This window comes from Cryptomeria japonica, chromosome 6 (assembly GCF_030272615.1).
Source record: "Cryptomeria japonica chromosome 6, Sugi_1.0, whole genome shotgun sequence".
NCBI classification, from domain to species: Eukaryota; Viridiplantae; Streptophyta; class Pinopsida; order Cupressales; family Cupressaceae; genus Cryptomeria; species Cryptomeria japonica.
Window position 1 is genome coordinate 668,843,081 of NC_081410.1, and position 288,358 is coordinate 669,131,438.

General features: G+C 37.7%; 1 protein-coding gene across 1 annotated transcript; it reads left to right on the plus strand.

The window, feature by feature from the left end:
• The first annotated feature begins 29,997 nt into the window (after positions 1–29,997).
• Positions 29,998–148,141, plus strand: LOC131039065 (peroxisomal 2,4-dienoyl-CoA reductase [(3E)-enoyl-CoA-producing]). The gene is made up of 5 exons (XM_057971709.2): positions 29,998–30,478; positions 98,135–98,294; positions 145,579–145,748; positions 145,897–146,119; positions 147,784–148,141. Exons 1-5 carry the CDS (start codon positions 30,293–30,295, stop codon positions 147,933–147,935), a joined length of 891 nt encoding a protein of 296 aa, XP_057827692.2. The 5' UTR covers positions 29,998–30,292; the 3' UTR covers positions 147,936–148,141.
• The last annotated feature ends 140,217 nt before the right edge of the window (positions 148,142–288,358 follow it).

Below are 288,358 nucleotides of genomic sequence, written 5' to 3' on the forward strand. Positions count from 1 at the left end.
GTGCCTGAATCACCATCATCTTTGTTTCAAAAACCAGAGGTCCCATACACACATGGTCAAGCATATGATACTCACCTTCGCAAACCAATATGGAAGTCTTATGTAGAAAAATATGCTCAATCACATACCAATGCTAAGGATCAACCACCAAAGCAATTGGATATTCAAAGGCATGCTCAAAATTTGGACACAAGGAAACCCCGCATCAAATTTGGGGGCAACACACTAGAACAAACTCATGACATGCCTATAGAGTATGGTATACATGAACAAAGCAGATATTCCGGTCCTCAACGTGACTCTGTACCAAGTGGTCCATATACGCAGCATCATTATAGACCTCCTCCATATGAACATGTATACGATCAATATCATCCATATATGCAACATGCTCCTCCTCCAATTGGTGCCTCAAGCATGGGGTATGGTCCAAGAAGTCGATCTCCACCTAAGAGAAATTTGGAATAGCAAATCAAGGATTTACAAAAGAAAATGGAGGACATAAATACACCAAAGCCAACTTACACAATGAGACACATATGTCCCTATCCATTTGACAAGAGCATTCCAATGCCTCCTTTTCCTACACACTTTGTAACACCTAAGTTTGATGAGTTTAGAGGAAAAGGGGATCCTAACGCACATATAAGATAGTTTTTCATAGCTTGCATTGAGGTAGCAGCAGAAGAGACATATTTGATGAGATTATTCCCACAGAGCTTAGGTGATCAAGTTGTGGAATGGTTCTCCCAACTTCCACCTGGTATTAAGTCATGGGGTGACTTAGCAGAGGCATTTATCCAACATTTCTCATACAACATAGAGATAGACATATCAGTCACTACTTTGTGCAACACCAAACAAAAGGATGGAGAATCTTTTTCATCATTTTTACAAAGATGGAGGAATCTAGCCAGCAGATGCTCTTGTGAATTTCCACAAAAACAAATGGTAGAAATATTCACCCAGAATGTTAACAAAGACATTGGTTATGACTTAAGAAAAGCTTGTTTGTCCACCTTCAAGGACGTCATTGAAAAAGGCTTAGCAACAGAGAAGGTCCTAATTGAACAAGGAGTCATTAAGATATTCAAGGAAAACAAAGATGACTTTAAAGAAAAAGATAAGCCAAGATTTTCGAACAAAAACAAGAACGCAGTCAATGATGGTGTTGTTGATGCAAATACAATACAACCAAAAATCATTTTTTCTAGATCAAGCTCTACAAACAATCAATTGAATACTCAAACAACTTCCAAATCACGAAGGAAGTACACCCCATTGGGAGAACCACTTGAGTCAGTTTTCAAGAAGCTAGTGGCAAACAAAGTAATCACAATTCCAGATTTTCCTCCATATGAACCAAAGGTCAAACCAAATTGGTGGAATGATGATGAATATTGTGAATTTCATAAGAGAAAAGGACATAAAATAGGAAATTGCCATCGACTGAAGAACATCATACAAGATCTCATTGATAGAGGTGACATTGAGATTGAAGGACACTCATCCAATCAAGAACATGAGATGTTTAAGGAACCATTCCCAAAACATGACAAGGGAAAAGCTAAAGCCATAGATGACCAAACCAGCTATACCAGAGCATCCTAAAACTATGATTCAACTATCAATCACATTTCGATGGACAATTATGTCTCTACCATCATCATCAAGGACAAAATGCCTGAAAATTCTACCCAAAGACCCAAGATTGTCCTAAAAGGCATTGGATCTTCTTCTGAACCAACCTCTGAATGTAATGTTACAACTCATCGAGGTAAATTCACTTTGCAAGGTGCTCCAGCTAAAAACACCGCTTCCTCATCAACCAAGCCTGAGTATGATCTTGTAGAACAATTAGGGAAGACACCCGCACTCATCTCCATCCTTGAGCTCTTACGCATATCCCCCGCACATAAAGCCATTCTTGACAAAATCTTAAGAGACACTTCTATCCCTATTGATCTGAATGTGGACCAGTTTCAAGCCATGGTGGGATACCTTTCCATTCCACACTCCCTTACATTCACAGAAGCTGATGAGGCCTCCTTAAGTCAACCACATAATGCACCTTTACACATTGAAGCCTTCATACACAAACATCGAATAAAATGAGTCCTGATAGATGGAGGAGCGAGTCTAAACATTCGTACATTGAGCACTATTAAACAATTGGGATATTCTGATAAAGCTGTGAATTCTACACATGCAATTACCATTAAGGCATATGATGATGAAGAGCACTCATCCAAGGGCACAGTCACCTTGCCTCTCAGACTTGGGCTAGTTACAAAAGATGTGGTTTGTCAAGTCCTTGACCTCGATCTCACATACAACATACTCTTGGGACACCCATGGATTCATAAAATGAGCGCAGTCCCATCTACATATCATCAGTGCATTAAGTTTCCGCACAATGGAGTTGAAGTGACCATCAAAGTTGATCCAAATCCATTCTTATATTGCAACAATCTACGATCTAGATCAGAAATAACAATACCAGTCAATCGAGAAGCTATTCCTTCATCAGCATATGTGGGTCCAGAATCATTTAAAGCTTCTACATCAAAACAAGTAGAGCTCAAAGAAAAATTCAAGTTTAAAGACATGGGATGTGGTGAGTATATCTTTCATGTTGATCAACTCCCATTGTTTGCTAAGACATTCAGTCGACAAGAACAAACTACAAACAATTTGCAATGCCAAGGAATTGGGTGTGAACCACCTAGTGTTGTGGCTACTAAGTCTGAATGCAAATCTCCTCTAGTGGTGCAAGCAACTCTTGATATCAATAGTCCTAAGAGTGGTTCCAACAAAGAATCTATTGAGCATATCAGCAGCCCTCTTGAAAACTCACATAGCTTTACCATATCATCCACTCATTCCATTTTCACTCCACTTCCAGACTTGGATCAACAAGAATCACACAAGCCCTTAGTCATTCGGGATCAAGAATCAAGTTTTGAAAAGAACCACTTGTTTCACACATCCTTTCCCTTTTGGTGATACATCATGGACCTTTAATGGAGCTTCCTCAAGGGACTTTGTTATCAGGGATGCCCAAACTTCTTTAGGTGACACGCATATGGGCCTACGTAGTCCACACACTAGTAATTCTATCTCAGTTTCTTTATCAAGGAAGACAGTCACTCAAGCTACACATCATTCAGTCAAGGAACAATGCAGTTACAATCATAAAGTCAAGCCTCACACATTTGAGGTAGGTGACTTAGTTCTCATAAAAAATCCTAAAAATCAACAAGACAGAGAGAAAAAGGGCAAGTTTGAACCAAACTGGCTTGGTCCCTACATCATCACAGTAGCATATGGATCTGGTGCGTATTAGCTCTCAACCACAGAGGGTGAACCTTTGGAGGATCCTATCAACAGCATGCACCTTCGTAGGTTTTACACATAGCTCTTCAGAGTATCCTAATTTAAAAATACAAAAAAAAATCAAAAATTTCAAAATACAAAAAAATCATAAAATAAAAAAATCGTTACTCGGTGAAAACCTGGCAAACAGGTGCCTTGTGACACAAAAAATAAAAAAAATAAAAAAAGTAAACAAAAACATTTCGTCCAATGATGAAAACCACTTTGGTGGTGCCCTGGGCAAGTACCATGGTGAAAATTGGATCACCGGCGCCATGTGTAGAGACATTGCTCCTCCCTCCTTCAGGATTCCATTTCATCCTTTCACTTTGCACACACTCACAACCTATTCATTCATAATAAACTTACCCATTCCCATCATGGCTTGTTATTGATCTACCTAAGATTGGTAAGCCATTCATAATAAACCTCCCTTTTCATCCTTTTCCATCCATAATAAATCAGCTCCTATTTGTGGCTAAGGCAAATTGTATGTCTAGTGATGGGTGTGCAACCGAGATCATCACACGTTCTGAGGAGTACAATTTCTTCCAGTTTCCTTGAGTCTATCCGCACACAATCCGCAATAAAGCAATATTTGCATCGCTAATCCACAATAAAGTTCCGTCTTCTCCGCAATAAAGTATCAGTTGCATGGATTCAGTCAGTTTCAGATGAGACACAACAACAACAATGGCCTTCAACAAATCAAATCTTTCAATAGACTCAGACAACATTATGGTTCAGTGTTATCTGTCTTTTTTGTGAAAGTAAACATTGTGACCACAATCAAATAAGATTTATATAAGTGACAAGAGACACTAAACTTGAGGACTACAATGAATGTTGGTGTCGAGTCTTGGTTTTCTTTTGATTTTATCTATGTGGTGACATGTCTTTTAGCTTTTCCAGGATGTCTCTCACTCAAGATTCTATCTCCAGGATGTCTTTGACTAGAAGGGCGAGGATGGGGTATCGTCACCTATTTTTCTTTGCTGTCTATGGATTGTCTCTTAGTAATGCTATTACTTGTCCCAAGGATATGAGGACACTGTGAGTCTAGTGTGAACTGGGGCATTCCTTGTTTGTGACTGTCTTATCTCCATGCAAATAGGTACAATGACTTTCTGGGTCGAACATATGCCTCAATTGTCATAACCCGCTTGCCATAATAAAGCTCAATAATGATAACGCACAAGAAGCTCTTTCACTTTCATATCTTCTATCTTCCATCCCCCTTTCTTGATTGACTTCCATCGTCCTTCTTGAGTCCATGTAGCCTACTATCACATGACTGAGTATAATGACATGCCAAAAATATTAGAATCTCATGTAGTTGCACCTGTTGTAGACATATAAAAATGACCATATTCCTAAATGAATATTTTATGTTTATTTCTCTATTTAATTAAATCTAATTTAATTGAATCACCCACATTCTTCTATTTAAATTAAGTAAATTACTCAATTTATTTAAATTAAATTCACTAGACTTCTTTTTACCATTTAATGAATAAATCATTTTATTCAATTAAATCCCTTCTATCCACTTTTAATTAAATTCAAATTTAATTAAATAGTTATCCTAAATTGAATAAATCTAATTTATTTAATTTCCCCAAATTGCAACCAAATTGAAGTAAAATCATTTTATTTTAATTAAATCCTATTATCCCTCCATCCACTTGCAAAATCCTACATCTCCCACTTGCCTCCTAAACCCTATTCCTAACCCCCTTCTAGACTCTTCTAAACACTTCTAATTAGCCTAACCCATCTACTAAACTTTGTCACATCCCTAAGCAAGGGGAGGTCACTTCTCAAATCCTCAAAGTCTTTGAAAACCTTTAAAGGCTTCAACCACTTAATTTTCCAAGTCTCCCAAACCATTAATGGTTAAATCAACCCTCTAGCATGATTAGAGACTTTCTCTAAACTTAACCTCCATGTAACCCAAGGGTCTCATCAAGCCTTCAATGCTTTGACCATGGTTATCCCTTAATCTTTTGCACAAAATTTTATCCTTAGGGTTAAAGCCTGATCCAATGGGTAATCCTAACTTAAACTTTAACCCTTACCCCTAGGATAACCATGAGGTCTTCTCAGGAATTTAATGCCTCCAACCCCTTTCCTCAACCCAACCCTATGTTGACATTTGTCACCATTTCATTGGTGCCAATTACAAACATGGATCCCCAACTTTCAAACTTGGCCCTTGATTATATCTTTCAATCCTGACCATCCATTACCCTATTTTTGCTATAAATAGAGCTCTCATTACTCCATTTTAAGATCCAAGTCTTTAGTATCATACTTATGCTCAAATACATTCAAGCTTTCATACCATTTTATGCTCATCATTTTAGCCTCTCTTTTAGATAGAAATTAATCTAAATATGCATGTTTAGAGTACTTTCTTTATCATTTAGCTTAAATCAAGGACTAATATAGTATGCTAGGATAGTCTACATTTATAGGATCATGCATAGCTTAGGATGCATCTCATTTTAAAATCAACAAAAGCATCCCTCGTTCTTGCATTTGTCATCCCTAAACCATTTTGCTCAGTGATCTGAGAGCAAAAAAACATTGGTTTGAGGGACCTTGTGAGATAGAGAACCATGAAACCAATCTTGGGAAGCTGAGCCATACTTCATGACTCCATAGCTTGCACCAAGAAATTTTGTGGGTGTGTGTACAAGTCTCCCTAGAACTCCATTTTTCATATTTTTAGTTCTATACACCCGATTTTCCCGCATGCATTTATGGCGCCCACTGTGGGGCTCTACCCCATATATCTAATCAGTTTTGAAATATAACCAGTTTTGTAGGTCCATGAAAAACGAGAATCAACGCGTGGGAATCCTTTCCTAGCGCATATGGTCAACAGCCTAGCGCATCCAGTTCACTGTTCAACACATTGGGTCCATCATCTAGCGCTTCATGTCTATTTATTAGTGCATAATAATATTAAAATTTTCCTGTAGGTCTCGGCATGGGAGAAAAACAGAGTAGTGCTTCCGGAATACAGAGTAGTGCATCCCGAAAATAGTTTAGCGCATCACCAATTTCTTTTAGCGCATCACGGATATTTTGTAGCGCATACAGTTTGTTCTGCAGCACATCGAAAACAGACAGAAATCACAATTTTAAAATCTGTAACCGGGAATTAAAAAAATAGACTTGTTGAAGTCCACCAACCATCTAACATTTTCAACTTGTTTTCTTGCAGGATTTTAACAAATTTGTTGCAGATGAGAGCTTAAAATTTTAAAAATATTAAGATAGTTAGGATTTTCACTAACTTAGTTAAGTTAGTTTAAATTTTTAAACTTCTTCTATTCTTAAAAATTGAACTCAATTATTTCCTTTGGGCTATAAAAAGAACCACAAAATCAATCTTTCTTGCTTTTTTAGAATAAATTTTTTTCAAATTTGGGCTCTAAAAAGAACAAGTCAAATTTTCAAGTTTTGAAATCAAAAGAGCTAAAAAGAACTTCACCATCCTTTGGTATAGAAAAGGATTCACTTCATTTTTTTTTTAAGTTAAAGAATCACACTTGTCCTATTTTGTTCACAACAAAAGAAGGAAGTCATTCCCTTTTACTGATTTTCTTTTGTTGACCACATCGAAATTTTGCTTTGTTGACCAGGTTCCTTTACTAGATTAGATAATCATTGCTTTGAGGAAATAAAAGGAACACCATGCTTGTTGGAGCAACATCTCCAAGTAGAGGTTAGCAAATCACTGAATTGAAGGCTTAAAAAGAACCTTGTTTGCCTTGTCTCGAAAGTGGAAGGTATATGCTCTCCCCTTAACTGGGTGATCAAAAAGCCAAACCACTCTTAAGCTTTTTGTACTCCAAGCATTTACATCCTTTAGCAGGTCTGCCTTCCCAAGGAGTTGGAATCAACTCTTAAAGCCATTTATGGTCGGTGTGAAGGGAACAACCTAAGTGGGAAACGACTTTGACGCCAAGTGTTCCAACCCACTATAATCAAAAGTGGAAAGTGACAAAAGTCCTTTTCAACGGTTGCGTGCAGCGATTAGCCTTCCCCCAGTATCCTCAAGATACGTAAAGCCTTTGTTCTATAGGTTGGGAAGCCTCCTGGGGGAGTTTATCACTGATGACCGAATAGGAAGCCTGATTAAGAGCCATAGAAATAGAAACTTTGAACCAAGTCAGTAACCAGACATTTATAACATCATAGTGCAAGGGTGGGGAAGAATCCGCCCCCAAGATTACTCACCATATATCTCCCAAGACAACTACTCAATTGTGAAGCAATTCACTTTGAGTTAATTTCTAGCAAAAGGCAAAAAAACGGGCGCCCTCTAGGGGGTGACACGGTTGTTTGAGCTGACGAAGTATCGAGACTAGTGGGCTATGATGTTATTTATGACCTTTGAATAAAGAGTCTTTCTGAAGTGTATTTTTTGTATCCAAACCTGTTAAAACGTTGAGGATTTGAACACATCCTCACATAACATACACTTTTTGTTAGATTAAGCAAAAATGGTTGTCTTCTTTGTGTTGTGCTTGCATTTACTACTTCAGAAAATCATCCATCAAGGCTGAAAAAACTCACAATCAAATCCGAAAATTGCAGAAAAACCAACCAAAGGAAAAATCAGGGCAGATTAGCATGTGGGAACAACTCCTTGGCGCATAGGGTCTTTTTGTTAGCGCATCCAAGCATCAAGTTAGTGTGTCTGTTCAAAACAGTAGCGTTTTATCCAAATTCCAAAACAATGTTAAACAATTGGCGCATCGGGAAAACAGTCTAGCGCATTGAAGCATCAACTTAGTGCGTGAAAACCAAACTTTAGCACATAGGGTTGAACAATTAGCGCATCACAGACCCATACTAGCACATAGCCTTTCAAAACAGACAGAAAACAAAATTTTAAACAGTCAAAACTTTAGCGCGTGTGGTCATTCTTTTAGCGCGTAAAGTAAATTTGGTAGCGCATCTTGTCTCTGTTTTAGCGCATGACCAAAACCAAAAAGACAGGGGGCAAAACAGTGAGGAATTTTAAAAATTTTGAAAACATCTTCAGAAGCCTTTTTCCATCAACATCATTTTTCATCAAAGCAGAGTAGCAAAAACAAAACTTTAAAAGCTATTTCTTGAGCAAAGTTTGTGTTAAAACAAACGTTGTAAAAATCCAAAACTGATCGCACGGTAAAACATATCTATCCTATCATAATCTGGAAACCTCATCCCAAGTATCAAAATAATCCTTTACCATCTCACGGATTTCATCTCAAAAACACTTGTTCAAAAATTTCAGGTTGTCAAATCAAGTTTCCATATCGGGAGACTTTTATCCATATCATTTGACATGCTTTGTCATGAAGGGGCATCTAAACCTTCACTTTGATAGAGTAAGACTTGAATTTTTAAAACAAGATCAACTAAATTCAAACAAATCGAAGGAAACCATTGAATCACTTATGCATGACTAATCCCCATATTCTGAGAAGAAAGAATCTTTATCGTAACATCACATTGAAGAAACAACAACCTAGTTTTTCCAAATTCCTCAAAATAAATAAGTTTTTATACATCAATCGTCAACTTTTCAAGTTTCATTGAACATTTCTTCATCACGTTCAACGCTATATCGAGAACAAATCCACTGAATTTGACAGGGAGCCTTTGAAAACTAGAGCATATTGCCAAAAATCCGCATTCAATCAACGAATTAATCGTGGAGGAAAGATCAATCCGGCATTCTTACCCGATGAGTGCATCACTTACAACACACCCTGATTTGAACCACCAACCCCAGAACAACATATTGAAGAGGATTTTGTCCCCTTTGTCACAAAAAGCTTCTACTAAGATGCTTGTAACTCGCTCTCAACTAAACAAACAAAGCGAAGCAACACCAGAATCAAGCATGACTCGAAGGTTATCTAATCCATTTGAAGGACCACATCTAAAATAACCTAAGATCACGGAAGAACTCCTTCGAGAATGTCAAGAAAGCACTTCCTTTCAAAAACTTGTAGAAAGACTCATGGAAAATGACAAAGAGAAGTATCTACTTATGCTCACAAGTAAAGGCGTTAAACTTCCCTGAAGATTTAGACGCAAACATCTTTAGAACTGGATCTCGATAATATGCATATCAAGAACAACAAAGAGAAGAGGAAACTCATAACCTTGAACAACACATACCTGAGCAACACATTCCAGAACAATGTATACCAAAAATGTGTATACCCGAGCTAAAAACTCCAGAGCAAAATATACCATTTAACACACCTTTTCAACTGAGAACTAATACAAGGGAAGAGTTTCTTCCTTGGCAAAATAATGCGCCTTTGGTTGCTCTTACTCAACAAATGCAAATGTTACAAAGACAAATGCAAGACATGCAACAAGGGACAACAGTGTGGTACTCATTAAATGAAATATGTCCTTATCCATTTGACAGAAGATTGAACATGGTGCCTTTTCCTCCAAACTCAGATGTTCCCAAATTTGATAAATACGATGGGAAAAGTGATCCCCGAGATCATGTTCAAGAATTTTGCACAATGAGTCTTGAATTCGCTCATGACGACACCTATCTAATGAGGTTATTCCCAAGAAGCTTGGGGGGACAAACAATGGAGTGGTTATCTAAGATCACACCTCCTGTCAGATCATTTGATGAAATAGTCAACAAATTTATAACACAGTATTCCTATAACATTCAACATGCTATCACCATGCTAGACGTCTATAATACCAAATAGAAAAACAATGAAACATTCATGGCATTCCTTCAACATTGGTGTCGCATGGTTTCAAGATATCCTCGCAATATTCCTGAAAAGGAGAAAATGGAAATTTTCATCGACAACTTGAATAGTGAGATGAGTTACAGGCTCAAGCTCCAATGCATACCGTCTTTCGCTAAACTAATTGAAAACGACATTCAAGTGGAAGAAGCATGTGTCAAGAAAGGAACACTAAAATTCTTCAAAGAAGGAATATGTTCATCAAACTACAACAATCAAAACAACAACAACTTAGACAAATCTAGGTTTTGGACCAGAAATAAAAACAATGGAAATGAAGGCGGAAATGAATCAAATGACCCAAAATCCAAGCAGCCCATGCTCACATTATCAGGAAATCCTCAAGCTACAAAAAATCCCAAAGGTGCTAACCCTGACACTAACGCTTGCGCACCTAATATCAATCAACTGAATACCAATAATGCAAACAATACCAACAATAACACAAATCGAGGACCTAACAATAATTCACGAGCTACTACCAACACTTATCAAAAACACATCTACACACCACTGGGTCAATCATTGGAGTCAGCATCCAGAGAACTCCTAGCAAACAAGATTATCTCTTTGCCCGCAATCAGCAACTACGAACCACAAATCAAACCACCTTGGTGGAATGACTCACACTTTTGTGATTTTCATCGCAACAAAGGTCATCAAACAAATGATTGCATGAGATTGAAAAACATTGTTCATGACATGATTGATAGAGGTGATTTAATAGTAGATGGTCTCAAGACAAACGGTGACCATGGAGCTTTCAAGAATCCTCTTCCAAACTATAACAAAGATGGAGCTTCCACTTCAAATGATACCCGTGGGGCAAGTATCAATCACATTTACAATAACACCATTAATCATATATCAGCTGTCGACAATCATGTAAACGTCATCACAATCCGAGACCAGCATAATCATGAATCAGTCAACGTAACCACCAGAGCTCAAAAATATGTCTTGAAAGGACATATGTCAACAATAAACACTGTACCCAAACTTCAATATGATCTAGTTAGCCAACTGCGCAAAACTCCTGCTCAAATATCCATACTAGAGTTGCTAAAACTTTCGCCAAAACACAAAGACATATTGGAACAAGCATTATTGGAAACAAATGTACCTCAACATCTGGATACTGACAAATTCCAAGCCATGGTCGCTCATATGACAGGGCCTCGTAATCTCACTTTTTCTGAGCACGACAATATCTCATTAAGCCATCCACATAATACTCCTCTCCATATTGAAGTCATTGTCTATAAACATAGAATCAAGAGAGTATTAATAGATGGAGGAGCTGGACTCAATATTTGTACCTTAAAACTTGTTCGTGCACTGGGCTTCTCTGAAGAGTCTATTGATCCTCATAAAAAGATTACCATAAAGGCATATGATGATGAGGAAAGGTCATCTAAAGGAACTGTGATGTTGCTCATTCAAGTTGGACTAGTGCAAAAAGATACTATGTGTCAGGTCTTAGATATAGATCTCACCTACAATATTTTGTTAGGTCGACCCTGGATACATGAAATGCAAGCAATGCCTTCTACGTATCACCAGTGTGTTAAATTTCCTTATAACGGACAAGAGATCTCCATATCTACTGATCACAATCCATTTCAACATTGTAATGCAATGGGGGCAGCACAGGACAGTTTGGTTCCCCATAATAGGGAAAAGCAGAGATCCTCAACATCAGATCTACAGACAGCAAAACCCAAATCATTATCTGGAAATTTGAAGCAGCAAATGCAAATCAAAGACCAAGGTATGGGAGAATACTTTTTGGAACCCCTGTGTTTGGCCAAATTACTGACATCACCCAGATCTCATGGATTGCCTACTACATCAACCCATCTGGTAACTCAACCCATCACCAAATTTGATGGTACCTTCATCCAACTGGGCACTCTAGCACATGAATCAGAAGATAAGGACATTCTTAGCTGGTTATACAAAGATGAGGAAGAAAATAATAGAGTAGCTACTCTAGACATAGTTCTACCGACACACCTATATGGAAAGGGATACTTAATCATGCGGGAAATGGGATATGACGGTAAAGGACCTATTGGAAAATGCAAAGAAGGAGTCACATAACCCATAGATCTTCCTTCACAGCCCAGTAGAGACAAAACCGGATTAGGTTGTAAATTCACTTTCCTATTAAGAAAGATGCCACACATAATTGCAAAACCTCAATGGAAAACAAAGAAGAAGTACAAAGAAGAATCTTGGCAGGAAGCACTATTTGAGTCAGCAAAAACAATTTGCAAGGCACATGAACGTCAAGAACAGAAGTTACATCAGGAAAAGCTTCTAAGCCACAAGAAGGCCATATCTATAGCAGTAGCTCATCTTCAAACACCAATCTCTCAAGAACCGATAATATCATCTCCTAATACCACTGTTCCTCCCCGAGGAGGCATAGTTTATGAACAAATACAGAAAGTAGAAGCAGGATCTGACACCGAATCAACAAAAACTATCAAAATGGTATCCATCATCAAAAATCTATTTTCACCATACAACATACCTGTTCACAGCACTGATAGAATCTGGGATGATGCCTCAGAGACTGATTCCAATGAATATGAATGGGGTACCTGCTCAAATGCTACTATAGATATCCCTATTAATACTGGCACCATACCCCTTTCTCAGGAAGAGCATAACACAAAAGATAGACCTCTTGAATTTGGACCACAACATATCTATGACGCCAAGGAAAGCGAACAGAAGCATTATGAACAAGTCTATACAGAAGATAATACCATTGAAGACCTCAATGAAATCCTTGACTTCTTTAAAACCAAGACCAATCACGTTGAAACCTCTGTCTTGACACTTACAGTAGCAGAACTTGATCCACCAAATGATTCCTTACCACTTGTCTTTCCTGACCTCATTGACTGGGACAAACCTGAAATACATGATATACCAATTTTCCCAGATGATAAATCTATTATCCATTACCTATGTACCGTTAAACCGGAAACAGGCTCTACCAGCGAACAAAGTAATGATGTCTGCAAACCAGAGAGTGCCAAGTCTCTCAGTCACAAAAATGAACCAAGTAAAAGATCTGATGTTGAAAACCAATCAATGGCAGCTCTAGATCATAAAAAAATAAAAATAAAAGATGCATCTGAGGGTGAAAACCTTTTCAAGGCACCTAAAGATGGGAGACTTGACACTCTTCCAGAGCACTTTCATGAGCGATCACCCATATTGATTGAGCCCACTCAATCAATCAACATTGGTACCACAAAAGCAGTCAAAAACCTACACCTGGCAGAATCCCTGACAGAAGAGGAAAGATAGACATTTATCCTTTTTTTTTTAATGAAAAGAAAATTAATTTTGCTTGGTCATATGTCAATATGCCCGGAGTTGATCCACACTTAATCATGCATCACTTGTCCATCTCTCCAGGAGTTAAGCCAGTCAAACAAAAGCTATGAAAGATGAATCCATAGGTAGCACTCATGGTCAAAGCTGAACTCAAAAAGTTATTAGATGTCAGATTCATCCGACCCATTGACTATGCAAAATGGATTTCCAATATAGTACCAGTATCAAAACCAGACTGCAGTATCAAAATCTACACTGATTTCAGAGATGTCAACAAAGCTTGTCCAAAAGATGACTTTCCTCTGCCCTGTATCGACATCATTGTAGACCTCACAGTGAGCCATGCAATGCTCTCACTAATGGACGGTTTCTCAGGCTATAATCAAATCAAAATAGCCCTGGAAGATCAAGACAAAACAACATTCACTTGTCCTTGGGGAACCTACTATTGGAATGTTATGCCTTTTGGCTTAAAGAATGCAGGTGCTACCTATCAGAGAGCAATGACAACAATCTTTCATGACATGATGCACACATTCATGGAAGACTATGTGGACGATCTACTAGCTAAGTCATTCACCAAAGCAGAACATCTCGACATCCTAACAAAGATCTTTGATCGATTGGAGAAATTCCAAGTTTGGCTCAACCCTAAGAAGTGTGTCTTCGGGGTTACATCAAGAAAGTTACTAGGCTACATTGTCTCAGCTAAAGGTATTGAAGTGGATCCAGCAAAGGTACAAGCCATTATGGAGATGCCACCACCAAATAATATTAGTCAACTCAGATCTCTACAAGGAGGACTTCAATCAATCAGGCGATTCATCGCTCAATTAGCTGATAAAAGTCTACCATTCAATCATTTGCTCCATAAAAATGTACCTTTCCGATGGGAGACCAAGTGTGCAGAATCTTTTTATCAAATCAAACAGTATCTGACGAATCCACTAGTTCTAGTACCGCCAGTAGTAGGGAAGCCACTTATTCTTTATATTTCAACAACAGATGTATCACTGGGGGCACTGTTAGCACAAGAAAATCAACAAGGAAAGGAACGGGCTATTTATTACATCAGCAGGACATTGAATGGCTATGAACTCAACTACACATTCATTAAGAAGGCTTGTCTAACAGTGGTCTTCACATCTCATAAGTTCCGACATTATATGCTAGCACACACAATTAAGCTAGTAGCAAAAATTGATCCTCTCAAATACCTACTCAACAAAGCAGCTCTTACCGGACGATTGGCTAAATGGGTCATGATTCTCAGTGAATTCGACATCCAATAAACAGAAAGAAGAGCCATCAAAGGACAAGCAATTGCAGATCAACTAGCTGAAGCACCGCTACCAAGAAAACAAACTATGGAGATTGAATTCCCGGACAGGGACGTTCTTGCTATTTCTACCATGCAATGGACTCTATACTTTGATGAATCCTACACCCAACACGGTTCAGGTGCTGGCATTCTTTTCATCACTCCTGAAGGACACACTATACCAAGATCATATAGGCTTATGGTCCCATGCATGAATAATGTGGCTGAATATGAGGCATTGGTTATAGGCATCAAAATGGCCGTAGAATGGAAAATCATAGAGTTAATGGTCTATGGAGATTCACAACTAGTCGCCAATCAGATCAACAATGACTATCAAACAAAGGATGACAAGCTACTACCCTACAAACAAATGGTGGATGACTTCAAACAGTATTTTGTAGACATCACCTTCAAGCAGATACCAAGGTTGAACAACAAATCAACCGATGCCATGGCTACTATCGCTTCATTACTACAAATTCCAGAGCAACAAAGTCGTTATGAGTTCCTGGTAGAGAAATTGTTCTCCCCAACCTATGACCACTCTGAATCCCATGTTGTCTATGCCTTAACTGGTTCAGATTCTCCTTTATATGGACTGATATATGATTATCTAAAGAACAATATCTTACCCATTGACCTATCCCGTAACCAAAAATGTAATTTTATCCGACAAGCCACCCGATATACCCTTACTGCTGATACTTTGTACCATCGAGGTCTAGATGGTACTCTTCTTCGTTGCCTTGATTGTAATGATTCTGATTCCGCTTTACACGAGCTTCATGAAGGTATTTGTGGAACACATTCAAGTGGGACTACTCTTGCTAAAAAGCTTCTAAGGATGGGATACTACTGGCCTACAATGGAGAAAGATTCTTACCACTTTGCCAAAAAGTGTCCTAAATGCCAGATCCATGGCAATTTGATACATGCACCAGCACAGGAACTGCAGCCATTTACAACATCATGGCTCTTCTGTCAATGGGGGTTAGACTTGGTTGGCAAAATTCATCCTTCATCTTCAAATGGACACAAGTTCATTATAACTGCAACATAATACTTTACCAAGTGGATAGAAGCAATCCCAATGACCATAGTAACTGGAAAGCAAATTGCGTCTTTTATCCTAAACTATCTGATCTACAGATATGGTATTCCAAGTTCCATCATCACTGATAATGGACGCCCATTCAAAAACCAAGATGTCCAAGAACTATGTGAACAATTCAAAATACAACATCGGTTCTCTACACCATACTACCCACAGGGGAATGGTCAAGCAGAAGCATCCAACAAAACCATACTGAAGATTCTCAAGAAAATAGTAAATGATGCATGCAAAGATTGGCATATCCAACTCAACCCAGCGCTTTGGGCATACAGAACCAGCATCCGTACACCTACAGGAGCAACACCTTTCTCATTGGTCTATGGATCCGAAGCTATTTTACCACTGGAGGTAGAAATTCCATCTCTCAGAGTCTCTCTAAAAGGCTTAATCCTAGATGAAGAGTATAGGGTCAACCGACTACAAGAACTGGAACTATTAGATGAAAGACATCAGCATGCTTACACTCATCTCAAAGCATATCAACAACACATGTGCAGGAGCCACAATCACAGGGTCATCCCTCACAACTTCAAAGTTGGTGACCTAGTCCTCAAAGAAAATCCAAGAAATCAACAAGATTGAGAAAAGAAAGGGAAGTTTGAACCTAACTGGTTGGGCCCCTATGTCATCATATCAGTCTATGGATCAGGTGCCTATCAGCTCACAACCTCAGAAGGAGATGTGCTTGAAGAACCAACTAACAACATTCATCTGAAGAAATACTACACTTGAGTAGTCCAAATGCACGAAAAAAATAAAAATAAAAATAAAAATAAAGGTATAATAAAAGCAACTAGTGAAAACCTGGTAACAGGTGCTATTGTGAAAGGACAGCTCCTCTATCTATATCCACATCCTTATCTTCGCAGTAAAGCACTATCAGCCATCGCCCGACACTTAGCAAATATCTATTCAGGACATACTTAGCGTAGTCACTATCCTGGTCTATCCATATATATCCTCTTACCATATTCCACCATGGCTTGGAAATCACTGTACATATCCACATCAAGAGGCACACTTAGCTAGGGGCAACATTCGTCAAACTTGTAACATATTCAGGCCATCAAACACTAGAAGCAAACTCAGAACATCTCATCTAGCAAATCACACTAGCGCAACCACAAAGCAAAACATCAATCGATAAACAAAAGAATCCCCAAATTGCTACGATGGATGATTTTCTGAAGTAACAAATGTTTGCATTTTTGCATAAAGTCTTGACTATTTTTGCACTTGAACTTTTTGAATTATTGGATTCTTTAAATTTTCTCAAACAATGCTTTCAAGCTTAGAGAAAATCAAGAAACTCCAATATTTTTTTAGTCTTTTATCTGTGAGGCGCTCGTTTGTACTGTGTAAATACTTGTCTCGAGACGTGATGTGCAAACACATCACTGAAGACCTGATTCCACTTTACGCATACAAATGGTTTAATCTTGTCTGTTTATACGCAATCTGCACTCAGGTCATCCTGGTTCAATTATACCTTGACGCTTGTGCTATCTTGCAAAATCAAACATCATGTAAATTTTTCTCAGGTCATTATGGTTCAATTATACCATTGTGCTTGTATAAATTTTCAACATATCCCAAACAAATCAATGCTCAATGATGATACTTATCTTGAAAGCAAATAACATATGGTTATATCAAGATGACAAATGCAGAATGAGGATGCTCTAACAACATAGTTGCATATCATTTTACAAATAGTTGCATATCATTTTACAATTAGTTGCACATCATTATCATACATCTCATTTTCATCTCATTTTCAAGATACATCTCATAAATCAAACATCATAGCACATATTCATCATGCATTTATATCTATCAAAGCATTACATCATCATAGAATAAACAAACATCATATAGAAAGCATGAATCCATAACACATCACATGAAGATCAAGGAAAATGGTGTCGTATATATATATATATATATATATATATATATATATATATATATATATATATATATATATATATATATATATATATATATATATATATATATATATATATATATATATATCCAAAAATGATCACAATACAACATATGTCATGTCTCTATCAAATACAAATACAATGATCAAAATATAACGGAGACAACATCTCTCAAGTATGACTATCTCCTAACGGAGACGGTCTCGCTATAGAAGTCCCCGCCCCTGGATCTCTAGGAGGATCATGTCTCGATGGCCTTGTCACACCTCGGCTCTCTAACCGTGACCCGGTCTCTCAAGATCGACTAGATCTCGACTGTGTAAAGCTTTGTACTCGATGATCCCTAAGTACCGCAGCCTCATAATGACGATGGTAGTACTCCGCCTCCTGAGCTCTCAAACAAAGCTCTCTCAGGGTGTCTCTCATCGGACCACCTGTTGCTGCTCTCTGCACACTCGCTGCAAGCTCCTCCGCTTGACCCCGCCACTCTATCTCTGTGTCTCGCTTAGTGGTCAGCTAAGCAATCTGCCACTGTTGCGTCAGTAGCTGTGCCTGCAGCTGCTGTACCATCATCTATAGGGTCCTAATCTATGCATCCTCCACATGAGTAGGGATCCAGACCCATAGGGGTACCTGTGAAGAGGTATCCCCTCTCCCTCTGCCTGTCCTCGATGCTGGAGGCGGTAGCACATCAGTCCTCCTCCTCTGAACTAGCTGTCTCACCTCATCAGTCCCTCCCACGGTAGCTATCACCTCCTCCACCATCCCCTCACCACCCGCTTTGATGGTCAACCCTCATCTCCCTCTATCCATCATAGCTCGTCGAACTGCTCTCTCCAACCCTCTATCACCACCATCCCTCCCTCTATCTCCTCTCCTCCCTCGATCTCCTTTCCCTCGCCGTCCTCCTCCACCATCCTCATCATCTCCACCTCCCTCATCCTCATCATCATCAAACACAGGTCACATCTTCTATGGATCTGATATCCTCGCCACCGCTCGCGCTGTGAACAATCTGGCGAACTCATCTGTCATCCCAACATCCAAAATCTCTGGGGCATAATCCCATATCTAGCCCGCTAAGCTAACAAACTCCTCTACCGCTACTGCATTGTTAATAGTTGGACCCCAATCTACTATGTCCTACCTCCGGCGTGCATACAAGCAGGTCCCCTGTGGTATACCCTGCTGCCGACCATACTGCCACAAAACTCTGGTGACCACGAATCTCTCAATCACAAATGGGGTCCTCCCTATCAGGTATTGAGTCATAAAAACATAGGGCATCTCCAGCCCGTCCTCCGCCCATACCTCGCAACCTGTATACGGTCGCCAAATGACCGTATCAATGTCGTCCAAAACCCTCCTCAAATGCTCCAGTTTGCCCAGCTTCCACTGGACAACTAATCCCCTATAACCATATGCATAGGCACATCCAATGGGCCTATCTTTGTCCACTAAAGGCCTAGCTGCGGGAATGTGCTCCCAACACCATACTTGTAGGAGCATCACGCCAGCTGACAAACTGTCGTAACCTAGGTATACCACCTCATGCAAATCCCTGTACAGATGGGCTAGCATAGCCGATCCCCATGCGAACCTGCGGCCCTGTGTCACCATATCCTCTAGTACCAGCCCCCATCCCACAGATAGTCCCTTCGACCTATGGTCGGGACATAGAAAACCACCTATAAACCCTACCAGTACTGATGGAAGAGGTGCATAATCCAAGTCCAAGAACTCCTGCCAAGGGATCTCATATCCACAAACTGTCTCATCATGGAATATACGACGAAGTGCCTCTATCCTGCCCTCCTCCAATTGCTCGTAAGGTAGTAGTGAACCTACTATTGGTATGCGTAGGATCCTGTAACAGTCCTCTGGAGTAACTGTCATCTCCCCGGTGGCAAAGTGAAAGGTGTTCGTATCGTTGTGCCACCTCTTTGCGAGCATTGTAAGTAAACCTCAGTTCACAGTGAACCGGGGCATATCCAATAGGGAAGTCATGCCGCATCTCTCAATAATGTCAAGATCAGCTTGTGCCAACCGTGGTATCAATGTCCAAGGTCTAGGAAACCACTCACGCGACTGAACCACTCCCAATCACTCCTGTCAAAAAGCAAAACAAGTCCAATATTAGTTTCCTCATCAAAACATAGATATCAAAAATCGCAATCACAAAAACTTGAACACTTTGAAAATCTAATCAAGTTCTACATCATTTCCAATCCATATCAACTTGTAACACAACTCAAGTTTTCAAAAAACATATCGAACTTGTAACACAATTCAAGTTTCCACATCACATCAGCTTGTAAAACAACTCAAGTTTCCAATCCATATCAGCTTGTAACACAACTCAAGCTCCACAAATTCATATCAATTTCACATTAATATCTATGCATAACTTGAAATATCGCAAATCAAAACAAGTTATATCAACACTCATATTGGACAAACTAACAAACACCATGACAACAGACACATCAACAAACAAATTACACCTATCCTGACAAAACTGGCCTTATCCTATCAATTTTTCTCATTCACAAAATCGCCCTATCTCACAAAATTTTTTCCGATGCGCTAAAACATATTGTCTACGCACTAAAACACATCCACGTGCTAAACTGTTTTCTTCACGCGCTATCCTATCCACCCTATGTGCTAGACTAACTCTACGCGCTACCCTTTTTTCTCTATGCACCATCTAACCTATCCTATGCACTAGACTAACTCTACGCACTAACCTATCCTGCGGTCGCACTACTTATTTAACCTTATGCACTAGGTCTAACCTATGCGCTACTTCCCCTTACCCATGCGAGCCTCTGTGTAGCCTATGCGCTAGGTTAACCCAACACACTAACCTTTTCACTTTCTGTGCTACCCTGTGTCCCTAATGCGCTAATCCAAGACCATGCACTAACCTAGGAACCCAAGGCACTAACCTAGAAAACAGATGCGCTACCCTAAAATTTCGGACGCACCCAAAATTTAAACCCCCATGCATTACAACATTTTTCGTATGCGCTAACTAAGACCCCTATGTGCTAAACCGTGAACCCCATGTGGAAAATTCCAAAAAAATGACCAAAACGACAAAATAAAAAGTCAAGAGGGGGTCCAAAAGGTTGACTTACTGGTGGTCCGTATGCGGCAGGCCTCCGATACCTCTGAATGCGCTCAAAACGATGCCTGGAATAAGGAATGGGCATTTTGACTTCTCTCCAAAATCTCTTTCTCAAAAGTCAACAATGCACAAATGAATCAAATCAAAGCACTTTTCTCCTTTTATAAGAGAAAAATGAAATTAGGGTTAGGGAAATGGGCATGTAATTTGCTCGCAGTCTCCTTCATACCCTAAAGCACGTCAGTTATCGGGAGATGAATCAATTTACACATTCCACCTAGTCAAAATTTTACAATGTAAAACAATTATCAAATCTAAACAAATTTTCTAAAATTTTTTTGATTCATCTCCCGAGGGGGCATTATCTACATCGATTATCAAAACTAGGGCATGGCATACTCAAAAGGACATAAAAATTTTATTTGATCATAAATCACAACGACACATCATTTACTTTGAATTAACACGTGCACACACGTCACTTCAAAGAGGGGCAAAATTTAGACATATAAAAATGACATATTCCTAAATGAATATTTTATGTTCATTTCTCTATTTAATTAAATCTAATTTAATTGAATCACCCACATTCTTCTATTTAAATTAAGTAAATTACTCAATTTATTTAAATTAAATTCACTAGACTTCTTTTTACCATTTAATGAATAAATCATTTTATTCAATTAAATCCCTTCTATCCACTTTTAATTAAATTCAAATTTAATTAAATAGTTATCCTAAATTGAATAAATCTAATTTATTTAATTTCCTCAAATTGCAACCAAATTGAAGTAAATTCATTTTATTTCAATTAAATCCTATTATCCCTCCATCCACTTGCAAAATCCTACATCTCCCACTTGCCTCTTAAACCCTATTCCTAACCCCCTTCTAGACTCTTCTAAACACTTCTAATTAGCCTAACCCATCTACTAAACTTTGTCACATCCCTAAGCAAGGGGAGGTCACTTCTCAAATCCTCAAAGTCTTTGAAAACCTTTAAAGACTTCAACCACTTAATTTTCCAAGTCTCCCAAACCATTAATGGTTAACTCAACCCTTTAGCATGATTAGAGACTTTCTATAAACTTAACCTCCATGTAACCCAGGGGTCTCATCAAGCCTTCAATGCTTCGACCATGGTTATCCCTTAATCTTTTGTACAAAAGTTTATCCTTAGGGTTAAAGCTTGATCCAATGGGTAATCCTATCTTAAACTTTAACCCTTACCCCTAGGATAACCATGAGGTCTTCTCAGGCATTTAATGCCTCCAACCCCTTTTCTCAACCCAACCCTATGTTGACATTTGTCACCATTTCATTGGTGCCAATTACAAACATGGATCCCCAACTTTCAAACTTGGCCCTTGATTATATCTTTCAATCCTGACCATCCATTACCCTATTTTTGCTATAAATAGAGCTCTCATTTCTCCATTTTAAGATCCAAGTCTTTAGCATCATACTTATGCTCAAATACATTCAAGCTTTCATACCATTTTATGCTCATCATTTGAGCCTCTCTTTTAGATAGAAATTAATCTAAATATGCATGTTTAGAGTACTTTCTTTATCATTTAGCTTAAATCAGGGACTAATATAGTATGCTAGGATAGTCTTGTTTACTAACCTTGTCATCTTATAACTAGTTTATTGCATTTATAGGATCATGCATAGCTTAGGATGCATCTCATCTTAAAATCAACAAAAGCATCCCTCATTCTTGCATTTGTCATCCCTAAACCATTTTGCTCAGTGATCTGAGAGCAAAAAAACATTGGTTTGAGGGACCTTGTGAGATAGAGAACCATGGAACCAACCTTGGGAAGCTGAGCCATACTTCATGACTCCATAGCTTGCACCAAGAAGTTCTATAGGTGTGTGGACAAGTCTCCCTAGAACTCCATTTTTCATATTTTTAGTTCTACATACCCGATTTTCCCGCATACACCTGCATTACCACATATTAAGCATTTCATACATACATATAGATATCATAATTACATCACATCTGCACACAACACATGTTAGCACATTTTACATTTGCATTATCATATTCATTTGCATTTCATACATTCACATTCACATATGCATAACATATAAAACATAAAAGAACAAAAACATTGCATTGCATCATATACATATTTGCATCCATATCATAATCATCACATAGACACATACATCATGAAACATAAGCATCACATAAAAAAACATCGCATCACATAGGTACACATGCATAAAGCTGCCGCAAAGATGAATCATCTCATATATATATATATATATTCATAAGTGTCATGATACAATGATGTCAAAACACATGTGGCTACAAAATCACCCGAAGGTGTCTACATCATCATACAAAAATGGTTCAAAACTGATACATAGGGAGCCCTCTATGGCTATGATGAACTCCCTCCCTCGGAGCCACCTGGCCTCGACGGAGTCTGAGCCCTAGAAGGACCCGCCCAAGGATCATCTCTCCTACCCCCTTTATCTGGTGGTGGTGGAGGACCCATAACCCCCCCGCTGGATGCCTATCTCCTTTGACTCCCTCCTGTGGTCATCGCTGTCCATGATGGTCTACAGAAGCTCCTCGCTTACTGCTCTGGTGGCACTGCCCCGTAGTATAGGTCTTGCCAATAGCCTATCTCCTCCACTGCCCGCAGAACATAGGCGTATCTAGCCCCTGTGTCCTCTGCCGCTTGTCTCCCAGCCCTCAGTGCTGTCTCAGCCTCAGTATAACGCTGGATAGCCTAATCTCGCTCCCGCTCAGTATCCCTCAGCCGTCTCCTGAGCCTAGCTGTCTCCCTCTCCAGATCCTGGATCTCATCTGCCTATCCCTGACTGATCTCCCTTAGCTCAAATAGCTCATCCTCCTCCTCCTTGGCCCCCTGTGCCCATGCTTGTGGCTCCCCTTGTACTGGTGGTTGTGCCTGTGCCTGTGCCTGTGCCTCTATCTGTACTTGTACCTGCCTCTGTCCCTATCCCTACACCTGTCTAGGACCCTGTGCTATTGGCACCTGTAGTGGCAATCCACCGCGACCCCTCACCACCTGAGCCTGTCTCTCCTCTCCACCCTCTCTCTGTGGAGCCACTCTCCTCTCTCCAACAACACCCCACCTCCTCCGTCGGCCTCTCCCCCCACCATCTCCATCATCATCCTCATCCCCTCCACCATCTCCATCTATCAGCTCCCCTAGGTCTGTCAAGCGTGGAAATGGATGCTCAGCCCAATATGTAGTATACTCTGCATCCATACCTGCATCCTCAATCTCCGGCCACATATCTCATGGCATAGGCACCATCTCTACCAGCTGCATCATGGCCTGATCATACGATAACATCGGCCCAAAGTGTGCCTGATCCCTGACTGTCTGAGCATACATCTCAGAAGCCTGTGGCATCTGCTGAATCTTGCCAAACTACCTGCATACCCTGTCCACCAGCTGTCTCTCCAATACATAGGGCATCCGCCCAATCAGATATCTGCTCCGAAAGGTATAAGGTAGATCCACTACGTCATCCTCTCACTGCTCACACTCATGGTACAAATATTACAGTGTTGATCTCATCCAGGACTCGACACCAATGCTCCAACCTACCAATCCGTGACTGTGACGTAATCATATCGTACAAATGAACAAAGCTACGCCCATGACCCCTGTCCCTAAAATGTATCGGTCGAGTAACTGATAGATGCTCATATGCCCACACCTGTAACAATGTAACTCCACAGCCCAATCCTACGGATCCATGATAAACAAACTGATGCAACTCATAGTATAAGTGTGCCAGCACACACGGTCCCCAGGCATATCTGCTATGCTGTGTAACTAGTGTCTCCAAGATGCTCCCTCAGCCTACAGCCAACCCTTGTGTTGCCCTGTCTAGACATAGGAACCCACTGATCACTCCTTCTAGCACTGCTGGTAGTGCCAGTCCTATCGCGGTCATCATGTCCCATGCCACGTGTCCAACCCTCATCTCCAGTCCCGGATCCTGGAACACTCATCTCAAGGCCTCCCTATCTCCATCTCCATCATTGGGTATCAGCTCCCCATCGATCGGTATCCTCAATATCCTGTAAACATCCTCCAAGGTGACTGTCATCTCACCCATCGGGAAATGGGAAGTACAAGTCTCTGAGTGCCAGCTCTCAACCAATGCAGTCAGCAAACCCATGTTCACCCAAAACTTAGGCACATACAGAATGTATCTCAGACCCATAACCTCAATAGCAGCTCGATCCTCGAATGTCAGCTCTGGTCGTAATCTCTACGTCGACGGGAATCTCTCTCGTGACTCTAGCATAGGCAAGTACTCTTGCAGTCAAGCAAAACAATCATGTCAGTCAAAGTGACACTCACTATTCATCATAAAGTGTTGCTTCTATCCTAGTGATACTCACTGTTCATCACAAAGTGTTGCTATCTATCCTAGTGACACTCACTGTTCATCACAAAGTGTTGCTATATATCCTAGTGGTACTCCCTGTTCATCACAAAGTACTACGTGTTTTGCACTCACTGTTCATCACAAAGTGCTACTCATATTTGCACTCCCTGTTCATCACAAAGTGCTACCTATTGGTACTCCCCATTCATCACAAAGTACCATGTCTTGGTACTCACTATTCATCACAAAGTGCCTTGATCTATTCTATCCTAGGGCCTCTGCTTGAGTGTATCCTCTTGAGTAGTTTCCTAATTGGCAACGTATGTTCTATCACAGAATTATCAATCCTAGCCCTATCTACTATCATAGTCTTCTCTAGAGGACCTGCTTGGGTGTATCCTCTCAGTAGCTTATCCAATCGACAACATATGTTCATCACAGAACTGTTGATTTGCCCTTGAAGACACAAACGCGCTTTCATGACATAAATGCGCTTACAGACTGCACAAACGTGCTTGCTCTGCACAGACGTGCTTGAAATACACAGACATGCCTCTACTCTGCACATACGCGCCTATCCTGCATAAACGTGCCCACATTGCACAAACGCACCTGCACAACGCAGACGCGCTCGCATCTGGCACATACACTTTTCCCAGCATAGATGCGCCTCGCACCAACACAGACGCGCCTAGCCAACATAGACGCGCCTGACACCAACGCAGACATGCCTACATGTTTTTGACATTATCCTAAAGCACATTTATTGCACTACCTAGCATGCATTTATGACAACAATTAATGCGACAAAGTACAAGGAGGTTTTGTGGTACTTATTGGCTCTCTTGCCTCTGCTGGCCTCTGATATCGATGAACGTGATCGAATCTATGCACCAATGCCATCGCTGCTGATTGTTGCTGCTCTATTCTCTCTCTACACTCTAATCTCTTGGATGTGTGGATGACAATGAGGATGTTTTCCCCTCATGGTCTATCTTGTAGCCTAGCCCTACCCTAGCCCTATCCCTCGTTTCCTGAGTCAGTCTTCGTTATTCCGTGACTCTGTCACTCTATCCGGTCAGTCCAATCTAGCCTTCCTTTCTTATCGAAAGATTGTGTGCGATCTTTCCAGACATTTTATTCCAATCTCTCGAGGGGGCATATCATTCGCATCTTGGGGCAACTTTGTATTAGTTCATATTATCTTCTTTGAAACAACGCGACGAGCTGCATTGTCTCAAAGAGGGGCAGAATGTAGACACCTAAAATTGTCATGTCTAATTAAATAAAGATTTTTATTTATTTAATTATCTTAAGCCTAATTCTTCTATTAATTAAATAAATCTTTATTTATTTAATCAATTCATTTGTCCTCTTCTAGCCTTATTTCTCATTTAAATAAATACATTTATTTATTTAAATTATCCTTTTTCCTAAATTAAATAAATATTTTATTTATTTAATTATCCCACTTCTTCTATTAATTAAACAAATCTTTATTTATTTAATTAATTCATTAGCCTTTTCCACCCATGACACATGTCATTTATCTCTTAATTCCTACACTACCTACCCTCTCATTATTTTCTTATTTTCTCTACCTACCCTTTAATCATAGCCGACTATTTATCTTTTACACCTCTCAATCTTATCCCTCCATTTCATATAGTGTCTTCTATATAAGAGGATACTTCCTCACTATGCATTCTAACTGACTACTAGATCAATTGACTATACTACGCCTTTGCACTTTCATATGCGATCCTACTTGCAACCACATTTTTGTTCTTTGTTGAGCTCCTGTGCACATATAAAATCCGAGAGCAAATATATCAAGCAAGATCAATGGAGATAGGAAGAATGGAGATTCAAACCCTATTGGACATGTGATGGCATAATCTTTGTGATTTCATTTGATTTGCATTGTCTTAGGTAATCTTCATATGTTATGGTGGATCTTTGTTGTTGTTAGGCTAGGGTTTTGTGGTTGAATTCATTTAGTCTTTCAACATTGTTCTTATCCATTTTCACCGTATACAATTATGATAGAGTGTGTATATATATATAACTCCACTTCATTTTTTTCGAGTAATGAGCCCCTAAGTCTCGATGGTTTATTATTATTAGTGTACTCTTAATTATTGTTTGTCATCCTTTCAAATAGTTATACGATTAATCCTGCCTAATGTAATGCGATTTAACAAAAATAATATTAGAGTTATATATTATATAGTTTATTTTATAATTTTTTTTTTGATAGATAATTATTTATTATTATGATTGCAATGTTTAATTATAATTTATAAGTTTAGTTTCAAATATATTGGATGTAGAATTACTACTATGTAATAATGTAAACTTAATTTTAAAATGGTTACTAAAATAATATATTATTTTATATTAAATTTTATAATAAAAATTAATTTGGATGATTGATAGATTTTTTTTTTTTGATTTTAATGTTTAATTATGATTTATAATCTTTTTAGTACATGTAGGAAGTAGAATTATTATTATATTAATATTAATTTCTTTTTACAATAATAATAGTTATATATTATTATATTATATGTACAATAAAAAATAATTTTGGGTAATTGATAGAAAAATATTTGTTGTTTTGATTTTAGTATTGCATTTAGTTTATTCTATTTTAATTTTTGATTTAGATTTACAGTTTATTTATTTATTTTTTATGAAAATACAAATAATAATTAAGGCATTAGAATTAATTTAATTTATACTTGTCTTATGAATTTTTTTACTATTATAGAATAATTATACTTTGAATTTTAATATTTTAACTTATATAATATAATCTAAATTTTAAACTAACTTCCTATATATTTATCCCTCTCTTACTCACTCACTCTCTCTATCTTTCCCAAGTTATATCTATCTTATATTTCTCCTTCCCCTATATCTCCCTCTCTCCCTATTAATTCCTTTTTATATCTCTCAACTTTTCCTCTCTCCTCTATTTATATCCCTCCCTCTCACTCCCTCTCTATCTCTTCCATATCTCTTTCTCACTCATATAAACATACACTCCTTATTTCTCCCTCATTATCTCCCCTCTCTATTTATCTCCCCCCCCACCCTCTCTTAATCTCTCCACATCCCTCTCCCACTCTCTTAATCTCTCTTAATCTCTCCCTCTCTCCTTCCTCTCTTAATCTCTCCACATCCCTCTCCCACTCTCTCAATTATCATTTATTACGTAACCTAACAATCCATTCCCATTTATCTTTTAAACATATACACATTAACCTACATATATACATTTAAAACATTCATCCAAATTTATTTTTCTTCAATATTTATTTTTAATAGAAATTACTTCTTTAATAGTGAGTATGCATTTATTTTGTTTTATTTTCTACCCGCCTTTTCTCTAGGGTTAGAGGGGTTTGGTATAAAATTAATATTTTAAAATTATTTCTCATTAATGTGTTTTTCTTGTGTTTGAAAAGATGTTTTAATTTATTTATAAAATTATTTCTCATGAATTATAAGTCTTTGTAGTGTTATAAAAGATACTATATTATAATTTATATAAAAAAAATGAAAATTTAGGTTAGTTGAAGTTTTAACTTGATTAAATTTTTAAAATTATCTGTCTCTATACCTATCTCTTTGCCCTCATCTACCTTTCTCCCTTTCTCCCCCCTCTTCCCTCTTCGCAACTACCTATCCCTCTCCCTCTCCTCCCCATCTTCACTCTCTGCCTCTACCTATTCTCTCCCTTTCTCTCCCTCCCTCTTTCCATCTCTTCTTATATTTTCCTCCCTCTATCTCTCTATATTTCTCTATTTATTCACTCTCTTCCACTATTGCTGTATCTTTATCTTGATTATTGTTTTCGTCTATCCTACTCTATATCTAAACATGTCTCCTTTTCTCTATCCATCCATCTTTCTCCCTCCCTCTCTCTCTTTCGCTCTCCCTATAATTTTGTATCTATATTTGTTCGCCTCTCTATCTCTAACTCTCCATATTTATTCTTCCATCTCTCCCTTTATCTCTATCTTGTTATCACCCAATCTCTCTCTACCTCAAGATCTCTCCCTCTCTATATATGTATCGCTTCCATCTCTATCTATCCCTCAATCATCTCTCTTTATCCTTCACTCTCCTTCTCTCTATGCCCCTCTCTCTCTTTATCTCCATCTCCATCTCCATCTTCCTCTCATCTCTATATCCTTACCACTTGTCTCTCACTCTTGCCCCTATATCTCTCCCCCTTTATATCTCTATCTCTCCCTCTCTCTCTCTCTCCCTCTCTCCCTATTGCAAATATAACACAAGTCTAGTGGTAATGAAGCTTGGTTATCTTTTGGATTTAGAGATTTTATTTCAGTCATGTTGGGATCCATATACGTGGATGCATAGTTGATTTGAAGCTATCACTTCTCTATTGAGACCATTTTTGCACAAACAACATCATTTGCTAAATGACCTACTAGTTGACCTCATGTACTGTACAAATGTATGTAAAAAATAGACATTTTTTCCTAATCAACCTTACTCATGATGAGTGTACTTATTGTACACCAAAAGATGCAATTGCTAATTGCTATGTTCCTCTCGATTCCTGATGCGAATATTAGAGTATTGTCTGGTTGAGAACGGGTGACAACTTGAGAGGTCAATGTTAGGAATATATACATAAAATAAAATAAAAAACAGCGTGTTGTATCTAAAGCTGCTTGGCTACAAACGATGCCATATTTGGCTTCTTTTGTGACAAGAATATAGCATTTTCTTCTCAAAGGTATCCAATTCGTAAGTATAATTTCCCTGTGGTGGACTTTAACTATTGTATTGGAAGTAGTTTTGAGAGATTCAATGGAGTCACCCTTCAAGGATACAGTGGTGAAGGGAAAAGTGGCGCTGGTGACAGGAGGGGGTACAGGAATAGGGTTTGAAATATGCACTCAATTAGGGAAGCATGGCGCCTCCATTGCCATCATGAGTCGCAGGAAGAATGTTGTCGATACAGCAGCAGCTGCTCTTCAAGCTCAAGGCATCAAGGTACTAAAAAATTACCCAATTAAATGCAATTAAGTTTTAATGAAAATATATTAGACATAGCCCATCGGGCTGATTCTTATGTGGGTGCTGGTTTCTACATCTGAACTAGTTGCCACTGTAATTTCCACTCTTGTGGGACTGGTTGCCAAAATTAAACTATATACAATGTTTTAGGAAAAAAACTGTATGTTGAATTTTTATATCACATTCTCAGAACTTTTTCATATCGAGGAAAACAACTGACGATGATTACAGGAATAGCTTAATAAATTGATCTTGCGATTTAGGGGGAGGTGATCTGAGAAACGTAGAAACAAAACAAAACAAAACAAAAAGTTGTACTTGGGAGGGGAAGTGATCCAGGAAAACACAGAAACAAAAAATTTAAGGTTAGGCAAGACGAACCTAAGGTTAAAAATGAGAAGTCTTAGCCACATGCTACAACAAATTTAAAAGAAACGAATGTTAAAATGATTTTTCACTAATTTATAAAACACATCAACGTTTTATATCATATTTTAGCACATTTATGAGTAATTGTCATAGGTAGCTTACACAACACCCGTCATCTCTATTGAGATTATGTGGTTGTTTATTAATTTCAATAGTCTTGTAATAATATTCTTCCTTCACTAGGACCTTGGTGGCTTATTGGAGGATGTGGTGGCTTGTGTTAAACGGAGTCTTTGCTAGTGCAGATTTGCCAATACATTTATGTTAGATGTCTGCACAACGTTCCTTGATCCTAAGGCTGATAGAGTGTCATGTTTTTCTGATGTTGAGGATTCTGTATGAATAATCGATTTTATAGACATCAAAATTATGAATCAGTTCTCTCTCATCCTTCGGGGAAAAACTACAATCCAAACTTATTTAAGTTGGAAGCTGTCTTGATGTCTTTTTCATCAATACTTTAGAAGCCTTATTAGAAATGCCTTCAACATAAGAAATAAAAGTCATAGGAGTATCTTTGAATCGTCTACACTTATACACATCTCATGACGTCTTTTGGCTTGCCTAAACACTCTAAAAATGTACTTATTCTTGTACTCATTAATCTAAAAAACCCAAGTCAAATGAGAGAGTTCTTGATTAATATGCTCCTCATCCTAGATTACAAAGGCTCTCCTAGCTAGAGTTGTAGAAAACCTTTTTTTTTTTTTGCAGAATGATGATGAGAAGGTAAGTGTAGATAAAGGTTAGTATGAGTAATTTTTCTTTACACTTGATGCAACATGGGCCCATCAAGTTTTCTATAAATTTTTTTTTCAAGGAAAAGTAATTTTCTATTACACTTCAATTCCTTTGTAAGATAAAAGCTATCCATTATGATGTTGACATGGGAGTGAAATTCCTCCAGTTTGTCAAGATCATATTGTTAGCTCTGATTTGTATTGTCGATGTAATGTTTCTACCTTATTGGATTCAGTGGGAAAGAATTATGTGTGATTTTTCAAAGTACTCCATAAGAAGATATACTACTATAATAGAGAAGGGGATGACCCTATAGCTAATCCATTTGATTACTCGTAGAAAACACCCTTGAGAGTGAAAAAATTAATTTCAAACATATTCAACAATTGAAGCAGTCTTAAAATACTCGTGCCTATTTACAATCTCAACCACTTCATTAATTAGGACTTTTTGTGAATGGTGAAATCACATCAAAGGTAACCAGAATTTCAGCATCACCCATCCTATTGACCTTAACAAAGTCTAGATATGGGAGTAATCTTTGATGCAAGAAAATTCCAAGCTGACGAGTAATCCTGCAACTCCAAAAGGAGTTTTCAGCTTAACCTGAATTCGTGTTTTTCTTTATTCTCAGGTTTTTCAATAGCTGAGTCAAATGCTTTGCTTGGGTTTGACCCTTTCCTTTTTTGCGAAGATTCGGGATTTCTGACCAGGCATTAAAAAATTAGGCTTTGGACTTCAAAGGTTCCCTGTATTGTGTTTAGAACCTGATTTTTGACATCTCAGTGCCCCTGGATTTCAAATTCTTCTTCGAGTGTTGGTAATGTGATATAATTCTTTTTTGAGCTTCTGGATTAGATTGTGTGTCAAAATTTTTTATCATCAACGTTTCGAATCACACTCCATGATTCATCATCAGAATGAGAAAGAGTTCAAAGGAGAAGAAAAAATGACCAGTTGCAGATCTTGACAGAATATAAAGAGATGAGAGAGGGAAGGGATAGACCACACGCGGACCAAGGAAAGAATTAAAATAATAACAATAAAACTGCCAACCTAACTCCTAAAAAGAATATAAATAAATGAAATATCTGTGTGTGTGTTAGAGAGAGAGAAATCTAATAGCATTAATGTGATATAAACCAAATCATATAAAGTTTTTGGGTTTGTTTGTTTCTTTCATGATATGTTCTTGGTTAGATTTTGATGGCACAATAAAACTACAATGGATAAGGAACTCATATTCATTGGGCTGTTGTATTTGGAAAAATCCTCTCTACTTGAATCTCCAATATGTCAATATGAATAGAGTGAAAGTTAGATTTAATAATGCTCTTGGGTCTGCAACTTTTCAACAATTGGATTTAGGCCTTTATGTAATGTCCCCTACTAGGTTTAGGCCTGTTTTAACCATAACTAATCTATCTCAACATACTTATGACTAAACTAAATCAATTAGGAGACAATAATATCTTAACATGAATCAAATCAGTGATATTCCATAGTTCAATCAATTAATTTATTAATAAGTAACTTGCCCATTTATCATACATCCATAATTCTTAATGCAAGTGTCAAACTTTGTTTCTACTTCAGTTGCAAGGAAGAAGAGGATGTGAATGTTACCAAAGCGCTTAGATACCAAATACAATAGGTTCCCTCAAAGTTTACGGATCCAAGCCCTTACCCTATCTTAGGACCCTGTCCCTCAACGTTCTTGGGATGCTGATCCTCACCCTCTCTTGGGAATCATCTTATTGTCTGGATTTAGACTGCCCCTCTTTGGAAACATCTCAATTCCCAACTTCTTAAACAATGACAATAGTCACGAGAATTATATATAAATATATTATTCTTACCGTTTATTACCTTATGAGCTCTTTCCGATTTACAATATAATGTTGTTATTTATCTGATATTCACTTTAAGAGTTCTTCTGATTTATATTCTAATATATATTTGTATGATTAATATATATATATATATACATATTAATTTATTTATAGATATTATTATTATATATAACTGCAGAGCGGTTTTCAAAAGATATTATTTTAATTATAATTATTATATTATTATCTTTGTTTATATTATAATATTCTGCCTAAGAACATTACTGGCTTCATATATTAAGCATACATATTAATTGTATCCCTATGCATACCGCCCAAAACAAGGATGTGACTGCCTGTAACTTAATAATAATTCTGAAAGAATTCTTTCCATGTTCTTTTCTTATTTTTCCCTTTTCCTACCTCTGCCGGAATGGTTTCGATCCCACTGTAGGGAGTACAACCTTCCTCTCTTTTTATATCTTTTTTTTCTTCTTATCGTTTAATCCTGCTGCGTAGCCCTTTTACTCTACTCCCCTCCCTTTTGTATGCCTTATTCGATGCCAAAAGGGAGAGTCACCTACCATGTGAAAGGAGGTGACCGTGGGTTCCTCAAAGGATCGGGCCCCACTAAACATTTCATATCTAATAAATATTAATTAATGGATAATATTACTCATTAATAAATATAATTAATATTAATTATTTAATAATATTTATTAATAAATATAATTAATATTAATTAATTGATAGTAATACTTGTTAATAAATATAATTAAATAATTAGTTTTTTATTGTTAAATTTATTTCATATTCAAATTAATATTAAGTTATTTATTAATTAATAATTTAATAATAAGTTAACTGCTATTCTTATATTACAGGATGACATGGCTGGTTCACTCATGTCAATGAACTCATAATTAAATAATTAACATATAAATTATTATTTCATAATATTGGGGATATCACACTTTACTTGATCATGTGAATATCAAGGTCCTTGACTATGTGAGCTGTTGCCACATGTCTCTAGAATGAAGATTGACAGCCAACCTTGACCACATCAGATTGTACACAAAACCACTAGATCCTAAGCCAAAGACATGCCTCTCTTTGAGCTTACAGATTTAGAGTCCATGCAAGCTCCCCCAAACCATTCAGTCATTCCCAAGGATCCATCTAGTGGTTGAAGATGTCTGCAAATATTTATTCCTGAGACAAGAACAATGGCCAGGACCTTTAATACCTGTTGACATTCCATTGTTAATTTGATTTTGAAAAACATCTAGATATTGGATCAAGTAAATGTGCATGCCTTGTTTACCTAAGAAAATCAATATTCGGTTGGTTTTTTGATAAACCCATGTTCATTAGGCATGGTCAAGATCTGATAGGATTGTTTTTTTGGTTATAGAAATTCAATATGGTCTGTGGAGGGATCTTGGATAGTAGTGATGGTCCCATCTTTAAGATCTATTTGTAAAATGATTTTCACCTTTGGACTTGTTGTATACACTAGAGTTACATATTTGTGACTGGAAAATATATCTTCTTGCAAGATAGATTTTCCCACTGTTTTGAGTGGACAGAAAATTTTAGGGCTAAGTATTTTGGTTTGTCTTTGTTTGTAACTTGTGTTCCACGGAAACGCGTTTCCCCCTCCCAGGCCCAAGTCCACCCGTCCCCAAAACCCATCCCCAAAACTTTTTCCCATTGTCCCCCCGTCCCCAACGGCCGTGGAACACTGTTTGTAACCTTCCATGTTCTTTTGATAAATTAATGCTTTCCATGTCTTCAATCTGTTGTGCACCTTTGTGAATTGCTGTTGTTAGCCCGGTTGCTTGGTTTGACAACTTTTCACTGATCTCTTCAACCTTGATTGGACTAAGACAGTATAAGAGAAGGTTTAGTTCCTGCAAAAAGCGAGTTTGTGAATTGTTTGTCATTTTAGACATTAACTTGAGAGAACTTAGTCTTGCAAATTATCTTATTGAGAATACTCAACCTACATAGCATTGTAACCAAGGGGTTTCTATAGTGGTGTAACTCCTGAAAAATTCTTGAAGTCTAGTGTTGGTTTTCATTTTCCCTAGTGGTCCATCATTTACAGCCAATCTGAGAGATCATAAATGGCCCATATTCGCCCCTTTTTCCATGCCTGTGTCGAAATAAATGATGAAAATTGACTAAGTATAGTGTTGTCGGTCCTCGACTTTCCCTTTCCTTGTTGTCACTACCTTGTTCATCCATAATCTTGCACTACCAACACCCAAAGGATGATCTTTAAAATTGTCCAAGTATTATTTCATTTGCCTTTGGCATTTCGATGTTCGCCTTTCCCCCTTCCACTTCATCCGCTAAGTGCCTTCCATAAAAATCCTGATCGCTGATCCCCACAACATTCCCGAGCACAAATTTGACTAAGTATTTTGGGCATCGGCAAAATGAATGGTTTGCAAACTGGTGAGTTTGCTGATGTTCATCCATTATCTCGCACTACCAAAACCCAAAGGCTGATCTTTAAAATTGTCTAAGTATTATTTTATTTGCCTTCAGCATTTCGATGTTTGCCTTTCCCCCTTCCACCTCATCTGCTAAGTGCCTTCCATAAAACTGTGATTGCCAATCCCCACAACATTCCCGAGAACAAATTTGTCTAAGTATTTTGGGCATTAGCAAAATGAATGGTTTGCAAATTGGTGAGTTTGCCAAAATAGTTCATTGAAAGGTTGTTTCGGTGATATGAGAAAATGATAGACATTTCATTGGTGAAGTGGGTTGTTCATGAATCTCTTGGTTTGCCAATGGAGCTTTGTCAGTGAAGAATCAAACCTTGGAAAGTTTTCAATAGTTTTAATGGTTTGCTTAGTTGTGTTTTCATTGGAAAGAACCAAATATTGAAGTGTATCGACAAACTTTGAGGTTCGCAAACCTCTTGGTTCATCGAGGGATGAGTTTGCCAATGAAGCATTTCATCGAAAATGGAGAGTTGAATGGTTTTTGATGGATTTAGGATTTGATGAACCCTATGTTTTATCGATACGATAGTTTGCCAAAGTATGTTTTCGCTGAAGGAAGCAAGAGTTGAAGTGTTTTGGTGTTCTTCAAGGTTCACAAACCTCTTGGTTCGTCGAAAGTGCTTTTCACCAATAAAGGAAAAATGCAAAGTATTTTTTGTTGGACTTTGGGAATTGATGTTTTCTTGTTCTTGTTCTAGGAAAGGTTATGATGTAGTCATGATCGTTGGTCCCTGATGTTCCTCTCACCTTTTCGGCCCTCGGTTGTTGGGTTTCCTTTATTCATGCTTATTCAACTTCTGGTAAAGCAATACAGTGCAAGACCCAAGCCCGACCTTGAAAAGCAATTTCTCTTTGGGGTTGCTTGGTTTTTCTTTTTATTCCTTTTGGCAAGCCTGAAGGCCTAGGATTAAAGCTTCGATGTTCCACTTGATGGCATATTTTCGAGTCGCAAAAGTGCCATTAATGCTCATCTGCCCCTCCAACCACCATTTCTCGAGCCTTGGGAGCTGCAGAAATGTCTGAAATGGACTATGGCACAAATCTAATAAAGGAGATGTCTCCATGCTTATTTAATGTTTGCAGGTGCTACTTTTATCGCAAGCCCATCCCCTAGATTGTGATTTTGTGGGCGACCTTCTTTTGAGTTGCTCTAAATCTCAAAATAATTAATGATAGGACATGATTGAGTGACAGGCATGTCCTTTTAGGCCTCCTTTTTCACGTAAGATCAGATTTGATATGTGTTCATGCTTGCATTAGATTAATGTCGTGAATCTAGTGTTTCTTGCTTCTCACGTGCCTTAAATCTGTTTGGTGCCTAGTGGTTGATTATAAAAGGCTTTTCAACTTCATTGTAAAGGGTGCCGATCCCTGGGAAATCAGCATGCACTAGAGAGTTAGCATTTTTGTTGTTCTTAGATGTTGGAGCAATTTTTCAGTAATTTCCTTTTTTTTTTTTAATTTGGTTTAATTTTTTTAAATTTTTTTTTATTGTTAGATGTCGGAGCAATTTTTCAGTAAGTTCCTTATTTATTTATTTTTCAGTAATTTCCTTTTGTTATAATTGTAGACTGTCCATTTGAAGCTAATATGAATAGCATGTCTCAGTGCTTTTTGACTCTTATGATGTATCACAGTGTTTTCCTGATCAATGTAATCAAGGGTAATTCAGATCTCCATTATACGTTTGCTATAATGAATGTCTTGTTGATTGCTTTTGTTTAAGGAATGGAATAATTTCTTTCAGTAGAACATTGAGATATTGTGTAGGCATCAAGGATTTGTAGGAGAATAGCATTGCAGGCCATAAGTAGGTTATACTGTTGCAAGGCAATAGTATTTGATTAACCATTGGACTAGTGTTTAGGCTGTTACCAAGAGGAACTATAGGACTATGGACTCTGTGAATGGATAAGGCACCAATCGGTCTGAGTTTCTGTTCAACCTAAGAAAGAACCACAAAATATCAAAAATATTGTTTCCACTTTATTGTTATTAATTTAGTTCTTTCATTTCACACTTGAACCTCAAAGATCCATGAGGCTGTTAAAAAAAGTAGGCATTATTTGAGAACCCTTAACCTATGGTATGAAATTATTATCTGCTATAATGAATGTCTTGTTGATTGCTTTTGTTTAAGGAATGGAATAATTTCTTTCAGTAGAACATTGAGATATTGTGTAGGCATCAAGGATTTGTCTGAGAATAGCATTGCAGGCCATAAGTAGGTTATACTGTTGCAAGGCAATAGTATTTGATTAACCATTGGACTAGTGTTTAGGCTGTTACCAAGAGGAACTATAGGACTATGGACTCTGTGAATGGATAGGGCACCGATCGGTCTGAGTTTCTGTTCAACCTAAGAAAGAACCACAAAACATCAAAAATATTGTTTCCACTTTATTGTTATTAATTTAGTTCTTTCATTTCACACTTGAACCTCAAAGATCCATGAGGCTGTTAAAAACATTAGGCATTATTTGAGAACCCTTAACCTATGGTGTGAAATTATTATCTGCTATCACATCATTTTGTATTTTGAATATCTATGAGTGGTGTTGATTTAGGAAAACCCACCTTGGTTTTGCAGAGCCTAAAGTGTAGAGAGAGTCGAACTCTTAGGAATAGCTCTCTAGTGGATGTAGGAGAAGATAGACTCAAATATTTGAAAAATTGGAAAGGGAACGAAGATGGATACCCCAAAGTTGACAATAACTTTGAACCCAAAAGAGCTTATATGTTGGCTCATTGAGATGGAGGAGTACTAATAGATTGGTTCACTAATGACATACATGATCCACAAAGAGTGAAGGTGGCTCTGACCAAGCTAAAGGGTCATGCAACCTGATGGTCGGAGGAAGTCCAACTCGAAAGAATCAAGAGAGGAAAGGAGAAGATTAGTTGTTGGGACAGAATGGTTGACAAGTTGAAGGGGAAATTCTGATCAAGTGATTACTTGTTGGAATTGCTGAAGAAGCTCTAGAATTTGAGACAAAGAGATCTTAATATCAAGGATTACACTAAAGAGTCAATTATTGCTCTGAGAGTTGACATAAGTGCACATGTATCTTTAACTTTTAGCTTTGTTTTGATTCAAAGTTGAGTCATTTTTAGAAACCATTAGTGGACATATTATAGACAAAGCTCTGTTTGCACAAAATTCTGCCCATAGATGGGTAGATTATCCAAAGTTCTAATATAACTAGTGGCTTCATAAAATTTGGCATTAACCTTTATATATATTGTAATGTCCCCACTTTGAAATAGAATTTAATAGTAAATAATAATAATAAAATTAAAATTCAAAAGAATAAAAATAAAATTAAAATTCAAATGCAAAAGAATATAATTAAATATAATTAAAATTTAATTAAGTTAATGAATGGACAAAAGACATGGAATGAAAAGTTGTGACTCCCTCAAACATGAGATATTAAAGGGAGAAGAGAACCTCATTTGGGAGGGGGATAATTTGGGAATTGGAAGTGCAGATCTGACTGTGAAAGGTTGTGTCCCTTTCAAAGGGCAGAAACAATGAAGAGTTGCACTCTTTCAAAGGGTGCTAATGGTGAAAGGGCGTGTCCCTTGCCAAGGGGCACACATGATGAAGAGATGTGACCTCTCCCTCACATTGAGATATATAAAGGAAAGGAAAAGAAGAAGCATACACATCAGAGATTATCGAATCAGAATATCATCAAGCATTCACTCAGACAAAAGGATTGAAAGAGGGGAAAATTCTGGGAAAGGGGAAATAAGGAGGAAACTCGAATCTGAAAACATTTTGAACCATAAAAAGATTTTAGTTCGAATCATAGCAGAAAGCAGAAAGCAATCTACAGCAGATCAAAGGCCACACTTATACCGGCAACCAAGCATCAACACAAATCATATTAATTAAGTCTGCAGAAGCAAGGACTAAGGTACGAACTAACCTCTTGTGACAAGGTGTTTAATACAAATCTGCAAATAAATATATATCTGCATATGTTTGTAAATACATTAGCAATATTTATATAGAATTAGTCCATGTGAGATGTATGCACTTGAAGAAGTGGTTCAATCTGTTTGTTGCATCTTGTGGGAAGAGGATAGAGGTGTAATCCAGTGGTGACAAGGGGCTCACAAGTGGTCATAAGAACCGTTGGAGTCAAGGAACCAGTTACACTCTCTATGTCAAACTCATAAGATGATGTGTGTATAGGTGTTGGGCTTGGAGGGACAACAACATGGGCCACCAAGTCTAGAAAGGAGGTTAGAAGCAACCATTCCTTGGACTTGGTAGACAACGGACCCAAGCAACCCTTTCATGTCTCATATACCTACTCTTTCTGTTGTTACATTAGAGTAGATTATAATAGATTAAGAATAAGGGAATACTAGGAGGGAGAATGCAAAGAAGCAAGAGCACTAGGCTCCAGTAGGTATGCCAACCCCGAGTGTGGGCCAAGAGGCCAAGTTGACGAGGTCCTTGGTGCTCTTGGGCTTGTTGGAGAGAGATAGACTCGAGGCACCTTGTATGTTTCTCTTTGAGCTCCATAATAGTTGACAATAGTATCCCTCTCTTGTATTTACCATGCACTAAAATTGTGATTCTAGGTGAGAATGTAAGAGGGTCCCATTAGGGGACATTACATATATCCAAAGTTATGTTGTAAGTTTGGGGCTTGCTTTTTTTTCCCCTAGATTTGGTGTAGGTGGATTTGGATGTATTAGCCATAATTTGCACAAAAAATATACAAAATTGAGAAAACAATTGATAGTGATAGTGTTAATCGATAATTGCATTTCCAATGTCAATACTCAATATATATAGCCATAATTTGCACAAAAAATATACTATAATGTCCCCTTCTCTGCAGTGATTAGTTCAGTTGGCCGTTAGCCTAGTTCGGAGGCCCATGGGCTAGTTGGGAGCATAATTTAGGGTTTCCTATTTTCTAGGAGGATTCTTTGGTGTTTTCAAGGGGTATATGTGGGAGTTTGACAGTTTGGATTCTGGATTCCTTCTGGGTTTTTAGAGAGCTTCAGGATGGTTCGATTAGTAAGTACTATTTTTAGTAGTTCTATTTTTAGCAGGATGTCAGCAGGCCTGTTCAGATGGCTATTTCTGACAGGTCAGTTTGAGTAGTTGGTCTTTTAGCATTTTTTGGTGCTATTCTTGGCAAGGATTTTGCAGCTCAGCTCAGTGGCTATTTCTGGTAGTATTATTTTGGCAGGCTCATGTATTCACTTAGATGACTATTTTTAGCAGTTTAGTTCAGAGCCCCAAATTAGTTCAGTTTTGGTGATTTCGAGCACTTCAGTCTCCGACTCAATTTGACAATAATCAGTATTTGAGAAGGTATTTTTAATATATTAATACCTTAGGTATGAGGTATTAATATTTGAATATTTTATGAATAGACGACTTAGGAAGGGAGAAAATATTAATTTTATCCTAAGTCTATTTGGGCGAAATTTGCATATGACTTCAAGGGGGTTGTCATGGTGTTAATAATTAAATTATAACTCAAGGCAAATGAGGCGATTTTCTAAGTATATTGCCTTAGTAATATTTTTTATTTGGAAGTCATAGTTGGGCCCACTTTACACTTTATTTTATGACAATTATATTTATTAAAAAGGGCAATTTTGGGTGAATGTGAATTGGGCGAACTTGTGCAAGGAAATGAAATGAAATGCAATGCCAAATGTGGATGAAATGGAATGGCATTTTGTTTGGGCGTATTTGGAGTGCATTTGAATTTGAATTTGGCTGGCAAAAAGTTATAAGTAAGTGACTTGGGCTCTCATTTTGGTATCTCAGACAATTTACACTGTTATGCTGTTGGATTGACTCCAAATAATCTTCGAGGGTGAATACCTCCTAGGGCTCTTGACAGACTTCGAGTGTGAGATATCAGTTGTCACTCCTAGCTGTGATTGGATTTTTTGAATGTGTGGTTCAATTTTAGTGTGCATTTGCAGATTTTCAGTGACGTGGATTTCAGTGTTGCTATTTTTTGGTGTGGCTGTAGCACGTTTTAGTTCATAACTCTCAGTTCGTGTGTCAGATCATTCTGGGTAGTGGCTCGTTCTCTTCCTATGCCACAGGCGATCAAGTTTGTAAGTTTGTAGAGCTTAATATTGAGTATTTAATTTTTAAATGCAAATCGTACTTCTTTCTTAGCAGTACTATGTTGGGCTGCCTAGGAATGCGTGCATAAATTCATTTGGGGGTTTTGGGTGCAGTTTGTTGGTTCTAATCTCATCGCCTGTCTTGTATCTCTCATTTGCATCCGTTTGGGGGTAATTTCGTTGAGTGTGAATAGAGTTACGAGCATTTTTGTGAGTTTCTGAGCTGCTGGTTTGTGTGTTTCCAGCACATGGGTTGCATATCAAAATCTGAAAAATTGTTAGTTTGGAGTGTTTTCTTGTGTGGAGTTGGTTTTAGAGTGTGTGGGTTCTATGGAGTGTGTTTAGAGATAATTTGATTGTGTGGGGAGTGATTTAGAAGTGTTTGTGAGGATTTTAATGTTGCTGGTCTGAATTTCCAGCGTGCTGTTCATTCATATCAGATTTAGTTTTTTGGGGTTGAAGCTGGTTTTCAGGTGTGTGAGTCTATGGGTGTGGTGTGAAGAGTCTTGGTAATAAGTTGCAGCTGTTAGTTTGGGTTTTGACATTTGAATATCCATGATGAATCATATTGTAATGCTTGTTAGTAGTACTAACAACAATTTATTTGAACTCTCTTAGTCCCACTGCATAAGTGGAAGAGGCTGGCCTTGCTGCTAGTTTGGACTATGATTTTAGTAATTTTGTAATCCATGTTTGCATTGTAAAGCTGATTAGTAGTACTAACAGCTATATACTTGGATTGTTGTTCTTTGGCCCATTGCATAAGTGGAAGAGGTTGGCTTGCTGCCTTCTTATCTATTGTAATTCTGTCCTCCCGTTGAATAAGTGGTTGAGTTGATTGTAATCTCATTTTCAGTCCTCCCGCTGAATAAGCGATGGAGTTGATTGCTATTTCATTTCTAGTCCTCCCGCTGCATAAGCGGTAGAGTGATTGTTCTTCAGTTCTTGCATCATCCTTGGCTAGTTTACTGCCAAGTGATTTTTAATATTCTCCATATCCTGCTTAAAAGTGGAAGGGGCTGGCTTGCCGCCCAAGCATTGTATTATTTCCAGTTATTTGAAGCTAACGATCTCCTCAACACTGTATGCTCTCACCTTCCCATATTGGGCACTTGGTGATCAGAAAGTGGAAGGGTTACAATTTCAGCATTATTGTATCTTCATTTACTAACCTTAACAGGTTCTTGTTGTGATTGTAACTGGAAATAAATTGAAAAAAATTGTGCGGATATTACATATACAAAATTAAGAACATAGCTGATAATAATATTGATGATAATTCACTATCAAATTTCACTAGTCAAATCAATACGAATGAATAATCATCATATTGTTCTAAATCAAGAGTATCAATAATATCAATTGGTTGGTTACAACCACAAGCAGCCCCGACATTGCTCCCATTAGCTGCATTATGGAAATTCTGTGCCTTGTGTCCCCAATCCTTGATAAAGATTGAGGAAAAGTTTGTGATCAAAGCATCCAAGTTGGCATTCTTAGGGGCTACATCCCAATTTCTCATTGCCCCTTGTGCTTGACATGCTTATGTTAGAGGACCTGCAAGTTGGAATGCAGACTAACACTACTACATTTTCTACAACCAATTGGTTCGCTAAGTTGAGTCAATAAACAATTATGTACTCTTGTTTTGTTCAGCTGAAGAGGAACTCAGAACTTGTTGAAATTGGAGACAAAGTTAATACAACATTTGCAATTATATTTTATAGCTTCCAGAGAAAAGTACCAAGTTAACGAATTAAAATTTAACAAATAAAAAATGCATAGTTGTGATAGAACTTTGATGGCAAGTGGTTGCAAGTAAATAGAGCCTTAGTCATGGAGGTACAACCATGTATTAGCATATTCCTATATGTCTTGAATAGTGCTAAGACTATGACCCATTGAAGCTATAAAATTTCCAGACAACCATGGCTATGCCCTCTGCATCTAGATCAAGGAAAAGTTTAGTGAATGTTGCCTTCCAATCATCACTTCAACATCTTTGTATGGTGGCACCCTCTTTGGCAAAGAAAATATCTTTGTGCTATTATACTTGGATAAGTTATTGGGTTTTGCAAATTTCAGTTTTGTTGCCATAATGATAGGATGGGTTAAAGAACGATGAACATGTGCTATGTTCAGCTAGGGAACAACCATGCCATTTTGGGTACCTTGTGGATGTCCCAAATGCATCCATAGGGAATTGGATAGCATAGTGTAGAGTAGTTTTTTGTCAGAGTTGTATTCTTTGGGAGCGTTAGATCTGCTTCTCAAAAGTAAGCCCTCAACTTGCCACCTTGTGAAGTGTTGTCATCTCAAACAGATCCACTTGTTGAGGATATTTTTTCTTACTTTGAATTTGTAAGGAAGTTAAGTAACAAAACAACTTCCTACACTAATCTTGAGAGGAGGGTAATGCAAAACTCTTATAGATCTTTACAACAGTTACAAAAACTTAACAAAAATAAACATAAATAGCATGCATACCACAACATAGTGATTTACATGGGGAAAACCCTTTCGGAAGAAAAACCCCATATTCCAAAAGCCACCCAATATATTATTTAGAAATCAACAACAAATTACAATATACTTGCAGAGCAAGCTTCTCATAGGAGTATCACCAACAGAGATCCAAAAGCAACTCAACAACTATGAGACTCTTTCAATACATCACACATACACAACCGTAATACAATGCTCTCATAAAATAGGGTTGCCTTCTAGAGAAAACAAAGCACACAAAATATCCATCGTTAGATCTATGACCTAATGATAAACAATCAAGATTCACAATGATAAATTATAAATGAAATTTTGTTGGGGTGACCCCCTTCCAACCCCCTATAGTTGGGGGCATTCCCCTCTTACATCTGTGCTTTAGGGGAAAGCCCCTGAACCCCTGTTGCTCATGTATCAACAATAACCTTTTATTATTGCAAGGTTGGGACACTATTTTCCTAACAAATCTCCCACTTGTCGAACACCTTGCAAGAGTGATAGGAGGGGTTCCAACATCATTGTTTAATCACTAGGGGTTGAGAGGCCCATAGACTCCGAACAACATCTGAACTTCTTTGTGCTCACAACCTTAGTTTAAAAATCTATAACATTCATCAAAGTCTCTATCTTCACCAACTTTACCTTGCCATCCTCTCACAAAATGATATTGAACATCAATGTGCTTGGTCTTGGCATGAAAAATCAGGTTCTTAGCTAGGCAAATTGCACTTTGACTGTCACAATAAACTATCGTTGTTATTGTTTTATTCCAATATTTGAACATAGTCTCTTAAGCCAAATGGCTTCTTTACAAGCATGAGTAGCTGCCATATACTATGCTTTAGTAGTGTACAAAGCAACCACAACCTGTTGTTTACTCATCCAACTAATTGCACCAAAAAATAAAGTAAACACTTAAGTTGTGGTGGATCTTTTGCCATCAACATCATTTGCCCAGTTTGAATCCACATAACCATGAATATCAAGGGAAAACTCGTCTCTTGTTAAATTACTTTGAGGTACTCTTCAAGTATCTGAAGACCCTTTTAACTGGATCCCAATAAAGTCTACTAGGATTAGACATATATCTGGAAAGAACTCTCACTGCTTGGACAATGTTTGGTCTAGTACAGACCATATCATACATCAAACTTCCAACCGTACTCTGGTAAGGTACTCTGCTCATGTCTTCCATCTCTGATGGGATGTAGGACAATCTAAAATAGATAACTTTGTTCCAATTGTAAAGGAAACACCTAATGGTCTACAATCTTGCATGTTAAGCCTGTATAAAACTGAATTTACATACTTACTTTGGCTTAGCCAAAACTTTCTGTTCACTCTATCTCTTCTAATTTCCATCCCAAGAATGTGTTTCATTTCGGTGCACCAAGATCTTTCATCTCATACTTAGCAGCAAGCTGAGTCTTAGTTCTGAAATCATACCTTTTCCCTTTACCAATGAAATGACATACCGTCAACATAATGCAATGTACAAGAAATGATCACCGTCAGATTTATAACAAACATAGTGATTTGATTTAGAGTGCACAAATCCCAAGCTTAACACATGTATCAAATTTCTAGGACCACATCCTAGGACTCTATTTGAGGCCATACAAAGATTTCTTCAATTTACAAACCAAATTATTTTTATCTTTTACCATGCAGTGCTATGGCCGTGTCATATAAATATCTTCCTCTAAATCATCATGAAGGAAAACAATTTTCACATCCATTTTCTCAACCTCTAAATCATAAGCAGCAACAATATAAAACAAAAATCTAATGGATGTCATTTTCGCAATAGGAGAAAATATCTCACCATAATCAACACCCTCAACCTGAGAGTAGCCTTTTGCAACCAACCTTGCTTTATGCTTCTCAATACCTCCATTTGTGTCAATCTTTTTCTTGAACTCCCATTTGCAACCAATAGGTTTTTGTCTTTCAGGCAATGGTATAGGATCCCATGTATAATTCTTTTTCAAAGCTGCCATTTTTTCATCCATAACAATCTTCCAGGATTTGCATCATTCATACCTAATGCCTCTTTTGCGGATCTAGGTTCATCCACATTAGTATTCAAAGCAAAAATACATCTCCAATTATCAGGTGAATACCTTTCAGGTGGTTGTCTATGTCTTGTAGACCTTCGAACAAGCTGAGTTGGAGGTTCTTCCTCTTTTGAAGATTCTAAGCTAGATGAGCTCTCCTCAATTTTTTGCCTATTTAGTGGTCTCGATTCAACTCTTTTAGGTGTAGAAGGAAATTGACTCACATCTTTCTGTTCAGTTTGTTTTGTCTGCAATGCAACAGGAGGAGGCTTCATTTCTCTAAAAATAACACTTCTACTATGTATTACCTTTTGTGCAACAGAGTCCCAAAGCTTGTATCCTTTGACACCATAACTATATCCAATGAAGTTACATTTCATAGCCTTGTTCACCAACTTTGTTCGCTTCTCCTTTGGGACATGTGCATATGCCTTGCAACCAAAAACTTTAAGATGTCTCAATGAAGGCTTATGACCGAACTATGCCTTCATAGGTGTTTTTATCAACAAGAGCCAATCTGGGAGACCTGTTAATCATGTAGCAAACAGTGGCAACAACTTCAGCCCAAAACTTTTGTTTTAGACCAGCACCACTCAACATACTGCTAGCCTTCTCCATCAATGTCTTCTTCATTCTTTTTGCAACTCCATTCTACTGTGGAGAGTACAGACTTGTCTTCTGTCTATTAATGCCACAATCTTTACAAAATCTATCTAAATCATTAGAGGAAAATTCATTGCCAATATCAGTCCTCAAACATTTTATTTTCTTTCTAGTTTGCAACTCAACTATTGCTTTAAATTCTTTAAATCAACCAAAAACTTTAGATTTACTTTTTAGAAAATATACCCATGTCCTACTAAAATCATCAATAAATGAAACATAATATGTGGATTTTCCAATGGAAGGAGCATCTACAAGACCAAACACATTCAAATGAAATAATATCCAAAACACCACAACATTTATGAGAACTCGATTAAAATTGAACGTGGTTTTGTTTTCCATAAATGCAATGCTCCTAGAAATAAAAAATCAAGATTACAATTATTCAAACCTTCATTAAGGTTTTTATTTTTCAAGGTTCTTATACACTTTTCTCCAATGTGGCCAAGCCTTTGGTGCCATAACATAGTCTTCTTTGTAGGTAACTTTGCTTCAGAAGAAAAAGCACCCTTAGGCACCCAAAAGCCATGTCCATCTGCTAAAGGTGAAACCTTCACATCTTACAATGAAATATCCAAAGATTTGCTTTTCATAAAAGTGCTATTACACTCAAAAGTGTGCTCTTCTAGCGTATACAATGCACCAAATTTGACACATCTAGCAATCACCATAGTACCTCTAACCATTTTATATCTTGCATCAGAAAAGACTACCTGCACACCCATATCTATCAGTTTACTCACTGATAACAAATCTCGTTTTAGTTCGGGGATATGCAACACACCACTAATCCTTTTTACTCTACCATCAGAAAACTTGATTCTAACTTTACCATGACCAACAATACCTAAATAAGAATCGTCAACCCAGTACACCTTACCTCCATTAAATTCTTCTTATTCAAAAAACCAATCTCTATTGGAAATCATATGAAAAGATGTGCTTGAGTCAATTAACCATGCATCATTACCTACATGAATGGCCAAAGCTGCAATGAACGTATCATCATCTTCGTTCTCAGATTCAGAATCAAAATCAAACTTGTTTTTCTTCTTCTTTGCCACCCTTACAAAAGTGTCCCGATTTACCGCAATTCCAGCAAATGACTTTGGACTTTCCAAGAGATTTAGATCTCCCTCTAGATTTAGATTTATCATGCTTCTCATTCTTCTTTTTTCCTTAGGTCTTCCACGAATAGTTAGGGCTTTCTTTGAATTGATGCATACCTTCCTCCGCATGTCTTCACCAAGCAAGGCATGCACTACATCTTCAGACTTGAAAACAACAGAAGTACCACAATAGCCATAACAAGAGAATCCCACAAATCAGGCAAAGAACAAAGAAAGATTTGATATTTTTCCTCCTCCATCTTGACACCAACAAATGCCTATTGAGCCACTATAATGTTGAACGCTTCTAGGTGGTTTGTAACCCATCCACCCTTTTCCATTCTCAAGGAATACAATTTCTTTCTTAAGAAAATCTGATTTAATAAAGATTTGGTTCAATACATCTCACCAAGCTTTTTTGTAGAGGTCCTTCATGGACATTGATTAGAACAGAGTCTTCCAAGCACAATCTGATTAGACCCTCGGCTTTACGGTCCATAACATCATACTGAGTAGCTGCAGTAGGATCTGTAGGTCTTGAGACCTTTTCATCAACAACATCTCACATATCTTGATCAATTAGCAGATCCTTCATCTTTAGCTTCCACATTTCAAAATTACTTCTAGAAAATTTCTCCACCTCTATTCTCCTTGCTGAACTTGTCATCTGAAAATTCCTACAATAAGATCAAAAAATATCTTCAGCACAAGCTCACACTTGAATCTAGATGAGTTCAAAATACTAGTTATAAGACGTAGCGGAACAACTTCTTACACTAATTTTGAGAGGAGGGTAATCCAAAACTTTTACAGATCTTTACAATAATTACAAAAGGTTAACAAAAATAAACATAGTTAGCATCCATACCACAACACAATGATTTACATGGGGAAAACCCTTTTGGGAGAAAAACCCTACACTCCAAAAGCCACCCGATATATTATTCAGAAATTAACAACATATTACAATATGCTTGTAGAGCAAGCTTCTCACAGGAGTATCACCATCAGAGATCCAGAGGCAACTCAACACCTATTAGACTCTTCGAATATATCACACATACACAACCGTAATACAATGCCCTCATAAAATGGGGTTGCTTTCTAGGTGTTGTGATCATTTCACACATCGCCCCATTAAAATGGGGACCCCCTCTTTTTGCTCGTTTTTCGCTCGCCTTTCGCTTTGCTTTTTAGGGTTTTGGTAGTTTGTCAGGTGTCTGGATTAGGGTCAAGCCTTAGGGTTCCCGTTTTGATCTTTTCAGGCCAGAGTCCAGTCAGTCTTGAGAGCTTTTTGAGCTTCCTCTCGTAGGATGCAATTTTGAATAAAGTGAATTCGCCAGAGGCTAAGTGAGTTGGTCTATTTTCAATTGGAATTTTGAATGAAGAGTCTAAATTTGTCTAAGTGTGAATGATGAAATTGCGAATTTTGTCCAATTGAGTGATTTTGACCAAATTTTGAAAATTTTGATGATTGATCCCCGGCATTGGAAATGGCTTGTTTTTGCCTTGTGAAGTGATTAAAATCCTAAAATCATGATATTTTGGCCTGTAGGAGCAAAATCGCTCCTGTCCCTCAGTCAAGGACCGGAGCTCGTTTTCAAAAATCTTACTGTCTCTACAAGATCAAGATGATTTTTCGATTGGAAATGGTAAAAGGAGGCATGATCTTTCCGTTGAATATAATTTGAAGAATTTCATGAGCACGGAAATGCCCCAGGAGTAAAAATCGCTCTTGTCCCTCAGTGAAGGACCGGAGCTTGAAATCAAACATTGCCTTGTCCTTGCAGGATTTGAACAACTTGACGATTTGAAGAGATCAAAGGAGATATGCTTCATCAGTTGAATATAACTTGAAGTGCCTTCGTGAAGGAAAATGGACCAAAAATATAAAATCGCTCTTGTCGCTCAGTCAGGGACTAGGGCGAGATTCAGTGTAGCTCCCGTCCCTCTCCTAGGGACCAGAGCGAAATTCCTCATGAGGCATGTTTTGGGCAAAAAGCAAGCAAGTTTTAGGTTTGAGGCAAGCAAAGACGGTGTAACGGATTCGTTGAAGACAATATTGAAGATTGCAAGACACCAAATGAGACCTATATTGGCCTAGGCGCTCCTGTCCCTCAGTCAGGGACCAGAGCAATTTTTGCCTTAGACAAATTTCTTGCCAAGTTAGAGCAAACTCCAAGCCAAAGATGAGTGAAATGGGGCACTACAAGACCGTTGAAGATAAATTTGGAAGTTGGCAAAGTGTAATTGAGCTTGCACATGAAAGTTCGCTCCTGTCCCTCAGCCAGGGACCAGGGCGAAATGATGATTATCTTGCCTTCTACCCAAGTTCAAACCACTCCAAGTCAGGATACAAGGAGGCAAGGACATTTTGAGGTATCTTGATGAAGAACGAAGTATTAAAGGTCGCCAATATTGAAAGAATTGCACCAAATGTCCAAGATCGCTCTCGTCCCTCAGTCAGGGACCAGAGCGAAATTTCTATGAAGGCTTAAATTTTGAAGGTTTATCAAGTTTCAAGTGTCCAAGAGGGATCAAAAGACCTCGTTTTACATTGTGAAGGCAAGTGCGCGTTGACAAGAACAAGGATGAGCCCAGGATGCCCAAGTTCGCTCCTGTCCCTCAGTCAAGGACCAGGGCGATAATCACCATATTGGCCAATTCCTTCAAAAATCACGCCAAGTCAAGGTTGTACAAGGTTGCACAAGGTCAAAGTGATCTTAAGAAGATGATATACAAAGGAATCAAACGTCAAAGGGTGATCAATTGAGCCAAGGAGACAACATCGCTCCTGTCCTTCAGGCAAGGACCAGGGCGATTTTCACATAATCACTCATTATCCTTCAAGATCACGTCAAAGCCAAGGTACACAAGATCAAAGATATCATTTTGAAGGCGACAAACGAGAAGTTAAGGTTAAGAACGAAGAATTTTGGCTAGAACATGGGGATCGCTCCTGGCCCTCACCAAGGGACCAGGGCGATAATCTATTTAAGCATCAAAATGTCTTGTTAAAGACAAGTGAAACAAGCATGGAACGAAAGACTAACGTTGTTTCTCCCTCATGATGAAATTTGGTGGTCGTAGAAACAAAGGCCAAGGGGAAAATATGAAGTTCGCTCCTGTCCCCCACCAAGGGACCAGGGCGATATTAGTCACAAAAGGCATTCATTTACAAAATCAAGTCACTCAAGTTTGACATTCCTTGTAAACATGCCACTTTCAACATGGAGATGATGGTTTCAAACGTCAAAAGCACAAGAATCAAGATCAAGGTGATAATTCGCTCCTGTCCCTCAGTTAGGGACTAGGGCGATAATGGTTTGTGTCCTTACCTTTTCTAAATTTGGCGCTAACAAACATTTTTAAATTTTATTAAATGCTAGAAAAATCGATAAATCAATTGATAGCATTTAAAAATTGCGCTTGGATATTTAATTAATTAATTTTTTGCCTATTTAAAAAATCGAATTTATTTATTAAAAAACGAAGGCATTAATTAATTAATTATTAATTTAATTAAAAATCAAATTAAGCGCTTGGGATTTAAATTCTTTTATTTTATGAAGGTCGGTCTTGGTTTTTATTTTAAAAATCATTTTAATCACCTTATTTTGCAAAAGTCGGCCTAAGGTAATGAAGGGGGGTAAGCGCCTATAAAGGGAGGTGAAAATTTTCATTTTCACATTATCATTTTATCATCTTTCATATGCGATTTTGGAGAAGTGTGATTGGTATTCAAGTGGAGCGAATTTCCATTTCAAGCAAGGTGTGCGAAGCATTATCAAAAGGAGAGTACGTGCGAATTCAAGTGAGGCGAACTTGCCAAGGACATTGAAGATCACGTCAAAGACCCCAAGGGTGGCGAATTGCTAGCTTGAGAGAGATCACATTGAAGCCACCAAATTTCGATTTTGCCTAGACGAATTCCTTTATTTTGCATTTTAGGGTTAAGCTTTCAAGTAAGGTATGGCGATGATCCCTTCTTTTAAGTTTTGAATTCTTGATCGTCATAGCTTCAAATTTTGAATTTTGAAATTTTGAATTCCAGTAGCTCAATTGTTTTTAGGAAATGATAACTCAAGGACTTATCATGAGGTTTCCTAAAAATTAATCTTTAATCTAATCTATGTTATGCATTGCAATATCTAGTTACTTATTATGAAATGTTGTGTAGGTATGGCGACCTCGAAGGCGGGAGCATCCACCAGTCGTCCAGCTCTCATGAAGGAAGATCAAAAGACCGAAGAAGTGGAGACCAAGATCGTGTCGAAGTGGAGCAACATTGGAGATACCAACTTAGGCAACTTCAGCACGAAGAAGTTTCGAGAGGTCCCTTACATTGGCAAGCCATCACCTGTCGCCAGGAGGATAATCGAGAGTGGCATCATTAAGGCGGCCGGCTTCCCTCCAGCAGTTCAGTGCCATGAGTTGATGATCGAGTGTGCTCGTCATTATGATCCTCAGTCCAGAACGATCGTGTCCAAGGAAGGAAACACTTTAGCTTATCTCTCTGAGGAAGCTATAAGTGAAGCTTTCCATTTTCCAGAGCACAGGGACATGATATACAAGAGCATAGAAGGAGCCAGGTCCATGTACGAAGATGATCCAGATGCTTGCCTAAGCATAATCAACAAGAACTGGTTACTTAAGAGTCGTCCTCGCCTGAGCAAGATCCCGAACACACCGCATAGGATCGATTTCCAGGAGGAGTACAGAGATTTGATTACAATGCTCAACCGAGTCACAGGAGCCCCTCACGCCTTCTACTTTGAGAAGTGGATGTTCTACTTCATCCAGGTGATAGTTCAGGGAAAAGGAACGATTCATTGGGCTAGAATGATTAGCCATTGCTTGGACGTACAGTTGAGGAGACTCAAAGCTACCAAGTCCTTCCACATGAGTTCATACGTCATATATGCCTTGATCAGGAGCTTTGAGTACGCAGGACTACCTCACAGAGGAGTGATTGGAAGAGGACCCGGCGAGGTCAGAGTTTGTGATTCCTATGTCCACTTGCATCATCCGCCAGAAAGTAACTACAAGCTAGTTAATGATACCTTCACGATGAACATCACAAGGACGTTGCAAGGTGGGATTCACAACAGATTATCTCAGGATGCATAGGAACTAGTGAAGAGGTACGGTGCCTGGTTTATCCAATTTCCGAAGTTTACATATATCAGAGTACATGGATGTCCTTCACCTCCATACATGTTGCCGAGATATCCAACAGACAGAATTGTGTTACTTGAGGTAACAAGACAGTTGGCAGCTTATGCGAAGGCATTCAGACATAGGCATGGGAATGGAGTTCCGGTACCTATCATTTTAGGCAATTTAGTTGAGGTATGTCCTAATGCTTTAGCCATGGATGACGCAGAGAAGGAGTTAGCTTTGTATTCTTTTTCATCCTTTGCTTTGAGAGAAAGCTTTGATCCACATGGATATTTAGAAGAGACAGTCGGTAAGAAGTTTAAGCATGAGTACCAGATAGAAGATTTTATGATGAATTTCTTAGATGATCTTGAAGTGAAAAGAAAGATGCATTCTAGATTGCCTTTGGATTTCATCAGGAAATGCAAGATTTACAGAGTGGCCAACCAAGCACAGGACAGTGGCAGACATCTCCAGTCATCCTATGATCGAGAAAGCAAATCAATAAGGTTAGATTGGAATGAGCCCGAGGTCGTGGATCTAGATGCTTTGATGGCTCCAGTCTTATCTTGTACTCGCAGATGGGTTGATGTGCAGCATCAGAAGTTGAGAGAGCAAGGCATAGCTATGACTTTCACTTTGGAAGAGAAACCAGCCGAAGGTGGAGCTAGTGTAAGCGAAGGCAATCCTAATCCCAGGAATACAAATGAAGGCAACCTTCGATGTGCAAGTGAAAGCAATCTCCATCCAAGAGGTTCGAAGAGGAAAGAGAGACCTGAGAAGAGAGAATCTTCCAAGAGGAAGCAAGGGGCCAACCGAGATCGTTCATCCGGCACATCTTCTCGACCAGAGAAAAGGACACTTGAAGTGGAAGAGTCTATGGAGTCGATGGTACAGAATGATAGGCAGGAACAAGGACAGGCACCGCAAGGGTCACCAGATGGATCTCTCCAGGATTATGAGCTACATGAAGATAGAGAAGATAATGAAATAACATCTCCTCCCAGAGAAGAAGAAATATTGCATAAGGAAATACAGGTTAAAGAGACAAGATCGGCCATCCCAGATTGGTTGAAGGAAAGATTAACCAAGGTGATCGTGATAGAGGACGAAGACAATGTAATTGATTTAGAGAGCCTTGTTGGACATTCTCACAAAGTGACAGAGAAGAGGAAGGCTACGAAGATGTCTAAGATGATTAGAGATGAGACTGGATCCAGAAAACTGCAGATAGCTACACCGGCAGTGGATAAATATGAAGGGGAGATCCTAGCAGAGGAATATGATATAGAGACATTTGAGCTAGGTCCATCCACAGCCGAACAGACGTTGGATGATGCCATCGATTCATTTGAGGCATTGAAAGACAAGCTTAGAGAAGAAATGGAGAAGAATAGAAGGCTTGAGAGAGAGGTCGGTGCATGGAGGACCTATTTCAGTCATCTCAATGAGCCTTTGGGACGTCAGGATCCAGCAAGATCACTCGTACAGGCACTTCCCCTTCAATCAATCAATGAGGCAGAGAGATTCAGGAGTATGGTCCAGCGTATGAGTACTTGGATGGATAAATCTCATACAGTTGCCGTAGAATTTGCAACAAGGATGATGAAGACTATTCATAGGGCTATCCAAGTTCTTGAGATAATCCACAACTTGATGATAACAGTAGCCGCTTTTGCTCATACCAAAGATGTTATCATTCCTGTCTTGAAGGTAATCAGACAAACATCAAGGAAGGTCTTAGCGCAGGAAAAGATCATGGATGGAGGACCTCACAGTTTGCTTCAGTGGTCAACCTTACTCCAGATGAAGAGTGTTCTCTTTGAGGACATCAGTACTAGATGTGGCCATGTTGAGGAGGTGATCAATCCGATCCAGGACAGAATATTTGAGGTACTACGTACCATTCTTGGCAGGAGGATCGAGGTCGAGACAGATGTGGATTTGCAGGAATTGGAGGATAGAATCAAGGTCATCTTTTGCAAGGACGCTAATATCACAGATGAGCAACAGGACCAGATGTTTGCTACCATGCTCCTGATTGAAAAGACTAAGGAACTTGAAACTACATGGGACGCAGCTCTTCTAGATGCATTTGATCAGGTCATCCACTTGGAAGAAAGAATGAAGAATCTTCCCGAGATTCCAATTGCTGAGATCGAAGGAATCGTGTCAAGATTCATTGCATATGCTAAAAAGGAGCATTGGAAAGGGAATAAGATTCTAGATGAGAGGTTGTTATAGATGACATGGCACCTTAATTGTCATTGGTCTATGTCTCCTAGATTTTTGTGCCAAATTTAATATTTGGCTATGCATTTAATATTGTTCAGTAAAAAGGAGGCCATTTGTAACAAACCCTAATTAGGGTTTAGGTGTCATGATCTTGACCGTTGATCTGCTTTCGATCTGGACCATTCATTGTAATTGAGGATGCTATTTATACCCTCATTTCATTTCATTTTCATAATTAGATGTGAGAAGAAGATTAGATTATTGATGTATTAGAGTTTAGAAGCAATTTACTTTTGTAGCAAGATTGAGCTTTGAGGAAAGAATTCAAACAATTGTTGTATATGATGCCTTTGAGATCAATGAAATATTGAAGTTATGGTGTTTTGTTGCATTTCTCTTGGTTATCTTCATGGTTGTTCAATTTACTTGAATCATTCTCAATCAAAGTAGTGTGTTAATTCGAAGGACAAAGTGTTGGACTTGATCTTTGGTAGGATTCGCTTTCCAAACCACTAGCTTCTTGCTGATTGTAGGAACGCCTTGCGTGGTCGACTGGAGAATACTTGAATCACTTAACCTTCAATCATTGTTGTATCTTGGATATGTACCTTCGTGGTAGTGTCTTTGATCTTTGATGCATTGAAAATCATTTGTTACCTTAGAAGATCGCATCAATTTCAATTGAGTTGTTATTTTATGGCAAAATTGAAGTTGGTAGAATCTTGCCAAGTCTTGTCCACATGAAGTCATTCTTAGGGTTAGACTAGATTAGAGCTCTTGCAAACCCTACTCTTTTGTCATTTTTCTTTAAAAGTTTGTTTAGTTTAGCAAAAATCTTCGGTAACGTAAGGCCCCTTGAGGACACAGCGAATCACAACGACCACTGGTGCTTATCCACACGTAGAGACCCTACTTACCAGAACATTGGAGTCATCCTAACTGATCCTTCTTGCGAAATCTTCAGCTGTTAGCGACTTTATTCAAGAGAGGATAAGATGCCTTTAGGTATTTTATTCTGTGTATGATTGTGTACAAAATACACGTCAACACTAGGGCAAACAAAGTGCACAAAATATCCACCGTTAGATCTATGACCTAATGATAAACGGTTAGGATTCACAATGATAAATTATAAATGAAATTTTGTTGGGGGGACCCCCTTGTGATCCCTTGTAGTTGGGGTGTGGCCCTAGAACCCTCTTCGCTCATGTATCAATAGTAACCTTGTGATCCCTTGTAGTTGGGGCGTGGCCCTAGAACCCTCTTCGCTCATGTAGCAATAGTAACCTTTTATTATTGCAATTTAAGATACTATTTTTCTAACATAATCACCATTTTTGTCATTTCTCTTTTGTTTGGAGTAGCAGTCTCATGGATATATCCCTACTTTCAATGCTAACCCCATACAGTAAATAATATTTATCATTGTTTGGTCCTCGTTTTGAGTTGCTTTGTGCAAAGTTGTCTTCCTCAAGGCATCCCATTAATGGATTGAGTGGCAGTGTTTCATGAAGTTCCATTTTGGTCCTTTCTCTTTTGTTTGGAGTAGCAGCCTCATGGATATATCTCTGCTTTTAATGCTAGCGTAATACAATAAATCATTTTTTTCATCATTTGGTCCTCGTTTTGAGTTGCTTTGTGCAAAGTTGTCTTTCCTTAAGGCATCCCATGAACGGATTGTGCAGCACTTAAAATAGTTCACAAATACCTGACCATGTGGCTATGATGTTTGTTTATAACAAAGTGCAGCTTGCTTTCCTCATTTTGATCCTTTTCATCTTGCACTCAATTGCAAGTGTTGATAAGTCTGTCTCTTGTAGTGATGTAGAGCCATGAAATGAAGAATGGTCCTCCCATATTTATCTTTACATTTTGACCAATTCTTTTTCATTTTGAAATTTTCTCTACAGAAAATAGGCAATATCCAATGCATGTTTTTTGCTGTATGGCTGATCAGTTGCATAATGTAATAATGTTCTACCGTTAACAAAAGTTTCCTTTACCTTTATGGTCAAGCTATCTAGCTTGGTTTGATTCTCTTTGTATTTTCAGTTATCTTTATCAGTATCAATTATGTTTTCAATTTTGTATTTTTGTTTGCAAATTAAGGGTATTTTAATACATTAATTTTTTTTACAGATACAGTATGGCTGTACCAAACCAAAGGGAACAAATTGTCGTACCAACAAACTTGAATTGACCAATACATTATTTGGGGCTCAAAGCAAATATTAGGAGATGCAAGGGTGTGCTTATTTTGTTCCACCATTCAACTATGATTTTTTTGGCTCTTGCGAATTGTTTTTATACCTATCTGGTTTCCTTTTAACACCTTTTCACATTAGCCTAGCTAAGTTTACTTAGGGCATTTAATTTTTGTGTCTTGAGTCATAAGATTAAGACACATATCATCATCTTAGTTTGTTCTATCCTTCACCCTTGCCTATATATACAAGGGTTCTCTCATTGTACATGATGTGTCATATGTTCATAATTAAGGTTGCATTGAATCATTCTTTGGCAAATATTGCGTAATCATTTCTTCTCTCTTATGTGGAAAGTAATTGGTGTTGCAGGGAATCTTGGGCTCCTGTGATTTCCTTGTGATTTATTTTACATGGTGTTAGAGCTTTAGATCTATCTCTCCCTCCTCATTTTCGGTAGTGTTTTGCCAAGAATTTTCACATGGTGCATCTTGGAGCAAAATAAACCTTATTGTTGAGTTTAGAAGGCCCAAAAACCTATGAATTGGTAGTAAACTAGATAGGGTTTGGAGTAGTTTCAGATTTGGTCATTTTCAAGGGCATCATAAAAAATAGTGGTTGTACAAATTTGTATAGTTTGTATGGTCTATACAAGTCGTACACTATTGTAGGCTTCATATCTACAGTATGTAGGTGTTAGCAAAATATTCATATCATTTCCTAATATTGTGTAGGGTGTCACTTTGCATCATCTAGGTATGTTGTATGTTTTTGACAGAATTTTGGCTCATTTGATTCGTTTGGTGATAAGTATGACAATGTGCTTATTGGTTGTCAGTGACAATTTTATGACTAGGGACTTGCAGATTATCTAGGCTTGTATCAACTATCGTAGTTGTAGTTGGTAGAGAGTTTTAAAAGGGCAAAGATTGTGTTCACATTGTTTACCTTCTGGTGAACAGTTTAGAACATGCAGATAGAATACTCAATGCAAAACAATAATGCCATAGATACTAGATAAGATCAAGCAAATATAAGAGATACTATTTCCATTCATAATCACGTGTGCTTACAAGTTACCTTCCATGGTATATAAAGGTACTAAGGGGTGCGAGGGGCAATCGTCGCACCCGTAGCTACCATCCCTCGGTTACCATACTAACAATGACAAGTATTACTTAATTAACTAAGGTTTTATTCTCGTACAATATTACCGCCAACATCATCGCCCCCCCAAAAAAAGAAGGTCGTCTCCGGACGACTTACAAACAAAATGGGGAATACATTGCGACAACAAAACCCAAAATCAAAAACTAAGGGGGTGCAGAGGGCGTCCCTGATGAAGAAGGCACCGATGGTGGTGTAGTGGTGGAAGCCAATCACCCACGTAGCTCGTACACCTGCTCAGTCCTCCTCTTCAGATCTCGTTTTGCCACCATATGCCTCTCCATTGTAGTCTTAACCATATAGGCTGCCTCCAACACCTCCTTCTCCTTCCTGTCGATGCTCTCCAATGCAATAACCAATCGAGTTTCTAATTGAGTTCGGGATGCTCTCTCCTCCTCCAACTGTGTCTCCATCCTCGCCTTGGTTGCCCTTTCCTCTTCCAGCTGCATAACCAAGGCAGACTTATCTGCTACCAGAATGTCCGTTGCTGCCCGAGTCTGTGCCAATGCAGCCTCAACCTCCTGAAACCTGACAGCCAGCTCCTCCCGAGCTGTCACTGCTGCTACGCGCAAGGCCTCAGCGGTGGATGCCATATGCTGTGTCCTCTGGAGCTCAAAGTAGCCTTCTTGAAAGGCCTGTTCCACCTGCCTCAATAAGGATTGCATCCGAGTCTCTCCAACCCCATCAGTGAGGTGCCAAGCCTCCAGCATCCCCAGGTTCTTCGTCTCAGGCCACCCGCTAGACTCAAAACACCTCGCAAACTCTTCTCTACATCCAGTGTGGACAAAAGTCAACAACCTCTCCATCCGTTCGACCACGACGTCATCCTCCTGGAGTTTCGCAGAGGTCACAAGCCGCTAAGCCCCTAGAGTCGTATCAGTAATGAACTGCTCAAACTCTCCCAAGCCAGCTGCTACGCGCAATGCCTCAGTGGTGGATGCCATATGCTGTGTCCTCTGGAGCTCAAAGTAGACTTCTTGAAAGGCCTGCTCCACCTGCCTCAATAAGGATTGCATCCGGGTCTCTCCAACCCCATCAGTGAGGCGCCAAGCCTCCAGCATCCCCAGGTTCTTTGTGTCAGGCCACCCGCTAGACTCAAAACACCTCGCAAACTCTTTTCTACATCCAGCGTGGACAAAAGTCAACAACTTCTCCATCCGTTCGACCACGACATCATCCTCCTGGAGTTTCGCAGAGGTCACAAGCCGCTGAGCCCCTAGAGTCATATCAGCAATGAACTGCTCAAACTCTCCCAAACCTTGTTGTACTCCAACCGTCACCCCCTCATCTCTGTAAGAACTTGTCACTACAACCGCGGGGGGTGAAGCAGCCCTCTGAAGCTCCCTACTAGTGGGAGAACTCCCTTCCTCGAGATCAATAATATCCAGAGAATGCATCTCCCTGTGTGGAGATAGAACAACCTTGCCTACAGGTGCCACGGGTGTGAGCTGATAGCGGCTCAACCAGGCACTGAGGTCATCCTAGAATGCGCCTGTTTCCACCAGTTCCTCCTGTATATGACTTGGCACCTCCTGTTGAATAGAGGCCCCCGCACCCTCCAAGATACCCTGCTGCTCTACAGAGTCCACCACAGGGACTGCAATAGTAATAGGATCGGTCCCTGATGTGGTCTCGGCCCTCGGTGGTGTCCTAGCGATTGTCACTCGAGATTGCCCAAAACCAGGTACTGGCACGGTGGTGACTGTACTGACTGTCCCTAATGAACATGGCACCGCCAACTGGCAAGTCTCTGGTAGGCACAATGGTCTAAACTGGACCCTAGCCAGATTCGATGTTGGAGCAGTGCTCGCTGGTGAGGATCCTTCGACGTCGACTGATTCCATTACCTCCTCCGTCAACTGGCCACCCTCTCTACCTGCCAAAAAAACTCCCTCCGCTCACCTGGGAGGTGTCGATGGATTCCTCCTTGCCACTATCCGCATCCTCCTCATCTGCGTCAGACTCCTCTGTCTTTGACTTCGTTTTTGACATGGCGGGCTTCTTCCTTTTCTTGCCCAAACATGCTTCAGCGCCATGTGTCAAGATATCCAAATGTGACCAGTAAAATATAGGCGGCTGGTCAGGTGCAACACGACCCTGTGGCTCCAATGGTTGTGAGCCTGGTGTAATCTGCGTGCGGATTGCATCAAGAAATAGCCCAATGGCATGATGTGGCATGTAAAATTTCTTATACTGGAGGGTCATGAATTCCTCCATCCTATCTGCTAGCAATGATGCCTAATCATACACCACTCCATTGCGCAGCCCATTCATTAAGACAATTTGTGCAATAGCTATATCAGACGCACGACTGACACCTGTAAGGCGACTCTTCACCACGGACAACAAGCATCTCCATACTCCCTTCGCCAAAAATGATTTCTTGATCCCCCTACCCTTACCAGCACTTTTGAGGCTATCCTTTTCTGCTTGTGTGAGGTTATCCCGCAACATCAATTGTAGCAAGGTGGCATAGACATCTGGAGTGATTTTCTGCGAAGTATCAATTTTTTTTCCCTTCACTCCAGGTATGCCAAAAACCCTTCTGAACTCGCTTGCTGTGAAGGAAACAATGATCTGCTGGTGCTGGTAGTCAAATACGGATTGGTGGCGGTGTTTGTCATAGGTGCCAATCATGGCACACAAAACTACCTCAAAATCTTTTATACAAAAAACTAGCATTTGTACAGCCCAATGTACCTGTGCCTGGCGGAAATTTTTCTTTATTGGGTCGTCATGAGGTGTCTTCGTCCACCAATTCCTGCAATCTAGTCCATTGAGACCCTCAAACACGATGTTGTCCACTGTTACCTCTTCCTTCTCCTTTGCCGACTAGGTCTTCGGATGATGCTTCTTGCCTTTCTGAGTGCTGCTCATCCCCAGGCTGCCTACAATACGCACTTCTAATGGCAAAATTCTCTTCCCTGTGTCCTTACTTGATTCAGGGGTTCGTCTCCCTCCCTGCAACTTTTCTTCTAACGGTTGCAACTGTTTTCTCCAATCCCCCTTATTCCTGTTTGTGTCCATTGAACCGAGATTAATTACTTTAATTTGATTTATATTGCTCTTTAATCTCCTTGCACGTGCCACAAATGTCATCCCTCCTTTGAAATATCTCCCTTTTTTTTTTCTCTCCGTACGGTGTTTAAAAAATCTTTTTTCCCTTTTTCCATACGGCCGTACGTTTGCTGTCGTACTTTTTTTTTTCTCGTACGGTCATTATTTCTTTGGGAGGATTCAAGGTCGGTCGATCGGCTCTGCTCGTGATACAGTTTTAATTTCGACCCATTGGTGCTGCCTGCAACCTCCCATCCATCTAGTGTCCACAACTTCACTGCCTCGTTCTCTGCCACCTCGCAGACTTTTAATGGTCCTAACCATCGTACGTTGAATTTGCCTGGTTTAATCTCATTATGCCCATTATATTTCAGTACTAGTTGTCCTAGAGAAAACCTCATTCGTTTCAAGTGCTTGTCGTGCCACAACTTCCTCCTTTGTTGGGCTGCCTCTGTAGCCCATTAGGCCATCATTATTTTCTCATCCAGCTTGTTCAAGATATATAATCTCTCCCTTAGGCTCTCCATGTCCCCCAATCTGTTCTCGATTGCAATGCGGAGGCTTGGCACCATGAATTCCGCTAGCACAATAGCTTCCTGCCCATACACGAGTTGGAAGGGAGTCTGGCCGGTGGTCACCTCGTAGGTTGTGTGGTAGGCCCACAAGACCGAAGGTAATTTTTATTCCCAGTCGTCTCCCTCGACACCACAAGACTTGTAAATTACCCCCATGAGAATCTTGTTGGTGGCCTCGGCCTGCCCATTGGCTCGCAGGTAATAGGGGCTGGACAATGAATGAAAAATTTTAAATTCAGTAGTGAGGAGTTTGATGACGTGGTTCACAAAATGTCCACCCCTGTCACTGGTCAACTACATAGGGATACCATACCGTGTAATGATTTGCTCATAAATGAATCTTGCTATACTTACAGCCTAGTTGTCAGGCAGGGCCCGCGCTTCAACCCACTTGGTTAAATATTCTGTGGCTAGCACAATGTAGTGACACCTCCTGGCGCGACTGGCCTTGAGTGGCCCAATAAAATCCAACCCCCAGCGCTCGAATAGTTCCTGAGCATGCGAAGGGTTGAGGGGCACGAAATCCCTTTTCAGCAGCTTTCCTGCTCTCTGACACGTATCACAACCTACTACCCATTCTCTAGCATCATTATACAATGTAGGCTACCACAGGCTTGCTAGCAACACCTTTCTTGCTGTAGTGTCTGGTCACACATGGACTCCCGTTGGCCCCTCATGTGCCTCCCTCAGAACGCTTGGCACCTCTTCCTCCATCACACACCGACCTAACACCTGGTTGGGTCCCATTTTATACAACAATCCATTAATCAACTGAAATGTGCGGCTTCTCAACACGAGTTTCCTCCGTTCTCCCAGTAGCATACCTTGCGGAAACACAGAGGTAGAGAGATATTCCCCGATGGCAGTATACCATGGTGGTAGTACTACGATCTTCAATAGGTGAGCATCTGGAAAGTCGTCATTCACCCTCTCTGGCGGCTCTCTGGACCTAATCCGGGACAACTGGTCACAATGACATGGCTCTTGCCTGGCCGTACAATTATTGTGAACGTGAACTCCTGAAGGAGTAGTAGCCACCTGCTTATCCTGCCTTGGATGATGGGTTTGTTTACTAGGTACATCAAAGCCTGGTGGTCCACATAGAAAGTGAAGGGTATCACCAACAAGTAGTGTCAAAATTTTTGTATGACATAGACAATTCCGAGGGCTTCCCTCTCAGTGGTACTGTAGTTCTTCTCGGCTTTTGACATTAACCGACTGGCAAAATAGATGGGATGATCCAACCCATGCCCCCCTTCTTGGGCCAGTGTAGCCCCAATGGCATAGTTCGAGGCATCCACGTGTACGTGGAATTCTCGGTCTCAGTTCAGATAAGCTAGGATGGGTGCTGCCACCAGTCTCCTCTTGAGTTCCTCGAATGCTTCCCCTTGTGCCGATTCCCACATGTACGGTTCGCCCTTCCTTGTTAATTTGTCCAGTGGAAATGAAAGTTGGGCAAAGTTCTTAATGAACTTCCGGTAATATCCGATGTGTCCCAAGAATGACTTGACTCCCGTCACATCAATGGGCGACTCCATTTCTACAATTACCCGTACCGTATCCGGGTCAGTTTTCAGTCCAACTTTGTAAACGATATGGCCCAGCAACTTCCCTTGTGGTACCATGAATCTGCATTTCCGTGGATTTAAGGCGAGCCTGGCCCTTCGACATCTCTCCATGCACTCTCTTAGCACCACCAAGTGAGCGTCTTCACTACTGAAAATCGACCAATCATCCAGAAAGGCTTTAAAATTCCCCACAGACATCTTATCGAAGATGTGAAGGACTATCCTCTGTAAGGTTGTGGGAGCATTGCACAACCCGAATGGCATCCGGTTGTACGCATAGACTCCATTCTCCACCACAAAGGTGGACTTCAACTTGTCCTCCTCAGCTATTGAAATCTGGTTGTATCCTGAAAAGCCACCGAGAAATGAGTACATTTCATGGCCAGCCACTTCCTCGAGGATGCTGTCTGTGAAAGGTATAGGAAATGGATCCTTGATGGTGACTGCATTGAGGCACCGAAAATCCACGCATATGCGGATTTGGTTGGCCTCCTTCAGTGAGATCACAATCGGCGAGACCCACTCACTTGTCTCCACCCGAAATATGATGCCGGCCTCCAGCATCCGTTCGATCTCTTCGTTCACTTTGGCAGCATAGTTCTTATTCATTCGGTATAGCCTCTTCCGTACCGGTTGGGCTCCCGGGACCAATGGTATCCGGTGGACACACAATTCTGGCGGGATCCCCATTAGATCCTTGTAGGACCGGGCGAATACGTCCTTGTATTCCATGAAGATTTTGAATGTTGCGGCCTTCAACACCGGGCTCCAATCATCGCCTTCCCAAATATTTCGAGGGTTGGCAGTGTCTCCTAAGTTTGTCTCTCTCACGGTGGGATCTTCATACTGCATTGGTCTATCCTTTGAAAATTTGTACGTTGGGACATTATCTACTTTGGCGTCTCCCTCCTTATACTTCGTGTACTCTAGCGGGAACTCCTCCTCGCTTGGCTTGTCCTCAATCCGTAGCATGTGACAAGCAGGGTGAAACACTTCATAGTCTTCCATTTGCCAGTGGAAGAGTCCATTCAATGAGGAAGTGTCATCTTCTGAGCATCCATCGAGTTCAAGCACTCCTTCCTCGTTTGGTTCCCTCTCGTCTTTACCTTCATAGGAGTCCCACTCCCATCTGTTTGAATCCTCCGAATCCGAGTCAGACGACGCAAGTTCCTCGTCGACAACCTGGGTCCTCAGATCAATGGTGTACTTCCGCCCCCCTTTCTCCATGGAAAGGGTGTTCTTCTTCTAGTCGTGGTTCACCTTTGTTGTAACCAGCCACCCTCTCCCTAAGATGGCATCATACCCCTTCTTCTTGAGTGGGATTACCACAAAATCTAGTAGGAAGGGTTGTGTGCCGATGATAAATGGCTAGGCCATCAGGGTGCTGAGTGGCTTGATGCCGTGCTGGTCTGCACCTACCAAGTTGAATGTGGGTGGCCATAGTGTTGGCTTCCCGAGTTTTCTTCCACGTATCCTTCGACAGCACATTCACCCCCGAACCTCCATCCACGATGGTGTCTTTGAGGATAGCCCTGAGAATTCCCATCTCTACTACCGTAGGATGTCGACCACTATTTAAGGCCAACAACATTGGGTCAGCCGAGGGGCTGACTGATACTTCCGCCCATGTCGCACCCAAAGGTGCCTATGCAGTGGTTTGTACAAAACTAAAAATGGTGGTTCTCAGTTGTGGCATTGTGTCTAGAAGGTCCTTCACTCATATGCACCTCCATCTGCAGTACTTGCCTAATTATGTTATTTTCGGCTTCAGTATGGGATGATGTATTCACCACCTCTTTGTTTCGTCGTTCAGCTGTCATCTCATGCTCAATGTTGGCTTTTGCTTCCCGTAATCTCTCCTCGTACGGGGGTCGGGATAAGTGGCCTTTTTGGTCTGAGCACGGGTGATTGCCAGTACTTCTTTATCACTAGTCTTCTCAATGTTGAGGAGGTTAACCCTTGGCTTGGGGCAATTTGTCTCATCGTGGTCTCTAGGACCATACCATCTGCACAAGTGCTCGGGTGCCTCCTCTTTCTGGCAATCCCACGCAAAGTGTCCCCACTGGTTGCATGCCCGACACTAAATCATTGGTCGTCCCTTGACATCATACTGCATTCGATTCCGATTATTGCTGTTATTATTGTTGTTGCCTCTTCCTCCCCTTTTGTTACCTCTATAACCGCCAGATGATGTTGTGGTGTTGGCTTGAGGTTGCGATGTGCTTGCTGTCGCTGACAGCTGCTCTTGGGTGAAGAGCACTTGGTTCCCGGGTGTCTTCATGTTGTAGGGACATTCTTTGGTAGAGTGTCCCGACACTTGGCAAATATCGCAGAAGGCCTTTTTTGGACAAGAGACTTTTGTGTGACCTTCCTCCTTACATTCTGCGCACCATACTTCCTCATTTTTGCTGGTGCTTCTCTTCATACTCTTGAATTCCTTCATCATGCGGTGCATATCCTTTTGAAGGGCTTGCACCTTTTTACTCGACCCCTCGTTGTTGCTACTTTCGTCGGAGGAGTCCTCTCCAGAGGATCTGTCCTTTTTCCTGGATGTCTTCCCTTCTGTTGATGTGTCTTTTGTACATGACCAAACATAGAATAAAATACCTAAAGGTACCTTATCCTCTCTTGAACAAAGTTTCCCGACTGCTGAAGATCTCGCCGAAGGATTAGTTGGAGTAACTCCAAGGTTTTGATATGTAGGTTATTTACGTGTGGATAAGCTCTTTGCGGTATGATGTGATTTTGCTGGAATCACAAGGGGACTTACATTCGATGACCTAAATGTCTGATTTGCTGGAATCACAAGTCCTATTTACTAACTGGAAGATAAAGAAATGGCAAAAGATACAGGGTTTAGGAAGTCTACTCTAAGACTTAGAATGCGAGAAGATGGATGAATGACTAGGTGGAGTCCTACTGGGCTGGGTCTCACCATCAGGTTGAACAATTCAACACCAACTCAGTGCAATCTTCTAAGGGATGTTTCAAATATGTCCAAGTCGTACACCATCAGATACTGATCACCATTCAAGATAATGTGTGAACCATAGATGAAAAACTCGGATTTTGCAATAACTCGGCAAGGCCAAAAAATTTTAAAAACTCGGGACTCGCCAAAACTCGGCAAAACTCGGCAACTTTATCGAACATTTGAAAATACATTTTTTTTTTATATATAATTCAAAAACACACATTTACACCAAATTTGTATAACATATATGATTTCCATGATATATAAATCAAATTTTTTTGGTAATACATAGCAACAAATGCAAGTATCATAGCATAAACCAAAAACCAAGTGCAACATATGTATAAGAGTTCAATACATATCAACGTATCATAGTGACAGTCTCATAGAGTTATAGAGTCATAGACCACAAAACAAGAACCTCTGAAATTCTGATTACATATCAAGTTCAAAGTTTGGTATCAATGAAATTATGAAAATAAGAAATCATAAATTGCGTCTACGACTAAAGCTCAAAATAGATTGTGGCCGCTGGGTGGGTGGTGCTGAAGTAGTGGCAACATCCTCAACACTAACAGGTGCCTCTGCTGCATGATCAACCTCCTGCTCCTCCTCACGTGCTGCCACTTCCGCATCCCATTCCTCTCCTGCCCTCTCCAACTCACTCAGCTGCTCATTAGTAAGGAATGGATCCAAATCATTATCAACATCATCAGGAGAAGCAACCCATTCTGCTGCATATGGATCAATGTCATCCAAGTCAAGTGCTTCATGTGAATCTTGCCCTAGCACCTTCTTCTCATGTAATCGAATGTTGTACCGCACATAGACAAGATCATTCAAGCGTTGTTGAGTCAACCTATTGCGCTTTTTTGTGTGGATGTTCTCAAAAACACTCCAGTTGCACTCACAACCAGAAGCACTACAAGGCTGTGATAATATGCGGATGGCAAGCTTTTGAAGATTAGGCGTTGTGGCACCATAATCTTCCCACCACAAATCTGCAAGGATACAAAATGTGATTTATAACTTGTAAAGATTTCAATAATCTTAAAGAGAGAAATAAATGGTAAAAATTAAACATATGTTTTTTTTTACTTGGTCGTAAGGTGGCTCTCCTACGTTTGCAATCAGGTGAAGAAAACAATTCCCCTAAGGCCTTCTTATAACTCTGCAACTCATCAAGTATCAGGTCTCGAAGGATCTCATCATCAACTAATCTCCGAATGCATGTGTCAAGGCCAATTCTAACCTCTGCATCTGCTTTGAAACTCGGAGAGTAAAAAAACTTGGGATTCAAGAAGTAGGCAGCAGCATGAATATGTTGGTGGAGTTGATGGTTCCACCTCCGATCAATTATGCGCCATATGGGTTCATACTTGGTCTTGTTTGACCCATACAAGTGTTGAATCGCCTCTTTGGCCTTATCCATGGCCTCATATAGATACCCCATGGAGTTATGATCCCCATCCACCATTCGTAGCACCCTCACCAACGGTTCCGACACCTAGATATAAAAAATCTAACAAAATCAGCAGATTGAAATATTAGAAAATTAAATAATAAATCATCAATTAAAGTTTCAAAACTTACATTGATGATCTCCTCCACCATCTTGGCAAAATTAGTATCAAAAATGGCAATCACAACCTTCTCTGCTTCAGGCTTTGTAGCATAAGGACTCCCCAACCATCTTTCACTCACGAACATCCGCTTCAGGTTGGGCAATGTAGCAAGTATGCTCTGCAAGGTGAGGAAATTGGTAGCAAAGCGTGTGACCCCCGACCGCACAAGATCCTTACCTTCAGTGTGTTCTCTCATAAGATTCAGGACCCATGTGTGATTGTAGATGTATTTGGTGATATTCCTTCCATCTTCAACCACTTTCTTTACCCAACTTAGTTTCCCTATGTCCTCAAGGAGCAAGTCAAGACAATGGGCAGCACAAGGGCTCCAAAATAATGTCGGATGTCTAGCCATTAGAAGTTTGCCGGCTGCCACATATGCAGCTGCATTATCAGTCACAACTTGGATGACATTCTGCACTCCCACATCCATCACCACTTCATCCAACATGTTGCACAAGGTCTCCGCATTCTTCACTTCATTGGAGGCATCAATTGATTTTAAAAATACTAACTGTCCTCCTGAAGCAACTAGAAAGTTGATGAGTGTCCTGTTCCTACCATCTGTCCATCCATCAGAAAGAATGGTGCAGCCATTCTTTTCCCAAATAGTCCTTTGCTCTTCCACTAATGCATGAGTGTTTTGGACCTCATCCTGCAATAACGGTCCACTTACCTCGTAACAGCTTGGGGATTTGAACCCCTTACCTGCCACAGTCAATGCGGTGACCAATTGGTCCCAAGATGGACTAGAAATAGCATTGAACGGAACATCGTTGTAGATAAAAGCTCTAGCACACGCCACCTTGGCTTGTTGGTGAGCCTCTTTATTCCATGCAGTGCCAAGCAATCCAGGTTGTGCACCAGGAGTGTTACGTGGAATAAAGAAGTTTTCCATGTTGCTGTCCAAAGTTCCCTTTGCTCGTATCCGTGGCCCAAGGGAAGAACCAGATGTCCCCACATCTGTATGTGACCCCATGGAACTCAAATCTGCCCTTGGGGCTGCCATTGCCTCTGCTGTTCTCTTTTTTGTTGCCTTCCTTTGATCATATGCTTCAAGCGTTGCTATTGCATCTCTCGTAGCCTCTTCAGTACATTCCGTACAGCTTGTGGTATCTCGGCATTGAATTTTTGCAAGGTGATATTTGAACCTATTAATGCCACCTTTTACAATTTTTTTGCAATGGTTGCAAAAAACATCTCCTCGTTTTGGACCTGGTCTCCCATGTTTCCAACAAGGGTCTCTCTTTTTGCCACCAACTTTAACTGTAGAAGCTGAATCCATTTTCTTTCAAAAAGATGTGGAAAAGAACCTAGCAAAAGAGAGGCAACATTTAGAGATAAATAACATTGTTACCAAAAAAAATCACAAACATCCAAAAATTACAATGACTGTATAACTGTATTTTATTTACAGTCAAAATAGATGAGACTCTAAAATTAAAATTTTTAATTGGTTGTGTATTTTTTTAAGTTTTTAACTTCAAATTTAAATTTAAATGAAATACTTTAATACACATTGACATTACACAGTTGACAGTCATTTCAAATGACTATGAGTATTTCACAATTGACTGTGTAATACACAGTCATTAATTACAATGTACATTAATGATTAATGTATTACACAGTCATTAGTCATTTGAAAATGACTATGTATTACACAGTCATTTCAAAATTTCAAATGACCGTGTATTACACAGTCATCAGTCATTTGAAAATTACTGTGTATTACACAGTCATCAGTCATTTGAAATTTTGAAATGACTGTAATGACTGTGTATTACACAGTCATTTGAAAATGACTGTGTAATACACAGTCATTTCTCATTTGAAATGACTGTAATGACTGTGTATTACATAGTCATTTCAAATGACTGATGACTGTGTAATACACAGTCATTTGAAAATGAATGTGTATTACACAGTCATTTGAAATGACTGTGACTGTGTAATGATGACTGTGTAATACATAGTCATTTGAAATGACTGTGACTGTGTAATGATGACTGTGTAATACACAGTCATTTGAAAATTTGAAATGACTGTGTATTACACAGTCATTTGAAAATTGAAATGACTGTGACTGTGTAATACACAGTCATTTGAAATGACTGTGACTGTGTAATGATGACTGTGTAATACACAGTCATTTGAAAATTTGAAATGACTGTGTATTACACAGTCATTTGAAAATTGAAATGACTGTGATTGTGTAATGATGACTGTGTAATACACAGTCATTTGAAAATTTGAAATGACTGTGTATTACACAGTCATTTGAATACACAGTCATTTTCAAATGACTGTGTATTACACAGTCATTTCAAATGACTGATGACTGTGTAATACACAGTCATTTGAAATGACTGTAAATTGTAATTACTAATTACTAATGATTGTGTATTACACAGTCATTTGAAATGACTGTGACTGTGTAATACACAGTCATTTGAAATGACTAAGATTGTGTAATACACAGTCATTTTCAAATGACTGTGTATTACACAGTCTTAGTCATTCGAAATAAAACAATACAAAAAGATACCTGGTCGTGCGTGCAAATGCAAACAATACAGTCATTTTGACTGTGTAATACACAGTCATTTCAAATGACTGTGTATTACACAGTCAAAATGACTGTGTATTCGAAATAAAACAATACAAAAAGATACCTGGTCATGCGTGCAAATGCAAACAATACAATCATTTTGACTGTGTAATACACAGTCATTTCAAATGACTGTGTATTACACAGTCAAAATGACTGTGTATTCGAAATAAAACAATACAAAAAGATACTTGGTCGTGCGTGCAAATGCAAACCCTATGCAAATCGCGTGGCGTTTTTTGCCTTCCGGAGTCGCGCGAGCCGCGAAATGGAATAAAGACTTCGGTTTTTTTTTTGCCTGCGACTTAAGTCGCGTTTTTCTCGCATTTTGTGCCGCGTTTCAGGCGGGTTTTGGCCATTAACGGCGATTATTTGCCAAAAAAATCGCGGCGAGTATATAAAAAAATCGCCCCGAGTATTTCCGCGATTAACTCGCGCGGGATTATGGATCGCGATTACTCGCGAGTTTTTGAATTGCTCGCCGAGTTTTTCATCTATGGTGTGAACAACAGAGGTGTTATGACTCGGGATTAAGCTCGTTCTATGCCAGTTGACTACGCAAGGTGCTCTTACAGTCAGCAAAAGGCTAGTGGTTTGGACTAGGTGGATTCCATGCGAGTGCATTTAATAACTTCTTTCATTCAATTTAATTATCTATCATCTAAAATGAAGATTCAACAAGAGACCATGCATATTGCAAAGAAACAACACACTTCACCATAACTTCATTGAAAATGGAGTTTATTTACAATCAATGGCAACAATTTCTTGCCTTGTCCTCCTAATCTACTCTAATTGCTATTCTATCAACTGACTATTCACTATTTCTAACTATTCACCGATAATTAACCTTTACAAATGAGGAGCCAGGGCTTTATATAGAGAACCCTTTACAAATAGATGACTCTGATTGTCTTAGAATCAATGGCTAGGATTACAAGATTGAAACCCTAATTAGGGTTTGTTACAACAAACTTCCTCTAGCGAATGAGAAAATTACATTCCTAGAGTGAGGACCAATAGGAAGCATGGGTAGTTACATCGAAGTTTGTGCCGCCTCCGATAGATTAGATACATTGAATCTGGTCCTGCTGAGGTGGACCAATCTGACCGGAGGAATGATGACTGGGATGCCACCTTGCCTAATACTTGTGACTTGGTTGATCCTCCTCTGTCTTTGATATGATGTACTTCCTTTGCTTGATGAGGCTTCCTTCTCCAGTAGCATATCTCGCCTTGGAGTGCTGGCAACTCCTTTCTTTGTCATCATGTGGTTCCTTAGTGTGGTGAAGTGAAGGTTTTGGCAACTTCTTGAACACTTGTAGTCTTCTAATGCTTTAGAACACCTTGAGTCCTCCCTTTTTGCATGTGGAATGTCCTTGATGATGATGGACTGGAAGAGGTCGTCCTTGCCTTGGCCTGGTCTTCTTCATCTGCAAAACAAACCAAAAGATGATTAAGGACACATAATAAATTCATTCTAACATAGCATTTTCTACCTTAAATCATCAACAAGAAGACATCAAAATGAAGTTCTCTTGAAATTCTTCCGAGGGACAAGCCCCATAAAATTTCGCCCTGGACCTTGGCCAAGGATGGGACCTATTTGGGATTTTCGCCCTGGACCCTCTAGAAGGGTCAGGAGCGAAATTCTTGTTTAAGCTCAAATTCCATCATTTTATTGGTTCAAAATGCCTCCAAGACAAGCATATGCTATCTTTCTCTTGTCCAAAGCCTAGGAATCCATGTCTTGACCTTCGTCATGAGTAAGTTAGGTAAAATTGAGAATTTCGCCCTGGACCCTTAGGAAGGGTTAGGAGCGAATTTCTTCCCTTAGCTCAAGATACTCACTTCTTTCACTCACAATCCCCTCTAAGGCATGCTTGTGGCAATCTTTAAGCCCAATCTACCTTGATCACGGTCTTGGCCTAGCACAAATTTGAAAGAAAAAGGATATTTTTGTGAATATAGCCCTAGAGCCTTTGGAAGGGTCAGGAGCGAATTTCTAGTTTTAGGCTTGATCTTAAACTTCCTTTACCTCAAATCATCTTGCAAGGCAAGAATACCTCACTCCACCTTCAACCATGCCACAAGAATAAATGTTTTGGCTTCACCCAAGGAGAAAATGGTGGATTTGAAGAATTTCGCTTTGGACCCTTTGGAAGGGTTAGGAGCGAAATTCATGTTTTGCTTGTTTTCCCTCACTCAACTCCATTCCTTTCACTTTGCCTCTTACCTTTGGATCTATCCCTCAACTTGCTTGACAACATTTACTTGGCCTCAAAATGGCTAAAAGGAGAATTTTCGCCCTAGACCCTCTGGAAGGGTCAAGAGCGAAATCCTTGTCCAAGCTTAGAATCTTCATTTTTGGAGGCAACAATCCATTCAAGGGCAATCCCAGGGGCATCCCCCAACTTCTCCCACCTTGGTCTAGGCTTATAGCTTGGCATAAAAATGAAAGGAAAAGGGTATTTTAAGGAATTTCTCTTTGGACCCTTTGGAAGGGTCAGGAGCGAATTTCTTATTTTGAGCTTATTCCTTCATTCCTCTCACTTCAATTCATCTTCGAAGGCAAGGTCACGCCACCTGACACCCATCCAAGCTATAAAAACCAAAGACTTGACTTGCTTTGAAGGGAAAATAGGTGATTTTAAGAATTTCGCTCTGGACCCTTTGGAAGGGTCAGGAGCGAAATTCGTGTTTTTGCTCAATTCCTTCAAGTATGAAGATCACCAACAAGTCAAAGTCATGCCTAAAGACATCTCCCATCTTAATTTACCCCAGCCCATTCCTGACTTAGCATAAAATTGAGAGAAAAGAGTGGTTTTGTGAAATTTTGCCTTGGACCCTTTGGAAGGGTTAGGAGCGAAATTTGAACTCTAGGCTTGACTCTTCATCTTTTCAACTCCAATCTTCATTGCAAGGTAAAAATACACCACTCTTCGCCCAAGGAACAAGGTTTGGGGGTCTAAACATGGAAGCAAAAGAGGTTTATCAAGAATTTCGCTCTGGACCCTTCGGAAGGGTCAGAAGCGAAATTCTTGTTCTAGGCAAAATCTTCATCTTTCAATGCGTCCAACTACCTCTCAAAGCAAGAACATACCAATCTACCCTCCAACATGCCTTGGACACTAAGAACTTGGCCAAACAAGGAAGAAAATGAGGTCCATGGAGATTTTTGCTCTGGACCCTTAGGAAGGGTCAGGAGCGAAATTCATGTTCTAGGCTTGATTCTTCATTTCTTCAACTCCAAACCTCCTCAAAAGGCAAAGACATGTTATCTCACTTCCATCCATGCCATAAAGACCAAGGACTTGACCTCCTCTAAGGGAAAAATAGGTGTTTGCAAGAATTTCGCCCTGGACCCTTTGGAAGGGTCAGGAGCGAAATTCTTGATCTTGGACAAAATCTTCACATTTTGATGCTTCCATTCACTTCCTAAGGCAAGAACATGTCAAAACCTTCTCAATATGCCTTAGAAACTAAGGTCTTGGTCTAGTCAAGGAAAAAATGGGTGTCTTCTAAGAATTTCGCTCTGGACCCTTTGGAAGGGTCAGGAGTGAAATTCAAGTTTTGGGTTGATTTCACACCTCTTTCCTCCTCAACTCACTTCAAACTTGATTTAACCAATTTCTTCTCACCACAATCAAGTCTAGTTACCACCAAATTAGCTTGAAAACTTCACCCTTCAATGCCTTAGGCAAAATAGGGGGTCAAATGAGGATTTCGCTCTGGACCCTTTGGAAGGGTCAGGAGCGAATTTCCTCCTCCCTGCTAATTTCCATCATTTTGTCGCTTCAAACCTTCTTCCTAAGGCAAATATGCATCCAAGGCCTTCAAATCATTCCCTAGAAGCTCCAAACTTGGTCAAGTTAAAGAGCAAAATAGAGAAAAAATGAATTTCGCTCTGGACCCTTTGGAAGGGTCAGGAGCAAAATCCATGTCTTAGGTCAAAATCTTCATTCCTCAATGCTTTCAATCACTTCCTGAGACAAGAACATATCAAACTACCCCCACCATGTCCAAGGAACAAGGATGTTAGCCCAAACAAGGGAGAAAATAATGTCTAGGGAGAATTTCGCTCTGGACCCTTTGGAAGGGTCAGGAGCTAAATTCACATTTAGGCTCAAATCTTGACTTCATTTCTCACATTTCTTCATCCAAACAAGTGTTTTGCCCTCAATAATGCTTGGGAATGGGTTAGTTCTAAGTTTGGGTCAAAGTAGAATGTCTTATGGAGAATTTCGCTCTGGACCCTTTGGAAGGGTTAGGAGCGAAATTGAAATTCGCTTTGGACCCTTTGGAAGGGTCAAGAGTGAAATTTGACATTTTGGTCTCTCCGTTAGGATTCATGTATGGAATATAACATTTAAGTATAAGTGACATTTCCTTATATCTTTCTTCTTTCTTATACTTTAAGTTATATTCCATATATACTGCTAGGATGTTTGAGAGTGGTTTCGGACCTCCAGGAGTTATAATGCAAAATCTAGTTTTTGGAGGATTCTTCAATTTTCCAAACTTAGTCAAATTTCAGGATAAGGATGACATTCCAGACAGCCAAATTTCAAGGCATTTAAAGATCAGGATGGCATTCCAGACTTCATCACTCACCAACCTAACTTAGACCTTCAAAGAGGACATTCACTCACCAAGCAAGACACAATTAGCAACAAGAGCAAAACCAGGCCCTAAGGAAGACTTTCAAAGAAACCCTAACCCGGAGCACCTGCTGACTCCCCCTGGCTCAAGCAGAGCCTGCCATCCTAGTGATCCCCTGGCGACACTCAAAATGCAAAGGCTAACAGACAAACCCTAAAAACCTAGAAAAACAAACCCCAAAAAGCAAAAAGTAGGGGTCCCCATTTACAATGGGGCGATGGGTGAATATGTCACAACACCTTCACTCTCCAGGTCCATTGCCCAGTTATAGGCATCATCGTAGGATGTGGGGGGTACAATTTTCATTTTCCTTCTGAGTGACGATTTTAAGCCCTCCACAAACCACCTTTTCTTCAACCCATCGTCGGGCTGGTTATCCATTCTTCCCAACAATTCCTTGAGGCGTCGGCTATATGCTCAGATGGTCTCACTTTTCCCTTGCTTGGTGCTTAGGATTTCTGCTACGATTTCATTATCATCTCTGAGGAGTCGAAACTCTTTTTCGAAAGCTTTGTGCAATTCATCCCAAGTTGTCAGTTGGGCTTTGTTAGCATCTGAGTACCAATCGATGGCTACTCCTCGTACGGTGGCGGGGAATTGCACCACCCATTTCGCTCTATCAGCCACGCCATTGGCCGACCAAATTGTTTCACATGTACGACAATGCCATATGGGGTCTTCTTTCCCATCTCTGGGGAACTTTGGTAATTTTTGCCGATTGACCATTACGTTTCTTGGCGGCAGCCTGATCTACCCTCCGGAACTCGAATTTGATCCTCTAGGAACTCCTCCTCCAGACACTGGTCCTCTCGAAGGTACTCCGTCGAGATTTGGTTCGTTGGGTCTCACCAAGTTGCTTTGACTACCAGGGTGTGATGAGCCTACCCCGAATAGATTACTTCTACTACCATGACCTTTTGTCCTCCTGACACCTTCGGTCGCACCGGTATCCTCAGCCTCTCTGTTCTCGGTCTCTGTCTCGTCTTCCCTCCTGGTCTCAACGCCTCTGTATGGCATGTAGGGCTCCACCGTACTCCTGTCACCTATCTCCTCCAATGTTAGGGAAAGGTCCCCAAACCGTTTCCTGGTAGTTTCTATTAGTGTGGAAACTTGGCCCTCGCAAGAGCCATTGCTGTCATTTCCGCTGCTTCCTTCCTCGGCAATGCTCTTGAATCTTCTTCTTCGTTCTACTTGTTGTTCGAGAATTAATGTTCATTGGGCGACTTCAGAGTCCCCTATGTATTCCTTCTTATTTTTGTCCTTATTTAGCAGATTGGGCATTGATTCTAAATTCTCCTTATGCAATAGAACAAGGCATCATATTGAAAAGAACACTTCTATTAATTCATCCTTGGTGTACAATGTATGTCACTACAGTGGGGGTGTTCTCGTTTTATTCTCCTTTGCCCGTACACATTTAGGGATTATTCACCCCTCAGTCGGTTTCATTGTGCTCCTCCTCTTGGCGCTCGTGAAACTCCCGTAGGATTTGCTGGCGTCGGTTCTCCCGATAGGTGTCTTCCCTGTGGTTTTGGAGAGCCAAAAATGCCTATTCTAGAAGGTTGGGCAAATTGCTCATCAACCGATTTACCGTCGGGCTTACACCAAGCGCACTCCACACAGCGTCATCTGGAACATCCTCGGTGGTGGCTTCCCTTCATATGTGTGTTTCAATCGCCACCTGGAGGATGCAGGAGAAATCTTTCGTGAGTGCTAGTTCTCCCTCAAACAGTTCTTCAGGTTCTTCGTCCGGGTTACCGCTCGTCCCTTCGGCCAATGGTTGTCCCATTATCCGTGTGCCATGTAGTATACTCTCGTGCTCTCGTGGTCCGGATAAATTTTGGCAATGGCGCCAGATGTTTACCCTCTGGTGAATAGTTTAGAACATACAGATAGAATACTCAATGCAAAACAATAATGCCATAGATACCAGATAAGATCAAGCAAATATAAGAGATACTATTTCCATTCATAATCATGTGTGCTTACAAGTTACCTTCCATGGTATATAAAGGTACCGAGGGGTGCGAGGGGCAACCGTTGCACCTGTAACTACCATCCCTCGATTACCATACTAACAAAGACAAGTATAACTTAATTAACTACGGTTTTATTCTCGTACAATATTACCAACAACACACATAAGTGCTTAGTGCTTGATTGCTTGTTTTTAGAGCTTGGTCACGAGGGACTAGCCTTTGATCATACATAGATAAGGGGGCTAAACAACAAGTCTATTGGGTATATTAGGGTTTGGGGGCTTCTTAGATGTTTTCATGCTTTTCCTTCTATGGAGGGGACATCTATTGTATCGTGGTGATGGAAGTTGCCCTTGGGGGGTCATGTTGAGTCCTTCCTTTCTTCACTTGAACATGTTTTCTTTTCATGATTGTTTTTCTCTTTTGGAGAGGGATTTTTTTCCTACATTTTTTTCTCACGCCTTTTGTGAGAGATTTGTTTGGACATGGGTACCTAACATGCCCTTGTAAATGAGATCCATCCTAGCATCTTTGCATGTTTTATCATTCTCTCTAAGTTGCACTTTAGGGGGATGTTGGTGTGAATAGAGTATATTACCTAGCTAGTTTCACTTTAGGACCTATTCACGCCTAGTTATTTAAGCTTACTTGGGTCATTTTTTTGCCTCATATCTTAGGATTAAGACAATTATCATTTTATACTAGGGTTTTATTTGTGATTTTATCCTTGTTTTTATAGTAAAGTCATCTTATTGTATTGTATTATTCTATATTCATTGTTTTTTGGCAATATAACAATTCTTTCTATTGCATCTCTTGTGGAAGGTTTTTGGTCTTGTTGGTTAGATTGCTACACTTGTGAGTTCTTTCATAACTTCATTAGTTTATAAGTAGTGCCAAATAGAAATAACATATCTCAAAATATGCTTCTTTCATAACTTCATTAGTTTATAAGTAGTGCCTGTTAGGATTCCCAAAGATACTGAGAGGGGGGTGTGAATCAGTATCTGACCGGTTGGTGAATTTTCTGAATTTATTATATGAAAAGTATTCCAAAACAATGTACCAGTTAACCAAAATTAATGCAGTAAATAAGAACAATAAGCACAACATGAAAGACACACCATAACACTATTTTAACGAGGAAACCCGGTGTGGGAAAAACCTCGATGGGATTTGTGACCCACAATATTTGCTTACTGGCCAATAAGAAAATATTACTGTTACAATAGGGGCCTGCACATGCAAGAAGGCCAAGTGCCTAGAGCTCACTGCTCAGTTACAAAAGAAGTCTCACTGACTTACAAAAATGGATTATACAAATCCAATGTCATGTACTGCTTCAGATCAGCATCTACTATGCCAGGTTCAGTACCGGTTTATGCTCTGTAATAATCATAAACCCTTATCCAAAATCTGCCTTACAATTCGCATATTAGATCTGCATTTATCTAAACATACATACTTTTTAAATGATCTACAAGATCTCATACTTATATGAGTCATACTACAATCCGCCATGTCGGCTTACAAAAGGATTTTACAATTAAATACAAAATATAATTAAACAAAAATCTTGTCGGCCAAGGTGCCGGTGAACTGTATGCCGGTGTAGAGTCTGCCAGTATCATATGATTGTAAGGTTGCCATCAATGACAATACCTTAAATCACCTACAATTTGTCACTGGAGTGTGCATTTGCCAACAATCTCCCCCTTTGGCATTGATGGCAACACTCATGAGAAAAATCCAAAATGTGTCCAAAAATGTTGTCCAAAAGGAATCTGCCACAATGTCTTACCAAAACTGTGTTATCAAAAATGTGTGCTCCCCCTGAGCTAATGATCTCTTCTGCAAGTTATTTTTCTCAGTTCTACTACTCCCCCTTTGACATCAATGACAAAGGTTGTCAAAATGTCAATTGAGTGCAGTTTCAGCTTGAACCATGTAACCGGTTGGTTACAATCTGGAATAGGTCTGCTAATATCAAATTTAGGCTCCGAGTAAACCTGTTGCTATCTTTTAATGCGGCCTCTGTTCTCTGAATTGTACCGGTGAGGTGATGCATTTGGTCTTCCGGTGTCTTCTGTCCCTGAATAAGTGCCTTTGAGATCTCTTTTTTCAAAGAGACGAGGTTATCCAATTTAGGACCGAGTCTACATTTGAGTTCCTTTGCTTTCCTTTTTATTCTTTCCTTCTCTTTCTCGAGTTTTTCAAGTTTCTCCTCAAATTCTGCTATCTCCTGTTCCATAATTGACATAGGTTCAGATGAACTAATGATTTTGTCTACTATATCATCAATTTCTTTTTGCACTTTGTTGATTTCTTTGTCAATATCTGCTGTTAGAAGATTAGAATTGCAGGTGTCTCAGTATAGTTCCATAAATTCCATTATTGCTGTGCTTAGTGCCAGTATGAGGGTATCAATGTGTTCCATGCACTTCTTTATTGTTTCATCAAAGAATTTCTATTTTTCCTTATCCATTTTCTCTTTAAATGTCTCTTCATTTATTTGATCCACAGTCAGTATATTGCTGGTTATGTATTTAGACATTATGTCTAACTGACTCGAATCTTTGTTATCTACATTGCACTTGGGTGCAATCAATTTAAGAATGGGGATGGTGTCATCTATAGCCTTATATGCTAATACATTGTAGTCTGTTATCTTTTTAATGGAATCCAAAAGTACCTCAGTTACATTTGTTGGTCTGGATGTCTGCCCAACTGACTTCACAATTTCCATGTTGCTGGTGGTAGTAACCACTTTGCTTGCCTCGACCTCTGGTGGGTTAGCTTGTGTCTGCATTTCTATCAGCAAAGGTTTAGGCTTCTCAGTTGCCGGTGGCACTGTCTCTGTATGAACCCGTGACTCTAACTGTTTCTCTACTTTTGTCTCTATTGGTTTCACTGTAATCTCTTCTTCCGGTTTTTCTGATTGTTTCTCTGTGGTATCCACTGCCGGTTTCTCTATCTGCATCTCTGCACTGTCCACTACTGGTGACTTAGTATGTTTCTCTGTATTTTTTGTAGCCGGTTTCTCAATCTCTGTTGGTTTTTCAATGTTTGCATCAATGGTGTCAGTCACCATTCCAATCTCAATATGTTCCATTGTTTGCTCTGCATATGTCTCTACCTCAATATTTTTAGCCGGTGGCTCAGTAGTCACATCTTTCTTCTCACCAGTGGTCTCCTTATCAACCACAATATTGACCTCTTGAGTGTCTATGTTCATGGTATACAAAATTTCAGACTCAGGATTTGTATCCTCATGTGGAGTCTCCATATTCTTAGTAGCCAGTGAACTATCAGTTAGTACTGGTGGAGTGACTGAAGGTGGTGGCAAATTGTCTGTCACTTTTATAGTTGGTGGTCCACCTATTTTGCCTTTTCCTTTATCCTTATCCTTTTGGTATACCTTAAAGGGTTTTGGTCTTTTTAGTTCTTCTTGTTTTTCTTTTTCCACAAAGATGCCCCATTTATCAGCTATTTCTTCGGAGATTTCATTTACTCTACCGGCCATTAGACTTACATGCTGGTGACCACTAGAAAAGACTGTCCCGTTTGCTTCACTGATTAGTTCATCAATTTCCTCAACTGATTTCACTGGATGAACAACTAGCAATTTCTCAACCTTGATTTTCTTGTCTAGTTCCATAATGGCTAATCTTTTAGCATCAAGCCGCCTATATAGATTGCTAGGCAAATCATCTACAACCTCTATCAAAACTTTCTTATAAATATCTAGGTGTAAGATGATGCTATTTTCTATGCTTTCTTTCTCCTTATTTGTAAAAGTATCATACAATTTGCTTACATTTGATAAGTTTCCATCATCTGTTATTTCATTCAGTAGGTTGTCAAGAGGTGGAATAACCTGTTTTTTCTTTTTCTTTCTAGGTGTCATCTTTTTAGCTGGGTACCTCACTGCCTATTGTTTTTGTCTTGTCTTTCTAGGTGTAGGTGAGGGTGCTGGTGAGGGTTTTCTTTTCCTTTCTACCCTTTTGAATACAGTCGGTATCTCACTGTAAGAAGAAGTTGCAACCGGTGAAAGATGTGTTTCCATTGAAGTCCTTCCAGTTCACTTTCCTTAATACCAGTTTTCTTTAATACATCTTCTTTTATTGCCTGTCTGGTTCCCTTCCTCACTATTTGTTCAGTTTTCTTAACTCTTTTCTGGGATTGAGTGCCACTTTCAATTGTTTCAGCATTTCCAAAAACTTTTTCAGTTGGTTCCTTAGGTGCTTCTAAGAGGGTTTTTGCATAAGTTTCAATTATATTATCATCTGTCTCATATCCCATTTCGGTAACCCATATAGTCCTAGGGACATCTGCCTCCATCCAGATTTCATCTTTCTTATTTACAAAGCATATCTTTTTTTGATATTTATCAACAATTGCTTGAGATAGCCTTATTCTTGTCTTCATTCTAGCCTTCAGTGCTTGAAAATGTTCATTTATATTTTTCTCTCTGTCTTCTCCCATGTTGTTTAATATGTCTAACAGTTGCTTTCCTACCGGTATATCAAAACCAAAGTCTTTCTTACCAATACCAGGTACTTCCTTGGTAATGTATAGCATTAAGCATACAAGCAAGTTACCAAATCTGAAAGTTCCCTTCTTATCACCTTTGATTTTCTTCAGGTTGTCTATCAATTCATCTTTAAACCATTCACACACATCAATTCTTGCATTGTCATTCACCATGTCATATGCACTTTTAATACATAAGTTGGATATTGAGTTTAATCTATTTGCATGTGTGGCCTTATAACCAAGAATCATACTGACAAATCTAACATTGATGTTCTTCACATCATTGACTCTTAGGGATCTTTTGTCAAATGTTGCGCCGGTTAAGTTCATTACAGTGTCTTTTGAGACCTTTTTAGTTCTGTCAGGCCTACTACCAGTGGAAGGTAACCTTGTTACTGCCCTAACTGCTTCTTTAGTGATCTTATGGATGGAATCCAACCATAAGAATTCGCCATGGACTCTGCTTAGGACTATCCTTATCACATCTTTCGGAAAATCAGGGATGTTAAGAATGTCCACAAAACCTAGGGTTTCTACTACCTTGTGTTCCGGTTTAATATTACCATTTACATCACAAATTACTGTCCTATACATGTTCTTGATTTCATCATCTCCTAGCTCCTCAATATGATAATGTATATATATTCTAGGATCTTTTTCAAAAACTACTCCCTTAGGTATTTTTGAAAATGCTCCTAGGGTATCATCTTTATTCGCAATTTCGGGAATAAGTTTGAACACGGGTCTAGGGCACTTGATAACTTCAATCACAGCAGGGTTTGCAATAAATTCAGGTGCTGATGAAGAAGCCATAGTTATAAATACCTTAATCTGCCTTTAGGATGATTTGCTTGGATGAACTGCTTCACTTTTCGCTATGGACGCCTTCGCTTGGGATTTTCGCGCTCTTTAGAGATTTGAATGTTCAGTGAATGAAAAAAGAACCAAAACACTTGTTTTATAGTGTTACAACTGATGGAAATATTGTCATTGATGTCATTAAAGACTAAAGACTCAACACATATATACAGCATACTAAAGACGAACTCTATCAATGATTTGTTGAAGACAAAGGACAATTAATATTATGGCAACCTCATCATATTTATTAGATAAAAGACAACAGAGATGATTAAGGCAAATACAGTTGCCATTCCATTTGCCACTCACTGGTTGACTTCTTTCATAAATTATTAGCGTGGAGTATGGAGGAGGACATGGATAGGAGATGAGTAGATCATGGGTTCGAGGCACAATCATGGCCATAGCAGAAGACACAGCAACTGTGTGATTAGAGACAATTACATTCATTGCATTGAACATCAAATAAAGCTTAATGGAGGATGCGATGAATGGTGCGAAGGAACAAATATTAAAATGATATGGAGCGATTGCTAATATACACGAACGCTAAAAAGACGACTTCATGCAAGTTCATAAAGAATTAAAATTATGAAGAAACGATTAAAGTTTTGAATATGAAATGATCATCATCATATGCGATATAGAAAAATAGCAACGAATATGACTTAAGAGTGCAGCGATTCATTGTTTGAAGACGTGAAAATGAAAAATATAATGAAGATTAAATTAAGTTGTCTTTATTTATTTCGGTGGAGATGGTTAATAATAGTTATGAAATATGGCATCGATAATATCAATTTTATTAACTAATATTAACGTGGCAAGCAAAGTTAATGGTTAGTCAAAGATACGTTTAGTGGATATTTTTTAATAAAGGCACAGTTCGTAAAGAATGTGACTAAAGTTTTAAAAAGATGCGATCATATTTGATAAAAGGTTTGAACGTATCCATGCTCTTAAAAGGTTAATTAAAAGTTAAAATCCATCAAAAGAAAGATCTTTATAGAAGGATGCGACTCTTTGGAAAAGAGACACCTCCGTTAGTGAATGAAGAATGATGTCTTTTTGAAGAATTTGAAGGACTATAAATATAGTCTATTATTTGCGAAGTAGAGTGTGGTATGTGTGTAGAGAGTGCTCGTATTATAAATAAAAAGAAATTTGTGGGTGTACGTGTGCTGAGAAGATAATAAGTATATACCGCTGTAGATGTAGAAGAGAATACTGGAAATGTAAGAAGCTGCTGACAATTAGTGGTGTGTGTAAAAATATTAAAAAAGGGATGCTGAGAAAATAATTGTGAAGAATGTTGTGTATGTATTATTAAAGATATTTTTTTAATATACAGAGGCATATTGAAAGTCTGAAAGAACAGACCGTTGGATTAAAATAAGCAGATTCAAAAGCAATATAATCTCAGTATTAAGGAGAAGACTAAGACAAGATTGTTTGCAGATATATATATACCGCCTATGAAGGAAGTTTGATCAGAATTATATTACAGCCTTATGACAGTTTCATAATCAGATTGGTGGAAGGTTATTCTCAGATATATGCACAGTTTTTTTGAAGACAGAAATCAGATTATACTCAGGCCTTTAAAGCTTAAGCGAAGAAGAAAATTATAGCAGTTTAAAGAAGGAAATTAGGTGTCCATCATCAGTTGTAGTGACAACATTCAGAAGGTGGAAAATCAGATTTATATCTAGTGGGTTGGTGCTCACTAATTCTGGATTGAGAGTTGGTGCTTCCTTGGGTTGGTGCTCACAAATTCAGAAGTGGGAGTTGGTGCTTCTAGTGGGTTGGTGCTCACGAATTCAGATTTGGGAGTTGGTGCTTCCAGTGGGTTGGTGCTCACAAACAGAGTTAGGGGTTGGTGCCTCTAGTAGGTTGGTGCCTATGAACATTGTAAAAGAAATATATATATAGCAAACATTTTCAGTGGTTTTCTCCCACATTGGGTTTCCACTTAAATCTTGTGTTATTGTGTTCATATGCATGCTCAATTTAATTGATTACAAAGTATTAAATTGAAAAACATTATTATACTGATTCACCCCCCCCCTCTCAGTATAATCGTGTGCTCTTCAATTGGTATCAGAGCCAGTTCCTTCAAAGGTAGACTTACTGCTTGAAGGTAGATCCTTAAAAGAGCACAATGGTAGATAACTATGTAGTTAAAAATCCAATCTTCGATGGGACAAATTATGCATTTTGGAGTATCAAGATGAAAGCCTATCTGAATGCACTCGGTTATGATGTTTGGCAATCCGTGGTGGATGGGTACACACCTCCGTCAACTCCTCCGACCGATACGGCAGGAAAGAGGAAGAGTGAGAATAACGCTAAAGCAGAACATGCCCTTCTATGCAGTCTAACAGATTCCGAATTTACGAAAGCTATGCATTGCAAATCAGCCAAAGAGATATGGAACAAATTAAAAGGTATCTATGAAGGGGTTGAAAAAGTAAGAGAAGCCAAGCTTCAATCACTTAGAATGAAATATGAAAGTCTTAAAATGAAGGAAGATGAAGACATCGCTGCGTGCTTCTTGCGTGTGGATGAAATTGTGAACGCAATCACAGCATTGGGAGAAGAAGTTGAAGACACACTCCTTGTTCGGAAATTGCTAAGAACTTTGACAATGAGATTTGATCCTAAGGTATCAGCCATAGAAGAAATGAAGGATTTGAAAACATTGACAAAAGATGAATTGTTTGGAATTCTCACAGCCTATGAAATGAGAAGAGAAGACAAACCATCTCAAAAAGAAGCAGCTTTCAAAATATCAAAGAAAGGCAAAAACAAAAACCATGCACCAAAGGAGAGCTCAAGTAGTGAATTAGATGAGGCTGAAGCTTATTTCATGAGGAAATTCAAAAAGGGCAAAGGCAAATATAAAGGCAAATTTCCATTTAAATGTTTCAATTGTGGTAAGGTAGGGCACTATGCTTCAAAGTGTCCTCAAAATGAAAGCGATAGTAGTGAAGAGGAAAAGAAGAACTATCCAAAGAAAAAAGGAAAGAAATACTTCAAGAAGAACTACTCAAAGCATAAGAAAAGCTTCTACTCTAAACAAAGCTCTAGTTCATCAGAAGAAAGCTTTGAAGATATGTCCAACAGTGATGGAGAAGAAATTCTTTTCATGGCAATGAAAGTTGAGGATGATGAAGATGAAAAAGAAGAAGAACAAGAGGCTATGGGTGATGAAGAAGATGTAGATCTAGAAGAAGAGTTACATTATGCTTATGAACAAAATGAAAAACTAAAAGGAAGGGTTTCAAAATATAAGGCAAAATTACAAGAGTCAAGCAAGCTCATTGAAGACCTAAAAATACAATTAGAGGAAGCAAAGAAGAATGAGAAAGAGATAAAAGATCAGCTTAAAAGTAAAGAGGAAGGATGCAGTGAATTAGAATCAGAAATCGTCTCCTTAAAACAAGACTTGGAGAAACTTCAGAAATTTGAAGACAGTACCAAGAAAATGGATAAACTTCTCAAAACACAAAGACCTACCTTCATTAAATCAGGTCTAGGACATAAAGAAGATCAAACAGCCAAGGCTACTAGTTCAAAAACCTTGGATGAGTCATGGAAGATAGTAGAAAATAAAAGAAGAAAGAATGATACTCATAAATCTCATCCTCCCACTAATGTGTTGAAAACATCCCACCTAAAGAAATCACATGTAACTAATAATTATTCATTCAAAGGACATTGTTTTTCATGTTATAGGTTTGGTCACAAAGCAATACATTGTAGGAGTCATACTAGAAATATTTCTACTTTTACTCCAAAGAACCACAATTCATTTTCTCCTCTAATGAATTATGATGTAATATGCTATAAGTGTCACAACTTTGGACACACAGTCAGATTTTGCAGAACTATCTTTCCTAGTTTACCAAGAAAGGAAGATGTACCCATCAAAAAGGAGGAAACGTCTAGAATGACTTGGAAGAAAAAATAGCAAGAAGATAAAGAATCTCTATTTGTCCAAATAGCTCTTCATGCAAAGAACAAGAAGGATAGGTGGTATGTAGACAGTGGATGTTCAAGGCATATATGATAGGGGACAAAAACAAGTTCATCTCCTTTGAACTAGCAGATGAAGGAACAGTAAGATTTGGTGATAACACAAAAAGAGAAATAAAAGGTAAAGGAACACTTAAGCCTAGATTATGGAAAAACTAAAACTGAAAATGTGCTATATGTTAAAAGATTAAAAGAAAATCTGTTAAGTGTTAGTCAACTTTGTGACCAAGGACATAGTGTAACATTCTTGTCTAAAGGATGTGAGATTAAAAAGGATGGAAGAATTATTGCAAATGCTCATAGAACGGCAAATAACTTGTATATTCTAAATGAAATAAATAAAGAAATATGTAATTTTGTTCAAGAAGATGAAAGTTGGCTATGGCACAAAAGACTAGGCCACCTTAACTTTGACAATCTTGTCAAAATCAGCAAAAAGGAAGCAGTGAGGGATATGCCTAGAATTACAAAACCATCAAATATCATTTGCAAGCAATGTCAATTTGGAAAGCAAACTCGAGTAAGCTTTAAGTCCAAAGAATACTCTTCTTCAAAACCTCTAGAGCTTATACATACAGACTTGTGTGGACCAACCAGAACAAAAAGTTTGCAAGGTGAAAGGTATTTTATGCTACTTATAGATGATTATTCCAGGATGACTTGGGTTGCCTTTCTAAAAGAAAAATCTGAGGCTCTTACAAAGTTTAAAGCTTTCAAAGAGTTAGTTGAAAATGAGATGAATGCCAAAATTAAGTGTCTTAGATCAGACCGAGGAGGAGAATTCACTTCAAATGAGTTTGAAGATTTCTGCACAAAACATGGAATAAGAAGACAACTTTCAACATCAAGAACTCCACAACAAAATGGAGTTGTTGAAAGAAAGAACAGGACAGTTCAGGAAATGGCAAGAGCTATGTTAAATGAATCAAAGATTGCTGACACCTTTTGGAAAAAAGCAGTTCACACAGTAGTGTACATATTGAATAGAGCACAAATAAGGGTAAACAATGACAAGACACCATACGAACTATGGAAAGGAAGGGCTGCAACTGTTGATTATTTCAGGATTTTTGGCAGCACTTGCTACATTAGAAGAGATGAAGAGGACTTGGGAAAGTTTGATGCCCGGTCAGATGAGGGAATATTTCTTGGATATTCCACCAGAAGAAAAGCTTATAAATGCTACAATAAAAGACTTCACAAGATAGTTGAAAGTGCTAATGTGAAGATAGATGAAGGAAGACAATTTGAGAAAGCTATAGAAGATCATCCTAAGGAACAAAGTGAGGAAGAAGAATTAAAAGAAGAAAGTGAGAATGAGGAACAAGAAAGTTTTGAAACTCCATCAAAAACACCATCAAAGACACCTTTAAAAACACCATCAAAAACTCCATCAAAGTTTGTTCAGAAAAATCATCCAGAAGGCTTGGTTATTGGAGAGTTGGATACAAATATTCAGACAAGGAGAAGACTGGCTACCACCACAGAACATGCTCATTTCTGTCTACTTTCTAAGATAGAACCAAATTTTTTTGATGAAGCTAGTGAAGACAAGTATTGGGTAAATGCTATGAATGAGGAGTTGGACCAAATTGAAAGAAATCACACATGGGAGCTTGTTCCAAGACCCTCAAACAAAAATTTCATTGGAACCAAGTGGGTTTTTCGCAACAAAATGAATGAGGATGGTGAAATTACAAGAAATAAGGTAAGGCTTGTGTGTAAAGGTTATGCACAAGTGGAAGGAGTCGATTTTGAAGAAACCTTTGCCCCAGTTGCCAGGTTGGAAGCCATCAGAATGTTTCTAGCTCTTGCAAGTCATAAGGGTTTCAAAGTATATCAAATGGACGTGAAATCAGCCTTTCTAAATGGTGATTTAGAAGAGGAAGTGTATATTAAACAGCCCGAAGGATTTATCTTGTCAGAAGAGGAAGATTATGTATGCAGATTAAAAAAGGCACTTTATGGCCTCAAACAAGCCCCCAGAGCATGGTACTCCATATTAGACAACTACCTTCAAAAACAAGGGTTTAAAAGAGGAGCAACAGATAGTAATTTGTATTTCAGATGTGAAGGTAATCATTTGTTGATTGTAGTTGTTTATGTAGATGATATCATTTTTGGTGGTAGTAAGAATCAAATGTGTGAAGAATTTGCTTCTAACATGCAAAAAGAATTCGAGATGTCTATGCTTGGAGAACTTTCTTTCTTCTTGGGATTGCAGATTTCACAAACAGATGAAGGGATATTTCTCTCACAGACTAACTATGTTAGGGAGATGTTGAAGAAATTCAGAATGGAGGATTGTCATCCTATCAGTACTCCTATGGTTACTGGTTGCAAACTTAGTAAAAATGATGAATCCCTTGATGCAAATCAGACGCAATAGAGATCCATGATTGGAAGTCTCTTATATGTAACAGCTACCAGGCCAGATATAATGCAAGCTGTTGGTGTAGTAGCACGGTATCAAGCAGCACCAAAGGAAACACATGTACAGGCAGTAAAAAGAATCTTCAAGTATTTAAAGGGTACAATGGATTTTGGATTGTGGTATCCAAAATGTGATGATTTCACTCTCAAAGCATACACAGATGCCGATTGGGCAAGTGACAAGGATGATAGCAAAAGCACTAGTGGAGGAGCCTTTTTCCTTGGCAACAACCTTGTATCCTGGTTGAGCAAAAAACAAGCTTCAACATCTCTATCTACTGCAGAGGCAGAGTACATTGCAGCAGCAACATGTTGTACGCAAGTATTGTGGATGAAACAAACCTTGCAAGATGTTAAGATTGAGTATGATCATCCTATCTCTATCTATTGTGATAATACAAGTGCAATCAGTATGTCGAAGAATCCAGTGATGCACTCCAGGACAAAACACATTCCTATCAAGATTCATTTCTTAAGAGAATAGGTTCTTGAGTAGCAAGTAAAGTTGGAATATGTTCCAACAAAAGAGCAGTTAGCAGATATCTTCACAAAGCCTCTTCCAAAAGAGACTTTTGAGTACCTAAGGGAGAAATTGGGAGTAATGTCACGCTCATCCTTTCAGTAAGTGCTTTGTATGAAACATACATTAAAGAAGGGCAGGTTACAAACAGCAGAAAAATATCTTGCCATTGATGTCAAAGGGGGAGAGATTGGAGACAGGGGGAGCAGTCAGTGGTTTGAGGGGGAGCAATCTGAATTGAAAGGTTGCCATCAATGACAAAGGGGGAGATTGATGGAAATATTGTCATTGATGTCATTAAAGACTAAAGACTCAGCACATATATACAACATACTAAAGACGAACTCTATCAATGATTTGTTGAAGACAAAGGACAATTAATATTACGGCAACCTCATCATATTTATTAGATAAAAGACAACAGAGATTATTAAGGCAAATACACTTGCCATTCCATTTGCCACTCACTGGTTGACTTCTTTCATAAATTATTAGCGTGGAGTATGGAGGAGGACGTGGATAGGAGATGAGTAGATCATGGGTTCGAGGCACAATCATGGCCATAGCAGAAGCCACAACAACTGTGTGATTAGAGACAATTACATTCATTGCATTGAACATCAAATAAAGCTTAATGGAGGATGCGATGAATGGTGCGAAGGAACAAATATTAAAATGACATGGAGCGATTGCTAATATACATGAACGCTAAAAAGATGACTTCATGCAAGTTCATAAAGAATTAAAATTATGAAGAAACGATTAAAGTTTTGAATATGAAATGATCATCATCATATGCGATATAGAAAAATAGCAACGAATATGACTTAAGAGTGCAGCAATTCATTGTTTGAAGACGTGAAAATGAAAAATATAATAAAGATTAAATTAAGTAGTCTTTATTTATTTTGGTGGAGATGGTTAATAATAGTTATGAAATATGGCATCGATAATATCGATTTTATTAACTAATATTAACGTGGCAAGCAAAGTTAATGGTTAGTCAAAGATACGTTTAGTGGATATTTTCTAATAAAGGCACAGTTTGTAAAGAATGTGACTAAAGTTTTAAAAAGATGCGATCATATTTGATAAAAGGTTTGAACTTATCCATGCTCTTAAAAGGTTAATTAAAAGTTAAAATCCATCAAAAGAAAGATCTTTATAGAAGGATGCAACTCTTTGGAAAAGAGACACCTCCGTTAATGAATGAAGAATGATGTCTTTTTGAAGAATTCGAAGGACTATAAATATAGTCTATTATTTGCGAAGTAGAGTGTGGTATGTGTGTAGAGAGTGCTCATATTATAAATAAAAAGAAATTTGTGGGTGTACTTGTGCTGAGAAGATAATAAGTATATACAGCTGTAGATGTAGAAGAGAATACTGGAAATGTAAGAAGCTGCTGACAATTAGTGATGTGTGTAAAAAAATTAAAAAAGGGATGCTGAGAAAATAATTGTGAAAAATGTTGTGTATGTATTATTAAAGATATTTTTTTAATATACACAGGCATATTGAAACTCTGAAAGTACAGACTGTTGGATTAAAATAAGCAGATTCAAAAGCAATATAATCTTAGTATTAAGGAGAAGACTAAGACAAGATTGTTTGCAGATATATATATACTGCCTATGAAGAAAGTTTGATCAGAATTATATTACAGCCTTATGACAGTTTCATAATCAGATTGGTGGAAGGTTATTCTCAGATATATGCACAGTTTTTTTGAAGACAGAAATCAGATTATACTCAGGCCTTTAAAGCTTAAGCGAAGAAGAAAATTATAGCAGTTTAAAGAAGGAAATTAGGTGTCCATCATCAGTTGTAGTGACAACATTCAGAAGGTGGAAAATCAGATTTATATCCAGTGGGTTGGTGCTCACTAATTCTGGATTGAGGAGTTGGTGCTTCCAGTGGGTTGGTGCTCACAAATTCAGAAGTGGGAGTTGGTGCTTCCAGTGGGTTGGTGCTCACGAATTCAGATTTGGGAGTTGGTGCTTCTAGTGGGTTGGTACCTCTAGTAGGTTGGTGCCTATGAACATTGTAAAAGAAATATATATATAGCAAACATTTTCAGTGGTTTTCTCCCACATTGGGTTTCCACTTAAATCTTGTGTTATTGTGTTCATATGCATGCTCAATTTAATTGATTACAAAGTATTAAATTGAAAAACATTATTATACTGATTCACCCCCCCCCCCCCAGTATAATCGTGTGCTTTTCAATAACCTTCAACTACCACATTTAATGCCTGTCGGTTAAGTCAAACTTAACTCATCTGCCGGTAAAGAAGTAATTCAACTTCTCACCATCAACCAAGGGTAAACTAGCATGTTTTCCATTTTGTTGCTATACCCCCAAGGGATATTTCTTCAGTTTGATGAAGAGTCTCCTGCCGGTGGAGTGATACTCTGTTCTGCCGGTGGAGGAGTATTCCCATCAACATTCTGATCTGACTTTCTAATCCATTGTTTTGAAAATTCTTGCTTTACCTCTTCAACCTTTTCTTTTCCCTTCAAGCTGGGTCCTTTGTTGTTTGCCGGTGATGCCTTTTCCCTTCAAGCTGGGTCCTTTGTTGTTTGCCGGTGATGCCTTACTTCTACCAAATTTTGCAATGTGTCGAATCTTGTTACAAGCATAACAAGTTACATTGTTTTTCTGAATAGCTTTCCCATATCCTATGTCGGTATGTGTTCTGCATTGATTAGATAGATGTTCAAATCTTCCACAAATATAACATCTTACATTCGTTCTTCAATTTTTTGAATTATGACCAACTTTGTTGCATTTAGAACATTGACCGGTGGGTATATTAGTGTTCTGATATTTTTTAGATCTACACTGATTTGCTCTATGACCATACTTGTTACAGTTAAAGCATTTCCCATTAAATTTGTAAGCATTAGGTTGTCTTACCGGTTTGCTGTGATCATGATTGTTTGCAGTACTGGAGCTTTCACCAACTTCAAAGCTAAGCCCATTTGTATCAGCATTAGGTTTCTGATTCTTCAACATGTCATCAAGTTCCTCTGAACTTTTCTTGAATTTCTCCTTGTGTTGATTTGCAGTAGCCAACTGATTTTCCAAGAAATCTTTCTATCTCATGAGTTCGGTTTTGTCATTTTGTGTATGCATTAAACTTGTTTTTAACATATCATTTTTCATGACTGAGCCTTGTGTTTTCATTTGCAGCATCATTTAGTCTTCTAACCATGTCATCTTCATTCTTCTTTCGATTTTCAGTCTCTTTACAAAATCACATAGTCATATCTTGCATCTCATTTTTCATTGCACTGGTTTCTTGTCTTAGTTTGTTCACCAGGTCATTAAGAGTTTCTTTTTCATCATCATCACTTTGCATCTTTTCACAAAGTTCTCTTCTTTTGTTCCTTGCAATAGTGAGATTCTCTTGAAGTCCTTGAATGATATCCTGTGCAGCCTTCAAATCATCTTCAAGTTTGATATTCTTCACTTTTTCTGCATCATAGTCTGAAAGAGTTGTTTCCAATTGCTTTCTCAAGTTTTCCATCTCTACCGGTGTCAGGATCTTCATCAAGCTGTTAGGCTTTTGAAAATAGAGGACCGAGCTCTGATACCAATTGTTAGGATTCCCAAAGATACTAAGAGAGGGGGGTGAATTAGTATCTGACCGGTTGGTGAATTTTCTGAATTTATTATATGAAAAGTATTACAAAACAATGTACCGGTTAACCAAAATTAATGCAGTAAATAAGAACAATAAGCACAACATGAAATACACACCATAACACAATATTTTAACGAGGAAACCCAGCGTGGGAAAAATCTCGGTGGGATTTGTGACCCACAATATTTGCTTACTGGCCAATAAGGAAATATTATTGTTACAAAAGGGGCCTGCACATGCAGGAAGGCCAAGTGCCTAGAGCTCACTGCTCAGTTACAAAAGAAGTCTCACTGACTTACAAAAATGGATTATACAAATCCAATGTCATGTACTGCTTCAGATCAGCATCTACTATGCCAAGTTCAGTACCGGTTTAAGCTCTATAATAATCATAAACCCTTATCCAAAATCTGCCTTACAATTCACACATTAGATCTGCATTTATCTAACTAGACATACTTTTTAAATGATCTACAAGATCTTATACTTATATGAGTCATATTACAATTTTCCATGTCGGCTTACAAAATGATTTTACAATTAAATACAAAATATAATTAAACAAAAATCCTGTCGGCCAGGGTGCCGGTGAACTCTATGTCGGTGTAGAGTCTGCCGGTGTCGGTGCCTGCCGGTATCATATGATTGTAAGGTTGCCATCAATGACAATACCTTAAATCACCTACAATTTCTCATTGGAGTGTGCATTTGCCAACAGTGCCAGATAGAAATAACATATCTCAAAATATGCCTTTCTCTTTGAAAATGGTGATAGGGAGCTATTTTTAGTCTGGGCTAAAAAAGACTTTTTGATAGGCAGTTGTAGATGATTTTGCAACTTTCTTTGGTCATGGCCAATTGTTTGAAGACATCTAAAAAATGTTGAGAATCCACTTTGACATTTTGATATCCTTTGATAGGCATGCACTTCTGCTTTACATGCTCACCAATGTAGCATAAAACAAACATTGATCTTGCATTGTCAATTTCCTTTGTACAAATGTACACTTCATCACTAGATGCGCATTTGATAACTGGACATGAAAGTTGAGATTTAAATCATATTTTCTTTAGTGAGGTGTTCACCTCTATCCTAGAAGCACATTTGACAAAGGCTGTTTTTGATGTTTGCATTTTGAATTCACTCCTTTATTGAGATGCACACTTCTCCTCTAGGCACACCCTATCAATATAAATTTGAACACTTTTGATCTTCACTATTAGGTGCACACTCGATACTCATGCTCACTTGTATACCATGATTTCTGAACATTTGATTTTTCCTGTATATAGGTGCGCACTTCATGCTCCCACATGCACCTAACAATGGGATTCTCGAACTTGCATGTGAGATACAAATTTTCTTTGTTGAATTGTGAACCTGCACCAAGGATGTGTACCAAGGGAATTAATACTCTGTTTTTTAAACATGATTTTCCTCTATTGAGGTGCACACATATACTCCATGTGCACACCTATGAATGAGACTTCTAAACTTTGGAATGTGAAATTCGATGCCTTTGATGATATGTGTCGTACATGGCATGCACTTCCATAGATAGAAGCATATGACGTTTGAGTCTGATCTTCTTTCTTTGTAAGGTATACATCTCAACTCTAGGTGTGCACTTGATAACTATGGTTTGATCTTGTGAATTTGAAAATGAATCCTCCTTTGATGAGGTGCACCCTTGTCTCCCAGGTGTGCGCTTGTATGTTAGAATTTGTTCTTTGATTTGAAAATGAACTTTGGCCTTGTTGAAGTGTGCCCGTGTTCTAGGTGTGCACTGTGCACTTTTATGTGATTCTTTGGTGTTTGGTCTAGAACTTTTCTCCATATAGTATGATTTCAAAATCGAAGTTTTAGTTGTAAGAGGGCATTTTAGCACAACTCCAGGTGTGCCTTTGATAACTGTGTTTTGATCTTGTGAATTTAAAAATGAATCCTCCTTTGCTGAGGTGCACCCCTGCCTCCTAGATGTGCTCATGTATGTTAGATTGTTCTTTGATTTGAAAATGAACTTTGGCCTTAGTGAGGTGCAATGCTTTGTTCTAGGTGCAGACTTGTATGTGATTCTTTGGTGTTATGTCTAGAACTTATGTCCATGCTAAAATGCCCACTTACAACTTTGATTTTGAAATCATACTCCCATGGACGTGCACCTTTTTTATATTTTGAAACATCATTCTCCCATGGTGAAGCATGCTGTTCCACATTAACACATTGAATTTGGAAATAAATAAAAAATTCTTTGATGAGGTGTGCCCTCCTTGTCTCTGAAGCGCACACTTGTGAACTATCCTTGCAAATTTTAGAATTTAGAATTCATTCCTGTTTGATGAGGTGTGCCCTTGTTCCCTAGGTGCACACCTTTGAATAAACTGAAATTTTTAAATTGTTAATTGTGCCCAGCTGTTCTCCAAAGTTAACCAATTTTCCGATTTGAATGTCTACATCGCAAAGTGCATTCTTGATTTCAACCTTTGCAAATGTCTCTGTTAAGAATCCCTTTCCTTCATTGTGAGGAATGTGCTCAAGAACTTTGTTCCATGATGATGCAAACATTTAGAAAAAGATAACAAAGATGACAAGACAAAGTAGACTGACAAGTTTTGAAACATGAATTGCACTTGAGAAAACAACAGACAGTAGCTTAAAACTTGACACTATAAGGAGATTTCATATGGTTACAATAAATAGTATAAAATACAAATGTCAACCTATAAAGTACAATTTTAATGTGTCATTTTGAGTAAAGTTGAATTTTGACCTCTAATATCAATTGAGGTCCTTCATATGGGGTAATATGGGATTGACAACAGAAAAGAGTCTCCAAAAAGATACGTGTTCAAACAATGAAGCTTGCATGACCAAAGAGCTGTTGCACATGAGAACAATAGTTATCTTTATAAAAATAGAAGTTGTAGCTGAAATGAAAAGCCTCTCCTAAAACACTGTTTCCTGATTACAATTCCTCAATTTGAGGAATACGTGTTCTTGCTCAGCTGATATAAAACTATACAAAATGTCAATATACAATGTAATTTTTTTCGAATGGATACCTCCAGGCATATCCCTAGATGGTAATGAAAATCTGTGTTTATTGCTTGAAGAGAAACTTGCTCTATTTTGGATAAAGAAATATTCAATATTTTAAAAAAGAGATAATACAAAAACCCTGTCTAAGCATATTCTTTGAGGGGAGAATTGTAACCACCTAGCTGAAGGTGTCATCCAAGCTAAAATCTATTGAAATCAGATACATATCCAAATAAGCAAAATAGGAATTCACAGTTAGTTTGAAACTAGCATAGGCCAATATATGATAAAAAAACTAGGGCAGACTCAAAAAGAAGCAAGAACAACCACAAATTCACGGCTGTTGTTGCTGACCCTGTAGCAGATTAAAAAAAAACCAAGCAGAATAAGGAAAAAAATGCAAGGCAGAGAGGGTATATAATATAGCAAAAAAAGAAAATATTGCGAAGATCTTGCAATAAATTGAGAATTTCTTTGGGATTCACCACAATAATAGGGAATTTATCAGTCAAAATCTTGTTGACTAGTATTTTCAGAATATCAAAATATTTTCATGAATTCATCATTAGCCTAGGCAGTGATCTATATATTACAAAATTAAAGATATTTTCTTCTGTGAGATAAATTAAGATTTGCTGCTTCACTAGACAAGGAATTTATTCACAATATAGTTGATAAGTGCCTAAAATGTGTACAATATTACTTTCTTGTCATGGATAAAAAGATTATTACATATACTCTCCATGCTTCTTGACACAGGCGATTGGAGTTCAAGGAGATGTTCGAAATAAAGAGGATGCCGCACGTGTTGTTGAACAAATAGTAAAGTATTTTGGAAGGCTTGATATTCTTGTAAATAATGCTGCTGGCAACTTTCTTGTGCCTGCAGAAGATTTGTCTCCAAATGGACTCCGAACAGGTGGTTGCCCATATTTTCTTCAGAAAGTTTATTCTGTGAAGCATTTTCCTCTAGGGACCTTAGAGAATGACAGGAAGAGAGTTAAAAATAATGCTAAAACAGTAATTAAATATCTTGATCTTGCTGGAAATTCCTTTCTCCTTTTGTGCCTACTACCACCTGTCTTTAGAAACCTATACACAGTGCACAATTTTTTGAGCTCTGGTTTTATTAATATGTGTCTGTCAGAAACTTGTCAAATTGTAAATCATTGCTTTAATTTCTGCTTTAGAGCTCATCTCAGGCTATCCTGTTTTATGATCCTGATGGCGTTGATTGTTTACCTCAGGGCTTGTTGGTAGATACTTTTATTGTAATTTGCATGTGTAAGAATCACTATTGACTATGCACTGGTGACTGCAAGGCTTTTTGGATTTTCCTTGAACCAGTCTAAGATGTTACAACCATGCATCATAAACCATTTCAAGTGATTCTATAGAATTAAGAAAAGAAGTTGTGGTTGTACATCACCTGTTTTCAAAGGGTGGGTTTATCAATATCCTGGAGTTGTGTATGGGCTATGCTTTTGCTGAAAATTGATAATTACCATGGTTCAACACATATTTAAACAAGTTTCCAATCTCTAAATATATTGGCTTACCTCATGGGACTTCATCTGATGTGATTTATATCATATATTAGTTGTATGTGATTTAAGGTGGCGGATTTCTTGAAAAAAATAGGTGACGATATTAATTGTCTTAGATGGTACTCACAACTTCATCAATAGTAAATTAGCTATATGCTTAAATTGTTTTGTCTATCTAGCTCCAAAGTTTCAAGCCATGATTGCAAATCGTGGAATAGTAAGTTGTCTGGGAAAATGCCACAGTATCAAGTTCTCCATGGGAGAATATCGATTGATGTTTGTCATTCCTATGGGTGGAGTTGACATTGTTTTGGGAGTACAATGGCTAACTACCTTGGGAATGACTCGGATGAATTTTCAAGAGTTCTTCATGTGTTTCTAGTAAGAGGGCAAGAAGTTTAAACAATGTGGGCTATGTGCAACATTGCGACAATTGGCGAGTTCTCATTAGACGTAGAAACAGGTAATATTCATCATAATTAGAGTGCTTATTCCTTGTAATGTCCCCTGCTAAGTTTAGGCCTGTTTTAACCATAATTAATCCATCTCAACATACTTATGACTTAAACTAAAATGATTAGGGGACAAAACTATCTTAACATGAATCCAATCAGTGACAACATAATCTTCTTTCTGATATTGAATTAATAAGTCAATCTTATTGATACCTAAGATGTTGGGATATGAATTTGAATCATTTGCAAGAAATGGAAGAATGCACTTGTTGATGCACCATCTAAAAAGGATGATAAGGATCAGGTATTATTGTGTGCAACTCAATATTACAGGAAAATTGGGTTGAAGAAGCGAGATTAGAGTGGCAACAAGATGTTGCTACATGGAATCTCATTCAATAGTAATAATATGATCCTAGTTCAGATATGTTTTTTGGAAGAGAGATTCCATGGGGTATAAAGAGAGATTGTACTTATGCAAGAGGTCCACTCACACAAAATATTCTATAGGAGCTCCAAGGTTCTTTGGTTGGGAGTCACTTAAGATTTTGAAGACATATTAAAAAATCAAACATGATTTCTTTTGGGAAGGGATTAGAGGTGATGTTCAAAAATTTGTGGCAAAATGTGTGATTTGTCAAAGAAATGAAGGTGAGAGAATTATGAAAGGAATTTTGCAGCCACATAGGACTATTTCTGCATATCTCGTATAGAAAAAATCATGCAAACAAGTTTTCATAATCCATGTGCTAAAGAATAAACATACATGCCATCAAGATGACACAAGATGTACATCGGAAAACCCTAAAGAGGGGGAAATCTAGTCTCCAAAGGCATCCATACTCATGTATCATCTCATTAACAAAGATTACAATACATCTATAGAGTCTCCATGAATACCTCTAAAGCATCGAGCTTTCTACATGCATTGTATGTGAGCAAGCAAATGAGAATCGTGTAACCACACATCCCAATCCATGACTCCTCTCCTCACATATGCAACCTACAAGAGATGCTCAAAGGAGCCAACAACAAACTAGCCAACCTTAACAACTACTCATGTGCTTGCTTTTATAGAAATAAGATTGGTTAAAACTACCAAGTGGTAATAAATAAACAATGTGACTAATACCATGAACTTACAAAACCATTCCCCCCTCCTATTTACTTTTGGTATTAAGTTTTCCCAATTTTAAATATTTTCCCGATGTGCAAACCCACATTAAATATTTATTCCAATGTTAATACAATACATAAAGTGGCTCCAAGAATGTCTAACTCATGATGCACGCATCTCTAGATTCCCTAGGCACACTAGAAATAATATTAATTTTACATTATAACATTATGCAAGGCAAACAACACACTTTTTCCAACAAATTAAGATTCCAAGTCTTTCACAACCTTTGGTTATTCCTAGCCAATGATGGAAGAGATCTCCATGGGTTTCATCACAGTCCTTCCAAAGTCTAAATTTAAGAGTGTCAAAGTAGTAGTTGTGGACAAATTTACCAAATATGCCCATTTTGTGCACTATTGTTTGCCACATACGGGTAAACGATTAAATGCGGAAAGTAATTGCGCAGAACATAATGAGAATATATTAAAGAACTAGTCCCTGTATTAATTCAACAGTCCATGTACATCAAGTGCTTATAACATCACACCCAGATACGACTATCATGATCATACTTCAAAGGAAAGGTATGCAATATATAATATCCGAAGGGGTGCGACCAACCGTCGCATCCAATTGCCCTTCGGGAAGACTAACTGACTGCCGCAACCCATAATTCCCGACGACAACATAACATAATACGACAACATAACATAATGATTATTCCCGACATCATCCCCCCCAAGAAAAGAAGTCGTCTCCGGACGACTTAATACAAAATAGAGATGATGTTCATACTTTAAACAGAATCAAGGTATAGAAGAAGGGGGTGGAGGGGGCGTCCTTGAAGCAGCAGGTGGTAGGGCTGATGATGATGCTGGTGTCAGTCGTGCGCGTAGATTGTACACCTGCTGTGTCCACACCTGCAGGTCCCGTTCAACAACCTTTCTATGCTCAATTGCAGACTTAACCATCCGGGCAGCCTCCAGGAGCTTTCTCTCCTTGGCATCCACCGTCTCTCGCGCCTGTACCAGACTAGTGCTCAGGGTCGCCTGCTTTGCCCTTGCATCCTCCAACTCTGCAGCTAACCGTGCCTTCTCGGCAGTGAGCTGAGCCCTCTCGGCTTCCCACGCCACCTCCCGACAATCCAAGTCTCTCTGCACGGCCTCAAGTTGGGTGGCCAACTCCTCCCGAGCTCTCTCCACGGCCACCCTCGCAGTCAGATGTCCTACAGACACGGAATCCGTTCAGCGAAGAGTGTAATACCCTTTCCTGAAGGTCTACTCAATCTGCCTCCCGAGAGACTCCACTCCACTCTCCACTACTGGCGTGCTCACTGCCCATGCAGCCAACATCTTTGCCGTCTCAGTCTCTAGCCATCTGCCTCTCTCAAAATAGAACAGGCAGCAAATGCCTGCGGACAACCCTCCTGCATAAACCTGAGCAACCGCTCCAACTCCTGAACGACGTTGTTGAGGTCCTTTGACTGAAGGGAGGCGATAGCCTCCCGCCCTCGGCGGACCTCCTCCTGCAGATAAGTCTGTACCAGTTCCTGAAAGTAAGTCTGCCCTCGGTCCACCATATCTTGGAGGTAAGCCTCCACGTCTACCTGGCTTGGCTACCTGTTCTTCGTGTGGCTCTCTACCCTATCTTGATGGCTATCCACGTGGACCTCTGCCATCTGCTCCAGTGCCAACTCCTTGCCCTGCACCTCCGTCGAGTGTGTCACATCCCTGGGTGAACCTTCGCTATCTAAGTCCACAACCTCTGCGTCTAAGTCCTCCCAAGGGTCACCGCGCACAGGGGTAGCCCGTGAGGGAGAAATGGTAGTAACCGGCCTAGGTGACATGGGTGCCATCTGGAACTCCCTGCTCAACCAACTGTCCTCCTTGAGGGGGTGTAGTATCCCCCCGCCTAGTGTTGTTGCTATCGCTATCTAATCGTGCCCCTGCACTTTCCCTGTGGGTACGGATTCGCCCACTTCTTCTGATGGAACTGACTCTGTCCTCACTTCCTCGGTCTTTGATGGCAGCCTCATTACTACCGGCGGCCTCGGCTCCCCAAAGGCTGGGATGGACGCAATGCCACTCATAGGCAGACTCAAATGCACTAAGGCAGTCAACATGGATGTGGCAAACAAAACTTGGAGTGGGGGTGTGGATGCTGGTACGACCTCAACTAAGCTTGCCCCACTATCTCCGTCTAAATCACTCGAGGCTTTCGAGGTCTCTTCTCGCCGGGTGTCGAAGTTGTCAGACTTGGAAACATCCTACCTTCACCTCTTCTGCCCTGCCGTAGGTGTCAGAGCTACATCCATATGTCACCAATAGAAGATGGGTGGCTTCCCTGGTGCCAGACTACCTACCGGTTTGATGTCTACTTCATCCTCCGGCAGCTGGGAACGCATGGCCTCCAGGAACAACCCAATGGCATAGTGTGACATGTAGAAGGTGCGGTGGTGTAGAGTCATGAACTCATACATCCTGTTAGCAAGTACTGTAGCCTAGTCGTACTGCACCCCATTCATAAGTCCATTCATCAAAATAATCTGAGGTAGGGCGATATCCGATGCACGGTTGAACCTGATAAGTCGGCTCTTCACGACATCCATGATACAGCGCCAAGGCCCTTAAGCTACAAATGACTTTTTCATTCCCCTATTTTTTGTGGCGTTGGTCACAAAGGCAAGTTCAATCGGTGTAAGGTTGCGGGAAACCATCTTCACCGAGTGTTCCTTCGTGTCCTTATTCATTTTCTTAGCTTTTAACTCCACTTTCTTCCGATTGCGGCTTGGTATGCCAAATACCCTTGTAAAGTCGGTTACTGTGAAGGAAACCCTTAGCCTATGGTTGCCATAGTCGAACGTGCTAGTTCTAGAGGTGGCGTCAAATACATCGACCATCATTCGCAGTGGTACCTCAAATTTCTTTATGGGGAAAACAGGCATCTAGATAGCCCAGTGAACTCCTGCTCGCTGTAAATTTTTTTTCACTTCATGATCAATAACATTCTCCTGCCACCACTTGCGGCACTCAGCTCCATTCACACCCTCGAACACAATAGTGTCGGTGGTGACCTTTCCCGTGGCTGTGGCTATCTTGGGCCTATGTTTTTGTTTGTTGGCACTGGTACTTGTATTCATGCCTCCTACAACTCGAACTTTGGATGGTAAAACACTTGCGGTCTTGTCCATGTTTGTCTCCAACTTTGCTCACCAATGGTGTTTGTCGGCTGAATGCATTCCTTGTAGTTTGCCTCTCCTTAACGTGCCAGCTGAGATATGGCTAACCGTGGAATTGTTACACCACTTCCCCTTACCTGCGGCAATGGTTGCGTACCCACGTGGCTGCAACAACCCCTTTTTGCCGCGACGGATATGCCAGGAATCCCTTCTTCCACAGGACCGTCGCCTTTCTCTTCAGGCCGAAGGCCTATGGCTGTGTGTGCGTGGCTTAGCATGGGTTGTGCGTGTGCGTGGCTTTGTGCGGCTACGTGTGCGTGTTTGTGCGGGCTGCATCTTATTATGCTGTTGTGGTTTGTTGAGGCGGTGGTTTGTGCGGTGGTTTCCACCGCATGGTGGTTCCACCGCACGGGGTTCCCACCGTTCGGTGGTTCCACCGTACAGTGGTTCCATCGTGGCCTCTTTCTTTTTTTTTTTTCAATTTTCAATTTTTTTTTTCAATTATTTTTTCCACTTAGGACTTGCTGGTGCGGCTGTCGCTTGCAGTACAATTTCAATTTGGAGCCGTTCACAGCCTCGGGCACCTATTTTCCGTCCAACGTTGTCAGTCGGATGGCCCCGTTGGCCCCAACTTTGCGAATTCGGAAGGGTCCTAGCCATCTCACCTTAAACTTCCTTGGTTTGATCTCGTTTTTGCCGTTGTATTTCAAAACCAAATGTCCCGAGGTGAATCTTACCTGTTTTAAATGTTTGTCATGCCATACTTTTCTTTTGGCTTGTGCGGCCTCCGTGGTCCACTACGCCACCATTCGACGCTCGTCCAACTTGTTCAAGTTGTAAAGCCTCTCCCGCATGCTTTCCATGTCTCCGAGTCTATTTTCAATTGCTATTTGCAAACTCAACACCATGAATTCGACAGGCACCACTGCTTCCTGACCATACATCAGTTGAAATGGAGTTTGACCGGTGGTCACTTTGTAAGTCGTTTTGTAGGCCCATAATACAGAGGGTAACTTCTCCTCCCAGTCTTCCTTCTCTACCCCGCATGACTTGTAGATTACCGACACCAATATTTTATTGGTGGCCTCAGCCTGCCCATTCGTGTGTGGGTAGTACGGGCTCGATAATGAGTGGAAAATCTTAAACTCTGTGGTCAACAGCCGTATGACATGGTTCACAAAGTGGCCCCCTCAGTCACTTGTCAACTAAATAGGTATGCCATATCGCGTAATAATTTGTTCATAGATAAATTTAGCCGTGCTTACTGCAGAGTTATCCGGGAGAGCCCTCGCATCCACCCACCTAGTCAAGTATTTTGTCACAACCACAATTGTAACGGCACCGTCATGTACGGCTAGCCTTAAGAGGCCCTACAAAGTCAAGTCCCCATCGTTCGAAAAGTTCCTGTGCGTGTGAAGGGTTGAGGGGCATCAAGTCCCGCTTCAAAGGTTTACCCGCCCGTTGGCAAGTGTCGCACCCCACGACCCACTCCCTGGCGTTGTTGTGTACGGTTGGCCACCACAACCCTACCAGCAACACCTTGCGTGCCGTCGTGTCCGGGCCCATATGTTCGCCTACGGGCCCTTCATGTGCCTCCCTCAATACATTGGGGACTTCCTCCTCCATGACACAACGCCTTAATACTTGGTTTGTTCCTATTTTGTAGAGTAAGCCATTGATCAGTCAAAAGGTCCTGCTCCTTAATACTAGCTTCCTCCGTTCCCCTGGGGGCATGTCCTCCGAGAATCGGGACGTCGACAGGTACTCTCCAATCTTCTTGTACCACGAAGGGAGTACGGCTATTTGGAACAAGTGCGCATCTGGGAAGTCATCATTTACTCCCTCCGGAGGTTCCCCTGACTTGATTCGAGGCAGCTGATCGGCTATGACATGGCTTCGTCCTGGTCTTACCACAATTGTAAACGTGAACTCCTGTAGTAGAAATAGCCAACGACTTATCCTTCCTTGAATAATAGGCTTGTTTACCAAGTACATTAGTGCCTGGTGGTCTACGTAAAATGTTAATGGTGTAGCGAGTAGGTAATGTCAGAATTTTTGTACGACGTAGACCATGCTGAGGGCTTCGCGTTCCGTGCTACTGTAGTTCTTTTCAGGCTTGGAGAGCAACCTGCTCGCAAAATAAATTGGATGGTCCAACCCATGTCCTCCTACCTGGCTAGTGTATCCCCGATGGCATAATTTGAAGCATCCACGTGAATGTGGAATTCCTTATCCCAGTTCGGGTATGCTAGTATGGGTGCTCCCATCAATCTCATTTTCAGCTCTTCAAATGCATCGCTCTGCGGCTTTGTCCAGATGTATGGCTCCCCTTTCCGTGTCAAACTATCCAACAGGTGGGACACCTCAGCGAAGTTCTTGATGAACCTCTTGTAGTACCCTACATGACCAAGGAAAGACTTTACCCCAATGACGTCTGTAGGAGATTCCATTTCTACTATGACCCAAATCTTGTCAGGGTCCGTTTTCAATCCTTCTTTGCACACAATGTGTCCAAGCAATCTTCCCTGCGGTACCATGAATCTTCATTTCTTCGAATTAAGGGCCAATCGTGCCCTTCGACATCTCTCCAGACACTCCCTGAGGGCCTTTAGGTGGATGTCCTGCCTGCTGTAAATAGACCAATCGTCTAGGAAAGCTTTGAAGTTCCCTATGGACATCTTGTCAAAGATGTGCAAGATGATGCGCTGAAAGGTCGCTGGTGCATTACATAGGCCGAAGGGCATTCGGTTGTATGCATACACCCTGTCCTCCACCACGAAGGTAGTTTTCAACTTATCTTCCTCGGCGATGGATATCTGGTTGTACCCAGAGAACCCATCCATGAAGGAGTAGATTTCATGTCCAGCCACTTCCTCGAGGATGTTGTCGGTGAAGGGTATGGGAAACGGGTCTTTAATAGTGACAGCATTCAGACACTGAAAGTCTACACAGATCTGGATCTGATTGGTCTCTCTCTTGAGGGAAATCACTATGGGAGACACCCATTTGCTTGTCCGCACCTTGAAGATTATGCCCGCTTCCAACATCCGCTCAATTTCGTCATTCACCTGTGCAGCATAATTTTTGTTCATACGGTAAGGCCGCTTCCTTACCGGTTGGGCTCTCGGTACCAATGTTATGCGGTGTACACATAGCTCTGGGGGCACGCCCTTCAGGTCCTTGTACGTCCATGCAAAAACATCCTTGTATTCGAGGAAAATTTTGAAGGCTGCGGCCTTCAGCACTGGATTCTAGTCATCTCCGATATGGATGATCTTGGGGTCACTTGTCCCCCCAAGATTTGTCTCCTTCAAATTGGCTTCCTGATATTTAATAGGTTTGCCCTTCGAGAACTGGTGTGCGGGAGTGTCATTCACAGAGGCCTCCCCTTCCTTGTACTATCCATATTCTAGAGGAAATATATCTGGTTCTTCCTCGATACTCAATACATTGCACGAGGGTGTAAACAATTCATAATCTCCCATTTGCCAGTGGAAGAGGCCATTCAAGGAGTCCCCGTCATCCTGTTGATGTGTATTTTGTACACGACCAAACATAGAATAAAATACCCAGAGGTATCTTATCCTCTCTTGAGTAAAGTCTCCGAATGCTGAAGATATCGCAAAAAGGATCAATTGGAAGGACTTCAAGGTTCTGCTTTGTAGGATCTCTACTCGTGGATAAGCACCAGTGGTTGTTGTGTTTGCTGTTTCTTCAAGGGGCCTTACGTACTTTCAAAGAAAGTTTGTCTGTGCTACTATCTTGCCAAATGAGGAAACAGGATTTTCCTAATACTAACAGATTTTCAAACAAGATCAAAAGGTTAGGGTTTCGAGGAAGAGATACTTAAACTAATCCTAAGAACGACTTAATGAAGACTGGTCTTGATAAGATTCTACCAATTTTAGTATCGCCAAATGATTAGAACTCCACTGGAATTGGTGCGATCTTCTAAGGGTATTCAACGATTTTCAAATCACCAAGGAGATAGATACTATCAGGGAGATACGTACCAATACTTCCAATGATAATTGAACTTTTAATCAATTTCAATGTTTCCAGTTGACCACACAAGGCATTCTTACAATCAGTAAGAAGCTAGTGGTTTGGAATGTGAGTCTTATCAAAGATCAGGCACAACATTCGTCCTTCAAACTTAAAATCTAAATGATATTTCTACTAAGAGTGATTCAAGAAGATAAACAACCATGAAGATAGCCACAAGGATTGCGACAAAACAACATAACTTCAATATTTCATTGATCTCATAGCCAAATAAACAACAATTGTTCATTTCTCTCTTCACTACTCAAATTTGCTACTAACAAAATTAAACTTATTTCTCTCCAACTTTCTAACTTTTCTTTCTCTCTGTCTCACCCTTCAAAATGAAATGAGTGAGGGCTTATATAGCATCCTCAAATACAATGAACGACCCGGATCAAAAGAAGATCAATGGTTGAGATTTTGACACCTAAACCCTAATTAGGGTTTGTTACAAAAAAGTCCCCATTTAGATAAACATTATTAATCCATAGCCAATAAAAATTGGCACCAATAACGAGGAGACATCAACCAATAGGAATTAAGCTGCCACATCATCTTATAACAACTTTTCGTCTAGAACCTTGTTCCCTTTCCTATGCTCTTTTCTAGCATATTCAATGAATCTGGACACAATTCCCTCAATCTCAGCAATGAGAATCTTAGGAAGATTCTTCATTCGTTCTTCCAAATGAAGGACTTGATCAAAAGCAGTGAGAAGAGTCGTCTCCCACCCAGGCTCAAGTTCTTTGGTCTTCTCAATCAGGAACATAGTAGCATACATTTGATCTTGTTGCCTTTCTGTGACGATGTTCTCTTCCTTGCAAAAGATGACCTTGATTTTGTCCTCCAACTCCTGGATGTCCACATCTGTCTCGATCTCAATCCGCCTGTCAAGGATGGTACACAACACCTCAAACACCTTGTCTTGAACTGGATGGATGGTGCCTTCAATTGGGCTGCATCTGGTGTTGACGTCTTCAAAAAGAATTTCCTTCATCTGGAGCAGAGCTGACCACTGCAAGAGGCCATGGGTTCCTCCATCCATTATATTTTCTTGCGCTAGAATCCATCTTGGTGTTTCTCTTATCACTTGTAAGACTGGGATGATAACATCTCTAGTGTGAGTGAATGCAGCCACAGTTATCATTAGATTATGGATAATCTCAAGGACCTAGATAGCTCGATGAACTGTCTTCATCATTCTTGTTGCAAATTCAATGGCTACCTTGTGAGATTCATCAATCCAAGAACTCATGAGTTGAACTAGGCTCTTCAACCTTTCTGCCTCACTTATTGAGTCAAGAGGAAGTGTATGTAAAGGAGATATTGCTGGATCCTGTCGTCTCAAACGCTGGTTAAGATGGCTAAAATAATTCCTCCAAGCACTGACCTCCTTTTCAAGCTTCTTATTCTTTTCCACTTCCTCTTTGAGTGTTTCTCAGTGAATCGGTTGCTTCTTCCATAGCCTGCTCGGTGGTAAGTGGACCAAGATCAAATGTTTCTAGATCATACTCTTCTGCTAGAATCTCATCCTCATATTTGTCCACCACTGGTGTAGCTATTTGCACTTTTCTGGATCCTGTCTCATCTTTAATTACCTTTGACATCTTTGTGGCCTTCTTCTTCTCTATTACTTCATGAGAATTTCCTATAAGGCTTTCCAAGTCAAATAAATGTACTTCCTCTTCAACCACAACTACCCTTGTCAGCCTCTCTTTCAGCCAATCCGGAATGGTAGATCTTGTTTCCCTCACTTGTATTTCTTTGGGTAGAGGTCTATCTTCCCGGAAAGGAGATGTTGCTTCATCATCATTCTTTTCTTCTTGTTGCTCATTAGCACCAACTTGGGGAGATTGACTTGATGAATGCTGAGGTGTCTGTCCTTTTCCTTGTTTATCATTCTGTACCATGGATTCCATAGACTCATCAATTTCATACACTATTTGCCTCTGATCTTCTCCTTGGCTTGCTTCCTTTTCATGCCTAGAAGATGTGCTTGGTGGGTGATCAGGATTTATTTTCTGCTTCTTCTTGGAAGGTTCTCTCTTCTCAGGTCCTTCTTTCCTCTTTGAGCCTTTGGAATGAGAAGTATTCTCACTAACACTTGCCTCTCCTTCTTCTGGTCTTGCTTCCAAGGTGAATGTCATAGATACATTCTGCTCCTTCAACTTTTGATGTTGTACATCCACCCATTTGCGAGTGCAAGATAAAACGGGAGCCATCAAAGCTCTTAGGTCTAAAACCTCGGGCTCATTCCAATCTATCTTCACTTCTTTATCTTCCTTCTCATAGGATGACTGGAGGTATTGTTGACGTGTATTTTGTACACTATCAAACACAGAATAAAATACCCAAAGGTACCTTATCCTCTCTTGAGTAAAGTCTCCGAATGCTGAAGATATCGCGAAAAGGATCAATCGGGATGACTTCAAGGTTCTTGTATGTAGGATCTCTACGTGTGGATAAGCTCTCTGTGGTATGAAGTGATTTGCTGGAATCACAAGGGGACTTACATTTGATGATTGAACGTCTGATCTGCTTTGAATATTGCTGGAACACATGCTTTCACTAGCTTTGATTTGAAAAAAGGAAAAAAAGACGAGGGCGAGGAGAGGATCTAATCCTAATACTAAGAATGTAGGAACAATGAATGATCTTTGATGAAATTCTAACTAAGTCTTGTTTTGACATTGCAGGACCATCTTCACAAGGTTAGTGCGATCTTTGAAGGAAAGCTTTATGATGTTCAAATCATCACTGCAGGCATAGACACCATCAGGCTGATGCATATCAATGAAGAAGTGACAATTGAAGTTAAGCTTAGGCTGAATGATTCCAGTTGACTACGCAAGGCAAATCTGCAATCAACAAACTGCTAGTAGTATGGATATACGAATTTCACCATCAATCAAGCACATTTCTTCCACTCATCTAATAACATGAAATCAAATATGAGAAGTATAGAGACCATGCAAATTGTCGAATCGACCCATAAATTTCACCATTTCTTCAATGAAGTTACAAGTCTTTTACAACAACATCTTGGCAACAATCTTTGCCTTCTCTCTCTACTCTACTCTAATTGCTATTCTAATCACCTTCTAACTACTCTCTATTCACTAACTCCTTTCTAACTGCTTCCAACTACTTCTATATTATTACAAATGAAGAGCCGGGGCTTATATAGTGCCCATAATACAATTCGATGGCTTAGATCAATTCGAGATCAATGGCCAAGATTTTACAATGAAAACCCTAATTAGGGTTTGTTACAACCATTACATAACATTTAATGCTTGACCAATGATAAAATTGTATTGCCTGGACACATGTCCTCTCTAGAAAATTCCACCAATGGATAGCTGGGGTAGGTACATCGAAGTTTGTGCCACCTTCCATGAGTTAAGTACATTGAATCTAGACGTGCTGAGGTGGACCACACTGACTGGAGAAGTGATGACTAGGATGCCACCTCATTTGACACTTGGTTGATACTCAATTTGGTAACGTTGAGAAGTTAGCCTTAATTAATTCTTCTGGAACTATCTGCTTCTTCAACGAACCCTTTGCTCTGACTTCTTGTGTCCTTGATTTGCAGGATGATGATGTACCTCGCCTTGGCATGCTGGATTGGAAGAGGTTGCCGCTATCCTGATGATGCTGGATCGAAGAAAGCCATCCTTGTCGATGCTAGACTGGAGGAGGTCGCCCTTGTCCTTGCTTGATCTTCTTGGAGGAGACCGTCCTTGATCTGGCTTGATTTTCCTTGAGAAGAGCCTTTCGACTTGTAGATCCTTCGAGCTTGGGAGTCGCCATCTTGATACCTACACAACATTTCAAAATTAGTAATATATCTTGAAATCTAAAAATTAAACTTTAAAAGGAAGATTCAAGATTTTAATTAGGAAACTTCATGATAAATCTTGAGTTATCATTTCCTAATTAACCATGCAATACTTAGACTTTTCTAAAAAAATGTCTAAAAAAAATCAAACCTTGAATAAGGGTGTCAAGATGATTTTGCCATACCTCCTCTTGAGAATTAACTCTAAGAAATGATGTAAAAATAGGAGAATTCGCTAGGCAAAGTGTAGATCAAAGCCTTCTCTTTAGCAAAATGCGCCTCCTTTAGTCTTCACAAGCATCAACTCCACCACCTTAAGTCTTCAACACTTGAGGAAAATTCGCTCCAAATAGGCCAGCTTTCGCACTTCTTCCTTGCTTCTCCAAATCGCACTTGAAACAATGAATGAATGATTTGAATAATGAAAAACACACCCCAAATATATAGAGTGCTCACCATTTCACCTCCCCATAAGCCGACTTGATGAAAATAGGCCAAAAAATAAATAAAATTAAAAAGGAAGAGGCCGACTTAATAAAATAATGAAAATGATACCTCAAGCGCTCTCTTTTTTAATTTTAAAAAATTAATTTTAAATGCAAAAGTCGATCTTCCAAGGCTTAAAATTAATTATTAAATGCCCATGCGCTTTTATTAAATGCCAATTCAATTAAAATTTTCCTCTTTCAAAAATCTCGAAGTTGGCAAATTTGGTATCTAATGCGATTTGGAGGAATAAGGCAAAAAATAATGAATGTTAACAACTTCGCTTTGGTCCCTTGGAGAGGGACAGGAGCGCTCTTGCATTTTAAACCTTGCATCTTTCGCTTCCACGTTCAAAACTTCATCCTAGGCATTCAAAATGGCATTTTTATAGGAGTCTTGAGTTTAATTCGCTCGACCTTTAGAAAGAACATGCCTTAGGATATTTTCGCCTTGGTCCCTTGGTGAGGGACAGGAGCGCCTATTGTCTTTTGGGTTGATTCTCTCCTTTGTGGCCCACTCAAGTTATATTCAACGGACAGAACTCGTTTCCCTTGGCCTTCTCAAACCGCAAAATTACTTAAATCTTGCTAGGATAGTGCAAATTCGGAATTCAAGCTCCGGTCCTTCAGTGAGGGACAGGAGCGAATTTTGTCTTCTAGGCCAAAATGCTTCACTTTTCACCATGAAATGTCTTGGCTAAGGAAGATATCATCTTGTTACACGCCATGAATAAGAGTTCAAGTCCAAGAAAGGTCTAAAAATGTGTATATAAAGAAAATCGCTCTGGTCCCTTGGTGAGGGACAAGAGCGCTTTTACCTTTCTAGACAAATACTCCATCATTTCATTGTCTTTGATCAAGTCTGGATGCTCTATCATGCTCATTTTGTCCTCCATCATGCCTTTGATGTCTCAATTTGTCCAAACAAGGTCAGGAATGACTCCACTAACCCTTTTCACTCTGGACCCTTGGTGAGGGACAAGAGCGATTCGCCTTGGACCCTTGGAGAGGGACAGGAGCGCTTTTCGCTCTGGATCCTCAGTGAAGGACAGGAGCGAAATTTGACTTTTTGAACTCTCTATCAGGATAATTTTTATGGAATACAACATTTAAGTATAAGAAAGAAGCACTTATACTTTAAGTTATATTCCATATATACTTTCAGGATGTTTGAGAGTGGTTTCAGACCTCCAGGAGTTATATTGCAAAATCTAGTTTTTTGAGGTTTTTCAGTTTCTAGACTTAGTCAAATTTCAGGATCAGGATATTCCAAACTTAGCCAAATTTCAGGATCAGGACTTCAGACTTAGCCAAAATTTCAAGACATTCCAGACTTAGCCACATTTCAGGATCAAGACATCACTCAAGCCGGACTAGCTTATCCATGTGATCCCCTCGGCGACACTCAAAATGCAAAGGCTAACTAACAAAACCCTAAAAAACCTAAAAAGACAAACCCTAAAAAGCAAAAAAGCAAGGGTCCCCATTTGCAATGGGGCGATGTGTGAAAACGTCACAACAGGTATCTACCACTATCCTGGGCTTGATCGGCTACTCTATAAATTTTGCATTTCCTGATGAGATCCAAGGGTAACCTGGAATGCATCTTTCTTTTGACCTCTACATCATCTTGGACATTCATCCAAAAGTCCTCCACTTGAAACTCATGCTTGTACTTCTTCCCGACTGTTTCTTCTATATGACCATGAGGATCAAAATTCTCTCTCGAGGCAAAGGATGTGAATGAGTATAGAGACAATTCTTTCTTCGCATCTTCCGCGGCCTGAGTATTAGGACACACTTCAGTTGAGTTCCCTAGTATGATGGGTACGGGAATCCCATTTCCATGCTTGTGTCTTGATGCCTTCGCATAAGCTGCCAACTATCTAGTCACCTCAAGTAGTACTATCCTGTCTGTAGGATATCTTGGCAACATGTAGGGTGGTGAAGGACACCCATGAACTCTGATGTATGTGAATTTTGGAAACTGAATGAACCATGCACAATGCTTCTTCACGAGCTCTTGTGCGTCTAGAGATAGTCGATTGTGAATCCCACCTTGCAATATCCTGGTAATATTCATCGCGAAGGTGTCATTGACTAGCTTGTAGTCACTTCTTGGCCGATGGTGTAATTGAACATAAGAATCACAAACTCTTATTTCTCCGGGTCCTCTTCCAACAACTCCTCTGTGAGGTAGTCCTGTATACTCAAAACCTCTGATCAAGGCATATACAACATATGAACTCATGTGAAATGACTTGGTAGGCCTTAGTCTTCTCAACTGCACGTCCAGGTTGTTGCTAATGATTCTAGCCCAATTGAGCATTCCCTTTCCTTGGACAATCAGTTGTATGAAGAAGAACATCCATTTGTCAAAGAAGAAAGCTTGAGAGGCACCCGTGACCCGATTGAGCAAGGTTATCAAATCCTTGAATTCTTCTTGGAAGTCGATTCTGTGCAGTGTATTGGGAATCTTGTTCAGGCGAGGTCTACTCTTGAGTAGCCAATTCTTGTTAATGAAGTTCAAGCAGGAATCAGGATCATCCTCATAGATAGACCTAGCTCCTTCCAGACTTTTGTAGATCATGTCTCTATGTTTCGGGAGATGAAAAATTTCACTTATAGCTTCCTCCGAAAGATAGGCTAAGATAGTTCCATCCTCGGCTACGATTGTCCTTGAGTGTGAATCATAGTGCCAAGCACATTCAATCATCAACTCATGACACTTGACTGCGGGAGGGAAACCTACAGCTTTGATGATGCCACTCTCAATTATCTTCTTTGCAACAGGTGACGACTTGCTGATGTAGGGCACTTCCCGAAACTTCTTCACATTGAAGTTTCCTAGGTTGGTGTCTCCGATATTGCTCCACTTGGACACGATCCTGGTCTCCAATTCGTCATTCCTCTGATCCTCCTTGATGAGAGCCTGTCGAGTAGTACATCCTCCAGCTTTGGGGGTCGTCATTTGATACCTACACAAAAGCTAAAATTTAGGGTTTGAGCATAATGTCTTTATTATAGGAGATTTGAGACCTTTCAAGGAAATAACTAAATATTAATTTGAAGATAATGATAAATCTAAGAATTATGAATTTTCAAATTAAATTAAAATCAGATTGTACAAGACTTAGATTTTTCAAAGGATTATTATGGAAAATTAAACTAAATCTTGAATAAAAATTTCAAAAATCTGATTCTTCATACCTCTTCCTTGAATTTTAGCTATCAACCTTGAAAAATGAAAGAAGGAAGATGAGGAATTTGCTGGGCAAGGATGTTTGATCTGAATTTCTGGTCTTCCTTTGGATGAATTATGCTTCAATCAGCCTTCAAAAGAATTTTGCCTTCTACTAGCCTTCAAATACTTGGCAAATTCTGGAAATTAACCTCCAACTAGCAAGAAATTCGCCTCCAACTTAGCTAGAATTCGCTCCTCTAAATCTGCTCTTCAAGTTCGCATGAGAACAATGAATGAATGATTTGAATTTGTCACAATACACCTCCCATATATAGAGCGCTCACCTTGATTATCCTTGAGGCCGACTTGGCAAATAGGGAATAAAATGAAATAAAACCCCTCTTAAAGGATGGCCGACTTGCCGACTTGCTTGTAAAGGCAAAATAATGAGTATTGAGCGCTCATGCATAATTTTTTATTTTTAAAATTAATTCCAAAGCTTCAAAGGTGGATTTTTCATTTATTTTAAGGCTTAGAAATTAATTAATTAAATTATAAATGCCTTAATTCATGTGAACTTGTTTCAGCCTCCCAAATGTCTTGTAATAGGCTAATTTAGTGAAAAATTATGGGCTAGCTTAGGAATGTTAAAGCTTGATTAAGGCTTGATGAATCTTCATTCCTTAGGCATTAAAATATCCAAAGTGATGTAGGTCTAAATCCTTTCAAGGCTTATTTGAACCCCTCATCTAGGCTTGTTCACTTCATGAATCAAAATCTTCACAACCTAGATTTGCAATCTCCCATGTCCTTGTCTTCACAATTTTGCAACTTGCCCTTGACTCAATCTAACAAAGATGAAAAATAGGTGTTTTTGAGGATTTCGCCCTGGACCCTTTGGAAGGGTCAGGAGCGATTTTCTCTTTTTAGGTCAAAATTCATCTTTGCTTGATCATTAACCTTCTCCAAGGCAATCTCCAGGGTCTATTCATCTCAACCACTGAGTTGGCTCAACAAGATTTTGAAGGAAACACTGCTTTTAGGAATTTCGCTTTGGACCCTTCGGAAGGGTCAGGAGCGAAATTCACCTCTCAGGCCAATTTTCCAATCTCCTTCACTTCAATTCATCAAAATTCACTCAATTTGAACCCACTTCTCAACTTACTAGCATTGGTTTGATCTTCACAAGGCGAAAAAGGTCAATTTTGCTCAACAACCTAGCCAGGGACAGGACTTATCCAGAATTTCCCTCTGGACCCTTTGGAAGGGTCAGGAGCGAAATTCTCTCTTGAGCTCAAAATTCACAATTTTTGAAGGTCCAAATCTCTCCAAGGCATTCTAAATAGCTTCTTTCACTGTAATCCAGGCCTAGTTTTACTCAAATCTTGAAGGAAAAGGTATCTTTAGTGTTTTTCACTCTGGACCCTTTGGAAGGGTTAGGAGTGAATTTCTTTGCTTGTAGCTCATTTTTCATCATTCCAACTTCAATCCACCTCACAAGGCTAGGAAATAGTTCTCTTCTTTCACCCAATCCAAGTTTGATTTGTTTTTGCAAGGCAAAATAGGAGATTTTAGGATTTTCGCTCTGGACCCTTTGGAAGGGTTAGGAGCGAATTTCCTCCTTGGCCTAAAATCATCACTTTTGGAAACAAACATCAACTCAAAGGTAGTCTCAAGGGCATTTTTTTTACCTTAGTCTAGTCTTGTCTTGGCATAAATTTGAAAGGAATAAGTAGGTTTTAGGATTTTTGCTCTGGACCCTTTGGAAGGGTTGGAGCGAAAATCTTGTTTTAGGGCTATTTTGCCATCCTTTCAACTTCAAATCACCTCCAAGGCATAGAACATCTTGTCTCACTCCTCTCCGGGGTATAAAAACCAAAATCTTGTCTTGAATTGCAAGGAAAAAGGTGAATCTTAGAAATTTCGCTCTGGACCCTTTGGAAGGGTCAGGAGCGAAATTTTCGTTAGGCTTTAAAATTTGCATTCTTGGCAACCAAAATCCACTATAAGGCAATCCAAATGCCTTCTCACACCCTTGTCCAAGCTTGGTTTTGCTCAAAATTTGGAAGAAAAGATGTTTTTAAGGATTTTCGCTCTGGACCCTTTGGAAGGGTCAGGAGCGAAAATCACTTCTAGGCTCAATTCCTTCATCTTTCATGGTCTCTAGCAACTTAAAGTCACTCTTAAGGGCAACTTCCTCTTGATTTTGCCTTATCCCACACTTGATCTAGCAAAAACTTGATAGCAAAAAGAAGTTTTGAGAAAATTCGCTCTGGACCCTTTGGAAGGGTCTAGAGTGAAATTTTCATTTTTGACCCAAAATCATCATTTTTAAACTTGAAACTTCTTTGCAAGGTAGGATTTCATCCTTCATTACCCTAGGAATAAGGTTTCATGTCCAAGAAAGGTCAAAAGGTAGGTTTATAAGGAATTTCGCCCTAGACCCTTTGGAAGGGTCAGGAGCGAAATTTCCTTTCCTGGCTAGAATCCTTCATTTTTACAACTTCCAAATACTCTCAAAGGCTAGATCATGTTCATTCTTCATCTCAGCATGCCTTGGACATCAAGTTTTGGCCAAATAAGGCAAGAAATGTCTCTTAGAGAGATTTTCGCTTTGGACCCTTTGGAAGGGTTAGGAGCGAAAATCTTTACTTGGGCTGGATTCTTCATTTCTCCCTTTCAAAATGACCTCAAGAGGCAAAGACAAGTTATTTCACTTCCATCCACGTCATAACAAATCAAAAACTTAACCTTCTTCATTGCAAAAATAAGAGCTTTTGGAATTTCGCTCTGGACCCTTTAGAAGGGTCAGGAGCGAAACTTCCCTTTTGGTCCAAAATCCTTAATTTTTATATGCTTTCAAACCTTCAAAGGCAACAAGGATTTCTAACCTTCCTTCCAAGATACCCTGCAAATCAAAACTTAGCCAAACTCAGGAGGAAATGAACTTTAAAAAGATTTTCGCTCTGGACCCTTTGGAAGGGTCAGGATCGAAAATCTCATTCCAGGCTAGATTGCTCATTTTTCAAGCTTCAAACCACTTCAAGAGGCAAGATTGAATCATTTTCCAACATTAGAAACAAGGCTTCGAGCCCATTCAAGGCAACAAACAAGGTGTATGATGAATTTCGCTTTGGACCCTTTGGAAGGGTCAAGAGCGAAATTCTCCTTTAGGCCTAAAATCTTGTTCTTGAATATCAATCAACTCCATCTCTAGGCAAAAACATATCAATTCATCCTCAAACATGCCTTAGTAAACAAAACTTAGCCAAAACTGAGAAGAAAATGAAAGCAACAAGGATTTTCACTCTGGACCCTTTGGAAGGGTCAGGACTGAAAATCATGTTTTGGGTTTGATCCTTGACCTTTTGAACTTCAATTCTCTTCAAGAGGCAAACATAGACCACTCTTCATGCATCCCCATCAAGATCCTGCCTTTAGCCAAGTAAAAATAAGAGCTTTCAAGAATTTCGCTCCGGACCCTTTGGAAGGGTCAGAAGCGAAAATCTCCTCCTAGACTGGCTTTCTTCATTTCAAAGCCTAAAAACTCTCCTTCAAGGCAAAAATGTAATAACTTTCTCAATTATGCCTCAAAAGTCAACAATCTTGGTCATATTCTTCCAAAACTCCTTCAATCATCATTAGGTGCCTTTGCTCATCAATTTCTGAAATCACCACTTCGATCTCCTTCTGATCACTGACTCTGCTCAATCAACTCAGACCTGGAAGCAAACAGGACTCTAACAAGAAAACCATCAAACTAGACCTACCCTGACCTTAGACCTATTCACCCTCTTCTTCAATCTCACCATCTTGGTTCTCCTGAAAGGAAATACTTCATTAAGGCAAACTTAAGGTTCCAGGCAGACAACTAATGACCTCTCAAAACTAGGCTAGACTCAACTAGAAGGAAACCCTAAAACGAGCCTTCGAAGAGTAGCCCTAATCTAGCTAGCCCAGGCAACCACTCACTCACTCAAACCCAAGCAAGCAGAGAGAAAAACTAAGGGAAAGCAAAACCCTAAGAAAAAGAGGGGGTCCCCATTCTGATGGGGCGATGTGTGAAATGGTCACAACACATCCCCCGAGCATGCTTCCAGTTCTAACACCCCTCTGTCACTGGGCTTCATACGACGTCCGTCTCCATCCTCACCCAACTGGTCTCCCTTAGATTCCGAGTCGGAGGAGGATGCTAGCTCCTCGCTCACCATCTGCGTACAGAGATCGATCACGTACTTCCTCCCCACGTTTTCCAAGGAAAGCGTATTCCGCTTCCAGTTATGATTCGCCTTTGCTGCAATGAGCCACCCACGTCCGAGAATGGCGTCGTACCCTTTCTACTTCAGTGGAATCACTACAAAATCTAGCACGAATGGTTGCTTGCCAATCATCACCTGCTGGCCCATGAGGGTACCGAGGGGTTTAATCCCGTGTTGATCTGCCCCTAGTAGGTTGAACGTGGGAGGCCACAACGTAGGTTTTCCCAGTTTTTTCCATGTCTCTTCTGGGAGCACATTTACTCTTGACCCTCTGTCCACAATGGTGTCCGTCAAGGTAGTCCCCAGGATGCCCATTTCTACCACCGCCGATTGGCGTCCGCTGTTGACTACTAACAACATAGGGTCGACCGTGGAGCTTACGACCTCCCTCGTTTTAACTTGTGTGGGTACGGAGTTTAAGATAGCCGTTTTCAACTGCGGCATGGTTTTGTTGATGTGTATTTTGTACACAACCAAACACAGAATAAAATACCTAAAGGTACCTTATCCTCTCTTGAATAAAGTCTCCGAATGCTGAAGATGTCGCGAAAAGGATCAATCGGGATGACTTCAAGGTTCTTTGCTGTAGGATCTCTACGTGTGAATAAGCTCTCTGTGGTATGATGTGATTTTGCTGGAATCACAAGGGGACTTACACTTGATGACCTAAACGTCTGTTTTGCTGGAATCATAGGATATCACTGGCTTAGATTTTTAAAAAAAAGGAAAAGGACGAGGGCGAGGAAAGGATCTAATTCTGATACTAAGAAGTGTAGGAGCAATGATTGATCCTTGATGAAATTCTAACCAAGTCTTGTTTTGACATCCCAGGACCATCTCCACAAGGTTAGTGTGATCTTCGGAGGAAAGCTTTATGATGTTCAGATCATCACTATAGGCATAGACACCATCAGGCTAATGCATATCAATGAAGAAGCGACAATTGAAGTTAAGCTTGAGCTGAATGATTCCAGTGGACTACACAAGGCAAGTCTGCAATCAACAAACTGCTAGTAGTATGGATATACGAATTTCACCATCAATCAAACACATTTCTTCCACTCATCTAATAACATGAAATCAAATTTGAGAAGTATAGAGACCATGCAAATTGTTGAATCGACCCATAGATTTCACCATGTCTTCAATGAAGTTTTACAAGTCTTTTACAACATCTTGGCAACAATCTTTGCCTTCTCTCTCTACTCTACTCTAATTGCTACACTATTAACTGACTATTCACTAACTATTTACCCACTATTCACTAACTACCTTCTATTAGCCTTTACAAATGAAGAGTCGGGGCTTATATAGTGCCCTTAATACAATTCAATGGCTAAGATCAATTTGAGATAAACGGCCAAGATTCTACAATGAAAACCCTAATTAGGGTTTGTTACAACAAACTCAATTCTGACCAATGAAATAATTGTATTAATTGGACACATGTCTTCTCTGGAATATTCGACCAATGGATAGTTGGGGTAGGTACATCGAAGTTTGTGCCACCTTTAATGAGTTAGGTACATTGAATCTAGACATGCTGAGGTGGACCAATCTGACTGAAGGAGTGATGACTAGGATGCCACCTTGTCTGATACTTGCAACTTGGTAGATATCCAATTCAATGCTGAAACTGTTTGCTTCTTCAACAAACCCTTGCTCTGACTTCTTTTGTCTTTCATGTGTAGGATGATGATGCACCTTGCCTTAGAATGCTAGATTGGAAGATAGATGGAGAAGGTCGTCCTTAATGAAACTGGATTGGAGGAGGTTGCCCTTAATGATGCTGGACTGGAGAAGATCGTCCTTGTCGATGCCTTGATCTTCCTTGATGAGAGTCCGCAAAGTGGTTGATCTTCCAACTCCGGGGTCTCCATTTGATGCCTACACAAAAGATTAAAGTTAGTCTTTGAGCATCAAACCCTAAAGCATGAAATTAAGACTCTCCAAAGGGAAGATTCAAGATATTAATTTGAAAATGTCATGATAAATCTAGAATTCTTCATTTTTTTAAATTAATGGCAATGAAATCAAAATAAATCTTAAATAAGAACTTCAAAATGATTCTTCATACCTCCTCCTTTGAAAGCCTAACTATAAAACCTTGAAAAATGATGAAAGAAGACCGGATTTTGATGGACAAGGCTTAGATTATAGTCCTCCCTTGGATGAATTACGCCTCCATTAGCCTTCAAAATGAATTTCACCCTCTTTAGTCTCCACACTTGGCAAAAAATCGCCTTCCAACACCTTCCAAAATCTGGAAATTATCTTTCAGCTTGCCCAATTTCGCACCTCCAAATATGCTCTTTAAATTCGCATGAGAGATAATGCAAGAATGATTTGAATTTGCTAAAGAACCTCTCCCATTATATAGAGCGCTCACCTTGATTCTTGTTGAGGCCGACTTGACAAAAGGAAATAAAAATGAAATAAAACCCCCCTTTTTGAAGGATGGCCGACTTGGCAAATTAGCTTTAAAATAAGATAAAATCCCACTTAAAAGGAGGCCGACTTGCTTGTAAAAGCAAATAAATGTATTTGAGCGCTCACCTTCATTTAAAATTTGAAAATTAATTTCAAGGCTTCAAAGGTGGGTTTTTTCATTTGTTTTAAGGCTTAGAATTTAATTAATCAAATTATGAATGCCTTAATTTATGCGAACTTGCTTTAGTTTTCCAAATGTCTTGAAATAGGCAAACTTAATGAAAGGCTATAGGCTAGCTTAGGAATGTTAAAGCTTGATCAAGACTCCTTAAGCATCAAGATATCCACAGTGATGGTTTGAACCCCTTGTCTAGACTTGCTCACTAGATAAAATTGAAATTTTCTCAACCAATATTTGCAAATTTCCATGCCTTTGTATTCTCAATCTTGTAATTTGCCTTAGACTCAATCAAACAAAGTTGAATAATAGATTTTTTGATATTTTCGCCCTGGATCCTCTGGAAGGGTCAGGAGCGATTTTTGCTTTTTGTAGCTCATTTTTTATCATTCCAACTTCAGTCCACCTCTCAATGCTAGGAAATATCTTTTTTCTTTCTCCCAATCCAAGTTTGATTTCGTTTTGCAAGGCAAAATGGGAGATTTTAGGATTTTCGCCCTGGACCCTCTGGAAGGGTCAGGAGCGAATTTTGCAATTTTAACCAAAATGTTCCACTTTTCACTTTGAAACCTCTTTGTCAAGTAAGATCTCACCCTGTGATATGCTATGAATATGATTTAATGTCCAAGAGAGGTAAAATACTGTGCTTATAAAGAATTTCGCCTTGGACCCTCAGTAAGGGTCAGGAGCGAATTTCCTCTTCTGGGCAAAATTCGTTCATCTTCAAGCGAATTGGGGGCTCTATTAAGTTCATCTCACTATTCATCATACCTTTGGCATTTCAATTCAACCAAAACTGAGGAGAAAACATCTCCCACAAGATTTTCGCCCTGGACCCTTTGCAAGGGTCAGGAGCGAATTTTAAGTTTTCAACAAAATCCTTCACTTTTTCAAATTGACACTTTCTCAGGTGGGTAAAGGGAGATGTCCTTATTTCACTCATGTTTTAAGACTTGTTCTTTTTCACTACAAAATAAGGGAAATTCAAAATTTCGCCTTGGGCCTTTAGCAAGGGTCAGGAGCAAATTTACCTTTGTTGCCCAAAATTCACCATTTTTCATGCTTTCAAACCTCCAAATGCATCAAGTGACATCCAATCTTCCTTCCAGGAGACCCTGCACATAAAAATTTAGCCAAAATTAGTGACAAATAAGCTCAAATAAGATTTTCGCTTTGGACCCTCTAGAAGGGTCAGGAGCGAAATCTTCATCCCAGGCTAAACTGCTCAATGTTCAAGTTTCAAACCACTTCACAAGGTAAAATTAGATGGTTTGCCAAGTTAGGAACAAGTTTTCAAGCTCAAACAAGGTGGCAAATGAATTTTATAATGAATTTCGCTCTGGACCCTCTGGAAGGGTCAAGAGCGAAATCCCTCTTCCAGGCTAGAATCCATCATTTTTCAAGGTTTTCAAACAATTCAAAAGTCCAAACATGTCCACTTTTCCCTTCAAATGCCTTGCAAATCCAAATTTGGTCAAATAAGGCAAGAAATAAATCCTAGGTTGATTCTCGCCCTGGACCCTCTAGAAGGGTCAGGAGCGAAAATTCGCTTTGGACCCTCTGGAAGGGTCAGGAGCGAAATTTGACTTTTTGAACTCTCCGTCAGGATCATTTTATGGAATATAACATTTAAGTATATATTAAGTTATATATACTTAAATGTTATATCTTTCTTCTTTCTTATACTTTAAGTTATATTTCATATATACTTTCAGGATGTTTGAGAGTGGTTTCAAACCTCCAGGAGTTATATTGCAAAATATAGTTTTTGGAGGATTTTTCAGTTTTCCAGACTTAGTCAAATTTCAGGATCAGGACATTCCAGACTTCATCATTCACCAACTTGACCTAACTCAAGCAGAACCTGCTATCCAGGTGATCCCCCTGGCGACACTCGAAATTGCAAAGGCTAATAGACAAAATCCTAAAAGACCCAGAAAACAAACCCTAGAAAGCAAAAAGCAGGGGTCCCCATTTGCAATGGGGCGATGTGTGAAATGGTCACAACAGGTTTCAAGGAGGTCTTGAATCTTCATGAGTACCTCTATTTGCAATATTTGACATAGGATTCTCTCTTCTCCCCTTGTCTGTGATGGGCTTGTGGCCTCGTGGCTGTTTTGTCCTTGTGCCGTCATTTCCTTTGTGATCTCGACCCTTGCTTCCCGCACTCTCTCGGTCTCCATGCGAGGATCTGGGTATGCAGCCTTTTTGGCCTATGCCCTTGTGATTGCCAACACTTCTGCCTTCGTAGGTTCGATGTTCAAAAGGTTTACTCCTGGCTTCGGGCAATTTGCATCCTCATGGTCACCTGGCCCACACCATCGACAGAGGTGTTGAGGGGTTGCTTCCTTCGTGCAATCCCAGGCGAAGTGCCCCCATTGATTGCAGGCCCTACATTGGATCATTGATCGGCCCTTGGCGTCATACTGGACACGGCTTCGGGTATTGTTATTGTTGTTGTTGTTGTTATTCCTTCCACCCCCACGTCTGTTGTCTCGGTAACCTCCAGATGATGCCGTTGTGTTGGTTTGCTGGGTCGTACCCGCTGGTTGGGATGTTGTGGCCTGCTCAGTGAACAACACTTGCGTATTTCGAGTCTTCATATTGTATGGGCACTACTTGATGGAGTGTCCCATTACTTGGCAAATTTCGCAAAAGGCCTTCTTCAGGCATGTACCCTTCGCATGTCCTTCCTCCTTGCAGTCCGTGCACCACATGTCTCCTTTGGTCCGGCTAGTAGAGCCTTTCATTGCTTTAAATTCCCTCATCATACGCTCCATGTCCCTCTGCAGGGCCGTCACTTTCTTTTTCGACTCCTCATTACCACTCTCATCAGAGGAAGTCATTTTCCTCGGAGGAGGACTTCCTCTTTTTCTTGGACGTTTTGTATTCACTTTCTAAGTCCATAGCCCTATTGTATGCATCATCGTATGACGAAGGAGGGACTATCTTCATTTTCTTCTTCAAACTGGGTTTTAGGCCTTCTATGAACCACCTCTTCTTGAGTCCGTCGGCCGACTGACTTTCCATTTTCCCAATTAGCTCCTTTAGGTGCCTTCCGTAGGCAAGAACTGATTCCTTTTGTCCTTGTTTCGTACTGTATATCTCTGCCACTATTTCATTATCATCTCGGAGTATGTGGAACTCCTTCTCAAAGGCTTTCCGTAGGGTGTCCCATGTGGCCACTGCAGTTTTATCAATATCCGAGTACCAGTCGATGGCAACTCCCCGTAATATAGCTGGAAATTGCGTTGTCCATTCGTCCTGGTTTGTGACACCATTGGCCGTGTTGGTTGAAAATTTTGTACTCTTGGGGAATTATACAAAATTGTGGTTTCAACTGATGAAAGTATTGTCATTGATGTCAAAAAGGACGGGTCCAGAATATTAATAATACATTTCCAGAATATCTTATCATCAGCAAATATAAACAATGTACTATGGAGCGATAAAAAAATGAGAAGAGTAGCAGACAAAATGAAGAATGACGACTTGAGATGATACGTGTCTTAGTGAGCAATTCTTAGAAGACTTATGGAGACCCACATTGATCGAATATTGAAGGAATACAGTCATAAAAACAGTTTTAAATTAATAATAAAAAGATAGATACAACAGTATGTATTGAGTAAGACAGGAAACAGGAAATACAAGACAGAGTTAAGTGGTAATGATAAAAGAGAAAATGCAGGCCAACAATGTTTGAAGCCGCATATAAATTGACTATGTTGCAGATAATAAAAGGTGACGGTGATTGAATGTTACAGCAGATTACAAGGGTTCATAACAGAGATCGAATACTACAGGAGATAGAAGAATGTTTTTTTAATTTACTGACAGTAAGAAAAAGTCATGATGTAATCTCCTGGTGCTGTTGTGGCACATTGGTATCATAATCTTGGTCCAAGAAATATTATGTGTAAAGTCTGGCATATCATCTTTGATTCACGGAGTAAGAATTCAGCTATTAAACAATGCTCTTCATTCTAGCATTAGCACGGATTAATAAGCCTACAGATTTTTTTTGAGTCATCTTTCTTTCTCACTGAAGATGTTATGAGAGCGCATCAGCAAACTTGTTCTTGTTTACACCATGAGAGAGAGAGAGATATCGTGGAGTTTATGAAGACAATAAAAAGATAAAAGGTGAACAGTTGTAAAAATCATACAATTGTTCATATCCTGGTTCTGAGTGTACTGTGTCACGGACTGAAGGATTAAAAATATATATATCAGATCGTCGATAGCAGGTCAGAATTATTGAAACGGTCATGCTCTGTGAAGTTTATATGAACTGAAGACTTCGTTCACTGTTTGTTCATATACCAGATCGTGTATGGCAGGACGTGATCACTAAAGCAGTCCACACACATCAAATAATCAGATTATGTGGGGTTCATGTAATATGCCAATACGTACCAAATTATATTAGATTCTCATCTGTGTTCAAGACTCCACCATTACCATCGTAATTGGTATGATCAAAATGTTATTCAGATCATCATTCCGTTCAGGTGCAATTTCATAAATAATTAAAGATTATGTAGAAGTGGTTCATATTAATGAAAAGGTGTTTTACGACAGCACTTAAGATTCATGATTAAGGATAAATCAAAATTATAATGAAGAGGTGCGAAGGATAAAGAAATGAAGTTTAGAAGTGATGTGGTTCGTTTGCACAAGGTGACATCAAGATAAATCGTATGGTAAAAGAAACCTTTTAAAATAATAATAAAAAGGTGAGTTTATTGAGCATATCAATTAGCAACAAAAAGATATGATTATGGCTTAGAAAAGTCTCAACTAATTGGGTTAAAAGGACACAACCTTTCATAGGAAGGCTACGTGAGAGATATGTATATAAGGATTAAATTTGTAGTAGCATTGAGTGTGTGGAGTGTTATTCTGAAAGTATAATCAGACACATGAGGAGTATGTATTGAGCATGCTAATACTAAAAAATATTTACGAGTGTAAGGAAAGAGTGTGTAAGTGTGTTAAAGGTGTGTGGGTATACAATGCTGAATAAATAATTCTGGAATAAAAAGTATGTGGAGTATGGAAGAATATTTTCTGAATTGAGAGTGTAATGTGTGGAATGTAAAGAATAAAATAAAAGAATATATCTGAAGAGAAAGTGTTGTGTGTAGGGGTGCTGTGCAAAATATAATCAGACTTTCATAGAGTGGGTTGGTGCTCACAAAACAGATTTTGGGGAGTTGGTGCTTCCAGTGGGTTGGTGCTCACAAAACAAAAATTAGGGGGTTGGTGCTTCCAGTGGGTTGGTGCTCACAAACAATTGTAAAAGAAGAATTACATATATATATATATAACATCATTTTAGTGGCTTTCTCCCGCATTAGGTTTCCACTCAAAATTATTGTGTTCATGTGCATAACTATTTTTCAGTGATTGATTCTATCATATAAAATATTGAATTGGTAAAAAGTTTCATTATACTGATTCACTCCCCCCTCTTAGTATAACTGTGTGCTCTTCATCAACCGCAGCGTGTGAGTAAAACTCTCCTAATTAAGGGAAGGCTCCCCCTATCTAACTACAACTTTGAAAATAAAATAGGATGGGACAACAATCTTTCTTCTTCTTTCAAGAAAGACAATATCCTTTTCTCTTCACAGAAAATTATAGTGATTTGATATAAACAGCAGTAACCACTTTCAAAATGAAATGAGAGAAAGGAAATGAAGTTTCCTAAAAGCGCGAAGACTTCCATCACTTCCTTCGGGACGAGACAGCAATATCAAGCTCAAAGACTTGATTGTGTGAAGTCCTATCTACCCTTTTCTATACTAATGCTATAAAGAACAAATTATAATAGCTCAAAGACTGAAATATCTTATTCTTTTCTACTTAAAATAATGGGAAGTAGTATAAGCACAAAGACTTACAGCTATTTCTCACAAAATCTACTCCTAAATTCTCCTAAGAACAGGTGAAAGCACAAAGACTTACAACTTTTCTCAACAAAATATTTGTTTTAATCTATATTAACCTCAACTACTTGCAACACAAAGACTGCAAATCAGATGTGATTAAGCTCTTTAAGGAACACTTGCAAGAAAGCTAATATAGAACACAAACTCAAGTATGTAGCACAAAGACTCAAAGCTTGAGCAATTTTCTTCTATTCCTTTCAATTCTTGAATTTACACATGAAAGTTCAAAGACTTCTTTGCTGTAAATTTGGCAGAGTTTTTGCTTGCTTTCCAAAAGATAAAAATTACAATAGACCCCTCAAGTATTTATATGAGAGGAGTCATGAGAAAAAGGTGGGAGGATCCCAAGTAACTTGAGAAATTCTCTCAACCACCAAGACTTATTCAATAACTAACTAAGACTACAATAACTAACAAAGACTTATTCCAACTACAGCCCTAATTGAACACAACTTGTAGTTGCCTTAACATGTAATTACAAAAGTGCAAGTAAATGAGTTAACTTGCATTTTACAAAAAATACTTTTATATGTAACTTGTCAAAACAAAATTACAACTAAAGATTACAAAAGTGGGAAAATACAACTAAGTGTTGAAAAACACTTAAGTTGCAGCACATGAAGACACGAATCCTTTAAACTTCTGGATGCTCATTTGTAGTTTCTCGGGATTCGGTTCATGGGTGTTCTTGGCAACAACCATGGTCTTCACAATAGTGTCATGACACCGGAGGAGCGCAGAGTTGTTTTTATCTAGGATGGATTCGATTTCATGCAAAAAGACTTGGTGTTTCATCAACATTTGAATTGAAGCGGCCGAGAATTGTTCACTCCTCCATTCATTATGAATCCTCATCTGTAAATCAGCAAGAACTTCTTCTTTTGGAATCAGCTCTCCATCCTGACTTAATATGTTGCAAGAGGCCCTTTCACAATGTGAGACAATATCTCGGAAAACTTTACCCCGGAATCTCTTTGCATCATCGATCTCCTCAATGAGGGATTTAAGAACAAGGGCCTTGTTTTCCAGAAGCTCTTCAAATTCCAAGTACATGACCCTTGAAAGATGATGGCATGCTTCTATAAAACACTCAGTTGTTGTTGGGGCATGGTACGCCAGATTGTCAAACTTTCTTCAACACTTTCCAAATTCTTTTTGAAAGTATCAGAAGTCTGATCCAGTTTCTCCTCAATGATTTTCAACTTAGACATCATCTGAAAAATGTCTTTCATTACCTGTGCACATAGATCATGAAGCTGATCAACCTAGGAATCCAGTGCTTGTACCTTCTGAGCAGCCCTTTCCACTCCACGAATTGATTCTTGGGAACTAGAAGAACCTATGGAGTTACTCCCTTCAGCAGCAGGTTTTGTGATTTTATGAACGGCTGCCATAAGTTGTTGGTTTTCCTCTTCTAGCTTGTCTTTCTTTGCTAGAAGTTTATCACACCTTTGTACCAGCGAAGCTACTGAAAACTGAGCATCATGTTTAACGACCTCATGCATTTGTTTGCCCAATTCTATCCTTGTAACGTTATAATCAGCAGTTGACATTTTTTCAAGTGGCTTATCTGCAATGGGTTCTACAATTTCAGCTACCTTCATCTTGTTACTGTGAACGGTTGGAGATAGTCTTGGCCTTCTTAGCAACCTTGAATCTGGACTATTTTAGTCGTTGATAATCAAAGGCATCAGGTGAGATTTTTTGCTTCTTCCTTTTTGGAGTAAAAGAGCTTAAGCCATGGGGGTAAAGTCTGTTGTCCTCATTTTTGGATTCTCAAAAATGTGACAACCCCTACAAATTTTTGCCTAAAAAGTATCATTTTTGTCTCCAAGGCATGTTTTATGAGGTACAAAACTCACATTTTATAGTGTCAAATCATTGCGGGATGTCTTTGCCATCATTGTCTAAGTTTTGGTGAGTTTTGGTCTTCCTTTTCCTAGCTTTCTATGCAATTTCGGGTTTCAGAACATTCACTGCAGGTTGAAGATTTTACTCTATGGCATGCTTCTCGAGGCAAAATTTTGACTAATCCTTGTACTGGCTTAATCTTTAGTCTATTCTCGAACTACGTTTTGAATTTTGTCGAATTCTGGGTTTGTTTGCTATGTCTTTCCTTCAATTTCGGGTTTTAAAATCCAGACTGCAGGTGGAGAATTTTCTTCAAATTGGAAGTTTTAATGATGTCCATTGTTTTGGTCTTTGTAGGAGAATTTTTAGCTTATTACATGTGCACTTTTATTAAAAGATGAATACTTGTAATTTGTTTTAAATTTCCCCTCTGTTGTTTTTATTATTTTTATTGTTTTTTGGCTTTTTTAGTTAAAATAGGGATTTTTTGGCTAAGTTACAAGTAAACTTGTAGTTCTCTCCAAAAACCCCTACTTTAATGGTTTTTACATGTATTAGGGATTTTAAACCCCTATTACATGTTTGCAAGTGATTTAAAACTTGTTGTAGGGATTTTATTTCCCCTTTGCAAGTGATTTTAAACTTGCATATCTCTCTCAAAAACCCAATTTTGCCTTGTAAATGAAAGAGTGACAATTTAAAACTTGCACTTTGTCTCCAAAAACCCGATTTTGCTCATAATGTGCATTTTTGACATTTTAAACTTGCTATTTGGCCAAAAAATCCCCATTTCACCCAACATGTTGAAAAAGTGAAAATTTAAACTTGTTATATCTTCTAAAAAACCCGATTTTCATTGTTTCAATGCATTTCGAACTTGTTATTGGTTCCAAAAAACCTGAATTGCAAGGAAAAACGTTTTTTTTGAGGATTTTAGGCAAATTTTTTGGGAGATAGAAGGCGTTTTAGATTCCTCCCTATTTTTATGCATTTTGAAACTCTTCTCATGCCATTTGGTGGATTTGTTTGCTGGTTTGAAGGCGTTTTAACAGCAAAAAATGTTTTTGAAAATGCCACGTTTTACTTCTTCAAATGCCACGAATCATACCTCTCCTAAGTCGTTTTGGCTTCTTTCATCTAGGCGTGGAGATTGGAGCTTTGTTTGATTCATTTTTCATGCATTTGTTGCCACGTTTTTCAGTTTTGGGCATTTTTTCAAAAACGTGGCTAGGGTTTTGGAATGCGGTTAATTTCTTTTTAAGAGTTCTCCTTCCTTCTTTCAAAGATTGATCATCCTTTTGAAGAGGCATTTTCAGTTTGAAGCAAGGTTTGATTTCTTTTCTTTCTTTGTTTCATTTTCTTGTTTTCTTGTTTTTCCTTTCTAGTTGTAAATATGTTGATTCTTCCCCAAAAATCGTTTTTGTGAAAGAGATTTTCCTCTTTGTAAAGCAATTTGTGAATTGCATTGTTCTTCCCCATTTTCCCTCTTTACTTGTATTTACGATTTTAAATCCCGATTACAAGTTGGATGAAAATCATTGTTCTTCCCTTATGGATAAAAGATTTAACCATCTTTTGTTTAAATTCCAAGTTTCAAAGATGAAAAATACCCATTCTTTCAATTTTGGGTTTTTAGAACCGGATTACATGTTGAAAGTTCTTCCCATTTTCTTGAAGATGACCTTCCCAAAATCTTTTCATATTCATTTCCATCATCCGTACATACCATTTCATCCACTCATTTCACACCTTCATTCATTTTCCCCATTTAAAGTCTACCTGCTGTCAGCCATCCAGAACCTGAAATTGGTCCAAAATGCACTAAAAAAAACACTTGAAAATAAGTTTTAAAGGTCCAATTACAAGTGCAAACTTGTAGTTACCCATTACACATATGAAGTTGCATGTTTGTTCCCCGCAATTGCAAGTCAATGCTCTTGTTTTCCCCACACATGTAATGCAACTTCCAAAACCCGAAATTCACTTGTGAGCCCATTTTTGCATCAATTTCTCTCTTCCTTTGTCAGTCCGGTTTGCACACACGATCTACCAAATCAATGGATTAAGGCATGGGCCTTATTTTGCAAGCAAATTTCAAGAATGGAGGACGATACAAAAAAGAGATACAACAACAATTCATGGTTGCAAGCATAGAATGCTTTCAAGGCAAAGATGGTCATGACACAAAAAGAGGAAGGCAACCCTTTCCCTCCTGAAAAGATAGTACTACCCCAAGCAAGAAGACAAAGATGCAAGTTCCCGTTCCGATTCAAGATGTCTATACCAATCCATAATACTTCAAGTTCTAGCATCCTGAAGCAGCATGAAGATCGTCACCGACAAAGGATGATGCAGTTAGAGTCGTGTCTTTAGACACATGGAATAGTTTTAGTTATGCATTTGTAATTTTGTTTTGACAAGTTACATGTAAAAAATAACTTTGTAATTGCAAGTTAACTCATTACTTGCACTTTTGTAATTACATGTAAGGCAACTACAAGTTGTGTTCAGTTAGGACTGTAGTTGGAATAAGTCTTAGTTAGCTATTGAAGTCTTAGTTAGTTATTGAATAAGTCTTGGTGGTTGAGAGAATCTCTCAAGTTAGTTGGGATCCTCCTACCTTTTTCTCATGACTCCTCTCCTATAAATACTTGAGGGGTCTATTGTAATTTTTATCTTTTGGAAAGCAAGCAAAACCTCTGCCAAATTTACAGCAAATAAGTCTTTGAGTTTTCATGTGTAAATTCAAAGATTGAAAAGAATAGAAGGAAATTGCTCGAGCTTTGGGTCTTTGTGCTACATTCTTGAGTTAATGTTCTATATTATCTTTCTTGCAAGTGTTCCTTAAAGAGCTTAATCACATCTGATTTGCAGTCTTTGTGCTGCAGGTAGTTGAGGTTAATATAGATTAAAACAAATATTTTGTTGAGAAAAGCTGTAAGTCTTTGTGCTTTCACTTGTTCTTAGGAGAATTTAAGAGTAGATTTTGTAAGAAATAGTTGTATGTCTTTGAGCTTATACTACTTCCCATTCTTTTAAGTAGAAACGAATAAGATATTTTAGTCTTTGAGCTGTTATAATTTGTTCTTTATAGCATTAATATAGAAAAGGGTAGATAGGACTTCACATAATCAAGTCTTTGAGCTTGATATTGTTGTCCCGTCTCGAATGAAGTGACGGAAGTCTTTGCGCTTTCAGGAAACTTCATTTCTTTTCTCTCATTTCATTTTGAAAGTGGTTACTGTTGTTTATATCAAATCGCTATCCTTTTCTCTTCAGAGAAAAGGATATTGTCTTTCTTGAAAGAAGAAAAATTGTTGTCCCATCCTATTTTATTTTCAAAGTTGTAGTTAGATAGGGGGAGCCTTCCCTTAATTAGGAGAGTTTTACTCACACATTGTGGTTGAAACCACAATTTTGTATATTTCTCCAATTGTACAAAATTTTCGACCAACAAAGTCATCAACTCTCCTTCAGTAGCAACTGTAGGCAAATTAGAAGTAGTTTCTGTTTGAATCACTGTGGTCATCCTGGGAGGAATATTTGTTTGGACAGCGATCACGGTTTGCTCAATTACCAATGGGCATGTAGATTGCTTCATAAACTCTTCAAAATCAGAAGTGGAAGTATCAATTTCTGACAATTGGATGCAAGTAGGAATATCCTCAGGAACTTCCAACACACTCTTTTGTTGATGATCAGGAGGTGGCTCGTATGTTGAAATGGGAATAGCATTTTGAGGAGATTTATCCATAAGCAAATCAGGAGGAGAAAGAGGTGTCTCAATGGAAACTGCGGGAATGATCTCATGAGGCGAGTCTGAAACTGGGGACTTAGGAGCATCATCAGATTGCTGCCCTTCTTCTGGATTATCTAGATCAACCACTTGAACATAAAATCGTGATTTTTCCTTCCCACGAATTGTCGTTTTCTCAGGAGGAAGCACTACTGCCCGACTAACTCGCAACTTGATCCTTGTGCCTGAAGATGATGCACCTTCCTTGTTGTCAACCTGAATCTCAGACTTACGTCCAAGAGGCCCCGTAGAATCATCTTCTTTTCCAATCTTGATTTTTATGAGTCTAACAACATTACTTTTCAGCCATGCATTGGTGTTAGCCAAGATAGGCTAAAATCTCGCAAGAATGGATATGCACTCTTTGTGTGACCATTGGATCAAAGGAAGTGGAGCTTCCTCAACCCTTCAGGAAATATATTCAGGATCAAGTACGTGCCCATTATCAATCATCCCTTGTAGGATATCCACCAAGTTCAAATCAACAATTTGCTCAACAGTGAGCCTGCAGTAATCCATCTTTAGAACCTCGACCTCTGTGCGGAGATCTACCCAGATGTCTTCAATGCGATGCACGTGCACAAAGGATTTCTTGATCTTCTCTTTCATACCCCGATAATCAAAATCAGCTCTAGGTTTAAACCTTTTGAGCTTAATTTCCTACATTTCAGTCTCCATGGCCTTAGCTTTAACGGATGTGACAAGAGAATATCGGCCAATTTTTAATGGGTTTGTTGTAGAGATCCCCATTCCAACCTTGTGTCTAGCAGACTGATGAGTGTGGACAGCCATGATCTGTCTTCCCAACTCCATAAGAATGATCCTATCAATTGGATATCTAGGAAACATATATGGTTGACCACTATAACATCCGATTCTCATATAGGTAAAGGTGGAGAATTGTAGAAACAAGCACCCATACTCGCTCACCCTTTCCCATGCCTCATCTGATACCCTTTTGTTCCTCAGAGTTCTGTCAAACTGACACATGAAATATTCGAAGAATGCATCTTAGACTCTTCTGAAATGCAGTCTGTTGGGTCTCAAAGGCAACTGATCATAATATTCCCAAACTGGTATAAGTGAGCGATCACCCTTGGTAGAAAGACCTGGAAAGTGTCTAAGTGATGCTGCCAAGTATACCAAATATGAGTTCATGTAGAGAGTCATGGTGGAAGGGACTGCTGCAAGTTGTTCACATAAGGCGTCGCTAATGACTTCTCCCCATGATATATGATGAGACTGCCTTATGAACATGATGAACTGGTACATCCAGGGCTCAAAAACATTAGAATGTTTAAGGCCCATCATCCTGTTGAGAAGGGTTATGGTGTCTCCTATCTCCCATTTGAAATCACAGCGTTACAACTTAGCCCACCTTGAGAAGGAGGCTCGTGGCTCTTGGATCCACCTGTTGATATGTCGTTTACAATCTTCTTCTCTCTTCACGTAATACTCAGCTGCACTTTCTTTGGAGATTTCCATGTAAACAGGTGCAGGAGGTATTCTGAAGACCTTCTCGATTGTATCTGCATCAAGACGAATTATTGTTTCACCATCATCATTTTTGATGACTCTTGTCTCCTTGTCAAAGTGATGGGCGCAAGCGAGAACAAATTCAGGTTCTAGGGCAGCCACCGGGAAGGAAGATGCATGATGGATATGGCTGTCCAACAGCCGCTGCATGTTGTTATCTTGTGGATCTTCCACCCTCTTGACAAACTCTGACATATCCATGTGTCCTATTTCCGTGTCTCTGATATGATCCAAAGGGGAAGAAACTTGGGAAGGTGCAACCTCGTTCTGATACTTGTCATATTTGTACTTCATCTTTTTTGGAACTGGAGATGACGACAAATCTGACATTGATTGAAAACCTGGAATACTGTGATGAAAACTTAAAAGTGTTAAGGCAACATCATATTCAACTGCAAATAACATTCTTCCTTCTTCAAATGGGAAAAACTTCGATCCTTGAACTTCACGATTATGTTAGAGAAAGAGGGGAAATAAATGGAAATGGGAAATCTTGACTTTGACCAATTTCGGATCTTGGGGAAATTTTTGCAACTATACAAGTTGGAAAGAACATACATGCAATCGGATTTTTAAAACCCGAATGCAAGTACACTTGTAAATTTGCAAATGGAGAAATTGATGGAAAATGAGAATTTGACTTGCGAAAAATGATGAAAATGGAAAGTACGGATATGGGAAACATGAATGGATAGAAATGGGAAAATCTGGGAATGTCATTTTCATGAAAATGGAAAGAACTTTTCAACATGTAATCTGGTTTTTAAAACCCGATTTTGAAAGGGGGGGTATTTCACATCTTTTCAACTAGGAATTTTAACAAAAAATGGTTAAATTCTTTAATCGTAAGGGAAGAACAAAAATTTCCAGCCAACTTGTAATCGGGATTTAAAATCCCGAATACAAGTAAAGAGGGAAAATGGGGAAGAACATATCAAGGGGAAAATCTCTCTCACAAAAACCGATTTTTGGGGGAAGAACAACATATTTACAAAATTACAACTAGAAAGAAAAACTAAGAAAACAAGAAAATAAGAAAATGAAAGAAAGAAAGAAAGGAAAACATACCTTGAATAAAACTGAAAATGCTTCTCCAAAAATGCAATCAATCTTGGAATGAAGAAGACAAACCAATAAATAGAGAGAATCCACAATGCCAAACCCTAGCCACGTTTTTGCAAAAACACCTTATGTAGAAAAACGTGGCAGCAAATACAAGGGAAATGGCATGAAAGATGTTTGAATCTCCTTCAACCCTCAACGCCTTATCATTCCAAGCAAAAACGATTCATAACATTGCTGATTCGTGGCATTCCAAATAGCAAAAAACGTGGTTGCTGTTATAAAGCTACAAACCAGCAATCTTAACCTCCATGTGGCATGAAAGGTGTTTGAAAATGCATGGAAATAGGAAGGAATCCTAAACGCCTTCCTATTCCAACAAATTCTCCACAAAATTCTGCTAAAAATCCTCAAAAACGTTTTTTCCTTGCAAATCGGGTTTTTTGGTACCAATAACAAGTTTGAAATGCATAAAACAATGAAAATCGGGTTTTTTGGAGGATATAACAAGTTTAAAATTTCACTTTTTCATCATGTTAGGCAAAATTGGGATTTTTTGACCAAATAGCAAGTTTAAAATGTCAAAAATGCACTTTATAAGCAAAATCGGATTTTTGGAGACAAAGTGCAAGTTTAAAATTCACTTTTTCATTTTCAAGGCAAAATCGAGATTTTTTGAGAGAGATGCAAGTTTAAAATCACTTGCAAAGGGGAAATAAAATCCCCACAACAAGTTATAATTTACTTGCACACATGTAATAGGGGTTTAAAATCCCTATTACATGTAAAAACCATTAAAGTAGGGGTTTTTGGAAAGAATAAATTTGTAACTTAACCAAAAAATCCTATTTTAACTGAAAAAGCCAAAAAAACAACAAAAACAACAAAGGGGAAATAAAAAGCAAATTACAAGTTTTTATTTTTCAATAAAGTGCACATGTAATAAGCTAAAAATTTCCCTACAAAGACCCAAAACAATGGAAATCATTAAAACTTGCAGTTCAAGGAAAATTCTCCACCTGCAGTCAGGGAAAAAAAAGCCGAATTTGGAGGAAAGACATAGCAAACGAATCCAGAATGCGACGAAATTCAAAATGTAGTTCGAGGATGGATTGAGGATTAAGCCAGTCCAAGGATTAGTCGAAATTTTGCCTCGGGAAGCGTGCCACAAAGTAAATTTTTTTTTCATTTTTTCACAAAAATTTTATGTAATGGTCCTTCATTTTTTAAAACAAAAATGAGGACAACAGGCTGTCCATATGGTTTTGCAAGTTCTGCAGTGCCTTACAGGATCATCCTTCCCGTCGCCGGTGAATTTCAGCAGCTTCCGCCTATTGGCCATTGATGGGGGTCGTGTCCCCAGAGGTGGCTGTGTCTTTCGTGCACCCGCGTCGGTGGTGTTTCCTGTTTGAGTGAATGGGGGTACGGTGTTTTGTACCCACGTGCTTGGTGTGATGGGTCCCAAGAGGGGGGTCCTGTTTGTCGTGTGCCTGTGCCTCCTCCGCACCTTCGGTCATACGGTTGCCCTCTCCCCCGTTCTCACCCTCCTCCTCTGCTCGCTCCCTTCGGTGGTCCTCTGTGTGCGGCGTAAGGGGTAAATGCCTGAACTGATCCCGGGTCTCTTCGACTAGATTTCTTCATAGCCTTGTTTCTTCCAAAAATTCTTCGTAGTTTCTCACCCTACAATGTTTAGGCGACACGTAGAAATCTCCTTCGGCTTCTGCTCCTGCACTCTCCGTGACAGCTCCTTGGTTCCCTTTGGGCAGCCCTTCGATAGGTCGGCCTTCGGCAAGTTGCCTCAGCCTCCGTCTACGTTCTACTTGTTCCAGAATCAAGGCTCTCTGTGCGGCCTCCCACTCCTCACTTTGTGCCTTCTTATTTCTATCCTTATTTAACAAGTTGGGCATTAATTCCCGTACATCTTCATAAATAGTAACCACACATAAAAAAATAGAACACTTCTTTATTAATTCATCCTGTCGGGTACAATTTATGTCAATAGTACGACACCATTATTATAGTATAGAATTTTCTTTATTCCTTCAGAAGGTTCAGGGTTCAATTTCCCCTTCGCCTCTTGCCATCACACTCCGCTTCCCAGCGACGATTGTTTTCTTCATACTGTCGGAGGACCTGTTGGCGTCGCTCCTCACGAGCAATCTCCTCCAGGCGGGTTCATTGTGCTAGTGATGCCTGTGCAAGCAACCGAGGGAGGTGGTTCATCAACTGATTCGCTGCGGGGCTAACTTCCAGTGCGGTCCACACAGTGCTTGTTGGGACATCAGCCTCCGTGGCCTCTCTTCGAGCGTAGGTCTCGATGGCCACCTGAAGCAGGATTGAGAATTCCCTCGTTGTAGTGTCTTCTCCGTCATAGAGCTCCGTTTGCATATCGTCGGCCTCTAGGTTAATCTCACCAATGAGTAGGCCCATCGTGTCCGTACGCCGTCCGCTCCTTCCTTTCTCGAGTATGTCTAGGCAACGGCGCCAGAGGTTTGCCACATACGGGTGAACGATTAAATGCGGAAAGTGATTGCACAGAACATAATGAGAATATATTAAAGAACTAGTCCCTGTATTAATTCAACAGTCCATGTACATCAAGTGCTTATAACATCACACCCAAATACGACTATCATGATCATACTTCGAAGGAAAGGTATGCAATATATAATACCCAAAGGGGTGCAACCAACCGTCGCGTCCAACTGCCTGTCAGGAAGACTAACTAACTGCCATATCCCATAATTACCGATGACAACATAACATAATGATTATTCCCGACAACAACTATCCCATCCTATTTCAAGTACATCGGCAAAAGCATTTATGGAGTATATAAAAAAGTTACATGGTACTTCAAAGGTTATTGTAACTGATTGTGATCCTATATTTATGAGTAATTTTTGGATAGTTTTTTGTTTTTTGGTACTCAATTGGCTCATAGCTCTTCATACCTTTAGTAATTAGATGGACAAACTAAGGTAGTTAATAAGTACTTGGAGGGGTATCTATATTCTTTTACTTGAGATAAGCAATGTCATTGGATGGCTTGGGCTTCTACGAGCAAAATGGTGGTATAACTTACCTTCCATAGTGGTATAACTTCTTGCAGAACATTCTGGAATCTAAAATTATAAAATAATTTTTTTGTGATATTAATTTCTTTTGCTTATAAATACAACTTAAAAAAAAATATTCAACTTATATATATAATTAATTTAATACAAGTTGGCCTAGACATTAATTTAGACAACTTAATTTGATTAATTAAATTATTATTTTTTGTCTGAATGCTTGGGCCAAAAGTGGGGACATTGCAGTCTTCCCTTTCCAAAGATTGCTTGTCCCCAAGCAATTTGTACTTGTATGCCATGACCAATACTGGGATTCCAATTCAATTTTATGAATAACACACCATGCTTTCGCTGTGCCACTCTTTGTAAATCTGGAATATCACTTTAAACTCCTTTTATTTTCATCCCTTGTAACCTAGAGTAATAGCCATCCAAATGAACCAAGATGAGATACCTACAAGGTCTGGTACCATTGAGAATTGCATAACTGTCATTCTTTTTCACACTAAATAACAAGCTACCATTCATATAAATCTTTGAATCCCATATCCTGTTATTGTCACCAATTGTGCTTTTTGCACTAGGAAGTGTCTTCATATCCATATAAAGTGGATTATCAATTATGAATGGAACCCCTGGGTTCCATATTCTTATGTGCAGGCATGCTTGAATATCACTCTCCTGATGCTTCCTTTGATGACATTACCCCAAGTTTAGACTTTCAATCATCTTTGTCAAAAGCCAAGTCCCGGCTTAGGCCCTTCACCAATTTTCAAAAATTTGTCGGCTAAGTCGTGAGTTTTCTAATCCAATTAGCATGGTTCTAACGTTCTAAAAATCGCCGATTCCCCGACCTTCCTCTAAGTTAAAATATTGTTGTCGGTTGTATATGGTGTCAAGGTCTATATAGTTGGGGAGACGTTATATTTCCAAACTTTGGCACTTAGTTATTTGTATTGGTTCTAAAATTCTAAAAATCTCCGATTAGCCGATCGTCCTTTAAAGCTCACTTTTTTGCATCAGTTGCCTTGAATTAGTTCCTAAATTTGCCAGTCACCCAATTGCTTTTAATGTGTCTTGTCACCCAAGTTGACATCGTCTAGGTTGGTAATTCTTTGAATTTCATGCAAAGGATCGGGAACCTTTGCAATCGCTCGACCACATGGAGTTTTCCCGTTTTTGAGACGCAATTTGCTCAAAGATCTAGGAAGTACATCTCCTTAATGACAAATTAGGTGGCTAAAACATGTAAAGTTATTGACGTGATATTTGAAGAAGAATGATATTATTTCTTGCTACCGAAATTTAATGAGCTGATGGCCTTGTCCATAAATGAAAGTGGCGATATTCCGAAATCATTCTTTCTTTAGGGATTAGCCAAAGAAACGGTAAACTGACAAACAAGCATGTTTGTTGGAGTAGGAATTTAAGAATTTTAATTATTTTCATTTTAAATTTCTTGGGCCAGCGCTCTATATGGATTATTCCCTCGTCGTAAGACAGTATGGTGCTTCCCCATGAAGATCAGCTTCCCATAGCCCAACCTAATTTGAATTGGATTCAAAGAGAGCAAGAAGACATAATTGCTCAGTTGAACAGGGTTGCGTGGAGTGAAAAGACCGGTTACGCTGAATATAGGAGGATAACGTCCATTTTGGAGTGAGAGGGGAGACAAGCCGAAGTTTACAATCTACTTCTACAAAGAGAAATTGTTGCAGCTAGAAATCCTCCACCTGAGACAAATTAACCTAGTGCATAGCAGAGGTTTGCAACTAGGTAAGTGCATAAATAGTTATTGACCCAAGTTGACGTGAGGCAAAATGGTTCTCCTAGGAGAAGGTGTTGCCCCCCATAGTTCAGCCTGACCCAGAATTGGTTGAAGGCCCACAAGAGGATATTCTTTTTGGATTGATGACTTTGGCTTGGAAATATAAAAAGAACTTTGCAGAATACATGAGAGTTATTTTAGTGTTAGAGGAAGAAGAAGAAAAAGCCAAAATGCATGATGCCTAGCTCCAGCTAGCAATCGTAGCGGGAAGAAACCCTATTCCTCTTGTTAATTAAAAGTGCTGCCCTCTAGACCTATGGCTAGTTCAAGTGATATAGAGTCAGGCTCTCATAAGCGGTTTTTGTTTTATTTTGAGTAATTTTTCAGTTCTTTTCTTGGAACTGTCACTTTCAAAGATTGTTATTTTAAAAGATGGTTACCAATTGTTGTCTATATATGTCAGATAGGAGACAAAAGAAGAATGTATATCCTTTGGCTTGTTTTTAAACTCTTTAATTATTTTTGAATGAATACTCGTAAAAAGAAATCTGAATGTAGCTTCATGAATCATAAACTTTGAGTTATGGTTGGTGAATTATGTTATTCTTATGTTGAATACTCCTGTAATTTGGATTATCTTTTCTTATTATCTGTTGAATGACTTCCGAAATTTACATATGCGCATTACTTTGAATATTTAGCTTTGAATGAATGGAGCAGTAATGTCCTGATTCTATTAATCCCAATATTTTAGGGTTGAATCTTTACTTTCTATTCAATTATAATTCTGTTAAAACCCTCTTTTTTATCATTAGAGTTTTCTGGTTAAAAGCTCCACCTTTCTTGCTTTCTAGCCCAAAGCATACCCCAAAAAGAACCAAATAACATCATAGAGGGAGCTGAACCTCTAAAATTCAGAGGAAAATTGCTAATTCAATAGCAATTTCTCCAACTGTTAGTTTCTAATCTGTTAGGTTCTCATAATCAAGTTATTGAACTTGCTTCTTGTCTTCCACCATCAAAACAATCTCTCCATGAAGAGGCATGGAGATGTCTATGTCCAATAAAATACAAGCATAGCTTGAGCGGCCAATGTTTGTTGAGGTAGTGTCCACCTTCAAAAAATGACCAATAGCATATCCTTAAAGCAAGAATTGTCCTAATATTGGAGAGGGAGGTAAGGTAGTGATGAAGGGCTACTCTACCCAACAGTCACACATGACACAACAACAAAGATTCACATTGAAAATGTCAAGAAGGAAAACAAACCACTTTCTATTCCTTCAATGAAATGAAAATATAAAATTCAAAAATGACAATGCTACAACCACTTGGGCTTATCTCACTACAAAGAATTTCAACTCTTAAAAAACACTTCATGTTGGAGCCATAATTAGCACTAATGGAGTTCTCTGTAACCATCCTTCACCTCCTTTTCTTGACCCCAATGATTCTCACCCCCATTTTCCCCTACCTTTGAATGTTCTTGAAAGTGTAACCTCTCCTTTTGGGCATTCAAAGATCCAGTTGTCCATTTTCTCGCCACAATAAATTTATTACTTGAAATTTAAAATTTGGTAACACAACTTTCGAGAGCCATAACTTTTGAATCGGACGTCCGATCGACGAACTATTCAAAGCATTGGAAAGCTCACAAAAAAAACGATTCTTTGTCAAATTCTCTATAGGGAAATTTGGATTTTTGGCCAATTTTCGGGCTGGTATGGGGCCTCTAAGTGCCTCAAATTTTACTTTGAAGATTTTATAGGGGGGTTTGAAAACAAAAACCTTAATATCACAAACCATAAATGATAAGATGATTTCTTCACTGTTGTCTTAATTTTACAATTTTGGAGCTTTGTGTAAGATTTCATGTCCATGCATGCACAAATGCCAACTTACTAAAAATAGAAACCTACTGTTTTTATCCCTTGTTGAAAATTTATTCACCAAACCCAACAGAAATAAAAAATAAACATTTTTTTTGGGTGATGCAAGATTGCTCTTACATCTTGGATGCTCCTGCATTAGGTAGTCTTACCCAAACAGGGACAACCTTGACAATTTTAGTCCATGGGTTGAAGGAGGGAAACCATGGTTTGAGAGAGAGGGAACACTCTCCCCAAAACCACAACTGATGATTCAACATACCCTCCATGTCTTCAACAGAGGTAAAGCCCGCAATAAAGAAACCCCTAGTGGAGGGGTAAAGCTCAATAACATTCTTGGTGAGAGGATTCCAGATTTTTGAAGCCCATTGATGTTAATTAGGGAGGGAAGCCCATTGAATCTGCAAATAAAACTGTGGCGAGAATAAAACAATTCATTTTCAACCATCTCCTTACCATAGATCACAATTGGAGGAGCAAGAGAACATGGCAACAAATGAGCCTTCCCATGTAGAGGAGAAGAGGGCACAATCAAACCCACCATGGCAGCAAAGGAAGGACCAGACAAACCTCCATTTCCTGACAAAGAAGAGCACCTTTGAGTTGCGGATGTCATATTGGAGATGCTCGATGCAAGACCACATCTGCTAGCAAAACTAGGGAGAACTAGGGAATCGACCCTCAAACCATTCAAAGAGTGTTCAAAAGTGATGCCACCAGAGCCATAGATGCCATGAGACCTTGTGTTAAGCGGCTTCAAGCAGACATTTTTTGAACAGATTAGAGTTTTAGTGAAGGGTAGGAGAGAAGTTGCCACATCCAAAGGGTTTGCAAAAGCGACGCCACCAAAGCCACAAATGCCACTAGACCCTATGTTGAGTGGACCCAAGAAGACATTGTGTGAACGTTGTAGGGTTTCAGCGAAGGGCAGGTGACCCATACAAGAGAATAAGTCTATCCAAAAGTTACTAGTAAAGATAGGATCATGGTCACTAATAATAACCCTAGGTGTACTTGTAGTTTTTCTATATTATCCAAAACTGTTTTTGCCACCGTACTTGCTATAAAAGGATGAGATAATGTGATAAAATGAGTATATTTAGTGACGTAATCTACCACTGCTATGATGATATTCTTACTTTTACATCGTGGAAGCCCTGTGATGAAATCCATGGAGACCTCTTCCTGTTGCTGGCTAGGAGTGTCTAAGGGGGCTGTAACTAATTTGGAAAAATCACTTTTTTGAAAATATTCCCATTTCAAAATATTGATATTATTTGTCTTCTGAAAGTGTTGAGAAGGGATTAATCTATCTTCATACCTTTCTCTTTTAACTTGGTTGCTTAGTAACGGTTCTATTTGCAAGGACAGTTGTTGATTGTTCAAAGTATGCTATTCTAGAATGTTGAGACATGGACCAGCTAGGACTCGAACCTAGGACCTTCCATATGCTGCTGGAGTGCTCTACCACTGAGCTACTGGCCCCTCTTGGACCAATCCATCGTCGGTCCGGGTGTGGCTTATTTCCAACGCCAACACCCCCCCTTAAGCCACACCTCTCGAGTGCTTGGGGCTCCTAGCTTGGACCTGGCTCTGATACCATGTTGAGACATGGACCAGCTAGGACTCGAACCTAGAACCTTCCATACGCTGCGGAAGTGCTCTACCACTGAGCTACTGGCCCCTCTTGGACCAGTCCATCATCGGTCCGGGTGTGGCTTATTTCCAACACCAACATAAAAGGCCTTTTATTTATTTGAGAAGGCGAGGTCATCTCCTTTGGTAGCGTATTGTATCTTCTATGTCTATGAAGGATGATACATCTATTCACAAAGGTAATCATTAAATGAAGTAAATTTACTTTTGCCGTTAAAGAAGTGAAGAATTATTCTTGTAAGTCTTTAACTTTTGATTTAATAGACTTGCCAATGCTTATTTTTATAAAATATTAGTGTTTTATTACTAATTCAAGGTGTTATTTGTGGTGCTAATTAATGCACTGTCTATCATTAAAGTAGGCAAAGTCCTACAGTTCAACATTATTTTTATCTCCAATTCTAATCTGAATGATCATTCATGACCTCTTTTTCCATTAGTAAATAGAAAAAGAAAATTATAATATTGATAACATGCCCTAGTTAGTTTAGTCATATATCTATTTGCTCTCTTTCCTTGAGGTCAATCATTAAATTTTCAGCTCTTGTTTGCATGAAAGTTTACCATCTCTTGAACTTTTTGAATATTGAACACAGTTCAGAGAATTTTCTTTCCTGAGTTAGTATCCATATAAAGGGTGTCCTTGATTAGTTTTTAATATCAATATGAAGTATTAAGTGCTTCTATATGTCATAATCCGAGTCTCTCAAGTCCAATTATCTTTCCTCAGAATCCTCCACAACTGCATTGCATTAATCTCATTCTCAAACCCACAAGATATTGCTAGGAGGTTTGGAGCTGTGCTATTATATGTTTTTCTTTTCAAATGTTTTAACTGTTTCCCCTAAACTGTGGCTTGAAGTTAGCTAAAGTACATGTGGTTGCAGTACTGGATATCGATGCTGTTGGCACGTTTACAATGAGTCAGGCAGCACTGAAGTATTTGAGGAAAGGTGGAGTTGGAAAGCCTCCTTCAGAGGCTGGTGTTATTTTAAACATAAGTGCTACATTACATTACACAGCTGCCTGGTATCAAATTCATGTCTCTGCTGCAAAGGTTTGTCCCTAATCATTATATTCTTCTTGGATTAAGATTTGACTTAACCATGTATTAAATTTAAATGTTTAAGCATAAACGTGAGTCATTTTATTTAGATAATAATTTAAACCACAAGGTATCTAGCAGAGATTTCTTTTGTTTACAGGCAGCTGTTGATAGTCTTACGAGGTCTTTGGCATTAGAGTGGGGGACAGATTATGGAATACGGGTAAATGGTATTGCACCTGGTCCAATTGAAGGGACTCCTGGAATGGACAAACTTGCACCCAAGGAAATCCTAGGAGATCTTCGGATGAGCCAACCTCTTTACAAACCAGGAGAAAAGTGGGATATTGCCATGGCAATCATCTATTTGGCATCTGATACTGGTTAGTTTCTCTTGAACCTACTTAATAATTATTGAGGGCTAGAGGTTGTAACATACTACAATTACACCATCCTATTTTCTTTCCTCTTAAGTAGATATTGAACATGTAATGTAAAAAATTGGTGACAACCATATGTGTTTAAAGTTTTCTATAGTTTCCAAGAATTACCTTTATTGTTCAGTTAATTTAATGGAATTTCTCTACCTCTGACTTATTCAAATTAACAGAGTCAGCAAAGCTATAGCACCCTTGAGAGTTCCATCAAAGTAGTGAGAAAATGAGAGCCGTATATTTTGAAGTGATTTGAGTTTTTAAAATTACACCTCTTGAGATTTTAGCTTGTGCTCAAATAATGAAATTATCAGATTGTTTGTGTGTAGGAAAATATAAATTATATAATAAAATGGGAACAAATGTTATTGTGTGCTTATATTTGCTCTTAGACAAGAACTTATTGTTTCTTTGAGCAAATATTTTCCATAGCTCTTAAAACATAAAGTAGTACGAAACCTTTGGTCAATTGGAAGTAGGATAGGACTATATAAGATTTTATATTGAAAGCAATGGATTCTGTCTTTCCACACAATGAAATGCCATGGACTGACGTTGCACATGTTATAACTGTAAGGGGTTAATTGCTTCAAGTTTTCTATTTCTGCAAAAGCATGATGTATTTGGATGTACAGAATTTGTCTTTTTGCAATGAATACTTTTCTATTCTCACTTGTTTTACATTTTTAGTTTATATAGGAAATATATAAATCATAGTAACTAGGAAATTCCATTGTAGGAATATGGACTGTGTTTCAATCTACATACTGTTATACTCAATTTCTGGGGACTGCGTTTATATTAATATAGCCATTACCTTATTCATTTATTCATGTACTCAAATTTGATTGACAAACCCATCCCCATATTGATAACTGTACCCCCATGTTTCCGGGTAATATGCTATTAATGCAGAGCTGAATTTTAATAAATTAGAAATAAATAGGGGTCCCTAATAACTTTAGTTTTAAAATATATATGATCCAATTGACTTTTAATGTAGCTGGACGGTCTTGTATGTTCATGCTGGATAATGTTTGATATAACTGAACATGCTTGTAAGTTGATGACTTAGATTGAGGATAAACTCCTCTTCTTGTCCACTCCATTAATTCTGGCAGTTACTTTTATAAAATTGCAATGTCAGAACCAGCGCCCTAAATTAACTGGAATGGATAAGCAATCTGCCTACGCCCTAAATTAACTGGAATGGATAAGCAATCTGCCTAAAGCACTGCAAAATTATCCTTGAGTGATGTTTTGAAATAAAATTAGAGGTTTTGGGGCTTGTTTGGGGGGATTTTAGATTAAGTAATGACAAGTCTTTGAACAGTTACAACACTAAATGTCTTATGTAAGGCAAGCTATTTATTGTCTCGGAACTTAAATCAGTGTGGTGGATGTTGTATTCTGGCTTGTGGTTGTGCTTAAATCTATTGGTTTTTGGGCTTGTTTCTGACGTTTTCTCATGGCGGTGGATGTGCATAACTCATCTATGCGACAAGTACCTGGTCCAAAGGCATTGATGATATGATGTCTTTTCATGCTATATGTTAAGTGAATCAATTGATTTCCCAATATATTGGAATACTAATTTTTTTTTCATTTTTCAGGCAAGTATGTGAATGGAACAGTACTTGTTGTTGATGGAGGACTGTGGCTTAGTCACCCTCGATTTATACCAAAAGAAACTATCAAATCCATCTCCAGAGTTGTCGAGACAAAGTCTAGAGCCACAGACTATACTCCGAAAAGCAAGTTATAATACAATGAGGATTTGTTTACTCTTTAAACTCTGATACCAAGCTGTATCTCCTTCTTTTAAAGAGATCTGCTACCATTATTATTGTGATTTTTCAAATTCAAGTAATCTTATTCCATTTGCTAGGAAAACTAAAAGGGAACAACTATGTTGATCTGTATAATTCATTAGCTCGAAAAAAGGTGAAATTGAAATCTTCTTTCCCATCATGGTTACAAGCTTTACAAATGAATTCTTGTTTGGTTTCAGAGTTAGTGATAAGTTCCTTTACCTCAATTAATTTTCCATAAGCACCATATTTTTCTTTATTCATTTCAAATGACACGGTTCCCTTTATGTTTTAGTAGCATGCTATAATGATTTCTACTCTTTTTATTAATCTTCTTTCCCATCATGGTTACAAGCTTTACAAATGAGTTCTTGTTTGGTTTCAGAGTTAGTGATAAGTTCCTTTACTTTAATTAATTTTCCATAAGCACTATATGTTTCTTTATTCATTTCAAATGACACGGTTCCTTTTATGTTTTAGTAGCATGCTATAATGATTTCTACTCTTTTTATTTATGGCAAGCAAGAATAGATATCAACGACCTGTCATAATAGTGTTAGCCCTGGATGTTATCAGGCTGTATCTATTTTTGTAGGATATCACACTTATTATATTTTTGGTTTGTAATGCTTACTGTTAGGGAAAGCTTCTAGAATAATTGCTTACACCATGTTTTGTATAAATTGATGTTTTGAACTACATATTTTGGTTTGTCATAACAATTATGTGTGCCCAAATCTGTTTTCTAATCAATCATCCTGATGATGATCCACAATGTGTGGTTCAAAATGCTGACTTCTCCAAAATGTAACAAGCTAATTTTATACAATAAGAAAAAGAAGTAAAATACATTGCAAGTAACATGAAATGCTTTTTTTTTTGTTGTTGAAGGGAATAACTATCCTCTTCAGCTGAAAATGAATGAATTAACTAACTAATTGTTCTTCAACATAACTGAAACTAATTTCATCTGAAAAAGAAATGCATTATAAATCTTCCATTCCTTAATTTAAAATACATATTAATATGAAACAAGCATTTATACAGAAGGAAGAGAAAGGATAAAAAATATACTATACAATCGGAATCGCTCTTACAAGTCTCGGCAATGCTTTGGAGAGGGAGGCCATCATCAAGGGCTTTATCTCCAACCACAGACTTGGCAGTCTCTCACACGCCTTGCCTTTGGAAGTGGCCCTACCGTTCATGAGGGTGTAGACCGAAGACAACGACTAGTTGTCATCAGAACCTGGTGTTTGGAATATACGCAACACTATTCGTGTAACAAGCTACACTTCTATCGCTGAGCAAGAAAGTAATCTAACATTCTATAACAGATTAAATTGCCAAAACAAAGAATTGGCATTTTTTTTGATATACAAGTAAGAAAAATTAACTTTTTTACAAGTAAGCGGTGACATCAACTATTCATGAATGAGGAGAAGAGTATATAAGCAATTCAAGAACTATTCTAACTTGAGTACATTACATTTAAAGTACAAGAGGAGTTTAGAGTTTATAGCATTTGGTAATCCATTTCGTTTCTTTTATCATGCAAAGTGACTAACCAGAGGGAAGGTATCATCAGGGTGATTTACCACCCAACCATAGACTTGACAATCTCTTGCACATCTTTATACTGAAAGTGGCTTTGCCCTTTGCAAGGGTGTAAGTAGGTTAAAAGGTCTAATGCCATCTGAGCCCGATGTTTTAACCGTTCACAACCCTAGTCGGTCACACACTATAGGTTCCTTCTAATTAGTATGACCTCAGATTGGGGAGTGCATCTGGACCATGCGAACTGATAGATGCTTGTAATTGACAGCATCACTTGACCAAAGGTATTTATAGTTACAAGCATGATTATTGAACGTGTAGTCATTGTTCACCACCTTACTCGGCTAGAACCAATAAATAGGAATTAGTCAAATGACCAATCTCAGCTATCTTGTATGCTAACTGCATACTGACTCAGTATAAAGGCACACTTGTGTCTAGGTTTGAGAACTTTTATCTAACCATTTTAGGTTCAGACTTTGTTGTTTTGAATGATTATGGACAACTATCATTCAAACATGATGTTTATGTTTCTTCAATCGAGTTAATTGTTGTAGAATTCAATTGGCATCATAATCGTGAACATGAGCTTGCATTCTTCCACTCTCATGTTTACCAATATGCAAATGCCCTCAACTCTAGCGTTCATAATGGTTATCTTTACTTTTGTTTTCTAAAAAGCTCTAAAAAATGAACCTTGACTTACAACATATGAGTACGTACGTATGCTTGCTGTTCAAAAACAGAGATGCAAAACACAATGCAAAATCTTCCTTATTGAATACTTAAACTGAATCCTAGAACCTTGTTTAATTGGTTAATCATCTTCACTGTTCAAGCAAGAACAAGTAAGATTAAAGAATAGGGCATCTACTATATTTTCAAGTTAATCTCTGCTTAATAAAGACTGTTATAAGTATACAATTGTATTATTCAGCTATAGGAGATGTTACATTTATTTGTCGCTACTATTTTTCTACCCATAAGGGTTATATTAATAAGTTCATTGCTTGCTTCATGGTTTGCGACAATGATAAGTTTCAGATTATAGCCATTATACTACCTTCTCTATCTCAGAACTGAGACACTACAAAGGCAGACCCTTTCTTAAAAGATAGTCATTAATGCTTCAGCATAGCCTACGCCATTAAGCTTATTACTTACTAAACTACATAACAACAATGATATAAACTTATCGACCAATATCTATGGTCTTTTAAAATTAATTCTTTCTAACAAGAATAGAGAAATCAATTGATGTTTCTTCCTTAATTCAGAATTTGAACAAAGATTTATAGAAATGCGAATTGGCTTACGTGCCTGTATTCCGAGCTGGTTAAATTGAAGTCTCTTTCCAATTTCTCAAAGTGTTTAGCTCAGGTATGCCATGGTTTTCCGATTCTTTTGTTCTCCTTAGTTGAATTTCTTTTTACCTTTTTTCCGTGTGAAATACTTCCCAAAAGCAAGTAATACGATATTCAAGCTTCTCTTCGCATATATTCACAGACTTCAAACTTTTTCCAAGTTAGCTTCACAGATTTCACCTAATTTGCAGTTCATTTCAATGAATTTAGAGTTCATTACATTAAATCTCCACTTGAATGTGTGGATTATTCCTTTTCATGGAGTTTCAAATTCATACATTGTATTTTCATTTAACTTTGCCTTTGATTCTATTAGCCACGTGGCTGGGCTTTAATACTTTTCCCATGATTTAAGATGTGGCTAATTCAATATGGTTTAGCGCCACCTTGTTTAGAGAATCCGGTCAGTAGGCCTTCGAGCATTATACACGAATAATAATTGCTTTGTAAGTTCACTAGTATCATTTAATGATGCTAATATGACTATGATGTATATTATATTGGGTACATAAATATACTTAAGTATTTGTATATATATATTTGTGCTACATTAATATGTCGCACATGTATATACATATATACATACGTGTATATATATATTCCGTATATTATGCATTCATAATCATTTATGTATCAAATACATTACATTTAAATTAAAGTATAAATTTAGAATGATTATCAATTTAATTTTAGTTGCACTTAGTTATTCAATAGCTTAAGTCAACATCATGAGTTCTTATTAAGAAGGAACTCTAATAATAACAACTTGATTAGGTACCTAGTCACAACTACACATCTTTAGGCTCTAGAATCAAACATGACATGACCAATACTTACAGGCTTCAAAGACTCAGAGGACAACTTGACCCTTCACCTACTTACCTCCCATTCTCGTTGATACTTTCCCTCCCTTTTTAGAGGATGATGAATTTCCTATGACTACTAGGTCAAAAAAAATGTAGTTAGCTCTAAATCTTATCAGTTATTTTAACATGTAAAATAATGACTAGATTGTAATATAAAACTTATTAAAACTTATTGACTTATCAAATAAAATCATATCACATGAAATTCTAAATCACTATTCAATTGTCATTAAGTCAACATCTCAAATTAATGCAAATTAAGCATATCAAAGCGATAGTTAAAAAGAGGGATGCAACATATCCTTCCCATTATGAATCATTGTCCTCGATGTTTTAAATTATCAACATTAACATCAAAAGGAAAGTGTTTATTCAAACATTGGAAATAGTTCAACTGTTGAAAACATTAAACAAGGAAACTTTTGATGGATTTCATCATAATCCTACTAGGTTGTACTGTCATCAGAGTATTGGTCCCACTGGACCTTACAGTGCTTGACTCCTTTGTTACATAAGCGAAGCTTATGCACCTTGAGCACCCCAAGTGGCTCAATCATGACCACCCCTGGGTCCTGTACCAACAAAGAATTCCATTCAATCATGTGTGCAAAATGTGATACATATTTTAAGGTAAGATACATGAAATACATCATGCAACCGGGCGAGAGCTAGTGGTAGAGCAATTTTGTATGTGATTGGGTTGATGACTTTCAAAACCTCTAATGGTCCTGCATATTTGGCTGCAAGTTTTGAAGATTTTCCAAATTTGATGACACTTTTATGAGGTTTGACTTGTAGGAGTACTTTCTCTCCCACCTCAAATTGCTCATGGGTTCGCTTTACATCTGCATAGGTTTTCTACCACTTGTTAGCTCCTGCTAACTTTATTATGATTAGCTTGACTTGTTCTTCCATTTCTAAGAGAATTTCAGGACTGAGGGTTATGCTGTCTTCCAACTTATCCTAGTTGATAGAAGTTCTACACCTTCCCATTAGTACCTCAAATGGTGCCATCTTCATGGATGACTGATAGGAAATGTTATATGCAAATTCAACCAAGGGTAAGTAATCTTTCCATTTGTACTGTTGGTCCATGCAATATATTCTTAAAAGGTCTTCTAGAACCTGATTGAACGTTTTTGTCTGCCCATCTATTTCTAGATATTACGTTGAGCTAATGTTCAATTGAGTACCTAAGGCTGCAAACAGGGTTTGCTAGAATTTGGATGTCAATCTAGCATCCCTATTTGATATTATCTTTTTTGCTACCCCATGTAGTTTGAATATTTCTTGGATAAATTTATGGGCTATAATGGGTGCTCCATATGTTAAGTTTCCAAGTATAAAATGGGCTACCTTAGTAAGTCTTTCAACCTTCACCAGTATAGCATTATGCTTGTTTGGAGACATGAGCAATCCTTGGACAAAATCCACACTGATTATCAACCACTTTGATTCTAGCACAACATTAGGCTATAACAACCTTGCTGGGTGTCGTTGTTTTGTCTTCAGCCTCTAGCATTTGAAACAACTGGCCACAAACCTCGCGTCATCCTTTTTCATGCCCTTCAAAAAATAGAGGGGTTTTATGTCTACTAGGAGTTTAGTGACACTTGGATGACCTGAATATGGTGTTGAATGCGCCTCTTTCCATATTAGATTTCTTAACATTGGAGATTCTAGCACATACATTTTGCCTTGATATCTCATTACACTGTCAGATTCAAATCTAAATCCTTCATATCTAGGGTCTTGCAAACTAATTTGAAGGGCTTCTTTTACCCGCTGGTAATACTCATCTCCTTCTAACTGTTGTAGCACTTAGAGCTTGAAATCTATGTGAATTGAAACCATGGTGATTTTATGATGTCTACGACTCAAAGCATCCACCACTTGGTTTTCTTTTCCTTTTATGTAATTGATTTCAAAATCATAATCAACAATCAATTCCAACTACCTCCTCTAACGAGCATTAAGATTCAGTTGATTGAAAATGTATCTTAGCCCTTTATGATCAGATTAGAGTTCAAAGGGCTTCCCTAATAGGTAGTGACACCACATCTATAAGGCATGCACAATTTGAGCAAGTTCTAGGTCATGAGGTACATAATTTTGTTCACAGTTCTTTAACTTTCAAAATTCATAGGCAATCACTTGCCCATCCTGCATTAGAACTCCTCCTAGTCCTTCTCTGGAGGCATCGGTTGCTACCATAAAATGTTCCTCTAGATTTGACACCTTAAGTATTGATGTTGTGGTCAACTTCTCTTTGAAGAGTTCAAAAGCCTTCTAGCACTTTTTGGTCCACTCATAAAGTTTCCCCTTTATTTGGAGTGAGGTTATGGGGTAGGCTATTTGTGATAAGTTCATTTCGAACTACCTGCACTACCCTACCAAACCCACAAATCTTCTTACTTGCACATTTCTAGGGGTTGACCATTTTGATATAGCCTTTATCTTGGCTGAATCCATGGCTATACCCTTAGTAGAAATGATATGCCCTATATATTGCACTTATTTTTGAAAGAAAGGTGTATTTAGATAACTTTCTATATAGTTTGTGCTCTCATAGATGTTGAAGGACTATTTGCAAATGTTGCATGTGTTCTTCTTTGTTTCTAGAATATATTAAAATATCATCTAAAAACACCAACACAAATTTGTTGAGGTAGACATGAAACATGTTGTTCATCAAATTCATGAATGTGGATGGGGCGTTAGTAAGCCCAAAAGGTAGCACAATGAACTCACAGTGTTCATAACGGGTTCTAAAAGACATCTTGTGAATATCATCATCCTTAAGCCTTAGCTGATGGTACCCTAAGTGCAAATCTATTTTGTAAAACACCGTGTCCCCTCACATTTGATCAAACAGATCATCAATGGGTGGTAAGGGGTATTTGTTTCTTATCATTACTTTATTCAACATCCCGTAGTCAATACATAAGCAAAGGGTTCCATTCTTGACAAAAATCATAGGTGCCCCCGATGGTGACACATTGGGTCAAATTAACCCTTTTCGGGAAACACAAACTATTAATTTGGATGATAGGGGTATTTATCTTCAAAAGACTCCTCCTATCTTTCTTGCTCCGTTGAGTCTATTCCACTATGATAATTTGATCATAAATCAACATATCATCGTGGAAACTGATTTCTTTAAACTCATTTATTTCTTCCATTTTGACTACAAATAATTGGCATCATTTCTTTTCACTTCGGTTTAATTAGATAGTAGAGAGTTGTTGTATTTTGACCTCATGCCGGGTGTCTTGAAAGAACACCCTACTTTGCAGGTCATTTAAGCATTCTCCTATCTTAACAAAACATTCAACTCTAGCTCTATGCTTCCATAACCAATCCATTCCTAGAATTATGTCATACAAGCCTAAATGTGCTACATAAAGTTGACTTTCATTATGAAGCCATGAATCCCAACCCTAGCCTCAAACGAACACTACTCTACTTGAGCTCTCAACTAGTTTGCATACTTTATAGTCCATGAGTTAGCCATGAAACCAACTCGTTTGTGAAATTTACTTAATATCTTAAGAGAAATAATTTGTTTTGTGGCTATCAATAAACACCATTATGGGATTGTCATAAAGAGTACTTGTAGTCTCGATCAAGGTGATTTGATATCCTTCTTGCTTGTAATCCACTACAACATAAATTCTTTGTTGGAACGTTGCCTGTTGAGTTGGTAGAGGATTTCACCTCAACAAGTAAAACAATCCCCTAGAGGTCCCCCTTTCCTTGTTCCCCTATTTGTTTCCTCACTATCCTTCTTGGGATAATTGTAGCCCTTTTTGTCACCTCTAGAATCTTGGTGGTTACCCTTGAACCCCTTTCCACTCTTGTTGCCAGAATCATATGTATCTCCCTTCTTCCTAAAGGGTTGGGAGGATTTAGACCATTTTACTTTTGCCTAGTTCTTATCTTTGATGGCATCATTCTTTTTAAGCTTCTACTCTTGTCTAACAACCTTCTCATAGACTTCGTCCATTGTCGTTGGTGCAAGAACTGATGGTATGATGAAAGGATAAGTATCTGGTAGATTACTGAGAGGGGGGGGGTGAATCAGTAAACTGAAAAACAGATACAAACTTCCCAAACTCAACTCAATCACACAAACTTAACTTATCATTGTTAAGATCAATACTCATAAGAATACTCAACATCAACTGGTTAATTGTTATAACAAATTAATAGTAAACAATTTGAATCTTGTAAACATCCAAGTGCTTAATCATATATCAACACACTCCATCTCTCAATGCTTCCAATTATCATGCCTTATTAGAAGTTATTCAAATCAACAAATAAGATCATAACCACAAAAACATTCACCACATGACACAAATGTTTATATGTGGAAAACCCAAATAGGTAAAAACCACGGTGAGATGAGACTCACAAGATAGCTATCTGAACTCTTTTGAAGTTGACCCTGTTAGAAGTGAAGTCTGTTAAAGCTTTTAGAATAAGTCACGTTAAGAACTGATCCTGTTAGGAATCACCCAGTTAAGGGATTTACAAATGCCTTGATAAAAAGAAAATACCCTGTTAGGAGTAACCTCGGTAGAGGATTTGAGAATCCAAGCTAATGGACCACCTTGTTAGAGGATTTAAGAAGAAACCAAGCTTGTTAGAGCTTACCCAGTTAGGGGATTTCAATTCCGCTGTAATCATTAGAAGACAACAAGTTTTTCTTGATCTATCTGAATAGCACTACATTTGCTTGATCAGATCCTTTTAGGCTTCAATTTGTCTTTACACAAACTACAGATCCATTCTCCAGTTAGGCAACCACACACTCAATTGATTTCTACCAACTCTAGCCAGCAACTTTTACAAAACAACTTTATCGACCTTAAATACAAATCAATTAGGTCAGTAACACAACAAAAACCTAATTCTCTCATAGAGATTACAAACAAATCAGTTCAAGTGTGACCATTGGATTTACATAGCAATCTGTACACATTCTTCAAGAAAATTCCAACTGCTCCATGATCACTGCTTCATCGGACTTGTAACTCATCACACACTTTGCATTAGATGCAATCCACTGTGCTCATTTCCTAGACAATAAAACAAACACGACAAAACAATCTGAACTTATCTTCATACAATGACCACACGTGTCACCATCATTACCACTCATCGTCAGATAATAAACCAACCTAACCATTTCAACAAACTTAATCAGTTAGGGTTTAAAACAACTGGTAGGGTTTACCAGGTACATTTCATAGAAAGGGTTTAACCTTATACACCGGTTACCGGTTCAACTCACATACTTATATACCGGTTTACAACATCTTCCTCAAAGCTCTTCCTACTGGTTACAAGACAATATCAATAACAACAATATCAACAATACCATAAATACCATTACCGGTTCAATTGACATCAATGACAACATAACATATCATTAATGCAATCTTCATGCAAATGCCAACAAGAACATCTACTAACCCACCTATTTGGTTATTGAAGCCCATGATAAACTTCCTTATTTGATAATTCTCATCTACTTGGAATTGGGGTACATACTTAAGCAGCTAGGTAGACATCACAATTTTAATTTACAGAGAGTTCCCCTTGTCCAAGGTCCTAAAAATTTGTTAATTTTTGCTCAAAAAAGAGTTGAGGCAACCATCTTTGCCTAAAAAATTCTACAAATCGATCCCAAGTTATGTCATCTTACCTTAGGCCAAACTTGACCTTCTTGGAAGCTTCTCCTGTCAATTATTAAACTCCCCATACATCTTTCATGTTCTTAGCATAGTCACAGATCTCAAAATACTTTTCTATTTTGATCAACCATCTTTTAACAACATCTCTTGACATTGAATTGTCACACTTCAGTGGCTTGACATTTCTCATGTCATCATTAATGACACTAGACACATGTTCCTTATTTCTAGTTTGTGTATGGGATTCCTCCCCCTATGATCACTCTGGGTAGTGTTCTCTTGTCTATTATAACTATCTCTGAACTAAAACTCTTGTTCCTCATCTCTTTTTTCATTTCGACTCTCTACCCATTGCTCTAGTTTTTTAGGCTTGGTCTAGGTTTCTTGCATCATGAGGAATCGTCGATCTAGTTTAGCCACTAGAGACTCTAGTGGTCCAAATCCTCAGTCGCTATCTTCAATGTTGGTTTTCCTATAGATTTTCTTTAGGCACCTGATAATTAAAACATTTGTTTAATTTCATTGAACTAAACAATTTATTTATCACTATAATTAAGGCACATAATACAACACAACAAAATTGGTATATATTGATTGATCACTTTCAAAAAGTTATTGCATTTACACCATTCTATACAACCAAAATGCTCTATTTAAGAACTGCTATCACTTTCTATGAGGATCTTCTTGCACTTCAAATTTAGAAAAATGACTCAATTTTATTTACAAAAGAGCTCTCAAGTTTAGGTTCAAGTTTTGATTTCTTCTTAGATAGTATACATGCCCTAATTGCTTCTCTTCCTTAAGTTGTATATGGCCTCCTTTCTCTCTTGAGTCGTTTTAGTGCTTCAGCTAAAGTTTTTGTATTGGAAGGTAAAGAGCAACAAGAATAGTCACACTTTTAGTTGGTTGTTCTCCAAAGTTGAAAACACACTGGGCCACGAGCCCTTTTTCATTTGGTTGTTTGTATCGACATCCTGACATCACCAAAATACTTTGTTTTAGTTGCTAGCCTAAATTTTTCCTTGGTGGCGAGCCCTAGGGTCAGTGTCGAACCTGGTAGCTCTGATACCATATATAACAAGCTACACTTATATAGTTGAGCAACAAAGTAATCTAACATTCTATAACGGCTTAAATTGCCAAAACATAAAACTATTTTTTTTAAATATATAAGTAAAGGAAACATTGACTTTTCTACAAGTAAGTTGTAACATCAATTGTTCATGAATGAGTAGAAGAGCATATAAACAATTCAAGAACCTTCTATCTTGAGTACATTACATTTAAAGTACAAGAGGAGTTTAGAGTTTACGACATTTTGTAATCCATCCTGTTTTCTTTATCATGCAAAGTGACTAAGCAAAGGTAAAGCATCATCATGCCGATTTACCACCCAACCATACACTTAATGATCTCTCGCACATCTTTCTACTAAAAATTGCCTTGCCCTTCACAAGAGTGTAAGCAAGTTAAAAGGTAAAATGCCATTTGATCCGTGTTTTGTGTAATATCCCTTAGTCAACTAGGAGTGGAAAATGATGAATTTTCTACCCAAGGAATATTGTCAAACAAATGTCCTTTGAAGTCATAAACTGTTGTTTCGATTTTCAGTGTGTTATAAGGTTGTCAATGTAATGTCCCTACTAGTTAGAGATTACTGTCCTGCAAAACAGATTGTTAGAATACAACATATAAATATATATATAAACCATTTTTAATTTGCAATCTATCTTTAATACTTAATGAACATGATCATAATTTTCATCTAATAAAAAGGATACGAATGCCATACGAAAGTATGTCCTTAGGCGGTCGTGAAGCTCGCCTTCTTGGAACCCCTTGGTTCCATGCCCTTCAGGAAATCAAAGATGAGTTCGAATCTTGTCTCTTACACCCAAGCCATCCAAGGAAGACCCTTGTCTATTCCTTGCCTTGGGTGATGCCTCCATCATCCAAGTCCTTAGAGGGGATCGGCCAGATTTGTCTCTTCTTGGTTGAGTTTAATCAACCAAGCCATACATATGCATATCAGTTTTAGTATATATACTGCCCTAGGGATTGTCCTAATCCCTCCATTAGATTTAGGAAGTTTCCTCCCTATAGCCTCCATCATGTAATCACATTTATATTACATTTTACAATTTATTACTATTTTCCATTTCATAATCCATGTTTACATATTCCTAATTTAACATGTATTCCCTAACATATATTCAGAAAATATCCATTAGCCAATATTCATATTTATCTATTAACACATATTCCTAACTATGCATTGAGATGTTTTTATTAACCTTTAAGAACCCGTCATTAACATATGTGATAAAATGCTCATTACTTATATTCAACATATGTATTACAATATTCATCATTAATATTCATTAATATACGTATTAAAATATTCATTATTAATACTCATTAATATTCATTCATTAATATAAGTATTAAAATATTCAAAATAATATTAAACTCTGCATATGAACCAGCAACCTTTTATATTAAACATACATACTAAGCACGTCCCTATGCATACCCCTAAGGACAAGGATGTTACTGCATGTAACTTAATAACAGTCATGATCTGATCTGATTGATGGCTGCCAATTATATATATATATATTCCTTTTTCTTTCATTCCCCAATGATAGTATGGAACTAGCATCAACTTTCGTTAACTAATTCTTTATTATATGCTATTCTAAATAATTTCGTCAATAGTTAATTTGGAAGTATTATCATTGTCTAATGCTAGGCGAACAATCTCTGATGCAGGCAGTCTTTCTGACATCAGTAGTCTCTATATTTATTAATGTTACAAGTAACCTTAACGTATTTTACAATTTTTTGTTATTGGAAAGAATATCTTATCATTAATAGTTCGTATGATTTACATAGTTATCCAAAATACACCAAATGTGAATTCACTGAGTTTTACTGCATTATAAATTATACCCATCCTTATTTTGTGGTTCATGATACCATAATTACTCCATGTACTAATAGTTATAGCTATACTGCGATGTCCTACGAATACATTAGCCAACTTATACCTCTTTCTTATGGATACAAATTTGAATATATTCAGAATAATATTACGGCTGTCTTAATGTCATAATGAACTGGTAACAACAATTTAATCATATTGGATTGTATAACACTTCCTTTCTAATTTTGGAATTACCCTGATACGTACCTGAGCCAGAATTGTCTTTTAGTCTAAGGATTTCCCCTGTTCTTTCCTTCGTCCTTTCATGTTGTTCATCCCCCCGTGCTCCCCCCCTCTATCTTCCTCGAGCCTTTCTTTTATTCTCCTCCACGTCCTTAGTGGGGAGTCGTGTCCATTAGAATGACTTTGGGAATGACGGTGACTCCTTGAAAAGTCACCGCTTCCCAAAAGTTTATAATATTTCTTAATCGATGTAATTTAATAACGATTTATTAATAATTTGTAGATTATTAATTTGTAAATATTATTTAATTATTTTATGGTTTATTATTATTTGTAAATTAATAATCAGTAAATATTATTTTCTTCTTTTGCATTTTAATTGTATTATTACTTATTATTGAATATTATGTTGATAATATATAATATTCAAATCATGTTCATAAATGATATTTAATTAATGGATTTTAAATAATCATTCATTGGTATTTATTATATTAATTAATAATAATAATTTCTTCATTTAGGGTCTCTCCCTTTCTCTCCGTATATATATAACGATCCAGGAGGGGACATGACAGACCACCCTTCTCAAAATTGCTTGTCCTCAAGCAATTAGCAATTTTCTCAAACGAAGTTATCTCCCAATATGAATAAAAAACACAAAGCATACACATGAAAAGCACAAAGAATACACATGGGTAGTTTCAAACACGAAGCATACATGTGAATACATCCATTGTCAGGTTTTCTTATTGACTAGAACGATTCATCTGTACCCTACAGGATGGCAGGATCATCGCTCTGATACCACTATAATATCCCTTGGTCAACTAGGAGTGGAAAATGATGAATTTTCTACCCAAGGAATATTGTCAAACAAATGTTCTTCAAAGTCATAAACTGCTGTTCCGATTTTCAGTTTGTTATAAGGTTGTCAATGTAATGTCCCTACTAGTTAGAGATTACTGTCCTGCAAAACAGATTGTTAGAATACAACATATATATATATACCATTTTTAATTTGCAATCTATCTTTAATATTTAATGAACATGATCATAGTTTTCATCTAATAAAAAGGATGTGAATGCCATACGAAAGTATGTCCTTAGGCGACCGTGAAGCTCACCTTCTTGGATCCCCTTGGTTCCAAGCTCTTCAGGAAATCGAAGATGAGTTCGAACCTTGTCTCTTACACCCAAGCCATCCAAGGAAGACCCTTGTCTATTCCTTGCCTTGGGTGATGCCTCCATCATCCAAGTCCTCAGAGCAGACTGGCCAGATCCGTCTCTTCTTGGTTGAGTTTAATCAACCAAGACATACATAAGCATATCAGTTTCAGTATATATACTGCCCTAGGGATTGTCCTAATCCCTCCATTAGATTTAGGGAGTTTCCTCCCTATAGCCTCCATCATGTAATCACATGTATATTACATTTTACAATTTATTACTATTTTCCATTTCATAATCCATGTTTACATATTCCTGATTTAACATGTATTCCCTAACATATATTCAGGAAATATCCATTAGCCAATATTCATATTTATCTATTAACGCATATTCCTAACTATGCATTGAGATGTTTTTATTAACATTTAAGAACCCTTCATTAACATATGTGATAAAATGTTCATTACTTATATTCAACATATGTATTACAATATTCATCATTAATATTCATTAATATACGTATTAAAATATTCATTATTAATACTCATTAATATCCATTCACTAATATACGTATTAAAATATTCATTATTAATATTTATTAATATATATATTAAAATATTCAAAATAATATTAAACTCTGCATATGAACCAACAGCCTTTTATATTAAACATACATACTAAGCACGTCCCTATGCATACCCCTAAGGACAAGGATGTTACTACATGTAACTTAATAACAGTCCTGATATGATCTGATTGATGGCTGCCAATTATATATATATATATATTCCTTTTCCTTTCATTCCCCAATGATAGTATGCAACTAGCATCAACTTTCGTTAACTAATATCTTTATTATATGCTATTCTAAATGATTTCGTCAATAGTTAATTTGGAAGTATTATCATTGTCTAATGCTAGGGGAACAATCTTTGCTACAGGCAGTCTTTCTGACATCATTAGTCTCTATATTTATTAATGTTACAAGTAACCTTAACGTATTTTACAATTTTTTGTTATTGGAAAGAATATCTTATTATTAATAGTTCGTATGATTTTCACAGTTATCCAAAATACACCAAACGTGAATTCACTGAGTTTTACTACGTTATAAATTATACCCATCCTTATTTTGTGGTTCATGATACCATAATTACTCCACGTACTAATAGTTATAGCTATACTACGATGTCCTACGAATACATTAGCCAACTTATACCTCTTTCTTATGGATACGAATTTGAATATATTCAGAATAATATTACGGCTGTCTTAATGTCATAATGAACTGGTAACAATAATTTAATCATATTGGATTGTATAACACTTCCTTTCTAATTTTGGAATTGTCCTAATATGCACCCGAGCCATCACAACCATAATTGTCTTTTAGTCTAAGGATTTTCCCTATTCTTTCCTTCGTCCTTTCATGTTGTTCATCCCCCCTGTGCTCCCCCCCTCTCTCTTCCTCGAGCCTTTCTTTTATTCTCCTCCACGTCCTTAGTGGGGAGTCGTGTCCATTAGAATGGCTTTGGGAATGACGGCGACTCCTTGAAAAGTCACTGCTTCCCAAAAGCTTATAATATTTTTTAATCGATGTAAGTTAATAACGGTTTATTAATAATTTGTAGATTATTAATTTGTAAATATTATTTAATTATTTTATGGTTTATTATTATTTGTAAATTAATAATCTACAAATTAATAATCAGTAAATATTATTTTCTTCTTTTGCATTTTAATTGTATTATTACTTATTATTGAATATTATGTTGATAATATATAATATTCAAATCATGTTCATAAATGATATTTAATTAATGGATTTTAAATAATCATTCATTAGTATTTATTATATTAATTAATAATAACAATTTCTTCATTTAGGGTCTCTCCTTGTCTCTTCGTATATATATAACGATCCAGGAGGGGACATGACATTTTGACCCTACACAACCCATGACACAACCCTAGTCAGTCACACACTATTGCTTCCTCCTAACTAGTATGATCTCTGATTGGGTAGTGCATCTGGACCATGTGAACTAACAAACGCTTGTAATTTACAATGTCACCTTAACCAAAGGTTTTTATAGTTGCAAGCATGATTCAACGTGCAGTCATTGTTCACCACCCTACTTGGATAGAATCAATAAATAGGAATTTGTCAATTGACCAATCTCTGTTGTCTTTTATGCTAACTACATACTGACTTGGTATAGAGGCACAATTGTGTCTAGGTTTGAAAACTTTTAAATAACCATTCTAGGTCCAGACTTTGTTGTTTTGAATGATTATGGATAGTTATTATTCAAACATGTTTATGTTACTTCAATCGAGTTAATTGTTGTAGAGTTCAACTGGCATCATAATCGTGAATACGAGCTTGCATTCTTGCACTCTCATGTTTACAAATATACAAATACCCTCAACTCTACGATTCACAATAGTTATCTTTACTTCTATTTTCTAACAAGTTCTAAAAAATGAACCTTGACTTACAACATATGAATATGTATGCTTGCTATTAAAAAACAAAGATGCAAAACACAATGCAAAATCTTCCTTATTCAATATTTAAATTGAATCCTAGAACATTGTTTAATTATCTATTATATTTTCAAGTTAATCTTTGCTTATTAAAGACTGTTATAAGCATATGACTGTGTTATTAAGCTTTAGGAGATATTACATTTATTTGTTGCTGCTTTTCTCTACCCATAAGGGTTATATTAATAAGTTTATAGCTTGTGATAAGTTTCATATTATAGCCATTATATTAGCTTCTTTGTCTTAGAACTGAGACACTACAAAGGCAGACCCTTTCTTAAAAGACAATCATTAATGTTTCAGCATAGCTACGCCATTAAGCTTATTACAAGTACTAAAGTACATAACAACAGTGATATAAAATTATCGACCAATATCTCTGGTCTTTTAAAATTAATTCTTTCTAACAAGAACATAGAAATCAACTGGTGTTTCTTCTTTAATTCAGAATTTGAATAATGATTTTTAGAAATGGGAACTTGGCTTACGTGCCTGTATTCCAAACTAGTTGAATTGAAGTCTCTTTCCAATTCTTCAAATTGTTTAGTTCAAGTTTTCCATTTCTTTTGTTTTTCTTTATTGAATTTCTTTCTGTCTTTTTTTGTCATAATTCTTTCTCAAAAGTAAGATATACTTGAGAACACTTTATTCAAGCAATGCTATCAGATTTCCACAATCCATTCTAATACTCACTTATTATTTCTGGATTCGATAAAAAAAATTGCATACACAATCAAATCCAAAAGTAATAAGTGCATGGATTATTCCTTCTCATGGAGTTTCAAATTCATACATTGTATTTTAATTTACCTTTGCCTTGGATTCTATTACTCACGTGGTTGGGGTTTAATACTTTTCCCACAATTTAAGATATGGCTAATTCAATATGGTTTAGCACCACCTTGTTTAGAGTATATGGTCAACATATAGTGTTTACTTTTACTTAAGTAGCATGACTGATATAATATAGTTGTTCACATATTCTTAAGCACAACCTTCGACCATTATACATGAATAATAATTGATTTATAAGTTCACTAGTATCACTTAACAACATTCATATGAAATTAATGTATAGTATACATGGTACATAAATATACTTAAGTATATGTTTATATATACTTGTGTCACATTAATATGTCATACATGTATACACACATATACATATGTGTATATATGTACTCTTTATATTAGACATTCATAATCATTTATGTACCAAATACATTACATTTAAATTAAATTATAAATTCAAAATGATTATCAATTCAATTTTAGTTGCACTTAGTTATTCGATGGCTTAAGTCAATATCATGAGTTCTTGTTAAGAAGGAACCCTGACAATAACAATTCGATTGACTATCTAGGGTTAACCATATTAGGTACCTAGTCATGACTACACATCTTTAGACTGATCTATCATCAAACATGACATGACCAATACTTATAGGGTTCAAAGACTCAAATGGAAAATCGATCCTTAACCTCCTTACCTCTCACACCCGATGATAATTTTCCTCCCTTCTCGGAAGATGATGAATATCCTACAACCACTAGGTCAAAACAATGTAGTTAGCCTGAAATCTTATCAGTTATTCTAACATGTAAAATAATGACTAGATTGCAATATAAAACTTATTGACTTATCAAATAAAATCATATCACATATGAAATTCTGAACCACTATTCAATTGTCATTAACTCAACATCTCATATTAATGTAAATTAAGTATAGCAAAATATCAGTGAAAAAGAGGGATGCGACAAGTCGGTCACACACTATAGGTACCTCCTAACTAGTATGACCATTCTAACTAGGGGCATGTATGATTCATGTGAACTAACGGTGACATGCATATCATTGCATCACCTTGGCCAAGGTTTAATAATTGCAAACATGATTAATGTGTTGTCAGTATTCACCACCCTTGACTTGTACCTTGCATAGGTTAGCCCAAATGACTTATCCGTTAATTGATCACAAGACAACTAACTATTCAATGTCCTAAGACACTAACAACCATAACGACGTTCAAAATAAACATTAATCCACTACAAGCCATCTGCTCTATAGTTACTAACCAAGTGATCTTCCCTAACCATTAAGGATTCTAGCCATTTAATTAGTAGAAAGATACTCAAATAGCAATCTTCTGTATTAATCGTTTCATACAACAAGAATTTGAAACGATGTCTACCATAGTGCCTAGGGTTTTCTTGACTATGCTTGTCGTTTCACGTAGGGTTTCCTCAGCTGTGCTTGTCATTTATGGTGTCAATGCCTTTGTGCCTGTGGCGGCCGTGGATGATGCTCACTCTTCGCCCTCTTTGATGTCCAAGGGGAATGCGACTAGTGATTCTCATGATCGGACCTCTCCTTCTTCTAAGGTGGATGGGGATGTTGTGGCTTCTTCGAGTATGACAGCTGGGGGAAAGCATCCTAGTGTGGTCATTGCGAATGCTTCAGGGGATGCTAATGCTACTAAGAAGATATAATCTTCTGAGCTTAAGCCTTTTCTAGTTTCAAATCCCATTTCCATTATGCTGGATGTGGAGATTGAGATGTAGATTGATCACAACTCTTCTATTTTCTCCAAGCATGCTCTGATTTGTCAATTCAAAGGCATCTGACCCAGTCTCTTGGAGCTATATGATTGGATCCTGCAACATTGGGAACCTCTTCTGGTGGGTACTGTGCACATTTATCCTATGGCAAAAGGTTTTTTCATTGCTAAATTTGAAGATATTAAGGATAGAAACAAAATTTTATGTGATCACCTCTTTTGTTGGAAGGATCGATTTATGCTTATGGTTAGGTCATGACATTCTGATTTCAACCCTTCTTCTAATTGTTTCAATATTATTCCGATTTGGGTTTGGTTACCCTCTCTCCCTCTTCACCTTTGGGTTGATTCTCTTCTTGTAGAAGTTGGTAACGCTCTTGGGGTTTTTCTGTTGGTGGATAATGAATCATCGGATATTCTTCAATCCACTTATGCCCGCATTTTGGTTGATATGCATGTGTCTAAGGGGTTTCCTACGGAGATCTCAATCAAATCTTCCAAAGGCTCTTGGATTCAATCCTTGGATTATGAAGGTATTCCCTTCAGATGTAGATGTTTTAAAACAGGATATGTTGTTGCTCAGTGTGGAATTCAGAAAAAGAAATCTTTGGCTTCATGGTGGAAAGATGCTTTTGCCCATTATTATACGGTTGTTAAGAAATTTGGCTCCCCTCAGAGTTTCTCCTAGGTGGCTGCACAAGACCCTCTCTGCTCTGTGACTTCTTCTCAATCGGCTCTGATTTCTGATGGTGGGGTTTCTTTGACTATTGTGCCTCAGTGTGAGGCCCCCTCTCAGGCATATTTGTGTCCTGTTGGTGTGGCTGTTGAGGCTGGTTCACTTCCTGTTGTCCTTCCTGCAATTTCTTTGATGGCGTTGGGAAATACTTTTGGCATTGCTGTTGTTTGTTCCTTTGTTGTCTTTGATTTGGTGGGAGGCGTTGGCCTTGTTGGGGCCCTTTTTGTGATGAGTTCTATTGATTGGCAGGAGGCTGTTGCTAAGGTTGAAGAGGGGTGGATTACTGTAAAAGGAAAAAAATCCAAGACATCTGGGCCTTCTTTTGACATGACTCTTCGTTCCCACAAGGGTGGAACTAAAATCAAATCCTGATTTTTCTTTTTGGTGGGTTTCTGGCTGGAGTTTCTCTGGTCTTCTCTCTTGTCTTTGGCTTCTTGTTGGCTTTTTGACAACTTTTCTTCTAGGTTGTGGGAGCTTGTTGGTAAAACCCATTTTGTGGACTTGGTCCCGTCTCTTTTCTTGGTTTGCTTTGTCTTTGTCCCATCGGTAATACTTTGTATTTGTCTTCTATGGGGCTGTTTTATTGTTGTGATCGGTTTGGGCTTAATGTCTTGTTAAATTTAAACGGATCTTCTTTTGTAAAGGATTTCGGATCCCTTCAAAACCTGTTTTTGCCTTAATCCAAAACAATCTTCTGTATTAGTTGTTCATTGATTGAACCACTATTGGTCTTCTAAGACTCAATTGTCTAGTTTTTGATGACAAAGAAATGAGATATCATATATTCAGATCTTTACTATAACATATTATCTAAAATGATATTAGAGACTGCTGATCTGGTTGTTCGACCCATATGATAATTATAAATACATATTACAGAATTGTTTTACTTATCTTCTTTATAACTAGATGATGAGATCTAATCGGCTTTGGTGAAATTATGACATGAGCTCGATATTTGAATTCGAGAAACAAACGTCTTATCAACAGTACCCTGTTTGGGTTTCTAAGTTTTACAAATGTTTCTGAGACACCGAGTCTCCTTTGGTTGCTGTCATGCTGTGCTAGTTACACACGATGTTATGATAACACACAATGAGCAATCCTACTGATCTCACATCGGCATTCTGCCAAAAGATTATAATAATAAAATAGTGATCGATCTTATTGCTCTTACTACGACATCCTGCCGGAAGATTATAATAATAATACAATGATCAATCATAATAATCTCACTACGATATTCTGCCAAAAGTCTACGATAATAATACAATGACCGATTCTATAAATACAAGCATTATTTCAGCCTTTGATATGTTCATATAGTAACAATGAATAAAGGAATCACAAAACAAATGTTTAGTCTAATAATCATTTGGCAAATTACAACATAAAACAAATGTACATGCCTGATTCTTGATCAGAGTCGAGAGCTGTAGAGGAAGCTTCTATTCTGTTCCCTCTTTTTCCATTCTCTCTGCTATTAAAATGGGAATGATGGACCTACTGATAGCTCTGCGATTTCACAGTAATGAAAAATGTAATGATTGCTTATCCGAGAGTATAACCTCTGAATCGTTTTAGAACATGCATAAATATGCCTCGACCTCCCATAACTCATAATCTTGGTCTTGGTTGTTGGATATTTGTGGTGGAGAATTATTCATTCTTTTTATGAGACTGTCTTGGTAAAGTGTGATTTTGATGGGGTGTGGACCCTTGGTTGCTGGATATTTGTGGTGGAGAATTATTCATTCTTTTTATGAGACTGTCTTGGTAAAGTGTGACTTTGATGGGGGTGTGGACCCTAGCGAGGTTGATATCTACCTTCTCTTTGGGGCAATTCATGAGAAATAGATGCTGTTATCTTTTACGGAGGATTAAGAGGACCGCTCCCCCTCCTCAAAGAGTTTTGAAACTCAACTCTTTCCTGTCGGGAGAACCCTGACCATGCTGGTATTGGTGGGGTAGGCCATGATAGCTCTGGAGATATTCAATTTATTTCTTGATTTATAAGGGTGTTCATATCAATAATTTAATGGAGGCTCTTGTTATTTTGTATGCGGTGGAGCGTAGTTGTGTTCTTGGTTAGAAACAAATTATTTGTGAATCTGATTCTCAGGTGGTGGTGACTTTGTTGAATGAGCAACGGTTAAATGAGGTTAGTTGGCACTTGGCTATGGTGATAAGACAAATTCTTTGATTGTGTAACTCTTTGGAATTTGTTATTTTTAGTCACATTCCTCCGGAGTGGAATGGTGTTGCCGATTGTTTGGCCAAATGGGCTTGTGATCATGGGCATGGTTGAAATATAGTGGATAGGGGGCAATTATCTCCGGATGTCTCATTTGTTAGACCACTTGGTGGAGACTGATAGAGCTGTGTAATTTTTTCTCCGCTGGGCGTGTGACCCTTCTTGTATTGTTTCTCTTTCTTTGATTTAATAAATCTTTACCCTTCTTTTGTTAAAAATATAAATATTCATGCCAATATTTTTTTATCTCTCTAATGTTTATATCATCTGCAATGTTAACGATATAGATCTCTAAAACAAAATGAATCATTCATGTAAAGAGGGACGTAACACAAAACCTGATGTACACAATTAATCCATGAGATTTATTATCAACATTATGGATTGACACTTAAATCTTTAATGCTTAATTTGCTAGTTTCCATCTTTAAATCTTTATGGATACTAGAATATTTGATGAACTTGTAAATACCAAACAAAATGGTTAACAAGATTGAACTACTCTTGTCTCCAAACATTGGATCAAGTCACTTTTATGCAGATTGAACTACTGTTGTCTCCAACCATTGGATCAAGTCACTTTTATGCTCAAAGAGGGAAACCATTCAATCTCATTTAATCCCAATTTAGGTTTCCTATAGTTGATATGCAACAAACCAAATGGGAAATGTTTGATTTTATGGCATAGTTACTTGCAGAGTCGTGACCTAATTCTTGGTACTCATCTCCCATCTTAGAAACTCATCTCCTTTTGGGAGATGCATATCATCTATAGACAACATGAAACTCAAGCTGATTTCTCCCAAAATGTCTCTTAGAAACCAGGAATCTCCTACAGAAGATTCTCAAATGTCATGACAATCCAATTTCCCTTGCACTAATTATTGTCTGAAAAGAGAATCCAGAATAGCAAAAAAAACAAGGACGCAAAGCGTCAAGTTCCTGCCATTAGTATGATTAGTTTAGAGTAAATAAAAATAGAGATAAAGATTGAGGGAGAGGAAGATGGAGAGAAATACATAGAGAGGTAGAGAAAGGTAGAGGAAAATATAAAAATAGAGAGAGAGAGAGAGAGAGAGAGAGAGAGAGAGAGAGAGAGAGAGAGAGAAGGAGATAGATAGATAGAGAGGAAGAGGTAGAGGGAGAGATAAAGGTAGAGAGATAGAGAAAAAGAGAGATAAATAGATGAGTATATAGGGAGTGGAAGAGATTGATAGATATAGAGGGAGAGGGAGAGGGGGAAATAGAGGTATATGTGGCAATATGATAAAAGGATAGAGAGAAAGGGATATAGAAGGACATAGAGAGAGGGGAAGAGCTAGAGAGAGATAGGTAAAACTAGTATTATCTATTTTTTTAAACTATATTAAAAAATAGATAAATTTATAATCAAGATATCTTAAATTACAAAGGTCACAAAGGACTAATATCCATTAGTAACTAAAACTATCAAACCTGAATAAAGAAAAGATTGCGTCAAGTTCCTGCCAATAGTGTGGTTAGTTTAGAATAGATAAAAGTAGAGATAAAGATAGAGTTAGAGAGAGTTGGATGGAAAGATCAAAGAGGGATAGAGATAGAAAAAGAATAGGTAGAGGGAGAGATAAAGATAGAGAGACATAGAGAGAATGAGATAAAGATATAGATAAATTTATAGGAAGAGGGAGAGATAAAGAGAAAGAGATAGATAGGTATAGAGAGAGTGAGAGAGAGAGAGAGAGGGGAAGTGGGAGACATTATGATAGAGTGATAGAGAGATGGAGATTTAAGGAGATAGAGAGAGGGGGGAAGGTAGAGTGAGAGATAGGTAAAGAGAAAGAGAAGAGGGTAGAGGAGAGAGATATATAGAGGGTTGGAGAAAAGAAGAGTATAGAGCTTAATATATATAGAAGGACAGGTAGAATTATATAAAATATAATATATATTTATAATGTATTTTAAACAATGAAATACATTATATAAAATATTATTTGCATTCATAAAATTCTTAACCTTAACATTCACAAAGTTTCGTTGTGTTTGAATTAAAGAAAGTAATAAATTTAATCATGTACGAACATGAAAAGATATTTTGTACACATTATATTCTATATAATGTAAATTCATTTTTAAAATAATAATATACTTATATTTATAATTATATATTATAATTTATTTATAATAAAAAATGATAAATTTATATATTATAATATAGGTAATACAAAATAATTTTTAAATAATATATATTAAATATTATAATATAATCATATTTATTGTTATAAATATAAATAATAAAAAATAAATTATAATATATATTTAACTAGAAAATCTTATTAAATACTCAAAATATTTATATAGTTATAAATAAAAGGAAAAACTTTAGAATTAAATAAAGTTCAAATATTAAGTGAAACGGTGTATGGAAGAAAAATAAAGGCCACACAATAAAACAAAATTCATGGCTTTAACAAATCTAAATAAAATCCCTTGGTTTGCAATATCGCTACGAGTTGATGGAACGTTAGCTATGGTTGGGAGCCTACATTCATGTATCTTCATACATTAAATCAGCATCACCTAGTTTTAAAGATTATGCATTCTTCTATAGAAAAAGATTGTTCAGAAATTTTTAATTAGAATTCCCCAACTTATCCCAAAGCTTGTTGGTAGTGGTTTCTCTTGAAAAAAATTGAGGACCAATGAATCTAAAAATAAAGCCTAATTTAAATTTTATCATTATATTTCAAATACATGTAAAAGTTTGAATTTAGATTCAAACAATATACAACTATATTTTAAACTTTAAGAAAAAGACGATAAAAAGCAAAATAAAAATAAGATATTAAATAATAAATGTAAAAAAAAAAAAAATTTATATACATATAAATGAAAATTTTGAAATATAAAAAAACTTAAAAACGAATCTCATATTAAATATTTATTTATTTATAAATAAATAAATTAAAATACTCTCTTTAAAAAAATAATAATTTTTTTTTAAAAAAGAGCACAAATATGCAAATTGTTTTAATAAAATTATTAAACATCACTTTAATGCATCATGCAAAATATTAAATTGGTGTCTACTCTCACACAATGTTGGACATAAAAAAAAATTGTTTAGAGGAAAAATACATCCCAGTGAAGGAATAACATTATGGACTTGTAAAACAACGGAAAACAACCTTTAAACTTATAAAAATATACTCATTTTTAACCTATTAAAATATACATGTCTTTTTGCCTTGCCAACACGGCTCTTTAAATTGTGGGGTAGTGAATTTATTTGTTCCAATTTAAGGTACGATATCGAACATATAGAGGTTGTAGCTATTCTGGCTCCAAAACAACATGCCTCCATATGATGTCCAAGGCATACCATTCAAGTACGGTAAGTCCATGAGAGCGACGTTCCTGGGACCCACAGATGACATGGAGGAATTAGCGGTTGCGATGACGTGGATGATGTTGCCGTTTTGCGTTTGATGGAAAAGCTTGCTCGCGGTTAATATTTTCCCAGTCATTGTCACCGCGATGTGATGGTTACATCGGGCGAGGCGGTTAACATATCGTCAGACAAGCGTTTTACATTTTCGATGACCGCCAATTTTTATTTTATTATTTTTGAATGGCCACGCGGCAATTTTTTTGGCTAACCTGCTTTATTGCATTCATGAGTCAACTAACATCGGTGGTCACGTGTTATGGGCACAGTTTTCAATTCTTTTTTTTTTTAATTTTGAATGAAAACTCGATTTCACAAAAATTAAAAATATATTTCGTCTGGTAGCTGCATGCAGAACGCACTGGTGGAGGCGAAACAAAATATTCGACCGTGTAAATTCAGGCTATAAATTCATGTCCCCGGTTGAATCACTGAGCGAAGGAGCTGCGCTTCAATTGTAGTTATAGGTATGCATTCTCAAAATATGTGTGGCTCCGAAGGGGAGGAGAAAAGCCGACCGCATGCATAACCCAAGTTGTCTGGGTATATTGTTAGTCCTATTGTTATCGCCTGTTAACATGCAGGTTTTTTTTCATGTGCAGGGAGGAGGTATCGTAGCGTACAGGGGGTGGTATGATTGAAGATTGTTGTGTAGGGTTATGGCGGCATCGGTAAATTCAAACCCTAACAGATAAAGATAGTTTTATGATTTGTTCGTCAACCCTGTGTTTGAAATTGTAAACTTTTATATCATTTTTGTATCACAGAGGTGGTTGTGAGTGTGCCCTCAGGAGGTGTGAAGAGGACAACGATTTGGGTGGAGGCTTAGGCGGCTACGATAATTTGAAACCCTAAGACATTCAATAATTTTTTTTTAATTTTCTGTCATTTTGTGTTCTGTTTGTGAAAATTAGGCATCATTTTGCAGCATGGTCATGTTAGGATACCAAGGGTCCCTATTTGATTGTTGATGGCTCATTGTTGAGGGCTGATTTTTGGGATTTTGTTGAAAACCGTCAGGGTTTGCATTATTTGTTTGCGTTTTGGTGTGTGTTAGTATATATATGTGAATATGAAGCAATACACACACACACACACACACACACACACACACACACACACACACACACACACACACACACACACACACACACACACACATGCACACTCACGCACACTCATGGAGACACACACACACACACATCACGCACACTCACAGAGACACAAACATGTCTACTGTAATACATAGGAAAACGACAGAATAAAACATAGATAAAAGAAACTATGGAAATATTATGCTCTGTTTCCATTATTCTCAGGTGCTCATTAGATAAAAAAAAGAAAACCTACAGTCCCATAAATCCCCCTTCAACAATGAGCCAGAATAGACGGAGGCTGCTTCAACAAGGAGCCCTTCAACAATAATGTTTTCGTTCACGCATTAGTCTTACTTTTTCCACGTTAGACAAATAAAAAAGGTGCCATGTTTACTATCATCAAACAAACAATAGATCAACTCCTAATTGTCAACAAATAGCATATCAACTCCTAAACAAGAGCAGGTCACACACAGTCAAGGAATGGTTGCATCAACCAGTCAACAACCTGATTTTGAGGAGTCTGTTTGTATCAAAAGGCAAACCATAACATGTAAATGAGGTCAAGACCACATAAAAGAAGCTCAATTTGAAACAAAACATTTTACCTCGCTTTGTCTTTCATGTAGCTATTAGGTGCCTGCCACTTGTATTTGCATATATATTTATTCTCGGACATGTATGTTGATGCATGTCATTGGTACGATATGTCCTTTTTGGAGCCAAAATTGACGCGTGTCATGTATGTCGATTCATGCCGTTGTTACAATCTCTTTTTGAAGGCAGAATAGACATGACACAAGTTCGAAGCACCTAATCACACTCGAAAATTGTAGAATAAACATATATGCAAATATATGTGGGAGGCTGTGTGTATTGTGGCTCGACAGTGGACGTATCGTACCAACAACATGCATCGACATACATTTCAAAGACATGCATACCATGCCAACTTCTCGTGGTGCTCCGACCCATGGTATGTGATGTGGAGTTGTTGTCGAGTTTTCGGTTTCAGTCCTCGACGCCCATGCAAAATTATGTGGACATGTCGGAGGATGGCTGTGGCATGCTTCGTGGTTACCGTTGGTTTATTGTACACACATTAAAAGCTTGTGAATGAAGGAATCGCGTTCAAAGGGCATCCCGACAGGAAGAAGAGGCCGCGGGCTGCAAAACTTGGTACTTTTGTCAGAGAAAAAAATAGCACGAAACTCAAGTTACTCTGGCAGTGGGACGCCTCTATTGGGGCTGCAAAAAATAGAATGGGGGGGCTAACACCCCATGTTTGTGGTAGGTTTTTAATCGTAGGTTTTGCATTTGATGGTTGCTTATGTCTAACACAACGCTGTTAGTCTATACGATTTGTCTATTTTGGAACCAGAAGAGACACAACCTCTCCAACAAATGGTACTGCGTGTTAGTGACATGTTAACCAATTGCATCCATTGAATGTAAAATATAGTGTAAAACACGTGACTAAGCTGCGTGTTAGTCGGACCATAGCGTTGATTTTGAGTTGGAATAGAGGCATCTATCCTTGAGTGCACAACAACAGTATGAAAATAGGTGGTTGATATAGATAACTCTGGCACAACTCTGGCACTATGGCAAATGGACAGATATAATTTAGGTGATATAAATTACTTAGTGGTAGTTTATATTGAATGTTAAACTGTATTTTCATATATGAACATGTAGGTTCCTTTTATGTCTTTTGAAATGCAAGTACTTCCCAATGTAGACTACCAGTAACATTAGTTATCCATGCAGGTTGTTGATTTTCAAGGACTATTGTGTAGTCCCTCGACAAACGTCCAGACGTTCCCAGGTTGTTGCTCTGTCTCCCTTGTTTAATACTACTTGCACTGTAATGTCCCCTTATTAATAATATTTGGGCTTGTGCAACTTTTTGAAAGGCGCTTGTTATATATATTGTAGTCACATAAATCTGTCCACTTAATTAAATGAATACTTAGTATTTATTTGATTATTTAACCATCAATTAATAATTAATTAAATTAATATTTAATTAATTCATCTTAACCCTATTCTCCTATTAATTAAATAAATTATTCAATTTATTTGATTTAATTCACTTAACCAAATTCAGACCATTAATTAAATAAATAAATCATATTTATTTAATTAAATCTTCTCTCACATTTAAATAAATTAATATTTATTTAAAACCCCCAAAATCCCACCTCTCACATTTAAATAAATAAATCATTTATTTAAATCACCTTTATCCTCCACCCACTTGCATTTTCCTACAAATGCAAGTTGCACAATTATTTTAAATAAATAATTTATTTAAATCACCTTTATCCTCCACCCACTTGTATTTTCCTACAAAAGCAAGTTGCACAATTATTTTAAATAAATAATTTATTTAAATCACCTTTATCCTCCACCCACTTGTATTTTCCTACAAAAGCAAGTTGCACAACTATTTTAAATAAATTATTTATTTAAAATCCTATTTATCCTCACCCACTTGAAACCTTTAATGGTTTCCCTTAAAGTATTCAAACTTGATGGCTTTAAAGTCTTCAAACTTGATGGCTTCCTTCTATAGTTTTCTTAAAGACTTTAATGGTTTTCCTTAAAGTCTTCAAGCCTTTAATGGTTTCCCTCAAAGTCTTCAAGCATTTTAAATGCTTTATCTTCATTTTCTCATTTAAATAAATTAATATTTATTTGAATATTTATCCAAATGCAAATTACACCATTTAATTGAAATAAATGATTTTATTTTAATTGAAAATACCAAAATTTCTCCCACTTGCATTTTCCTACAAAATCCACTTGTATGCCTAAACCCCTTCTAGATTCTTCTAAACCCTTCCTAATTAGCCTAAATTCATCCCTTAAATATTGTCACATTCCTAAGCAAATTGGAGTCACTTCTCAAAGACTCCAAAGTCTTTGAAAAACAATTAATGCTTTGTGTGTTCAACAAATTAACCCTCAAAGTCTTGGATAACCTTTGAAAGCTTCCAACCTTCAACCACTAAATGGCTCAAAGTCTTTGATAACCATTGAAGGCTTTCAACCTTCAACCACTTAATCCCCAAAGTCTCCAATAACCATTAATGGTTACCTCAAACCCTCCCACATGGTTAAAACATTTGTTTTGACTCAACCTCTACCCAACCCAAAGGTCTCATCAAGCCTTTAATGCTTTGACCATGATTATCTCTTAATCATTTGCACAAAGGTTTATCCTTGGATTAACTCTTAATCCAATGGGTAATCTTAATTTAGACTTGACCCTTACCTTCTAGATAACCATGAGGTCTTCTCAGGCCTTTAATGCCTCCAACCTCTTCTCTCAACCCAATCCTATGTTGACACTTGTCACCATTTTATTGGTGCCAATTGTGCACATGGATCCCCAACTTTCAAACTTGGCCCTTGATTAAACCATTCAATCTTAACCCTTCATTTCCCTATTTCTTCTATAAATAGAACCCTTCTCCTCAAGCAAAAGGAGAAGCATTTTAGAGTATTGTTGTTATACTGGCATTAGCATAGAGCTTTTTCATAGCATCACTATCTACTCTTGCATAGTATTTGCTTATCATATTCAATCATCTTGAATCTCCATATGGCATCCATGGCTAGTGCTAAAAGCTGAGAGCTACACTCATTTGGGACTTGGAGAGGAGAGGAACAAGGGAGGAGCAACTATGAGCATCTTGATTAGCTATTTCATTCTATGTTTATATGCTTTCTATTTCATGCTTAATATCTCTCTTGATATGCCTGTTTAGGATAATCTTTTGTTGCTAACACTAACGTTTGTTTCTTGTGCTCTTGTGTGTGTTGCCATCAAACAGATTTTCTAATCCTTTCGGCCAGTTACACTGTAGGAACAGCTATGCCCAAAGGATTAGAAAGGATTAGAAAATCTGTTTGATGGCAACACACACAAGAGCACAAGAAACAAACGTTAGTGTTAGCAACAAAAGATTATCCTAAACAGGCATATCAAGAGAGATATTAAGCATGAAATAGAAAGCATATAAACATAGAATGAAATAGCTAATCAAGATGCTCATAGTTGCTCCTCCCTTGTTCCTCTCCTCTCCAAGTCCCAAATGAGTGTAGCTCTCAGCTTTTAGCACTAGCCATGGATGCCATATGGAGATTCAAGATGATTGAATATGATAAGCAAATACTATGCAAGAGTAGATAGTGATGCTATGAAAAAGCTCTATGCTAATGCCAGTATAACAACAATACTCTAAAATGCTTCTCCTTTTGCTTGAGGAGAAGGGTTCTATTTATAGAAGAAATAGGGAAATGAAGGGTTAAGATTGAATGGTTTAATCAAGGGCCAAGTTTGAAAGTTGGGGATCCATGTGCACAATTGGCACCAATAAAATGGTGACAAGTGTCAACATAGGATTGGGTTGAGAGAAGAGGTTGGAGGCATTAAAGGCCTGAGAAGACCTCATGGTTATCTAGAAGGTAAGGGTCAAGTCTAAATTAAGATTACCCATTGGATTAAGAGTTAATCCAAGGATAAACCTTTGTGCAAATGATTAAGAGATAATCATGGTCAAAGCATTAAAGGCTTGATGAGACCTTTGGGTTGGGTAGAGGTTGAGTCAAAACAAATGTTTTAACCATGTGGGAGGGTTTGAGGTAACCATTAATGGTTATTGGAGACTTTGGGGATTAAGTGGTTGAAGGTTGAAAGCCTTCAATGGTTATCAAAGACTTTGAGCCATTTAGTGGTTGAAGGTTGGAAGCTTTCAAAGGTTATCCAAGACTTTGAGGGTTAATTTGTTGAACACACAAAGCATTAATTGCTTTTCAAAGACTTTGGAGTCTTTGAGAAGTGACTCCAATTTGCTTAGGAATGTGACAATATTTAAGGGATGAATTTAGGCTAATTAGGAAGGGTTTAGAAGAATCTAGAAGGGGTTTAGGCATACAAGTGGATTTTGTAGGAAAATGCAAGTGGGAGAAATTTTGGTATTTTCAATTAAAATAAAATCATTTATTTCAATTAAATGGTGTAATTTGCATTTGGATAAATATTCAAATAAATATTAATTTATTTAAATGAGAAAATGAAGATAAAGCATTTAAAATGCTTGAAGACTTTGAGGGAAACCATTAAAGGCTTGAAGACTTTAAGGAAAACCATTAAAGTCTTTAAGAAGACTATAGAAGGAAGCCATCAAGTTTGAAGACTTTAAAGCCATCAAGTTTGAATACTTTAAGGGAAACCATTAAAGGTTTCAAGTGGGTGAGGATAAATAGGATTTTAAATAAATAATTTATTTAAAATAGTTGTGCAACTTGCTTTTGTAGGAAAATACAAGTGGGTGGAGGATAAAGGTGATTTAAATAAATTATTTATTTAAAATAATTGTGCAACTTGCTTTTGTAGGAAAATACAAGTGGGTGGAGGATAAAGGTGATTTAAATAAATTATTTATTTAAAATAATTGTGCAACTTGCATTTGTAGGAAAATGCAAGTGGGTGGAGGATAAAGGTGATTTAAATAAATGATTTATTTATTTAAATGTGAGAGGTGGGATTTTGGGGGTTTTAAATAAATATTAATTTATTTAAATGTGAGAGAAGATTTAATTAAATAAATATGATTTATTTATTTAATTAATGGTCTGAATTTGGTTAAGTGAATTAAATCAAATAAATTGAATAATTTATTTAATTAATAGGAGAATAGGGTTAAGATGAATTAATTAAATATTAATTTAATTAATTATTAATTGATGGTTAAATAATCAAATAAATACTAAGTATTCATTTAATTAAGTGGACAGATTTATGTGACTACATATATATAGTTGTATATAATTTTTTTTATGTGGTACAAATGTATATATAAATTTCAGTTCTTGATCATGTAATATTAATGTCCTTACTTTTAGTGAATTTGATAATAATGAAAATGAACAATGCAATTGGTTGATGCCTTTTATTATATGCTATAGATGCACCATATTAGACAATAAGATATAATTTTTGAACTTGAACGCAGTACGATTGTTATTTATGGATCTTCGAGTCATGAAACCAGTGTTGAATATATGAACCATAAATCCTGATTCTTGCGAGCTATTTGTTATAAATTTGTATATATTTTGTTGATTTGCATGAGAGTGTTAATGTTCATCCTAGTGTATTTGTATTTCTAGATTATTGATGTTTGTGATGTTTGAGAAGTACATGTGTTTGATGATCCAACTCCGATTTGAAATGTGATTTGGGCTTTTGTTTGAGATGTCTCGGGTTAGCACGACGAACTCCTCACGTGTCTATCCTTCAGAATTTTTTTTTCTTTTTTCTTTTCGTAACTTAAGAGTACGTTTTTAATAAATAATAATATTCCCATTTCAACAAAGAGATGGAAGCTTTAGAATAGACACTTGTTTCAAAAGACTTGTGTCTTTCAAAAAATGAATTGGAGGTCTCTGTACCCATTAATTATCATCAAAGACTTTGTTCATGGTAATGAATCGTTGTTTATTCTCTGACATAGATTGACCATCTTAATTGCTGCACACTCGTTTTACAGCATCGATTTTGCAATCAGCGGCTGCGATTGACTAACCTATTGGTAACATGTTGTAGGAAAGGTCTGTTTTGGAGCCGGAATAGACACAGTCGATCTGTTAAGCGTTTTTTGCATCCTTCTTTATCAATCCTTAAGAAAGTCTAGTTTTTGTGTTGTATTTTGGATGGGGAGAACACAGGAAGCCTTTTTAATAGCATTGGCAATGGATCATAGTCATTATTTCGTTGCAATTGCAACCAAATATGTTCTAGAGCGGAATGTGATGGATAGTTTATGGCTAAACCGTTAGCTGTGTTGTACATAACACAGTGACATGCTGAGTTTGTATTGGAATGCGGGCATAACCGGTCGTGTGTTGGTTGTGTCATTTGTGGTGAATGTGTGGTGTTATTGATAGTGTGATGAATATGAATTGCATTTTTTTTATGTTTCAGTTCAATCATGCCAATTGCATTGCGAAAAAGGTTGAGGGAAAATGTTGATCTTGATTATTGGTTGTTGGAGCTAAAGGCAGATGATCTTCTGGGAGTTGGTCGCGTTCGCTTCCCAGTGACATGTGACATCGGCTTGCTTGTAAGATAAGTAGTTTTAATGGATTATGTAACATGTAGTATTGCTTGGTGTTGTAATTGTTTAATGCTTGTGATTGGAGAACTAATTTGTATACCCAAGAGAGAGGTGGGCTTTCATATGCGGGATGAGTTCAGCATTCATATCTGAAAGATTCAAGAGTTGGGCTTTCACATCTGGGAGTAGTTGAGGATTTGAATCTGAAAGAGTTGGGAGTTGGGCTTTCAGATGCGCGACCAATTGGAGATTCAAATCTTAAAGTTTCAGGAGTCGGGCTTTCATATCCAGGACTAGTTGAGGATTCAAATCTGAAAGGGTCAGGAGTTGGGCTTTCAGAAGCACAACAAGTTGGGGATTCAAATCTGAAAGATTCAGGAGTTGGAATTTCACATCCACAAGTAGTTGAGGATTCAAATCCGAAAGAGTCAGGAGTTGGGCTTTCAGATGCACGACAAGTTGGGGATTCAAATCTAAAAGATTCAGGAGTTGGACTTTCACATCCATGAGTAGTTGAGGATTCAAATCTGAAAGAGTCAGGAGTTGGGCTTTCAGATGCGGGACTAGTTGGGGATCCAAATATGAAAGAGTCAGGGGATGGGCCTTCAGGTTAGGGACTAGTTGGGGATTCAAATCTGAATGAGTCACCAGTCGGGTCTCTAGTTTTGAACCCATTGTCAAGTCGGCTTCTCAGTGACTGCACAACCACACTGGTAATTATTTATCACTGCATTATATTTTTTTTCTATCATTGCATGGCATGGTTGGTGGAAGTTGGGATTTATAAGTGGAAATGTAGATATATACACGGGCATAAAATGGATTGATGATGTGTTCTATTTTATTGAACAACATTATGATAGTGGTTGTGCTAGTGAGGAAGATGAGGCTATTGGAAGTGTAGATGAGGGCGATTATATTGATGCTCGAGGCAGTGAGAGTGAAAAAGGGGATGTTTGTAGCGAGCATGAGGTGAGCATAGAGCAGGAGGCTGAATGACAACGTGATTCTGTCAGTGCTCGTGAACAGGAACAAGGAGGGGCGAGTAACAAGGAGGTCCACTATTAGTCATTATATGTTGGATTATCTTTATAATGCTTGATTAGTGCAAAATTGAATGTGACTCTTTGTCTCTGTTGGTTGTGTGCAGCAACAGGCTGATCACAAAAGAGAACATATTAATGGAAGGTTGCACTAGTTTTGTCTCTTCCGTTATTGTTCCAAAAATGGAGGTCATCAATTTTGGGATTTGGGGAGGCTTAATATGCATAGAGCCAGAGAACATCAACTACCATTTTTGGGGATTGCACGACGCAGTCGTCAATTGTGTGGAAGTGGAAAGCGTAGCGCAGATCATAGGAAGAAATCATTGTTGGAGTTGAAAAAGAGGGAGTCTAATATTGAATAACAAATGGGCGTACAACGCAATATGCAAAAAAAACCTGTCACTGACCGGGTCTATATGAAATATGCAAGAAAACACATGATGAGCTTCCTACCGAAGGGAAGGAAGAGATAAAGGAAGCAATGCGAGTGTACGACAGTAGTCCGGTTAGGGAGGCGAGAAGGAAGAAGGTTTTAGAGTTACTGCAAAGAAAGAATATTGCAATAGAGGTAATTTTTTAGTGATCGTATTTTTTGTAGTTTACTAAATTCTTTTAAACATGTGAAGAACTACTTATTGACGTATCCTATCCTGGTGCTCAGATTTTAAGTGACAGTGCAGGCCATGGCGAGGAGATTATGGCATCGAAGGCTAATCACGAAACAAACGTGCCAATGAATGAGGTTGCATCTGTTTCGTTGGGGAAGCAAAAAAAGAATGTTGCAAAAAAATAAAGGCTGGCTTCAGGTCATGAAACAAAAGAGGGTGCACCTGTTTTATCGGGGAAGCAAAAAAAGAAGAATGTTGTGGAAAAAAGAAGGTGGACTTCACATCCTGAAACAAATGTGAGTCAATGAGCCTGCATGTGATTCACTAAGGAAGCAAGAAAAGAAGAATGTCGCAGAAAAAACAAGTCTGACTTCAGATGACGCGACACGTTTGTCATCGAAGGTAACTATCTATTGGTCTATCCATATGTGTGTTTTCATTGCATGGTATGCTTTGCATTGCACTTTGTAGTATGTTGACTATTTTGTCCATGTCATTGTAGGCTGATGGGGTATGTGGAGGGAGCATGGACTGTCTCATGGTATTGGATGACACAAAATGTAATGTGTGCAAAAAATTAAGTCGAAAACCTCAGGTATATGTTCTGTATAAGTCCATTTCGTCAAAGAAGCTAAAGGAGACGTCGAATGAAAAATTGGGTGCATGCAGTGCCGAAAATATTATGGAGTAGTCTCCTGAGTTGTGGCAGACGATGGACGATACGAGCAAAGAATAGTTAATGTAGTTGCCTGATGACATTGTGTGTAGTGTTCCCGAAAAACCAAGTCCAAAATCTTGGACGGCTGTTAGGAGGAAGAAGATGAAGGAGACGACTATTGAAAAAGCGAGTGCATGCAGTGGCGAGACGATTGCAGACCACTCTCCTCAACTGGGGTAGAGGCTGGAGGATAGGTGCAAAGATGAACAGGTAATGCGGTGCCATTGTGCATGACATGTAGTTCTATATCATGACATGGTGTGTTATACTATACAGTAACTCTTTTTTTATGCAATCGGCTACGGTATTGGATGAGAAACTTTAGAAGTCTATTTCGAGGGAGAAACTGAAGGAGACGGTGAATGGAAATTTGAGTGCATGTAGTGGCGAGAAGATTGCAGAGGAGTCCACTCAATTGGGGCAGACATTGGAGGATAAGAGCAAAGATCAACAGGTATTGAGCTCTTCTTTTGGATAACAGACGGTGAGGGGTAGTGTTATACTGGAGAGCATTTTTTATGATGTTGTGGTTTGTGACCATTATATGTGTTCATGTTATTGCCTTAGTTGTGTAAAATTCATCGGCCTTGGTCCAGTAGTGTTCGTAGGTGTATGGGTTTAATGTGTACTTACACTCTTGTACAATGTGTCACGTTTTGCAGCATAACCTGATAGAAACAAGCATTGAGAAAGAGTCTGGGAGAAATGATGATGGATGTACAAATGCAGACCGTGACCGTGATGGGGGCAATGGGTTGAGAGAGATAGCTACTCCGGTACTATTGTACTACATTGCCATGAATTCATTTGACTATGTTTGATCGACAGGTATAAATACTTTTATTTAAGAGATCGTGTCCACTCGTTAGTGATGTAGGAAACCATGGAAGACAAAGAAGAGTGCGCCAATGAAGATGCTCACGTTGTTGTTGTTGAATTTTAAGTCCACCTACTCCTAGATGGGGCAGTGGTTGGGGAAGGCGTTATTGATGGCCTGGGGAAGGGTGTAATGTGTCATACTATTCCACTCCCACAACATTGTGCTAAAGTTCGCATCGTCAAAGTCTTTGATGCAAATGCCCAGGTCCTTTCGCCGATGTCTTGTCAGATTCCCTAAACTCGTGGGCGGTGTGGCCCATTGAAGACCTAGTCTATTCCCCACCCTCGGTAAGTTTTGAAGATGACAAGATCCCTTCCTTCATCTTCTCATTCCATCCTTTACCTTATTCCAATGGAATGAAATAGGCAGCACTCGTATGATGTCGTTTGTATGTGGCAGGATAAAGTTGGTAAAAGTGTCCAGCCACAAAAAGAGATGTTAAACGCGGCCCTATGATCAGACGGGTAAGTCACAGGCTGCGATCACTTGGCATCACCCCTCCCAAGTTGCATAAGAATGAGAAGAAGTGTAAAGCATTTTATGGTGCTGTCAACTCCATTGTGCAATCCAGATAGCGGAGGCGATAATATTCTTTGATCATAGTTGTTGTTCCTCTTTCCAAATATTTAGAGTGAGATACTGTGGTGGAAGTTCAGTCTTGATAGACTTTATTCAGATGGGATTTGGAGATGTTATATTGACATGGCTTTTACCTTAGCATAGTTTAAACCCTCTCAATTATTGTTTGTCTTAGATGAATTGTACATTATTTTCAACCTTTCCTACTAATTTAAGAAAAATAACTGTAAAGGCTTGATTTGTTGGACTCTTTCATGGTGATCCTGCACCATCAACAACCCTTTAATAACTTCACAAACCTTTCTTTGGTGCAAAACATTTTTAATAATGATAGTGGATGGTACAATAAAGTCGATGATAGTCGTTTATTGTTCAAGTTTTGTTCAAGGTCTCCTATATATTGCATATGCATAGGTTTTGTTATTGCGTACCAATAGGGTCCCTCCAACTCTTTTACGTATACAAATGAAGCAGAATGTTTGATTGAAATTGTGAACCATGTGCTCTTTCCACTATAGCTTACGACAGTTGAATATACCATTGTTATTGTTTGTTTTTTAAGATTGAATCTGAAATGAATTAACAACAAAAAAATAACCCAAAAAAAAAAATCTATTAAAATACACCAGACTTCCGTTATAGTTTCATGGCATATGTGTAATAAGTTGGATGCAGGATGAGGAGTGCTAACTGATGGAGTTATCTTCCTAAAACATGGATTCCCAATTGGCAGGTAACCTGCCATCCCCACCCAAGTGCCTAGTTTAGTGAACATGTCAACTTGACTGAACGCGTTAACTTTTTGTATCGTGCATAATGTTATTCATTCCAAAAAATGCAACAGATAGCAATTCCTTTCTTGTTGGCATAAACTATTGTTTCCTGCATTTTTCATGTTGCCTTGCCCACTTGTCTACAGATACTTCTTTTTGGCATTGTTTGTAGGGATGGCAATGGGAAGACCACGGACAGGAAAAAGAAAGGGTGTCGAAACATCTATTCCGCAAAACGGAACGCATGCTACGAATTCAAAGGCAAATGGGATGACCGATGTTCTCACCTCCAATGGCGGTTTAGGGAACTCTGCAAGACAACCACCGCCGGCCTTTACAGAATAGAATGATGGGATGGACACAATGAAGTTCGATGCCATGCAAGTAGAACTGCTAACGCAGAAGGTTGAAATGGCCCATGCTAAAAATGAAAGGCTGAAGGGGATTGTTTCTGATCTTGAATGGAGACTCACTGAAGTGAAAAGGAGATGCACCAAACTCAATAAGAAATGCACTAAACTCAATAAGAAATGCATGGAACTCAATAACAAGGCCATGGACTTGGACGATCAGAATACAGACCTTGAGCTGGAAGTGTGTGGTTTGCAAATGGCGAATGAGAGACAGGAGGTAGTTCGTGAGGCATGTGCTAAAAACAACAAAATCATAAGTGACCAGATGCAAGCGATGCTAGATGTTTGTGCGCAACGTGCTCAGTACTGGAAACAGAGGTACGCGGAGGTGTTTGCCTCTGTAACCGATGGAGATGATGGGAATGATGTGCCTCCCCTTACTCCTACCACTGGGGGAAACAAAAGTCATTTAAATACTCAACCTCTGCCTCTATAATAGGCTTGCACTGTTACGAAAGTTTTCCTGTTCAATAAAACGTCAGCAGTGGTGCAAACTTTTTGTAATCAGACATATTCTTTCATTTAGGAAGACACTTTGTATGCTTCATGAATGGTTATTTTCAATAAACTTGATTGACTCAAGTTTTTCTTTCTAGTTCTTTTCTTCAGGAGCCCTTCTTGAACCAGATGTAAAAATATATTAAGTGGCCTTGCCACCTTGTCAAAAAAATTTATAAAAAAAAAATGTGATTGACTTCACTTAAACATCAATGGTTAATGATTGGTTTGTTGTACAATTTTTCATGCTTTCTGAATGGTTCTATGTGGCTTTTCTACACGTCTTCTATGATGAATGGTTTTCACACTTCTCTTAATAAGTTAATATGACTTCCCAATCAGTGTTGGCAAACCAAGGCGGGTGAATCTATACCTAAAACCTAACTATAGGTTAAAAAAAAATTTATAGCAGATTTAAAAGAACCACTAATTGTATGATGGCAATTTTTTTAATAGACTGAAAAAATGCTTATTTATAAATGATGGATAAACTGAATCACAAGTACATAAGATAGACTGCTCAATGACTATTATTCTTCGTAAATATTAAATATAGATCAATGAGTATTAACTATTAAAGCTTTACCACACGAAAGGTCTGTTTTGGAGCCAGAATAGCCGCAGTCGGACGTGTCTATTCTGACTCCAAAACAACAATATGGATTGACTAACATGCGTGTTAGTCGCACGTTTTTCACTGTCGATTTTGCAATAAATGACTGTGATTGACTAACTTGTCGCTAACACGTTGTATGAAAGGTCTATTTTGGAGCCAGAATAGCCTCAACCAAGGAAATGGCAGACGCGTCTATTGTCGCTCCACAAAGACAGTACGGAATGACTAACACACGTGTTATTGAAAAATGAACTGATATGGTAATGAGTTGTATCTTGTAGATGACTAGTGCCTTCTTTGTTGTTTGGGCTGCACAATCTCCATCTGCAGTAATGTTGCTTGCAGCATTTGCTTGTCTTCATCACTTTTTTTCATATAGCCTCTTATATGTAGAGTTCTCCCTCAACAGAAACTCTATTTGATCTTGATTCAATTTAGTCACATCTAAGTTTAGTTTGCTAGTGATTCTACGGTCAATCTTTCCAACTTCTTGTATCATCAAATGTCCAAAAGCTTCTTCTCTGTCAACCAGTGTGGGTCTCTTATCTTTAGGATAGATAGCCCATTGTAGAAGAGCTTTCTGATTTGGATCATATCCTGATCCCCTGAAGGGCAATTGACTAACCTGTCACTAACATGCGAAACTAACGGCTGCAATTGACTAACCTATCACAAAAAATGTGAAACTAAAGGTTGCGATTGACTAACCTATCACAAAAAATGCACAACTAACGGCTGTGATTGACTAACCTATCACAAAAATGCGCAACTAACGGTTGTGATTGACAAATGGTTGCTATTCGACTAGTGGCTGGTGGACTTTTCCTTTTGGCATGCGAAACAACGAACTATACTAACACGCCATCGAAACTAACTGCTGCGATTGACTAACCTGTCACAAACACGTGAAACTAACGGCTGCGATTGACTAACCTGTCACAAACACGTGAAACTAACGGTTGTGATTGACTAACATGTCACAAACACGTGAAACTTACTGTTGCGATTGACTAATCTGTCAGTAACAAGCAAAACTTACGACTGCGATTGACTAACCTTGCACAAACACGTGACATTAACGGTTTCAATTGACTAACCATTAACTAACATGCGACACTAACGATTGCGATTGATTAATAGTTGTGATTCCAATACTGGCTGGTAGACTTTTCGTTTTGGCACGCGAAATAGCGAAACAGACTAACACGTTGTGTTAGTCCTTTTCGTTGATTCAGTGACTGGCTAGCCCATGTGTTTTCAATCCAAGGAGAGAAAATTGACATTCTTGCATCATCATGAAGGAGATAAAATTGTCTTCAATCCAAGTGCTCACAATTTACACATCTGTATTCCATATCTCACATCTTAATTTCATTGCATATCAATATTGCATTATTACAGAAATCAATGCTATTCCTTTTAGAGAAGACTTAATGCGTATCACATGTTTAGAGAAAGGATTATATTTATTAGATTATCTGAATTCCATATCTGACATCTTAATTTCATTGCATATCAAAATTGCAATGCCTATGACATGTTTAGGGGCCCCATGTTTAGGGAGCCCATGTTTAGAGGGTCGCGGCTATTCTAGCTCCAAAATAGACCTTTCTTACAGTGTGTTAGTGACAGGTCAGTCAATCGCGGCTGTTATTGCAAAATCGACGGTGTAAAACGCGCGACTAACTTTTTGGAGCCAGAATAGACGCATCCTATTTAGAGAACGGATTATATTTATTAGATTTAAATTAACATATAAGTGTATTGCTTTGTAGACAGATAAAGTGCATAAAGACAAACATATAAATTGTAAACATAACCAAGAGAAACATATAAATTGTAAACATAACCGAGACAAACATATAAATCGTAAACATTCAAGACAAACAACGTTCAAAGATCGGCTATGTAACCATAGAAATTAACTGTTTTATAAATAATAGCATAGTCATATAGGAGCAGTTATACAATTTTAATTAGAGGACCTCCTCTGCATTGGGAATCTACTCTGTATCCTCCCAAACCTCCTTGTTGGCCGTGGACTACCATAACCCGTGAAAATGGGGGTGTAGTCCATAATAAGAAGGTTCCATGGAAAGAATGTCGTGACATCCTCGATACTGTCATTGGAGTATGCCACCAGGGACTGTCCACGTCTCCAATGGGGTCTGTCAGCACAGATTATGTGAATCTGAGGGAGAGTGACTGGCCAGTATGCAAGGATGAAATACACTGGTCATAGTCGCCTATACAAAGCAACCGTCAACGAAGTCAACAATCTGGCGAATGAGATCACGTCTTCTATGTCGACAGTGTACATATTATCCTCGATATAATGTCTTCCCATTTGAATGGTCCACTCAGTGGCCCATGTGGGAGTTATTGTTCGGATAATATCTGAAACAATGATATCTAGGAGGCGCTAAAATAAGGAAGCCTATCGTCGTTCTCTGCCAACCTCTCTAGCAGTCTGTAGATACATATGATAAGAGTGTTAGTAATATAACTATTACATTCAAGAAATGTAAGACATAAGAGTATCAAGAACTCAAAAAATGCAAGACATAATCACACCATAAGAGTATTAATTATTTAACTGGAGCATTCAATAAATTGAAGACATAAAAGCGTAATACTGAAAATTAAGTTGCATAAAATCTGTGCCTGTCGCCCGACGTGTATGTGAACACCATTTAGTGATAAAACAGGGCGAAAAAACAACAGACTTGCATACAAAGATACATTATAAAAGATGGTTAGGGACAGTTATAGTAAACATTACAACACAACTACAATAAACAAAGTTATTCCATATTACGCAACAGGTTGAATGAAGAATGGATAAACATCAAGCACATATATGACATAGTTACAAACAGAAAGCTTGATCTGAACAAATAATACCAAATTAGTATTAGCGAGAATCACTGTGTGATCCCTCTCCACGTAAAAGACCATCAAAAGCCAATCGTCGACGAGGACTCCTATGGCCAGGTGTTGAGGGGGTGCCGAACACTGTCACACATAAGTGTGTATCACTTTCACCAACTACAAGACACAATGACTAAATAAACGCGTGCAACATTCTCATGTTTAGAAACCACTTACACGTGACATACCAACCTATATCAGACACAACCAATGCAGTGGCAAGGACATGCGGTTCCCATGCTTGGTCCAATTGCCTCTTTCCCCTTCTCCTCCTAGAATTCTCGAAGGAAAACTCAAAGGTGAGAGGTTGTTGAACATCATGACAGATCTCACTCCTACTACTATGCCTATGTTGCCACTGATTGCGACGACGGACCCGACTTGCACTAAACCAAGGCCGCATATACTCGGTGGTTGTATTGGCTGGATCGATAGACAGTCTAAAATTAAATGACATGGCACCGACATTCTGAAGATCAGCCATGAACCTATCCAGACAGCCTACAAATGCCATTAGTTTATCAACTGAACCTGACATTATTTGCGACAATATGTTTAACTTTATGTTTGCTTCGTTCCACATTACAGTGTCCACATCCTCTAAATTTGTATGTGCATTAGAAATGGTATCGATGACAGGTTCAGGTGTTGGGTTTTCATTAGTATTAGCAGATGTTAGAGTCAACATAGGAATAAGATCTATATGAAACAAGATCTTAGTGTGAAGTAGACATCTTTTAAGTTAGAAAAAATCAACATTCACGAACATCCACTTACCCAGAACACGTGAATCATGGAATGAATTATTCATCATTGCAACAACCTTCAACGCATTCTTGCACATGTTTCCTCACAAACTCCATAGACATTCACAGATGTAGAAGTGATCCCCAAATTTCCTAACCACATACCAAGTGCACGAGGACTGACTTTTCACCCAGTACCATCTAGGAGTAGTGTCGTCTGGAACACAATCGGCATCAGGTATTGCCTTTGCCCTCTCCATACTAGTTTGCAAATGTGTCAACCTGTAGTTTTTGATAAATCCAAAATGCTGTAATTCTCTCTTATGCTGGTAGAATGGTTCCACTTTATACACAAGTATAAAATACAGATTGTCCATCCTCCTCGAGCACGTCTTTTTATCATCTCTTAGGTGCAGTGACTTCAATTTACCATGGTATGATTCGATGGCATTATTTGTGTCCTGGTTAGCATGAGTGAAATTCTTGAAGTTTTTCGCCCACATAGTTGACCAAAAAAAAAAAATTGAAATAAACAAATTAAAAATAGTAGGATGTCAACTACCAAACGACAACCAAAATGGGTAACAAGTCATAAAGCCACCACTCGAATGTAATGTCGAACTCACTGATATGGCCTTCTCCTTGACACCATGTGCTGTAGAAGTACTCTAGAAAATGTGGTTGATCACTAAATTCAGCAAAGAAAGTGTGCAGCTCCTCCACAGTGCTCTCTTCACTTTCATGCATTGCCATCATTATCGCTCGTAGATGATGAAAAATGTCCATTGCTCTTTCCTTCGTTGCATACTTGTATACATTCTTCAACCATGCTCGACGCATGTGCCAAATACAAAGTATGACACGACATTCAAAAATAGTCATGTTATGAACAAAATGTTTGATTGGGCTGAGCTGGGAGCATGGTCATTTGAAATAAAATGTAAAGAAGCGTATCATACTATTTGATTTCATGTAGACAAAATATCACTCTTGCACTTACTCTATTGCTTGAATCTTTGCACTCGCATCATCCATGATAAATGCATTGATCCTCCAATCAGGCCTCTTTTCCTTTCCTCGTCTCCGCAACTCCATCAACCACACCTGGATATCCTCGATCTTGTTCCTTGATGTCACAGCCCATGCAAAAGGCACCCCCGATTGCTGCTCATCGAAGACGAGACACGAATACAATTGATATTGTTTTAAACAACAAACAGGAAGGTCATGACCATCCACAGATCAAATGGGCTGCATGAAAACAGGTTAAGTTCGAAGAGACATACCTCGTATTTGTTTGTTGCAAATGTCGAATCCATTGAGGTGCTTGAGTCATGCGAGAATCATACCATCATGTCAAGCATCCAAGCCATTTGTATTCCCATAATGAAAGGTCTGTCGGCACCTTGTGGCTGCTGCAAAAAAAAAGAAATTTGCCTTATCCTGGTTTTTTCATTCTAAGATGCTATTGGCATCATGCACATGCTTCCGTGACCAAATAGAACGGACCCTTGTCACCGCGTTGATAACATCCTTGCGTGTCACAAATGAATCTCTCTTCTTCAACATGTCATGAAAAATGGGATCATCAAGATGTATGTCCATAATAGCATCAACACTCACATCCATCAACAACATCCTCTCTATATATGCTTTGCATTCATCGAAAAGGTTTGGTGCAAATTGAGAGTGCAACTCATTGCTGGTATCATCGACACCATGACAAGCTTCACCATTCTTGTCTACATGCAATGGTTTCTTGAATATCAAGATGGCCACATCTGGCCTACCATATAACACCTTAACAATGAAGTGGCATGTACAACCTCTTTTTTTCTGATATGTTTGTGCGCGCTTCTTATTCGGCAACTTCTTCCTATTGTCTTCTGGTCCATATGAACACCAATACCTTCAAAAAACAACTCTCCTATTATCAACAACAGTCGTAATGTCCTTAAACATAGACAAAGAATATGAAAGAATGTGCCTACGAACCGGCTATACATCTTTGTTGTATGCTATTGTGCAGAGCACTATCGTGCTTAGTGTGCCGCTTTTGGAGGAATTGTGTTTCAACACCTTCGCGCAACGATTCCCCTCTCATGAATGCATCCAATCTACCCAGTGGAATTGCTACACATAGGTCTGTCATTGAATCATTTTCGACACAAATTGGCGTCCACTGAATATCCCTTGAACAAAAATGACACAAACCTTCACCACCATCTTGAACTTCCAATACCATAATGTCCTGCCATTTTCGGTGTTTTCCCATTCTCGTCCTACACATATCGAAGAAAGAAAGAGATATTGTAAACAGTAAACAACCACAGTGATGATATCTTCAATGTGATACTGTTTTGAGATATTGGTTGATGTCAAATGTGTTTGCCATGATATTGGTCACTTCACACAAATGACCAAATCTACTTTACTATTAGACCTTCATCCTGTTAGCACATATTTTTACAAAATAGTTTTGTGCTATATATGGACACTTTTAGTTTCATCATAAGAGCATTTAGTGGTGGATTATATGTACAGGTGATATGTTGCAGTATCTTCATGAAAAAGCATCACTTCGACATATTGAAGGGAATGTTGAGTGATATGTTGAGTGTTTGACGGGTCTGATTTGGAGCTACAGTAGCCAAGGTCATTTGAAATATGCCTCCAATTCACTTGACCTTTGTTCATACTCATTGGTTTAAATCCGACCGATGAAACAGTGTGAAGAAAATCTGCGATCTTTATTGGCACAACCTCTATCGATGACTAACACACGTACATCGTCGGGAGGTCCTAATTTATGTTACCCCAATATCCAATGCACCAAATAAAGAAGGCGACTCTATCAGAAAGACTTTCTCCGATAAAGCGATTCCAGTCAAGAAAGGAAGAAGACTCATTGGGATAACACACATCATTGGGGAGATTGTTCTCTAGTATGTATTAGACCCTATGGGATTGTTGGGATCACTAATATTCAAGGTGGATGCTTCATTTGTTCAAAATTGTAAAATTTTAATTATCGGCATAACTAGTCTCCATGAAAGAGCACTGGCAAGAAAAAGATGGATTATCGGCATAACATGTACCGATAAATCAGAGGGTGGATTCATTGAGGCACTTAAAAAAAAACTCAGCACGGTGCGCGCTCTTGAAAAAGTCATACCATCGGGATAGATTTTTCTGATGAGGCAGAAGGTGTAACTTATGAACCTATTGGTGTAACTTTTAACGATAAGGCAATGCGGATCATGGAGTTATAGCATCAAGAGATCAGAAGTAATGAGAAAAGTCTATCCCAATACCTGATGACTGAAGGGAACCGAAGGCGGGCCCATCGGAGAAAAAGACCATATCGGGATAGTGCAAAAAATAGTTAGATCGATCCCCGATGACATGGAGAATTGGAAGGCGGAACCATCGGTATTACCTAAACCGATAAAACAAACTCAGAAGTATAAAGCATAAAAGTGCATCGGAGACTGATCGGGACTTCGGGAGGAATAGAAAAAAGCTATTCCAACCCCCGATGAAGATAAAAGCACCTGCGGGGATATCAGTGTAAATTATACCGATAAAGTAAACATGCATTAGGACTCATCGGAAGAAGAAATTGTTGTCAGGAATAATCATTATGTTATGTTGTTATGTTTATGTTGTCGTCAGTAATAATGAGTTATGGCAGTTAGTTAGTTAGCCGACGGGTAGGTAGTTGGAGTCGCAAGGGTTGTGTCGTACCCCTTCGGGTATTATATATTGTGTACCTTTTCTTCGAAGTAGGATCATGTTAGTCGTGTTAGATGTAATGTTATGAGCACTTATTGTACATGGACTGTGGAATTAATACAGAGGCTAGTTATTTAATATATTTCCATTATGTTATGTGCATTTACTTTCTGCATTTAACCGTTTACCTGAGAGGGCAAACATTTGGCGCTGTTGCCTAGACGTACTCGGGAACGGAAGACATAGATGGTGCACAGACACAATGAGCCTACCCGTTGGTGAAATAAACCCAGAGGCTGACGACACCCAAACAGAACTTTACACAGGAGAAAACACGGCAACGCAAGAATTTTCAATTTTGCTCCAGGTAGCCATTCAGACCTACGTCCGACGAGAGGCGGCGGAGGCAGAAATCCCACCAAGTGCCATGTGGACAGCGCTGGAGGTTAGCCCAGCAATAAACCAGTTGATGAACCACCTCCCCCGATTGCTTGCACAGGCATCACTGGCACAACAGGCCCGCCTGGAGGAGATTGCCCAGGAAGAGCGACGACAACAAATCCTACAACGCTACGAAGAGAACAGCCGACAGGAAACGGAACGAGATGGCACCAAGCCAGGAGGAAATTGAACCTTGTAATAATCCCGACACACTGCTGATATAAATTGTGGCCGAAAGGCAAAATAAATTTTTTTTTAAAAAAAAAAAAATTGTGTACATGGCGTGTGTTTGCTATGTATGGAAGTGACTTATGCCCAATAGACTAAATAAGGACAAAAATAAAAAGATACAGAGTGACGAATGGGAAGTGGCACAAACCGCATTGAATCTCAAACAGCAGATAGAACAAAGGCGTAGGCTAAGGGATCTTGCCGAGGGACGATCGACCGAGGGGTTGCCCGAAGGGAACCCAGGAGGTGTCACGGAGGTTGCGGAGGCAGAGATAGACAAAGAGAACTACACTGTCTGCACTATTGTAGGGCTGCTAGAAGGAGTCACGGAGGGTGCCGAAGGAGAACTCTACAGTTCGCCAGAATACCACTGTAGGGTAAGAAGCCGTGAAGAGTTGGTGGAACAAACAAGGTGAAGTCTAAACCTGATCGACGCTACCAGAGACTTGCTAAAGAATTTGTCCATTTCAGAGGAGGGAGACAACGGAAGGTGACGGTACGACCGAAGGTGCTGAGGGAGCACAAGGGTACTGTACGGGAGGCAATTTGTTTGGTTCAGTGTCAGCAAATTTTTCCGGAGGACCCACGAGTGGAGGTTCAGTTGCAGGAGGTGGAGGATCGCCAAGTACAAGCACACAAGGAATTAGAGGAGCGAGACCCAGCGGTGGGATGGCAAGTAAACAAAAATTACCAAAGTTCACAGGGGAGGGCAAGGAAGACCCCTTACGACACTATCGTACATGTGAAACCATTTGGTCCGCCAACGGAGTAACAGACCAGGATGACTGGGTACAGCAGTTCCTAGCCACGTTATGAGGAGTTGCCATAGATTGGTACTCCGATGTGGACAAGCAAAAAGTGGCCACGTGGGCCAATCTACAGAAAGAATTCACGGGGGAGTTTCGGTTGCTCCGTGATGACAATGAAATTGTAATGGAGATATACAGTACCAAACAAGGTACCAAGGAGACAGTACGGGCATACAGTTGGAGGCTGAAAGAACTCTTGGGTAAAATGGAAAGCCAACCCGCAGATGGATTAAAGAAACGATGGTTCGTTGAAGGGTTGAAATCCTCCCTACGGAGGAAGATGAAAATTGTACCCCCGACGTCATATGACAATGCTTATAATAGGGCGATGGACCTGGAGAGCGAACACAAAACATCAAAGAAGAAGAGAAGTAATAAATCCTCATCCGAGGACGATGACTTTTCATAGGAAAGCAGCAGCAACGACGAGGCTGGCAAACGGGTGCAAGCGCTCCAGAAAGACATGGAGCGAATGAGAAAGGAATTCAAAATAATGAGAAGCACTGGTTGGAACGAAGGGGACATATGGTGCACTGAGTGCAAAGAGGAAGGGCACACAAAGGGTACTTCCCAAAAGAAGGCATTCTACGAGATTTGCCAAGTGATGGGACACTCCACCAAGGAGTGCCCATACAACATGAAAACCTGAGGTACGCAAATGAATCAGGTGTTGTTCACGGAGTAGGCCACAACATCTGCACCAACGGGTACCGGCCAACATACTAACACAATGACATCATCTGGAGGATATCGGGACAATAGACGCGGCGACGGAAGGAATAGCAACAATACCAATAACGGAAGCCATATCCAGTATGACGCCAAGGGCCGGCCAATTGTCTAATGTAGGGCCTATAATCAGTGGGGGCACATCGCCCGTGATTGCACGAAGGAAGCCACCCCTCAGTACCTTTGCTGTTGGTGTGGGCCAGGCAACCATGAGGACGCAAATTGCCCATAGGCAGGGGTTAATCTCCTCAACATTGAGAAGGCTGAGAAGACTGGTGAGAAAGAAGTACTAGCGATCACCCGCGCCCAGACGGAAAAAGCCACTTATCCCGACCCCCGTACGGAGAAGGAGAGATTATGGGAGGCAAAGGCCAATATTGAATGTGAGATGACGACCGAACGATGGGACAACGAGGTGGCAGGTACATCATCCCGTACGGAAGCGAAAAATAACATCATTGGGAAAATCTTGCAGATAGAGGTGCCAATAAAGGTAAAAGACCTTCTAGACTCTATGCAACAATTGAGGACTGCCATCCTCACCAATGTGCAAAGCACCGCATTATCGAGTGCACCATAGGTAGGGGTTCCCACCACCACATCGTCGAGTGCACCACAGGAAGGGGTTCCCGCCACTGCATCATCGAGTGCACCACAGGTAGGGGTTCCCGCCACCGCTTCAAAGAGTACACCACAGGTGGAGGTTTTCATCAGCCCTTCGACTGACCCGATGTTACTAGCCTTGAGCAACGGTAGACACCCAGATGTGGTAGAAATGGGTATCCGTGGGACCATTCTGAAGGACACCATTATGGATGGGGGATCTGGGGTGAATGTACTACCAGAAGAAACATGGAAGCGGCTGGGGAAGCCCACCCTGTGGCCACCCACATTCAACCTGGTGGGAGCGGACCAACACGGCATTAAGCCACTCGGCCTGTTGATGGCCCAGCAAGTGACAATTGGTATGCAACCATTCTTGTTAGATTTCGTGGTTATTCCTTCGAAGAAGAAAGGCTATGATGCTATCCTGGGGAGAGCGTGGTTGATCAACGCAAGGGTAAACCACAACTGGAAGAAAAATACACTTTCCATGGAGAAGGGAGGGTGGAAATATACCATTGACCTACACACCCAAGATGTTGGCGAAGAGCTCGCCTCTTCTGACTCGGACTCAGAGGACTCTAATAAAGGGGAAGGGGGTCCCGATGAAAGCAAGGGCAAGAATGCAATGGAGCCAAACAGTGAAGGGGTGCTCGAATTGGAGGGATGTTCTGAAGATGAGGTATGCTCACTTAACGGGCTCTTCCACTGGCAAATGGAGGAGTACGAAATGTTCCAAAGCTACAGGCTCGAAGTAGAGGAACCAAAGCAACCAACAAAGGTGTACCTGCCGGAATGCAAAGAATATTGGAAGGGAGATGCCCCAAACCCTAGTGACGTAGATAATCCGAAGAGTGTTGGCAATGATTAGAACCTTGTGTGGAAGACCGTAGTCTTCAAAATATTTATTATTCTTCTTCTTCTTATGTATGGGAAGGAGACCATAGTCCCTATAGAATTTGTGGTTCCAGGTCTTCGAATGGCCATGGAAAATAAACTTGCCACCAATAGGTTCAAATTGAAACCCTACCACGAGAAGCGTGTAGGGGACCCGAGAGGTCGGAAGGACACCCGAGAGTCCGGAGGGGGACCCGAGAGGATGGAAGGGGACCTGAGAGGCTGGGCAGGCGACTCGCCAGGCACAGGACCAAAACGGGAGACTCTCGAGCGAGGCAAACCGAGAAGGATGAAGGGCGATCCCAGAGACAGGGGACCCGAGCCAAAGACTCTCTAGACAAACTAAATTAGGAAATCGAAAAAAAAAAAAAAAAAGAGTACGGTATGGCCGTACGAATCCGTACGGCTGAAAAAGTTATATAAAATTTTATTAAAAAAAAAATTAAAGAAAAAAAAAGAAAAAAAAAAAGGAAGAAAGCCACAGTGGAACCACCATACGGTAGCACCACCATGCGATGGCAACACCGGCGATGGAACCACCATGCGGTGGCAACACCGACGGTAGGGCCACCGGCGATGGAACCACCGTACGGTAGCAACATCGACGATGGGGCCACCGTGCGGTGGGACCATCGTGCGGTGGCAACACCAACGGTGGAACCACGGTGTGGTGGCAACACCGGCGGTGGAACCATCGTATGGTGGGACCACCGTGTAGTGGAACCATCGTATGGTAGCACATCCACCACCATGCGGTGGAAACCACCGCTGTCACGGAGCACGAAGACATAAACGCAGCCCCCGCAAAAACAAACATAGTCGTACGATGGAGGGTGTTGACCGCACGGGAAGGTGGCCGCACAATCAGAGGTGGCAATACTGTTGTTGACTGTATAGGGAGGTTGTATGGTCGGGGTGCCATCTGTGACATTACAATGCCCAAAAAAAAAAAAAAAATCGACGACGACCAGATTTAAAATGATTCGCTGGACCCCGACCTCGCTGGGGGCATTGCCCCCAAACCCCCAGTTTATTTTTGAGAAAGAAGCCTGCAGCTAAGCATTGGTGGGGAAGCCATAAGCCGTAGAGGGAGACGGATTTGGAGGTTGGGAACAAACAGAGTTTGAGGGAAGGCATTGCAGGTCCGCGCAGTTGTATGACACCAGGGAGTTATTCAGTTCAATTTTTAGCCTGTGGGGAGTATGATGGAGGATTTGAGGTGTCTCCTAGCATTTGTGCCAGCGGATTGTGGCCACCTCCAGGCATGACTGGTACGCTTTGAGGAACTCGGAGTATGTCTCAGCTAGACATATGGTTGCCTTGGTGGATGCACAGAGGGCTTGGGAGGAGCTGACCACCAGGTTGGAGGCACTAGTCGCATGAGACTTAGGTCAGTGTACCCAGGAGTTGGATGCCGGGAGAGTAGCACAGGTGGCTATCGAGGACAAATTGGCTAGGGAGACAGTATCATTTGAGTAGCAGTTGGTGGAACCTGAGATTGAAAAACATGTTTTGCAGACAAGTTTGGGTTAGGCACAGGAGGACTGTGATGGCAAAGGAAACAATATTGGTGAAATCTGCACTTCAGCATCGGATGGTAGCAGAAAAGGGTTTTTAGGTGAGGACGAAGCAAGTGTATAAGATCCGGGCCCAACTGGCGTCAATAGTTCCTGTCGTTCATCTCTATTTTGTATTAAGTCATCGAAGTTGACTTCTTTTCTTGGGGGGGATGATGTTGCCAGGAATAATCATTATGTTATGTTGTCGTCGGTAATAATGAGTTACGGCAGTCAGTTAGTTAGCCGACGGGTAGGTAGTTGGAGTCACAACGGTTGTGTTGTACCCCTTCGGGTATTATATATTGTGTACCTTTTCTTCGAAGTAGGATCATGTTAGTCGTGTCAGATGTAATGTTATAAGCACTTATTGTACATGGACTGTGGAATTAATACAGAGGCTGGTTATTTAATATATTTCCATTATGTTCTATGCATTTACTTTCTACATTTAACTGTTTACCCGAGAGGGCAAACAGAAATTTTATGCTATGTTGAGTCTCAATAGGACTATTAAGGCGGATGGAGAGTTGCTAGGAGTTCTTCGGGGTGATTTATGTCGATAACGCGGGGGACTTAGTCACAATGCAGACTGATATATTGAGATCATCGGGACATTGGAGGGACATAAATTGAACTATGTCGATACCCGATGAGACATATCGGACTATGTTTCAGCTATCAGGAGGGGTCAGACGCGGCTATTCTACCTCCAAAATAGACCTGTCATATAGTGTGTTACTGAGAGGTTAGTCAATCGCAACCGTTAACTGCAAAATCGACGGTGTAAAATGAGCAACTAACACGCGTGTTAGTCAATCCATACTATCTGTCTGAAGGTTTAGGGTTTTTGAAATTTACCCTTTCTATGTCTTGGAATCCCCGCGTTCTATTTCTATGTTACTTTTCCACTTAAGTGGAAGGGTCGATCCGTGGTGAAGGGGTCCCCCCTTTACTTTTTGCCTTAGGTAGGTCTCTATTAATGTTTTATTTTGCACCCTTTTCCTTAGTTTTTAGTTCTTTGTCAGGTCCCGTAAAAAACCATGCAAGTTCTGGTAGATCCGATGGTGTGCGTGAATTCACAAAGGAAAATAGCCCAAACTTTACCTTTTGCAAAGCCACGAAAAGAGTCGTGGGCCCGGCTGGTGGGTTAAAGAATGAAGGTTAACAGGCGATATCTTTTGGTTGATCCAACGGCCCGTGTTGTTTCATAAAGGAAAGATGCTTGGATTTTATCTTTCATGAAACAGTGAAAGGGAAGTGGGCCTAGCATGAGGATGACATGGAAAGTAAAGAAGGTGCATCTTGAAAAGGATCTGACGGTCTGCGTTATTTCGGTGGGCGAAATAGCGTGGAGTTTATCTTTCGCGAAGCAGCGAAAAGATGGTGGGCCTGACAAATTAGACTAGTCCTGATTTTTAAAGGCCAATCAACTTGGAGTTGATCGGATGGCCTGCGTTGATTCGCAGCCAGAAGCAACACAAAATTTACCTTTCGTGAAATGGCGAAACGAGCTGGTGGTTACATGGCGGATGATGTGGCAGAACAGTTGGATGCCGGAAATCAAATCAATAAGGCAAAAGGTAATTTGTCATTTGTCATGGTTAAGTAAAACACGTGGCAGTCCTGGAATCATAAATGGCTGACACATAAGAGCTATCTATCGGCAATCAATAAGGCAAGTTAAAGGTTAAAGGTTGCACATCTCGAAAGAGATCCAACAATGAGCGTTGTTTCACAGCTTGGAGATGCAAGGTTTTTAAACTTCGCGGAACAGCGAAAACCATTTGCGGTGAGGACTTCATAAGGTTAGTGAAAAGGATTAGCGGCCACCGTGGAGAGTAAAGATTGAGCGAATGCGCGATTTTTAATCTTCGTGAAATAGCGAAAAGCCAGGACAATGAGTTTCCTTTGTGGTCCATTGGAGCTTTTTTTAAATTCAATTGCGAATTGATTGCCGAAGCATGTGGATTAATGTCGCAATTCAATGTTCTGTTGCCCTATTAAGCCTCACATCAATGGAATTTTAGTATCAATTCAAGGAATTTTGCAGAGGAACCATTGCATAGAGCGAATTTCTTCAGGCAACAAGTAAGTTCTGCACTCATTTTGAAAGTTACAATTCAAATTGGTTTCATCGGGTGTTTAAATTCTCAGAGGTCTGTTTGAGTTTTAAATTGAAATACCTATAATTCAAGATGGCAGCACAAAGAGATTTCACAGGGAAAGTGAATTATCAGGATAGAGCTATATGTGATGATTTCTTGGAACAATTAACCATGTCTACAAATGTCGTTGCTAAGATCAAAGAATTAGTGCCCAAGGCCCCCCATTTGAGAATTGGAGATGGTTTGTATGACAAAGGGAACTAGTTGAGGGATTCACAGATAGGGATATCAGGGTTGGGACTTTTCAAGGTGGGTTTTGGCCAAAGACATTCCTCTGCTCCAATTAATAGTATGTGGGAATTAGATGTGGGAAAGCTCATAGTCCCTGGGGTTTTATGGATGTAGATTTATTAACCCAGGTTGCAAATAATTATGACCCTATTGCTAAATATGTGAGAAATTTGAATGGGGGAGCCTTAATTGAGATTAACGATGATGAGTTTAAAAAGGTGTTTAAGCTCAGTGAGGTATCAAACTACTTAGAGCCAATCAATTTTAATACACTTGCACAGGTCTACAATGTGTAGAGAGATCACCTCAGGAGTGGTCCTTTGAAAGAATTTTTTGTCAAAATAGGAGGGTTAACTGTTGTAGGTCCTAGTACCATGGAACCCTTCTCTGTGAATTTTTTTACTCTGAGGGCTAAAGGCATGTATTGGTCACTTTGTTAGATTTTTGGGGAAGATTCCCAAACCAGTATGCCAACTCACTATATGCTAATGATAGCACAGATCTTAAACCCCTCTCTAGTAGTAACTTTTGATTATGCACCTTACCACACTGATGCAATCCATGCAGGGCGGATAGGGATTAAAAATGGTAAGGTAGACAAACCTTTTGGGTGGTACTCTCTTATCATGCATATGTTTTTGTTTAAAGGTACTGATTACTTTGCTAATGGAATGGATCTGGTTAAGGAAAAGGATGGTGAAGAGATGCCTGTGCAATTATGGAGCACAATTTTTTCTTGGGATAGAGAGGATGCCAGTTACTTGAAGTTTGACAGATGTTTTGCATCTAGGCTTAGGATTCTCTTATGCCAACAAAACCCTAGGATCCCTAAGGCCCTCCTAGAGTTCCTTAGGCCTAAAGAATTTGCTGAAGGTATCAAGATTGTGCACAACTGGGGTGATGTATATTTATACCCTGTCTCTACGATGTTTAGAGTTTATGGATTCAGAGGAACTCCATATTTGCTTCCTTATCAAGTCCCATTGAAGATAGGAATTGCAGAGATCCTAAGGCAAATCGAGGGTGTCCAAGAGGCAAAGTTAACAAATAGGAGAAAAGGGACCATTTTCCCTACCATCACCATTTCTCATCAATTTGTAATTACCAAGGGTGGTTGGAAACACTTTGATGATTTGTTTCACCCATATAGGTTGCCTACTGCAGTATCAAGATTTGTTGACCCTGAAGATTTCTTCATCGGTATGCTCAGAAAGAGAGCAGTATGTAAAGGTAGACCACATCAGTTCCATTTTCTTGAGGATCTTATCAGAAATGAATTCTATCTAGATGAGCAAGAATTGAGAAAAGAAAAATGGGTAGCATACAAGAAGGCTCTTGATTTTATTCACCAATTTGATGGTGGTTATGATACTCTATCTAGTTTTACTCCCTTTGAGGAGAAAATTAAATTCTTTATTCTTTATTTTGAACACCTAATGCAGACATTGAAGGAGAAGAGGGAGGTTATAATGAGGAACGATCCTGAAAGGGCTAAGTTGGTTTTAGCCAAGCCTGCCTTTGCCAAGGCCATCCCTCCAAGTGATTACGTGATGCATAAGAAGCAAAGGTATAGTGTGCTAGTGTCGGTAACTAGTGAGCCCTCTACTTCAAAAGGAAAGAGAGAAATAGAATATGTCACTGACATCCAAAACTCCCCTAAAAGGCAAAGGGAAGGCAAAGAGGTGCAAATAGGTGAACCTTTGTACTCTCCCTCCCAATCCCTTATCCATGTGGGAGATGAACAGACAGCCGCAGAGTAATTGTTGTAGTTAGGAAGTCTCGATGAGATTGCCTACACTTATGAGGAAACACAAGAGGGAATGCTCGAAGAGCCACCGAGTGCTGAGATGAATTTGACTGCAGATGAGTTCAAAGGAAAGGAGCTAGACCCTACTATCAAACAAGCCAGTGAGGAGTTCCTGGCTGATAATAATTTTGTTACAACAGGGTCCTTTATGCAGTTTGTTTGGAAACAAAACATTGAGCAATTTAAGGCAAGATGTGAGAAGAGAAAGAATGAGCAACCCCACAAAGATGAAAATATAGTGGAGGAAGAGGTGAAGCAAGAAATGATGGTAGAATTCAAAGCCATTACTCCTCAAAAGGGGAGAGAAATGGTGTCAAAGGCTGGTGTTTTAATCCTTCTTGAATGGGACATAGTAGATGCCTTAGTGCTTGAAGCAGTAAGGAAAGAAACCAAGCCCCTAGAAGGAGTGACTTTCAGTAAGGATAATGTTGCTTTGGTTATGTGGTCCCTAAAGAGGGATGAAAGCAGAGGAGGAAGGACACCTCAGAATCCAACTACCTAGGAGGTATGATAGTGAAGAGAGTTCAAGACACTGGAGTGGTGGAAGCTGCCAGCACAGTTCTAGAAACTGCAAAATTCAGTGTGGCAGTGGCTGAGAAAGAAGCTAAGGAGAGAGCTGATCTCCAGGTAAAACTGGAAACAATTTTAAAGGCTTATAATGAGGCCAAAGGAGAGATAGCCAACTGAGATAGCATCATTGCTAGTTTACAAAGTCAATTGGCAGGGCAGTACCAGAAAGGTGAGTCCTCTACTTTAATGATTGCATCTTCTCCGGCAAGACCCCCACCCACCAATCCTATCATTGAATTTCCCCCTTCTCCTATGACCTCTGGTTTCGAAGCAACTGAAACCATAGAAGATGAGATGGAGAAGTTTAAACAAGATTAGGCCATACTTAGAAGCAGCTATGAAGAAAAGGTAAGAGGTACAATTTTGAAATTTGCTGACTCAGTTAGAGCCTCTATTGTATACATTTACATGAAAATAATTTTGAATATTTTGAATGGTTTGAAAGAAGATAAGGCCACTTTAGAGCCAAATCTGAATAAGTGGATGCCTAGGAGAGTGGAGTTGGAACTTATGTGTTCATCTCATGTAGAGGCAGAGGGTGATGCCATATAAATCCACTTGTGAGTTAATAAAAGGGATGATTGGATTAGCAGAAGAAAGTACAGGTGTGAAGAGAAAAGCCCACATATATAGAAAAGAATATTCTGATCACAAGTATGAGTTATTTCCTGGGGGTTTTGTTGGTCCAAATTAGCTGAAAGAGGAAAAGGCATGGCTTGATGAGTTGGGGTATAACTTGTCAGAGAGGGTAAACGAGGTCATTAATATAGATGACATGTCTTTATTTATTAAGACAGTTGAGGAGATTGAGAAAGCAAAGTCACATTATGGTTTTCTGGAGACAGAGGATGGGAAATTGAGAATCACATGGAAAAGGCTAAATAATATGAAAAAGAAGATTGTTAGCTTCTCCTGGCCAAGTGATGGCATGTTCCAAGAGTGGAAAAAGAAATATACAGTACAAGAAGAGGAAGTCCCACAATAGTTAGAAGATGTTGCAGTGGAACAACAAACTTAAAAGGCCGTTAGGAAATAAAATGATTGTATTTTTCTTTCCTTTTTCAGCGGGAATCATGTTTGTAACAAACTTTTCCTAGGAAAGTCTGAAGCTTGTTTGCATCCATATTGTTATAAATGGATAGCAAGACTTAGAAAAAATCATCACAAGAATTTGTAAAGAAACTCTGCTGAAATATATCTACAATGTTTCTGGTTCTCTTTGGAATTACATTGAGTCATGTAAAATTTTCAAAATGAATATAAATATATAGATCAAAGTTTCCAGCCTAAATCTTCTTTGTCTTCTAGTGTGCATTCATTAGTTCTTTGCATTCATTCTTTCTTGGGATGAAATACTAAAAATGAGCATAAGTTTTCTTTAATGTTTCAGTTTTATTGAGGTGATGAAGTCCATAGGTTCTTACCATTGGTTTACTATGGATCTCAATTTAACAGTGTGAAAGTATTCACAAAAGCTATACCCACCTGAGATTTGGATAAGTTCGAAGTGTATAAGGTTTTGTTGAAACCTTGTTATATGTTAGTCTGGAATTCTATTTTCTTCGTGTCCTCTTTAGCAACAAACAAAGTTATTAAATTTTCTTACAGAGAGGAATAGGAAGGAATCAGAATTTGAGAACAACACTCCTCACACTTACCATGGTCCTATCGGGTCTCGACATAACATAAAATTTCTTCTTCTGACGTCCCCATGAATCCTCATTTGATGCTCTCTTTATCGGTATAACTCACACCGATACTCCAGCCAATGCTTCTATCTTCATCGGGGGTCGGAATAGCCCTTTTTTATTCCTCCCAAAATCCCGATGAATTCTTGATGCACTTTTGTGTTATATGCTTCCGAGTTCTTTTATCGATATAGGTAATACCGATGGCTCGGACTTCCGATTCTCCATATCATTGTGGATCGGTCTAGCAATTTTCGCACTACTCCGATATGAATCTTCTTTCTAATGGGCTAGCCTTTAATTTCCTTTAGTCATTAGGTATCGAGATAAAACTTTCTTATTACTTCCGATCTCCCGGTACTATGTTATAATCTTGGCCATTTCATTACAAGTTATACCGATGGTTTCATAGGTCATGGATATAGCAATTTATATGCTTTGCCGATAAGCCGATGCAAGCCGATAGAAAGCAACTACCTACTTCCTCATCGGAACAAGCTATCTCAATGGAATGATCTTTCAAAAAGTGCACACCGAGTTGAGTATTTTTTAATGTGCTCTAATGAGTCTGTGCTCTGTTTCATCGGTATAAGTGATGTCGATAATCCTCCTTTGGCTTGCCAATGTGGTTTCATTTGGAGCTTCGTTTTAGCTAGACATAGGCCATACCTTAGTGGAAGGACAAACCAGAGACCTCTGTGTTTTTTCATGTGCTTTGGCAGATTCGTATCAGGCCAGTTAGATAAAGTACGTAGGAGTAGGAACTTGATGGCTAGTTCTCATAATAGTAAAGATATGTTGTTCGGACAAACCTTGATTGGAATTCAGGCCTCTTCTGGTCGGTCTCTAGACTTCTCTAGAAAGTTTGAAACATTATATAGGGAATGGTTCAAATTGCAGTCTTAAGTCTGGAAGTCTCGATTTGAACCGATGGTGCATCATTTTGGTGTCAATTGCTTGTGTAGAGAGGAATCGATCAAGGCCCAATGCAGTCGGCTATTTCAAGCAAACGATGTGCTCTGGAATGTTGTATGGCGGGTGGCTAATGGTATATTGGGTGCTAATTGACATTGGTGTGATGGGTTTGTTTATGAGGCTATCATTTGCCCTATGGTTGACATATTTGATTCAAAGGAAGTGACCATACAGAGGATCGACGACTTTGTCTGTCCGTCTGATGGGCAGGCCCTGGGAAATGCCATTCTAGAGTTGGATTCTGATTGTTGGGTAAGCACCCTCCGCATCTATTTTAACCACACCAACTACATCTCCTTTGAATCGGAGGAGTCAGACACTGAAGACAAGGAAATTGCCCAAAAAAGGGCAGCACGAGAGAGGAGGAAGAACTTCATCCAGGAGGTGTGGGAGGTGTTTAGGGTAGGGGTGAGGAATGGAAATCTGGATCTCTTCCACAGACTACTAAACTCCTATGATAACTGGCTCTCAGCACTAGCCGCTGTCAAAGTAATGGAGATTGGAGAGAACATGGGTGTCATACTCCAATACATTGGGAGTTAGTTTTGCTATTTATCTACAATTTCTTGTTTTGCATATGTCACTCGCTACACTTCTATGACCCTATTGCAGACAATAGGATTAATTTTGTAAAATTAGCAGTAGCACTATTTTAGGTAGTTACCAGATAAGTTATAAAACATCATGTCATGGTAAATAGGAGAAAGTGTCACCATTGTAGGTGCATGGAGCGCCTTTGATGGTCATTTTGTAGCCAATATTTTTATGTTTAAAGATGTTATTTTCATCTACATGTACTAATGAGGGATGGCTAGTGGACATTACAATTTGTAAAGAACCAATGCTTCTTACACACTGCTACCAATTTTTTTAACACAATGTTTGTTAAGCATTGATGTATTCAAATAAATTTTCTGTCACATGAAGTATTGATCTATAGTTGTTAGTTTTGCCTTTTTTGTAATTTAATATTGCTTCAATCTATCTATTAGCTTCAAACTGTTATGCAAAATCATTGTACAGATTGACCAACATGCGTGTTAGTCGCGTGCTTTACACCATCGATTTTGCAAAAATGACTGCGATTGACTAACCTATCGCTACCACGCTGCACGAAAGGTCTGTTTTGGAGCCAGAATAGCTTTAGCCCTAAAGGATTACTTTATCAGTATCATTTTCACCGATATCCCCACAGGCGGTTCTATCCCAATCGTGGGTTGAAGTTGCATTTTTCTAATCCTCCTGAACTCCCCATGACTAACATGTGTGTTGGTGGTCCGTTTTACACTGTCCGTTTTGTGACCAACATTCTGTGATTATCTAACCTATCTGTAATGCATGACTGCAATTGACTAACCTGACACTAACATGGTGTATGAAAGGTCTGTTTTGGAGCCAGAATACCTTGGACGATATTCGGCCCAATGGGCATTTCGTACAATGTCTTAGCGACAAGTTAGTCAATCGCAACCACTAACTACAGAATTGATAGTGTAAAACATGCAACTAACACGCGTGTTAGTCATTCCTGATGGGGTATTAGTATAGCAGACCGAGACCGCTCCCAATAGCCGAAACATAGTCCGATATGTCCCATCGGATATCGGCATAGTTCAATTTATGTCCCTCCAATGCCCCGATGATCTCAATATACTAGTCCGCATTGTGAATAAGTCCCCGCGTTATCAACATAAATCACCCTGAAGAACTCCTAGCAACTCTCCATCTGCCTTAATAGTCCTATCGGGACTCGGCATAGCATAAAATCTCTTCTTCCGATGTCCCGATGAGTCCTAATGCATGTTTACTTTATCGGTATAATTTACACTGATATCCCCGCAGGTGCTTTTATCTTCATCGGGGGTCGGAATAGCCTTTTTCTATTCCTCCTAAAGTCTCGATCAGTCTCTGATGCACTTTTATGTTTTATGCTTCCAAGTTTGTTTTATCGGTATAGGTAATATTGATGGTTTCCCCTTCTCGATTCTACATCTCATCGAGGATCGATCTAACTATTTTTGCACTATCTCGATATGGTCTTTTTCTCCGATATGGCCTCAGGACTAGTCTAATCTATCAGGCCCACCATCCTTTCACTGCTTCGCGAAAGATAAACTCCACGCTATTTCGCCCACCGAAATAACACAGACCGTCGGATCCTTTTCAAGGTGCACCTTCTTTACTTTCCATGTCATCCTCACACTGGGCCCACTTCCCTTTCGCTGCTTCACGAAAGACAAACTCCAAGCATCTTTCCTTTACGAAACAACACAGGTTGTTGGATCAACCAAAAGATATCGTCCGTTAACCTTCATTCTTTAACCCACCAGCCAGGCCCGCCACTCTTTTCGTGGCTTCGCGAAAGGTAAAGTTCGGGCTATTTTCCTTTGTAAATTCATGCACACCGTCGGATCTACCAGAACTTGCATGGTTTTTTACGGGAACCAACAAAGAACTAAAAACTTAGGAAAAGGGCACAAAATAAAACATTAATAGGGACCCGCCTAAGGCAAAAAGTACTTTTATCTTCATCGAGGTCAGAATAGCCTTTTTCTATGCCTAATGCATGTTTACTTTATCGGTATAATTTAGACCGATATCCCCGTAGGTTCTTTTATCTTCATCAGGGGTCGGAATAGCCTTTTTCTATTCCTCCCGAAGTCCCGATCAGTCTCTGATGCACTTTTATGCTTTATTCTTCCGAGTTTGTTTTATCGGTATAGGTAATACTAATGGTTCCGCCTTCCGATTCTCCATGACAATGGGGATCGATCTAACTATTTTTGCACTATCCCGATACGGTAAATTTCAAAAACCCTAAACCTTCAAATAGATAGTATGGATTGACTAACACGCATGTTAGTCTCGTGTTTTACACCGTCGATTTTGAAGTTAACGGTTGTGATTAACTAACCTCTTCTCACTAACACGTTGTACGACAGGTCTATTTTGGAGCTAGAATAGCCACGTCCTCAGAGAAATAACTCACAGGCAAGATGAAGTGCTAAGCACAATTTTGTAGATTTTAGCAAACTATGGAACAAAATCACCCAAAAGTCAAAACAGTAATAATAAGGAGTTCGTCAGGATAAGTTGTGTCGATAATGTGATGGTCTTAGTCATTGGTATATTGAGATCATTGGGGTGTTGGAGGGACAAGAAATAAATTATGCCCACACCAGATGACTCAGGTAAAAAGAAACCAAAGGCGAATGCATCGGAAAGAGTTATGCCGATGGACTGTTAAAACAAAAGGCAAGGAGGAGAATGAAGTGATGCCCATCGCAATGAAATGAACCATCGGGATAAAGAAAAAATAGGTATTTCGAGACCCGATAAGTGGGTTGGGGTAGTTTGTTCCGATCAGAAAGCAAAAAGTGGTAAAGTAATAACAACCGGCACCAAACATTTGAATCATCGGGAGGAATGTCGTCGATTAGCCGTTGGTTTTCGTAATGAGAAGAACTGACCGTGACAACATAGTTTCCATTAAATGCATAAATTACATTCGTTACCGCATGAAGCAAATTTGTCAAAGATTGCAATAATCAATTACAAAGATTGCAAATCTGTCCCAAATAGCCGGTATTGCAGAGCAGCATTTCTCATGAAGTAATTTTAGAAAGATATTAAGTGCTTACTGAGAAAATTTTTGAGTTACTAACTATAGAGTGAAATAATTTGCAGAAATGGAGGGATCAAGCTCAAAAGGGAAGCGAAAAGTTGCCGAAGTATCGAGTACTGCAACAAAGAAATCGGGTAGTGTAGCGTTCTAAAATTGCGACACTTGCAATTTCAACTGCATTTAGGTCTTCACAATGGCGATGCAACACGGAACCTGAATGGAGACCCCGAAACTTGCTCATGGCATCAAAAACTTCATTTTTCCAACACCCTGCCTGATCCCTCCTTGCACCCTGCTATCCCGGGAGGTGGGACCAGAGCGCCCAGCGCCCTGGTCCCTGGCCCTATTTTGGGCCCGGTCTCCTATGGGGCTTCGGGTCTTTTTGTTTGCAAATTGGAAAATTATCTTTCCTTGTCGGCCCAAGGTTGGAAAAATCAGTCTATCAGCCCTAATTGACAAGTATATAAATGGCATTTCCTCTCTCATTTTGAGATGATGAAAAAGGCGTGGAAACGATACTCAAACATTCAAGCATTCAAGCATTCAAGCATTCCTTCAAGCAATTGATCATTCCAAGTCTCCATTCAAGGCTAAGTGTTGCATTCAAGACAAGGATTCAACCATTGAAGAGGAGATCACATACTACAACATACAACATACAACATACAACAACATCTATACCTTCGCACATAAGGATACAAACATCCTTACAACAAGGTATTAGTACTTGTTTTACATTACAAACATTTACATTTACAGCATTTCTCATTTCTTGGTTAATTCCAAAACCGGGGTTTGACCTAAGGGCAAACCCCTAATCCCTAACCCCCCAATCGTCTTCGCTTTTCTGTGTGTAGGTTGCAGGTACGTGGCTGAAATTGAAGATCTGGAATCCTTGTGCAGAGACGAACAGATCCCCCTTCGTTTCGCGGATTTTTCGGAGGACCGTGTGCACGCCGGGCGCCATCGTCCTGTCAATTTTTGCTCAAATTTGCAGGACAGCATCATCTCGACATTTTACTACTAATTCCAGGTCCGCAGCTTCATCCTATATCCCTATCTCAGTTTATAAGCGAATCTTTCTCACTTTTTATGCATTCCTAGCTTAATCATTCTATCTACATTTTTTACAAAAGAGGGTAGCCTTGCTGTCTTAACCCTTGAAACTCATTTAGAATCAAATCTTGCATTGTGTGGGATTGGATCTTGTGGGTTTCAACCCCTCTTTTGAATGTAAAGTCTCCCCTAAGTGAAAACCGTCAACCCTAGTAACCTCCCTTCTCTCTCCTTGGAGTGAAAACTGTCTCTTCTTTACAGCAACAAATTGCCTCTATGAATCAATCTAAGTTTAGTGTGCCCACGTTCGATGTTGCGAGCCCACTTTCTCTTGACATTGTTCGAGCTATCCCTCCTAAACATGTTGAAATCCCGCATTTGGAGCTTTATAATGGTAAAGGAGATCCTCTAACACATGTTAAGACTTTTCAAACAATATGTACCGATTTTGCTTATGACCCAAGGTTGCTTGCAAAACTGTTTACTAGAACATTAAGAGACAAAGCCCTACAATGGTATTGCTCGTTGCCTTCTTATTCTATTACTTCTTTCGAACAACTTGCAAATGATTTCATTCAACAATTTCAAAACAATATAAGTCCTAAGGTTACTTTGATTGATTTAATGCATTGTAAACAAGGTGTTAAAGAAAAAGTGACTGATTTCATTGGTAGATATAAGCATTTGTATGCTCAAATTTCTTTTCTAGTGCCTAACAATGATATTCAAAGAATCTTTATTTCTAATTTACAAAAAGATATTCGAGACAAACTTCTGTTTTCTGAGTTTACTTCTTTCCAACAGTTGTGTGCAACTCTTCACAATTATCAACTGACTGTGAGTCAAATGGAACAATCACATCCTATGGCTCCGAGTGATAAGGGTGATAGCAGTCAACAACCATTTGGAAAGTTTAAACCGAACAGAGATTCCATCAAATTCAATGAAAACATCATCAACAACAATGTGAATGCAGCATCAGGTGTGCCTCCTATTTCTAAGTTTTTCAAGAAAGAAAGAAAGTTTACTCCTTTGAATGAATCATTGCATAGTATTATGAATAAATTATTAGAACAAAATTTTCTTACTCTTCCTCCTATAAGGCAAATTGATCCTGCAAAGATTACTTCACCTTATTTTGATAACAAATCTTTTTGTCAATTTCATCGTCAACCTGGGCATGATACTGAAAAATGTTTTGCTTTAAAGGGTAAAATTCAAGATTTGATTGATAATAATACTATCTCTGTTTCAGGAGTGAATGATAAAGGCAACACATCTGTAGCTCCTCCTAACCAAAATCTTCAGATTTTTACTGATCCATTGCCTTCTCATACCTCTAATGTGATTGAGACTAATGATTCTTCTTTCTCATCTGATGGTCTTGTGTCTATGACTCCGAATGTGATTAACTTTGTAGAGTAGCAAGAAAACCCTAAAGAACCTTCCATCACATTTTATTCTAGTGAAACTATCAGGGCACCTGATGGTCCTTTATACATAGTTGCAAAAGTCAAGAATACACCTTGCCGTGGAGTGCTTATTGATCCTTCGTGCATGGTTAATGTTATTACTGAAGAATTTCTTTTTACTTTGCAATTGAATCAAGTGATCTATGACAAAACAGATGTGATTGTGAAATTATTTGATGCATTTTCTTCTCCTGCAATTGGTTCTATTACATTACCTATTGAAGTTCATAACAAATCCCTTGATGTGAACTTTGCTATTATTCCTTCATCTGAACAATTTTGTGTGAAGCTTGGCTATCCTTGGCTATCTTCCATGAAAGCTATTGCTTCTCCTATTCATAAGTGTTTGAAATTTCCCCATAATGGTGAAATTGTTACTGTCAATCATAGTCTCTTTAAACCAGCTGAAAGAACTTCTAGCATTCCTATTGATTATTTTTGGCCTAAACAATTCCAATCTCTTCCTCCATGAAGTGATCATTTTTTTAAATCTTATCAAAAGTGGAAAACAGATATGATCCTATCTCTAAGTGAACCTAGAACACCCAAACTTGACATTCCTATCGTTCTTGAGAAGGAAGTTCTTCCTTTGAAAGATAAAACTAATGTCTTTCCTCAAGAAGATTCCCAACCCGTTCCTATGGATGTGACTATGTCTATGCCTAATAAACTTCCTAAAAGTAGACCTATACCTCCTCGTCATGATGGCCCTGGTCTTCTTCCTAAACCAAATATTCCTCCTTTATATGGAGCAGTTCCTCCTCCTTCCTCTTATGGAGAGAAGAGATCTTCCTCTTCTCCTATTATCCAACCTAAGAGACCACAACCTAAACACCCAAGTGATAAGGATGAGAACATTCCTCCTCCTCAATCTTCTCCACTTCCTACTAAGACTAGACAAAATCGTTCTGCATGTGAACGCCGACGAAAGCGTCGTCTTAGAGCTCAGGCAGCTACTTCTCAAACTCTACAATCTCCAAAAACACCTTCAACAAGCATTATTCCATTTTCTCCTCAACCAGAAATTGAGCCAAAATCTCCTAAACATAAGATGCATGATGGTCTTGATCCTGTGCGAGTTAAAGACCCTATTTTTATAAATCTTGATGATGATATAGATGAAAATGTTATTCATGATGAAAATGTTACTTCTCTTGCTTCTGATAGTGAATATGAACTTGTTGATGTTGATAACCATTTATCTAATGAATTTTCTAAAGCACTTATCCTAGCTCCTAGACAAGAACAACGTGGCTTAGAACATGAACATAGCCCTTGTTTGGATCTCGTGATAGCTCCATCTGCTATGTTGGATGTTCCTCCTCTAGCGTGTTCCCTGCCTTCCCGAAACATTGATCAGCAAGATCGGGGGGTAGATGACGTGCTAGACTAGTTACATTAGCATAGCAGATTCTCTCCTCCTCTCTTTTGTTACTTCTTCTATATGTTATTCTCATTCTTCTATTTGTTGTCCTTAGTGTTGTCTACTTGAGGACGATGCAAAGCATTGAGATCTCTTTTGGTCTCTCTCATGTTGACTCAAAAGACACATGTGTTCCCTTCTTCTAGGTGACCTTCCTTGATTGGGGAATGAAGAAGATTTATGCATACATACATATGATATACATGAATTATCATACAGCATACTAACCCCGAGGAAAGCGAAGTCACCTCGTGCTTTGTGTTTTGTGTATATTATCTTTGGGTTTATCTCACACTTGGGGGCTAAATCTTTGTGATAACGTGCTCCTTTCCCTTCTCATTTCTTATGTGTATCACTACGTTAAAGCAATCACCCCCGTTGAGGCGTGTGCGATCACTTTAACGTAGGGGGGCATACACCCCGTCTATCCTTTCAGGATACTTGAAAATTTCTTGGCGAACTTAGCTTTGCCTTGAAAATTTTTGGCATTTTTCTTACATGACTCATAGTGAGGGAACCTTACTACTAACAGTCATGGTTCTCCCTCGTGATCTTCCCTTTTAATTTGTCAATCGAAGTTGTAAGATCCTTAGTCCACTGGGGGCTTGGTGTGTCTTGCCTCCTTGACGTGGTGAAAGTCTTTCAATATTGTTTCCTTGTACTTTACCAGAAGTATGAGCATACATACTCCCGCTAAAGTGGGGGCTAAATGTAGCATCCTAAAATTGTGACACTTGCAATTTCAACTACATTTAGGTCTTCACGATGGCGACGCAACACGGAACCTGAATGGAGACCCCGAAACTTGCTCATGGCATCAAAAACTGCATTTTTCCAACACCCTGCCTGATCCCTCCTTGCACCTTGTTGTTCCGGGAGGTGGGACCACAGCGCCTAGTGCCCTGGTCCTTCAGGACTAGGGCGCCCAGCACCCTGGTCCCCCAGGACCATGGCGCCCAGCGCCCTGGTCCCTGGCCCTATTTTGGGCCCGGTCTCCTATGGGGCTTCAGGTCTTTTTGTTTGCAAATTGGAAAATTATCTTTCCTTGTCGGCCCAAGGTCGAAAAAATCAGTCTATCAACCCTAATTGACAAGTATATAAACGGCATTTCCTCTCTCATTTTGAGATGATGAAAAAGGCGTGGAAACGATACTCAAACATTCAAGCATTCAAGCATTCAAGCATTCCTTCAAGCAATTGATCATTCCAAGTCTCCATTCAAGGCTAAGTGTTGCATTCAAGACAAGGATTCAACCATTGAAGAGGAGATCACATACTACAACATACAACATACAACATACAACATACAACAACATCTATACCTTCGCACATAAGGATACAAACATCCTTACAACAAGGTATTAGTACTTGTTTTACATTACAAACATTTACATTTACAACATTTCTCATTTCTTGGTTAATTCCAAAACTGGGGTTTGACCTAAGGGCAAACCCCTAATCCCTAACCCCCCAATCGTCTTCGCTTTTCTGTGTGTAGGTTGCAGGTACGCGGCTGAAATTGAAGATCTGGAATCCTTGTGCAGAGATGAACAGATCCCCCTTCGTTTCACAGATTTTTCGGAGGACCGTGTGCACGCCGGGCGCCATCGTCCTGTCAACTTTTGCTCAAATTTGCTGGACAGTACCGTATCGACATTTTACTACTAATTCCAGGTCCACAGCTTCATCCTATATCCCTATCTCAGTTTATAAGCGAATCTTTCTCACTTTCTATGCATTCCTAGTTTAATCCTTCTATCTGCATTCTTTACAAAAGAGGGTAGCCTTGCTATCTTAACCCTTGAAACTCATTTAGAATCCAATCTTGCATTGTGTGGGATTGGATCTTGTGGGTTTCAACCCCTCTTTTGAATGTAAAGTCTCCCCTAAGTGAAAACCATCAACCCTAGTAACCTCCCTTCTCTCTCCTTGGAGTTGGAAGAGGGGAGAGCAACTAGGGTTCGATCATTTTCCGCTTTACATTTTTAAATTTCAAAACTTGCATTGCTTTTGGTATTCCCTCTAAAATCATAAAATTCAAAATTTCAGTTTCCCTCTCTTTTTCAAAATTCAAATTTTGCATTTTTCGACAATCTTGGTAGGGTTCAATTTTGAGATTGCAACTTTAATTTGGCCTATCTACAGATCGTAAAATCACTCAATTTTTTCAGATTAGCTTTAAAATCATCATAACTTTCATCCCTGCAAATTTCGAAAAAAGTTGCGAGGACCGTGTGCACTCTGAGCGCCACGGTCCCTTACATTTTTTCCAAAATTTTGGGAGACTGTCGTGATTGCATTTAACAGCCTAAATCTAGGAGATTGGCTGATTTTACTGAAATTTGCTACCTCTAAAAATTCAAAATCTTCTCTCCCTTTCTAGTGCATGAGTTTTACAACAATAAGCCCTACTTACACTATTCCCGTTAGACGAAGCCTTAGAATTAAGTCTTTCCAAGGTTTAATTACTGAGGAGATGGAACCTAATTTGAATAGCCTTTTTAACGAGGACATGGGTAATTCCTCTAATCCTCTTAATGATGAAGAAGCTCTCCATGAGGTTTCTGTAGAACAACTTGCGAAATTGGATAATCAATTTGACGATTTTCGACAATGGATGTCTCAAGAATACCTCGATAGTCAAGCTCTTCCTTTAATTGAGGGTCTAAAACATATGCTTCAAAGTGATAAGAATGGAATTGATATTTTGCGTGGTATTGCACACATTGTGGATTCGAATGTGATGCCTATGAAGAGTTGTGCCGAAACTTTGGGTTATACACAACCTCCTACTCAAGTCAACCATTCTATTCCTTTGACAACTTCTATTGCTAGCATACCTACCTTTACATCAAACATAATGGCTACTTCAATACAAGACATTCCGCCTATGATCACCAGTCATGGGGGCAATCCTTCTTCTTCAATTAATCCTCTTCCTTCATTTAATCCGACTTCTTCATTCATCCCTTCAATGAGTGTCCCTATTACATCTCCACAAATGAACCTGGCGCAAGGGGGCAATTCATTCAACCATTCCATACCTCCTTGTAGTGTTCCTCCTTTCCAATCATCTCCTATGACTAACTATCATAGTGTCTCGCCACCTTACTCTTTACCTTCTTTTAATAACATAACACCTCCATCTCAATCTAACACGTCTAATATGAATTCTTCGACTGAAGCGACCATTAACAATCTTGCACAAACTGTCTCTTCTTTACAGCAACAAATTGCCTCTATGAATCAATCTAAGTTTAGTGTGCCCACGTTCGATGTTGCGAGCCCACTTTCTCTTGACATTGTTCGAGCTATCCCTCCTAAACATGTTGAAATCCCGCATTTGGAGCTTTATAATGGTAAAGGAGATCCTCTAACACATGTTAAGACTTTTCAAACAATATGTACCGATTTTGCTTATGACCCAAGGTTGCTTGCAAAACTGTTTACTAGAACATTAAGAGACAAAGCCCTACAATGGTATTGCTCGTTGCCTTCTTATTCTATTACTTCTTTCGAACAACTTGCAAATGATTTCATTCAACAATTTCAAAACAATATAAGTCCTAAGGTTACTTTGATTGATTTAATGCATTGTAAACAAGGTGTTAAAGAAAAAGTGACTGATTTCATTGGTAGATATAAGCATTTGTATGCTCAAATTTCTTTTCTAGTGCCTAACAATGATATTCAAAGAATCTTTATTTCTAATTTACAAAAAGATATTCGAGACAAACTTCTGTTTTCTGAGTTTACTTCTTTCCAACAGTTGTGTGCAACTCTTCACAATTATCAACTGACTGTGAGTCAAATGGAACAATCACATCCTATGGCTCTGAGTGATAAGGGTGATAGCAGTCAACAACCATTTGGGAAGTTTAAACCGAACAGAGATTCCATCAAATTCAATGAAAACATCATCAACAACAATGTGAATGCAGCATCAGGTGTGCCTCCTATTTCTAAGTTTTTCAAGAAAGAAAGAAAGTATACTCCTTTGAATGAATCATTGCATAGTATTATGAATAAGTTATTGGAACAAAATGTGCTTACTCTTCCTCCTATAAGGCAAATAGATCCTGCAAAGATTAATTCACCCTATTTTGATAACAAATCTTTTTGTCAATTTCATCGTCAACCTGAGCATGATACTAAAAAATGTTTTGCTTTAAAGGGTAAAATTCAAGATTTGATTGATAATAATACTATCTCTGTTTCGGGAGTGAATGATAAAGGCAACACATTTGTAGCTCCTCCTAATCAAAATCTTCAGATTTTTACTGATCCATTACCTTCTCATACCTCTAATGTGATTGAGACTAATGATTTCTCTTTCTCATATGATGGTCTTGTGTCTATGACTCCGAATGTGATTAACTTTGTAGAGCAGCAAGAAAACCCTAAAGAACCTTCCATCACATTTGATTCCCACACCAGATGACTCAGGTAAAAAGAAACCAAAGGCGAATGCATCGGAAAGAGTTATGCCGATGGACCATTAAAACAAAAGGCAAGGAGGAGACTGAGGTGATGCCCATCACAATGAAATGAACCATCAGGATAAAGTAAAAATAGGTATTTCGAGAACCGATAAGTGGGTTGGGGTAGTTTGTTCCGATCAGAAAGCAAAAAGTGGTAAAGTAATAACAACCGGCACCAAACATTTGAATCATCGAGAGGAGTGTCGTCGATTAGCCGTTGGTTTTCGTAATGAGAAGAACTGGCCGTGACAACATAGTTTCCATTAAATGCATAAATTACATTCGTTGCCGCATGAAGCAAATCTGTCAAAGATTGCAATAATCAATTACAAAGATTGCAAATCTGTCCCAAATAGCCGGTATTGCAGAGCAGCATTTCTCACGAAGTAATTTTAGAAAGATATTAAGTGCTTACTAAGAAAATTTTTGAGTTACTAACTATAGAGTGAAATAATTTGCAGAAATGGAGGGATCAAGCTCAAAAGGGAAGTGAAAAGTTGCCGAAGTATCGAGTACTGCAACAAAGAAATCGGGTAGAAAGTTGAATCAGGACATGATAGACCAAATGGGATCTCTAGGAGCTAGGTCACGCGGAGCTAAGACAAATTTTCCTATCCGCGAGTACTTAGAGGACAGATACAAAGGGATTGGGGATATATTCACCATAGTGCAAGGGCATGAGTTGTTCCTTTTCCATTACTTCCGCAGGGGTGACCCAAACCCATGGAAAACGGGTCTTGGTAAACTTGTAGTACCCAATGTGTTTGTCAACATTGACTGGTTGAAGATTTTAGTAAGAAAATACAATGCAAACAACTGATGCATTATGTTGCCTGATGGGACTGCTCTAGTGCATTTTGCAAAGGCTACAATTCAAGAAGTTTTTGCAGTAGATTTGGAGGTGGAATTGCCTTTATCTTTTGTAGATTTGGAAGAAGAGTACAGGAAGTTGGACACTACATACCAAGGCTGGAACCTCATTGTCCATAAAGCAAAGAAGGGGAGGCTAACAGATGAAGAAGTTCCTCCATATGACATGACTATTTTTAAGAAGTATCTGCAATATATATATATATGGCTTATGGTCAGGTGGGAGGAATTGAAGCTCCTGATGTGGCAAACATAGGACCACTTGTTCTAGCAGCAGAAGTTCAGAGGCATGAGCCTAGGGCATTTGACTTCGCTTCTTACCTGGTAGACAGATTGCATGAAGGTTTCTTAAACCTGAAAGACAATCTAGAAAAATATTTTTAGCACCACTCGTTGTTAATGCACATCATTTTATTTTATGGGAGACTTAGAGGGTTATGGCCGGAAGAATTGAATGTGAATATAGTTGGGAAAGATGGAAAGGAGCAACCAGTGCAATTATGGGTTTCCCTTTGGGATTACACGTTTGTGCATTCTCATTACCTCAAATTTGAGGAGTTCTTTGTCAAACCAGTTTTCTTGCTCTTTGGTGAGCCTTGGCAAGGATCATTTTTGGAGGAGGTTAAGAAGTTTCTTAGGCCTCACAAGCACAAAAATCCAAAGGTCAATCACAACTGGGGTGATTGGTACTCATGCCAAAACTTCACTTTTGTTCAATGCTATGGATTTGAGGGTTAGACATATGTTCTCCCTAAGCCTGGACCAGACAGGATTGCCTTCTTGGAAATTGTAAGGCAGTTAAGTGTGTCTAATGCCCAACATTTCGGAGGAGCACACAAGCAAGCTTTCCTCCCTAGCACACTTCACTTTCAGGATTTTAAAATTGTATCAACTAGGGCATACGAGGCCATTGATAGGAAGCTCGTGGATGAATACAATTTGTTTTGGCACGTATCTATAGCACGCTATGATCCTGAGGGTTACATCCATTCAAGTAGCAAAAGACAGGATTTGGGAGACTACCTCCATGAGGAGGATGAATTTGAAGACGTGCAGGAATAAGGAGGTGGAAGAGCTTGCGGGAGTTATGTAGACCTTGGAGAAAAAGCTAGAGGTAAGAAGGCAGACACTAGATAACATGGAGGGAGAACCAGCCCAAAGTGATTCAGGGGAAAATGAAGTAGTCTCCAAGCTCCATGCCCCTAAGAAGGAGAAGGATTCAGAGGTAGAGGATAGGCTTATTGTTGCTCTAAATGTAGAGAAAGATGAAAGAATGGTAGAACATGTTTCTTTTGTATCTGATGATCACTTCATTATGTCTAAGGAATTCAAATCATTCCTATACCACTTCAAGGGTAAGAAATTGAGGGAAGCAGTGCCAAATGTGACCCCTGAGAATGAAGCAAAAATGATGATGAGGTTGAAGAAAGACATTGACACAAAAGTTGAGACTATGACCCCACAAAGGGGTAGGAAATTGCTAGTAGAGGCAAGAATAATTGTGTTTCCAAGATGGGACCTAAGTGCTTCATTTATTTTTTATTCTTTGTTACATTGAGATAATAAGGATATGAAGTTAAACATCCAAGGATTGCAAGATATTTTTATTGGATCAAGATATGATCCAAAGTAGGAAGAAATGTTATTGTGGGCCTTATATCCTCCTAATAAGAGGCCAAAAATCATTGATGTAGATAAATCTTTTGGTCACATGATGACCTTGAAGGTTTGAGAAGTAGATCCTATAGTTGCAACTGACATGGGTATCAATATTTCAAAATTTAATAAGGCCCAAATGAAACATGAGATAGCAGAGAAGAATAAGTATAAGGCTTTGTATGAAGAGACCCTTAAGAGGAGTGGGCACCCTGTTCCCCAAATTACAGATTTGGGAGGCGAATGGAAGAAAAATTTGAAAAGCTATCTTATGAACATAACAAGTTGAAAAAATAGGTGAAGAGCATTAGGGCCGATACCACTTGCGTGTTGCTAAGTAGGAGGTATGACAATATGGAGAAAGCATTGAATGAATTTTGGGGTGAATATCAGAGGAACATGGACAATATGATTTCACACACTAGAATTCGAGATAGACTCAACATGATGTTACAGGATGCAACGACCAAAGAGAAAGAAAAGAAGAAGTTGCAGGGTCTGCTTGTTACACATGATAGAGTTACAGAGGGATTGAAGTCTGAATTTGATGAATGCCAGCAAATTGTTGAGCATGGGGTTCCCATTCTGGTAGATGATGCAGGTGTGATCAAAGACAAAACCATATGGATCTCTGAGTGCAATTCTATGCTTAATGCAGCCCAAGCCATCGCCAGAGCATATGTCCTTGACATGAATGACACGACCGATCAATTGGAAAAAATTTATGCGATTGAGAATGCAGCCAAGGATGCCATCTTCAACGCTACAACATATAAGGATCCGACCTACTTGGTGCATATTAAAAAATGTGGACGGCGGCTAGATCAAAAGTCCTAGTGTGGTGTTTTAGTTTATGTAATGTAATTGATATCTTGGTTAGGCATTTTAATTTATGTTCAATTAGTTGTTAAGATAATGAAAGGGTGTGTCCTTTCATTCCTATCTTTCAACATTTGTATTTGTATTGAGTCATCTTGCGTAACAAAGGGAGTTTTTTTTTTGTGGGGGGGGTTTGGAACATCATTGTTGTAAGGACTAAAAGTCATATGTATTATGAAATTTTATAGGAAGCAAAAGTGTCATTTTGTGTAAGAAAATTGCAATGAAGTATCTCCAAGTGTAGCTTCTGTGTACTTTCATTTCTCAGACATTAATATACAAGATTCACTGTTTCTACTACAAATGTACTGATTACTTTCTTTGTTGATGAAACATGCTTTGTCCTCTTCATAAATCTGTTTAAGAATTTGTTGTAATGTGAATCACATTCTGTTACATTAAATGTGAGATTGGGTTTTTATTGTTTATGTGAGACATACTAAACCATTATAGTGATTATTCATATTGTCTCTTGAGTTGATAATGTTATCTGTCCACAAAGTATCATTATATTCTGAGATAGAGGCACTGCTCTATTGTTAATTCTTTGAGATCCTTATTTAATATGCATTAGGTCCTTGAGAGAGAAGTATTCTTCTGAAACCTTTTGAATTATTCTATTGCATATATCTCTAATGTCCTGAAACCATTTTACTTCCAAAATATAATAATCTTTGTACACAATTATCTTTTCATTATGTTTTCAATTTTTAAAAGCATTCAAATAAAAGCAGACAGCAGTAGCAGGAAATTATCTTGCGAAGAACTGTCTTAGTAAAGTTTAAATCCACTATAAATAACCTCTTTTGTGCTTGAGAGGAAGAGGCACACCCACCTGGGTTTAGTGAAGTCTAAAGTGCAGAGGGAATTGGTCTTCAACCATCCCTATTCGTTGCCCAAGGCTGATTGCACTACTTCAGGGTTTGGCGAGTCTTTTTGTTTTCCAATCTGTGGTTTTGGGCACTAATAGCTTGTTTGACCAAATGAAAGAGATAGGGAAATTAATACCACGCTAAGGAGATTCATCATACCAAGTGAGGTGTTAGGAAACTATTTACCATTTTTTCTGCATTTTCCACATTTTGAGGTGATGGTCCATATTTTGGATTAGGTGTTTGAATAATGGAATACTCAGAGCTCCACATGTGTTTTTGATAGTCATTTCAAGGATGATTGTCCCCTAGGTTGTTACTTTTCTCAAATCTGGCCTATGAGCCCTTGTAAGCCCAAAATAGCATAATTTTGCACTATGATCTAAAACGACTTCTAAAACCTCATTAGGCATTTAGGCATATCAGTTTAATGTTAGGAAGTCATGCTAGGAGGTTCAGTATAAGTAAAAATGCATAAAAGGCAAAAATGCACATTTGACCAAAAGTTGTAATTGTTGCTTGACAACTTTTTGCAACTTTTTGAGAAACTTTGCATTTTTTTAGCAAATCAGTGGTTGGGCAACCGATGAAGTATTGGTTATGACCAAAATGGCATATAAAATGCTCTAAGAATGACCAAAATGACCAGAATAGAAACTCAATTGTGCTACAAGAATTTAATTTTATTTGTAGTCATATATATTGAAATGTTTGACTTTGATGTTATACAACAATTTCTTGCACATACAATCAAAAACATTGATTTTTCCACCATATATAATGAAATTTTAACAACAATTTCAAAACAGAGAAGATAAGAGTACCAGTTGGTGTCAACAAAGTTTTTATTTGTCTGGTAAAGCTATATTTTATATTAATTCTGAAAATGTTTACATTCTAAAAGATAAACCTTGACGGCTAGCTAACTAGACAATAGAAGTCGGTGGACGGTATACATAACGGTCCATACATAACACATTCAAAAACATTTAAAAAAAAAACACAGTCCTTGCTTCAAAAAAGGTTGTATGCGTCACCTCACTACGCCAAGTGAACAGTGACCGTGCCCTCTTCCACGTCCAGCACTTCCATGTTCCTAACTTGGTTAATTTTTGTCTCCCTGCTAGAGCCTTCACCGAACTACAGCACACAACCCTTCTTAGTTGTTCTTCCACAAGGTCGACCCCATCGTTTTGTGCGTGCAAGAACCATTCGTTGCACAAGTGCTCTATATTTTGACCAAGGTCCCCATTTTGACATCTCCACACGCGCTTCCTAGACATCGACCGTCTCAAGGTATTGCACAATACCATACATCCCAGCCTGTGCTACACTTCTTCTGGCCTCTTTATCGAATGTCTCACTCCAGAGCAAGAATGGTCACAAGGGAGGACTGAATTCACTCACGTGAATCCACGCTCTGCCCACACTTTCAAAGTTGTCCATGTCTCATGCCAAACCTAATAAAACTTCCATTCTACCTAGCCATTCCTTCTTCACACACCTATTCATGATTTCTTTGACTTTCAGAATAGGTCGGAGCTCCAGACACCATGCCATAAATAGAGACACTATGTCTACATTCGTTCTGTACTTCCATCCACCTTCTACGTACTCAGGCCCAAGGATCAACTTCACCGTGGATAGGAATGCGGTGTCTTCATAGATAAACAAGTTCATCAACCTATTATCGCTTATTCGTCCCCAAAATGCGACCTATGTTTTGCTTGTTTCTAAAGAAAAGTTGGCCTCCATATTTGAAATCGAGATACCTGTTATTCCAAAACGGACATGCAAATCTATCAGACTAACAACAATGTCTATAAATTATTTTAATTTTTATCAACCTATGCCTTAATTTTTTAGTGCTTTCTAATAACTAAGTTCATCTACCACATGTTCCATGTTATTCTACAATATAAGTTTCTGCACAATAGTCTGTGGATGTTTTTGTACACTTACACATTTCCATATGATGCACACAGCTAATCAAAAGTTTCCTCGATTAACAAGGCACGTTATGCGCTTTCGCCCATGGCCGCTCCAAAATGGTAGTACGCAATGACTAACACGCCTGTTAGTCGCACGTTTTACACCGTCGATTTTGCAATGAATGGGCAGCAATTGACTAACACAATGCTAACATGTACAATAGGTGTTCCCGCTCCAAAGCGAACTATGGATTGACTAACAGTCATGTTAGTAGCGTGTGTGACACCGTTGATTTTGTAATAAACAGTTGCGATTGACTAACCTGTCGCTAACACGCTGTCCAAAAGGTCTATTTTGGAGCTAGAATAGCTTCAGCGAAAAACAAGGACCAAAAATATTGTGTTAGCAATAAGTTACTCAATCGCAGCTGTTAATTGCAAAATAGGTTACGCGTTCGGCCACAGCTCCAAAATAGACATTTTTTTTGTTATTTTAGACTATTTATGCAATAAATAGTAAATCATATTAAAAAAAGAAGACAAAAAACCTTGTGTAAAATTAACTACAAATTTATATGGGTATTTCTACATATTCATTTGAATCATTTGAAGATAATTTCATTATTACTATTCATTGTTAATCGCCCAAGGACTAACACGCATAATCGCATGTTACTCAATGCGTACGGCAAAGTCGGCAAGGCCACGGCTATTGCGTGACTAACAACGCATGGAAATCCATCGGAGAAGCGGAAAAACCGATAACAACGAATGAGAATATGGCTTCGGACCTATCAGCATTACTCTCACCAATTAAATTAATAAGGCAATGATGGTTACATCAGAAAAGCAGCAAAAGCATAATATTGTCTTGTCGATAACCGATGAGGCTATCAGTAAGACTCATACTGAAAAGCACAATAGAAATGACAGACCAAAATGACAGTACAGAGATACTAATAAACACCAAACACCCACCAAAACGGCAGTACAGAGATACTAACACACGTTTTACAACGGCTTTTTAGTGCTAGCAAACACGCGTCCAGCCCTATATCTAACCCTAACATTAATAATTTCAAGCTAGAGCAAAACAAGAATAACCAAAGCAAAACAAAACAATAAAATTTTTGCACTATGTATAAACCAAAACATGCAAATTTTCCAACTGTATACGACCAGAAAAAACGGCTACTCAACATACCTGTTAACCTTCAGAAATGAACGCAGGCTACCCTTGAAAAGTAAGTCCTCACTACCTCCTTCTTGAAACCCTTCTTTGCCTTCAAAAATAGCATAACACTTCAACAATGAGGGCTTTGGACACTTTCTTTAATCGTGCATTAGTCCCTTTATTCTTCCTTTTTTCCACAACACTAGAAAATGGCGGGAGGATGCGTCATACGGTTCACCTAACACGCGTGGGTTCTACATGGACAGCCGGTTCTACATCGTCCATTTTTCAATGAACGGCTGCAATTTTTTCCACATGAGGCCGCAGAAAATGGCATCGGTTTTCTGCTGAAATGGTACAGGGCGTACTATGGTTTTGATAACACGCATGTTAGTGGCGCGTTCTACATGGTCAATTTTTCAGTGAACGGCTGTGATTGACTGGGTAAGGATCCACCCCTTAGTAGCACGTACGAGAGTTTTTGGAGGGAGCCACCGTGGTTTGGAAGCCCACACCCTCTTTTTCCCATTGTTTTGGCGTCCGAACGCTATCATCTACACTTGTCGTCGAATGTTTGTTTTCTATGGCTTTTAATGTGCGTGTTAGGCACAACACATCGGCGTGAGCCACGGCCCACAATCTGTCGTCCTTCGGCATGTCCACATAGTTTTGTGTGGGCCCCGACGTTTGAAACAGCTGAGTCCAGGACAACTCCACGTCATTTTCCCTAGGTCCGACGCCTGTGCCAAATTGGCATGGTATGCATGTCTCGAACATTTATGTCGATGCATGTCATTGGTACGACAGGTCACTTTTGGAGCCAGAATAGATGCATCCACATATAGATACCACTTTGCACACGTGGATCAGTGACCAGCAATCAATATGCACCAAATTTGACCCGCAAATAAGAATTGGCAGGGGACGATAAAATCAATTACGTGTACCAACTTATTTAAAATGGTGCGTAGATTTGAACAACAATGAATTTCCAAGTGGGCGGAAGTGATGAGGTATGATGATGATGGACCATCTGCCTTCCTTATCAACACCCTTAGCTGGCAAAACTAGAAGTGGGCACTTTTAACCTAATAAAGAAAACAGCATGGTCACATGTCACGGTTCGCGCCTTGTTTTAATGCAAATGGTTTGAATCTAAATTATGTACAAACGCTTTATTAAGAAGTGTGTCATCGCGCTCCTCCTAATTAAGGAGGCGGATAAGAGAACATACGGTAGGTGAGGTGGGAAGCTCGAGTGGGCCCACCAAAAAAAAAGGAAAAACACGTCGCTATGAATATTCCCGAGAACGTTTTCCTTGGAAGGATAGCAACCGTGTGGATTAATTGTATGATTGGATAATGGTAGTAATAATGATTTTTTTAAGTCAAAAGTAGTTGCATTCGAGCTCGCATTTGGTTTTTACTATTTCCTAGCGGGAATTGATATTGAGGATTTTGGTATGCACTGGCAAATTGTGATTGGTGGAGTGCTTTGGTGTGGTGTTATGATTGGCTGTGCGATGTGGAGCGGGGCGGAATTTCACATGAATCCATATAAAACTGTCCAAGTAAAAAAAGAATTAATATTAATTTAATACAGTGTTGTACATGTGAAATAATTACTTTAACAGTAAGTGATGTCATAGTAATAATTATAAGAAAATTCTGTATTTTTTTTGATAAAAATTAAATTTTATGTCTACTAAAATTAATGTAGACCAATCAGATGAGAAATAAATCATGTTTTAAAATATTTTTTGTTAAAAATTGTGCATGTCAACTTTTGAAAAAACAAAAAATTATTTTAGTTTGAAAATTTTTAAATACTGATTGGTTGTCAAGGACAATAACTAATAGTTATTTAAGAACATGGTGGATGCATAAGTATTCTTGCCATAGGCAAGAACTAATAAGAGGGGTTTAGATATTGGTGTAAATAGTTTTAATCTATTGAAGTGCTAAAGAGTTGTACTTAATGTAATTAGCTTCTGGTACTCAACTATAGCATTCTTTGATTTTTATTCACAACTAATTTTTATATAAAAAAACATAAAACAAATGAATTCTCTCTAATTATTATCTTTTGTAAAATAGTGTTTGAGATTATTTACATTGTTAAGGCATTCAAGATTATCTATCCATTATTGACGACATAGGTTAAGACAGTTGCATACAATGAAGTGTGCCAATAGATATTGAATGATTACTTTGAACAGTCTCAGACACGTTGATCTCTTAGCTATGGATTAAAATTATTTATCAAGGAACCTTATGGAGAGTATGTGTTTTGATTTAGCTACCGTTCCAATATTGCTTGTGTTAACATGTTAATCGTCTGAGTTAACACAATTTAGTTGTGTATAGTTTTTTAAGTTTCATTTTCAGTTTTTCCTTTTGGCAGTTAAACTGTTTTCTCAATGTCTATAGATATGAATATATTTTTCATTTTAAATCAATACAGCTTTATGTCATTTCTTTTACGTTCATAAATCATGGTCTGATAGTAGTATCTTTTTTTCTCTCTTTTGCTCATGTTTATCTGGAGTTTTTGGGATAGGGATGGCAGGGGACGGAGGTCACGTTTTTGGGATGACAATTGTTTTGTCAATTTTGGGATGGTTAGGGGATGAAAAATATAAAATATAAGAAAAAATTAAAATATATAGGGAAATTTTAAATGTTCATATGAAAACATTATAGAGCCTAACATACAACATTTGTGTTCAAAATTCATTGTCAATACTCAATATGCATTCATAATTCAAGATTCATTGTCAATATACATGTGATATTAAAAAATTAACATACAAAATGCCCAAAGGTTACATTGTTGTCATATAGTTTTATTTTAACTTACGATATGAAAATATAAAAACCAAAGTAAATTACTACCTAATCTGCATCTCCTGATATTGCACCAAAATCAAAGTCCTTTGAGTCTCTACCACTGTCATGGTCTATGTCCACCTCATCCAACGAATTCCAACCAATCCCCTTGGTGTCTCCTCATCAACATGGGCCATGTCCACCATCCAAAAGGGTTCTCTTTGAGCTAATATAAATGATCAAATGAGTCAAATCAAACCCACTTGATGCTCCACTTTTCTTTGCTCTCATACAAATGATTGAATAAGTCAAAGTGTTTTGCCTAATGACTTTTAGGGCGACCTAGGAGGCAGGGCCCACAAAACTATTAAAAAATGCTTTATTTACAACTTAAAAGTGTTTTTTTTTTTAAAGCCCCCATTGATGCTAAGGATATCCCACTGTCCTCAGGATGGTTGAGGGACGTCCCAAATGTCCTCGTCCATCCCCAGGAAAGCCGAACACCCCCGACATCAGGGGATGACATTTTTAAAAAAGGGGACGTTTCCAAAAAAATTTCAAAAAAGGGAAACTAGGGATGCGTCCTCGAATTTCGTAGTAAATTAACAAAGGTGAATATTGTTGCGTAAAGGAAAGGAAGGCAGCTGAAAGGAGAAGAGTAATCCTTTTATTTTTCATGCAATAAAATTCTAAAGGGGTTTTGCAAATACCTAGCCGTGAGTTAGAAAAAAAAAAAGATATTTGAAATATGTCATAGAGGCACAAGGCAACTTGCAAATAGAATATAGTCACAAAGGTATATTGTTTTCCTAATTTTACCCTTTTTCTTTCTCACTAAAATTAAAAAAAGACAAGAATTTGTGGAATTGTGTCTATTGTCTCAATGATTGATGAAACCTTAACTAGAAAAGACACATATATAGAATGGTGTATAAAAATAGAAAACACTCTTATTTTTTATGGTTTTTGGTGTAATATTTATGATGGAGACATGAAACTTGCAACACCTATTACTATAAAAGAAAAAGAAGTATGAGATGATAAAAGTTCAAAAGCCTTGGCTTTGATATGGGCTTTTGTCAATGGAGATGTGTTTTGGCACATACAAGGGCGTAAAATTGCATGAGATGTCCTTTAAACATTGTGAGATTTATACGATTTCCAATTTGAATTAGAGTTCATTGAATTATAGTTGATATTATTTAATCTTGAATTTAAGAGTGGTGATATCACAAGTTTGACTTCTAAAACTAGAGCTTTAAAAAAATATGTAGATGTTGTTGGTGGCAAAGTTGATATCTATCTTATAGCCTTCATAAAGGGCATTGATTTCAACACATTCAACTTATGTGGTAGTGATAATGATAAACATGTGCTCTTTGTATTGGATTGTGTTTACTATAATTCAATAAATGTTTCATGGAATTATGCTTGGATATTAGTTATTGGGTCACACAACATATGGCATTTCAACACGATTATGTTAGAGAATTTCATGAAGATGTTTGTGGTCCAATCTATTGGGTAGATAAGTGAAGTTTCAAGCTTGTTAGAAAAGGAACCATTTGACTCAAATTGCCCAGCCTTCAAGATTTTATACTTCATGATGTCTTGTATCTTCCTCAATTGCAATGTAATTTGTTGTCAATAGTATTGATTCAACACTAAGGCTACTCTGTTTTGTTGGAACATAGAGAAGTTGTTGTTAGAAAGAAGCCAAATAATCAAGTTGCATTTATTGGATTAGAACTTCATGACACTTTAGTTGTGTCGAGGATTTTTGCATATCTTATTGAATAAGGTACCTTATCTCCTAGTCTTTAATGACATGTGAGATTTGGGTATATTGATTGTGATAGCATTTGTATCATGCAAAAGAATGGTGTTGTTGGTTTTCCCACTTTGCCTAAGATTGTTGAAAAATGGGAAGTTTGTATTCTTACAAAACAACATAAAGATTATTTCCCACACTCCACTTGGTGAGAACATAGAAATTGCAACTCATTCATTTTGATTTATGTGGGCCTTTACTAGTAACTTATTTTAAGAGATGTAAGTATTTTATGTTGTTCATTGATGATTCTACCCACATGACTTGGATTTTTAAAAAAATGAAGTTTTTGAAACTTTTAAGAACTTTCACAGTATGATTGAAAATCAAGCATAATTCAAATTGGTACTCTTCAAAGAGACAATGGTGGAGAATTTACTTCCTGTTACCCATGAATTTTAAATTTTTCCATGTCTTGAAGTTTTTCTTTAGGGTCTTCCTTCATCCACTTTAATAATATGATTCCCAGGTCACAACCTTATGCATTTTCAAAACTAAGTTGCCAGTCCCTTGCCTTTTTAACTTTTTTGCGGGGTTCTTAAGTTTCAAAAGTACCCGATCACCCGACATGGTTGAGGGAAATCACAAAAGGCCGGTCTCTCTTCATGAAGACCCAAGAAGGTCGAGGTTGTGATTGATTTCTAAAGAAGTTTGAAGGTTGTGATTCTGTCTGATTTCTTGATACGCTTGTGTTAATTTATGAAGCCTTCAATGAGGGACCACCACCTGACATAGAAGCTGGCGCGTTTCTCAATGAAATGACTCAAGATTGATATAACAGGCCTGCTAAGGTGGCGACATGAGTATTGACAGGGAGCGTATTATAATTAATCATCGACAAAATTGTCTGAGTTTATCTACTTTGTGAAGGTAAATGCTTCTGTCATTACCAACTTTGACCCATTGTGCCAACATGTGGCACACATTCTCCAAGACGCCAATTGGGAAGATTTGCTTGGTACTATCATTAATGACAGGATTAACCATTTGAAGACACATAAAGGTGGCAACTTGTGTTGTAGCACTTGATATTATCACTCTTGTAGATAAAAAATTAATACACCACCTTTTGAAAATGGTTAAAGGAGCGTATGTTATCATGAGTTGTACCCAACATAATGGTTTTGCCTCATGACGGTGAACTGCCATTTCGAAATCCAGACTTGAACTAGCCAGAAATTTAATAGGAAGATATCATCCAACAATTACGGTCTTTTGCATGGAAAAGGCATACCGACTTCAACGAATATAGAAAAGTTATCACTCTGTTAGAAAAAAATCGCAAAGTAGGTTGAGAATCAAGAACGACGTTTATAGGAATAACTTGCTATACAAAGGGTTCCTGATAATTAATATTTTTAAACAGCATCATAGATGGTGCTCAAAGGCAACTTGGTCCCCTGATCCAACTAGATGTCAATTTTTTGTAGGATGATATTCTTCTCAACATGAGTGACTTCGTCTGGGTAACTATACTTGATGAAGATAAATTTACTAAAGTCCTTTGAGTGTTTATTGAAGAAGAAAAGAAAGCGGACATAATCGTCCGTCAGATTGCAGGACAAAATCCAGCACCTGATGAAGGAGTATGATTAATGGTTCGTGAATAGGGTTTATCTGATAATTTTTGGTTTCTTTAAAACCGTGTTTAAAATGGTCGTTTCAAGACCGTTACTATTAAAGGAACCGTTTCTTGAAAATGGAAAAGACTTTAGTTATAAATAGATAGATGATACTGATAAAATTATAAGGCACTGAGAGGGGGGAGGGTGAATCAGTGCAAGCAAAAACCACAACACAAATCTGATCACCACTTTAAATAGCTTAATAAACATAAAAGAAATACCACCACATAAGCTAACACCCAATATATCAAGCTCCACATAATACAAAGATTTATACATGGAAACCCAAAAGGGAAAAACCATGGTGGGAGTTAGTACCCACAAGATTCACTATCTACAGAATGAAAATATTTGACCGGTTAAGGTCATACAAATATGCCTGGTTAGGAGTAGAACTTGATAGGAGTCACCCGGTTAAGGGATTTACCTCAACCCTGTTAAAAGATTTGCCCTTTTAGGAGAAACCTCGCAAGAAGATTTAAACTCAAGTTAATGAGCTACCTTGTTATGGGATTTACAATTTTAGGCATGTTAGGACCTACCCAGTTAGGGGATTTGACTGCTACAACTGTTAGGAAACAATGTTAAAATGATCTGCATGTAGCACCTCTCTATTTGATAAGATCTACTTCAGTTCTTCTCAATACATCAACAACACATCAATACAGAGCTTCTTAGATTACCGTACAATCAAACTCTCAATATTCGCTCATGATCTCATACTTTATCTCTTAACTCATCACACTTTTTATAAGCATCAACTTAGTCAGATAACAACCTTGGAACAATTTCCTAGGTTCAATGAATCTAGTCAATCTTGCACTACACACTTTACTTATGTCAACCACTGACATAATAACTCAAAAATAAAACATAATGTGTATCGGTGTACCAATATTAGTGACTTTGTCCTATCGATTAGATGTTCTTCATGATTGTCTACTCTGTACAACATAACTCGCTCATCTTGTTGAATCCGCTACTACGGTGTGAAACATAGCTACCTGATACAATCTCAAACACTCCTGCAAAATCGTATCACCTAACTCTTCATTGATCGCTCATACTGATTGCTTGAATACAACTTTGTTCTTGTTTACTGGTTAAAGTCCTATTGCCGGTTCACTAGTAAACTGTCTCCTCTACCGGTTATGCTTTACCAGTTGGCCTAATAGACTTAGATGACTATCAAAACATAGTTGTCATCAATGACAACATAAAACAAGTCATCATTCAACCTATTACATCATAACATCATCATCAAGCCAACAATCTCCCCCTTTGGCATTTATGGCAACACTTAAAGAAATTTTTTGTCTAAGTGTGCAATACAAAAATTGGCTCAACTCATGACAGATACTCCCCCTTAGCAATTGCACGCTATTAAAAATTTACAAACTTATATACTACTACTCCCCATTACAATTCAAAATTTTGATTATACTACAACTCCCCCTTTGACAACAATGACAAAGGTAAGTAAACACATGAAAGATAAATGCAATATACAAAAAAAATTGCATTATCATAAATAGATATTAAAGTTCAAAATGTTTTAAAATGCCATCTTAGAAAATGCATCTCCAAAATGAGACTTTAACTGCTTCAAATCATTGTGCCAAGTTTCCAAAAGAGTGTCAGTTATCTCAACATGTGTTCTTATCTGGCAAGCCAGCTCCTCCATGGCATCAATTGTACTCATCTTAGGTGTAGCTAGAACAGCTTAAGTTTCCTTGTAACCTCTCTGTAAAATTTCAACCTTAGGAATCAAAAGTGTTTGTAGCTCCTGTAGTGACTTAATCCTTTTAACTTGTTCATTCTCATAAACTTTTAGCTTATGTTGAAGCTCAACAACGGATCTACCATAAGTTGGAGCAGAATCATTTAGGGGGATAAATGATTCACTTAGAACTTCAAGTTCCTTTTCAGCTTCTTGTTTCCTTTTCATCAAATCATCACAAAATAATGAAAACTTTGCAACAGTGGATAGGATTTTACCTCCAGTTACAATTGCATCTTTAATATGATCATTATTACTCGTCAGAACAACTTTGTCTTTATCAATATCATTCATCAACTACTCTACTCTCTTCTTCTTGTATTCCTTTTCCACATTCAAAAATGTTGCATCTTCTAAAAAATTCATATGTTCACCAACATTAGAAACCAATTGATCTAACTTATCAATCGATGTAGATAGTCTATTTGTGTTTGTCTTCGGTAACGGACTAGATAAAATCTCAACTACACATTGTATTGAATGAGCTTCCTTTTGTTGTTCCTTCATTCTTTTCTTCTTAGGTCTAGATTTCATGGCAATTGCAATCTCCATTAGTTATGTAGAACTCAATTCATCCATATCAATGGGTCCTTGTATACTTAATGCATCATCATCTTCATCATCATCAATTTTCTTCTTGGAAGTAAATGATAGGGGTGTCACTTTAGGTTCTATTTTTACTTCTTCCTCTTCTTTCTTCTCTTTTGTCTTCTCCTTGTCCTTTACCGGTGGTGTCACTGTATCAACTGTTACAGTGATCACTGGTGGCTCTTGTTCAGTCTTCTTTTCTTCTCCTCTCTTCGGTTCATGTTCCTGTTGTTCAGTCATCTGAACACCTTCATCGTGTATATACTTAGTTTGTTCTATATTTTCCTCCTCTGTACCAGTTGTATCAATTTAGAAGTATCATCATCAGGAATTACAATTGTCTCACTTTGTATCTTAACTAATTTATCATCTTCTAGTTGATTAGTAAAAACAATCTCATCCGATGAAAAATCATCAATATCTACATCATCCGGGAGATCTTCTACCTTAAACTTCTCTGGTTGCTCTTCCTCCTCATTGGGTATCAAACCCAATAACATCTTCAATATCTGCTTAGGTTCCATATGAAATGGTTGGGTCTCACCAATTAACAATCTTGTCAACCTTTTCTTAGATCTAAAGGATGATTTATTCTTTGCAAGAATTTCATCTATCTCCTCCTTTGTGGCTTCAAGTTGCAAGTTCTTAAGAATAAATTCAATAAATTCTCTATCTTGTTTCATGGTTCCCTGCCTTCTAGCATCAAGCTTATCATACAAATAATTTAAAATCTATCCTTGCAATTCAATTAGGGCTTTACTATATTTATTCATCATAAAAACAACTACATCCTCTATTTGCCTTTGTTCATCCTCACTAAACTTATCATACAGTTTATCCAAACCCTTAAGAACACCATAATTCTTAATACTATTCAACAACTTTTCAATAATTGTAAGCTTAGTTACCGGTTTCTCGACAGATTTGACAATAGATGCTCCTACAACCTTTGAATTTTCACCACTAGTTCTCAGAGCTTTCTTCTCACCTTTGGATTCAGTTTCTTTTTCATCATCAGCTGTCGGTGTCCTTTGTGCTTTCTCCTTTTTCCTCTTCCTATATAATTCTTTCACCTTGGGTGCTTTAGGTGTAGGGGGCTCAACGAATTTACCTTTTGTCTTGAATTGTATCTTGCAAGGTTGTTCTGGTGTAGGAGCACCTAGTGAAGCTCATGGAGCACTTCATCAAATTTTGGTTTGAAATGGCCTATGTTGGTCCCAAATGAATAATGGACTTTTTGTATCTCCAAAGGGTGTGTTTTGTGTGTTTAAGTGTCCTTTGTGTCTTAGTTTTGTTGTTTTTTGAGTTTTTGGTCAATTTTTGACCTTTTATGATTTGTAAGCCTAGAATGGGCAAAATGTGGGAAAATGGTCAAAACACCTTATAAAGCCTTGTTAGGAATTGAAATATTTTTTTGTGGTTATATTACACCATTTCACATGGTAGAGTTAAGTCTATTTCGCTCACAAGTCAAAAATTGTCAAAGTTGTCAAGCAACATTTTGACATTTTTTGGAAAATTTGTAAAAATAAGGCAAAAGGTGGTTATTGGTTCATACCTGGGCATGATTTAGGTTTTGAGTGACTATTTAAATCCTCACACAACTTTTTAGCAGGTTGGCATTTGAAAACAAGAAGAATTCAATACAAAAACTAAGAATTTTGTCACTTTTCTTGCATTTTTGCTCCATATGCTATAGCAATCTGTACTTCCTAAGAATTTGGCTATACTGTTTTCATTTGGGCAGTTGTGTCATGTTGTGTTAAATCTTTCTCACCTGGTTTTGTGTGCTGGTGTGAAGTTTTAACATTGTATCAAAAATATTTTGTTTTAGCCCTGTTCTCAGTTGAGTAAGGGTTTGGCTTCAACAATGGAAGCAACTTGATTTTATTTGGCTCTTTCTCCATGGCCTCTGAGAGTCAAGTTTTTGTACATAGCCTTCTTATTTATGCAAGTTTTTTTTTTTGGCAGTTGCAAAGAAAATGGTTTTTGTTGCTTACTAGGCGAGCTCCAATAGCCCGGCTAGTGAATTTTCATGGTGTAAAACAAAGCTTCTTTGAAAACCCCCACCAAGTGGACCTCATTTTCAATTTCCTAAGGTGGAATTAAGTTTGGAAAGATATTTTAGACCAGATGGGAGGATGTTTCAATGAATAGTTTGTTGTAATGCATTTTGAGTAACCAAAATGTTGAATACAATAGTTTTTTAGCACTTTTCCTCTTGAAACTTGGTTGCACATCAAGTGTTTGTATTTATGCTTCCAGGGTAGGAATTTGGAAGGATTTATAATGATGTTATAGACCTTCTCAAAATATTTGGCAGTCTGAAGAAGAGTTTGGAATGGTGATAAGGTGTTTGAAGACTCAAAACCCTTGAAAACCCTTATTTTTAGGTACATTTATAGGACATCAATTTTACGGTATTTTCAAACCTCCTCATAGAAAAAACTTGAAATATCTCCATAAAGGGTATCCAAATATGTAAGGTTTTCATTAAGTGGTTTGGCAGTTTGTGGAGTTATAAGTGTTTTAGCAGTTTTGGAGGGCTAATTGGGGTTCTTTCCTTGTAGCCTTGTTTTGAGCTTTTCTTCAAATCGAGTAAGAAGACAATTGAATAGATCACCAAACCAAGTTGAAATGAGTCTAATAGGATGTTGGACAATTTCCTAGACCTCCTGCAACTCTTGGTGAGAGATTTTGGTGTTTGGAGCTAAGAAGCAAAGTTGCACTTTTGTGAGTCTTGAGAGCAAGTATGAATGAAAATAAGAACTAACATGGTAGGAAGATCTCAGGTTTAGTATGAAGCATAGAGTAGGAAAGACATCAAAGAAACAATACCTAAACAAGTGGAAAAACCTTCAACAATCACCTTTGAGGGAACTTGCAAGCCAAATTGATTACAAACACATAATTTGAGCCAATTTTTTAGTTTCTCCCTATCATTCTCCTTCTTTGCCTCTGCAGGTTTCTCCTTCACCATTGTACTCCTTGTTTGTCTACCGGTGCTAGTATCGATTGGGGCACTAGATGCTCCTTCTTGTTTAGCTTCATATTTTTCTCTAGCCTCTGATATTGCCTCCTTAGTAAATCCTTGTTTATGAACAAATTGCTCAACTTCCTTTCTCACTTTCTTAGCAATTACTTTTCTGGAAAGCTCATAATGCACCTCAATAGATTTCTCCTTATAGGTACCAAATCTTTCTGTAGTAGTATCTACCGGTTGTGCTAACAAATGTTCAGCATAAGCAAACAAAATATCTTCTTCAACTTTATAGCTCATAGGCATCACCCAAGTTGTCCTAGGATCAACTACCTCCTTCTAACATGTGTCTGTGTCAACCAAAAAATAGATGGTATCCTCATATCTCTTAACAACCTGTGCTGGTATCCTCTCTCTTGCATGCATCTTTTTCTTAAAATCTTTGAAATAACCCCAAGAAATCTTACCAAAATCATTACCTAACATCCTGATGTTGTTCTTCATCTGTAATAATGCCGGTGTGTCCTTAGACCACTGAACATCACCAATACTAGGAAATAAATTTTGAAAATAGAAGAACAATCCAATAATTAGTTGTCCAAATTTAGACTTTAGTCTTTTATCTTTCTTGATGGATTCAAGATTGAGCACCAACTGACTTCTCAATTCCTCAAACAAATTATAATTAACATTTTATTTGATCATTCGGTAAGCAGTATGGATGGCTGCAGCAGGGACATTGTTCATCCTGCTAGAATGATATAACCGATATCCTATGACCATTGAAGCAAATTTTACTGCAGGATCATCAATCTCATTAACAGTCATAGCTCTTCCATCCCATTGTGACTTGGTCAGGTCGACAACATCATTCTTAGGAACTGATCTCAGTATTGGAATTTCACTGGTGGAACACAATCCAGTTACTGCATGAATCAATTCCTTAGTGATCATTTTTGGTCTATCAAGCCACATAAATTGGTCATGCACATGACTCAAAACATATCTCACAAGATCATCATGAAAATCATCAATAGAATTAAGTGCATGATGAAAACCTTTATCAGTAACCCTCCTATACTGTTCTTTATTTACTACATCTTTGTTACACATTTATCTTACATTGATCAAATATAGAAAAAATTCCAAGATCTTACAACTTACAGTGAATGTATGAACTAATATCCTCTACGTGCAAAACTCCATATGGGACTCCGGATAGGGCTCTGGCGGGATCGGTTTCAATGGATTTAAAAGGGTGCCTCTTAAACTCTGGATGAGGTTTGACTGTAACATCTACCAAATATGGTGCATCCATCTTCAAAGATTCAGACTTAGAAATAGGTAACAAGTTTTGTCGGATAAATACCTTTCAACGCTTCCACAACTAGGGTTTGAACACTGAGAATGCACTTTCACCAATTATCAATCGTAGATCACTCCAAATCTTCTAATAATCTGATCAAATGATGCTCACACAAGCTCTTTGCTGCTCTTTTCACTCTTCAAGTGCTCTCAAGAATGCAAAGTGACAAATGATATTCAAAAATTCCTTTTATTTGCTCAATACCTATTACATTAAATGTTATTCCCAGATTTCTCCACACTAGGTGAAGAATTAGGATCTTTTGATGGTTTGTCTTTAGTTTTCTCACCACTCTTCTTTTTCTAGATCTTGTTCATCTCTGCTTTGGTCTCTTCCATATCAACTTTCTTCTTCCCTTTCTGGTGAGCAGATTGATTTACCGATTGACTCCATTTAGCTCTGCAAAAATTTTCAAGGTGTCATAGTTGGTGACAATGAAAACATGCCATACCAGATGCTCTCCAAGGTCCAAAATTGCCTCTACCTATCCTTCTTCTACAATTCAAAGCTACATGACCGTAGTTATGATAGATTGTGCAAATCACATTCATTCTCTTTTCCATCTCATAGGGACTTGACCGGTTAGCATAGGGTCTCTACCAATTTTCATTTCTCCGATCATTAAAAGTTCTTTGCCAACCTCCACTAGATATTTGATTCATGCGGGGTGTCGGATTATTTGCTTGATACCTACATTCAATAGCTCTATGCCCATACATGTTGCAAGTGTAACAATATCCATTAAAGGTTCTAGGTTTGTATCCTTGATAGGCATTAGGTCTATAACCATTAACAACACGAGATCTACAAACATTAGAACTATATCCTGATTTATGACAAATAAAGCATATTGGTTTGTAGGGTTTCTTACTGGTGAATTTCTGGATCTTAGGTGCATATTTACCTTCATGCATGATGTCTTTAGTACCGAAAGTCTCACCTTGCTCAAAGGTAGTGTATCCCAAGTCATGTGTATCTCTATTCTACCTTTGTGACTGGATATGTTCATCAAGCATAGTAGAACTCTTATTGTATTTAGCCAATATCTCATTAGCATTAGCCAACTTCTTAGTAAGATCTTCATTCTTTTTCATTAGGCTTTCTCTTAGGGACATAGCCATGTCTAGATCAGCCTTTATTTCTTCTTTTTATTCTTGTTCCTCATGAAGATGATGATACAGGGTTCCAACCTCCTGTTTTAGCTTAAAGGTCTCATGTTCTTTTTTTTTATCTTGTCTTCAGTTGTCCTCTTTGCTTCAAGCTCTTGACTCATCCTGATCGTTATGGCTTCTAGCTCTCTCCTCAGGTTTGCCTTCTCATCATTTAGTTTTTCAACTTTAGTAGCCAATGCATCCATGTTTGCTTCATCAAAAGAACTATTTTCAGTAAACTCCATCAATTGTTCTACAAGCTCTAGTATTCTCTTAGCAAGTGAGGCTTTATACTTGCCTTTCAATGTATCCAGGGCTTCCTCAGCCTCTGCAAGCTGGTTAGACATCTCTCTATAAGTCATATCCCCTATGATAGTCTTAGGGATCTTTCCCAAGCAGTTAAGCATTAAGGGAATTAGGCTCTGATGCCAATTGATAAATTTATAAGGCATTGAGAGGGGGGGGTGAATCAGTGCAAGCAAAAAACCACAACACAAATCTGATCACCACTTTAAATAACTTAAAGCTTAATAAACATAAAAGAAATATAACCACATAAGATAGCACCCAATATATCAAGCTCCACATAACACAATGATTTATACGTGGAAACCCAATAGGGAAAAACCACGGTGGGAGTTAGTACCCACAAGATTCACTATCTGTAGAATAGAAATCTTTGACCGGTTAAGGTCATACAAATATTCCTGGTTAGGAGTAGACCCTGTTAGGAGTCATCCGGTTAAGGGATTTACCTCAACCCTGTTAAAAGCTTTGCCATGTTAGGAGAAACCTTGAAAAAGGATTTAGACTCAAGTTAATGAGCTACCCTGTTAGGGTAATTACAATTTTAGGCCTATTAGGACCTACCTGGTTAGGGGATTTGACTGCTGCAACTGTTAGGAAAAAAATAATAAAATGATCTGCATTTAGCACCTCTATGCTTGATAAGATCTGCTTCAGTTCTTCTCAATACATCAACAACACATCAATACAAACCTTCTCAGATTACCGCACAATCAAACTCTCAATATTCGCTCACGATCTCATACTTTATCTCATAACTCATCACACTTTTTATAAGCATCAACATAGTCGGCTAACAACCTTGGAACAATCTAGGTTCAATGAATCTAGTCAATCTTGCACTATATGCTTTACTTATGTCGGCCACCAACATAACAACTCAAAAATAAAACATAATGTGTATCGGTTTACCGATATTAGTGACTTTGCTCTACCGGTTAGTTGTTCCTCATGATTGACTGCTTTGTATAGCATAACTCGCTCATCCTGTTGAATTTGCCACCGCGGTGTGAAACATAGCTACCTGATACAATCTCAAAGCAAAACCACATCACCTAACTCTTCATTGATCACTCATACCGGTTGCTTGAACACAACTCTGTTCTTGTTTACTGGTTGAAGTCCTATTGCCAGTTCACTAGTAAACTGTCTCCTCTACCAATTATGCTTTATTGGTTGGCCTAATAGACTTAGATGACTATCAAAACATAGTTGCCATCAATGACAACATAAAATAAGTCATCAATCAACCTATTACATCATAACATCATCATCAAGCCAACAGATAGATGGTAAAGGGGGGAGGAAAATACTGAAAAAGTGCAATTACATTTTGAATAGTTAACCATCTTTTGAAGAATTTTGTTTTCTAGGCATCTTTGGAATGAATTTATATATCAAAACTTTGTGTTTACTATATTATTTCATTTTAGTAGTAAGCTTTGAATTATAGCTATTTCACTTGATATTTGCTATGGTTAAATATGGATGATGTAGAAACTTTGGATTCTGCATGTTCCTTTTTCAGTTATTTACGTCACATTTCAAAAAAATTGTGCAATTAATTGTGATGTGAGCAGACTATGTGTTGTTCACATTCCCGTTTGATAACCCTAGATTTAATTTTCATCTTTCTGCATGTTGGAAGTGTGTATCTTTTCCTTTCTTTCTTTCTGGTAAAAAGCATATTGCAAAACCTAGGAGTAGATTTAGGAGGAGCTGTACCTCTAAAATTCAGAGGAATATGGCCAACGTAATTGGTGATCTCTCCAACTATTAGCTACTTATTTACCTTTCATGTTGGGCACATTGAGTCATTCTGTTACTTTTTAGAAAGACAAATCCATTAACTGACACTTCCATAGTTTTTGAGGATTATCTTTGTCAAAATGGGATTCAACATCATCTTATTATTCTAGGTACTCCTCAATGAAATAATGTTGTTGAAAGAATGAACAAAATTACCATCAATATGATTTGAGCAATGTTTTACCTCAAAGTCATCAAGTTACATTTTTAGGAAAAGACAACAAGAACAACAATCTATCTACACAATATATTTCCTTCATTAGCTCTTCAATAGGCCAATCCATATGCAGTTTGGTTTGATTGCCCTCTATCTTCTTGACATCTTCAAATTTTTGGCTCAACTTGTTATGCCTTGATTCCAAAGGAGAAAAAAAAGTAATTTGCATCATAGAAGTTATAAATGCATTTTTTCAGGCTATTCTAAGTCTTCAAGAGCATATTAGTTGTATGATGAGGTTAACAACAAAATATGTTTTGCACAAGATGTCATATTTTGTGAATACTCCAAGCATATGTTGATTGTTAATTCCAACAACTTGAATTTTTTTTCAAAGTTAATCCTCGAGAAGAACATCCATGTGAGATTTCTTAGTTTAGGGGAGGGAAGGGGGGTCACATGGGGCTTGATAAATCATTTCAAACCACCTTCATTTGATCCACATATATATTTTCTAATCGAAGATGTATAAGCTCATGATGCCCCATTTCTAGATCTCCAAGAAGAAATGCACTCGAATAATGATTTTCAATCTTTAGATGAACTTGGGATTTCAAAATAATTGGCCAATGATGGAGATTCTATTAAAATGGTAGCAAATTTGGTCCAACTAAAATATTCACAATAATGGGCAAACCAATTTCAACCAACACTTAAAATATTTGAGATATGATGAAACTACCAAGATAGGAACAAGGAGTTTTACAAAGGAAGGTATTAGGTTCAATCTAGTAATGAAGGTGACTTGGAGCCTTTTGATGAACTCAATAACACAATGGACTTAGAATGAACTTCATAAAAGAAGATAAGCATGTAGTAGTGCAGGGGCAAGTTATGTATAACGAGTAAGATGGTCATTTAAGAAATAGTACTTGGGAGTTGATTTATCTTTCACTAGGTTGTAAACCTATTGGTTGCAAGTGGATATTATGGAACAATTATAAAGTGGATGGTTCACTCTACAAACATAAAGCTAAACTCATTGCAAAAGGTTGTGCTAAATAAGAAGGCATATATTATGATAAAAATCTAGAACCTACAATAGAATAGGTTGTCATTTGTGTTTTGTTGGTTCTCTTGGCACACAATGGATGAAAATCTCACCAAATGGATGTCAAAAATAAATTCTTTAATGGTGATCTCAAAGGGATAATATATATGATTCAACCAAAAGGATATGCAGATCACAGACAAGAACATTAGGTATGGAGGCTAATAAAATTATTGTATGATTTAAAGCTAGCCCCACAGACTTGGTATGAAAAAATCATCGAGCACCTCTTCAAGTTGAAATTCAAGAACTTTGAATTCAACGATGTAACTCTTCTATTCAAAAGGTTGATAGGATAGTTGTATATCTTGTTGTTTATGCGGATGATTTATTTCTAACTAGTAACAATGAAAGACAAAGTGAATCAAGGGCTTGAAATGACTAACTTGGTACATATTTATTACGATTTTGGTGTTGAGGTGATTCAAAAACCCAAATATATCTTCCTCACCCAACAAAAATATATTGATGAACGTCTAAGAAAATTTGGCATGTCTACTTGAAAACTAGTTAGTACCTCTATGGAGAAATAAATTGGAAATTGCATCTAATGACTTTGTAGCATTGATTGATACAACTATATACAATAACTTGTTGGTACTTCGATTTATGCAACAATCACATGCCTAAACATTTATTTTTTTGTTGGAGTTCTCCCTAAATCATGCAACAACCTAGAGAAAATATTTGGGTAGTATTACAAAGTGTTCTTTGGTATCTCAAGGGAATTCAAAATTATGGGCTCAAATGTACCAAGGAAACACATTTCACTTTGATTTGATATTCTTTTGATTATGCTAGTGACTTAGTAGATGGAAAATCTACTTTATGGTTCCTCATGCATCTATGGTCTACAACTATTGCTTGGGAATTTAAGAAACAACTAGTACCAACTCTATCCTATGTAGAAGAGGAATATATGGTAACTTTTGAGATAATTAGGGAAACATTATGGATCTAAAGGATTCTTGAAGATTTTTGAACACACTAAGTTCATCCACATCACTTGTCGACACACTAAAAATCTCGTCTCTCACAATTGAACCAAACACATCAACAAAAAGTTTCATTTGATTTGAGATCATGTGAAAGATGGTAATGTACACGTCAAGTATTCTCCCACTATAGATCAACTTGTGGATATTTTTCCTAAATTGCTTGGACAAGATAATTTTGAGAAATTCCAACGAATTCTTGGTTTGACTATAGCTCCTTCAGTTTAAGAGGGGATATTAATGTGTTACTCTTCTGAGTTAATACAATTTAGTATTTTAGTTTTATATCTAGTTTTTCCTTTTGGTAGTTAAACTATTTTCTCATTGCCTATAAATTTAAATATTTTTCTCATTTTAAGTCAATATAGTTTTATGCCATTTCAATTTTGGTCTTAAATCTTGGCTTGACAGTTTAGCCATTCAAATGTTGGAATTTGTTTTTTATTTATAAATCTTATAATATTTTATTTATAATTTTAATATACATTTCAAAATCGCTAATTTTAAATAATATGCCCATTTATTTGTGTCCTATGCAAAAGATGTCTATAACTCTATGTGATTGTTTTATGGGAATGCACATGTAATGCTAGTTTGCAATATCTATGCATTACCTATTAAGAAAATAATACAATACAATACAATATAACTTAAAGAAATTTTTTAATGTCCATGAGGGTAGAGATAGCAGCTTATGGGACAACAAAAGCTATCTTATTAGCTTTCTAAATTTTTGATCTAATAATAAATTCAATTATGACCTCCCCTATTTCTTGAATTGTCTCTTTGAAAAAATTGTGTAATGAAGCTACCACTAAAGTACATGAATAAATGGCTTGGATGTTATAAGATTCACTCTCTAAAATAAAAAAAATTTTAGATTCAAGTGCCCTAGCCATGCAAAACAACAGAGACTCTCTCCTCCTATTCATTTTTTTTACCTCTTCTATATGCTTGTTTCACATTAAATATGATATGAGTTAGTCATTAATTGAGTTATGAGGATCTTTAATCTCCAAAAAATTTATGATAGGGTGAAACTCATCTAGGTAAGCTATGAAATGTAATTGAAATTGAAATTAATATTGAAGTTAAATCAATTTAAATGCATTACTTAATTGAATTTTAAAGATGGGAGAGGGAAGTTGATGATGTTTGGAATCAATATGACAACAATGGGATTTTAGGACTAGCTGATATGTTTGCCTAAGATTCTACAAACTAATTGCATTTTCCCTTGGTTCATCTATGGGAGTGTGGACATGAAATTAACACACAAATTTGAATTTTAAGCTGGGTAGGCTAGATAAGTAATTTGGAACCACCTTCATTGCATCCATATATAAATTATCTAACCCAAGATGTCTAAGCTTAGGATGCTCCATTTCTAGATCTCCAAGAAGAAATAACCTCTAATAATGATTTTTAATTTTTAGATAAACATGAGATTTGAAAACAATTAGCTAATAATGGATCTTCTATTCAAGAAGTGGTATCACCTTTGGCCCAACTAAAATCTTCACAAAAGTTGGCAAAACAATTCCAACCTACACTTAAAGGTTTGAGACTCGATGAGAAAAAATATTTGAGAAAAAAGGTCAGTTAACATGAAGACACCATCTCTCAAGTTGAGGTGAAGGATGGGTTGATTGATGTGTATTTTTGCAATATGTATTTTAGTAGTTTAGAGATAAATGAAATGTTTGTTCTTAAAGAATGTATTAGTTGTTGTAGAGGATTACATGAATATTATCATAGTTAACCATGTTGCAAAAATCAAATTTTTAACATTATCAAAAGCTTTAAGAGTCTTTGGAATTTTTTTCTTAATGATAGTGCATCATTAGCAAGAGTCTCAAGCAATCTGCAGAGTCAATATTTAGAGTTATGAGTATGTGCTGCTACTATATGGTGCTAATTCTTGTCCCCCAACTATCATATCAAATTAAATCCTAAAGTTGCATATGACATCCTTCAAGTTGAGGCAATGTTTGAAACAAATGATATTGTTTCTACTAGGTTGTATCTCAACAACTCAAAGGTAAAAGGGGTAATTATTTTCAAGTTGTGTAATTTCTGTTGTGAAGGATGCATTGATGTTTATAACAGTTTCATTAAGTGTAAAAATCATATTTTGGCACAATAATAAATTTCAAGTGTTTATGGTACAAATTGTCAAGTGCTAATGCATGTATACACTTGGGATAGTGAGTTGTGACGGGATTAATATTTAATGAGAAGAAATTGATGTACTCTACACATCAAATGATGATATGAGTAAGTTGGTTATGTCTAAGATATAATTACATCAAATTCATCAAATACAAAGTTCTCAGATTGCTAGGATGGAGAATGACCAAAAATAAATTCAGTAATAGATCAATTTATCTATTGGAATGAATGCACTAGATAATTTCTCATCCAAAAGCCCAGATTTCATGAATATGATTGTTAGATTCATGGCATGTTCACACAAGAATATGTCTCTACGTTTGCATTATGTCCCCTAACAAAAGTTGCTTGACCACATAGGAACATAATCAAAGTTTGGTATGCAACTGATTATTAAAAATCATTTTGGCTTTAGGAACTTTGACCTATATTTTTGTAATTGATTGAGGACAAGCAAATTTGGGAGGGAGGACTTGTCATGTGCCTTTTTGCTCAAATTTTAAATTTTTTTTTTGGCAAATATTAACCCATTTTATGTTTCCATGGGTTAATTAGACAAGCATAGAATGAATAATAGATTTATTATTTATTAGTGTCCATTTAATTTCATTTAAAAATGGCACTTAAATATTAAATTAAACTTAAAAGAGACCATATGGGGGCATTTGAATATGTGTCCCTTGAGTTTTATAGAAATAAAATACATTTTCATGAGGCCAAATGAGGCGTTGGAGAATGTGTCCTTTGAGTGAGAAGTTCAAGAAGGCAAATTAAAGGGTTTTTGGGGCAACTCTAGGGTCAAGCAACTCAACAGTCATTTTGGGCCCCCAAATCTTATTGAATGGGTATAAATAAGGTGGTTTGGGATTATGGAAGAAATGTTGATTATTATCACTTTGTTTCATATTTGTAGATTTACAAACAATTTATTTAGTGGACAAAAAATCATTGAAAGAGAAGAATTGTGGACAGTAACCCATAACCTTTAGGTGATTAAAGAATGACAACCCTTTTATTGTAGAGGGAATTATTATCCAATGATTGCATTTGGGATAAAGGAAATTTGTAAAATTTCTTATTGCTTCTTTTTTCAGTATTCAGTGGTTCTTTGAGTATTGTTTTAAGTAATCCTCAAGCATAATTGGTGGATTGTTGGATGTGTTGAGTCTTGTAGATGTGCTATATTAGTATTATGATATTATTTTTTTAATCATCTAGTATGTCCACTTGGGAATAAAACTATTTAAGCTTGGGGTGTTTGGAGTAAATCAGGTGATCTAGAATTGTCATAGTTTTTTGGGTTTGTGAAGATTTGGTATCAGACGTTATATCATTTGTTGCTATTGTAAATAAATTTTCAGATATATTCATATGTTGTATCATATCATTAAATAAACTAAGTAGTTCTCTTTGGAATGTTCACTCCATTCAACATTCTTCTAGTGAAAACTAAATTACTAGTTTTGAGCATAATTGGGTGAATTTTGATATATGAAGCCACATTATTTCGCTATTGTAATAAATCAATTTCAGACCCGATCAAATGTTATTTAAGATCAAACTATCCATTTCAGTAGTAATCTATGAGGTTTCATTTAATTCAATGTGAAATCTATGCAAGATTAGCTGACTTGTTTTGGTGTTTTTAGTGAAATTGGCATAATATTTGTAAATATAATTTTCAAATTTGAGATTATTCATTAATTTTTAGTTGAGGAAATAACACTCCCTCCCTAACTCTCCCTCTCTACATATCTCTGTACATACATTTCTCTCCCTCCCTACCTCTTTGTCTCTCTCCCTTTTACTCTCCACATCTCTCTCTCTCTCTCTCTCTCTCTCTCTCTCTCTCTCTCTCTCTCTCTCTCTCTCTCTATACTATCTTATAGAGAGAGAGTGAGGGAGAAGGGATATAGAGATAAGTATATATATAGGTATGTAGAGAGCTAAAGAGGGAGATGGAGGTAGGGAGAGGTATGTAGAGAGAGTTATGGAGGGAGAGGTAGGTGGAGAGATGGATATGATAGATAAAGAGAGAGTGAGAAGGCAAAGATATGGATAAATGGATAAATAGAGAGAAGGGAGATAAAGAGAGAGGGAGAGAGGATATAGAGAGAAGTAGAGAGAAATATGGTGAGGTAGAGAAGGGGAGAGAGGGTTGGAGAGATAGAGAGGAAAAGAGAGAAATGGAAAGGCATGGATGTTTATAAAGAGAGAGTGAGGGAGGGAGATGCATGTAGAGAAATAGAGGTATGGAGGGATGAAGGGAGGGAGAATTAATGAATGATAAATAACATGAATGATATGCTAATAGAGAACATAAATGAAAACATAATAAAGGAGGAAGAAGAAACTCCCCTCCAACACCAAGAAGCGGGAAGCTAGTTGGAGTAATGATGAGAACCAATCCCTCAAAAACATGAAGATACAATGGTGATGAGAGAATAATGAACATGTTGTCATGAAGGATTTTACCCTAATGCTAAGCTAGGAGCTCAATAATCCTATGAAACATGAGAATACTTTCAGGCCCGTGGGTATCCCTATCGTGAAAGTAGACATCTTGATTTTAGGTTGGCTTCCTTTATGATGAATCTCCTATAATAACTTTCTCTCTAGAAAAAGGATAGAATGAATACTAAAATTGAACCTATCCTACGAGGTGATGCACCAAATATCTATTTGATACCTACAACTTGCTTATCTCACAAAACCTTCAACAAATAGCCTTGAAACTCTCACAATTCAACAAAACATGAGATGCATAAGTATTTCCTAGAAAGGGTTGAACCCAATGCTTTGCTTGAAGTAAAACCAACTGGTTTTCACAGCTACAAACCATTAAAATCGGTTAACACAATCTAGGACCTGCACTTAACATGTATATTTTAACATCAAATTCTAATTGAATGAGACAATCAAAGGATTTGAAGATAAATAACAGAAATTCATCAAATCATCCACTTAATAACACAATGATGAAAGTATTGAAAAGGAAAACACTTCTATTTTATTGAAAACAAAGGAGTTGTTGTTGTTACAAAACTCAGAAAATGTGAGCTACAATGCTATCCTTGAGCATGAAAGGGCCTAAAATAGTCCACAATCATGTTGAGGAAAGAAACAACTCCCACCATAATGAAGAAGAGAAAGGGAATTTATAGAAAACAATCCTTAAAAGTCATAGCTAAATATAGTTGGGCTCTATATTTAGCTTCCATTTTACATTTAATCTTGAAAATCTGCATGATGTGTCCCTTGGTCGAATTTTCCTGAAAAGGCATGCAAAAATTTGCCAAAATCACTGTCTGAAGATAAAAATTGCCCCCCTGTCTTATGCTGCATGTATGTGTAACCTCTGCCTGAAATAGAACTACCATACTTGCTTTAAAAAGCATTCCTTGAAAGAAAAAATATCTCTCCCTTTGAAATTCTGCATGAAGAGCCATATTCGATTGCAATAATAATTTTAATATAATTTTATTAAAACAAAATATAATTATTGTAATAAAATTATATTAAAATTATTAATAAAAATAATTTATAAAATAGCTTAAAATAACTTTATTAAGACTATTTTAATTATTTTAGTGCATGAAAATTTAAAAGAATTTTACATCTTTATTTATTCACACCCTTTTGCATAGCATGAAGTCATAAAGACTTACAAAGTCTTGACTTCACATGGATATAATATGAGTGATTTTTTTCTTTAAAATAAATTAAAAGAAAAAATTCCTAAATGCTTTGCATGTAGAAACTGATGTCATGGAAATGGGGACAAGGCAACAACAAAGTTCAATGTTAATAAGTTAGTTTCAACCATAAAAACAAAACAAAGAACTAAAAACCATTCCAAACATATCAAGAGAGATTTCAAAAAGCATGAAAGAAATTTAACAAAATAAAAGAAAGGAGAAGAGCCTCCCTAAGATGCTTCCATGATGCCTTTTGATGCTTCTCCCTTGTTTCTCTCCTCTCCAAGTCCCAAATGAGTGTAGCTCTCAGCTTTTAGCACTAGCCATGGATGCCATATGGAGATTCAAGATGGTTGAATATGATAAGCAAATGCTATGCAAGTGTAGATAGTGATGCTATGAAAAAGCTCTATGCTAATGCCAGTATAACAACAATACTCTAAAATGCTTCTTTTTTTTGCTTGAGGAGAAGGGTTCTATTTATAGAAGAAATGGGGAAATGAAGGGTTAAGATTGAATGGTTTAATCAAGGGCCAAGTTTGAAAGTTGGGGATCCATGTGCACAATTGGCACCAATAAAATGGTGACAAGTGTCAACATAGGATTGGGTTGAGAGAAGAGGTTGGAGGCATTAAGGCCTGAGAAGACCTCATGGTTATCTAGAAGGTAAGGGTCAAGTCTAAATTAAGATTACCCATTGGATTAAGAATTAATCCAAGGATAAACCTTTGTGCAAATGATTAAGAGATAATCATGGTCAAAGCATTAATGGCCTGATGAGACCTTTGGGTTGGGTAGAGGTTGAGTCAAAACAAATGTTTTAACCATGTGGGAGGGTTGAATTAACCATTAATGGTTATTGGAGACTTTGGGGATTAAGTGGTTGAAGGTTGGAAGCCTTCAATGGTTTTCAAAGACTTTAAGGGTTTTGGTGGTTGAAGGTTGAAAGCCTTTAATGGTTATCAAAGACTTTTTAGGCTTTGAGAAGTGACTCCATTTTGTTTAGGAATGTGACAAAGTTTAGAAGATGGTTTAGGCTAATTAGGAAGGGTTTAGAAGAATCTAGAAGGGGTTTAGGCATACAAGTGGATTTTGTAGGAAAATGCAAGTGGGAGAAATTTTGGTATTTTCAATTAAAATAAAATCATTTATTTCAATTAAATGGTGTAATTTGTATTTGGATAAATATTCAAATAAATATTAATTTATTTAAATGAGAAAAATGAAGATAAAGCATTAAAATGCTTGAAAACTTTGAGGGAAATCATTAAAGGCTTGAAGACTTTAAGGAAAACCATTAAAGTCTTAAGAAGACTATAGAAGGGAGCCATCAAGTTTGAAGACTTTAAAGCCATCAAGTTTGAATACTTTAAGGGAAACCATTAAAGGTTTCAAGTGGGTGAGGATAAAGGTGATTTAAATAAATTATTTATTTAAAATAATTGTGCAACTTGTATTTGTAGGAAAATGCAAGTGGGTGGAGGATAAAGGTGATTTTAAATAAATGATTTATTTATTTAAATGTGAGAGGTGGGATTTTGGGGGATTTAAATAAATATTAATTTATTTAAATGTGAGAGAAGATTTAATTAAATAAATATGATTTATTTATTTAATTAATGGTCTGAATTTGGTTAAGTGAATTAAATCAAATAAATTGAATAATTTATTTAATTAATAGGAGAAGAGGGTTAAGATGAATTAATTAAATATTAATTTAATTAATTATTAATTGATGGTTAAATAATCAAATAAATACTAAATATTCATTTAATTAAGTGGATAGATTTATGTGACTACAGAAACAAAAGCATGAAAATCCCTAAAAATGTTTTTCAATCTTTTAACATTCTTCATGAAAGGACTGGTCACCATGCACTCTGCTCGAGCTAGGGCTTTGGACAGGGGCTTTGAATGGAAATTCTTCTACATGTCTTCGAACTTTTGAAACTCTTTTAGCCAGGTATGTGATACTTCTTACTCTATTTTTTTGGTATTCTTCTAGAAGAAGAGAAAGCACGGGAATTGTTGTGATTATCTCTGCAATACTTTTTTATTTTATTGTATTATTGCATGAAGGGAGACATTTTTTTAAACCCTAAATATGACATGAAATGTGTTCTAAGGGTTTACATGCTATTATGTTGTGGGCTTAATGATTCTAATGTTGGTATGATTGGCATAACTAATACAAATGAGGTGATGTGGTTAAAGACTGATGACTGCCCCGGTAGAGGATATAAGACTATTTGTGGTGAAGATTGAGATTTTGTGATTAGATGACTTGATTAGTTATCAGTGTTGTCATTGATGGAAAATAATGTTAAATGATTAACTAATGTTTCTTGATGTTTGGTTTGTCATCTAAGTGATTTAGTCTACCAGAGATAGGGTTTACCGACAATATACAAAAGTCTATGAAATAGGATTTTAACCGGTATATGCAGAGATGTTTTACTTGAAGCGGATGATTGGTGATGATTGGTGATTTGCAATTTGGAATATAAGCTTTTATCATGGTAATGAGTATCTGACCAGAACCGAATCTTGTGATGACTATTAGAAGGCATGTTTCTAATTTTTGATGAAGTTTTGCCAAGGTTTAAGAAGGGTTTTATAACCGGTAATGATTTTTGGTATGGTGGTGATCGACAACAAGTTCACGTATTGATGATAACATGACACAAACTATGTGAAATGTTTGAAAGATGTTTTGGCACATTTGCAGAGAGAATTTCTTTGGAATGTGCAAAGTGCTTAGCAGAGTGAGCTAAGGGTTTGACTTTGTACCAGAATGACTTGTCGTGACAACTTATGATCATTCAACGATTGATATTGATTGTAATGATCCATATGATGATCTATAATGAGTTGTAAAGATCTATGATGATCTATGATGTAACTTAGGGTTTAGTGGCCGACTTAGTGGAAAGCATTATTTATGTTGGCTTAGTTGATGTTTATTGTGTCGATGATCTTAGAGAAGAGTGTGAAGCCGTACTAGAGAAGAGTGAGATTTGCCTGAGAGTTGCAGATAATGAAGTATAACTGGATCTGATTTAGCAAGCTAAGAAATGCAAGTAACAAATTAATTTTTCACTGTTGTTCTTTAACAATTACAACAGATTAAATCGCTTAACTGGGTAGGTCCTGGCATGCCTTAATCTTGTAAATCCCCTAATTGGGTAGCTCTCAAAAAGAGTGGTAAATCCTCTCATGAGGTTGATCCTAATAGGTCATTAAGCTCCTAACTAGGCTGCACATCCAAATCCCTTAACCGGGTGACTCCTAACAGGGTTTGGTCCTAATAGGGCGTATTGTAAGCTCCTAACAAGGCTAAGATCTTAACAGGGCATACTTCAAAAGAGTACAAATCTTTGTGGGTACTAACTCCCACTGTGGTTTTTCCCTATTTGGGTTTCCACGTCAAAAATATGGTGTTCATGTGTGGAATAATTTTCATGTGATGTTATTGATTATCTTAGTTTATTGATTATTTCTAAATACACCAGTTATAGTTGTTTATCAGAGATTATCGATATTGTTTAATGAATTGGCATTTGTGGTAAATGAAGTTAGATTTGTTGCAAGTTTGATTTGGCTTTAAAGTTTTAAATTGGTGTTAATACCTATTTATGGTAAAAATGGAAATAAAAATATTGAAAGACTAAATGAATTCAACCACAAAACCCTAGCCTAACAACAAAAAAGATCCACCATAACATATGAAGATTACCTAAGACAATACAAATCAAATGAAATCACAAAGATTATAGCATCGCATGTCCAATAGGGTTTGGATCTCCATTTTTCCTATCTCCATTTATCTTGCTTGATATATTTTCTCTAAGATATTGTGTGTGCACAAGAGCTCAACAAAGAACGGAAATGTGGTTGATAGCTAGATCACATATGAAAGTTTGAAAGCATAGTTGGGAGGAATAGATTGATTAGAATGATTGAATAGGGTTGATAATGAAGGAAGCATCTCCTTATATAGAAGACACTATAAGAAATGCAGGGATTATATTGAGAGGTGTAAAAGATAAATGGTCGGCTAGGATTAGAGGGTAGGTAAAAGAAATAAGAAAATAATGAGAGGGTAGGTAGTGTAGAAATTAAGAGATGAATGACATGTGTTATGGGTAGAAAAGGTTAATGAATTAATTAAATAAATAAAGATTCATTTAATTAATAGAGGAAGTGGGATCAATTAAATAAATAAAAGTATTTATTTAATTTGGGAGAAAATGATTATTTAAATAAATAAATGTATTTATTTAAACGAGAAATAAGGCTAGAAGAGGATAAATGAATTAATTAAATAAATAAGAATTTATTTAATTAATAGAAGAATTAGACTTAAATAATTAAATAAATAGAAATATTTATTTAATTAGACAGGACAATTTTAGGTGTCTAAAATACCGATACACCCCCCTCTCAGTATTAACCGGATCCTCATAGGATTAACAGCTAAGATATTGCAAAAATGCAATGTGTTAGGAACACAAGATTCAAACGTTAGTGTTATTAGTATCAATAAAAAATGAAATATGAAAGAAACTACAATCCTAAGCATGCATATCAAGAGAGATATTAAACATATTATGGAAAGAACACAAAAATGGAGAAAATACACAAAACACTCCCAAATGCTTGCCAACATGCTCATAGTTGCTCCTCCCTTGTTCCTCTCCTCTCCAAGTTCCACATGTGTGTAGCTCTGAACTTTTTGCACTACTATGGATATCTTATGGAGATTCAAGATTATGAATAATGAAGATAAAAGACTATGCAAATGCAAACGAACTAGATATGAGAAAATACCTAGTTAATCTATGTTTATTTTAGCCAAAATAACAAAGAAATTGTTCCTAAATGCTCTATCAAATTTACTATAAATTAGATGCATACAAGATTTATGGATCTGGATATGAAGGAAATGGGCTCTATTTATAGGAAAAATAGAGAAATGGATGGTTGAGATTGATTTATCTCAACAAGGGTCAAGATTGATGGGTTTATGATCCATGTGAGGGTTTTCAATCCAATCCCAGGATGACAAATGTCATCATGAGATGGCTTGAGAGGAGAGGGAAGAAGCATTAAATGCTTGAGATAACATGAAGGTTACCTTAGGAGGTAAGGTTAGGCTTGAGTTGAATGAATAAAGCTTTGATTGAATGAATAATGCCTTTATCCAATGGACAAACTCTTGTGCAAGAGTTAGTGGGGATAACCATGGTCAAAGCAATGAATGCTTGAGGAGGCACATGAGTTAGATGGGGGTTGAGTTAAAGGGAAAGCCTCTAACCATGAGGACAATTGGAATTAACCATTAATGGTTATGTAAGAGCCATTAATGGTTTGGAAGACTTTAGGGGTTAACTTGTTGGAGACATAAAGCTTTTAAGGCTTTTCAAAAACTTTGGAGGCTTTGAGAAGTGACTTCAAGTTGCTTAGGAATGTGACAATAATTAGGGAGGGTGATTAGGCTAATTAGGAATGGTTAGAAGAGTCTAGATGGGGATTAGAAGAGTCTAGAAGGGGATTAGAAGAACAAGTGGGTTTGGTGGGTGAGGGAAAATAAGATTTTATTTAAAATAAAATTACTTTATTTCAACAAAATAGGTACAACTTGCATTTGTAGGAGAATGCAAATGGGGGGTTAGTTTAGGGATTCAAATAAATATTTGATTATTTATTTTAAGGAGGAAAGGGGTTAAATTAAATAAATATGTTTTATTCATTTAATTGATTTAGAGTGTGGCTTAATGAATTAATTTAAATAAATTGAATAATTTATTTAGTTAATAGAAGAAGAGGTTGAGGATGAATTAATTAAATATTTAATTTAAGTAACTGGTTATTGATGACTAATTAATTAAATAAATATTGAATATTCATTTAATTAAGTGGACAAATTTATGTGTCTACACAATGTTTTTTTCATATTCCATGAATTTGTTACTATGATTCAAGTTTAGGAATACTCAGTACGTTTGATGTATCATCCCCACTGTATTCTTAGCTTTGATTGTGGACTGCTCTGTGAATGTGCTTATATTTGTGTGAAAGGTTGTCATTATAGCTCTCGGTCTGTTTTTCATAATAATGGATTTATTTTTGACTCTTTGGAGCTTTGTATTTTGATGAACTTATGGCTTATGTGCTCGCTGTGGTTTTTGGACTATGTAGATGGTTAAGTACTTATTACATGGTAAATATCTCTTTGTTCATAGGACTGTCATTTTAATTCTTTACTAAGACTGTATGCCATGAAACCTTTTCTTACTGATGATAGTTCATTGCAGGTCTTGGGTTACCATATCATAATGAAGGGTACATGATCTCTATCAGTAAGACGATGACTGCAAATTGTTGACTGTCTATAATGCCACTGCATCTTTCAACTATGACTGTCTCATAGCTTAAGAGAACTAAATTTTTGTGATATTGGTTGTCTCTTCTTAGCCTTTATGGCTTTGTAACTAGTTTTAGGTCTGTTATTGTTGGCCTTTTTAGCTCATTTTTTCGTGACTCTTTGAATCTTAGTAGTGATCCTTTAGCATTGTGAATTATGAGACAATGACTATATTTAATTTCTATTGCTCCTCATATATTATGAAGTCTTCTGCTCTTTGAAGGAGTTGTCATGACCATATAATATGCTCACTATGTTAATACTCATAGGCTGCACTTATCACTATGGATCTAGACTGCCCTCATTATTCAAATGACGAAATCTTTGAGACTACTGTTGACATAATGTTTTCTTTGTTTTGGGTAGCTAAAACTGGAAGAGACAGTTTCTTATAATTGTCTTAACCACTGCAACTATTTTGATCATGGCTTGCCAAATCAACATGATTTAAGAATCTTCCCCTTTGAAAACTCTATGATTTATTTTTATTCATAGTCTTGGAGACCATATGCTCTATCTTTGGTCTTCTTAGGTGTATATAGATTTCTTAATACTCATGTGACTGTGTACTATGGTTGTATACCTCCCAGGTTGAGGTCATCGTTCACTATTACTAAGTTGAACCCAAGGGCTGCAACTGTCATTTATATTCTTTGAATGAACTGCTCAATTTTTTAGAGCTGATATATGTGACATTTCTGATGCTCTGTCTTTGTTATTGGATTTATGACTGTACTTTTGGTTGTCTTCTACTGGTTAAGCCTTGGGGTTTTTCTCATTGATTATTCGTGTGTCTCCTATGTCTGCAACTTTGACTCTTTTGAGTTGTATGATCTTTTTGAATTATGACCTTCAATGTTGTCCATGTTGAACATGATATTTATCATTGAATTCTATTCACTCAAGCCTTTATTGTCATTTGCATTTGGCATGATGGCTTCATTAGGCATCACTGTTTGATACCATTGTCAACAAAATCCTCTCACTCATCTACTCTTTGGCTTGTATTTAACCTTGCGATTGAGACAAAAAACATTTTCATGCCCTAGCACTGTGATTTTTAGATAGTTTTATGGATTTGTCCCTTTTTCTTAAATGTTGCTGTGAGTACTAAACTTTAAGTTATGCATTCATGTATGCCTTTCTTATAATATCATGGAAATTCTATAAAGAAGTGACTATGAGATATCTTTTCTTGGATTGTATCTTCTATGGGCTATCATTACTAGACCTGGAACTATTTGAAGCTCTTTGAAATTTGCACAACCTCATGGACTCTATATTGATGGTGCTTTTCTATCACTATATCTTGAAGGATGCAACAAAGTGTTCCTGGCTTTGTCTTTTTTAGTTGTGATTAGAGCATCTCTGGTTATAGACAATTATCTCTACTAGAATTGTCCTTTCTTTACAAGTCTACAATCTGTCCTTTCCATTCTCTTATCATTGTTATACCATTGATCTTCATTACCATGGTGACTCTATGAAGCTTTTTCTGGCACCTGATTCATTGTTTTGACAATCCAAAATAATGTATCAACTGCTCATTGACTGTAACCTTATTGATTTAAATAGTGGTGACTATGGAATTTTTTTTTGTGCAATAGCTATGACTAGTTTTATGAACCATATCTCCCTTTTATGTTGTAATCATATATCTCAAGCTGCCTCCTAAAAATTTGACAACCTACTATCATTGTATCTAACTGTGAAGTGTTCCTTTTGTAATAGGACTATGACATGACTATTACACTTTGTTATCTATGGATATTAAATCTTCTTATTGTGGGTGATCACTGTGAGATGGCTATAGCATATTGTTAATTGTCTTGTGAGGTATGTATTCTTTGCTTGAGGTTGCTAAGAAATTCCTATCGATCCTTGGTTCTATGTTTGCACCTATACAATGTCCTTTGGTGTATCTGTGTTTTCTCCTTAAGAGATCTAAAGGATTATCAATCTATAATGTATGACTACTCAGGACTATCCTTTATGATATTCACTTTTCTTTTGACTGTCCTTTTGAGATCTTGGCTAGCTCCATGTTCTCTTTGTGTTGATCTTTGTAATAGTGGATGCTACCATCATGGTATGGGATATGATTGAAAACGTTGTATCCTGTAATCACCTTGGTTAGATTGTTAAAAGATACTCACTGTTGCATTGAAGCTGCAAACTCCATGATTTTTTGAATAATGAGACTCACTCTTCCAAGTCTTCGTGATTTTGGTGCTTTGATCTCTATTGAAGCCTGGAGGCTATGTACAATGAGATTGTCTTTCTTCATGTCTTACTGTCCTGGGACAATGACTGTCATGCTCATGCTTTGTTTTTGACTGGTGCTTACAGTACCTTGTATGAGATTATCTTTGTTATAGTAAGGAAGATGGTGCCTTCTACTATTCATATCTAATTTGGTATGACTATTATGGATATTCTTTACACCTTGATTCCTATAGATGACCGTTACTCGAGATTTAGATAGTAGACTATATTTAGATCTTTCAGAGGTGTGGTTACTATAATGGAGTCTTTTGATGCATGCCAAGACCTTGAACTATTGTTGTATATCCTATGAAGACTGTGCATGCTTTTATAAACTTGTGAATGCATTTTTTAAGACTTCAATAATACTATGAGACTCCATTTGGTTCGTCTGGGTGTTGATATGCCAATATGGCTACATTGGTCACATGCATGTCATCCATAATGATGATCTTGAAAGTTTCACTGTTGTGAATGATGGGTCCCTGCTTAATGAAGCAATATTGACATATTAGCATGCTAAGATCAACCCTTGTGGGAGCCTCATTTAACCCCACATGCATGAATGACAAAACAATAATATACTATTTAATCCATGTTTCTGCACTTGAAACAAACATGTTAGCTAAAATGTGGTATCTAATTGATCACTATGACATATGTGATGTACTAAATTTTGTTTGTAGAACAAATAAGGTCTCATAACCGGAGCTCTAACATCTCTCTCATTGTTTGCAGGTTTATCTGAAGATCAGGATCAAGAGAAGATGACAACTTTGAAGACCCCCTCAAGACTTACTATCAAGCAATAATGGTTATGTTACCCTATCTGTTATCTTCTTCTTTTATTCAGCACTATAGTACATTTCATATGTTATATGCTTGTTTAACTATTCCCACGACTTGTGTGGGACACCTTACATATTTTTTGTAGTAAAAAGTTATTTCTATGCAATCTTTTGCTACTATTTTTCTAAAACACTTGCATATATGAATTAAATTTCAACTTTTAAATCATGAAGTGCAAAATGAAGAAGTTTTGTAATTTTTTTTTGTGTACCTTTCTTCAATTGCAATGTGTAAGGCCTGTAATTGTTGGCAAATGCACACTCCAATGAGATATTGTAGGTGATTGAAGGTTTTGTCATTAATGGAAACCTTACAATCCCATGACACCGGCAAGGTAATTTATTGGCACTAGCAAGGGCAGACTCTACACCGGCACATAGACCACCAGCACCGGCAATGGAAGGAAGCATACCGGCACAAAAGCTGACAAGAATTTTGTTTGTAATATATTTTATTAATTATTGTAAAATCATTGTAAGCCGACTTGGCAAGTTGTAAAATGACTCATATATATAAGAGATCATTATAGAACATTTAAATATAGATGAAAGAAAATATATAGGCGAAATAAGGAAGACCTATTATGCGAATTATAGGTTAAGGGTTTATGTATGAAGCAGAGCTATAAACCGGTACTGGATCTGGCATAGTAGATGCTATTTTGAAGTAGTAAAAGACATTGGATTTATATAATCCATTTGTAAGTCAGTGAGACTTCCCATTTTGTAATTGAGCAGTGAGCTCTAGGCACTTGGCCTTCCTGCATGTGAGGCCCCTATTGTAGCAGTAATATTCTCTTATTGGCTAGTAAGTGAATATTGTGGGTCACAAATCCCACTGAAGTTTTTCCCACACTGGGTTTCCTCGTTAAACTACTGTGTTATGGTGTGTTTTTCATGTGGTTGTTGTTATCTCTGTTTATTACATTATTTCTTATTTACCGATATACAGTATTGATATGCTTTACATGTTTTAAGTTAAGAAAATCATTTAACTAGTTAGATACTGATTCGCCCCCCCCTCTCAGTATCTGTGGTGGGAATCCTAACAATTGGTATCAGAGCTTGGTCCTCTATTTTCAGAAGCCTAATAGCTTGAGGAAGATCTTGACACCAGTAGAGATGGAAAACTTGATGAAGCAATTAGAAGGAGCTCTCTCAAACTATGATGTAGAAAAGTTGAAAAATATCAAACTTGAAGATGATCTAAAAGCTGCACAGGATATCATTCAAGCACTTCAAGAAAATATTACCATTGCAAGAAATAAGAGAAGAGAACTTTGTGAAAAGATGCAAAATGAAAATGATGAAAAGGAAACTCTTAGTGATCTGATGAATAAGTTGAAATAAGAAAACATGACAACAAAGAATGAGATGCAGGATATGACTATGAGATTTTGTAAAGAAATTGAAGATAGAAAGAAGAATGAAGAAGATTTGACTAGAAGACTAAGTGATGTTGCAAATGAGAACACAAGACTTAGTTATGAAAATGATATGTTGAAGATAGATCTGATGCATGCACAGAATAACTCAAATGAACTCATGAGACAGAAAGGTATCTTGGAAAGAGAACTGGATACTGCAAATCAACATAAAGCGAAATTCAAGAAAAGCTTAGAAGAACTTGGTGACTTGCTAAAGAATCAAAAAATAAATGGTGACACTAATGGTCTTAGCTTTGAAGCTGGTGAAAGCTCTGGTACTACAAACACACAAGATCATGGCAAACTGGTAAGACAACTTACTGCATATAAATTTAATGGAAAATTCTTTAACTATAACAAGTATGGTCATAGAGCAAATCAATGTAGATCTAGAAATTATCAAAGCACAAATACACCCACCAATCAATGTTCCAAATGCAACAAGGTTGGTCATAATTCAGAGAACTGCATAATGAATGTAAGATGTTATGTTTGTGGAAGATTTGGACATCTATCTAATCAATGCAGAACACAAACCGGCATAGGATATGGGAAAGCTATTCAGAAAAATAATGTGACTTGTTATGCCTGTAACAAGATTGGACATATTGCTAAATTTTGTAGAAGCAAGTCCTCACGGGTAAATCACAAAGGTCCTATTTTGAAAGGTAAAGAAAAAGTTGAAGAAGTTAAGCAGGAATTCTCAAAACAATGGATCAAGAAATCAAATCTAAATGGTGAGAGGAACACTTCTCCACCGGTAGAACAAAGTAACACTCTATCGGCAGAAGACTCTTCATCTAACTGAAGATAATTCATTTGAGGGTTTGGCAATTAAATGTGAAACATGCTATAATTCCCTCAGTTGATGGTAAGAAGTTGAAATTACTTCTATACCGGCAGATAAGTTAAGTGATTACTTAACTAGAAAGCATTAAATGTGGTGGTTGGCAAAAATAACATTATAAATTAGTGTTTTGGCTCCATTTTCATTTCACCAAGCATTCAAACAGACGAAGAGCGTGAAAATTCCTGAGCGAAGGCATTCCAAGCAAAGAAGAGAAGAAATTCATCAAGCAATCATCCTTAAGGTAGATAAAGGTATTTATATCCATAGATTCTTCATCTGTTCCTGAATTCATAGCAAACCCTACTGTAGTCAAAGTGATTAAACGCCCTAGACCCATATTCCAGTTAGTTCCCAAGATTGCCAAGAAAGATGATAGTGTTGGTGCATTTTCTCAAATCCCCAAAGGAGTAGTTTTTGCTGAAGACCCTAGAATGTACATTCATTGTCAAATAGAAGAATTAGGTGATGAGGAAATCAAGAGCATGTATAAATCAGTAATTTGTGATGAAACTGATAATGTTAAACCTGAGCACAAGATAGTGGAAACCCTAAGTTTCACTGAAATTCTCAGTATTCCAGATTTTCCTAAGGATGTTATAAGGATAGTTCTAAGCAGGGTTCATGGTGAATTCTTCTGGTTGGACTCAGTTCATAAAATTACAAAAGAGGTAGTAAAAGTTGTGATAGGGTTACCTTCCACCAATAACAGGCCTGATAAAACAAAGAAGGTCTCAAATGACCTAGTGATTAACCTAACAGGTGCAACATCTGATAAGAGATCTTTAAGAGTAAATGATGTAACCGACATCAATGTCAGATTCATTAGTATGATTTTAGGCTAAAAAACCACACATGCAAATAGGTTAAATTCAGTCTCTAGTCTATGCATAAAGAGTGCCTATGATATAATTAAAGATAATGCAAAAATAGATGTGTGTGAATGGTTGAAAGATGAACTTATTGACAATCTTGGAAAGATAAAGAAAGACAAAAAAGGGACATTTAGATTTGGAAACCTACTTGTTTGTTTAATGCTACACATAACAAAACAAGTGCCTGGTATCAGTAATAAAAATATTGGTTTTGATATATCGATAGGGAAACAATTATCTGATTTACTAAATAACATGGGTGAAAACAGAGAAAAGAATATAAATGAGTACTTTCAAGTATTGAAGGCCCGGATGAATACTAGAGTCAGATTATCACAAGCAATTGTAAATAAGTATAAGGATGAAATATGCTTTGTTATTAAGAAGGATGAGATTTGGATGGAGGCATTTATCCTAAGAACCATTTGGGTTACTGAAATGGGTTATGAAACTGATGACCACATAATTGAAACATATGCAAAAGCACTCCTGGAAGCACTCAAGGAACCTAAAGAAGAGGTATTTGGCAATGCTGAGACTATTGAAAATAAAATCCAATCAAAGAAAAGGGTAAAGAAGGTGGAAGCAATAGTTAGAAGAGAATATAGACAAGCTAAAGCTATCAAAGAAGATGTACTTAAACAAACTGGTATTACTGAAGATGAGTTAGAAACACTTCAATCGGAAACTCGCCTTTCATCGGTTGCAACTTCTTCAGAAAGTGATATGCTAGCTGCATTTAAAAGAGTTGTGAGAAAAAGGGAACCTTCACCGGTACCTACACCTTCTCCTAGAAGAACCAGACAAAAACAACAGGCAATAAGGCCCCCGACTAGAAAAGTAACTCCAAAGAAGAAGTTAACACCCAAGAAGAGGACTCAACAAACCATTGCTCCAATTGACAAACTTCTAAATGAAATTATAGAGGATGGAAAGCTGAAAAACATCAATAAATTATATGATTCATTATTAGTTGATGACAAGGAGAAAGTTGAAAACAGTGTAATTCTACACTTGGACATTTACAAGAAATTTTTAATGCAAGTTGTAGATGAATTACCGGCAGAACTGTTTAAAAGACTTGAAGCTAGAAGGCAAGTTGTTGTAGAGCTTGATAAGAAAATAAAAATTGAAAAACTACTTGTTGTATATCCAATTAACTCCCCAAAAGAGATAGATGATCTGATCTCTGAGGCTAACCGGTTAGTATTTTCAACTGCATATCAGCATGTAGCACTTATGGTTGGTAGAGTGAGTGAGATAGCAGAGGAAACTGCTAATGCATGGGACATATTCCTTGTAGAGAAGGAAAAGCAGGAAGAATATAGAAACCCTAAACCCATCAAAGTATATCAGAAGGATAAGGATAAGGGAAAAGGCAAGGTTGGTGGACCACCTAGCATAAAAATAACAGATAACATATCCCCACCGCCTCTGGATACTCCACCCGTAGTTAGCACTGACAATCAACCAGCTAGTGAGATTATGGACATACCACAAGAGGACACAAATCCCAATTCTAAGGTGTTATATACAGTTGACATTGACACACAAAAAGTCAATATTGTGGTAGATAAGGATACAACTGGGAAAACAGATATGGCTAGTGAGCCACTGGTAACAAATGGTACAGAAGGTAAATCGGCAGATGATAACACAGAACAACGGGCTCCATCACAACAACAAGTTCACACAAAGACAGTGCCACTGGCAACAGCTGAGCAATCCAAACCTTTGCTTAAAGAAATGGAAACATAAACTGACCTACTAGAGGTCACCACAAGCAAGGAAATTGCTCCCACCACTGGGATACCGAGTGTTGGCTCTTCAAATGAATTCAAATCAACTAACGTAACAGAAGTTCTTTTAGATTCCATGAAGAAGATAACATATTGTAGCTCACAAGGATACAAGGCAATAGATGATACCATTCCAATTTTGAAAATGATAGCACCTAAATGTAATGTAGATAATAAAGATTCTTTGAGTCAACTTGACACTTTGTCTAAGTATATTACTGACAACACTGTGATAGTTGAACAAATAAAAGAGAAAGCATTCAAGGAGAGATTAGAGAAAGAAAAACACAAATTCTTTGAGGAAGAAATAAAGAAGTGTACAAGGCAATTTGACACACTCTTACTGGAACTATGTAGTAAATTGAAGGAATTTAAAACTTTGTACAGGGATACATGTAAAACTAACTTTTTGACAGTTGATATAGATAAGAAGATCAGCAAGATACAAGAGGAAATAAATGAACTAGCTGATAATTTCATTAATTCATCTGATTCATTATCAATTTTTGAGCAGAAAATAACAGGTTTTGAGGAAGAACTCCTAAAGTTGGAAAGAGAAAAGGAGAGAATAAAAGGAAAGGCTAAAGATCTAAAATGGAGACTTATTCCAAAATTGGAATACCTCGCCTCCTTAAGAAAAGAAATATATGATGCTTTGATTCAAGGATAGAAAACACCAGCAGAGCAAATGCAACACCTCACCAGTACAGTTCAAAGGACAGAGGCCGCAATAAAAGATAGCAAAAAGTTCATAGAAAGCTTGAATCTAGTTTTGGCAGATCTTTTTTAGATTGTAACCAACTGGTTACTAGGGTGAAACTGGAAACCACACTCAATTGACACTTTGACAACCTTTGTCATTGATGCCAAAGGGGGAGTAGTGGAAGAGAAAAATATAATCAGTAAATGACTCATCAACTCAAGGGGAGTACACATTCTTTTGGTACTCAATTTTTGGTAAGATAATTCCGATAGATTCCTTTTGGATGACAGTTTTTGGATTTTTCTCATGAGTGTTGCCATCAATGCCAAAGGGGGAGATTGTTGGCAAATGCACACTCCAATGAGATATTGTAGGTGATTGAAGGTTTTGTCATTGATGGCAACCTTACAATCCTATGACACCAGCAAGGTAATTTACCGGCACTAGCAACGGTAGACTCTACACCGGCACATAGACCACTGGCACCGACAGTGAAAGGAAGCATACCGACACAGAAGCCGACAGGAATTTTTGTTTGTAATATATTTTGTTAATTATTGTAAAATCATTGTAAGCCGACTTGGAAAGTTGTAAAATGACTCATATATATAAGAGATCATTATAATTTAAATATAGATGAAAGAAAATATATAGGCGAAATAAGGCAGACCTATTATGCGAATTATAGGTTAAGGGTTTATGTATGAAGCAGAGCTATAAACCGATACTAGATCTGGCATAGTAGATGCTATTTTGAAGCAGTACAAGACATTGGATTTATATAATCCATTTTGTAAGTCAGTGAGACTTCCCATTTTATAATTAAGCAGTGAGCTCTAGGCACTTGGCCTTCCTGCATGTGCAGGCCCTTATTGTAGCAGTAATATTCTCTTATTGGCCAGTAAGTGAATATTGTGGGTCACAAATCCCACCGAAGTTTTCCCACACCAGGTTTCCTCGTTAAACTATTGTGTTATGGTGTGTTTTTCATGTGTTTGTTGTTATCTCTGTTTATTGCATTATTTCTTATTTACTGGTATACAGTATTGATATGCTTTACATGTTTTAGGTTAAGAAAATCATTTAACCAGTTAGATACTGATTCACCCCCCCCCCTCTCAGTATTTGTGGGAATCCTAACAGTAATAGGCCACCAAATTTAGCTGTAGCAAAATTTGGTAACAGAACTGACATGGTAATGGTAGACAAGATGTAGAAAACTAGTTACAAAGCACAAACGATTGTTAGCCCAAATTTCCAAGAGTTCAAAGAAAGCAAAAATGAAGCCAAAAAGGTAAGAAATATAACCTAGGAAGGATTCTTGACATTAGTGCATGTAGAAGGAGGCAATACACTACCAAAATTAGCAGGTGTAACGCCTCAACAATCACCTTTGAACTACAAATTTATGGGATGAACACGCGACACACGGACATCTTCGCGGCATGCAGGTGTACTGAAATAAGATAGTCAACATGGTCAAGAAAATAGACATAAACGATGACAAAGAGGATAGATAAGATGGAAGCCAATTGATTATCTCTAATTTGGCTTAAAGTGGAGGCACTATGTGATGTGGAATTACACAGGGTGCAATTTATGATGTTACATTTTGCCTCCACTTTAGCAAGCATATCGTCAAGAAGTGCGAGCTAAAGTAAAATAGACAAAGTTGAGAGAATTATACTGAGATACAAAGGGGAAGCAAAATCCTCTATCCATGTGGAGTAGCCCCTAGGGAATATATTTTAATCTTCATAAGATGTTGCTAAGTTTTATCATCACAAACATGTAAGCTGCAAACAAACATGTTAGATGAAAAGTGAACATTTAGATATAAAAGCGATTAACAATTAGACATGGGTTGCAACATAGTGATCCTTGAGATAGAAGATTGTTAGTGCTAGTATGGGTAGCAAGTTGTGTTATTCTAGATAGCCATTTGATAGGGAAGCATGTGATTTCTACAAATCATGTTGTAGGATAACCACATAAGAGATTTATGATTATTTTATATAGTGGTTTGGAGCACACAAAGGAAACAAATAATTTATGATAAAAGATTTGAGATAAATATAACATGAATGCAAATACACATAAATGAAGATATGATAGCCCCGCTCACAATGATATGTGTTACATGGATGGAACACAAGTCATTCTAAGGAGAAGAGATGTTGTGTCATGCCAATATAGCTTAGATGTTTCCATGGAATGCCACCTTGCAATAGATGACACATGATACCCACAATATCAATAAAAAAACAAAGAGGTAGGGGGTTTCAATTATTTGGTGTATTCCTTGTATATATCCTTGTATATAAGTTTTGGAGGATTCCTATCTTTGGAATTATTGTTAAAGGGGGAGAGAGCAAAGTGAAAAATGATGTAAATTCTCAGAGGGAGCTTATAGATTCTTGGAGAGTTTGGAAATTTGCAACTTTGCAGTCTTGAGTGTGTAAAGTTCTGATGCCAATAGCTAACAAGATGAGAGGGGGGGGTGAATCATACAAACTTAATCTTCCATAAAATCAATAGATTCAACCTCGGTAACTTATACTTCAGTAATATAACCAAAAACTGCTAAACATGCAAACTCATAAACACATAATCATCATAACACATATAACACCAGATTTAACGTGGAAACCAAAATAGGGAAAAACCACTGTGGGATTTCGGACCCACTAAGAAATATACTCTTCTAGAGTATGTTCGGTTAAAAGCAAATCCTGTTAAAGATTACAAACACATTGCTAGATGTGACCAGGTTAAGGGATTTCCCTCAGATCTGTTAGGATCTTCACTTTGTTAGAAGTGACCTTGTCAAAGGATTTCAAACACTCATTTAGAATGTTACCTTGCTAGAGGGTTTACAAATAAGACTGTTAAGTCCACTCGGTTAAGAGATTTTCTGTCACTTACAAGATAAACAACAGTAATAAATATATCTGCAACTTCACATCTAAAATGCTAAAGCAGATTCTATTTTGCTCAAAACAATCTTGTCAAAGGACTTATCTTGTCCCTCTGTTGGGATCCCTACTCTATTATTCAAATAGGTCTTCAAGCTTTTGTGCTCGGTAATCACTATGTAGCATCCCTGTGCTTACACTTCCCCGCATACATTGTTCATCAATAATTTATTATTTATAAATAATTTGCTAACCGTTGAATCTCCTTGATCACATTTCCCATGATCAATCTTAGCCATTAGATCTTCAATCTTGACCGGGTTCAATGCATCCTTCGATCTGAAAATGTTTTACCTTGCCTTGGGACTTGCATTCCTTTCTTGGAACTTGCACAAGGTTATTGCGGTTCAATTTGAGTTGTAGATCTTCCTGTCGATCTTCCATTGCCATAGATCCTTAACAAAATTCATGCGCGGCACACCAATCATTTATACATCTCTAGCTCATCATTGTCCTTCATTAAATAATTCTTTTATCCATCTAATGTGATCTGTCATAACTCAGTTGCAACTCAATAAATACTAAACTTTACTCGGTAGACATTCTGCCTTCATTAACCGATATCAATAACCTTAGGGTTTATCGACTAGGTTCTTTGCTCGATGACATAGTATAGTATTAACCTTACAATCAACAACATGTGTAGCATATCAAAGCAATCTAAACATCATGATCTCATCATTGTCTAACTCGGTAATAGTTGCCCATTGAATAACTTATTTCTCCCCTTTCTTATCACATTCTTTATGTGTCTTTTACCGACATCTTAATTCTCTTCAAATCAATCTTCTCAAGATATGGCAACATCATACTGAATCAAAAAATCAATTTCTTGACATCAATGACAAAATAATGTTATAAAGATAGTTATCATCCTTTTTCAGTTATATCAAATAATCTTCAACAACCTTCTCAATATCCTTAATGAATATCAACAATCTCCTTCTATTGAAATGCCAACAATCTCCCCCTTTGGCATTGATGGCAAAACCAACTTTTAAATGGTAATACCAACAAGATGTTCAAATTGATTCGAATTCAGATTGTTGTTAGACTTCTCTCGTTATCCTTGAGTCTTCTGAGCTGTTGTCTTGCATTTAGTCTGCTCCCATTTGTAATCTTCTCCCTCTGTCATTAGTCATCTGTTATCTTCTTCATTTAGGATTTTACCATTTAGTCTTCTCCCCCTTTAACAACAATGCCAAAAAGTAAAAGAACTAAATCATGATTTCTTCCTCTGTGAAGTGATTTGCCTTGTTGTGTATCATCTCAATCTTGGTCAGAGCAACTTGTCTCCATTCACTATTTCCTGCACACCTTTAGAAAACCTTCTAAAGTGCATAAATCAGCATCAATCCACACATAATATTCTGTAGATTCATCGAATTGATGCTTTCACTGGACTCTGTCAGTGAATAGAAGATAGGGGTAGGACCCCTAGCTTGCTTCTGAGATACTCAAAAGTGTCCCTTGGTAGAGGCTTTGTGAAGATGTCTGCAATTTGCTCCTTTGAACTGATATATTCCAGCACAACTTTCTTCTCTTGAACTTCTTCTCTAAGATAATGATACTTTATAGAGATATTCTTTGTCTTAGAGTGCATTACTAGATTCTTTGAAATGTAAATGGCACTTGTATTATCACAAAATATAGTTACTGGGTCAGTAACTTTCTCACTTATACCTTCCAACAGTTGTTTGATCCATGCTATATTGGTACAATTCAATGCTGCAACAACATATTCAGCTTCTGTTGTTGACTATGAGATACATCCTTGTTTCTTACTAAGCCAACTCACTAGTCTTTCTCCTAAAAAGAAAGCTCCACCACTTGTGCTTTTCCTATCATCTATGTTGCCTACCCAATCAGCATCAATATAAACTTTTAAATCAAAATCTTTCCTCTTTTCATATACTAAGCCATAATCTTTAGTGCCTCTCAGGTATCTGAAAATTCTCTTGATTGTTGTCATATGGGTTTCCTTGGGATCTGCAGAAAATCTTGCAACAATACCTACTGCATGTGCTATATCCGGTCTACCATGCACAACATATTGCAACTTCCCAATCATAGATTGGTAAAGTGTCTCATCAACAGATGCAGATTCATCATTCTTTGATAGTTTACAGTTAGTAGTCATAGGAGTGCTTACTGGTTTAGAATCCTCCATTCCAAATTTCTTCAAGATTTCCTTTATGTACTTGGATTGAGTAATGAAAATCTCATCTTTCATTTGCGGTATCTATAAACCTATAAAACATTTTATCTCACTGATTAATGACATCTCAAATTCTTTGCACATTTCATTTCCAAAATTCTTGCATAAGGAGTCATTACTGCAAAAAATAATATCATCAACAAATATGGCTGAGATCAATATTCCATTGTCCTCATCACTCTTCATGTACATATTGTTGTTTTCACTTGTCCTTATAAAACCAATCTTGATTAAGTAAGAGTGCAGTCTCTCATACCATGCTCTAGGTGCTTGTTTCAGTCCATACAAAGCTTTGTTTAATTTACATACCTAATCTTTACTCTTGTCTTCAACAAACCCTTCAGGCTATTCAATGTAAACTTCTTCTTCTAGTATACCATTCAAAAATGTAGATTTAACATCCATTTGATATACCTTGAAATTTTTGAAAGCAGCATATGCCAACAATGTTCTTACTCCCTCAAGTCTAGCCATAGGTGCAAAAGTCTCGCCATAATCTATTCCTTCTTCTTGAGCATAACCTTTGCAAACTAGACTTGCTTTGTTTTGAATGACCTCACCTTTTTCATTTAGCTTGTTTCTGAAAATCCACTTTGTATCGATTACATTTTTGTCCTTTGGTCTTGGGATCAGTGTCCATGTGTCATTCTTCTTGATTTGATCAATCTCTTTTGTCATAGCATTTACCCAATCTTCACTGTTAAATGCCTCTTTTACTATTCTCAATTCAAATTCAGATATCAGACATGTGTTCTGTCTCAATTTGTTCCTTGTCATCACTGGATCATCCTTATCTCTTATAATTTGACTTGATGCATGATGTCTTCTGACATATTTGGCTAATATAGGCTCGGTAGGTTCTGTATGATCTTCTTCATCACTCGGTAACTGGAAATTATCTTCATTTTCTTCAGCAGCTTTCTTGGTAGGACTTCTCGGTTAAACATAAACAAATTCTTCATAATCTTCTGGTTCTTTGGAATTTCCTTCATCATTTCTTTCTACAAATTCATCAATTTTCACATTTGCACTTTCTACTATTTTGTTAGATGATTTGATCAGACATTTAAATGCTTTACTTCTAGAAGAATAACCAAGAAATGTTCCTTGTTCACTTTTCTGATCAAACTCTCCATTTCTGTCATCTTTGTGAACATAGCATCCACTTCCAAAGATTTTAAAATAACTTACATTAGGTTTCTTATCATACAAAATCTCATATGGTGTCTTCATAGTTCCTTTCTTCAGTTGAACTTGGTTCAGGGTGTAAACTACAGTGTTGATTGCTTCTCTCCAAAATGTTTGAGGTACCCTTTTTTCTATCATCAGGGTTCTGGCACAATCCACAATTGATTTGTTTCTTCTCTCAGCTATCCCATTTTGCTGAGGTGTTCTCAGTGTAGATACTTGCCTTTTTATACCATGATCATTGCAGAATAAGTTAAATTCATCAGAAGTGAACTCTCCTCCTCTATCAGATCTAAGACATTTTAGTTGTCTTCCTGTTTCATTTTCAACTCTTCCCTTGTACCATTTAAACACTTGAAAAGCTTCTAATTTTTCTTTTAAAAACATAACTGACATCATCCTTGAGTAATCATCCACAAATAATATGAAATATTTGTCACCATAATAAATTTGAACTTTCATGGGACCACAAAGATCAGTGTGTACTAGATCTAAAATTCCTTTAGAAGTGTAGGACTTACTTGTAAAGCTTGATCTTGTCATCGTACCCATCTGGCATCCTCGGCATATATCATTCTCAAGTTTTTCTAAGCTCGGTAGACCTCTTACTCTGTGCTTCTTACTTATTTTGATCAGATTATCAAAATTTACATGACAAAACCTTTTATGCCATAACCAGGTATCATCTATCTTAGCATAAAGACACTTGTTCCGAGTTGAGTCAAGATGAAATTTATTACCTTTTGTTTGTGTCCCGATAGCAGCTAACTTTCCATGCTTTTCATGAACTTTGACAATTCCTTTCTGAAATTCTATTTGGTATCCTGTATTGTTTAGTTGTGCTACACTCAACAAATTGTATTTCAATCCTTCACATTTAGCATTGTCAAGAAGTGTTCTAGATCCTTTACCTTTCACCGAACATGGTGCATCATTACCAAATCTTGCATAGCCTCCATCATAGTCTTCTAATTCAACAAACTTGTGTTTATCACCTGTCATGTGATGTGAGCATCCACTATCTATGATCCAAGAATCATTATTATTTATGTGAGATATTAGGGCTTTTTCTTCATACCTTTCTTCATCTGATCCATCTTTAATAGCCACATAAACAACTTCCTCAGTATCAGTTTCATCAGATTTATCATCGTTGGATTCCTCATCAACTACTAGGCATGTCTTTCTATCTCTCCTTTTGAAGTCTCGTTGTCCTCTGTATTGGTTGTCTTTCTACCTGTTATCTTGGTATTCTCTCTTTTCACTATATTCTTTGTCAAGGCAGTTAGAAGCCATATGTCCTATTTTATCACAATTGAAACATTTTAAAGGTAGCTTTCCTTTATACTTACCTTTTCCTCTCGGTAACCTTCTGGCTAATAATGCTTCAAACTCTTCTTGCTTCTTGATTTCCTCATATAGTTTGTGCACTTCTTCCATGTTCTTACAAAATCTTTCACTTGCTCCAGTGTGATTCTCTTCAGAGTACTTACTCATTCTATCATTGTAATCATCAGATTCACCAATATGAAAAGAACTGAATGCAGATTCTACTTTATTTACAGAAGACCCATTGTTATCAAAATTACTTAACTCAAATGCATGTAGCTTACCAATAGTAGCATCCAAAGAAACTGGCATGTTAGGTACAGACCTCAATTCATTGATTGCAGAGACTCGAATGGCATAAGCAAGTAGAAGGGTTCTCAACAACTTACTTGTTATATCCTTTTCTTCAATAGTTCCTCCTGCTCCTTTAATTTGATTGACAGTCTCCTTTAACATTGTACTGTATTGGGTTATGTTCTCACCTTCATTCATTCTCATGGATTCAAGTTGTCCTCTTAGACTATCTACTTTTTCTCTTTGAACATGTTCATCACCGCCATACATAGATATGAGCTTGGTCCACATTGCTTTTGCATCATTACAGCCTTCTAGGTCATTAAACTCTGAGTCGGTCAATGCTAATGTTATTTCAATCATAGCTTGAATGTGTTCTTGTTTTGCCTTTATCTCTTCCAAGGTCATCAGGTTGGTGCTTGGTGGTATGTAACCATTCTCCAAATAATATGTTGCATATTCTCCAATTCTTGATAAATGCAGCTTCATCCTTTTCTGCCATGTGGAGAAACTTGACTTGTTCAGCTTTGGTGCATCCCTTTTATACATCTTCGGATCTTTGCCTCAAGTACCTTTAAACTTTTTCTTCCAGAGTCCAAAGCTCTGATACCAATTGTAAAGTTCTGATGCCAATAGCTAATAAGATGAGAGAGGGGTGAATCATACAAACTTAATCTTCCATAAAATCAATAGATTCAACCTTGGTAACTTATACTTCAGTAATATAACCAAAAACTGCTAAACATACAAACTCATAAACACATAATCATCATAACACATATAACACCAGATTTAACATGGAAACCCAAGTAAGGAAAAACCACTGTGGGATTTCAGACCCACTAAGAAATATACTCTTCTAGAGTATGTTCGGTTAAAAGCAAATCCTGTTAAAGATTACAAACACATTGCTAGATGTGACCCAATTAAGGGATTTCCCTCAGATCTGTTAGGATCTTCACTTTGTTAGAAGTGACCTTGTCAAAGGATTTCAAACACTCACAAATAAAACTGTTAAGTCCACTCAGTTAAGAGATTTTTTGTCACTTACAAAATAAACAACAGTAATAAATATATTTGCAAGTTCACATCTAAAATGCTAAAGCAGATTCTATTTTGCTCAAAAAAATCTTGTCAAAGGACTTATCTTGTCCCTCTATTGAGCTCCCTACTCTGTTATTCAAATAGGTCTTCAAGCTTTTGTGCTCGGTAATCACTATGTAGCATCCCTATGCTTACACTTGCCCGCATACATTGTTCATCAATAATTTCTTATTTATAAACAATTTGCTAACCGTTGAATCTCCTTGATCACATTTCCCATGATCAATCTTAGCCATCAGATCTTCAATCTTGACCGGGTTCAATGCATCCTTTGATCAGAAAATGTTTTACCTTGCCTTGGGACTTGCATTCCTTTCTTGGAACTTGCACAAGGTTATTGTGGTTCAATCTGAGCTGTAGATCTTCCTATTGATCTTCCATTGCCATAGATCCTTAACAAACTTCATGTGCGGCATACCAATCATTTATACATCTCCAGCTCATCATTGTCCTTCATTAAATAATGCTTTTATCCATCCAATGTGATCTGTCATAACTCGGTTGCAACTCGGTAAATACTAAACTTTACTCGGTAGACATTCTGCCTTCATTAGCCGATATCAATAACCTTAGGGTTTACCAACTAGGTTCCTTAGGGTTTATTGACTAGGTTCTTTGCTCGGTGACATAGTATAGTATTAACCTTAAAATCAACAACATATGTAGGATATTAAAACAATCTAAACATCATGATCTCATCATTGTCTAACTCGGTAATAGTTTCCCATTGAATAACTTATTTCTCCCCTTTCTTATCACATTCTTTATGTCTCTTTTACCGACATCTTAATTCTCTTCAAATCAATCTTCTCAAGATATGGCAACATCATAATGTATCAGAAAATCAATTTCTTGACATCAATGACAAAATAATGTTATAAAGATAGTTATCATCCTTTTTCAGTTATATCAAATAATCTTCAACAACCTTCTCGATATCCTTAATGAATATCAACAATCTCCTTCTATTGAAATGCCAACAGAGTGTACAATTCATTTTTCACAATGTTGCCATCAATGCCAAAGGGGGAGAATTGTTGGCAAGAGACACTATTCCTGTGAAGATCGATGCATGATTGGTGATTAGGAGTTGTCATTGATAGCAACCCAGATTAGAAATCACATCTAGTGTACATAGATTTGATTTACCGGAAGTCATAAGGCATAAGTCTGGAAGGTGGAACACAGTAATAGGTAGAGTACGAGATCATTGGGCATTTCTTGATATTGGTGATGTAATTTTGGTTGTGGTAATTAAGGAAGATGATTCAAGGTTCGAGGTAGCTTATTTCATGATTCTAGTATCTGATGTTAATTCATGAGCAAGATAAAAAGTCTGGTACCCGGTAATTCAATTAGAACAAAGCTATTTTGGTGTAACATGTGATGTGGATTTGTTGGGATGATTTCGATGATCAGTTTCATGTTTGAGGTGATTGGGACGACTTATGGGAAAATTATTATCTTCGTATTTTGTTCTGCATTTGGATTTATGGATGGATTGAGCCAACTTGGTTAATGATTCTTTTTATTGGTGCAGATATATAAGATTGATTTGTTTGAACATTTTTATATGTGCGACAAGCAAGGGAAGTTTGTATTATCTATAGATCTAGGAATAGAAGACACCATTAGAGCCTACATATTCCTCAACGGATGGGGAGGTCTACCTTGACAAAAAGTTTCATTCTTAACCCTAGATGAAGATGGAGTAGAGAACACAACATGTTGTAGTGCAAAAGAAGACAATGATGGAGGAGGAGCTAAGGAAATAACAAGTTGAACCGACTTAGGAGCCAACTCCCATATCTTATACTTATAGTAAGCTTTGTATAACAAAGCATCACAGGGATTCATAGGCCCAATTGGAGCAAACCAAAAATGATCCAATGAAAATCCCTCATGGGCCACCAATAGCTGGTATCTAATGTTTCGGACAACATGCATTGTACCCTCATCAGGAAACTTTAAACATTTATGCACCACCAAGGTGACCACATCCATAGAAACTAGTCAAGGAATACCTAGCTTGAAATATTTGACTCGAGGATAATAACAAATGTGGTTGATACCACCTTGGATCCAAAGACGACCATCAAGGTGGTGCAACCCAAAGGAGGAATAAATAGCCCATCAAGCATTCAAATAGTAGCACAAAACTTGCCATATCTCGCATGATGAAGGCTATTGATAAATGGGGCCTCTTCTTTAATAATATCAACTCTTCAAGAAGGGTTAACCATAACACCTGTAAAAATGTGACTGTTTGTCTTCGCAGGGATGTAGAGAGGAGCAAGCTCCCCATAATATAGAGCATCTAGAGGTGTGAAAGATATATCATAAGAATTGGTCATTTTATTAAGGGGAGAGATGGAAGTGATAGTGACCATATTCACATAAGGACAATGACTTGTTGCATGATAAGATGATGCAGAGATAAATTTCAATGAATGCAATGGAAAAGGATCGATGTAGATTTGAAGCTCATTGTTCACCTTGTTAAAAGATTTGTTAGATTTTTGTTTCTAATTAATGACCCAAATGTCACCATTGTCTATATGGTCTTGGACAATATGTCACAAACACATACAATGTTTGGTGTCATGGCCAAGCACACAGTGATGCTGGCAGAACTTGGACCCATCATACTAGCAAGGGTATGCTCTATTATCGGGAAGTGGTCTAATCTTAGGAAGGGCAACAAGATTATCTTTTAATAGTTTTTTTAATATGATAAAATAGGAATGAAATAACTTATTAAAACCTGATTCTGTTGAGGGTCCTATGTAGTTCTCTTAGTTTCCTTGTAGTGTCCCTCCTAGACTTGCCTTTTTATTTGCATTTTGATAGACTTATATGGACATATGATGGACTAATTAGATGGTTGTTCATGATTCTTTTTGTTATCTTAGATGAATCTAGTACTCTATGTGGACTTATGATATTCGATATAACTCATTATGGTTGGAGTGATGAACTTATAAGGCACTAAGAGGGGGGGGTGAATCAGTGCTAGTAAAAACAATACAAATTTGATTCCAAATTTTACCAATTTAAAACTCAATATGTTAGGTCTTGGAGACAAATATGCCAATGAACAAATCTCCAAGACAAAGTGTCCAAATGATGTCTTCGACATAACCAGGTGTTTTCCATATCATTCCAAGTGTCGGTGAACATTATATCCTGTCGGTGTACTAGATACCAGTGACTGTGCATAAGTCACTTGCTTGTCAGTGAACATTGCTGATCATTCAAAGTGCCAAAGTTGATAAGTGTTGATAGGTGTTGACATCAATGACAAAACCATACCAAAATACCAACAATCTCCCCCTTTGGCATTGATGGCAACACAAGATGGAAAAACCATCAAAGTGCCAAAACAGAAATGCCAAATACCAAAAACCAATAATCTCTCAAAATCAAAATTCAGATACAAAGAGTAATCAATCTCAAAGTATCAATCTCTCCCTTAATGAATAATCTCTCAACAAAAGATCTCTCCCCAAAAGAAAATGTGTTTTTCCATAGATATCTCTCCCCCTTTGACATCAAATGCCAAAGCCAATACAAAACCTGATGTAAATACAAAATACCAACCAATTCAGTATGCCAACTACTCCCCCTGAGAAGTAGCTCTCCTCATCAAAGCCGGAGTAAAATATTTCTCTATTAATTCTGTCGGTTGATGACAAATATCAACTGTCTAAGTCTCTACCAGTGGGGGTATGACCCCAAGCTGATCTCTGAGATATTCAAAGGTCTCTTTAGGAAGAGGTTTAGTGAAAATATCTGCAATCTTCTCTTTAGTATTCACATAAACCAGTTTTACTTCTTTTGCTTCAACATTCTCTTTCAGAAAATTCAGTTTGATAGAAACATGTTTGGTTTTAGAGTGTAATACCATATTCTTAGATATATCAATTGCTGCAGTGTTATCACAATAGATAGTTATAGGTTCCTTGCATTTTACCTTTATGTCCTTCAACATTTGCTTAAGCCATAATACCTGTGTACAATTAGTTGTTGTTGCAACATATTCTGATTATGTTGTTGATAAAGATGTGCAACTTTGTTTCTTACTCAACCAAGAAATTAATCTGCTTCCAAGAAAAAATGCTCTATCGGTGGTGCTTTTTCTGTCATCCACATCTCCTGCCCAATTTGTATCTGTGTATGCACATAATTCAAATTTTTCATCTGTAGGATACCATAAACCAAGATTTGTAGTGCCTTGTAAGTACCAGAATATCCTTTTTACTGTTGAATCATGATTTTCTCAAGGATTACTCTAAAATCTCAAAACAACACATACTGCGTTCATAATATCAGGTCTTGTTTGTGTCAACTACAGTAGGCCTCCTGTCATAGATTTGTACCTAGTCAGATTAACTAGTGTAGATTCATCCCTTAATGATAATTTATCATTTGTAGTCATAGGTGTGCTTACCGGTTTAGAGTTCTCCATCCCAAATTTATTAAATAACTCTTTCAAATATTTGGATTGACTCAAGAATATACCTTTATCAGTCTATGAAATCTGCAATCCTAAAAAGAATTTTATCTCTCCAATCATAGACATTTCAAATTCATGTTGCATTTCAATAGAAAAGTTTGTACATAATTCATCTTCTCCTCCAAAGATTATATCATCAACAAAAACTTCTATAACGAAGATGTCATCATTAGTTACTTTGTGGTATAAGTTGTTGTCAGCATTACCTTTAGAAAATCCAATTTTCAAAAGATACTTATCCAATCTAGCATACCAAGCTCTTGGAGCTTGCTTCAACCCATACAAAGCTTTTTTTAACCTACAAACCATATCTTTGTTATCTGTCAAAGAAAATCCATCAGGTTGCTCAATGTAAACTTCTTCTTCAAGATCTCCATTCAAAAACGCACATTTAATATCTATTTGATATACTTTGTAGTTCTTGTGTGCTGCAAAAGCCAAGAATAATCTGACTGCCTCAATTCTAACTACCGGTGCAAAGATTTCATTATAATCAATTCCTTCTTTCTAAGAATATCCCTTACACACTAGTCTTGCTTTATTCCTGATTAGCTTACCATCCTCATTAAGTTTGTTTCTGAATACCCATTTTGTTCCAATCACATTTTTGTCTTTAGGCTGGGGAACTAATGTCCATGTGTTATTTTTCTCAATTTGTTCTAGTTCCTCTTCCATAGATTTAATCTAGTGTTTATCTTCACATGCCTCATTAATTGATGATGGTTCAATTTGAGAAATAAGACATACCTCTTCATTTTCTAGTCTTCCTCGTCATAATTCCTTGATACTTGTTCCCAATTATCTGATTTTCAGAGTGATTCAGTCTTACATACCGAGGTGTCTTTGTTTGTTGTTGTTCCTCAGTCACAGTGGAATTTTCAGATGATACCGGTGTAACTGGATCTTCATTCTGTATCGATGGATTCAATGTAGGTTCGTTTGTCAATATCTCTATTGCCAGTTCAAAGTCTATATACCTTGAAGTTCCTCTAAATTGTTCATCAATCTTCACATTTGTACTCTCAACAATTTTCTGCAATCTCTTGTTAAAACATCTATATGCCTTTCTCTTAGATGAATAACCAAGAAATATTCCTTCATCACTTCTAGGATCAAATTTGCCAATATACTCATCTCTTCTAATATAGCATTTACTTCCAAATATTCTGAAATATTTAAGAGTAGGAGTAATACCAAACCATAGTTCATGAGGGGTCTTACTGGTTTCTCCTTTGATGTGAACTTTGTTGAATGTGGAGACCATTGTGCTTACTGCCTCTCTCCAATATACATGTGGTAGATTTGCTTCAGATAACATACTTCTAATTGCATCCAAGATAGTTCTGTTTTTCCTTTCTACAACTCCATTCTGTTGTGGCGTCTGGGGTGCTGATAACTATCTTCTGATTCCATTCACTTCATAGAATGTATTAAATTCCTTAGATGTGAATTCTCCTCCTTGATCTGATCTCAGACATTTAATTTTCTTACCAGTTTCATTCTCTACCATTGCTTTGAATAGTTTGAACTTTCCAAGTGCTTCTGATTTTTCTCTGAGAAAAGTAACCCAGCACATTCTAGAATAGTCATCAATGATTAGCATAAAATATCTATCACCTTGTAAGCTTTTAGTTCTAGCTGGACCACATAAATCAATGTGAATTAAGTCAAGAGCATTATTTGATTTTTCTGGAATACTTTAAAAAGATGCTCTAACTTGTTTTCCAAATTGACATTCCTTACATACTGGATTGTGAGGTTTGACAATCTTAGGTAAATCTCTAACTTCCTTAGTAGTACTAATTTTTACCATGCAATCAAAATTTACATGACAGAGTCTCTTATTCCATAGCCAACTTTCATCAATATGTGCAATCGAGCATGTCTTTTCACTATTATTCAAATGAAAGATATTACCTCTAGTTTGATTACCGGTTGCAATTTCCAAACCAGTTCTGTTCATAATTTTGCATTTACCATTCTTGAATTGTAACTGAAATCCTTTTTCAACTAATTGACCAACACTCAAAAGATTATGCTTTAAACCTTCTACATAGTAAACATTGTCAGTATTATGCTTTCCATCAAGAGATATTGTACCTTTTCCTTTGATCAAACAAGCTTTGTCATCTCCAAATCTTACCAGACCTCCATTATATTCCTGAAAGTTCAAGAATTTACCTTTATCACCAGTCATGTGATGTGAACATCCTGAATCAATGATCCATTCATCCTTAACTTCAACTTTAGCTATTAGGGCCTACTCTACTGGTTGAATAGTAGGTGTCGGTTGATCTTCTGTTATAGAAACAAAAGCCCATCCATTGTCTACTCAATCTTCATTAGAATCATCAGTGACTCCTTCATTAGTGAGATAACAAGATTTATCTTTATTCTTCTTAAATATGTATCTTTGATATTCAAGGTTAGGCTTGTATGTTCTTCTAGCTTCTTCTCTTAGTCTAGCATGTCTATCAGGGCATCTAGAAGCCATATGACCAATCTTATTGCAGTTAAAACTTTGAAAGGGTGCTTTACCTTCATACTTACTCTCAACTAGACCTTTAGGCATTTTCCTTGCAAATAGTGCTTCAAGTTCTTCAAGTTCTTCATTTTCTCTCCTGCTTTCCTCAAGTTCTCTTGCATAAAATAATTTCCAATCAGACTTGTCAAATGATGGTGCAGATGATGTCGATGCCTTAAAAGCTAAATTTGTCTTTATAGTAGCAACGGGACCAAATTCCTCAATTTCAAAAGCTGAAAGTTTTCCAATCAATGTATCCCTAGTTACTGATGTATTAGGCATTGTTCTCAACTCATTTATAGCAGTAACTTTCATTTTATATGCCGGTGGCAATCCTCTTAAAACTTTTGAAACAATTTCATCTTCACTTAAGGTTCCTCCACAACATTTAATACCCAAAACAATTTCATTTACTCTTTCCATAAAAGCAGAAATCCTTTCATCTTCTTCCATTTTTAGATTTTCATACCTGACCTGGAAGCTTTCAATTTTTGCAATTTTGACAGTGGAATCTCCTTCATTCAATGTTTCTAAATGATCCCAAATAGCTTTAGCAGTAGACCTATCTGATAATCTCATGATTTACTGATATGCTAATGTGCTCAAAAGTTCTTCTCTTGCTTTGCAATCATTTTCCTCATCTTTAGCCAAGTTTCGTGGATTAGGCTGACTCATTGTAGGAGTTGTATAGCCATTCTTTGTAACATCCCAGATGTCCTTTCCAATGCAATTTAGATGTGTCTCCATTCTGATCTTCCTTATTCCATAGTTGGTTCCATCAAGTTTAGGACTGTCCTTCCTGAAATAGTTAGTAGACATTGGATCTTCTCAAGCTGTTAAACTTCTGCAAAAAGAGGACTCAGCTTTGATACCAATTGTTAGGTCCTGGAGACAACTGAGAGGGGGGGTGAATCAGTTGTCTAATAAATTTAAACCAAAAATAGCTTAACCAACCTTTGTGCTTAATACCGGTAAACCAAACTTTATGTCGGTAGACAGTTTATCAGTTAATTACAGTACCGGTAAATATTAATGCATGAAATAGAAAGACAATAACATCCACAACACATAACACCAATATTTGTATGTGGAAACCCTGTAAGGAGAAAAACCACGGTGAGAAACCTTACCCACAATCAGATGATACTACTGCAGATAGTATCTATATACAATTGGGATCTACACATGTAGAAAGGCCAAGCACCTAGATCTCACTACTCAAACACAAATAGGAGTCACACTGACTACAATTGGATGGTTAAATCCAATAAGAATGTACTACTCAAAATAGCATCTTCATATGTTGGATTCAATACCGATGTAGTTCTGATTGTCTTTACAATACCTTGCTTCACCTTCAAATGATGTCTGTGTGTATAGCTCTGCTTATTCTTGCATATACCTTCTTACAATTCCTTATCCTTATCACTTATCGATCTTACAAGTAAGATCTTACATATATACCATAACCTAAGACCAATTTTAGTAGGTCGGCTCTAAAAGATATTACAAGTAAATCAATAGCCAATGCAATATCTGATTCAACATGTCAGCTTAATGCATTTACAATAACAACAAAATCATCTCCAAAGCGTGTTGTGCTGATCTGGAGTAGATAAGCCTATCGATGCATAACCTGGACCTATTTGCCGGTAATAGAAAATATGCAAATACGAATGTGCCAATGAACAAATCTCCAAGACAAAGTGTCCAATCGATGTCTTTGACATAACCACGTGTTTTCCATATCATTCCAAGTGTCAGTGAACATTATATCCTGTCGATGTACTAGATACCGGTGACTGTGCATAAGTCACTTGCTTGTTAGTGAACATTGTTGATCCTTCAAAGTGCCAGAGTTGATAAGTGTTGATAGGTGTTGACATCAATGACAAAACCATGCCAAAATACCAACACAATATACATGTAAGAAATAACACCAAGTATGCAATCACCACATAAAGCATAAACCACATAACACAAGAGTTATACGTGGAAAACCCAAATGGGAAAAATCACGGTGGGAGTTAGTACCCACAAGATCCACTATCTGTTGTATAGAGACCTGACCGATTAAGGTCTACAACACTTGGTTAGGGGCACACCCTTTTAGAAGTGTCTAAGTCTGGTTAAGAGCTTTACAAAAAGGCCTATGAGGACCAACCATGTTAGGAGCTACCCAAGTTATTGGGATTTGCAAACACAAGTTAATGTGTCACCTGGTTAGAGGATTTAATGATCAAACCTGTTAGGATCCGACTACACCCTGTTAAGAGTGACCTTGCAAGATGATTTTCTTGCTACAACTATTAGGGAGACAAAAAGTACAAATGATCTCAGTATAACACCTTCAGTGTTTGATAAGATCCACTTCATAACATTACAACATCATATAGACTTCATCTCTCAACTCCTCTGATCATCGCACTCTCAGAAATACAAAATTCGCTAATGATCTATAACACTCTCAAGCTCATAAACATATATCTTCTCATACCTCATCACACATTTAAAATTCATCATAAGGTTGGCTAGAACCTTGTTATAATTCCCTAGGTTCAATGCATCTAGACAATCTTGCATTATACATTTTAGTTATGTTGACCACTGACATAAAAAATCCAATTCTGTGTCATTTTACCAATCTAAGTGATTATTTGAACAATGCTTTTATATTAACCTTTGTTTGTTCAATTTCCTCTTCAGTTGCTTCCGGTTGTAAGTCTTTAAGTGTATAATCAATAAAATCTTTATCTAGGCTAATTTCCCATTGCCACCTTGCATCAATCAAATTGTATAGGGAATCAAAAATTTGTCCTTGTAATTCAATGAGGGATCTACTAAACTTGTTCATATTGAAGATGATTGCATCTTCAATCTCCCTTTGTTGACTTTCAGGCAAATGAGTAAACTATATGTTTAAACCTTTGTATATCCCATACTCCTTCATTATTCTAACCATTCTATTAAAAGAATCTTAAAGTGTCAATACTTTCTTAGATGTTTTACCTTTACCAGTAGTCTTCTATTTCTTAGCACTTTCCCTTAGTGCTCTCTTATCTTCTTGAGATTATGTAGCCTCTCCATCTGTCATTGGTTTGTGAGCTTTCTCCTTCTTTCTTTTTCCGATTTGGGCAGGCACAATAGGAGGTTCAACAAATTTGCCTTTCCTCCGAAATTGAATTTTATAAGGCTTCCCTTTTTGGGATTTAGCAGGCTTCACCTTAGGTTCTTCTGCCTTCTTCTTTTCAGCTGCTTTCACTACTCTGGTCTTACCGGTGGAGGTACTTGTTGGTACATTATAAGTTCCACCTTGTTCAGCCTCATAGTTGGCTCTTGCTACAACTATCTATTCTTTTGAGAATCTGACCTGTTCAACAAAGGCCTCTACCTCTTTCCTTACTTTCTTTGCTATCACCAGTTGTTGTAATGTAGAGTGCACTTTTAGAAGTTTCTCCTTATAGGTTCCAAACCTCTCAGTAGTGATATCGACCAATTGAGTTGTCCAAACTTGAATTTGTTCTTCTTTTCCTTATAGGTTCCACTAATTGACTCCTTAGAGCTTCAGTCAATTCATAGTCCACATTTTTCTTAATCATCCGGTACGTAGTGTGAATTGTTGTTGCCGGTACTGTTCATTATGCTTGAATAGAAGATTCTATAACCGCTCACCATAGATGCAAATTTAACTGCAAGATCATTAATATCATTCATGGTCATGGCTCTTCTATCCAGCCTTGATCCTGTTAATTTATCAACATCATTCTTCGATACAGACCTAAGTAGTGGTATCTCACTGGTTGAGTAGAAACCAGTTGCAACATGAATTGCTTCCTTAGTGATTTTGAGAGGTCTGTCCAACCACATGAATTGATCATGAATGCAGATAAAAAAAATCTTATCAACTCGTCATCAAAATCATTAATGAAATTGATCTCATGATGAAAACCTTTATCGGCTATGCTTCTTAACTGTTCTTTCAATCTTCCTTGTTCATTACACAAAGATTTGTATTGCTCATGAATAACTGTAACTCCCAAGTCTTAAAGTTTGTAGTGATAAAAGGATCTTGATGTTGGCCATTTGGTGGAATTGATTATGTGTTGCATTGATGTTTTGTCATTGATTCCAACACTAGTTGTTTGGATGCTTTATCGACACCAATCTGGTCCCAGTAGGTTGAGTGGTTTCTGGTTGATTTGAATTTGGCATGGTCTGGTAGGATCCAGTACAATTTTGCGATGGAATTGGCTTGTTCATGATACTCATGTTCATATTTGGTCAGATAGTTTTGGTCTGGTGATCAGATGCTATCGTGTTTACTTAGAAGCTTAGTTTCTTGTTCCAACCAGGGTTTCACCGACAAATATTTTTATGGAGATCCTTGATGAATTGCATAAGTGGTGTTGGTACAACTTTTGGTGGAGTTTCAGGATGTTGCTGGTGATCATGTTTGAGACTTGATCGATGGAGATCATCGTTGTAGCGTATGGACCTATATTGGCTCCCGGTTGATCTAAGTTATGGACCAACTTTAATGTAACGTGTGGATTGGACCTATCGAAGTATTTTCTAGATGTCTTATGTGTTGGATATTATTTGTTTGGTCTAAAGCCAACATGGTTTGTAATTATGTAATTAGTTTATTATCTAGTGGCCAACCTAATTGTTTATGGTCGAGGGTTTGTATAGACAGATGTAAGATCTCATTGTAGATCATCATGGTTATTTATTAGAGGTCATGGTCAAGGAATGTAATGTGTGAATAATGTAATATCATTCAGGTAGAGGAGTTGGTCAATCATTGGAGATCAAATTGGGTTTATGTAAGAGGATTTAGTCCTCGGGTATTGAGCTTAACCAGAACTGTACTCAGGCATAGGAGATGTTATCTTTTGTAGTTCAACACTTCTCTGGATTGTAGTCTGGATTTATATGTAGTCAGTGAGGCTCCTTTTGTGATGAGCAATGAGCTCTAGGTTGTTGGCCTTCCTACAAGTGGAGGCCCCTCAATTGTAATTCACATACTTACTACAAAAGTATTATCTGACTGTGGGTAGGCTTCCCACTATGGTTTTTCCCTTTACCAGGTTTTCCACGTACAATTCTTGGTGTCATGTGGATGGTATTTATTCTGTGATTATTGTTTATGCTTAATTGGTTTAACTGCTAAACCAGTATTAATGTTTTAGGTTCTAGTATTAAAGTTTAAAGTGCTAATGGTTCCAGTAATCAGTGACAAGTGATTCATCCTGTTGGCATTTTCAATAGAAGGAGATTGTTGATATTCATTAAGGATATTGAGAAGGTTGTTGGAGATTATTTGATATAACTAAAAAAGGATGATAACTATCTTTATAACATTATT

Coding starts and splice junctions, on each gene's coding strand:
- LOC131039065 (XM_057971709.2), top strand. CDS start 30,293: ATGGAGTCACCCTTCAAGGATACAGTGGTGAAGGGAAAAGTGGCGCTG. Junction 30,479..98,134: donor TTCAAGCTCAAGGCATCAAG/GTACTAAAAAAT, acceptor TTCTTGACACAG/GCGATTGGAGTTCAAGGAGA. Junction 145,749..145,896: donor TTCATGTCTCTGCTGCAAAG/GTTTGTCCCTAA, acceptor TTTTGTTTACAG/GCAGCTGTTGATAGTCTTAC.